A 283,820-nucleotide genomic window follows, 5' to 3' on the forward strand; every position below is an offset into this window, starting at 1 on the left:
TCTTCTCTCCAGAAAAAAAACACACACGCACATACACACACACAAATAAACCATCTTAATGTTGCATACAATTTCAGGAGTCCCCAAATTCAGATAAGGTGCCCCCAATCTGCAACGACTAAGGAATGCTGTTTTTTCTATTGTAACTCTGCAGGTGAGGTTCCCAAGCATTTCCGGACTCTATTGGAAATTTGTCTCACCATGTTAATGCTGGTTTGTTTGCATATGCATTCCCAAGCAAATGGTATTTTCGTGTATTATGTTTGAGTTCTGTAAGCATATTCAAGGAGCCACTCAAAGGACTTTACAGTTTCATAAAGTTAGAGTCTTCCCAACAGATAAGGAACACTCAGGCCAGTATTTGCAGAGCGACAACGATGTGCCAAATAATGCCAAATGTCCATTTCTTTGGAACATTCAAGTTGCTGTGAGGCTGGAGTATATTCCAGCAACGGCCGTGATTAGAGACACCGCTTCTCCTGTTGCTTTCCCACCGCGAATTCTTCAGTAGACGGAAGAGCACTCCCGGGTAGCTGGGCTGGCACAGCGACAGCCTCTCCTTGCTGACGTTCTTATGCAGTGGGTTCTCAGAGTCATCCGTAAGCAAAGAGATGATTTTTGTACTCATGGTCTTAAGGAGTGTTCAGACTTTGAAGAAAGAGCAACGCATGAGAAGCAGAGAAAACAGCTTGCACCCGTATCGTGTTGGTCCCTCACGGGGAAAGCAGCTATTCCAAGTACAACCCATGAAATCATCTGTTTTATTTTTAAAACCATCCTCTCCAGACGGCAGGTGGGGCCCCAGCACGAGGGTCTCAGAACAAGGCACTGTCTTGGACTGACTTGGCTGGAAGGAGACTTTCTGAAATAGCACCACCCTGAGAGAAGTGCCTGGGAGGGTGGGGGGAGGACCAGAGGTCTCTGCCCATCCCGTCCCTGCCCTGGGCCCTGTCACCAGGCAAGGCAGCGGCTTCTGGCAGGGGACAGTCTTCTGAACAAATTGCTCTCTCTTGTCTTCATCTTTCTCAGACTTTCTTGCCGTTCTCAGCAAAGAAAATTCTTGCCACATAGGTTGGAAGGCCAGCAAATGGCGTCAGAAAGGAGGAATTGTTTGGATTTGTCCACACGATCCCGGGAAAAGGAAGCAGAATGCGAAAGGGAAGAGCTGCACACCTGCACACTTGCGGGACTGACTCCGTAATGACACCGTGTGCCCAAGGCCAACCTCACAGCTCAGCGCGCCCTTCCTTGGGAAGATCTCCATTCACGTTCTCCCTGGCTTCCAGCCTCTCTGGTCTCCAGCACTGGCCTCTTGGGAGGCCTCCTACAACGAGCAGCCAGCCCCACCTCATGGACGGCCGTGCCTCTCCAAGGACACAGGTGCCTCCACTCTACCTGCTTCCCACCCCCTTCCACTGCCCTCTTTGACCTCCCAAGTAGGTTCCAGTCCCATGCCGTACGCCGTCCTCACTGTCTAACTTCAGGAATACAGATAACCCTACAACAACACAGTGAGCTGCTGTTTGACTGGTTGAAAGAAACTAACCCTTTGGCCGCTACATTCAGTTCTCACCTAGGCAAACGTGTCTGTGCCCAACAAGCAGTTACGGCTTTCCACGAAGGAACTCAAACCACAGGGGACTCCTTTGGTCTTCAGCATGCCTCACCTATGTGGGTAGGCAGAGGTGTTTTTTCTGTACAACAGATCGCAGAGCATAGCTGAGGGGGTTGCCCCAGGCCAGCCCACAGCTGCCCACAGTTCCTGGCTGCAGAGCTGGAACCCGGAGCGTGCTGCCAGATCCACGTGACTGCCTGTCGTGGCCTCCCCCTTCCTTGCCAGGAAAGAACAAAGAATCCAGGTGGTGGAGTGGGTCATCGTGCAATTAAATGGTGAAATTAGACACCAGGTCCCCAAGCGCCCAACAAGGTAAAATAAATCTTCCCTTCTCTCCCTCTCCCCTTCTTTTTGTAAGACTGGCTACTTGAATTGAATGTGGAGTGTTTAAGCTATTACCTAGTGTGCGCCTAGAATGGAGACGTTTCGAAATTATTCCAGGGACCGCATGGACTGGTGTCCGTGTGCTAACCAAGAGCGCCAGGGGAATGCAAAGTTTGCAACTCGTCCGTGCCTTCAGAAGGATCTGTGGAAAGCACAGGTTATGTTGCTGTCCTGTCCTTCCTGCGAATGGGACAGAAACAGATCGCGGACCTTTAACAGAAAATCAGGTTCCCCCCCGCAACTGTTAATCACACAATAAATTCTTTACATGTATAATGTTAGGTCATTTTAAAAACACCTTTATCATACATCTGTATATCTCTAGTGTTTCAGGGAACTATCAGAGGGAAAGAAAAATATAACTCAGCTGTTTAACTTGACGTATCATGGACTGTAATTGCAATTTCCTCCAATTTGGGGCTCCTGGGTAAAAAGTAGACTTTGTTGGCTATTCACAAAGGACTGAGGAAGCCAGTAGTTTAATTTTTAGTGGCAAGTCTTATGTGCTGGGTTGGTGGAACTTTTCTTTGGTAATTTTGGTTTGCCAGAATGTTACCTCTTCCTCCTCAAGAGAAGGCTTCTGAGGCATCACAGATATGTTTGGAATGTTCATTTAACACAGAAGAATATGGCTGATTATTGCCCCAATCTCTTATTTCTATTATTAATTGCATGTTGTGTTGCACTTTCTTAAAAATTTCAGTCAAGGACTTCTGTAGACTTCTAAAGCACTTTAATCTACCATGATAACTGGAGAGCATTTGGATTTGTTTGTTTGTTTTTAATATTGAAAAATGTAATTTACATGAACTTCCAAGAAATTAGTTCAATTTAAACCTAACAAGATAAGATAAAACTGTGGGGGGGGGGTGGAGATTTGAAGCAGTCATCCAGATAATTTAAGATAAAATCATCCTTATCCCTAAAATATTTCTAATGAGACAAAGTAAATTGATTGCACCAATCACATCATGATCCAAATTCTTACATTCACATTTCTTGCGCAGCCAAAACAAGGGGTCACCTCAAGGCTTTCAGTATCTCCTCTCCAAACTTCCTCATCTCCTTCTTCAGCTGCCCGTTTTGTTGGCAGAATGACAGGAGGCACAGATCTGTGTGCTGTGAGAGCAAACCTAACGTGTTCTAGTGAACCCACTATCTGATCGTTACTCGAATTCCCAAAGAGTCTGCGTTCCCAACCGGTGGCTCCTGCCACCGCCTCCCTCTGTCATCAGTGCCTCTGTCATCAGTGTCCACAGCAGCAGCCCCTTCGATGTCTTCTAGCAGGAGCACAGCCAGGCCAGCGTGAACATCTCGTGTGCCCTCAGACAATTGGGCAGTGAGGAACAGAATGGCCACCCTTCCCCTAGTTCCTCTGCCATGCAAGAAGACAATCTCCAAGCACCTACACTGCACCAAGCCTCCTGCTGCCTCCTTGTCTTCTTGGTGAACTCTGGCGTCCTTCATGTCGTGCTTGTCACACTCCGCCCCGCCCCATCGGTACCTCACACACTGGCCCACCTTCCAATGCTCCAAGCCCCTCGCATAAACTGTCACAAGGTCCTGGGCGAAGCCTGTGGCACCCACCACCCTTCAGGAAATAATCTGCAAGACCTTTCTGGTTTTAGCTCCAAGAAGCTGCCAGAGCAGCGAGCCGGGGATTGTGAGCCTAAACTGAGCTCACAAGGTGGATATTCCAGGGCCATCCTGGGCAGCAGCGAGCCTGACTCTCAGAGACCCCCAACAAACCCCAGTACCCCGGGATCCCCAGAGCTGTCCTTGGACTTGGGGGAGGTCAGTGCAGAACAGAGGACCATCCGGGGATGCCCGGAGAAACGGATGTCAACAAAGAGCAGTTCACCAGCGTCCGTGACCCGGTGCAGCAGGTCTTGGATCCCACACAGCCCTTTGCCACCTCTTCGACCCTCAAGTGCCACAGCTGCAGGTGTGCCATAAGCCATCAGGGTGCGCCAGGCAGGGCGTCCGGGTGCACCCTCTTCACGCTACAGCATCCAACAAAGCACCAGTCACAACACAAGGATGAGCATCCAGTGAAAAACCCAAAGCCTTAACATCCTCTTGGAAATCCTGTGTCAATTTCACGACCTGTAATGGACAGCATTTTAGGATGAGCCGTCCCTGAGATGATCCAGTTACTAAAATCAGCTTCCAACCGTCTCAATCCATGCAGTGATCCTTACACCAAAACCAGTTCTGTGAGGCACGCAGGTCCTAATGGAACCCCATGCACCAACATCGCCCCTTCCAGCTTTGTCCTGCCGGGTTCCCCAGGTATAAGCTCCCCGTTCATGGTGGTGAGTCACTGTGGAGGGGCGACAGGGGTTTGTTCAAGCAGCCTTTTGACCTGTGGGTGGTCACACGTTCACCCAAAACCCGGCCTTCTCCCACACGTGCTGACGGAGAGCCTCATACGCATGGGCTTTGCTTCTTGCTTGTCATGAAATGCAGAAAGAAATCCCAGATTCTAATAATCTTTCCGTTCCAAAAGCATGGATAGCTTTCTTTTTAATCCAATTTTCTAGAAACTACTTGTGGCTCTTTCTTTGGTCCCCTCTGAACACATCCTCTCCCTTCTACTCTCTTCTGACAGACAAAAGCACTGATGAGAGGGGAACTCGAAGACTGTTTTCAGTTAAAGGGAAGGAGCCTAACTGTAAATAATAACTAGATACCTAAGAAACTGCTTATGCTTTGTCAACCACCAAAACCAGGAAGAATTGTATCTGTGAGATATCAAGCTATATCTGTATATATATAGAAGCACATTATCTTTAATTCATTCCTACAGACCTTGTAATCTGTTGTATACTCAACTGTTGTCCTGTATTAGAGAAAACTTCACACTAGACATGGAGAAGGCTGGGGAAATAATTCAAAATACAGTATAATTAACTCTGTTTTGTTGTTTGTTTATTCCGGGCTTGGCACAATTTCAAACAGAAAACGTGCTTCATAGAAATTATCAATCAGAAAGTGAACTTATCTGCAGGAATCCCGAAACTTCTCTTTAACACAACACTGACTCGCAGAGCTTACCCGCGTGTGTGCACGCACCACGCAGTCCGAGGGGTGGGAGGGGGGAGAAGGTGCCGTAGGCCCCCTTCCAGCCGGCGTGCAGGAGCGGGGCTGCCGTCAGTGCTCCCTAGCTGAGTCCCTGTGTCGGGAACACACAGTGTGGCTGCAAGTTCCCAGGGCCTCCAATGCCAGTGTCGGGATTAGCGCCTCTCTTCGGGCAGGAATGTGTGCAGACAGGCACGTAGAGAAAGAGAGCGATGAAGTGTGCCCTCCCCGGGAGTTTCTCTCCTCACTCCAAGGGGAAGGTGACGCCCCTCTGAATCACAGATAGGACACACCACGGCATGTCTGGTGCGAGCTTTCTCCGCGACTTCTCCGGAGTTTGTTCGACACCGAGCTGAGCTCATAGTCAGGAGTGAACCAAAACTTGTTTTCTTTGGACTGCTTTGAGCAAAAATGGAAGAAAAGGGCTCATTTTTTCCAGTGATTTTTTTTTTAAAAATCAATAGTACAGATCCAAAGTAAGCATTTATTCACTGGCCCAGTTTCCCAATCTTTTCACTTGGAAGTGTGACTGCCAATTCCCTGGGTTGTAAGAATAGGCTGGAAACAAGCCGACGAGCTGAGGCGCCCGGAATCATAGAAAGCTCTTTTCCAAGTGTGGTTGGGTCAGCTTCCCTGTGCAGACTGTTAGGTGTGTACTTCTCAGCTCTGAGTCTGACTGTTTTTAGCTGGTGTTGGGTAAACAGGTGTGTGAAGCCGGCTGGTGAACAGGTGTGTGATGCTGGTTAGCAAACACGATACCAAGAGTAGCTATGCTCCCTCCGGGAGGAGACTGGGCTTATTTTCATTTTTGTTTTAAAATTCAGCCCAACTAGCTGGAAAGAGAATAGGCTTGCTCTCCTCGCCACTTAGGGATATGCAAGGGAGGTAAGGAGATGTCTTCCGATGTGCTTTTTAACAAAAGCCCTGTGGCAACTTTTTTGTTTTTTCTGTCCATGAAGGAAACATTGTTCACTTTTTTTCCAGTTGTGAGTTTGTGGGAAAATAAGAAAGCATTTCTTTAAATAGAATCATACCCAGGAAGGGACCCCTTTCCAGCCCACTGGCTCTCCTGAGATCGATATGGTCATCCAAGTTGGCCCCTAAGACCTTCCCCTTGATGTTGGAGTCCATGGTTCCCCACCCATTTGCGCCTGAGAGACCACTGGATGCAGCCCACACACCAAGCCTGTAACATTTGCAAGGAGCTCCTGGGTGGCTCAGTGGGTTAAGCCTCTGCCTTCCGCTCAGGTCATGATCCCAGCGTCCTGGGATCGAGCCCTGCATTAGGCTCTTTGCTCAGAGGGGAGCCCGCTTTTCTCTCCCTCCCTCTCCCTGCCGCTCTGCCTGCTTTGTTCTCTCTCTGTCAAATAAATGAATAAAATCTTAAAAAAGAGAGGAAGAAAACAAGAAAGGACCTTGTCTAACAAATTCTTACGGCCAAAGGGATCTGGGAGTAAATGCTAAAACTTGGGGATAACATCTTCCATTTTTAAGCAGTATTAGTTTTAACGTATCCGTTTTTCTGGAAGCATTTGGTTTTGTTTTTCAATTAAATTAGTCACTCTGGTATGTCGTGAGGTAGTCATTTTAATTTCAAGGTTTTCATAAGTTTATAGGAACATAAAAATGTGATGCCAATGTAGAGTCCTCTGTTATCTCGTGGTTCGAGTGCCCACCGGTCTCGCACGTGTTTCCAGCGGTGGCTGCCATCGGTCCTCGTCTTATACGGGTCATACGTCTCCTTCCTCTGCTCACAGGGAAGCGTGACTGCCTGGAGACCGGAGAGCGGCTGGTAAAATGAGGCCGGCTCTGACTTGGACTCACAACCCCACGGAGGAGAGTGCGCCCGAAAAGCACGCATACACTGCCGGGCTCTCGAGAACTAGACTTCGAAGCCGACCTTCCAGCTCAGCAAATGTCATTCCGTTTCAGTCTCCTCACCCTTCCATTTGCAATAACCTGACAAAATCTGCCAGAATGAAAACAGGAATGTTCGTCTGTGAAGGAGACGTTGGCAGGCAGCCACAGGCTCAGAGGGCGAAAACTAATTCTGCTTTGTTTTTCCGTCAGTAGCTCCTGGGCTCCCCCCGCCAACCCCTACTCTGCGCAGGCAGGGCCCGAGGGCGGATTCTCACAGGTCGGAGGCGTGCAGACCGCGGACAGCCCTCGGCGGAGAAGCTGACTGGTAGAGGCCTGGGGAAATAAATCCCTCTGCTCCTGAGCGGACCGCTTGCCCCCTTGTCCCACCTCTCCACCCCCGGGCTGTCAGCTTCCTCAGCCCGTCTGCCGCACAGGGAACGTGGGCCTCAGGCCTTACGCCAACCCAGGGGAGTCCGTGAAGTCTGGCCCACCCAGCCTTCCTCCTCAAGGCGAAAGGCTCCTCCACGGCACAGAGGGAGGAAGGAGAGAGAGAATAAAGGAAAGAGAGGAGAGGGAAGGAAAAAGAGGAGGCAGGCAAACGTCTTTACTACCTTTAAAATGCATTTGGATTTTCAAATGCATTTCTAGATCACATCTCCCGTGTGGTTAAGTGTCCTGCGCCCTCCTGGTAAGGCCGAAGGGGGGGGGGGGCTCCCCTGTGGAGTTGTTTTGGGTTTTTTTTGTTTGAGATTTTATCTACTTATTTGAGAGAGAGAGGAAGGAGAGAGCACAAAGTGGCGGGGAGCAGCAAAGGGAGAAGGAGAAGCAGACTCCCTTCGGAGCAGGGAGCCTGACACTCCCGAAGGAGGACCCTGGGATCCTGACCTGAGCCAAGGCAGAAGCTTAACTGACTGAGCCCCCCCAGGCATCCCTCCCCTGTGGAGTTTTAAGCTGAACAATGGAAAGCACAGGGGTTCGATTCCTTTCGTTTCCTCCACTGCTGTGGCCAGGTGGGCAGCCAACCATCCTTCTGATTTGGTGAGGGGGGGGGGCGGGGAGCATCCTAATTTTCCAAAATGAGGAACAAGATTAACCTGGGGCCAAACAGGGCTTGGAGAGAAGATTCAAGGCTCCTGAAGCACGCTGCCCATTCGGCCCCACCAGAAGAAGGGGTGGGGAGAAGAAGTGAGAGTTCAGCCCCCTTCCAAGCTGTCCTGGAGGAGGTTGGGCTCAGAACTGGGAACCTCGACAGGACAGGGCAGGCAGATAAGGAATCGGCGCTGCAGGAGAGACCCCTCGCCATAGCAACATGTAGCCTAGCAGTGGGTCCTGGAATGTTCCAGAAACCTTAAAGCCTGGGGTGGGTGGGGAGAGAGGGCTCAGGGGCAGGTCCATGGCAGGAGAAAGGAGCCGTTGCATGAGGCCCTTTTCATGCAGAGTCCCAAGGCTATAAATAGCTGGGCAGATGTCCAACAGCTGGTGCAGAGAATGGTCTAGCCAGGGATGGCGTTGGGAAGGGTGCAGTAAGACAGTGTCCTGCCCTGGGGCAACTTTGGGCACCGGAGGAATCCTAGAGGCCGCCTCCGCTGTTAGGCAACCGTTCTTCACACCTGCAACGCACAGCGGGTTCAAGACGGGACAAAAGAGACGCAGGGTCTGCTGTGTGACTCTTCGTGGCTAAGGAGATTGCCTGCTGCCATGTCCATGTGGTTAGCCCAGCAGGGCTGGCTTTTTTTTTTTTTAAAACCTTCTTACTTTTTATTGAGATATAACTTACGTCAGTGAAACACCTGCATCCCAATGAGTTTTTATGTATTATACACCTACGTCACAATCACGCAGCTCCAAGTATAGGACCCTCTGAGCGCCTGGAGAGACTCTCCTGTGACATTGTGGTCGGGGCCCCACCATCCAAGGCTAACCGCTACATGGACCTCTGTCATTGTAGATGGCTTCTTCTTCCACTCCGCGACTGAGCCACCTCCCAGGAGTCCTACAGTAAGTACTGTTTTGTGTCTGGCTTCTTTCACTCCTTGACACTCCCGTGAGATTTCTCCACATTGCAGGTAGCAGAACTTCGTCCTTTTTCATTTGTCCTGTAGGGTTCTGTGGTATGGCGAGAACATACCGTGTCTCTCCACTCTCGTGTGGTGGGGCATTGGGTGGTTTCCAGTTTGGAGTTATTACGAATAACGCTGGAATGAGCATTCTCATCAGTGTTGGCATATGTCAGAGTGGGTTTGGAAAAAAAGAAATCCTAGAGGGATCTAAGTGGATGTGCCCTCCACGGAAGGCAGTTTGGCAACAGCTGTCAAAATGAGAAAAGCACACACCCTTCTGGGAATTGATTCTATAGATGCGTTCAAACGTGCAAAGTATCTTCTCTACAAGGTTCTTCCGTACAGCATTGATTTGTAAAATCTAGAGTTTTATCTTTTCATTGTTAAGTTGTAAGCGTTCTTTATATAAGCAGGATACTAGACCTTTATCAGATCCATAATTTGCAACTATCTTCTACTCTCTACGTTGTCTTCACTTTCTTGATGTTCCTCGATACACAGAAATTTCTCGTTTTGATGAGGCCCAATTTATCTATTTGTTTTTTTGTTGCTGGTGTCTTTAGTGTTATATCTAAGATTCCATTGCCAAAACCAAGGTCTCAAAGATTTACCCCTACATTTCTTCTAAGAGGTGTCAGAGTATAATATAGTCACATAATCCCTACCATGGGACAAAAGCTATGATGTGGGTAGCACATCGTGACTTCTCTCCAAAGAGCACAGTATGGGAATGGGAAAGGAAAGGATAACCTTACAGTGGAGAAACCCAGCAAACACACCTCAGCCTGGTGACTGAGGTCAACGACCACAGTGATAAGTCACGTGAATAGTACAGACCCTGGGTAGGATGAGAATGACACTCTTAGGGCCTGGACTGTGTCCCCCACCCCCAACCCCCAAGTTTATATGTTGAAGTCCTAACTCCCAGCACCTCAGAATGTGACTGTATTTGGAGATAGGATCTTTAAAGAGGTCGTTAATAATGTTACCTGAGATCATGGGGGCGGGCCCTAATCCTTCTTAGGAGGCCCTAGTCCTCCTAAGAAGAGGAGGTTAGGACGTGGAGTAAGAACCATGTGAGGACACAGGGAAAAGAGGGTCGTCTGTAAGCCAAGGGGAGAGAGAGGCCTTAGGGGAAACCAGCCCTGCCAGCACCTTGACGTTGGACTCCCAGCCTCCACAACTGGGAGAGAATAAATTTCTGTTGGTGACACTGCCTGGTCTGTGGTATTCGTAGGGTGACCCAAGCCAACCCAGTGCAGGCCTTTACCTCTGAAGCCTTCCTCGCAAAAACCTGTAACTCCATTTTAATCATGAGAAGAACCAGCAACAAATCCTGATTAAGGGACATTCTACAAAACACCTGATCAGTCTCCCTCAAAACTACTAAGGTTATCAAAGGTCAAGGTAAAAACAACAACAACAACAAAGAAAAGTCTGGGAAACTGTCACAGTCAGGGCGAGCCCAAGGTGACACGACTACATGTTACGGGCTGTCCTGGATGGGACCCTGGCACAGAAAAGGGGCATTAGGTAAAAACTCAAGAAAGGAAATCTGAAGAAAGTGTGGACTTTGGGGAATTGTGACAAATGTCCACAACTCGTGTCAGTTGGTAACAGCAGGAGAAACTGGGTGTGAGGGATGCAAAGGGTCTGTACTCTTCTCCCAGTTCTTCTGCAAATCTGTAACAAAGTAAAAAGTTTATTTTAAAAATTGGACAACAGGTTTGATGGACATTTCCACAAAGACGTACCAATGGCCAATAAGCACACAAAAAGATGTTCCATGTTATCATTCATTAGGAACGTGTAAGTTAAAACCACAACTAGAGGCCCCTCGACACCCACCAGAATGGCTCAAATCAAAAGAAATGACAAGTGTTGGCAAGGATGCTGAGACACCGGAATCCTTATATGTCACTGATGGGAATTTAAAGTGGTTTGTCGGAGAAACAAAACTTTGGCACAAGAACCTTAAAATGTTACATTTACCATAACATCCAGTATTTCCAGTCTTAGATCCTTACCAAAGACATGGGCAAACAAACGTCCAAACAATGACTCGAATGTGGATGTCCAGTGTGTTAGTCATAACAGTCAAAAAGTGGAAATAACCCCAATGTGCCAGCAACTAATAATGGATAAATACTTATGTGGCCTAAATAATGAACACGTGGTCTCTTCATACAATGGAACATCATTCCATAGTAAAAAGGAACGAAGCTCTGATCCACATCACGACACGGATAAACCTTGAAAACATGATACTCAGAGAAAGCAGCCAGAAGCAAAAGACCACATATTCTGTATTTCTACTATCTGCAATGTCCAGAAATGGCAAATCAACAGAGATAGAGAGATTGATGGTTGCCTAAGTCTAGAGAGGAGAGCAGGAACAGGTGGCAAAGAGTCACCATAAAAATTTTGGAGATAGTAGAAATATTCTAACATTGCATGGGGTTGATGGTTGCACAAGTGTGTATATATATTTACTAAAAATCCTTCAGTTGTACATTTGGAGTGAGTGCAGTTTTATGGTTGGTGAGGCAAAGGTGAGGCAAAGATGAGGCATAAATGGCAATTTTGTAAGTCAGGTGGCAGGTAGACAGCATTCACTTTACTCTTACTTTTGTTTCTATTTGTAATTTTTTTTTTGCAATACAAAGTTTAAAAAGTACTGAGTCGCTCCTTTATGGGTCCCCTAAACATGTTTCCATAAAATCCCAAGCTCACCTTTTGGGCATTATTCCCATACCTCCCTCTCTCCCTGTTAGATGGGGCGGTTCCTAGGAGTATGGATGGTTTTCTATTATTTATTGGAGGTCTTAGGTGGGGGATGGGGTGGGGTGCTGGAACATTTTTACCCAGAGATTGGCAAATAACTGTTAGTTGAAGAAACTGTTTCAAATAAAATGGGGAGGAGAGAGGGGACTAGTAATACAGGAAACACCATTTTGCAAAGGTTAACTCAAGCCTCGCAAAAGGGAGGATGTTAAGTGGTCAGACTTGCAAGATGACACCTTCCTTCAAAATGCTTGTTGCCTGTTGGGTTTTCCGTGACATTCTGCATCAGGGAAGGCTACCAATCCTAGTCCACCTCAGTGATGGGTCTCTGCTTCAAAACGGTTACGAAATATTTAAAGCACTATACGTGAAAATAACACGGAAGAAAATGGAATCCTTTCAGACTGGGGACTGTGGAGAGTCTCAGGGTCCTCACTGTGACTCTCATTTCCCATCACATAAGTGTAGAGAAAATGCGTTCTTGGACTATTCTGATAAATTCCCTGTTAAACAAACAAACAAACAAACACGTGATTTTCTTGCCAATGGACAGTTCTCTACGACCTGCTTTGAGCTGGTAACCGGCGAAGAGCCTTCCAGATGTGCTACCAGCGAGGAGCGACCCACCTGCGCACACAGGCCCGCCTACCGTGAGAGAAGGCCCGGCGGGGAGGGGAACAGGGACCACATCCTCTCCAGGGTCCAGGCAAGGGCTAGGTTATTGCACGTAATCCGCCCAACAGTCCTGCGAAAGAGGCGAGGAAACAGGGCCACGCGAGCGGCCAGGCTCTGCTGCGCAGCCTCGGGCCTGGGAACCCCAGGGCCACCGCCCCCCCCCCCCGCAGCCCCCGCCGCGCCCCCCAGTCTCCCGGGAGCAGGGACTGTCTGGCGACTGTCTGGCGCCACCTAGCGTTGGCCGCGCGCAGATCCGGCCCTCCGTCCTCAAACACCACCTGAGCCAGGGGTCCCTGGACAAAGCAAAGCAGGAGGGACCTCTGGTTTGGGAGCCAGACCTGGCCCGCCTGCCCCGGGCCGCGCGGCATCCTGCAAGGGGATGAGGCGAGCTCCCTTCAGGTCTTCTAGTGCCGCGGTGCCTGGGAACGGGCAGGGCGCTGTACTGGGAGCAGGGACAGGGCCCTGTCCTGTCTCCATTGTCCCGGCATTCGTTCCTTCCTGTGTAGCAGTAGGCAGGAGTGGCCCTGAGCACAACCAGGGACGATTCCAGCTCTGGAAGTCCAGTCCAAGAGCCCCTAATCCCCGAAGCCCCTGATCCATCCGTGGAAACGGTCGTGTACACTGGCTGGTTTGGTGGGTCCCGGGAATCACAGCAGACCTACTTGAAGGACAAGTATATGGGCCCCACCCCAGACCAGTTAAACTGGGCAAGGAAAACTGTGTTTTCCACTTTTGCTAGATGATTCTAATACAAGACTAGGAGTTGAGAGCACAACTTCACACCCGTAGTGAGCGCACTTGCACCCCTGCCTCCCCCTCCTCTACTTCTTGAGCCCACCCTCGTTTACTGCCTTTGTCCGTACTATCGCCTCTTTGAGTTCACCCGCCCTGGAGAGCGAAGGCTTGCGTGCAGCCCTGCTGGCATCCCATCCCGGGCTCTCCTGTCACACTGGACGCTGTGGGGCAGGAGTCGGGCAGAGAAGCACTAACCTGCCTTTGTGCAGAGAGAACCAGCGGCGGAATCAGGGCTAGAGGGTGAAGAGCAGACAAGGCAGGGGTCACCAGGCAGGAGCAGAGCAGGGCAGCCCAGATGAGCTGGGGACACCAGGGCAGCAGAGAACCCATCCCAGGGAGGCAAAGAGCTGGTGGGAGGTGAGGCCTGAGACGCCAACGTCCACGGAAGACTGCTACCACCTGCAAAACAAGCGCTCAGAGATCAAACTCTCGGGAATTTCAAGCTGTCAACAACAGAGCTTTGAACCAAGTACAGGCCCTCATGAGCATAAAGCCGTGTCCCTGCACAGACCAGGAGTGCCCGAAGCCGGTCCTGCCGGGGGCCCTGGCTAACTGTGGATTCCGGGGCCCTGCGGCAGACCCCAGCCTCAGAAACTCCAGCAAACACGTTCGGGAATCTCTGTATCTAAAAAGTTCCCCCAGGGCAGTATTTTATCACGGAGTTGGGCTGGGTTTCGGAATCAGGCTGATAACGAGATTTGGGAGCCTCTCCCCTACAGACTCACACTGAAAATTCTTAAGTTCTCTTCTTCTCCTGTGTCCCCTCACCTCCTGGAACCCCGCTGGGTCTTCGGAAGCCCACTCCATTTGGGTTCAGATGGTGCATCCCCCACCCGCTGGCTGTGTGACCAGGAGCAAACCTACGTCACGCCGAGTGGCTGTGCCGCTTCAATCAGTTCGTGGGGCACAAAGGGCCCAGAAGAGCATCTGCTGCAGGATAAGGACGAAATAATAACTCTTGCTATTACCAGCGGCCCTCAGCCCCCAGCTGCTCTGGGCTGCATGTGAGGAAAAACCTTTGTCTGCATTTAGCTTATTTGTTTGTAAATACCCACGCGTGGGTCTCAATCCAGAGCCATCCTGTGAGGATCCACAGTGACTGTGGTGCAGGGGACTTGAGGCCCGCCAGCTCCGCACTGGGATTTGCTTGGGCCTTTCGGCTATAGGTCGTGGAGCTGCTTCTTCACATCCAGATCTATGCAGATATCTGCAGGTCTTCTCCGTCATTTTTTTTTTAAACTTTCTATTTTAAGATAACTACCCTATCATTTTAACAGCTGTGTGTTGGTCCGTGGCCCAGACATGGCCTGATCTGGTTCGTCCCATGTTAATGGTGTCAGTCCATGCTGCTCCCACCAGCCCTGTAAAATAAGACTGTCTCCCCTTTGAGGTGTGGGGGGGAGTGCTGCCAAATTCAGAGACTTTCAAGTGCATCATCCAAGGTCAAGAAGCTGGAAAACGGCAAAATAGCTAAGTGATCTTTCTGTGGATTGTTCTGAGCTGCCTCTCAATGAGTCAAGCATAAAGCCCTATTCTCGGACATTCTTGTCCAAGAGGGGTCAAATCTGGATTTGTTCCCTGTTCTGGGCTGAATTGTGTCTCCCCATCACCACCGCTTCCCAACGGCCCCCCCATTCATATGTTAAAGCCCTGACCCTCAGAACCTCAGAATGTGGTGGCATTTGGAGTAAGGGTCTTAGACGATAATTCATGTTTGCCTAGTTGGCACAGTTGTAGAGCATACGACTCTTGATCTTGGAGTCACGAGTTCAAGCCCCATGTTGTGCATGGAGCCTCCTTAAAAAAAAAAAAAAAGAAAAGAAAAGAAAAAAGAAGAATAAGAGGGACGTTAATTCTATGTGAGGCTGTTAGGTGGGTCCTAATCCAATCTGACTGACTTGCTTACAAGATAAGAAAAGCCAGAGACCCAGGGATGTAGAAGCATGGAGGATACAGGATGTGAAGGGACAGGGAGAAGGTTCCTCTGGGAGAAATCAGATCTACCAGCACCGCCATCTTGGACTTCCAGCTTGCAGAGCTGTGAGAAGTAAATTTCTGTCGTATAAGGAACCCGATCTGTGGTAATTTGTTATGGCAGCCCTGGCCAACTAATACCTCCCCCACTCACTCCCCAGCACCAGAGTTCAAGGGTGACAAGGTGCCAGGAGCCAGGAGCCTGGCGCACACATTTCTTCCCATCCAGCCTGCTTCCCTTCTGTGCAGACTGCTCAGCATAGTGCCTGGCACAGAGCTGTTCTTTTTTTTTTCTCTTTTTTTTTGACAAAGAGTGAGATCACAAGCAGGCAGAGCAGCAGGCGGAGAGAGAGGGGGAAGCAGGCTCCCCGCTGAGCAGAGAGCCCCATGTGGGGCTCGATCCCAGGACCCTGAGATCATGACCTGAGCCAAAGGCAGAGGCTCAACCCACTGAGCCCCCAGGCGCCCCCAGAGCCGTTCTTAATATGTACATGACACTGGACACAACCAGGAATATTCCCCCTCCTGTGTCTGAGTGGAATCCTCATTTTCCAGATGAGGAAACTTAAGTGTTAGAAAGGATATGTAACTTTTCTGTGGTCACATAGCTTTTAAACTGGGGAACCAGGATGAAACAGTCAAACCCAGGTAGTCTGATTCCAGATCTCATGGTTTTTTTTTCCCCATGCTCTTTTTTTTATTTAGTCAAGTTTACTGAGGTGTAAATTTTATATATATATATATATATATATGTATCTGTATACATATATAATATTATATAATTATAATTATATATATAATAATTGAAATGCATAGGTTTTTAAGTCTACAGTCTGATGAATTTTGACAGATGTAGACATACACATAACCACTCTCACAATCAAAATATGGAACATTTTCATCCTTCCAGAAAGTTCCCTTATTCTCCTTTATAGTCAGCTCCCCAACCGCAACCACAATGCTCCCGGCAACTACTGACCTGATTTCTGTTGCTTGTTCCAGAACTTTATATAATCACCACCATGCCACGGGTACTGTTTGCTTTTCATCGGTACAGGGTCTCGGAGACCCAACCACGGTTCTTGTCCATCAGCTCTTCTCTCCTTGTCATTGTGGCGTTGAATTTGGTTGAGCCAGTATATATCACAGCACGTGTATCCATTCCCCCACAGATGGACATTTGGGCTGCTTCTACTTTTTAGCTATTATGAATAATGCTGCTGTGAACACGTGTGTAGGAAGCCTTCTTTGGACTGTATCACTTTTGTTTCACTTTCTGTATCACTTTTGTATCACTTCTGTAAATACCTAGCAGTGGAAATCACAGACAGGCAAATGTTTCATATTATAAGAAAACGGTCAGACTGTTTCCAAATCTGTTGTAGCATTTTACACTCCTACTGGCAGTGTTGGAGGGCTCTGGGAATTCCACAACTTCCTCAACCCTTGGTACTGGCCTTTATTATTATTATTTTTGAAGATTTTATTTATCTGACAGAGAGAGAGTGCGAGCACAAGCAGGGGGAGCAGCAGAGGGAGAGGCACCAGGGAGCCTGATGCGAGGCTGGATCCCAGGATCCTGGAATCATGACCTGGGCCGAAGGCAGACACTTAACTGACTGAGCCCCCTAGAAGCCCCCAGGTACTGGACTTTAAAAAACCATTCGAGTCATTCCAGTGGGTGAGGCCAGGTACGCGTTGCGGTTCTAATTGGCATGTCGCTATCACTGATGATTAGTGCTCTAAAGGGTCTTATAAAAAGATGAAATATAACTTGTGTATTATCTACTCACATATCTTCTTTTCTAAGGGGTCTATTCAAGTTTTTTGTCCATTTTGAAAGCATTTTTTAAAAGTTGAGATATACGTCACATTACAAAATTTACCATCTTCAAGTGTGCCTTTCACTGTCTTTCTGTGTATTCACTACATTGTGGGAGCATCACCACTAATTTCAAAGCATTTCCAATACTCTGAAAACAGCCCGGGACCTGGTCAGGTTTGCTCAGTTTCTAAACGGATGGTTTTTCTTCTATTATTGGGAAAGCCTAGAGGTTTGGGTTTTTTTGTTTGTTTGTTTCTAAGTAGGCTCCATGACCAGCCCACACAGGGCTTGAACTCACAACCCTGAGATCCTGACCTGAGCTGAGATCAAGAGTCGGACGCTCGACTGACTGAGCCACCAAGGCGCCCCAGGAAAGTAAAGATGTTTTTAAGTGTTCTGGACGCTATTCCTCTTCCAGATATGAGTACTGGGAATATGTTCTCCCAATTTATGGCTGGCCTGTTCATTTGTATTTTCTTTTTTCCTTTTTTTTTCCCAGCTTTACTGGAGAATGACAGACATATAAAATTTTAAGGCAAAGTGTACGTCATGGTGTTCTGATATACATTGTGAAAGGGTTCCCTGCATTTAGTTACTCAACCATTTTCATTTTCTTGGTGGTATCTTTGAAGTGCAGAAGATGAAATTTTTAAATAAGCCCATTTTACCTGTTTCTTTCTTTCTTTTTTTTTTCTTTTGCTGTGAGTCCTAAGAAATCTGTATGTCCTAAGGAATTTTTGTTAACCCCAAGATTTTCTCCTGGCAGTTTTAAATTTAGGTTTTATGTTTGGATCTATGACCCATGTTGAATTAATTTTTGTTTAAAATTCCTTCTTTCTATACTGATATCCACTCGTTCCGTTGAAAAGACTCTTTCCTGAGGCACCTGGGTGGCTCAGTCGGTTGAGTGCCGGACTCGAACTTGGCTCAAGTCAAGATTTTGTGGTCATGAGATGGAGTCCCGTTTGGGCTCCATCCGGGGTATGGAGTCTGCTTAAGATTCTCCCTCCCACTCTAGAAAGAAAGTAAGGAGGAAGGAAGGAAGAGAGGGAGGGAGAGGAAAGAGGAGGGAAGGAAGGAAGGAAGAAAGAAGGAAGGAAGGGGAAGCTTTCCCCATTGAATTGCCTTAGCACACTCTTGTCAAAAAAAATCAGTTTACTGACATTTCACCTACGCCAGTCTCCTGATTTTGACGTTTTGTCAGATCTCGCCATTTGTGGAAACTGGGTAAAGGGCAGAGCGGATGTCTCTGTTATTAGTTTTGTGATTGTCCTTCTTTCCAGTCTGAAATCATTCTATCTCTTTTTCATGCCTTATGGTGGTGGCTAGGACCGTAAGTACAACGATGACTAGTGTAGTGAAAGTCAACGTCCTTGTCTTGCTTCCAATTTTAGGAGGAAAGAATTCAGTGTTTCGCCACTAAGTGTGATGTCCATTGTAGGTTTTTATAGATTCCTTTTATCGTTTCGAGGGAGTTCTATTCTATTCTTCATTTGCAGAGAATATTTCTCACGAATGGATGATGAATTTTGTCAAGGGCTTTCCTAGGCATTTATTGAGATGAATTTGTCTCATTTATTCTATAGTGGGGCATTGCATTGGTTGATTTTCAAAATGTTGAACTAACCTTATATTCTTGGAATAAACCCCACAGGGTCATAAGCTTTTAAATATATTACTAGATTTTATTTCCTATCATTCTGTTGAGGACTTTTGTGCCTTTGTTCATGAGGTCTATTGGTCTGTAGGTTTTATGTATTACATATAAATATACATTTATATACATACATATGTACATAATGTCATTATTACAGAGCCCTACTTCCTCCTTAAATACAATGTGAGGGCTGGGGAGGTGCCCCCATAGAGATTATTTCCAAGCCTGAGATTCTCCCCAGGTGGGGCCCTGTTCCCAGGTGGGCCCTGAGTAATAACCCGCCAGTGTTGATGAGATGAGATAAGATAAGCAGGCTAAGAGTTCCACCTGGGTCCCTCAGCATGCACGTTTGATGGAAAAGCTAGGACCAAGGTCTGAGCTTCTACTATCCAGGTCCAAGAAGTCAATTTTATCAGATGACCCAAGGGTGACAATTTCCTAGGGAATTGTGTCTTACTGTAGGTACCCACAGAGGTGAAACAATTAGACCAGAATGCCGGGTTTTTTTTAAATTTATAATTGAAGTAGACCTGTCCTCAAATCTGAAAATTCATACCTTTTCTTCAAGGAATGCTCTCCCTGTCTTGATGTCTGTCTTAGTCTCTAATCAAGAAACCAAATTAACCACGTGGAGGCTTCTCAGCACGCCCAGAGGCCGAGCACAGGGGCTGGGTAATGCTGTTTGCTCTGTCCAGGCTGAGGTGGGAATCCTGTCCCTGGCCAGGGATCTGAGCCAGTCAGTGGTCCCTCTCCCATTGCTCATATTACAGAAAACAGCAGCTAATGCTTACCCTTGGGGGACAGTCTTTTTTCCCAGCCTCAGCCCCAGCCTCTACCTTCTCTTACGGACTTGGTCATGTTATGATCACGTCATTGGACAGTTGCTGGATTTACAGGTTCTTTCATTTTGCCTCCCTGATGGAGACTTAAGGCGCCCTGATTCAGAAACGTGGGAAACAAATACTCTGTGGCTTTCCAGCGTCGTTGTGAAATGGGACACCCATACGGGAAAGTGCACAAAACGGTCATAATGGTTAATCATAAAGCAAATTCTTGTACAAACACTACCCAGGTCCAAAAACAGAACCCTGCCAGCAACTCAGAACCCACTGTACGCCCCTTCCTGTGGCGCATCTCCTCCATTCCCGGTCTAATTCTTATTTAATCACTTCCTGGTCCTTAGCCATCATTTCCCACCTGAACGTGGCATTCCTAAATCCTAGGGCTGCATGCGTGTGTGTGTGCGCGCGCACGCGTGCACGGGTCTGGCTTCTCAACAGTCACTCATGTCATTACACATTATTAATTCATTGTCATTCCATCCCCCGGATATTCCGTGTGTTATTTACCTCTTCTGCTGTTGGTGGACTGCAGAATCAGTTTGACAAGTTCTATTTTAATTTAATTTAATTTATTTATTTGACAGAGAAAGACACAGAGAGAGAGAGAACACAAGCAGGGGGAGTGGGAGAGGGAGAAGTAGGCTTCCCACGGAGGGGGAGCCCGATGCGGGGCTCGATCCCAAGACTCTGAGATCATGACCTGAGCCAAAGGCAGAGGCTTAACAACTGAGCCACCCAGGTGCCCCCCATCAAGTTCTATTTTTTAAAAACCTTTGAGATTTGGAGTAGGATTGCTTTGGATCTACAGATCAGTTTGAGAAGTGACGTACTTACATTTTTGGATCTTCTCGTCCATGAATGTATCATGTCTCCACTTACTGAGGTCTTTTCAAATTTCTTGCCATAACTTTTGGGGGTTTATAGTAGTTTTTCATGTGGAGCTCTTTGCCTATCTTTCTCTAGTTTTTTTTTTTTTTCTTTAGGCATTGGTTGTTTGTTCTTTTAAGGCATGGTGGCTAGTATCTTTTAAATTTATTTTTCTGCTTACTACTGGAACACTCTTGATTTTTTCCATATTGAGTCTGCATCTAGTAACTGTGCTAAAATTCTTTATTATTTCTAATATTTATCAGTAGGGTCTTTTGGCTTCGCTTGATATACTATCCTTATCAGAGGATAATGGCTATCTTAGGGTTGTTTTTTTTTCCCCCTTCCCAGCCCTTATACCTGTTCTATCTTTTCTTGCTTACTGCACTGGCTATAGCCTCCAGTACAGTGCAGAATAGAAATGACAGTAGCAAGCTTTCTTATGTCAAGCAGAAAGCAGTCAACTTTTTACCAAGCATGATGCTTGCAGTGGGCTTTTTATTCATGTCCTTTACTGGATTCAGAAAGTTTCACTCTTTCCTATGAGTTTTTATTGTATTGAGACACCAAGTTTTAGCAAACACTCCTCCTACAAGACTTGAGGTGATCAAGAAAGAATGATCATGAACATTCTTTCTTAATCTATTAATGTGGTAAATTCCATTAATTGACTTCCTAGTGCTAAATTGATGAGCATTCCTAGGGTAAGTCCAATTTGATCATGATAGACTTTTTAAAAATATATTTATTTATTTGAGAGAGAGAGAGAGAGAGAGAGAGAGCGCATGGGGGAAGGGCAGAGGGAGAGCAAGAGAGAATCTCAAGCAGACTCTGCACAGAGTGGATCCTGAAGGGGGCTTGGTGTCACCACCCTGAGATCACGACCTGGTCGGAAACCAGGAGTCGACCACTCAATCGAGTCTACCACCCAGGCACCCCGTGATGCATTATTCTTTTATATAACCCCTGATTCAGCTGGTTTCTTTTCATTAAGGATTTTTGCATCTATATTCATGAATGAAATTCATTTGTGCCTTTTTTCTAGTGCTATTCTTGTTGAGTGTTAGTAGAAAGTTACCCTAACCTTCCAAAATTAGTTGGTGAACTTTTTTCTACTTTCTGCAGAGGCAGATAATTAAGAATTTTTTCTTTCTTCGGTGTTTGGTAGGATTCCCCCATGAAGCCATCTGGGTCTTGAATTTTCATCATCAGATGCTGGTCAATTACAGATTTAATTTACTTAATAGTTATAGGATTAAGATTTTTGATGTTTCTTTGTATCAGATATATCACATTTGTCTGTGAATCTGTCCATCTCACCTAAATTTTCTAGTTTATTGGCATAAAGTTGTTCCTAATATCCTCTTACTTGTATGATGAGTCTCTTCTTCATTTCTTATACTTGCTGTTATGACTTCTCTTTTCTGATTGATAATTCTCATTGTAGGTTTATCAATTTTGTTAGTTCTTTCAATTTGGACTTTGCTCATTCTCTCTGTTGTATGTTTCCTTTAAATTATTCCCCTTCACCTACTTTTGTGGGGTTTATTTTCTGTTCCTTTCCTAACCTCTTGAAACGAATGCTCAGCTCCTATCTCAGCTTTTTTTCTTCTCTAAAATATGCAATCCAGGCTATAATTTTCCCTCCAAGTACTGCTTTAGCTTTATTCCACAAATTTTATTGTGTCATTTTCCTGTATTATATGTAATTTAGTTCAAACAATTTCTAATTTCCATTTTTATTTCTTCTAGGACCATGTATTATTTAGAATGGTATTTTGGAACATATTATTCAAAAGTATAGTTTGCAAAGATACAGGGATTTTTCCAATATTTTGTTATTGATTCTTAACCTATTTACAATGTAGTTATAAAACTTTATTTATTTTGTGTCTGTTCTTTGAAATTAATTAGAACATGATTTTGGGGGTGCCTGGGTGGCTCAGTGGGTTAAGCCTCTGCCTTCAGCTCAGGTCATGATCCCGGGGTCCTGGGATTGAGCCCCGCATCGGGCTCTCTGCTTAGTAGGGAGCCTGCTTCCCCCTCTCTCTCTGCTTGCCTCTCTGCCTACTTGTGATCTCTCTCTTCTGTCAAATAAATAAATAAAATCTTTAAAAAAAAAAAAAAGAACATGCATTTTGGTCCAGCATGGAGCCAAATTTTTTTTCCCCCACAGAACTTTTTTTTTTTTTTTAATTTGTTTGTATTTGTTACAACCTTTTAAAGTAGACTGTGACTTGAGCACTACATTTCCACTCACGGAACTTGTGGAGTTGCTTCTCCAACAGCTTTACAACACGCCTAAGTAGGCTGAGAATGTCGCTACTCTAAACAACAGTGGAGCCAAAATTTTTAATGGATTATAGCTTCTTGAAAATAATGTGTTCTGTGATTGTTGGGTACACTGTTCTATATACGTCTATAAAGCCAAGTCCACTTATCACATTGTTTCAAATCTTCTACAGAATTATTTCTCTTCTGCTTAGGGACTAGACTATCTTTCATATAATTCTGTGTGCATTTGCTCTATATTATTAAGTTCATCCAAATTTAGAATAATCTTTTATTATTATAGAGTGACTCTTAATTCCAAATATGCTTTTTACCTTAAAGTATGTTTGTTTGATATTAAAATTGCTACACCAGCTGCCCTACTAGTATATTTTTTTAAAGATTTTATTTATTTATTTGATAGAGATTACAAGTAGGCAGAGAGGCAGGCAGAGAGAGAGGAGGAAACAGGCTCTCCACAGAGCAGAAAGCCCGATGCGGGGCTCGATCCCAGGACCCTGGGATCATGACCTGAGCTGAAGGCAGAGGCTTTAACCCACTGAGCCACCCAGGCGCCCCTGCCCTACTAGTATATCAATGGTATGTAACTTTTCATTAATTTTCTTTCAAGTTTCCTTTATCCTGATGTTTTAGATGAGTCTCTTGTACTAAGCATGTATTGAATTTTGTTTCTATCATCTGTAATAATCCTCGATCTGGAGCGGTTGACTCTCTTATCATTAATGTAATTATGGACCCATCATCATTTTACTATGGATGTACCTTCTGCTCATTTTGCCTCTTCTTTGTTCCTTTTTCTTGGTTTCATTTGGTTGAGTTTTTTATATCTCCCTTTGTTCCTCTGTTAGCCTATGGTGATTCAGAATTTTACCATTATTTTTAGTGATATTCTAGAAATTATGATGTCCAACCTTGACTTATCACCATCAAATAGGAATCATTACCTTTACTCCTCTCCTAGAGAAATCAAGGAATTTAGAAATTGACATTTCTCTCATAGTAGATGCTTTCATTGTTTTGAACTTTCTCTCTTTCTAGATCATATGAACTTTCTTTCTTTCTAGATCGTAAGCCCAATAAGACATTCTTTTATAAAGTCAAGATTCAATTGGATTTTACCTTCACATTTGACATTTTTTTTCTACTTCTATCCCCAACCTCCCTTCAGGGACAATTTTTTTTCCTGTTTGAAGTACAGACGAGAATTCCCTTTGGTGAAGTTGGGTTTTTTAAAACCAGGTAGAAGTCTAGGTTAGCAAGTCTGCTATTTTTGTTTTGTTTCGTTTTCTTTCCATCATATTGGAGATAAAATTCTGCTACTTCTGAGTTTTAGTTTTGCTGCTGAAAAGTCAGCAAAACTTGCATATTTGAAAGTCATCTTGTTTTTCTTTGGCTACTTTTAAAATTCTTTGTTTTGGAGTTATTGTACCAGGTATGGATTTCTCTTTTTTTTTTTTTAAGATTTTATTTATTTATTTGACAGACAGATCACAAGTAGGCAGAGAGGCAGGCAGAGAGAGAGAGAGAGAGAGGGAAGCAGGCTCCCTGCTGAGCAGAGAACCCAATGCGGGGCTCGATCCCGGGACCCTGGGATCATGACCTGAGCCGAAGGCAGAGGCTTAACCCACTGAGCCACCCAGGCGCCCCAAGGATTTCTCTTTTTTTATCCTGTTTGTGATTTATTTGGCTCCTTGAATTTGTAGATTGCTGTTTTTCATCAGTTTCAGAAAATCCTCAGTTTATTCATTCAAACGTTGCTTCTGCCTCACTCTTACTCTCCTTCCTTCCTAAAACTCCAATTAAACATGTTAGATATTCCTTCCATATAATTTATATTTTAGTTTACTATATTTTCTATTCTTTTGTCTCTTCATACTTCACTCTAGATTGTTTTCTTCTGGGTATTAACTCAAAGTCAGCCATAAAAACATAAATTCAGTGTGTATTGAGAGAAGTTACTGATCACAGACACACAATTCACACACACACACAGACACACACACACACACACACACCCCTCTTCACCCAAGCAGGGAGCAAGTCAGTGGGAGGGAGGCATGGTAACAGGCAGGCACACACGACCCTACCAGCATTGTTCAGTCTTCTCCTTCACCCACTGCTGACGCTCAACTGGCAAATCCGTGACCTCTTCTAACAAGACTTCCCTCCTCAAACCATGAGTTGGAGTGTCCTCATGGTCTGTGTTTTATGACCTGCAAAACACCCAGTTCAGAGTTCTCTGGAAAGATGCAGGGAGATTGTTGCTGAGTGCCCACTGGCATTAGAGTGGGCCACTGTTTTATGCTAAAATTTCTACTAGGAGGTTAGAGATTATATTAACCAGGAGTATTAGCAAAAAAAAAATTTTTTTGCCTCCTTAGGCTTTCTTTGAAATGTAAACCACTTTTTCACATTAATTTTTCTTCATGTATAAACATATTTTCCTTTGTTAAAAAGTTTTCTTGGGATCCCTGGGTGGCTGAGTTGGTAGCATCTGACTCTTGACCTCAGCTCAGTTCTTGATCTCAGGGATCTGAGTTCAAACCCTGCATTGGGCTCCACACTATGCTTGGAGCCTACTTCAAAAAAAAAAAAAAGTTTTCTTAAGAGCACCATGTTCAGAACAAGTTTCACCTGAACATATGACATTTTTTTTAAAAGATTTTATTTATTTATTTGACAGACAGAGATCACAAGTATGCAGAGAGACAGGCAGAGAGGGAGGGGGAAGCAGGCTCCCTGCCAAGCAGAGAGCCCAATGCGGGGCTTGATCCCAGGACCCTGGGATCATGATCTGAGCCAAAGGCAGAGGTTTAACCCACTGAGCCACCCAGGCACCCCACATATGACATTTTTTAAAGAACAGAGTGCTTACAGTATAACAAAGTGAGATGAAAGCACTGTCAAAGAATTTCACTTTGACAGGAAAATGAAAAATCCTTCACAAATTCTTATACTGATCACACACAGCACTTAGAACTTTCATTTTACTAAATCTCTCTTTAGCTGTGTCTAATTTTCTGATAGACCCATTGAGTTTTTAATTCTGATCATGCTATCTTATTTTAGCTCTAAAATTCCTATTGGATTCTTTTTCAAAACTTTTCACAGCTTTGCAAAATATAATTTCTACTTCCCTGCCAAATTTTTCAAGCTTGGTTTTTATCTCCTTGAATATGGCAAGCAGAATTATTTTTATAGTCTGTGTTTGATGCTAATGTCTGGGAGCCTCATGGAGCTATTTCTGGGATTCCTGTTATTTATGATCAAGCTGCCTCATGAGCCTGATTATCTCAGTGCTGGATTTTTTATTTGAATAATTATTTGTAGGGTAATCTGTGGTCTGGGATAATGGTATCTTATTCCAGAAAGGATTTTTTTTTTTCTTTTGTCAGGTTCTTGAAGACATTAGCAATGTGAGACCTCCTGAGTCCTATGTCAAGGCTGGGTATAGTCTGGGACACCTGGGGATGTGCAGCTGGGCTATGATCATGCAGCAGCTGCATTACTTTGGGTCACACTTCCTCCTAATGTGCTGCTCTTTGAAATCAGAGCTCAAACCAAGGGGTGGTTTCCCGGAGCCTTCTCCAGTGGTAGGCCCTGGATCCTGGCTTTCCCCCCAGATCCCCACAAAGTTGGAACATGTGCAGCTCAGCTCCTTAGCTGTCCCTTCAGATCAGCAAATAGCCCCTGGATGAGAGCAACAATGACACCAGAGTCATTTCTTGGGATCTCTGCCCCACCTGAATATTGGCCTAGTGATTCTTACGATTGTGCTCACTCTTCACTGTCTTCTATGTTTTTTCCAGTATTTTTAGTTGTTGCCATTGGGCAGGTTGGCACCAGTTACCTAGACCACCATTATTGGAAATAGAAGTACACCCCCATACTTTTTTTTTAAAAAGCAAATATTGATTGTGTGTCTACTGTCTAAGTTACTGTTTTAGAGATACCAAGTATTCAAAGATAAATAAACGAGAGATTTCTGTCCTAAAGGAGCTTAGAACCTCCTAGGGAAGGCACCTTGTGTTCAGTTTATCCACAAGCCAGAGACCAGGACGTGCAGTGACACTGCGATGAGCCCTCAGGGAACACAGGAGTGTAGAGGGCTCCTGGAGCACGCAGCCCACCTGGGTTCACAGAGCCTGCAGAGCCTTGTGAAACAGGCCCGTGCCCTCTCATGTGGGTGAAGCTCACTGCTGTTCTGTGCTGGTTCTTGTTGGTTCTGAATCTGCAGGGCGCCCTCTTCTTTTCTGATCCTCATGTTCTGTGGGTGCCTCAGGGTAGAATCTGTACCCCTTCTCTTATGCACTTAATAATTAAGAACGTTCTTCATTGCCGGCCCTTTCTGACTCCGGTCAGTCATTCCACAGACCCAGTGGTGGCTTGCGGGATTATGGGGGATGCCCCTGACTGGCTGAGAAGAGACTCCTTGCCCCTTCAGGATCCTTTTCCTTTAAGTGGCTTTATTGAGATATCATTCACACCAGACGGTTCATTCCCGTTTATGGTGTGCAGTTCAGTGGCTTATAATGCATTCACAGAGTTGTGATCATCGCCACTAGCCATGTTAGGACATTTTCTGTCACCCTAAAAGGAGATCCCACACCCCTTAATCATCACTTCCCTAACCTTCCCGTTCCCCGCCCCCAGCCCCCAGCAACCGCTCATCTGCTTTCCGTCTTCATGGCTTTGCCCGTTCTGAACATTTCATCGAGATGGAATCACACCATATGTGGTCCTGTGTGTCTGGCTCCCTGCGCTGAGCATGATGTTTCAAAGGGTCATGCGCCCTGTAACAGACGTCAGTGCTTCGCTCTTGTTTTATGGCTGAATAATGTTCTTTTATGGAGGGACCACATCGTGGTTATCCGTGCGGCCGTCTATGGACCCTTCGGTTCTTTCCACTTTGGACTGTTATGAATAGTGTGTCCATGAACATTTGTGTACAAGATTTTGTGTGCATGCCAAATTTTCATTTCTCTTGGATAGATACCTCGGAGTAGAACTGCTGGGTCATTTGGTGGCTCTGGGTTTAACCTTTTGAGGAACAGCCGGGCTGTCTTCCGAAGTGGCTGCTCCGTTGGGCGTGTCCACCGGCAGCGAGTGAGGACTCCCACACCTCCACAGCCATGTCAACGGTTACTATTCCTGGTGTTTTTGACTATGGCCAACCCAGTGGGTGTGAAGTGGTCTCTCTTGCGGCTTTGACTGGCGCGTTCCTGATGATGAGTGATGCCATCAGTTTTGACCTGCCCGGAACAGCGCCATTCTCTCTGGTTTTACTTCTGTTTCTACTTTGAGCTTCCCTGCATCTCCCTCACCCACCAAGATAGAGGTGAACCCACTGAGCTTGCTCTGCAGAAGAAAGACGTCCCTAAACCTTTGTTAGCAAGACCGGCAAATGCCTCATTCCATCTTTGTTGGAATTTTCCCTCCCTGGCAGGTTTCTCAGGTTGTCCTGTAATGCTGAGAGTCTCTCATCTCGTCTCTTTCCCCCCTCTCCCCATGAAACATTGTATCTTACCCAATTTACGTGCAGCTTAAAAAAAATCTTCCTGCCAGAGAGATAGGGGACCATTCAAGATTAGCAGAGGCAATGAAGTCCTCCAGAGACAGATGTTTCCCTGTCTCCCCACTCACCTGTGAGCCGGGGTTCCTGCAGCACAGTCTCCCCCAAACCAGAACAGGTTTTTCCAGTTCTGGGGCGCTTCCTTCCTGCTCTTTCCCAGTCCCCTGAATGAATGCAGGGGGTCTCACCAGCGAGCACACTTCCCAGGAGCGGACTGGCAGCAGGTGGACTTGGCAGCTCTGCCCAGGGCCGTGCCTGGCAGCCCCCCCCCCATCACTGGCAGGTGGGGATCCCTCTACTGCTGTCCGTTCAGGGGAGGGAACGAGAGCATGGGTGTGTTCCTCCCGGAACAGAATTGCATTCAGCTCCCTGCAGGATCCATCCCAGGAAACATTTGGCTGAAACCTTCCCCATTTAGGCCACTGAAAGACAGAAGACCCGTCATTTCTTGCTCACCCTTAGTGCATTACCCTTAGTACGGAAAGCATGGAATATCACAGCTTTTTGATGTAACCCATGTCCTTTAATTAAGTCCCCCTTTTCACCACTTTTTGTTTGCGTTACCACCTTTCCAGCCAGTGTAGAAAGATTACATATTTCTAGGGGTAGGGAAAAAACACAAAATCCTGGCAGAATAGTCAAACAGAATGGAGAGAGAAATCAAATAGCGTGGTGTTTGGTTCATGGCAATCTCAACAATGTTTCTTACCTAAGTGTTTGAGATAGGTGCTCAAAGGTGAGGCAAGGGAGGAGATGTCTGTGCTAAAAAGCTCCCATCAGCACAGCAGTGTGCATCCTGGGCAACCTTCCACTGCACTCAGTTCAAACTTCAAAGGTCTGGCCCTTGGGGGTTGCTACTTTGCTCTCACATTCTCTGGCGGGATCTAGCTTCCCTTGCGGCCCCCCATCTGGGCTCTCTTGGCTACAGTGGTCCCAACATCCTTTCAGATGCCACATTTTCCTGACCGTGAGTGGTACCACCTACCTGAAGACATAGACACAGAGGGGGTGATGGCCCACACAGACAGTGGTCAATCTTAATCTACTTGTTCATTTGTTCATGCATTAAGCAAATATTTAATGAGAATTTGATAGACATCTGTTGTAGTTCTGAGCCTCTGGGCTGAGTTTAGTGGGAAACTGTCATCCCTTTGGAATTACAAACTGAAACATGCACTAGCAGTCAGGGCCTGGGGAGGATGAGTGTTTGGTGGGGGGCGGGAGTGGGGAGACCATGGGACCTAGACCAGCCTTGGGGGAAGGAAAACCTCCATGAGGATGGGACAACTGAGCTGAACTTGGAAAGGTGTGGAGGGGTTTTATTTGTTTGTTTGTTGTTGTTTTTTATTTTTTTATTTTTTTAAGGTTTTATTTATTTATTTGACAGATCACAAATTTTGACAGATTTATTTATTTGACAGATCACAAATAGGCAGAGAGGGAGAGGGAGAGGAGGAAGCAGGCTCCCTGCTAAGCAGAGAGCCTGATGCAGGGCTCGATCCCAGGACCCTGGGATCATGACCTGAGCCGAAGGCAGAGGCTTTAAACCACTGAGCCACCCAGGCACCCCTGTTGTTGTTTTTTAAAGTCTGTATTCTCTTTATTCTTTAAAATTTTTTAAAAAATTTTAATTTAAATTCAATTTAGTTAACATATACTGTATTATTATATTAGTTTCAGGGGTAGAATTTAGTGATTCACGGATGCAGATAACACCCAGAACTCATCACATCAATTGCCCCCCTTAATGCCCATCACCCAGTTACCCCTTCCCACCCCCACACCTTGAGGAGGTGTTTTGGGGAGAGCAAAGACTGGACACTAAGGCCCCAGGGAGCACAGGGTGTTCTGGGGACCGCTGGAAGTCTTGGTGGCTCGACTAGGAGAAGGTGTGTGGCCAGTCGGGAGGCAAGGCCAGACCTGCTGAGACTGACTTCATCTGGCTTATACTGGAAAAGCGGCTCCAGGCATTAAGATCTCAATACTTCTCCCTGCCACCCAATTCCCCTGCTCCAGGGACCCCTGGACCTCCCTGAATGCAGCAAGTGAAGGAGTATGTCTGGCCCAGGGCAGCCTCTGGGAGCAGCAGGGTCCCTTCTGGCTGGTCCTGCCCACAAACCACCTGCTCCGGTCCCTCCTGCTCCCCGAGGTACAAGTGTAGCTGAACCCAAGTGTCCTGTGCTCGCCGGATTGGCCCCAAATCTCCTTGGCAGCGGCAGTGACCCCGTGCCTATTAGCTGAAGCTGTTGCTCTCCCCCAAGCTCCTCACCCAGAAGAAGGACACACAGGATGCTCTGTCCCCAGCTGCATGAAGTGCACCAGAGGGCCACAAGTCCACTCGGCTTCACTTGGCCACCTGTCCTGGGCACCTGTAAGGTCACGGCACTTTCTCGTGACACCTTCAGCCTCTCCTCTGCTTCTCCTGGGCTAAGGTCTGCTTCCTGGACACTGTGTTGTGGACATCCCCAGCTCTCCCATCCCTTTCTGCCAGCCAGAAGGACACGCCAGACACAGCCTCCCCACTGGCATCTCTGCACACATCTGCCCGCCAGGAGACACAGCCAGGGTGTACCTGAATCGTCATCCCACTCTCCAGACCTGACCGCCATTTTCATTGCATTTCCAGTCATGCCTCCTTGACTGTAGAGCTTCCTAGTCTTTCACTCAGTAGGTATGTTCTTAATGTCTGCCGAGTACCAGGAAATCCCCAGGCTGTGCTCTCTGGGTGCAGTGGTGAGGAGGTCAGGCAAGTCCCTGCTGTCAGGGGACTGTGGCATCGAGGGAAACGGGCAATAACCGAGCACGCTCCCCAGAGCTGAAAGCCTGGCAGTGCTGTGCCCCCACAGGATAGCAAAGGGGGTGGGACGGGACTGGCCAGGAGGGCCTGGATGTTCTCCTTCAGGAGGCGGCATGGTGGAACGGTCCTGCAGCTCAGGGAACAGAGGAGGCCAAAGCTGGGAACACAGTGAGTGTGGTGAACAGCGATTTTGGAAGAGGTGAGCAGACAGCTCGGCGTGGAAATTCGGTGTGAAGTTGAGTCTGTGTTGACAACGGGGGAGTATCTCAAGCTGAGGACTGAGGTCATCTTACTGGTCGGAGATGACTCCGTTTGGTGTTCAGGTGCCAAGAGAAGCAGGGAGGCTGGTTAGTGTTGAGGTTCTCCATGAGCCTGTGCAGCTCCCCAGGTCCTGGAAGCAGGAACAAGCAAAGCAGAGCCTTGTGTGGTTGGCATTGGAAGCCACGGCCACCTCCCCCACTGGCCCAGGGCGCTGGACATCGGCCCAGTAGTTGTTCCTTCTGGCCGAGCCCCCATCCCACTCAGGCCCCTGCTGCGTCCCACTTCCTCCTTTCTCTCTTCCCTCTCCCGACCTCCAGGGCTTCAGAACATTCTGGCTTCTTCATGTTCCCCTTGCTCATTCCAGCCCTCCTGGTGGGTGGGGAAGAGGTTTACATCACAGGGCCACGTGGTCCACAGACCCCTGCTCTCCGCAGAGAGACAGCTGCCTGGGTAGACCCCAGGATTTGTCTCCCCTAGGAACACCAGTGTTTCTTTCAAAATCCCTAACAAGACCCTGGATTTAAATGATCATGATGCAGGTAAAACTCACTGTTAGAAAGCCTGAAGGTAATTCATTTCCTTTATGAAGTGATTCTCCAGCATGTTCTCCATGAAGAAAGCTGCCTCTAAAGCTTTCAGAAGGAACTTTGATGGATGTTCAGAAAGCCACTCAGCCCGCAAATGTGAGTGCCAGGTCCCATTCTAGCCCCTGGAGTCCAGAGGTGCCCTTGCCAGAGTGAGCTTCAGGTGAATAACAAGCCAATGGGTCATTTTAGCTGGTGATAAAAGGTTAAACTAAGGCAATGTGGGGGCGAGGAGCTGGAGTGGGTCTGGGGCCCCCAGGAAGTGACATGGACAGGGAGGAGGCAGACTCGGAAAGGTCTGGGGACAGAATGCTCTCCATGGGAGAGGCACAGTGCACACACTTGGCATGGTTGAGGGTCAAAAGGAAGAAGGAGCTTGGAGCATAATGAACGGCATACAGCAGGGGTGGGGTGCATCGCAAGTCTTGTGGCCACAGTATGAGTTGGGATTTTTGCTGAGGGCAAAGGGAAGCCACTGAAGGGTTTTTTAATTTAAATTTAATTTAATGTAATGTAATTTAATTTAATTTATTTGTTTGACACAGAGAGAGAGATCACAAGTAGGCAGAGAGGCAGGCAGAGAGAGAGAGAGAGGAGGAAGCAGGCTCCCTGCTGAGCAGAGGGCTTGATGTGGGGCTCGATCCCAGGACCCTGAGATCATGACTTGAGCTGAAGGCAGCGGCTTAACCCACTGAGCCACCCAGGTGCCCCACTGGAGGGTTTTTAAGCAAGAGGTGGTATGAACTGATTTACAGTTTGAACATCCCCATTGTGCTGTGTAGAAGGTGATCCTGGGAAGAGAGCCTGTGGTGTTGCTACAGGATTTGAATTAGGCTGGTTGCCAATTAATTTCTTTGATCCTTTGTATAAAATAGAGAGTGGGCCTCCCCCTGTGTGTTGATGTCCCTGGGCAAGGCCAGGAGCCACACTGGGGAAATGGGAAGGAAGCCAGGAACCTGGCTGGAGGGCTGGCCCCTGAGAGGGCAGAACCCACAGCCCAAGCTTTCACCCCTGGGAGGGGAGCACTGAAACCCCAGAGAGGGAAGGAGCTATCAGACGGACTGTGCCGGGGGCCTCTGGCCCTTTGTGTATGTTATCTCAGCAAATCCTGAAAAGTACCTCGAGATGAGGGGCATGTATCTGTCATCTGTTGCCACATAACAAATGATCCCCCAAATTTACTGGCTTAAAACAGCAAACATTCCTCATCTCACAGTTTCCATGGGTCAGGAATTCAGGAGCTGCGTAACCAGGAGTTTCCCCTTCAAGGTTTCCCATGAGGCTGGGGTTGTGTGGGGCTGGAGGATCCATTCCGAGATGGCGCCCTTACACGGCTGTTGGCTGGAAGCCTCAGCTCTTCACAGGCAGGCCTCTCTTCATGATGTGGCTGCTGGCTTCTCCAGAGCGAGTGGTCCAAGGGCCAGAGAAGGGACAGGCGGGAAGCCACAGTGCCCTTTGTGACCAGGTCTCTGAGGCTGCACGCTGTCACTTCTGTTTTATTCTGTTAGTAACAAGCAAGTCACTGAGTCTGGCCCACACTTGAGGGGAAGGGAACTGGGCTCCACCTCTGGAAGGGAAGAATGTCAGGGGATCTGTTAACATATTTTGAAATCACCCAGCCCAGGCTGAGAGTTGTTAATCTCCCCCAGGCACGCTACAAGGACGTGGCAGGAGTAGGACTCGAACCCGGGTCTCCAGAGCCTGCATCCTTCCTCCAGGGCCAGACTGCTGAGGAGGTGCTCATGGCCCAACTAGCAGCCACACTCATGGAGTCCACGGGCCTCGCCGCAGCCCCTGAGGAGACGAGTGTGTCAGTGAGGACGCTCAGACAGATTGGCCATGGCGCCTTCTCCAGACCTCATCTGCTCTCCCCGGGCATGGCGGCTGCTCTAACTGCCAGGGCATGTCCCTGTCCTGTTTTATAGGGTCGACCCACTGCGTTTGTCTGTATCTACAAGCTCATGTCCCTCCCTCTCCCCCAGCTCTCTGCTACTGCGCAGGATGCTCCCAGCTTCCAGGCTGTGGGCACGGCTGCCCGTCACGGGGTCAGACTGCTGGGCCTGGCTCCCCACTTCCTCAGGTGAGTTATTATCTGCAAGGGCCTTGGCCTCCGTAGCCAGCTTCTGAGGGGCCTAGACCCCTCCGCTCAAACTCATGTTTCCAGAAAGGTGTGAGTCTAGCCGTGGGCCCAGCCTGTGCCCGAATCTAGGGTTTCCCTGTGGGGGGATGGAGACCATAGAGCAGGGGCCTAGTGTGTGTCCAGGGCAGCCGCTGGGCTCCAGACCATAGGGCAGGGCGCCGCTGATCAGGGCTGGGGCAGAGCCTGGAGGCACCCACCCACTGGCTGGATCTCAGGGCGCTCAGCAGAGTGGGGCTGGAAAGGGAGGCACCTCCTGGCTTTGCCTCTCTTCCTCTCCCTGCCCTCGGCCCATCACCGGAGGTGTTTATGGAGTCTTCTAAGAGCCGGTGGGGACTGCGGTGATGGTATGTGATAGAACTTGTTTGACTCCTCCCAGCCATGCAATTAAGGGCAGACTCACGCTCTGTCCACAGCAAGGGACGAACGCTCTGACTTCCCGGTCAGCCGGGCCATCTTTGAATACGTTTCTGAGCTCTGGGCCATCCGTGTGTAAAACGGAGGCGATAGGAGCACTGACGTCCCACAACTGTGGAGAGGATTAAACATCATGTGTGGCACGGGCCTGCCTCATGGTAAGCACTTGGCATGTAGTAAATGCCCCGTGGGCACCATTCAGGGGGCAGCCCCATTTCCTACACTTGGTGCCCGGGTGCCCGCTGTCTGTGCTGTAGCCGGTCGAGGGATGCCGTGACCTCATCACTGCTTACTCTGTCCTTCCCACTGGCCTCCAGTCTGCACGCTGCACGTCAGACTCCTGAGCGGGTCTAGACAGGGGGCAGGAGGCTTGCTGGGGACAGGGCAAGAGCTTCCATGGCTCAGGAAGGGGGGGTCCACCTGTGCTCAGAGAGAGCAGACGGGCCATATGGGTTTGCCCTGGAGGGGTGTGTCCCTGCCAAGGACCGTCGCACTGTCTGAGCAGGGAAGTCTACTGTTCCCTGTGGACGACTGTGTGTGTCATGGTTTATGCGTGGGCTAGTGAGAGGGTTAAGAGAGGTAGGGGAGGGACAAAGTCACCCCAAGTTTGTGGCCACACATGTGGGGCATAGAGAGAAGTGGCATGAGGACCAGGAGGACGTAAGGGGGAGAAGAGGCCACCAGGTAGCAGGAGAGGGTGTCCAGAGGCACAGAAGTCCTGGGTCCTTGTCTAGGCCCCAAGTCTGACAGGGAGGTCAAGCCCCCAGAGCACCCAACTCCCCAGGCAGAAAGGAGCCATGCAGTTCCGCTCTCTGATCCCCGCAGCAAGCCGGCAGCATGTCCGCCTGCTTCTCAGAGATGGGCCTGCCAGGCGGGCCACACATCCGTACATGGATGTGTGAACACTCAAAACCACGTCGTGGCGTGCGTGTCACAAGTCACCAAGCATGACTGCCTTCCTTATTTAGAACCCCATGGTAGGTGGGTCTCGGCGACCTGAGCCGGGGGCAGCCTTGGGCAAGTCGTTACACTTCCGTGTGCCTCAAGTGGAGGAAAACCGTGAACACACAGTGAGGTGACGATCAGGGCATCCCTCACGGGTCCCTGGCCCGACCTGGGCACCTGGCAGCCACCCTCAGGGCGCCCATCCCAGGACGCCCATCCCAGGACGCAAAGACTCCCATGGAGTCCTCCTGTGCGACAGAGGGGAAGGAATTCGTGAGTGGAGCCCTCCCCGAGGGCCTGGCAGTGAGCTCCCTGCTCCCACGGCCACCATTCAGGGTGCACCTGTGATGCTCCCCATATTCCAGCGATAGAAACAGGGCTCTAGGCATCCAATGTGCCCAAAGTCACCGTCCTGGTGGGTGGGAAAGCCTCAGGAGGAGCCGCCCAGCCCTGCCAGTGTCCGACGCTGAACATCTGTGCCCAGCCCCGGCCCTGCCACCTTATCCGGGGCCCGTGACAACCTGGGGAGGGCTGGTAAGCGTGGCTTCATCCGACAGGCCAGGGGCTGCAAGTCCCAGGCTGAAGTCACACTCAACCCACAGTTCCTCCAGGCCCCTGACACCCACCGTGTCACGGGGAGCACCTCACATCCTCACACCTCCAGAGATGAGGGTGAGCGGAACCCCCACCCCACATGCCAGCTCACACGTCACCCCCAATGACCGTCCTGCATTCTCTCTGAAGGTGTTCGTCCCCCTCGGGTGCTGCCCCTTGAGAACCCAGCATTTCCCCTCCCATCTCAGCTCCATGGTTCCCTTTGAGCGTCTCAGGCTCCCTGGACCAGAGCAGAAGGGCCAGAATCCAAATAGGGACTCGCCCAAATGAGGCCCCAGTCTAGGAAATCAAAGCGCAGACTGACCGGAAACCATCACAGGGACGGGGCTAACAATTTCCTTAAGGAGCACGTTCTGCATGAAAAGTGGTTGGATTTCCCAGTGGAACCTGGTGTCCCTCAGCTGGAGATCTCAGGGCCACATTAGCAGGGAGGGTCCCTGAGACTGGCTTGGACCCCGCCAAAGCCTTTTGAGCCTTCGTCCTGACAGCTCCCCCCCCACAATGGTTATTCTTCTCTTCTTCCCAAGGGGACATTTCAAAAGATGTCCAAACTATTGCCTTTGCTCCCTCTCCTCTGAGCCCTGGGGACGTCTCAGGGCCCACCTGTGCTGGACGGCTATGACAGGCGGGAAATTCTTTCCCACTGGCTGCAGCTTTGTGGGTGCTGGCATGGGGGATAGGCTGTGCCTTCCCCACACTCTGTGTTGCTCTCAGCACCCCCTTTGCGGGGCGGTGGCCAATCCTGTGTTCGTGCTGTCCCCCCTCCCGAGGGGCCCCTGGAGGCCAAAACAGGTGCAGCAGAAATCCCTGCCCTCTTGGGAGCTCACAGTTTGCTCTCCCTGTTACCATGGAAATGGAAGCCGTCCAGATGCAGTGGGTTCAATCATGGCCCCCAAATATTCGGCCACTTGGAATCTAGGAATGTGACTGGATTTGGAGTGAGGTTCTCTGCAGACATCATTAAAACAAGGGTCTCAAGGTGAGGTCCTCTTGGGTTCTCCAGGTTGGCCCTAAATGCAAGGGCAAGGGTCTTTGTAAGAGAGGGGGGAGTGGAGACACACGGGGGGGCCACGTGAAGATGTGAGGACTGACGCTGGGATCGACCAGCCACAGGCCAAGGGATGACCCGGCCACAGGCCAAGGGATGCCGGGAGCCACCGGGAGCTGGAGGAGGCAAGGAAGGACCCTCCCTGGAGCCTCTGGAGCGAGCAGGGCCCTGCAGTTCCTGTATCAGGCTTCTGGCCTCCAGACCATGACAAAGACCCAGTTTCCCTCATTTTAAGCTGCCTGGTTTGCGGTCATTTGCTGGGGCAGCTGCGGGTAACTCAGCCTAGTGCTGTTGTTGCGTCTGCGGGGCAGCAGCCTCCGTGATGGAGGTGAGCGTCTGGGAGGCTGGAGTGCTCTCGTGTGGGCTGAGAGGGGCCGGCCCGGGAGGAACCTGGCTGCCACATCAGGGTGGCACCTCGGAGTGGGGCTGGGCGCACGACTGACCTTCTCCCCCAAAAGCCACTATCTTGGAGGCAGGCGATCCCCGGTGCATTCCCCGTGGCTGAGGAACCAGGTCCTTTGCTCTGGAAGGGGATGGGGAGGGGGAGACTCATGCAAATGTCCCTGGAGCCCTGGTCACTTCTAGGCCAAAAGTGGGTAGGGGGCGCCCCCACTGCAGGGGACGAGGGGTGCCTTGCCCTGATCCAAGAGTGACCCAGATCTCAGCATCCCTCTTGAGCCTCTCTCAGCCATGGGGACAGAGCTGTCAGCATGAGGCTCGGGGGTCCCCTGCATGGGGAGGGAAGGCCGAGGCTTGAGTCTCACTGACTTACAGTCACAGGGACTTAAGAGGGATCTCCTCACCAGTTCCAGGTCTCTAACCCTCTCCCTCCCCACAGTTGGTTCCATCGGGAGAATCCTGCCTCGAGTGTGTCTGCCCGCAGCTCCGCGCCCCCACACGCTCAGCCTCCACCTCGAGGTAAGGTCATCTGCTCTCAGCCTCGGGTGAGAAGAAGCAGTGTCCCCTGGGCTTCTGCCGATGGTTCCCCGGGCCCTGCTGGAGTCCCGGCGGGGGCGGAACAGAGCTCAGCCCCACTCTGGCGTCTTCAGTCAACCCACTGCGGGCCTCGGGCCCCTGGAGCTGTCAGCAGGCGTCCGACACCGCCTTCGGCCCCTCCTTATGCGGACGGTGTTCTCCAGGATGTCCTGATCACTGACTGACAGACGGTTTCTCCCATCATTGAGCTTTTCTCGTGATTTCTAAAACACTTCATTTTCTAAAATTATGCCGGTGATACATGAAAGTGTTTGTCGCTCGTCTTTCTCCGCGCTCAATTTTCTGACCCAGGCCCAGGGGTTTAGGTGACTCGAGCTCCTCAGTTCGCGTGGCATCGGTCTGGGCAAGGCCCCTCTTCAGCGGCAGAGAGACGTACCTGGCGGGCGGCCTGTGGGCGGAGGATGGTGCTGTCCACCTTGGAAGCTACGGTTTCCACTCTCTCCATGGCAGAAACCCACATGCGGGCGGCGGCCAGCTTGGTGACACTGGCCCAGCAGAGAGCATGATGCCGAGGTCCTGGGGCCGGGGCCAAAGCCGGAGGCCTGGTGCTGGAAGCAGACATTCCCAGGCCACTTGTCCCATCCAGAGACTGTCCTGACCGGGTCTCTGGCTGCAGTTGCTCTAGCCGATGGAAGTGGCAGGAAGTCAGTAGACAGAATCCTGAGCCTGACCTGGGTCTCTGTCGCCAGGAAACAACCAGATCTGGCAAATGAAATGAAAAAGAAAATGAAACTACTTCCATCATATGCCGTCTCTCATGCCGATAAGAAGTGGGTTTCAAAGACACGCAGACTCCGGAAGGGATAGTTCCCCCCAATACCTAACTTGGTGTTTCCACGATGGGCCGCACAACCAGGGTCTGAGAGAGCAAAGGCTGCGCTCGATCCTTGCACAGAGCGGAATGGGGCCGGGGGCCTGATCTCTGGCCCCGGGCAAGGGCTTTTGGCTATTCTGGATGTCAGAGTGTATGTGCCCTGGACTGGGGACCACCCTTTCCCAATGCCCCTCTCCACGTGAGAGTTGTTTGGGGTGTCTTGCTAGAAAACCCCATTCCTTCGTGTGCCCGATGAGCTGGTCAAGGTCTTCACTCCGCCGTAGGTGGCCAGACCATGAGGACCCACATCAGACCTAACGGGAAGGTCAGCGCGTCTCCCAGAGATTACAATCTTAGAGAGGGATACTGTGACCGGGTAAAATTTGAGTTGTCTCCCCAGGGGGAGAGAGTAAACACATTTTAAGTATATAGACAAGTGCTTCTTTGTAGGGAAGAGGGAGAGTAAGGAGGGGGGTGTGTGGCTGTCAGGCATCCAGGAAGGGAAGCAAGGGCTGTGATAGCAACTTAAACCTTCTGGCTCCTCTGGTGGCTGTTGCCTGATTTCCAGTCCCTGCTCTCAGCGCAGGTGAGGCTGAGTAAATGAATCAGGATGAACCCCACCTGGGCATCTCATCTCCCAGCAGGAGTGGTGGGTTCATGGAGGGCACGAAGCCTGTTAGACTCAAGGAAGCTTTTGCTGGGGCTTCTGGGGCCAGGCTGAGGGGCAGAGAGAAGCCAAGTTGGTTTTTTTTTTTTAAGATTTTATTTATTTATTTGACAGGCAGAGATCACAAGTAGGCAGAGAGGCAGGCAGAGAGAGGAGGAAGCAGGCTTCCCGCTGAGCAGAGAGCCCAATGCGGAGCTCAATCCCGGGACCCTGGGATCATGACCTGAGCCGAAGGCAGAGGCTTTAACCCACTGAGCCACCCAGGTGCCCCGAGAAGCCAAGTTTTGATCATATGATTTGAAATCTTGAAGCCTGGGGTGTCTGAAGCCAGATCTCCTCAGGGACTCAGACTTGGCTGGATCACCTGTGGGGCCCCTCGTTCCAAATGCGGAGTAAAGTGCTATGAAAGGTACTAAAATAGAAAGGTTTCTTTCCTTTCTTCCGTGGCCTCTGTGGACTTCACGTGGCATTTTAAAATTCGCTCTTTACTGTCATTCTGAGTCAAGAGAAATTAAATTGTAAATTATTAGTTTGAATGTTGCTGTCCACCTTTACAGGTGCAATGACATTTTTAAATTGAAATAACGAGAGCATTTAACTTGTACATGGAATGACCGAGTTACACAGTTTGTGTTGCGTAGCATGGCACACACACGTACATCTCATCCTTACCAGAACAGCAGAAATGTGCACAAAGTTCACTTCGTCGTCCCTGTTTTACTTCTCGATAGGAGTGCGTTCTACCGACTCTGCACCCGCTGCTCACTGCTGTGTGAGGAAGGGCTGGCAGCGAGAGGACCACGCTGGCTGTCTGTTTCCCATGACATCCGCATCTTTGGTGCCATTGGCTGGTGGAGGCAACAATGTCACCCTCAGGTCACACAGGTAGGATAGCGTTCCTTGGTCGTTCTATTTCTTAAAGCACCACTGGGTTCTTCTGCATTGGAAACAAGTTCTGGTTCTCTTGGTGGTGTCAGAGCCCCCCAGTTACTCCGTCACAGACGTAAAATGCTGACTTTTGAGTCTTGCTGAACTCCTGGCCATTGTGGGTCCCCAGAATTCTGTGCTCATGGGGCATCTCCACTCGAGGAGAATGAGCATCATGCCTCCTCTACCTACATGCGTGCCCTGTGGCCTCACCAGACTTCACTTACAAAACCCAAGTTCAAAGGCATTCCTAAGAACTGCGAGACAGTGACGGCAGACCATTACCCCAAGCCTGGGGCCTTTCTGAGTGCAGGTCGCTGGCCGCTGAAGCCAGCCCTGCCTAGATTTTTCAGGGTACCCGAGCCCACAGCTTCCCTTTGGTTAAGACAGCTTCCGTGAACGTTCTGTCCCTTGCAACTAAAAGAATCCTAGTGGAAAAGGGTTTCCCAGATGCAATATCTCCTTATTCATTTTTCCAGCAAGGATTTTCTTCCAGGCGTTACACGGAGGCATTTCCTCTGATTCTGAGTCAGGAGAGCCGTGAGTGAGGTGGGCCATGGCTGCCCGGCTCTCCCTGTGGGGTTTGCGCCACAGGGTTGTGGACGCCTCCTTAAACCTTCAGAAAGATCAAGAGTTTGTTGCACACGTGGGAAGGGGAGAGGGCATTGCAGCAGATGAAACTGGAAAGAGGAATGCGCAGTTTCGGGGTGACGGTGGCTGGGGGGTGGTGGGCAGTTGGGTCAGGAGTGACGCAGAGCTTACGCACTGGGGACGAAGGTTGAGGGTGTCAAGAGACAGGTGGATGGGCCTGGTGTTCGGTACTTAAGATCTTAGATCTTATCCTGAAGGCAACAAGAAGAGCCAGGAGGACTTTCAAACCCCAGTTTCCATTTATTTATTTTTCATTTGAAGGATCTTTCTGGAAGTGGTGTATGGGATGAGCTGGAGAGAATCATCTGAGGCCGAAGACAGCCGCAAGGACTCCTCTTGGGGTGCAGATCAGAGCTGAGCGCTCCCGCGGGCCCACAGGGCTGCAGGTGGCACCGCTTCTGTGCGGGGTAAAGGGGAGGGAGAGACTTGTAAGACTCGTGGAAGGAAGGAAGGAAGAAAGAAAGAAGGAAGGGAGGCAGGAGGAGGGAGGGACGGGGAGGGAGGAGTAGGGAGGGATGAGGAGGGAGGGAAGACGGGAGAAAGAAAGAGAGAAGAGAGAGAAAGGAAAGAGGAAAGGCATTCTCTGCCCAAACACCTCCCTTTTAACTGTTTTAGCTGATTTCCCCCCTTATTTCCCACTCTGTCTGTAAACAACAGGCTCCTGTTCCTCATTCTTCGCTTTAAGAGACGGTTTATATGGAGGGAGACAAGTGTCCCCCACTCCCTGCACCACACTTCCTCTGTCCTTATCCTCCAGAGGTAACTGGGTTCCCCCTAGATCGATGCTCAGGTTTCAAGGTGTTACGACCGTCGCACTATCCCGACCTCTGAGCCACGTGGATGCCATGGTTCCCTTTCCTTTCCTGAGCAGCATTTTGTTTTCTGGGAAGATGTTCACTGTGCAGTGTTCTGTTTTGTATTTGGCTCAACTGTCTTTGATGTCGTCTGTAACAGCACGCAAGCTCTCTCGGGGAAGGACAAATGTCTCTCAATATGTTCCAACACGTTTTTGAAGTCCATTTCACCTTGAAGTGGTCTCCCCGCTCCCTGTGGGCTCCAGCGGCCAGGCTGCACCCCCCTCGGGTGTCCTTCCGCTCTCCCTCTGGCAGCAGGATTCTGAGTGACCGCGGAGAGCCTGTCCCTTGTATGACGCTGTCCCTCAAGGGCGGGCAGAACCCGTAGTGTTGATGAGATGTCACTTCTGTGACTGGTAGGTTATACATCCTAGGGCCGTTGGCAGACGCAAACAAGACTTCCCATCACGGGCCCTTAAAACGGAGATTTTCCGGGTGGGCCTAATCTAATCGCACACGCTCTGTCCGAGCAGAGGGTTTTTCTCTGTCGGTGGCAGAAGAGGAACTCAGACGATTCTGAGCAAGACAGGCCTCAGTGTGCGGGACTGTGAGACTGAGATGTATTTGGTCTTCCTGCCCAGGTCCTGGCGCAGAGCTCCTAAAACCCTTATAATTTCCTGGGTGACAGGTGACAGGGACATCTGTGGTTACTCATCACAAGGCCCTTTCGACCACAGCTGAGTCTGTGCTCACGCGCTGACTCTAGGCGGCCCCCGAGATGGTTTCAGGATGGGGTTGGTCTGGTATCCGGAGGACTCAGCCGTGTCTGCCCCCTGCCCCCTGCCCTCCGGGGAGAGGGTGGTGCTCAGGACTGCGGATGGACTTAACCCCCCACGGCATCCAAAAAATACCTAAACAGCGGGATTCTGAGAGCTTCCAGGCTGGTGAATGCACCCATGATCTGAGAGGGTGGTGCACCCCAGTCTCTCCACGGGAGGAGCTCCTGTGCTCAGGGCCCTTCCAGACTCACTCTGTGTCCCTCTGCATTTGGCTGTCCCTTTATATCCTTTATAGCAAACTAGTAACAGTAAGCAGTGTCTCCCTGAGTTCAGTGAGCCATCCTGGAAAATGATCTAAACCAAGGAGGGGGTTGTGGGCTACACCTCTCTCTATAGCCACGTTAAACAGAAATGTGCATAACCCGGGGAACCCATACCTGCGATTGGCATCGGAAGTGGGAGCAACCCAGTGGGTAGGGTCAGAGCTGAGTTAAATTGGTGGATACCCAGTCGGTGTCCACATAGAATCGAAGAATTGCTTGGTGTGGCAAACGTACACATTTGGTATCAGAAGTACTGCGAGTAGAGAGTCTCCCTTTAGGGATGTTATCCTTGCTGAGGTGGACGGGGTCATAGGACAAAGACCTAAGAGCAATCCGCAGTTGCTGACGACAGCCAGCAAGACAGTGGGGTCTTCAGTCCTACAACCACAAAGAGCCAGATTCTTTTGTTTGTTTGTTTGTTTATTTATTTGACAGAGAGAGAGAGATCACAAGTAGAGAGGCAGACAGAGAGAGAGGGGGAAGCAGGCTCCCCGCTGAGCAGAGAGCCCGATGTGGGACTCGATCCCAGGACCCTGAGATCATGACCTGAGCTGAAAGCAGAGGCTCAACCCACTGAGCCACCCAGGCACCCCAAAGAGCCAGATTCTGCTGATAACCTGGGTGACCTTGGAAGTAGATCCTTCTCCAGACCCTTCAGGTGAGACTGTATCTCAGTGAACACCTTGGTTTTAGCCTTGAAACAACCCAGGCAGAGAACCCAGAGCCCAGTCAAGCTCCCCGCTGACTTCTGACCTGTGGCGATGGAGGGTCAGTGGGCACACCTGTTACGTGGCAACAGAGAATGCGGACACCCTGGGAGGTCTTCGCTTCTCTCTGCAGTGGGCCTCTTGTTTTACTGGACCCTCCTGGTTTATTCTCTGGTTTCAGTGTGGCACGTGCACCAGTACCTTCCAACGAGAGATACATGAGGAGTAAGTTTGCATGCCTGAAACTGCCTTTATTCAATGTTCACACCTAATTGAAAGCTTGGCTGGCTATAGACTTCTAGGTGAGAAGCCACTTCTCCCAGAATTTTGAAAATATCACTTCTTGTCTTCTAGTTTCTAGTATTACTATTGAGAAGTCTGTTATCATTCAGATAATCATAGCTGTTTGTGTGAAACCTATTCCCCCTCTCTCTACAAGTTTTAGAATCTTCTCTTTCTCCCAGTGTTCTGAAATTTCACGGTGATGTGCCTTGGTGTGGGTGTCTTTCCACCTATCAGGCTACTAAGTACCCATGCCCTGGCAATGACATTCCTGGAATTCCTTGCCCAGATAGCCTAAAGCCCACTTCTAGGACCCACGCAGGCAATTTTCCTACACCTGTCCTGAGGACAGACCACACCACTATGGTTTGCAGCCCTAGTCTTTGGAGTAGCCAAGCAACAGCTCTTTGTGGGAAATAAGGGTGGAGCTCGGCATGTCCACGTGCGTGCACGCGAGGCTCTTCATGGTGTGGGACAGATCCAGGAGTTAGATGGGAAAGGGAGTGGGCAGAGGATGTCAGCAGGGACCAGCTCTCCCCATGCTTCCACCTTCTGGAGCAGAACTCCAAAGACCCTGAGTATTCTGTATCAGAACCTGGACTCCTGGGTAGTTCTGCAGGTATGTTTGTCAAGGTAGGAGGAAAGAACATATTTGACTTACTGGTTTGTTAGCTTCGTTTATAACTTTAAAAAAATTTAGACATATGGGGCGCCTGGGTGGTTCAGTGGGTTAAGCCTCTGCCTTCGGCTCAGGTCATGATCTAGGGGTCCTGGGATCAAGCCCCACATCGGTCTCTCTGCTCAGCAGGGGAGCCTGCTTCCCCTCCTCTCTCTTCATGCCTCTCTGCTTACTTGTGATCTCTCTGTCAAATAAATAAATAAAATCTTTTAAAAAATAAAAATTAAAAAAATAGGGGCGCCTGGGTGGCTCAGTGGGTTAAAGCTTCTGCCTTCGGCTTGGGTCATGATCCCAGGGTCCTGGGATCGAGCCCCGCATCAGGCTCTCTGCTCAGCGGGGAGCCTGCTTCCTCCTCCCTCTCTCTCTTCCTGCCTCTCTGCCTACTTGTGATCTCTGTCTGTCAAATAAATAAATAAAATCTTTAAAAAAATTAAAAAAATAAAAATTTATTAGACATATGGCATACTGGCCTCCACTTATACTCCTAACCCAGACCCTATAAGTGTTAGGAGTGGGCTTGGCACTCAGTAGTGGTGTGTGTCCTCCTGTCTGGTGATTCATGTCCATCCATTCTGGGAAATTTTCTTGAGTTATTTCTTGGATGATTTTCTCTCTGCCACTTTCTGTGTTCTTTCCTTCTGGAGCTCTGATTAGTTGTGTGTTGGACCTCCTCTGGAAGTTCTCTAATTTCCTTAGATTTTTCTCTCTTCTTTTTCTTTCCTTTCCTTTTCCTTCCTTGCTTCCTTCCTTCCTTCCTTCTTTCCTTCTTTCTTCTGTTTTTTCCTCCTCCAACCTTTCCATTTAAAATTGTTCATTTGTGTTCTTTGAATATTCCTTTAAAAAATGCAATCTCCTCTTTTTATTTTTTTTTAAGATTTTCATTTATTTATTTGACAGAGAGATAGATCACAAATAGGCATAGTAGCAGACAGAGAGAAGGAGAAGCAGGCTCCTTACTGAGCAGAGAGCCCGATGCGGGGCTCGATCCCAGAACCCTGGGACCATGACCTGAGCTGAAGGCAGAGGCTTAACCCTCTGAGCCACCCAGGCGCCCCGCAATCTCCTCTTTTTAGTGAGCATGTAGTTTTTCCTTCTCTCTGCGTGGTCTGTATTCTCTCCAAGTTATCCTCTTTGTTTGTGTGCTTTGCTAATGAGGGTGGTGCATTATAAGATGATTTTCTCAAACGTCTGATGATCCTTGATCACCCACCGTTATTTGGCAGTGAGATGCTAAAAGGCAGACTGGAAGCTCTGTGCATGTGGGAGAGCAAAATCACATTTGCTATTATTGAACTGGCTGGAAATATTGCAAGCAGAACCCAGCTGTGAACATTTTTAGGTCTGTTATCTTGGGCTGTCAGTTTCCCCAGAGAATATCTTTCCATCTACTGCTTGGGGGGTCTAAACCCAATTGCTACCATAATGGGATTTGAGTGGGTGTAGAAGGCTGGGTATCTCTTCATTAGTTTGTAACCTTTCGATTAGTCCCTCTGTTTTCAATATCAGAGCTTTGCTTTTCCTGTGTTTCCTGTTCTCTAGCCCAAAGACCGTCTTTTGGGCCCTAACCAGCCCCTGGCTTCTCTAACTTATGATGATATTTTTGAATTCCGTTCATGTTATATAGCATGTATCGATAGTTCATTCTTTTTTATTGCCAAATAGTATTCTATTGTATGGATATGCCCCATTTTGTCCAGCTGATAAACCTTTAAGTAGTTTCCAATTGGGGACTATTATGAATAATGTTGCTAAGTATTTGTGTGCAAGTCTGTGTGCAGATACATGTTTTATTTCACTACTATTCATTTCCAGAACTTTTTCATCACCCCAAACTGAAACTCTGTACCCATTAAACAATAATTGCCATTCAGGTTACAGCCTGGTAACCACTATTCTACTTTCTGGCCCTATGCACTTGATGTTCTAGGTACATCACGTAAGTGGAATATCATATCTGTACCACTGTGTCTGGCTTATGGCACTGAGCATAATGTCTTCAAGGACCACACGTGTCGTAGCATGGGTCAGAATTTATTTCCTTTTTAACACTTAATAATATCCCATTGTATGTATATGCCACATTTAATTTATCCATTCATCTGTCGAAGGACCCTTCTGTTGCTTCCACATTTTAGGTAGTGCAAATAATGCTTCTATGAACATGGGTATACAAATGTCTATTCGAGTCTCTGCTGTGGCTTCTTTCGTGTATATACACAGAAGTGGAATGCTGGGTCATATGGTAGTTCTATGTTGAATTTTTAAAACAAACGCTATACTGTTTTCCACAGTGGCTGTGCCATTTTACATTCTTACCAGCGATATTGAACAAAATTTCCAATTTTTCCGCATCCTCACCAACACTTGTCATTCTGTGTGTGTGTGTGTGTGTACGCGCGTGCACACACGTGTGTGTGCACGCGCACCATCCTTGGGGTGTGAAATGGAATCTCATTGTGGTTTTGATTTGCATTTGCCCATTCCTAGTGGTATCAAGTATGTTTTCATGTGTTCATTGTCTTTTTTATGTAGCTTCTTTGGAGAAATGTCTATTCTAGTCCTTTGCCCATTTCTTGACTGGCTTGTTTGTTTTCTTATTGTTGAGTTTCAGAATTTCTTTGTATATTTGGATATTAACCACTTATTAGATAAATGATTTGCAAATATTTTCTCCCATCCTGTAGGTTACCTTTCACTCTGTTGATAATGTTCTTTATGCATAAATGTTTTCAGTGTTGGTAAAGTACAATTTATTGATTTTTTCCACTTTTACAAATGGCCAAACTGTTTTTCCAACAGTTGTATATTCCCACCACCAATGCCTGTGTCCTACTTCTCTACATTCTTGCCAACACTTGTTATTATCTGGTTTTTGTTGTTGTTGTTCCTTATTTTTTACTGTAGCCATTCCAGCATATATGAATTATTATCTTTGTGTGGTTTTAATTTGCATTTCCATAATGATTAATGATTTTGAGTATCTTTTCATGGATGCATTTGTTATTTGTGTATTATCTTTAGTGAAATGCCTAATCAAAACTTTTTCTCCATTTTTAAAATTAGATTGTTTCTCTTCCTATTCTGTTGTAAGAATTCTTTGCATATTCTGGATACAAGCCCTTTAACAGGTACATGCTTTAGAAGTGTTTTCTCCCAGTATTGTCTTGCCTTTCCATTTTCTGAAAATGGTATCTTCTAAAGAACAAAAGATTTTTTTTTGAAGTAGGCCCCAGGCCCAATGTGGGATTTGAACTAACCACCCTGAGGTTAAGAATTGCATTCTCGGGGTGCCTGGGTGGCTCAGTTGTTAAGCATCTGCCTTCGGCTCTGGTCATGATTCCAGGGTCCTGGGATCAAGCCCTGCATTGGACTCCCTCCTCAGTGGGGAGCCTGCTTCTCCCTCTCTCACTTCCCCTGCTTGTGTTCCCTCCCTCGCTGTGTCTCTCTCTGTCAAATAAATAAATAAAATCTTAATAAAATATAGAGTTGTATTCTCTACCAACTGAGACACCCAGGTGCCCCCAAAAGATTTTTATTCTGATGAGGTCCAATTGGTCAATGTTTTCATTTATGTCTTGTGCTTTTGTTATCAAATAGAAGAACTTTTTGGCTAACCCGAGGTCACAAATACTTTCTCCCATTTTTTTTCTATAAGTTTTATGTGTTTTTTTATGTGTGTTTTTTTCCTATAAGTTTTATGTGAGAGAAGTTTTTTTTTTTAAAGATTTTATTTATTTATTTGACAGACAGAGATCACAAGCAGGCAGAGAGGCAGGCAGAGAGAAAGAGGGAAGCAGGCTCCCCACTGAGCAGAGAGCCCGATGTGGGGCTCGATCCCAGGACCCTGGGATCATGACCTGAGCCAAAGGCAGACGCTTAACCCACTGAGCCACCCAGGTGCCCCTTTATGTGTCTTTTTAATTTTTTTAAGTTCTTTCACTGAGGGAAATGTCACCACTTAAAATTTTGAAAAACTCAATTTATTTTAAGATACACCAGGTACAAGAAAAAAGAGAAACAAATATAACATGATGTAAATAAGTGTCAAATCTAGGTGATGGGTGAGTGGGACTTTATTAGACTTTTTGTGGGTTTGAAATTTTTTATAAGCAGTATATGCTTATAAAATGATGTTTTTAATATCATTTTAGTAGGGTGTTTTGAGGGAGTAGAGTTAAATGCATATGTTTGGTTTGCCATCTTCAAATGGAAATCTTAAATGAACATACACATTTTTTTTATTATTATGTCTTTCTGATGAGTTGACCCTTTAATCATTATGAAATGTCCCTCCTTTTTTTTCTGGTAATCATTTGTGACTTGAAATTAATTTTATCTGCTATTAATATAACCACTGCAGCCTTATGTCTACTGCTTGTATGAAACATCTTTTCATCTACTCTCAACAATGTCATTGGGTTTTGCTTTAAAAAGAAAAATCCATGTTGGGGTGCCCGGGTGGCTCAGTCGTTTAAGCATCTGACTCTTGACCTCAGCTCAGGTCTTGATTTCAGGGTCATGAGTTCAAGCCCCACATTGGGCTCCACACTGGGCCTGGAAACTACTTAAAAAATAAAATAAATTTAAAAATAAAAAAATTGCGCTGACCATTTTACCTTTTAATTGGAGTGTTTAGTTCATTAAGATAACTGTAATTATTTCCATGGTTGGAATTAAGTTTACAATTTTTGATTTGTCTACTCTGCTTTTATTCCAGTGTTTCCCCTTTCCTGCCTCCTTGTACACTAATTGAATATTTTTAGCAACATCTCTGTGCAACATTTCTTTAGTAATTGTTCTAAAGATAGCAATATACAACCTTAATTTCTTCTAAGTCTACTTAGAGATAATGTCACACTACTGTGCTCGAAATGTAAAAGCTCATGGAAGTCCATTTACTCCCTCCCCCCATCCTTTATGCTAATATTGTATCTACATCCATCATAATCCTTACCATCCAATCCTTTGACTTTTGCTTTAAACATGTTTTTCAACAAAATTAACACAGGAGAAAAATGTTCTTTTATATTTTCCCACATATTTACCATTTTCAGTATTGTTCATTTCTTCTTGAAAATTCAGTTTTCCAAGTGGTGTAATTTCTCTTCCGTCTACAAGGGCTTCATTTATCATATCTATAGTAAAGGTTTACTGGCAATAGGTTCTCTTATTTGTATCTGAAAATGTCTACTTCACCTTCAGTATTAAAGGCTATTTTCACTGGATACAGAATTTGAGGTTGGCAGGGTTTTTTTTCCCCTCTCAGAGTTTTGGAAATGTTGCTCTACTCTTCTCTGGTCTTCATTGTCTCTGATAATGAAGTCACTGTCATCTAGGTTCTTGTTGTCTGTATCTATCATGTCACTTTTCTTTGCTTTCAAGATTATCTCTTTATCTTTGGTTTTGTAGCAATTTGACTACGAAGTGCCTGGTTTTCTTTGTGTTTATCCAGGTTGGGGTTTTCTGAGTTTCTTGAGTCTATAAGTGTATGTCTCCAAATACGGAGAAATCCTATCCATTATTTATTCAAAATTTTTTTCTGTTCGTTCTCTTTCTTCTCTCATTCTAGGACTCTAATTCCACTTAATACTGTTGCACCAGTCATTGAGGGAAAACCTAGAAAGAATAGAAACAGAGGCAGAGTGCTCCAGGTTCTGTGTATAAACTCCCCAAATCTCGGCTGACTTATGAACAGTGTATGCATATGAAGCCAAGCCAAGGCTAAAGAATTGACCTGAGGTTTCAGCTGCTGCCCACTATGGGGAAGACAGAGCTTGGAAGACAGTTCAGCCAAGTTGAATGCTTGCTTTAAAACAAAACAAAACAAAACAAAACAAAAAAACAAAACCAATACTCTTTGGAGGAAGATAACCGAATTCAGAGTGTCTGCATAATATCATTCACCACTCAATGTTACTAGACATACAAGGACACAGGAAATGTGACCTACTCTCAAATGTAAAGACAACCAGTGGACACTGACCTCAAGATAAACATGCCATTGGAATGAGCAGACAGGGATGTTACAGCAATGATTATAGCTTGTATTTGTCTTCTAGGGCAACCTAGACTGGATGGCTTAAACCACAGAAACCTTCTCACAGTTCTGGAGAGTAGAAGTCCAAGATCAAGGTGACAGCAGGGTTGGGTTCTCCGAAGGTCTCTCTTTGACTTGCAGATGGTCACCTTCTTACTGTGTCCTCAAATGGCCTTTCCTCTGTGCATGCACCTCCCTGGTGTTTCTTTCTCTTCTTGTAAAGATGCTGGTCATATGGGATTAAAACCCTAGGCTTATGACCTCACCTGACCTTAATTACCTCTTTAAAATCTCATCTCTAAGCATAGTCACATGGGAGTTAGGGCTTTAACAAATGAATAGGGTGCACAATTGAGTCCATAACATTTTTTTCCTCAAGGACACTACATACATAAGATAGATATAGATATAGATATAGATATAGATATAGATATAGATATAGATATAGATATAGATATATAAACAGAGATAGATAGAGATAGAGAGATCTATGACCTTCTGGCATTTCTAGGTCCCTTACTTTTCATATACTTTCTTCAGGCAGCTTGTGTGTTTCTTTTAAAAAGTCCTGCTGGGATTTTGATTGGGGTGGCATTAAATCTGTAAGTTAATTTGGGGAAAATGGGCATGCTAGCAATATTGAGTCTTCTAGTTCAACATGTTATCTGCCTTTGTCCATCAGGGTTGGTCTCACAAAGTACCACAGACTGGGTGGCTTGAAAGCATCGGAAATTTATTTCCCACAGCTCTGGAGGCTGGAAGGCTGAGATCAGGGTACCACAGAGACATCCAGTCATAGACTTCTCATTGTGTCCTTAGACAAAGAAGGGGCTAAGGAGCTTTCTGGGGTCTCTTTTATAAGGGCACTAATCTCACTTATGAGGGTTGACCTAATCACCTCCTAGAGGCTCCACCTCCTAATACCATCAGCTTTCAACATATGAATTTTGGGAGAACACATTCAGACCATAGCAGCATCTCTCCTCATTTACTTATTTGGATCTTTATTTTTTCAGAAATGTTTTACTGTTTAGAGGGTATGTGTCTTGCACATCTGTTGCTAAATTTACTCCTTAACGTTTCACGTTTTTATGCTATTTTAAATGTTATTGTTAATTAGCATCAATTTCCAATTTTTTGTTACTAGAAATGCTACTATGGTTATAGAAATGCCTCTGGCTTTTATTTATTGACCTTATATCCTATAACCTTGATAAATTCACACATCATATCTACTACTTTTTTCTGGATTCCTTAGGATTTTATACCGAGGCAATTATGTCATCTGGAATAAGGAGTTTTACTTTTTCCTTTGCTATTTCTATATGTATTTTATTTGCTGTCTCTGCTCTGCTGAATTGGATAGGACAACCTTTACGAAGTTAAGTAAGATGATTAGAGTGGGGTGCCCCAATGGCTCAGTTGGCTAAGCCTCTAACTCTTGAATTTGGCTCAGGTTGTGATCTCAGGTTTGTGAGATCAAGCCCTGTGTGGGGTTCCATGCTGGGCATGGAGTCTGCTTAGGATTCTCTCTCTTCCTCTCCCTCTGCACCCCCTGCCCCCTGCTCCCTGTGTGGGGAAAAGAAAAGACGGATGAGAATGGATGGCATTGCCTTGCTTCTCATCTCGGGGGAAATAGTTCAATCTTTTACCACTAAATGGGATGTTAGTTGTAGGTTTTCTGTATATACCTCTTACCCGGGTGAATCACTTCCTTCTACTTCTGTTCTAGTTTTCTGAGAGTTCTTCTTTTTCTTTTGTTCCCCAGTTTTTAAAAGGAAATTTATTTAACAAGCTTCACTTGGTACCATACATCTGATGGAAATCACCATACAAGGAAAGATTTAAATCAAACCTGCAGTATCTCATGCAAACATGACCAAACCCTTAAAGAACTAGTATTACATATCGAAATCGTCCCAGATCTTTAAAAGAGAAAAGTCGAAGTGTGCACTCATGTGCATTACAGGATATTAAAGCAAACAGCTAGAATTTAAAAACATGCCACATGTTTTTGCTCTGAATCGTAGACACAGCTCCTATATTTGAGTCTTACAGAAAAGCATGCTTCTCAGCACACATCCAAAGTTTTCAAAGAATTGTGGTATAAGAGCAACATTTAACAATAAGGGCAACTGCCTTAACCTACACATGCTTGCTGCTGAGGTACACTCCTGCAACATAACTAACTTGATGAAAGCCAAAAATTGTTTTAACGGTGACGGTCCATATTGAACATCGCTGTTACATCGTGGATGAATGTTTCAGTGTTCAACATTACTGAGCTTGAAGTTCGAAAACAACCTTGACCCTCCCCTTGACAATAAGCATGAATCACAAGCCTATAATGCAAAACTGTTAAGCCTAATCTATTTTCTCTAAACAAAGACAGAAGAAAGAAAAGAAAGAGGAAGCTGATCAAGAGTGATCAGAATCAGTATTTCCCATTTACCAATCATATTCGGTATTCTAGACATCCCTCCTATTCTGTAACTCTCATAAAGGAACAGCTTTTATTTCTGTAAAGGCTGTTTTGTCTTCCTTCTTTACCTAAATGAGGTTTGACTAATAGTCACTGCAGTTTTCCTGCAGTACTTGGTTATATCTTGTTTTCTTTTTTCCTTTTTAAGATTATTTATTTATTTATTTGACAGAGAGAGACATCACAAGTAGGCAGAGAGGCAGGCAGAGAGAGTGGGGGAGGAAGCAAGCTTCCTGCTGAGCAGCGAGCCCAATGCAGGGCTTGATTCCAGGACCCTGAGATAATGACCTGAGCCAAAGGCAGAGGCTTAACCCACTGAACCACCGAGGCGCCCCTCTTTCATTTTTTTTCTAAATCATGAATTTTTATTGACTTTTGTCGGTTGTTTTTTTTTTAAATGAAAAGAGATGATCATAAAATTTTTCTTTTCTAAGCAGCACATTAGGTTTCCTAAGGCTGCTGTAACAAATGACCACACACTTCATGGTTTCAAACAACAGAATTTAACCTCTTTCCATTCTTGAGTCCAGTGTCAGAAATCAAGGTGTAGGCAGGTCTACCCTCCCTCTAAAGGCTCCAGGTCAGGGGGGATCCATCCATTCCTTGCTTCTTCCAGCTCCTGATGGTCCCAGATGTTCCTTGGCTTGTAGTTGCATCAATCAAATCTATGCCTTGGTTCTTCACATCTCCTTCCCTTGTGTCTGTGTCTCAAATATCCCTCTGCCTTTCTCTTAGAAGAACACTTGTCATTGAATGTGGGGCCCATCTGGGGAACCCAGGATCATCTCCTCACCTCAATTTCTTTCATATAATCACATCTTCAAAAACACTTTTTCCAAATCAGATCATCTTTACAGGTCCCGGGGATTTGACATAGATATCCTTTTAGGCTTATGGCACTCAGCTAATATGGTTCATTGCGATCATTGATTTTCTAATATTAAACAAATCTGACATTCCTGGAATAAACCCCACTTGGTCGTGATATATTAAATTTGCTTTCTGTGTTCATCTTCACTAGGAATATTCGTCTGCAGGGTGTTTTGGCAATCTTTGTCTGCTGTTGGTGGAGAGGAATACAGACTTCATGAAATGAAATAAGTGACCCCTCCTCTTCTTTTTCTAGAAAACCTTGTGTGGTTTTGTTTTTCCCTTAAATCCTTGGTCAAATTCGTGAGTAAGTCACCTGAGTGTGGAGTATTCTTTGTAGGAAAGTTAACAACAAATATAATGTCTTCAAGAGACATAGACATTAAATCTATTTCCTCTTGAGTGAACTTTGGTAGACTGTGTCAAGGAACTTGTCCATTTCATCTAAGTTTTTGAATTTGTCTGCACAAAGTTGTTCTTTGGATTCTTTTATTATCACTCCCACCAGGATATGTATAGTTTCTCCTCTCTAATTCCTAATACTGGAAAATTTTTGTCTTTTCTTCTAGAAGTTTATCAATTTTATTGATATTTTCAAAGAAGCAAGCAGCTCTTGGTGTCATTAATTTTCTACATTGTCTTTCTGTTTTCTTTCATTGATTTCCCCTCTTTATCTGCTTCTTTTTTATTTTGGTATTCATTTGCTCTTTGGTTTCTAGTTTCTAAGCATGTAAACTTACATCATTGACTTGAGACCTTTTTTCTTTTCTTTTTTAAAAAATATAAGCCCTTCATGCTAAAAATTTCCTTTTAAGCCATGCTGTTTGTACATCACACACATTTCAATATGTTGTAGTTTTATTTTCACCCACTGCAAGATATTTTACTACATCTCTGTTGTTTCTTCTTTGAAATAAAATGTTTTTTAGAATAGGGGCACCTGGGTGGCTCAGTCTGTTAAAACTCTGACTCTTGGTTTTGGCTCAGATCCTGGTATCAGGGTCTTGAGGTCTAGCTCTTGTGATCAAGCCCAGTGTCAGGCTCCCTGCTCAGCAGAGAGTCTGCTTCCCCTCTCTCTCCCCCTCTTTCTGCCCCTCCCCCAGCTCACATGACCTCTCTTTAAAATAAATAAATAAATCTCTGGGCACCTGGGTGGCTCAGTGGGTTAGGCCTCTGCCCTCAGCTCAGGTCATGATCTCAGGGTCCTGGGATCAAGCCCCACATCGGGCTCTCTGCTTGGTGGGGAGCCTGCTTCCCCCTCTCTCTCTGCCTGTCTCTGCCTACTTGTGATCTCCCTCTCTCTCTGTCAAATAAATAAATAAAATCTTTTTAAGAATTTAAAATTTTAAAAAATTAAATAAATTAATTAATCTCTTATAAGGGATTTTTAGAATTGTGTTATTTAATCTCCAAATATTTGGTTCTTGTCCAGCTATCTTTCTGTTATTTATTTCTAGCTGCTGTTGTGGTCAGGAAACATACATTTTGATTTAAATCCTCTTATATTTATTCAAACTTGTCTTATGACCCAGAATATGGGTGTTTTAAAATAATGCATATTCTACAGTTGTTAGGTGCTGTGTTCTAGAAATGTTAATTCAGCCAAACTGGCTGACGGTGTTATTCAAGGTCTATGTCCGTGTTGTGACTCTGAATACTTGCTCTAGCAATTACATTACTGATAAAGGAATGTGGAAATCACCAAGTCCAGCCGTGGATTTTCTATGTATTCAACTCTACTAGTTTTTGCTTTATAGGTTTTGAATCAGGTGCATATATTTTAGTTTTATTACATACTTTTAATTATTTGATGTCTTTATCAGTATAAAATGTTCCTCTTTATCCCCAATAATAATCCTGCTGCTGAAACCTACCTTGTCTGAAAGGAATACAACCACTCTAGCCTATTTTCAATTTATGTTTGCATTCTCTTCCCCCACCTTTTTATTTTTTTATTATTATTTTTTTGAGAAAGAAGTTTGTTTTGTTTTTTTTTAAGATTTTATTTATTTAGGGGCGCCTGGGTGGCTCAGTGGTTTAAGCCTCTGCCTTCGGCTCAGGTCATGATCTCAGGGTCCTGGGATCGAGCCCCACATCGGGCTTTCTGCTCAGCAGGAGCCTGCTTCCCCCTCTCTCTGTCTGCCTCTCTGCCTAGCTCTGATTTCTCTCTGTCAAATAAATTTAAAAAAAAAAAAGATTTTATTTATTTATTTGACAGACAGAGATCACAAGTAGGCAGAGAGGCAGGCAGAGAGAGAGGAGGAAGCAGGCTCCCTGCTGAGCAGAGAGCCCGATGTGGGCCTCGATCCCAGGACCCTGGGATCATGACCTGAGCCGAAGGCAGAGGCTTTAACCCGCTGACCCACCCAGGCGCCCCTTCCCCCACCCTTTTATTTTTAACTATCTTTGTCTTTAAAACTCAAGTGCAATGAGAAATTAGAAAGAAATTTAAAGTTTCTTTTACATAGCGTAAAATCATATTTTGCTTTTTTTACCCAGTTTGACAATTTTTCCTTTTAATCGCGGTGTTCAGGCCACTGACATTGACATTAATATGCAGCAGGGATTAGTGAAAGAGAAAACAACCAATAAAGTGGATCGAGAAAAACAAACTTGGTTTTATAAAAAGAAAAATAAAATAGACTAAACTCTAGTGAGATGGATGGACACACACACACAAATAGAGAAATGCAAGTAAACAGCATCACTCCAGCGGTAGCAAACTCTTCAAAAAAAATCAGAGTTTTGTGGACTTCTTACCCAGACTATTAAAAACAGATAAAATAGGCAATTTTGGAAAAAATGGCTTAATACATGCATTAACTTACAACCATAAAAACTCTTGAGTCAGTCATCATATTCATAAGAGAAACACAAAAATACAACAAACACAAATACAAACTTTGTCTTACAGGTGAGTTCTACTAACCATTCACAGAATGATTATATTGTATCTCATACAAATTGTTCCAGAATAGAAAAAAGAAAAGAAAAAAGAGGGAAAGCAACTCACCTAATTCTGTAAAACAATTTAAATAGAGAAAATTAGAAGCCAATCTGATTTATAAAACTTGATGCAAAAATCCTAAATAAATGCTAACAAACAAAGTCCAGCAATGTATTTAAAAAGGTAACAATCGGGAAAACAAATAAATTCAATTGTATTGTGATCCTGTAAAGTTTGTCTCTATTGGAGAATGAAGGTTTAACCTGAGAAAATCGACTAGCGTATTTCACAGTATTAACAGATTAAAGGACAAAATATATTGGTTCATTTCAAATTCATAAAAACTGATGGAATTCAACACTCTTTTTTGATAACTCTCAGTACACAAAGGGGACAAGGGTGACCTCCTTTACTTGAAAAAGTATATCTACCAGAGCCTAGTTTGGTCTGTTGAGATCTGACTCCCAACACTCTCACCCCAAAATAGTTGGCCTCCAGCCCCCTCCCGCTTAGTCAAGGGCAACCTCAGCGGTCAGATGCTCAGACTAAAGCTTGGTGTCATGCTTGACTCTTTTCCCCTCGCCCCTCTCCACTTTGTGGGGAAATCTGGTTGGTCCTCCGTTCAAAATACACCTAGGATCCAACCACTTTTCACCATCTCCACTGCGCTAGTCCAGGCTTCCCCTGCCTGCCGCAAGGTGTTAGGCTCCTTCCTGGAACTGTGGTTTCCAACACTGCCCCTTAGCCCGTATCTGTTCTCAATGCATCAAATACATCTTTTTTATTTTTGTATTACATTTTTAATTTTAATTCCAGTCTAGTTAATATACAGTGTTATGTTCCTTCCAGGTGTGCAATATAGTGATTCAACAATTCTATACATTGCTCAGTGCTCATCATGATAAGTATACTCTTTTTCTTTTTTAAGACTTCTGGTTTTGTTTTGTTTTTTAAGATTTTATTTATTTGAGAGAGAGACAGAGAGAGCATGCTCAGGAGAAGGGGCAGAGGGAGAGGGATAAGCAGACTCCCTGCTAAGTGGGAAACCCAACGTGGGCCTCGATTCCCAGGACTCTGAGATCGTGACCTGAGCTGAAGTCAGATGCTTCACCAGCTGAGTCACCCACGTGCCCCAGGATTTTTGTTTTTTAAGTAATCTCTGCATGCAACATAGGGATCGAACTCAGAACCCCAAGATCAAGACTCACATGCTCTACCGACTGAGACAGCGGGGTGCCCCATGAAGAGCATACTCTTAATCCCATCACCTGTCTCACCCATCCCTTCTCTCACCTCTCCTCTGGTAACCATCAGTTTCAGAACCATCATAGTTCAGAGTCTGTTTCTTGGTTTGTCTCTCTCTTCCCCCACCCCTTTGTTCATTTGCTTTGTCAAAGACATCCTCTATTAGAAAACAGCTTTGTTGAGATATAATTCACTTATACTACAATTCACCCATTTAAAGGATACAATTCGGCGGCCTCTAGGGGATTCACGGTATTGTGCATCTATTACCACAATCAATTTCAAAACATTTTAATTACTCAAAAAGAAATCTGCGCCCCTAAGCACAATAACCACCAATTCCCCCATCCCCCACAACCCTAGGTAACTAATCCTCTTTCTGTCTCTATAGATTTTCCTGAACATTTTATATAAATAGAATCATATACTATGTGGTCCCGTGTGACTGGCTCCTTTCACTTAGCATGTTGTTTTCAAGACTGATCCGTGCCGTAGCCTGTATCAGTGATTCATGCCTTTTATTACTGAATCATACGACCTGGTATGAATATACCACGTTTTGTTTATCCATTCATCAGTTGGCAGACATTTGGGCTGTTTCCTCTTTTTGGCTATTATGAATCATGCTGCGGGGAACATTCCTGTGCGTTTGTATAGACATACGTTTTCATTTCTCCTGGGAACATACCTAGGAGTGAAATTGGCGGGTTGAATGGTGACTCTGTGTTTAGCATTTTGACAAGCTGATGGACTGCTCCGAGGTGGTTGCCTGACTTTACAGCTCCACCGGCAAAGTCTGAGCGCTCACATTTCTCCACATCCTTCCCAGCACTTTGTTTGTCCCGTCTTCTTGATTATAGCTCTGCTAGTGGGTATGGAGGGGTTTCTCATTGTGGTACCATGTGTATTTCCCTGCCCTACCAGTTGCTTATCTGATACGTGATTTGCAACTAAAGGGACCCTTTTAAATCAATTCAAATCACCTCATTCCTCTGCTTTGGGATCTTTCAGTGGTTGCCATCTCATTCAGACTAAAAGCCAAAGTCCTTATAATAAATACCCTGCATGGCCTTGCCAGGTCCACCATTATGTCTCCTACCTCCTCCTCTACCCCTCCGTCACTCCTCACCAGACCACCGTGTCCTTACTCTTCCTAGAGCACGTCTTGCCTGCCGCTGCCTTTGACCTTGGTTCTGTGTATTCCCACCATCTGGGGGCCACTCCTCCAGGAGGCCTCCCAGCGGACCTCCTCCTAGTCTCTGCTCAAATGTCCCTTTCTCAATCAGGTCTACCTTGACAATCTGATTTAAAATTTAGCTCGCTCGGGACATCTGGGTAATGTCTGCCTTTGGCTCAGGTCATGATCTGGGCGTCCTGGGATCGGGTCCCTCTGCCTCTGCTACTCCCCCTGCTTGTATCCTCTCTCTCTGTGTGTCAAATAAATAAATAAATAAAATCTTTAAAAATAAATAAATGAAATTTAGCTGGCTAGCTCAGTTGGTGGAGCATGAGACTCTAAATCTCAGGGTTGTGAGTTCAAACCCCACACTGGGCCTAGAACCTACTTATAAATAAATGTATAAGTTAATAAATATTTTTAAAAATTTTACCCTGACCTCCACTTCGCAATCTCATTTGACTCTGCACTATCAATTTTCCTCAGTGGTGACTTATCCTCTTTTAATACACTGTAGAATTTATTTGTTATGTTCTTTATTTATTAGCATCTCCCAATGTTAGACTCTCTCCCTGTAAGGGTAGAGACTTTCTACTGATTTGTTCACTGATGTATTATAAGTTCCAAGAACAGTACGCAGCCCATAGGAACCTCACAATAAATATTTTTTAAATAAATGAATGAATGATTGACAAGTGGGAGGGCCATGGATGGTTTTGAGCAGAGGAGGGTCCTGGTTTGACTCAGACTTTCAAAAAATCATTGTGAATATTGAGTTGCTTGTAGTCCTGTAGTGGTGTGAGATAGAAACAAGAGACCAGTTAGGAGAGTATTATAATAATCTAGGCAAGAGATGGCAGTGACCTGAACCAGGGAGGTAGCAGTGAAGTGATGAAGAGGGGTTGTTGGATTTTGGATATATTTCTGAGGTGGGGCCTAGAGGATTTTTTTAAATAAATATTTTATTTTATTTGAGAGAGAGAGAAAAAACACAAGACGGGAGGAATTGGGGGTGGGGAGAAACAGACTCCCCACTGAATGAGGAGCCCAACATGGGGCTCGATCCCAGGACCCCAAGATCATGACCTGAGCTGAAGGCAGATGTTTAACTGACTGAGCCACCCTGGTGTCCCTACAGGATTTTTTTTCTAATGAGTTGGATATAGGGCAAAGGAGTTAGAAGTATCCAGAACGATTCCAGGTTTTTGATGTAACTGGAAAAACTGAGTTGTGGTCAATCAGAAGACACTGGGTAGGACAGGTATTGTGGAGGGAATATCAGGAGGTCAGTTTTGGAATACGTGAGTTTTGAGACACGTGTTGCACCCGTATCTGGAGTTCAGGAGAGGGGTCTGGGACAGAGGGGTCGGTTGGGAAGTCATGGGCCATTAGGTGGTACTTAAGGCCATGAGACCAGACAAAACCACCAACAGGATGAGTGAAGACAGAGAAGACAAAGGAGAAGGACAGAGCCCTGCAGAACCTTGATGATTCCAGCATCAAGAACTCGAAACAGGAGGAATCATACAGGGAGAGCGAGGACAAACTAGTCAAGCTAGGAAGAGAACTGGGCAATGAGATGTCCTGGAGGCTAAGAAAAGAAAGTGGATCGAGAACGAGGGAGTCATGGGCGCCTGGGTGGCTCAGTCGGTTAAGTGTCTGCCTCTGGCTCAGATCATGATCCCAGGGTCCTGGGATCGAGTCCCACATTGGGGAGCCTGCTTCTCCCTCTGCCCCTCTCATTCTCTCTCTTGTTCTCACTCAAATAAATAAATAAATAAATAAGATCTTTAAAAAAAGGAAGGGAGGAAGGAACAAAGGAAGGAAGGAAGGAAGGAAGGAAGAGGGAAGAGTCCTTAGCTGTATGTGATGTTGACAGGTCAGGAAAGGTGAGAACAGTTGCATTCAGCCACTTTGAGGTCACTGATGTCCTGGACAATTGCTATTTCCAGTGGAAAGGTGGGGGTGAAAGCCCACCTGGATTGGGTTTAAGAACAAATGGAGAACTTCCCATTCCTGCTTACTTACTGGACTAGCCCTGCAAACATAACTGACATTAAAACCAGAGGAATCCATGAAGAGCTATTTTCAGGCATTGGGCATCAGGTGCAGCAAGACTGTGGGGTCCCAGACAAGGGACATCCGTAACTGAGCCCCACCGCTGCTCAGCACTCTGTCTCAGGACTGTGTCTCAAGCCAGCCAGTCCAAGAGCTGGACTCTGAAAGGTCATAGTGGCCACAGGAAGACAAGGAGGCAGAAATTAGGGTTTAGCAAACATAAAGTAGCAGGAATTCCTGGGGTGAGGCATCGGAAAGGAGGTAGCTCTGAATTGAGGGACCCTACAAGTCTTTGGGGGAGTCCCTCATGAGTCACGACTGAGGCCGGGCTGTTCTTGTGCAGGGTGACCCTGCCCCAGGCTTGCCAGAGGGCGACTGGTACAAGAGGATCCAACAGAGTGGGAGGAAGAGGAGTGCTGGGGGCACTGGGGTTCTGGTCCTTCTCTGGTATAGCGACCTCACGAATATCTCATCAGGACTTTCCGGGGGCCAGCTGAGAGCTGGGGCTTAGGAGTCAGGACCAGCCCTGGAGCAGGGGCCAGCAAAAGTTTCCTGAAAAGGATCAGTCCTATATTACAGATTTGGGGCTCTGTGGTCTCTCTGATCTCTGCAGCAACGCTTCAGCTTCGCTGTTATAACATGAAAGCAGCTGCAGACATGCATGACAACTGGATACGGTCGTGTTCTAACAAAGCAGAAAACAGGTGACAGGAAGGTCTGGCCCAGGCGTCGGAGTATTCCCAACCCTGCTCTAGAGTCAGGTGCAGTCTAGACTCCGTCTAACAAAGTCTAACACCAAACAATGGAAAGATCCATAGCAGAAGCAGAATTTGAAGGTTGAGTCCTGCCAAGTCAGAGGGGCTGATAAAACCCCTAGTTTCTACAGATCTATAGGAACAAGTGTGAAAACAAGCCTATCGTTCAAGGGCATCAGCCAGGGGTGGGACCGTTTGCTAGAATAAAAATCAATACTTTTCAGAGGAAGATAACAGAATCCATCGTCTCCACAATGTGGAGATCACAATATCTGTTATTCTATCAAAAATCACTAAATGTACAAATAAACAGGAAACCATAATCCAAAAGTCAAAAAAAGAAAAAAAGAAAGAAAAGAAAAGAAAGAAACAGTCAATGACAACAACAAAAGATGGCCCAGATGTTGGGCTTAGCAGATAAATATTTTTCAGTGGCTATTACAAATATATTTTAAAGGGAAATATGTTCAGTGAATTAAAAGAATTCTGTACTTTTCATTATCGATCTCCCCCTGGATGGCCTTAACAACGAGTTGGAGATGGTACGAGAGTCAGTAAATGTGAAGACACGTCAATAGAAATTATTCTCTCTGAAGAAGAAAGAAAAACGAGCAAAGCTTCCAGGACAATATCAAGCAATTTGACATCCACATAATTGGAATCCCAGAGAGAGAAGAGGGTGATTTTGAGGCAGAAAAAAATTTAAGAAAATTATGGCTGAAAATTTCCCAGGTTTGATGAAAAAAATCAGTTTACAGGGATAAATTTGGAAACAGCACTCTGAGTGTGTGCTGAATGGTTTATTAGCAATAATGGGGGCCAGTGTCCTAGGCCAGACTGTGCAAAGGCATCTTCTAGGTGTGGAAAGAAAAAAAAAACTCATCAGCCCCAATTTCATATCCATAAAAATATCCTTCATATGAGGGTGAAATACATTGATTTTCAGACAAACAAAAGCTGGGAGAATTTGTTGCCAGAGGTCCTGCAATGCTAAGAGATGCTAAAGAAATCCTTTGGGCTGGAGGAAAATGGTCCTTAACGGGAACTCATATCTACCGGAAGAAATAAAGAGCACAGAAAACAGTAAATAAAATGTTTTCTTGTTATAACTTAAACACAACTGACTATTTAAAGTAATAATAACAATGTTAGATGAGGTCAATTAATGCATGTTGAAGTCAAAGTTATGACAGTTATAGGAAGGGGGATGGGTAAATGGAACTTTTTTTTTTTTTAATTGAAGGAAGAAATAGGAGACCACACATAGGGACAACTCTTAAAAGGTGTTTTGCGGCAAAATGGAGCTGGGATGTGACTAGGTGACTGGCAGGGGATGGGATCAAGAGAAGCCTGTTTTGTTGGTTGGTTTGTTTCTCTTTTTGAGAATGGGAGAAGTAAGAGCACATTTATGTGCTGAAGGGAATGATTCAGCAGAGAGGGGGAAGTTGATGGCCTGGAGAGAGTTCTGGGAGGTGAGTGCTTGGCAGGTAGAAGGAGGGACGGTCTGCAGGCGAGGTGGAGGGGCTGCTCTGGCTGAAAGCAGGTCAGTGCACATTCAGGGGAGGACATGCTTCCGGGAATGCCGGGAGGTTCTCATGCAGTGGGTTCCATCACTCAGCAGAGCCGGATGATTCCTCCAGCTAGGAGCGAGGGTGGGGACGGGGGCAGGCATCCTGGGGTCTTGGGGACGTGCCAGGAAGCCACTGTGGAACTGCATGATTGCCCAGTGGCAGTCAGCACCCATTCGGGGTCTGTTGTCACTAAGGGGATATCAGTCTGTGTGTCACATGCTTTTTTCTCAGCCTCGTGCAACTGATCGGGCAGGAGTTGGGTGAACCGACCCAGCGGTGGCTTCCTCCAGCAAGGGCAACAACAGTGCACAAGGAAAAGGGAGACTACGTGCAGCCTGGTGTCCGGGACAGTCAACCAAGTACTTTAAGGTGGGTAAGAGGGGGAAAGAGAAGCCTAAAGGGGTGAAGCGCAACGAGAAGGGATAGTACCCCCCCTTTTTTAAGAGATAGAGGGAGAGAGAATCTCAAACAGACTTGCTGTTCAGCACGGATCTCAAGATCCTGAGATCATGACCCGAGCCAAAACCAAGAGTCCAGATGCCCAACACACTGAGCCACCCAGATGCCCCCAGAAGGGATAGTATTCTTGACTGAAGGTCTCTAGAGGGTCTAAGTATTATCGAAGTCAGGATGCTACGTTTGGAGAAGGAGCTTAAACAAAAAGAAAAAGGAAGACACCCAAGAATGCGGTCAGCACCTCTATGGTGGGCTCCCACTAGTCCATTCCTCCGTGAGCTCACTTCCTTCCTCCTCAGCCTGCCCCAGCCCTGACAGCTTCTTGGGGCCTTCTCGTCTGCAAACAGCCCAGGGCATCCCTGCTGCGGGGCTGCAAGCTGACTGTGTCGTGTCCCGGACACTCACACACCCACTTCTTTCCTCCTCCAGGTCTCTGTTCTAATATAATTTTCTCCACAAGGCCCAACTCCATCACCTTATTTAAAATTGCACCTGTGGGACACCTGGGTGGCTCAGTGGGTTAAGCCTCTGACTTGGCTCAGGAGATGGTCTCAGGGTCCTGGGACTGAGGCCAGCATGGGGCTCTCTGCTTGGCAGGGAGCCTGCTTCCCCCCCCCCCCTCTGCCTGCCTCTTTGCCTACTTGTGATCTCTCTCTCTCTCTCTCTGTCAAGTAAAAAAATAAATCTTTTTTTAAAAGATTTTTAAATTTATTTATGTGACAGACAAAGATCACAAGTAGGCAGAGAGGCAGGCAGAGAGAGAGGAAGAAGCATGTTCCCTGCTGAGCAGAGAGCCCGATGCGGGGCTCGATCCCAGGACCCTGGGATCATGACCTGAGCCGAAGGCAGCGGCTTTAACCCACTGAACCACCAAGGCGTCCCCAAAAATAAAATCTTTAAAAAAAAATAAAATTGCACCTGCTGTTCCTGCCCTGTCCCATCATTGAACTCTGGATCCTCCTTAACCAAATCCATTCCTCTTCTGCATAGTACGTGTCACTTTCTCATACTTACTGTAGAATTTACTCATTAATAATGTTCCTCGGGGAGCACCTGGGCAGCTCAGTTGGTTAAGCCTCTGCCTTCAGCTCAGGTCATGATCCAAGGGTCCTGGGATTGAGCCCTGCATCGGGCTCCCTGCTCGATGGGCAGCCTGCCTCTCATCCTCCACCACTTTGCTCTCTCTCTCTCAAGTAAATAAATAAAATCTTAAACAACAGCAACAACAAAAAACCAACAAACCAACATTAATCTCCTCTTTTTGCCTACTGGAATGTGAGGTCTGTGAGGACGGGGACCTCTGATTTGTTTGCTGTGGTGGCCCACATACCTGGTACAGTGCCTGGCACATTGTAGGTGTTCACCGAATATTTGTGGAAAGGATGAATCTACGGAAAACACCATCTTACTCAAGTTGGTAACAAGACTTAGAGGCCTCTAAGTCTTGAATTCGGTATGATCCCAGATCCTAAGAATGAATTTGGTATAATCCCAGAGCCTCTAGCCAGCAGTGTATATAACAAGACAAAGAAATGGAAGTTATGAGTACTGGCCAAAAGAAACAAAATTCCATTGTTTTCTTTTCTTGTTTTACATGAGATCCAATGGCTTACACAGAAAATCCAAGAGATTCTAGACAAAAACTATCGGTGCTTTCAGAATCAATAATTGGGTTTGACAGATTTGTTGAATCAGCCAAAGATGTGCAACACCTTATAGAAAAAAGTACAAAACTCTATTGAAAGAAGAAGAAAATTTAAACAAATGAATGGCTGTATCATGTTTGTAGATGGAAAGAGCCGATATTTTAATATTTTAGAAATTTTTTAGTATGAAAATTTCAAGATACACAAAAAGACACAGAATCATACAATGAAACTTTGTCCATCAGTGAGCATCTGTAACTATCAATTACTGGGCAGACTTGTTTAATCTGTTTTCCATCTACCCCTCCCAGCTAATATATTCTCCCATCTACAAACATTTCAGCCTATACATCTAAAATATAAGGACTGTTTTAAAGATATATAATTACAATATCATTATCACACATAAAACTTAATATTAATTTCTTTTTAAAATTTATTTATTTGTAAGTAAGTCATCTCTACACCCAACATGGGACTCAGACTCACAACCCTGAGCTCAAGAGTTGCATGCTTCTCTGACTGAGCCACCCAGGAGCCCCAACACCAGTTTCTTTTTTTCTTTTTTTAAGACTTTATGTATTTATTTGATGGACAGAGATCAAAAGCAGGCAGAGCAGCAGGCGGAGAGAGAGGGGGAAGCAGGCTCCCCGCCAAGCAGAGAGCCCGATGCTGGGCTCGATCCCAGGACCCTGAGATCATGACCCGAGCCAAAGGCAGAGGCTTAACCCACTGAGCCACCCAGGCACCCCCGGACACTATAATTCCATACCAGTCAGTAGTTCAATTTCCAGTTGTCTCATCATTTTGATTTGCTGGAATCAGGGTCCGTATAACATCCTCACGTGACTGCTTGTTATAAATATGTATGAATTTACTTTGAAATTTATTTGTTAAGGGAAACCAAGTTGTGTTTCCTACAGATCTTCCCAGATTTGGGGTTTTGCAGGTCACATCCCACAGGGTTGTGTGACGGGTTCCTCCGTCCTCCATCTTGCTTGCTAATTGATAGGAAGACTTGTTACTACTAAAACGGCAATTCTAGGGGCACATGGGTGGCTCAGTTGATTAAGGGTCTGACTTTGGTTTTGGCTCAGGCCGTAATCTTGAGGTTGGGGGATTGAGCCCCATGTCAGTCTCTGTGTCCAGCAGGGAGTCTGCTTCAGATTCTTTCTCTCTTCCTCTCTCTCAGATAAATAAATAAAATCTTTAAAAACAGGTAAGTAAAATGTCCGCTCTACTCAAATTAATCTACAGATTTCATAGAATTCCAATAAAAATTCCAGTTTCTTTTTTTTTTTTTTTATGGTTCCTGGAAAAAACTAGCCCCTTAAGATTTACATAGAAGAGTAAAGGGTCAGGAAAAATCAAGACAACTTTGGAGAGGATGGAGGGGTGGGGGACACTCTCCTTACCACATAGCAGGAGTTACTCTAAATTTGAAACATTTGAAACATTGTAATAATAGTGTGGCAGAGTCCAAACAGACTAATTGAATAGAATTGAATAGAGGAGGTAGAATTAAGAAAGCAGTTGACATTACAGATCAAAGAGGAAAGGATGAAGCTCTCAATAAACAAAATTATCTATCTGCCAGGAAAAATAAGTTGGTTCCTACCTCAAACCACATATAAACCTACAGGTGAAAAAGCAAAACTATACATTTTTTTTAGGAGAAAAACATAGAAGAATGTTTTTCTGACATCGGGATATGGAAAGAAATCTTAAGCCACAAGTACACACCATGGAGGGCAAGAGTCATAAATTTGGAGAAATTAAAATGTAAAAATTTCCATATGATGAAAGACGCTAACCATGTGAGGATAAGCCACAGACAGGAGAAACTATCTTCAATGTACTTTATTATTTGGAGGATTTGCATCAAAATTTTGAAAGAAACTCGTGTGAATGAATGAGAGAAAGACGAAGGACCACATAGTAAACAAGCAAAGGCTACATCAGGCAATTCATTGCATATAAAACTCCAAACAACTAATAAGTATATAAAAATGCTCAGCTTCATCAGTAATTAGGCAACTGCATATTAAAATTATAATAAGATGGCATTTCATCCCTAAGGACTGAGGGAAAGATTATTAAGTCTGGTAAGCAGCCAATATTGACAAAGATGTGTGGGTATGGATCACAATATCATGCTGGTGGACATGTAAATTCCTTCTAAAGTTGAAGACAAGTATACGCTACGCGCCATACATCGTCATATACGTCCCCCTCCACTCAACCTTCTCTTCCCAGCCCCATGCCTCAGGAGGCTGAGCTCGGCAGGCTGCCATGCCCTCGGGCTTGGGTTCTCAGGGGGCAGCCGGGCAGGAGACCAGAGTGGTCAGGGACACTTGCAGCCAGCTGAATCCTCGGGGATGGCCATCTCCACACAATTCCTTTCTTTCCTGATTTCAGCAAGCATTCCTTTCCACGTTCCTTGGACCTCATGGCAGTAACGGCTCAGCTGTCTCTAGCCCCTGACTAGCTACCTTGTCCCTTATGGTTTCTGTGCAACCTGTCCTGACTTTGTAAGTAGCCCTTTTATGAATCTTTCCACGAGTTTGTCTCTTCTGCAGATGCTATCTCTCTCTACCAGAAATCTGCCTAAAATGCCATTGAACCTAGGAAATCTGCTTCTCAGTGTTCTCCCTGGAGAGACTCTCTTAGGTACAGTTTCAGTATGGGAAGATGTATAAGAATAGTCATTGCAGCCCTGTTTGTCATAGGAAAAGTAGGAACAGTCTAACTGTCCCTTAGGAGGAGAATAGCTAGGTGTCATGTGGTTTGTTCCTGGGACAGAACGCAATATAGAAGTTAAAAGGAATGAACCAGAAGATACCACCTCACATCCACTAGGATGGCTACTATCAAACAAAACAAAACAAAAATAAAAACAAACAGAAAATGATGAGTGTTGATAAGAATGCAGAAAAACTGGAACCTTTGTGCACTGTTGCTGGGAATGTAAAATGGTGCAGCTACCATGATCTTTAAAAAATTAAGAATAGGATTATCATATGACCCGGCAATTCCAAATCTAGGTATATACCCAAAAGAACTGAAAAGCAGAGTCTGAAAGAGATATTTGTACCCATTGCTACAGACTGAATGTTTGTGGCCCTCAAAATTCGTATGTTGAAACCTGATTGCTGGTGTGATGGTATTAAGAAGTGGGGTCTTTGGGCGCCCGGGTGGCTCAGTGGGTTAAAGCCTCTGCTTTCAGCTCAGGTCATGATCCCAGGGTCCTGGGATCGAGCCCCGCATCGGGCTTTCTGCTCAGCAGGGAGCCTGCTTCCCCCTCTCTCTCTGCCTGCCCCTGTGCCTACTTGTGATCTCTGTCTGTCAAATAAATAAATAAAATCTTTAAAAAAAAAAAAAAGAAAAAGAAGTGGGGCCTTTAAGAAGTGATTCGGTCATGAGGGTGGAGCCCCCATGAGTGGGATTAGTGCCCACATAAAAGATCCACAGAGCTCCCTGACTCCTTCCACCATGTACACAGTGAGAAGACACCATCTATGAACCAAGAAGGAGGTCCTCGCCAGACATGAAATTTGCAGGCACCTCGATCTTGGACTTCAGCCTCCAGAGCTGTGTGGAAATAAATTTCTGTTGTTCATAAATCACCCAGCATATGGTATTTTTTATAGCAGCCTGAACGGACTGAGATAGCGCTGGGCCTCTAAGAGATAGTCATACACCCACGCTCGCAGCAGCCTTGTTCCCAACAGCCGAAAGGCGAAGCAACCTAAGTGTCCATCTGATGACAAGCAAAATGTGGTATATACGAGCAATGGAGTAGTATTCAGCCTTTGAAAGGATGGAAATTCTGAACGCTACAACACAGCTGACTCTTAGAGTCAAATGGTGATTGTCCGGGGCTGGGGGGAGTAGTGAATGGAGAGTGATTGTTGAATGGGTGCACTTGCAGTGTGGGAGGATGAGAAAGTTCCTGTGCTGGATGATGGTGGTGGTTGTGCTTGTGAATGTACCTGGTGCCATAGAACTGTATACTGAAAAACAGTTAAAATGGGCAAAATACTATGTTATACATAGTATTATATACATATATCTTACCTCGGTTATTTAAAAAAACTAAATGTTGCATGCAAAGAAGAGATTTCCAAGGGGAAGCATATAATATGCCATTTATGTAAAAATGTCTTGATATTCAAAACAAATACTAATTTTTTAATGATATTATTTATTTATTTGAGAGAGAGAGCGGGGGTAGGGAGGAGCAGAGGGAGAGAGACAAGCGGACTCTGCACTGAGTGTGGGGTTCCATCTCACGCCCCTGAGATCATGACCTGAGCTGAAACCAAGAGTCAGACGCTTAACCAACTGAGCCACCCAGGCGTCCCAAAGCAAATATCATTAACGGTTGGGCGCATATGTCATCTTAGATGAACCATAGAAATTGGCCATAGGAGGGGGGAAATGGTCAAGTATGGCAATTTCATGTACTTCGACCTAAGGAAAATATACATCTTGCAGGTAACTCCAGATGAATGGTGACTTTGGGGGAGGGACGCAGGGAAGGGTGGCTTTAGTTCTATCTCTGACATGTTAGTTCTTAAATAAATAAACAAAACAAAGATCTGAAGCCAGTGTGGCAAGGTGTTAGCATTGCCGACCTCGATCATGTAGACCTAAGTGTCTATTTATTATTTTCTATAACTCGTTTGAAATGTTTTATGAGTAAAAATAAAAGCAGTGAATGGGAGAAGAGGAAGCGGGTCGGGTCAGTGCAGACAACGGGGTCAAGCAGCTTGGGTAGGAATGGGAGAGTTGGGGCAGCATCCGGTTAACCATGGAGACTGTGTGTTTATTGAGGAGTCATCCCTGGGGGGCAAGGGGCCGAGATGAAAGGTTCAGCACAGAGGAGGTGGAAAGCTATGCCAAATCCCACCGAAAACAGGCAGGGCGGTTCCTGGGATGGGGAGAGTGAGAGGAGGAGCTGGTGTGGGGAGAAGGTTGTGGCCTCTGTTTGGGGCCCACTGAGTGTGAGGTGTCCAGTGGGGGCTGAGGCCGGAGGCCGCTGGAGCCAGCGGGGAGGACTGTCTCTCCTCAGTTGCCTCTTGGCTGTTCCATCTGTGATCTTGGTCCCTGTTTTCTGCCTGCTGGTTCATCCCTCCACCCCCAGTTAGGAAATGCCAGTTACATTGACTCCAACCCCATCCTTGACCCTTCCTCTTGGCACCACAAAAGAAACCCCTTTGTGCTTTTCCAACTGGACCCCCTGACTTGTTTCCTCTGCTGGGAAGGCCTACCTCCCTCCGTCATTCCTGATTTGTCTTCCCTCCTTCCAAATCGGCATGTTAAAAGCCAGCTTTACTGATGTACAACCCACAGACCGTACAATTCACCCCTTGTGTAGATTTTCATGGTGCTTACTATGTTCCGTGTTGTGCAATCATCATCACCATCAATTTTAAGGCACTTTCATCACACCAAACAGAAACCCCATAACCTTTGGCTGCATTCACCATCTCCTCCCTCTGTCCAGCAACCACTGATGTGCTTTCCGACTCTGGATTTGCCTTGCTCTGGACACTTGATACAAATGGAAACAGACAATATATGGTCTTCGGTGACTGCCTTCTTTCTCTGAGCGTCCCATCTTCAAGGTGCATCCGTGCCATAGTGTGTATCTGTACTGCATCCTCTCGTGTGGCCGAATGATATGCCTTTGTGTGGCCTAACATCTGTTGATCCATTCATCAGTTGATGGATTCAGATGGACTTTTCTCAGGAAATCTTTCCTTTGCGCCTGTTCTGGCCCCTCCCCACCTTGTCCCTCTAGCCCTCACTCATTCTGTAAACAGGGATCCCTTGGTCATATGGCCTATGAAACTGGGAAGGGTGAGGTTTGTGGAACCCACTGGAGCCCCTGTGTGGCTGGGAAACTCGCCCTCCTCTGGGCCTTATTTCCTTGCCTCTAACATGAGGACAAGTGCTGACCCAAGGGCAGTGTGGGGTAGAGTGGCCTGGGGCATACAGAGGGCACTTAACAGTGTTGTTTCGTCTGCGTTGACCTTGATCCCAGCTAAGCGTGTGCCGGCAGGAACCATACTTCCTTCCTTGCTATACCCCATCAAATGTCTACGCACAGTGTTCTTTGACAAGAGTCAGACCAGGCGGAGAAGACATAGAAAGGAAAGAAAAAGCAGGTATCAGGAAATACCAGAGGAACTGATCGAAATGATTCAAATGAGAGAGAAAAGGTAGGTTTCAGGGTTGAGCGGGCTGAGGCAGGAAGAGCATGGGGCACGCAGTTTGAAGACTTCTGTTTCAGGCCTGGCCCTGACATGTCCAGAGCATTTACCTCTGGGTCATCTGGACTAGATCCCCTCAATTTTCCTCTCTATAAAGTAAGGCATGACCCATGCCATCGCTGCCCACCAGTGGGGGGATGGTGGCAGCTCATGTGCCCACTACCATGTAAACCATGTACTGAGGGACCCAGAGCGCTGGGTGGTGTCCCTACTGACCTAAGGCAGGCACTGGCTGAGGCCTCATGGGGACCTAACGTACTGTGCCCTCTGTGGAGGAGTGGCCTGGACTGTTTCAGGTTGAGCCCATTCTTTTCAGTGTCCTGGAGATCTGTGGGACTCGGGAGGAAACTGACAGCATTCTTTCATTCTTCTGTTCACTCATTCATTCATTCAGTTTTACAAACCTACTTCTTGCTGGGCACTGTGCTATGACTAAGACATACCCTGGCCCCTGGAGGGCCCACAGACTCGTGCTAATAGGGACACCCGTGGCACACTCCCATACAGATGCTGCCGGCCCTGTGTCACCCTATGACTTGATACACTTCGTGCCTAACTATGCAAACGGACTTCTTCAATACCTGTTTGTGATTTCCAGGGCCTGCTATTTGACCTTCTTGAATATATAAGAACTTCTTTATTCTTTGCCCAAGAGATTAGCACAATGCCAATGCCCTCAGGAGATTTGCAAGGGATGTCGGATGGAAATAAAAACATGAATGGATTAAAAAAAAAAAAAAAGGTTAGTGTGCCTGGAAGTGCTGTGGGAGCTCTCAAGTGGGCTAGGAGGGCTTCCTAGGGGAGGTGACATTTGAAGAGGGTCTTGGAGAATCTCAGCATGGCGAACAGCATTTGCCAAAGTATAAAAAGGCCTGAATGATGAGAACTTCCTCGTGGCCGGGTGGGTATGAGGGAGTGATGGTGCAGAGAGAGATGAGAAGTTAAGAGACAGATAGGGAGGCAGCTCAAGGTCTCAAACAACACGAACAGGAAAAAGTAGAGAGATCCCTCGGTCTTGACACTGGAGGAGGATGGTTTTTCTGGTACCTACACTACACATTCTTTACTTTAAACAGCCCTGCACGCTTTCTTCTGTTTTACAGACTACATAGGTACAGCCCTTTCCCCCCTCCTCTGTGCAGGAGCTCTTTGTTTTAACGAGAGTTCGTGCTCTCTTTTGTCAGGAACTTAACGCGGGTGCTGCGTGGGTGGAAATGCGGAGCGCAAGGGACACAGGGGGAAGCTGCCCCCGGAGCCACCCGGGCGATGCAGGACGACTCTGGGGCAGTGGGACGGGGAGGAACAGGTGAAGGACGCGGGGAGGGCTGCGTGGAGCGGGAGGGCGGAGTCTGCGCGGACTCCCAGGGTTCTGGCGAGGAAACCGGGCCGCCGGTGATACCTTGCAGATGAGCACCTCGGGACGAAGCGCCGGCAAGTTTTGAGGAGCAGATGAGGCCCTGAGACGTGAACACCGTAGCGTTCTGCCGGACTGTCCCGCAGGGAGTGGCCACCCCCTCCCCCGGGCCGGTCTCCCCCGGGCCGCACACCTGCCTGGAGCCCCCGCGGGGTGCCAGGTGGACTTCAGGGCGGGGGCGCTCCCGAGACGTCCAGGCCCGAAGCCCTGATGTAAGGGGACCCCAGCCCGGAGGCCGCGCCCGCCACCTCCCGCGCAGCTGAGGGTGTCGCACCGGGCAGCCCGGTCGCGTCGCGCTGGGGAACAGCGGCCCAGGGGTCTTGCGACCCCCTCACTTCACTTGGGGGTGGGGGGGCGAGTCCCCACCTCTGCCACTTCCTGCCTCAGTTTCCCCCTCTGCACACACTCGCGGGCGGTCTGTAACCTGCAGGAGACCCGACGCGTCGCTGGCATCCGGCGAGGGGAGGCGGCCAGGCCCGATCACGGGGGGAGAGTCGCGGACGGACGGGGCCGTGAGGAGCCGGGACCCGGCAGAGTCGCCCAGCGGGACTGGCGGGCCCAGCCGGCGCCGACTCCACGCCTGGGGGCCCGGCTCGCCGCCAGGCCGCAACCCCGGCCCTCGCCGCCCAGCCGCAAGCAGAACAAAAGTGGCGGCCGCGCCGGGCGCGGGGCGTCCCACAGGCGCGGCAGCTCCGCCGCCGGGGCAGCCCCGCCGCCCCACGCACGCTGGCCGCGCCTTCGGCCCCTTCCGCCCGAGCGCGCTCGGCTCTTTCCGCCGCGGACGGCGCAGGTGGAGGGGGCGGGGCGGGGGCCGTGCGTGGTGACGCCGCGGGGGGGTGACGCACCGGCGTGCCCCGCCCCCTCCCCCTCCCCGTTCAGGCTCTGGAAAGAGAAGAAAAAAAACTTTCTTTTTTTTTTAATTGAGGAATCAACAGCCGCCATCTTGTCGCGGACCCGACCGGGGCTTCGAGCGCGATCTACTCGGCCCCGCCGGTCCCGGGCCCCACAACCGCCCGCGCACCCCGCTCCGCCCGGCCGGCCCGCTCCGCCCGGCCCTCGGCGCCCGCTCCGGCGGCCCCGCTCGCCTCTCGGCTCGGCCTCCCGGAGCCGCGGCGGCGGCGGCGGCGGCGGCGGCGGCGGCAGCGGCGGCGGCGGCGGCGGAACGGGGGGTGGGGGGGCGGCGGCGGCGGCGGCGGCCCCGCTTCGCGCATTGTTTTTCCTCACGGCGGCGGCGGCGGCGGCGGGCCGCGGGCGGGGAGCGGAGCCCGGAGCCCCCCGGTCGTCGGGCCGCGAGCGAATTAATTAAGTGGGGCGCGGGGGGGGAGCGAGGCGGCGGCGCGGCGGCAGCGGCGGCACCATGTTCCCGGGGACTGCCTGAGCCGCCCGGCCGGGCGCCGTCGCTGCCAGCCGGGCCCGGGGGGGCGGCCGGGCCGCCGGGGCGCCCCCGCCGCGGAGTGTCGCGCTCGGGAGGCGGGCAGGGGATGAGGGGGCCGCGGCCGGCGGCGGCGGCGGCGGCGGCGGCGGCCGGGGGCGGGCGGTGAGCGCTGCGGGGCGCTGTTGCTGTGGCTGAGATTTGGCCGCCGCCTCCCCCACCCGGCCTGCGCCCTCCCTCTCCCTCGGCGCTCGCTCGCGACTCGCGGCTCGCGCTCGCTCCTCTCCCCTCGCAGCCGGCCGGGGCCGGCGCCGACCCCCGCCCCGGAGCCCTTGCCGGCCCGGCCGCCCGCGCTCGGGGCTGTTTCCGCGAGCAGGTGAAAATGGCCGAGAACTTGCTGGACGGACCGCCCAACCCCAAACGAGCCAAACTCAGCTCGCCCGGCTTCTCGGCGAATGACAGCACAGGTGAGGGGGGGCCTGGCGGGGGGCGGGGGCCCCACCCGCAGGTGAGCGCCGGGGAGACCCTCTCCGAGGCGCAGGCCCGCGCGGCCGCTTCCCGGGACCCCGCCGGGCCGGCCGAGGGGAAGTTTGTGGCCACAGTGCGCCGGGGCCCCGAGCGGGGGCCGGCCCTGCCCGGGCGCTCGCGGCCGGCCCCGGAGTTGGGGAGTCCTCCGCGAGCCGAAAGCGAGCGGTACTTGCGGGAAGGAAAAGTAAAGTGGAGCGCGCTCGACTTCGTGGGGATTCCACGCGCCTCCCTGTGCCGCCGTGCGTCGGCACGCGCGGGGCTGCCCGGAGGGATGACAGCACAGGGTAGGTTTCCTGGTCCGGGAAGGGGAAAGTGCCGCGCAGGGGGGACCCAAAGTGTTTTCTGAACTAGTAGCACAGTTCGCAGCGCTGCGACCAGAAGACACTCATAGCAGCAGCCAGCCTGGAAGTTAAGACTTGGAAGTTTCTTGGAACGTGCTCCTTGGGAAAATGTTGAGCAGTTATCCTGAAAACTCTCGTTGTTTGGTCACTTACGTCTCCAGCCCAGACTTCGTTAGCAACATGTCATCAAAGTTGCTCTGGTGTGTTTAATTTCAGAGGCATAACCTTAAAAGAAAGTTAGGTAGCAGATCCTTTTGGGCTACAATGTCCACTTGAGCTGGTGCGGTTTTTACAGTGTAGATGTATAAAACAAATACGTTAAGGAATGTGGGAATTGCAGTTTTGCCCTCCCCCCCCCCCTTTTTTTAAGCAGGGTGTTAAATAAAACGTCCTTTGAAACAGCATCTCTGAAAACTTTCTGAGATAATCCCATCAGTTGCTTAAGAAGTATTTTAGTTTCTATTCATTTAATAACTCTGGGCTCTTGTGGGCTGGTCCACGGTACCATTATGATGGAGCTGTATTTCCTCTTTCAGAGCTCTCCTTTGCAGTAAAAACTTGTGCGCTGCTGGGAACAATTCTGTCTCCAGCGCAGCCTGCGTTTCTCCAGTACAGTCTTGCAGTAGCAGCATCTGAAAATCAGTTTATAGTGAATGGGTCCAAATTGAATTATATTGCTGCAGCAATGCCTTCAGATTTGCAGTAGACACAGCTGTTCAGCTTGTGCAAATATTTCTGTGGCCACTGGCATATTTTTACTAATGGTCTAAAAAACGTATTTCTCCTGTTGAAACAAAACTACTTCAGTTCTGTGGCTTCAGTTTTAACACAATTCCTAGAATATTAAGGTAGGCATGAGAGAAACGATTTTTTAAAAATTCGCCCTAAGGAGATTCTTGTCTAGTTTTAATACAGTTGTGGAATGGTGAGCGGGGGTAGTAAATAAGTCTCACGGGACATAAAAGTCACTAATACTATGATTTTTATTTTTTATTAATTTTTTTAAAAGATTTTATTTATTTATTTGATAGAGATCACAAGTAGGCAGAGGGGCAGGCAGAAAGAGAGGAGGAAGCAGGCTCTCCGCGGAGCAGAGAGCCCGATGCGGGGCTCGATCCCAGGACTCTGGGATCATGACCTGAGCCAAAGGCAGAGGCTTTAACCCACTGAGCCACCCAGGCGCCCCCCCCCCTTTTTTTTAAATTGATAAAGAATTGAATGTGGTGTTTATTTTGTCAAGTCAACTTGTTTGAAGTAGGAAGTGTGGAAACAGCCATGATTTAAATGCCCTTTTACTGCAAAACAGATCTCCTTTGCTTCATTAATCTTGCTATGTTTGAGTGAAAAGTCTTTAATCATATGAAACGAAGATCATACCAGGCAAGTTCAGCTTAGAAGCTTGTCTTCCGAAACTGGTAACTTTTTGAATGGCTTTGCAGCTTTGCTGTTGTTGAAGGAGTTTATTACAGATTGTGTTTTCTATAGAGGGATAAATTACTAACACAAGACTTAACAGAAAGGCTTGTCCAACTATATACGTTCCGTTCTTTCCAAGATGGAGCCGAGAGAATGGCCTTTTTGGGTAGTTCTGTTATTGGATGGTCACATATTTACTTGATGCACTGCTAAATCACAACAAAGTTTATCTGAAAGGATTTTTCCCTCTTGGCCACCTTCTCCCCTGCCTTTCTAACCTCGATCCTCCCAAGGCAGGAGCTCGCTCTTTTCCAAATGTGGAACCAAAAAAAAGTTTTTAATAGCTCCAGTTTAAATCATTTAAAGAATAAAATTCATGCTCATACTTGTGTTGAGTTCCTTGGTTACACATTCATCACGTCATGTTATTGGGCAAGAGTCTGTTAGCGTGGGGCCGAGGGAAGGACCATCACCAGGCACATGAAACGAGGTACAGCCTTGTCTCCCGTAACTGCTAGTCTGAGACAGAGATCTTAAGGATATGTATTAAGCAAATAAAGGACGAAAGGAATTGCATTGCATACACTCAGAGGAGTGAGGGCATTGGGTTAGATGGGAAAGTAGGGAGACTCAACCGTATTTATGAGGGGGTGTATTTTTGAGGCTCCCAGGAGAAAGTTGTGCGAGGTGGAGCAAGGTGTGTTTCTTTCTGTGATAAAATTTGAGTGATGGGAGCTCTGTGCATGGGAGGAGCTGAGGGGTTAGGAGGAGGAGGCCTGGTGGTGTGAGAAACGAGTGATTCGGAGTGCCACCACGCAGCAGATGTCTGTGGGACTGGCCTTGGGAGCCATTGGTGTCCGTTGTGTGAATCTGGAGCGCTGACGTTGGGTGGAGAGGACGGTACTCCTGACATTGGGGAGCTTAATAGCCAGGGTGCTCCCTACAGGGCACTTGCAATCTAGCAGGGGGAATGTGGATGTGCCTAAAGTATGCCAGTGAGGTAAGGTGGCATCTCTGAGTGATAAATGACAAACAGGAGAGGCTGGGAGTGCTTCTGAGGAGAGTGTGGAGAGGGGATGCAGAACTAGAGAATGTGCCCCAAAGGAAGGTAGCAAGAGGAAGAAGGAAAAAATAGTACTTCTGACCTCACCCAGACCTCAGCTCTGGAGTGGCCCTGGATTTAATGCCACGAGATGTTGTGGAAGTAGCGTTTTCTTGATCCACATCGAAGGCGTGAATGGTTTCTTGCAAGCGCAGTCTTCCTTCACTCGGCACCCATTGGAAGAGGTACGACTGTGTGTTTCCAGTATGTAGTTAATCGTGTGTTTTGGAAACGTCTTTATTTAATATGTCCAGATTAAAACAGCATATTAGTGTTTTTCAACAGCAGGGATTCATGATTTAATAGTGAAGGAGAAGTAAGATACCCATGCAAGCAATAAACTTTTTTTGTTCAGTCAGCTTCATTGAAGCCAGATTTACATACAACAAAAACTTGTTTAGTTCAAGTTTTTTAAGGCTGTCTTCTGAAAACTGCACACAGATCTGTTTCTTTCTATCCTGTATAAGTGTCCCTAAGCAGTTGTGATTACACTTTATAACGTGAATCTCTTTAAATGCCATAGGAAACCATATTTAAAGAAAGCCTGGAGTGAATACAGTTACCAACCATAACACCTTTCACAAGAAAACGGTGAACTGTTCTGTATGTGTTTTGTGTTACTTACCTGAGCGCTTTGCTCCTGTCCCCTCAGCTCAGGCCTCACAGTGTCCTATGAGGCAGGATGGGAAGACACTCTTCCTGCCGATTCTCCGTAAGGAGCCAGACTCGAGAGAGGTGATCTGCCCAAAAGTAGAACCAAACCTAGATGATGAGAGTAAATAACTGTGTATATTCATTCTACAACTCCACGGCCATAAATGTGAAATTTGCTTGAATCGTGGGTTTACGAGCTTGCAGTACTTGGCAGGTTTCAGTAGCGTGACTCCAGCAGGTGGAGTACATCTGGGGGGGGGGGTGGTGTCTGCCACCAGCTCTGGGGGAGCGGGATGTGCTCTTCCTACTGGGGGTGCAGGGCAAGGGCTGCCCCTTCCCTCTGGTTCTGGTGCAGCATTTTGGTCCCCCCTTCCTGCGGTGACAGTGGAAAATTGAGGACCAGTCACGTTTTTTTCATCTCTTCATTGAGTTCTGGCTAAATAGGAAACATAAACTTGTATAGAGACTTCTAGGGCCAGGGCTTTTCACGACTTTGCTTTACTTTTACACATGTTGGAAGAGTAGGGACTTTTGGATAACCTAGGGCTCTGTCGAAGTTGCTTGGGGGTGATGATGGGTAAGTACGAACCCCACAAGGGGTGCCTCGCAGCGCAGCAGACCGCCAAGCGTCACTCCTGTTTGACATGCGAGTGTGATACCCTGATTCTAAAACGGTGTGGAAACAGCTTGGAAAGGGATGAAGGAGCTTGTGCTTCGACCGGTAGGTGTGTTTGTACAACTTCTCCCTCCTGCCTCTGCGGCTCTGTGACAGAGTATGGGATTACTTGGGGCCACGTAAGTGCTGACTTCGTGTTCTACTTAGTGTGTTTGAAAACAGAAGAGTTAAAATGACTCTACCAAAATGTGCCTTCCCTGGTTAGGATGAAACGTACCTTGTTGTGACCTCTGGAAGATGAGCAAAGCTTGGGTTAAGCCAGTTTAGTTCTTGGGTGCCATTAGTCGGGACACCGCCTCTGCCATCTTAATTCAAGCCAGCATTCCAAGTATATGCCAAGGAAACTAGAAGGCATGCGGAGAAGCGTTTCTCAGAAAAGGTGTTGTGCTCACACGAGGCTGGGAGCAGCGGAGCAGCTTTACCGTAAGGCCTTCCCAGAGCCCTCACATGCTGCGGGGCTCTGAGCCTCGGGGTGCGGGGCTCTGGTTTGCACATTCATTCCCACACCCTTTTTATGTAATGCAAGGGTCCTCGGACTTTCCGTAAAGGGCCAGAGGTCATATTTTTGGCTCTGCAGGCCACATGGTCGCTAATAGCTACTGAACACTGCCATTTCCGTACCACCTGTACGAACACCAGCGGGCGCCACTGTGTGCCAGTGAACTAGTAACTTCTGTCGGAGCCAGGAGCTGGCCCTCGCGCCACAGTGTGCGACCCTGATGTAGTGTGGGATTTGTGCTCTGAGGATCCTCGGTTTTCTCCTGAAAAGTGAATGTGCCCCGTAGTCCCAGTCCCTTGGACAGGAGACCGGTTGGTGGGTGATCTGTCAGAGACGGTAGCCATGCACGTGCGTCCAATGTGTGTGGTGTAACACAGTCAGGATGTAGCCAAGAATTCTGTAGTCCAGACTATTGATCTTGTCTCCATTTCCAATTATATGTTTTTGTAATAGGAACGGGAGGACCATGAAAATTTAAAATTGCAAAAACTTAGGAGGTGCGGTGTGTTCTGAAGATTCTTAACTAACTTGAAGCAGTTTTCATGGGGTTGTTTAAGCAGCAAATGGCTAGGTGATTCTGGTTCTTTACTATTGATACAACAGTTCAGTCCGAGGTACTGTTAGGTTGTAAGCAGCAGCATACAGAGGATTCTTATCGATGGCTCTGAGTAGCCTAGAACTGTGTTGACAGAAAAAACTTGGAGGCAGAACTCAAGAATACAAAAGGCTATTAAGTGCCAGAATGCTCGAGTCAGAAAGGGTCGTCCAAGAGGGCTTCATTTATCACGTTCTGGTCCCTGAACGTCCCTGTATGGAGAAGCCCAGAGCTGGATGTCCAGGTAGGGGTAGCACCTCAGAGATCCCCTGATCAGCCGAGGGGACCTTGACAGAGCAAGGCGCCAGGCAGCCGGGGAGGCGCGCGGGGGTCTGTGCCTTCTGTAATGTTGAGAAAAGCTCCCTGTGCGCTCACAGCAGTTTCGTCTCCGTGAGTGTCACGGCGCACGGCCTGTGGATGTGATCTGTGGCCCCTTGCTCTCATCGAAGTCCTCTGGTTGTCCCAGACAGTCTCTCCTAAGCTCTCAAACTCCGGGCCATCCGTTCTGGTTTTCGGCACACGTGCCTGCTGTCCCCTGGCCCGCTCTGAGGCCTCTGCCTAGTGGTGCATCCGTCCTTAGAAACGCCGTCCTAGGGACGCCTGGGTGGCTCAGTTGGTTAAGCAGCTGCCTTCGGCTCAGGTCATGATCCCAGGGTCCTGGGATCGAGTCCCACATCGGGCTCCTTGCTTGGCGGGGAGCCTGCGAGCCTGCTTCTCCCTCTGCCTCTGCCTGTGCTCGCTCGCTCTCTCTCCCTCTCTCTCTCTCTCTCTCTCTGACAAATAAATAAATAAATAAATCTTAAAAAAAAAAAAAAAAAGGAAGAGAAACGCCGTCCTACGGTTGATGGGCTCCTCGGGGCTGGCGTGGTCGTGCACGGCTCCGGCGTTTATTGGGGGAGGGTTGCCACACTTGTCCAGCCCAGTCTTAAACTCTGCTTTCAGGAAAATTCTTACATTGCAGCACATCCCTGACGAAGAAATCTAAGTCCTTGGGGCAGTGCCTACTGGGGACCTCTCGTACCTTGGACTTTCTGTGGGGCTGTGCTCCTCTGTCCGGAGCGCCGAGATGGAGCCACACGTGGGGTCCCGTGGGAGCCGGGCGGAGGATGCCCAGCTCCAGCCTGGACTGGACGGGCCATGAATCACTCAGATTTACAGGAGAGCACTTTAGACACAGGGAATGGGTGCGGGAAAGGCACGCAAGTAAGCAAAAGTGATTCCTTTTCCCCCCAGGATTTTAGAGGATATAGGGAATGACTTGCTCACATTGAAAAACTGCCTTCGGGGTGTTTCTGGTTCTAAATTTGGGAAGCAAGGCTGTCTCTGAGCTCTGTGTCTTAGAGTTGGATTCCTTTCTTTTTAAACCTTCCCCGTAGAAAGACATCATCCCATGTGACAATTCCCCCCATGTTTCATTTCCATTAATCAAAGGGATGTTTAGTGGAACCATCACTAAGAATAGTGAAATCCAATGGTGAAAAAAATTTCACCTGATTATATCTGACTTTCCTGTGTCTCGGTGTCCCCTCTACTACTGTTTGAAAATCTATTAATTTGCACGTCTTTCTGGTCCACCCGTGCCACCATGCAGACGGGAGGTGGTTCTTAACGGTGGTAAGCTGTTTCATGGGGTTGTACAGTTCTGTTGTGAAGCAGAGTCTTTATTATTTCAAAAGCGTCCCTTTGCACTACCACCCAAATATTTTGGATTTCTTTTTTTTACCAGAACTGTACCATTTATACCTGTTTTAACTTTGTAGTTAGAATAACCAATGAAAGGGCAAAAAACCCAAACAAAACAAAACAGAAAAACCTCTTTGTTATGAGAGGCTTGTGTGATATTTAAATAAAGGAGATTTTGGTATTTGATTATAAACCAAATGATGACACTCGGAACTGTAGAAATCTATCAGATAATTAGGGTTTGCTTTGACAATTACGGGCTATAAAAGCTTGACCCAGTTCCTTTGGATTAAAATATTTTGAGTATTTGTCACCTGATTAAAAGTAGAACCTTCTACCCATGACTCAGAGTTGAAGGAAATGTCAGAGCTCTTTATATGGGAGGCGGCTGGTGCGGTATTAAGGAAGGAGGCCTGGCCTCTGCTTGGAGTGGACGCTGCATCTCAGCTCGTCATTTCTGAGACTTGGGCCAGTGACTTTACATTTGAGCTTGGGTAGGTGAGGTAGTGATCTTTTTCTCCAGGGGGAAAAAAGGCCCTCGTACTGGGCTGCTGTGGCTCCTGGTGTAGAACAGGCTGCGGGGCTGCAGCAGCCGTTGCTGGTCTTCAGTCGTGTGGAGGACCTTAGTCGTGCCCTTCCTCGTGGGCTGGTGGGGGTTGGGACGACGGAGGTGAGGAGTCGGGCCCGAACCAGGTCCACGGGAGTGTCTCACTGAATAAATGGGAAGGTGCCACCCCTGCCTGGTTCTCTTCCTGCGCCAGCGCTAGTGTGAGTGTCGTCTCCGCCAGCTTGCAGGAGAAGGAATTGGAAGCCGAGATGCAGGAATCCTACAGACCGGACTTCACCCAGTCTGTGTTGGAAGTTAAAACGCTTCTCTAGGGGCGCCTGGGTGGCTCAGTGGGTTAAAGCCTCTGCCTTCGGCTCAGGTCATATTCCCAGGGTCCTGGGATCGAGCCCCGCATTGGGCTCTCTGCTTGGCGGGGAGCCTGCTTCCTCCCTCCTCTCTCTGCCTGCCTCTCTGTCTACTTGTGATCTGTCAGTCAAATAAATAAAATCTTAAAAAAAAAAAAAAATTCTCTCCCGCTCTTCCTCTCCCAACTCCACTCCAAAAAAGAAAAAAACAAAAACAAAAAAAACCCGCTTCTCTATTGGAAAATTGAAGTCTAAATGGAATTGTTTTTCTTTTCTTTTCTTTTAAAAAAAAATTTTTTTTAAGATTTTATTTATTTGCCAGAGAGAGAGAGAGAGTAACACAAGCAGGCAGAGAGGCAGGCAGAGGCAGCGAGAGAAGCAGGCTCCCTGCCGAGCAAGGAACCCGATGTGGGACTCGATCCCAGGACCCTGGGATCATGACCTGAGCCGAAGGCAGCCACCCAGGCGTCCCTGGAATTGTTTTTCGACAAGGAGTTGATTTAGGTTAGGACTTCGTGAAAAAGGAAAAACAAGTATGGAGAAATCATAAAAACAGTCTTTTTCTAAAACCAGCGTTAGGGGAGAAACGGCCTCGGGGTCACGGTGCAGTTGAGTCAGGTCGATGGGATGAAAGAAGTGTCGGTGGGTTCACTTCAGAGCGAGGTTTCCACCGTGTCGTGGGGGATTTTCTCTCCTGCAGCTTCTGTCCTGGAAACTGTTGCAATGGGGTTTACTCCTTTCCATTCTCCTAGGTAGTTCGGGTGGGGTGATTTGTGGGTTTTGCTGGCAGAAACTGTCCCATAGTGGACAAAGAGCCTTTCCGCCTAATTTGTGGGTGTCTTTACATTAAATCTTATATTTTTAGTAAACAACTTTCACTGACTATGACAAAAAAGCATGAAGTTCTGATCGACTTTCTGTGCTGTTTTGGTTGTGCCTCTAGTAATGCTGGGTTGGGTTCTGTTTGCAGAAGAGCACTGTCAGCCCAGGGTTGAACTTCTCTTTAGAAATCTGTAAGAGAATCATTTGAATTATTGGGAGATAATTGGCTGTTTTAGCGTGCTCTGGTGACTTTCTCAGACTTCGAAAGTGTCAGGAAAAACTGATTTCTTCTCCACAGTAAGAGGGCCGATTGGGACATCTGAAATGCCCGTGTTCTTGTGGTATTCAAGCGAGCAGTGTCCAGTGTCCCAGAACTTTAGGCGATGGTGCCGTGTTCTGATCTGCACTGCTCAGCACTGGAATCACCAGTTACTAATGTGATTCAGAAACTAAATTTCAAATTTTATTTAATTTATTTAATTTTAATTAATGTGCATGTCAACAGCGGCACGTGGCTAGTGGCTCTTGTGTTGTATACAGCACCCCCCTCTGTGCATTTATTTATGTCATTCGTTCATAGTTGAAGATATTTATGATGAAGTTTCTTCCAAGGGACCATCTTCTAAAGACACTTTCAAAAATATTTGTTACTTTAGATGTAGGACTTTCCATTTAGAAAATATTTATTACACTGTGGTGTCAGCCCTGGAGATACAGTGTCTGCCTTCGTGGGGGGCCAGCTGTAGTTCGTTGTGACCTCGGACCTCAGAGGGGAGGTCTCTAGGCATGATGTGACTATGCATGGTGGGGGCAGAGGACAGAGTCTGCTCTGAAAGGTCTTGGAAGGCCTTCTGGGCGAGGTGTCACTTGCATGGAGACCTGCTGATGGACACCAGATGGGGGTGGAGAGTACTGTACGGTTCCAGGTGTAGGGAACAGCATAAATAGCCCTTGTGAAGGTCTGGAATAGAGAGTCCTGAGCAGGTAACAGTTTTTGCAGAAATCAGTTCTATTGTTGGTTTATACTCCCTGGGCTACCATTTAGAGGCCACGTGGTCTTCTGAGAGGCAGAGACTGCCAGGGTGGTCCTGCTCTGGGTGTGGTGGTGGGGAGCTGGGCCAGTCTCCGCTGTACTGCTTCATTCTTGGAGTCAACAAAGATTTAAATGCTTACGTCACTCGAATCGGCGATAAGTTCTTACTCTGTGTGGGATACTGCTAGGCTGTGGTGACCCCAGTGCTCGTTCTGTCCTCTCGGCCGGAGCTGTGGTGGTGTGGGCAGGCAGGGCAGCATACTGAGACCAGCACTGTGACGGGAGGCTTCCGGGCCCGAGGTCAGGGAACCTTCATAGAGGAAGGACTGTTGTGGGAGTCAGTCTGGGCACCTGAAGGCAAGGTAAGGTTGTGGAGAGCCTCCGGTGTCAGACCAGGGAGTCCAGATCACCTCTTTAGGGTTTGAAAAACAATACAAAATTTGAGAGACCCATTGCGTCCAGGGTATTTGGAGGAAGCAACCGTGATTTGTTCTCCAGAAATCTAAATCAGCTTTTCCCAGGGTGTATTTTTCCATCCGTGTTCCTGTCTGCTGGGAGAGTTGACACCTGCCTTCTCTTACCCCCAAGTCCTGTTTGTGGAGGAAAAGCCCCATGAATCAGAATTACTGTACTTATTTAAGATGTTAGGAATTTTTTGTACAAACATAATTTTCTTTCAAAAGCTTTTTTAAAAATCGTTTTCAGTGTGGGTAACTTATTCATAGGGCTCAGACTTGTAAACAGCACGAAAGGAGTAGTTTAGGAGAGGGCCTCCCTCTCCTGCCTCCCGGGTCCCCAGGCCTCCTCCCCGGAGGCAGCCCGCGCTGGCCACTTGTGCGCGTTTCTAGAACTCGCTGTGCGGGTGGCAGCAGGTGGTCTCGTGCTCGTCCTGCCAGCGTGGCATAGCTGGCATAGTACATGTCCGTGTACTCCTCGTGGAGAAGTACCTCGGAGCTGGTGCACATACTCAGGTTTGAAAAGTAGGCTTCATTCTAAAAATCTTTTTTTTTCTTAAGGTAAAATATCTTGGTGCTGTACTAAACACAAAATGGTTTTAATGTTTTCACTGTACTATAAATAGGAAGAATTGAAGTTTGTCAAAAACGTTAATTTGGTGTCACCCTGAAGACTGTCGGAGGTTTTGTTACTGTCATTATGTTACACGTCATGCAACCAGTTCGCACCAAAGCGCTGTTTATAGTTTCCCAGTTTCTGGAAGAGATTCTTAAAACCAGAGGTTTTTATTAGTCACCTTATTAATTAATGATATACACATATCTCTGGCGTAACAACCTACTTGTACACCAAGCAGATAAAGTAAAAATCAGTCTCTTGTTTGGTAGGACTTCTAAGAATGTTCACGTTAACTCCAGACCTTTCATTAATTTAGTTAATTGAGCTAGAGTTGGCGGAACATGAGGGTGACGGAAGGGTCCTTCAGGAGGGGAGTGGCTGACTCCCCGCGGTAGCAGTTTGGGGAGGGGGAAGCAGTCTTCCCTTCCAAAGGAAGAGAAGTCTGAGGGTTACTAAATTTAAAAAGGAGGGAAAACATACATGATAATTAGGTCCTTATTAGGAGTAAAAAGTGGGTGTACATAGATTTCCAGAAGGTAATCTCTAGAAATTGTTTTTCTCGGTGGCGGGGGACTGAGATGTTTGGGAGGCTCTCCACTTTGCACTTTACAGTCTTCTGAATGCTTAATAAAGGGTCCATAAGCATCGTAATTTCATCACAAAACTAGTGAAAGAGTAAATCAAATCCAAAGCAAAACATCTTAGTCTTTGTGGTTAGGAGAATCTGTTAAATGGTGACAGGTGCAGTTTTGGTTAGTTCTGTTGCAAAACCCTCGGACCTCTAGCAAGAAGGATTTGAACACGTGTAAATTAACTTGGAGGCATCATCCAAAGATAGGAAAATGTGATCGTGTTTTAGTGGGATGTCCAGTTACCACTTCCTTTGTTACAATTCCAGTTCTAACAGAACCCTTTCAATGAGAGGTTTCTCCATTGATGTGCTGGAAGCCGTGGGACCAGACAGCCACCTAATGTTTGAGTATTTCGAGCTGATGCCAGCTTTCCCAATGTGGGCAACATCATCTCATTATTACATTGGGTGCAAAATGTCCTATGTAGATTGTAACTTTCCTTTAGAAAAAAAAAAAAAAAAAAAACAACAGTAGTTTTTGAAAAATCCTTCTTTAAAGTACTTTTTCTTTTCCTGCCTTTTAAGCTCATGTGGACACTAAAACTATTTTAAACTAATACTGAGCCCGTTTCAGATTTCCTCTTCAAACTGCAAACACTCCCAACTGGAAGTGTTCCGGGTGTCGTCATCTGGGCTGAATGAAACTCATCACCTGGGCCTGGACACCCCAGGGGCTGCCGTAAAAAAATCAATTTCCTTAATTACTTAAATGATTCGTTCATTCACAGGGTTCAAAAATCAGAGGACACAAAGCTGTAGAGTGAAAGCCTCCTTCCCTCCCTCCGTCGAGTGCCCCTGGGTAACCACTGTGCGTAGCTTGTGCACCCCTCCAGGGTTTATCTCGTGGAGCAGACGCGGTCTCTTTTAGGCTCCCGTGCCTGCTCCTACCCTCTCCTCTGCTGGAGGTGGCATGCTGCACACATTGCTGCACCCCTGTGCGTGGCGGCACGCGGAGGGCGGCGTCGGCTCTTTCCACGGTCGCTGGTGTCCATTATGAGAGCCGTGCCGTAATGGCTTTAATCTGCTCCCCGCTGATGGACATTGAGGTTACATCCAATCCTGTTCTTGCACAAACAGGGCTGTAATGAATAGTCCTGCACGGTTGTGTGTGTCTCTGTAGACAGATTCCTAAACAGGGAAGTGATGGTTAAAAGGAATATGCGCTGGTAATTGTGATCCTATCATCACATTGTCCTCCCCAGTGCGCGCATGTTGGTGGATTCTTGAAGCTTGAGAAGCAGCACACTCGCGTCCAGCATCGCCCTCCCTGCATGTTTGGGATGTACTAGTTACTAACGTAGTCTCGTTGACGGACCCTTGAGCTACTCTTCAGCTTGTGATTCTCCATCATTTTGTACCTCTCAGTCACTTACAGTTTGTCTATAATTCTGTGGTGCTTTTTCCCATGAAGACCTTTTTTAGAGCAGCTTCAGGTTCATGGTAAAATTGAGGGGGGCGCGCAGAGATTTCTCACACCCCCCCAGCCCCCTCGTGCACAGCCTTCCCCATTACGGGCCCTCCCACTTGCACGTGTTTGTTACAGTTGAGGAAGCTACACGGACACTCGGACACTCGGCATCACTTTACCTTAGGGTTTGCTCTTGGTGTTGCACATTCTGTTCGGACAAATGTATCATGACGTGTATCCATCATTGTATTATACAGAGTATGTTCCCGGTTTTGTCTTAAAAACCGCCCGGGCTCCCACCTGTCCAAACCCCCCCCACCCCCACCCCCACCAAGCTGCTGACCTTTCTACTGTCTCCATAGTTTTGCCTTCTCCAGCTCTCCAGAGTGTCAGGTAGATGGAACCACACAGTCTGTAAGCTTTTCAGATTGGCGTCTCCCACGTAGTAATATGCACTTAAGGTGCTTCCGTGTCCTTTTGTGGCCTGGTGGCTCATTTCTTTCGAGTGCTGAATTATACTCCATTGTCTGGGTGTTGGTGTACTTTTTGGACTTAATACATTCACTTCCCGCCAGGGGCGCTCCTGTAGGCCACACGCAGGCCCACTTTTATATGCTGTGCCCTGACACCGCGAGTCCAGACAGGGGCCTTCCCCCTTTCTCCTGACTCGGTGTTTCTGCCTGCCGGCCACAGCTCCCAGCATTTGGGCCAGAGGACGGGTCTCTGGGTGCCCCTGGCTCGTTCCTTGCGCGGTAGCCAAATAGTCTGAAGGGGCCTGGGTGGTTTCTGCAGAGGCCGGGTCCCAGCTCGGCCGCCAGCCCTGCTCATCCTCCGGGACTCCGGAGATGCAGAGTGGGTCGGCAGCTGATGACGGCCCCTCGCCTGGGTCTCGGTGCCCCCTTGGCCGCGGTGGCGGAGAGCAGCGCACCCCTTTCTGCTCCCTCTGCTCCAGACCCTCTGCTTACCGTTTGGGGGCCGCGGGGTGAACGGTGGCTGGTTTTGCGGTGGCTTGCTGCTGTGACGGCGTCTTCTTTCCCACCTTTGTCTTAAAAAAGCTTCAAAATCTCCGTCCACGAGGCTGAGGGAGACGGCACACAAACCACACGTAGTCCTAGCTCGCGGAAGTGGCACCTTCTGGAGCCTGTAAGTGTGTGGAGTGAGGGTAGGAGGCTGGCGGTGATTCCAGCACTCCGGTGGCTCAGCTCTAGGGTGACAGGCCTCGCAGTCGGGACAGTCTTGGGTTTCTTAAGGGAAAGGTGAATAACAAACATTCAGGGAAGCAAGATTTCTTGGTCTCTGAAGAGAGTAACCATGAAATGCATTCGTGAATAAGGAAAGAAAATGCTCAAATTTGAATAGTAAATGATGATACAAAGTAGACTCTATCCTTCTTGGGCAGACTGTTTCTTGAAAAATTATATAGAGGGCATTTTTATAAACCAGGTTTTTCCCTTGTGACTTACATCACAGTTTCTGAGGTACTGTAGTTCCGTTCCAGTGAGGGTCGTCTACTGCACCCGCGTGCTGTCCTCCCCTCGCCTCAGACAGTGTAGTTCGTGGTGTCTAAATATTCACAGGTAGGTACTTACCGAGCGGGTTTCTGTCTAAAAGAGTCCACCAGGATGGATTCTTTGGTAATAGGAATATTTGTCCCATAAATTAGCTATATATATATATATAAAATGAATTAAATGAATTGCCTTATAACTTGCAACCCATCGCTTACATTAGCGAGTAGACTTTGGGCATTTATTTATTTATTTATTTTCATACGCTCTTCTCTGAATGATGAGTGACATTGACAGTGGATCTTCCCCCGAGAAGGCCTTTCTTCGTGTGAAGTGCTCTGGTGGGGTCCCTCCCTCCGAGCCACATCCGCACACCCGCAGAGGGAAGCGAGCCGTGCTGGAGCTGAAACCCAGCAGAGGCGCCGCGGCCGGCGTGTTCTGTCTGCTCGGCTCCCGTCTCCGCCCTGTCCACGTGCAGCGTTTCTCAGCGTCTTTCCTTCTCAAGATCTGCTCAGAGTTGGTCTCTCACCTGAAGCCTTTCTTGCCTCTCTTCGCTCCCTTATTCTGCTTGCTTGTAAAATCTGGTTTCCGTTCGTGACTTGGTGTCCGTGGCCTCTCTTCCTCAGTTAGATTATAATCCTCTGAGGGGCAGACTTTTGTTCGAGTCTCAGATAAGCCCCTTTAGCCCCGCCGGGAGCCGAGTCCCAGGAGCCAGGACGTGTGCCCACGGCAGAAAGGCCCCGGGGAGGCAGATCGCTCAGCCAAGTCCGCTCCGGCTCCCGAGCAGATAGCAGTGGTGAGGAGAGGCGGGACTTTGCGTTCAATAGAAGATCACTGTTCCGAATGAAGTAAAATCTCATTATTCTGTACTAATTAGGGGGTAGTGTATCTGCATAAAAAGCTTGAATCACAGAAGATTTAAGAGGGAATTTACTTTAATTATTTCCTAATAGTCATTGTTAAGAAAAAAAAAAAGTTAGATGTCTTTTGGGAACTAGTTTAAATGCCTACATAGAAATTATTAGTGGGGCGCCTGGGTGGCGCAGTCCGTTGAGAGTCTAATTCTTGATTTTGGCTCAGGTCATGTTCTCAGAGTCGTGAGATTGAGCCCCACATTGGGCTCCTCTCTCTCCCTCCCCCTCTGCTCTGCCCCTCCCAAAACTATTAGTAATGGCCTAAATGCTAAGAAAACTGTTATTTTCTTTTCCTTTTTTTTTTTTTTTTAAGATTGTTACTTATTTGAGAGACAGCAAGCAAGAGAGTACAAGCAGGGGGAGGGGCAGAGGCAGAGGGCAAGCAGACTCCCCACTGAGCAGGGAGCCCAGTGTGGGGCTTGATCCCAGGACCCTGGGATCGTGACCTGAGCCAAATGCAGACCTCCAACTGACGAAGCCACCCAGGTGCCCCTCTTTTCCTTTTAAAAATGTTAATTCTGCGTTGCTGAGGAGTTGCCCCGTTATTTATTTGTACAGCCCCACCATTTTTTAAAGCAGAGTAAGCTTTACTTGCACTAGCATCGTCCCAGATTATCAGGACTTTACCTTAGAGAAGTGACGGTCACTGAGCACGAACCCTGTACCAGCCCTATGTCATAGCAGCCTCGGAAGATGGTGCTGCGGCAGATGGTGACTGATACGTGTCGAGTCCTTACTGCATGCCAGCCTAAGTACTGTGTACACATGGTACGATTTCATTCCTGCGTCAGGAGGTGTAGACAGAGTAAGTGACAGAGGGGGGCCTGAGTCAGGACCAGGCTGTGGTTCCTGTGTTGGGAGTGTCTCACTGGTAGTGTATTGATAAATACACCATGGAGGTCTCGAATGGTCTCCAGATCATCTAAGAATTAGAATCCAATGAAAGTGTTTTCCGTTCTGTGGATTCTGATTCTTCAGATGTGAGGTTTTTCAGAATGCATTACCCTTTTTGGATTAATTTTTGTATCCAGTTTTTATTTAGGAATTAAAATTCTTTTTGTAAAAATTTCCAGGTTTGATGAATAAAAGTGCTTAGCCTCTCTGGGGTTTAAGAGAAGGATTTGAATAGTCAGAGTTATAGTACAAGTGATGCTAAAGAACATGTAAAAAGATGATGGAAGGAAAAACAAAAACTTTTTCACAGAGAATGAGGGCTGCCCTGAGAAATGGGCGTGGGTGGGGGAGAGGAGACGTCTGGAGGGGGGATTCTCATGCTCGAGAGTAGAGAAACATGAACACGAACCAGCACCTAAACTCTTACTCTCAGGTGTGATTTTCAGGCAGTATCTCTTACTCCGTGTTAGGCCATTTAGTCTTCACATGGGCCAAGGATGGAGAGGCCTGGATGCCGAGGTGTATCCAGAGGGAGAAGTAACCTGACTGGCCCCTGCAGGAAGGAGGGGGGAGGTTAAGAGAAGGATGAGTGGAACAGGGAAGCATTTTAAGAGAATTCATTACTGAATTTTGTTCTCTTTGTTTCTTTTTTACTGAACCAGTAATAAATGTTTGGATTACTGCTTTATATCTTCTAAACGAGTGAAGTGTTTAAAGTGTTATTTTGTATCCTGCCACTTTGGCACTCTTTGGAGTTCGTTGCTTATTCAGGGTAGAGCTGTTTGTGGGGGGCCTGATCCCTCTTTCATGGTCCTTAACAGCCTTGTGAGTTATAACCGAGAGTTGATCGTATGATTTTAAGACTCGTTATGTCTGCAAAGTCTAGAAGAGTTCCTACTTCTGGCCAGTACGAGATTTGATAAACTAGTTTATATATACATTGCGACAGAAAAATCAGTTCTGCCAGTCAGAGAATCTGGGGCCCCAGTTGCCGTTCAAAGGAAAAAAAGTATCACAAAAGAAAGCGGAGATGTTAGAAAAACCTAAGGAAGGAGGCGTTTTGTGGATGATTTATTTGCTTAGCTGCATTTGAACAGGCTCTTCAAACAAAACCGCTTTCACATGGTACAGGCTGGGCAGGTGCATTCAGCCACTGACTGGTGTTGGATCTGTAAGGTGGAGAGCTTTTTTCAGAGTGCCTGATCGTAGTTCATCTCTTGTTTAAGGTGAAATACGGACTTCTGGTAATGATGGCTAAGAATGGATCTTAGTATGTGTTTAGGTTGCCTTGTCTTTCCGTGTTGAGCGGGGATTGTTTCCCGGAGTGAGGTTTCTCTGAGCGGTCCAGAAGTGATCCCTTGTGATCGTGCTTGACGAGACCTTCTGTGCGGTGGGTGCCGCAGCCTTGTACGAGTGCGACAGAGATTGGGAAACCGGTAGCTCCTTTTCTCCCAACTCAGCTTAATGAAAGGGACGGAGTCTGGGTTGGCAGCCAAAGAGCCCCAGAAGAGAGAGAATTCCACGTGACAGGCTGTGTTTGCTGTGTGAGGGGGATGTCTCCTGCCAGGGCTGAGCCCCTAGAAAGCAGGGTCCCATGAATCTCGTTCAGCCTCAGCTCTACTCCCTCCTGGGGCCACTGGTGACTTGGTGGAGGAAAGGGAAGCTACCTGGGATGGGGAGTGGCGATGCTCAATCTTGAACCTTCGGAACTTCCGGTGATTCAGATTGGTGTTGCGCAACCTGTGTGTTGGGACACTTTGGTGTGTAGAAAGCATCACTGATGTTGCAATATCCTGGCTTTCCTCCTTCACTCTTCCTTTGTCCGTTTTGTGAGCTGGAGAGTGTGTATGTGGAGACAGTCACAGGGAGAAGGGGGGTGGCGCTCTGAGTGGGGGTGGCCCTCCGCACAGCCTGCACAGCCCATCTTGTCTTCTTACAAAGATGCCCTCCATGTGCGTTTGCTCGTGGATGCGCGCACACGCCGTTGGACCGGGGGGCGAGGACATAAGCAGAGTTAGTTCATTCTTTCCATAGCCAAACAGCTGTGAGATGTGTTTGGACTGAAACAGGGTGAGAAAAGTGGTCGAGGTGCACAAAGTGTGGCAGAGCAACACAAACCAAAACTGAGCCCAAGACATACCGCCTGTGACAACTGTCAGAGTCACACGTGCGTGTAGAGTGCAGCTACAGTAAACCATTAAGAAAGACCAAATGGGTAAATTCGAGAGTGGCAGGATGGTGGGTGAATTATGAAAGGTAGGAAATTTTGAAGTTTGTGGGCAAGAATAGAGTAAGATGACCTGTTCCAGCTCTTACCGTGTAACTGTGGGAAGTCGTCCCTGCTGCGCAGTTGGGGAAAGTGCGACCAGAGGTTGGGCAGTTTGCTCAAGGACGCGGGCTGGCTGATGGAGCCCGGATTTGAATGCGCGGGTCCCGCCTCCAGGTGCGCCTTTTCCTTCCTCAGTTCAGTTCCCACCCTGGAGCTGGGGACGCGGACTCCGGCACTGTTCATTTGGGGTCACCTGCTCTGGTCCTGGCCCAGCCCCCCTCTGTGGGCGAGTGCTTCGAGACGCGGGGAGGAGCCACTCGGGGAGCTTTGGGAGGTCGATCCCTACAGAAAATATTTGCGGTTCATTTCCTTCGAAGATGTACAAAAAAAGCCACCGGCTTTTCACCCCTCCCTGGCAAATGGAAGGGAACTTGGTCTCTGTCGTAATGGCTCCCGTTGCTGGTTTAGATGAAGTTTCGTTTTCATGCTCCCAGATTGAGGAGCATTGCATTAAAATCACACACACGCTGTTTGGTTTTGTTTTACGAATACACAGTAGGGATGCCTGGTTGGCTTAGCTGACAGAGCGTGTGACTCCTGTTCTTGGGGTCATGAGTTCGAGCCCCATGTTGGGTGTAGACATTGCTTAAAATCTTCTAAAGAAGAAAGAAAGGGGGCGCCTGGGTGGCTCAGTGGGTTAAAGCCTCTGCCTTCAGCTCAGGTCATGATCTCAGGGTCCTGGGATCGAGCCCCACATCAGGCTCTCTGCTTAGCGGGGGGCCTGCTTCCTCCTCTCTGCCTGCCTCTCTGCCTACTTGTGATCTCTGTCTGTCAAATAAATAAAATCTTTTTAAAAAATGAAGAAAGAAAGGGTACAGAGTAAAAATGTGCACGCGTGTGGACAAAGTCTGGAAGGCCACAGAAACATCAGTTACGTTGGAGAGTTGTTTGTTTTCTTTTTACTTTATTTCGTGTGTTCTCCATCCCCGCCCCCAATGTGTTCTTTTTATCTGGAGACCTTAGTGGAATTATCCAGATTCAGGACAGCAACATGCCATAAAAACTATGGAATGGAACCCACAAAACCACGTAGAGATGCAGAAGCTGGGCCGTCGGCAGGACAAAGCCCTGATCCGTGGCAGTGTCCCAGCCGCCTGCCGACTCCAGGAGTCGACTCCTGTGTCTTTTCATAATCACGTGTCCTGTAATCAGGAGGAAGCAACCCCAAATTGAAAGCAGGGTCCCATGAATCTCGTCTTCTTCAAAAATGTCAAGAGTTAGGAAAGAACAAGTTGGAGGAAACTTTCTAGACAAAGGGGGAGGACCAAGACAAGCAGCTGGGTGCACTGGGGTCCTGAATTGGATTTTAGACCAGGAAGGTAAATGTAATAAAGGGCATTATTGGGGCACCTGGGTGGCTCGGTGAGTTAAGCCTCTGCCTTCAGCTCAGGTTGTGATCTTGGGGTCCTGGGATCGAGCCCCGCATCGGGCTCTCTGCTCAGCAGGGAACTTGCTTCCCCCTCTCTCTCTGCTGCCTCTCTGCCTACTTGTGATCTCTCTCTTCTGTCAAGTGAATAAATAAAATCTTTAAAAAAAAAACAAGGGCATTATTGAGATAGCTGGCTAAATTTGAGTAAAGGTGATCAGTATATTAAGTATTATATCAGTGTTAAATTTACGAAGTTTGATAAACGTCCTGTGTTTTTGTACAAGGATGTTCTTCGGAGATGCATGATCAGGAGTGCCTGGGTGGCTCAGTGGGTTGAGCCTCTGCCTTCGGCTCAGGTCATGAGATCGAGCCCCACATCAGGCTCTCTGCTTAGCGGGGGGCCTGCTTCCCCTTCTCTCTCTACCTGCCTCTCTGCCTACTTGTGATCTCTCTGTCAAATAAATTAAAAAAAAAAAAGAATTAAAAAAAAGATGCATGGTCAAATACTTGGGAGGAAAGGCTCATGTGTCTGCAACTTAATCTCACAGGTTCTACGTGTGTGTGTGTGTGTGTGTGTGTGTGTGTGTGTACACAGTTGCAAGTAATCCCTCATTCTTTATAGTCGGGTAGGATGAAATGGGTATATGCTAGTTAGAGGTGGTTTGCTGGACACGTGTGTATGGAGAGTTTTGGAGGCTGACAGGAGGGACTGGTCTGTTCTACAGGGACGGCCGGAAGAAAGTCTTAGTAGTCACTGCGCTTAATCTGAGTGAGAGATAGGGGTGTGGCTTTGTAGACGAGACAGAACGTCCAGAGGAAGGATTTCTGTTGCATGTGACAGCTCCCTGTTGTGGCCGGAGGGTTGGGTGCCTCAGAAGGTGCCAGGGGAAAGGAGGGCTGAGAAGGGGTCAGGAGCCACATCCTCACGGCCTCATATGCCTTATGGAGGAATTGGAACTTCTTTGGGTGACGTAAAACTTCGGCTAGAGTGGGTTAAATGACAGGAAATGGATTTTCTCCTCTAGGGAGAAATCTGAAGATGGGGCGCTCGGGCGTTGGACTTCGCGCGCAGTCACCGCGGTGTGTGCGGGACGCCTCCTCTCCTGTCTGCGGGCGGCTGCCCCGGGTCCCCCATAAAGTGTGCTGAAGGGAAGGGAGACTTGTTCCCCAGCATCCCTCACCAGTAGAAGGAAGACCTTCTCCACATGTCGTGGCCAACTTGCCGTGGACTCCCTTAGCTGGGCTTGTGTCGCCCGCAAGGAGAAGCTGCTTACAGGGGGGTTGGGAAGGTGTGGCTGTTCCTTAGAGGAACCCCAGAGCAGCTGCCCGAGTAGGTTGTGGGGGAGGCGATCTTAGGATCTGACCCCGCGGAGAAGACATTTGTTTTCTCAAAGGGAGGGGGGGCGGAGACTGTGTTTGAAACAACAGCAAAAAGCCTCCTGCACTCATCACCCCCCACTTCTGCCAGTGCAACTCTTTATTTTTGGGGTGTTCCTTACCAGCCACTGCCCACGTGCACACACTGCAGTTCTGATCTTACTTGACGTGCCATTTGCATGTTTTTACATCACATACACATTTTCCTACATTTTTACAGTCTTCATAATTTAGTAGGGGTATAATTTTTTTAAGGTTTTATTTATTTATTTTAAATATAGTGAGTGGGGGCAGGGGCAGAGGGAGAGGGGTAGAGTGTCAAGCAGACGCCGTGCTGAGCGTGGGGCTCAATTTCACGACCCTGAGCCAAAGTCCAGAGTTGAGTGCCCGACTGACTGAGCCACCCAGGCACCCCAGATGTGTAGTGTTTTCTAGTAATATATGGTAATTTATTAACCCTTCTGTTACTGGACGACAGCTGATACTGGCGGTACACTTAACCACCCACAGGCACTCTTGGCTGAAGTGCTCTACATTTATTCATTCATTCGGTCCCCATGAAACCCTGTGAGGTGTGGTGGCCATTGTCACCGCCCAGTTTCCAGTTGGAAGACCCCGAGGCACAGAAGGTCTAGGTGACTTAGAGCTAAGAAGTAGGGAGCCCGGAGGCAGGGCTGCGGTTCTGAGGCCGACCTGCCTTCGTGTATCCTTCGCCCGTGTTCTGATGTTACCCGTAGTGCTGCTCTGGTGGTGTTCTGCACATCTCGTCCTTCGTGCACACGTGTGTGGCCAGGGTGTTGTGGTTTGAAGAAAGTGTGGTCACTGAGGGACTAGAGATGACACATAGGCCACATGTTAGAGAAGTGGCACTTTGAGAGGGACCCGGAGGAAGAAGTTGCTGTACTTGCCTTTGATTACCAGGAAGGATGATCTCTTCCCTTGACTGTTCTGTCTTCTTTTTGATCCTTACCTTTCTGTCTTTATACTTGGGAGTCCGTGCGCTGCCCGTCCTTCTGCATGGCTGATGTTAGCCGCTTTCATGTGAGACAAGTAGTTGTTGAACTATTTTCTTTTAACTATTTTTAGTTTCTTTATACATCTTTATGTTCTGCAGCTTCAACATTTGGAGAACTCTCATTTTCTCTTTAGGCTCGGGTGGGGTCTTTTAAATAAGTTACCTTTTAAATATGTAATCACTTAAAGTTAGGCTTTACTTAATTCTCCCAAATTGCTGTTCGTTTAACCTGATACCCAGTTACTTTTTTGCACACATATATTCTTTAAAAACATTTTAACAAATTCAGTGAAGGTTTAACTCCCCATTGATTTCCTTTAGTTTATATATGTACAGTTCTCCTCAAGCCACACGATTTAATTACCGTTTTAGAATGTGTGGTGGCACCTGGTGGGGCTGACCCTCCTCTCATCTCTGCTTAACTTTTCCTTCTTCGGAATTTGAAAAATATTCTTCCTTTTTTTATTTTCCCAAATGAAGTTTCAAGTCCTTTTGACATTACTCTTAAGACATGCTAGCGTTCTGGGGCTCCTGGGTGGCTCAGGGGGTTAAGCGGCTGCCTTCCGCTCGGGTCATGATCTCAGGGTCCTGGGATCGAGCCCCACCTGGGACTCCCTGCCCAGTGGAGTCCCCTCTCCCTCTCCCTCTGCGGTTCCACCTGCTTGTTCTGTCTCTCACACATTGTCCCTCTCTCTCAGATATCTTTTAAAAAAAATAACGTCTTTTAAAAAAAATAAAAAATAAAAACAGTGGAAAAAAAGACACGCTAGTGTTCTGTGTGAAGTGCTCCTTTAGGTTGAGATCATAGTAACGTGACAGTTGGAAAGCTGTTATGGTTGCTTCGTGTCTCATTTCCATTTCTGTTTAATTTCTAGATTTTGGATCATTGTTTGACTTGGAAAATGATCTTCCTGATGAGCTGATCCCCAATGGAGGAGAATTAAGCCTTTTAAACAGTGGGAACCTTGTTCCAGATGCTGCTTCCAAACATAAACAACTGTCGGAGCTTCTGCGCGGAGGCGGCGGCTCTAGTATGAACCCAGGAATAGGAAATGTCAGCGCCAGCAGCCCCGCGCAGCAAGGCCTGGGCGGCCAGGCCCAAGGGCAGCCGAACAGTGCGAACATGGCCAGCTTGGGTGCCATGGGCAAGAGCCCTCTGAACCAGGGAGATTCTGCAGCCCCCAGCCTGCCCAAGCAGGCAGCCAGCACCTCTGGGCCCACTCCCCCTGCTTCCCAAGCGCTGAATCCGCAAGCACAAAAGCAAGTGGGGCTGGTGACCAGCAGCCCTGCCACGTCGCAGACGGGACCCGGGATCTGCATGAACGCTAACTTCAACCAGACCCACCCAGGCCTCCTCAATAGCAACTCTGGCCACAGTTTAATGAACCAGGCCCAGCAAGGACAGGCGCAAGTCATGAATGGATCTCTTGGGGCCGCAGGCAGAGGAAGGGGAGCTGGGATGCCGTACCCTGCTCCAGCCATGCAGGGGGCCACGAGCAGCGTGCTGGCCGAGACGTTAACCCAGGTTTCACCGCAAATGGCCAGTCACGCCGGACTGAACACGGCGCAGGCAGGAGGCATGACCAAGGTAAGTGAGCTTAAGTGCTTTGAATACTTGCTGCTAGCGGGGCGGGGAGGTGCGGTGAGGTGGGACGGGGCGGCCCGTTCCTGTCCTCCTCCAGTCTTCCTTCCTGCCCCTCAGATTGGGAAGAGGGAGGTTCGGTATCTGGAACCCAGAGAGAAAGATCCCTGCCCCTGTCTTTAAAGTGGGAGCTCCTCAAGAAGCCCGCAGTACAGCAGTCTGCACGGGAGCAGTTGCAGACACAGGGGATGTGTTAGGGCCGATGGCCGGTTCGCAGCCTCCGAGCCCGATGGCGGAGGTCGGAGCACGTGGTTGAGAGAGGCGGCTTGGGCCGGGAATCGCTTTCTGTCGCGTGCGGAGTCTGGTGACGGCTGCTGTCCCTCTCCTTCCCCAGCTGGCGGAGTTCTTACTCGCTGTTTCTTTTCTCTTCGCGTGTTCACCTGGTGAAGTGTCTTTTGCCACAGTCTCCGTCTTACCGGCCAAGAAGCTGTGTTCCCAGCTTGTCCCCAAGCTGCCGGGGTTCACAGCGAGGGAGGCGGCAGAGCCAGGGGCAGAGTGGGCCGGCGGGTCACAGAAGGAGCTCCGCGGCCGTGGTCCCCAGAGCGAGGTCCGTGGCCGGCTGCGGCCGGGACTGGTTAGAAGCCCCGGGGCTCCTGCACTCAGACCGGGCGGGGCCGGCTCCCTGCCTTCTCGGGAGCCTCCAGGTGGCGGCGAGGCCCGTGCAGCGTGAGAGCCCTGCTCTGGGTTTCAGCCGCCACCCCTGCGGCCGGCGTGCAGAGCCGGGGCTGAACCTGGAGGACAGGGAGGGCAGATGCCAGGGTAGATGGGGGACAGCTGGGATGCCGGAAGCTGGCAAGGAGGCGGGGTGCAGGCGGGTTCCCCGTGAGGGAGCAGATGCCACGGCGGCTCCGAGACGGTGGTGGGGGGGGTGTCCTCAGTGGCAGCCACGTGTGGCAGGCAGTATTTGCAACAGCAAATTCTAGAACAGTAGAACAGTTTGGGCTGTTTCTTGGATTTGATTATTCCATATGAAGGAGAAGGGCAGGAAAGGGTAGCACAGTTTCCCCACAAGGCTGTCTCGGGTGTGAGGAGACGCAGATGAAGCCCTGGGACTGTCTTCGGTAAGGAGACAATTTCTTTTTTAACTGAAGAAATAAAAATGAAGTACAGTTGACCCTTGGACAACACAGGCTTGAACTATGTGAGTCTACTTCTACGTGGGCGGTGGTGGTTTTGTTTTTTGCCCTTTTTTGTGGGGGGGCGGTAAGTACAGTACTGTAAATGTGTTCTCCTTTTGATTTGATTAATGTTTTCTCTATTTTTATTGTAGGAAAACCGTATATAGTGCATATACAAAACGTGCTGATTGACTGTTTATGTTATTGGCCAGGCTTCTGGGCAGTAGTAGGCTATTAGTTATTAAGTTTTAGGAAGTCATAATCTTTATGCCATTTTCCCACTGGGCAGGGGTCAAGGCTTCAGACTCCTACATTGTTCAACAGTCATTTGTTGTTAAAGGGGAAGGAATGTGAACTTCAGCTTCAGTTGTCCCTGGTGTTTGCAGAGGGGTCTGTGTATGCACTTGCCTTCCAGAGGTAGGTTGAGAAGACATTGCTGTGGGTTTAGGGCTCTGGTCAGCCTGATGTTTGCTCTTTCCCAGCTGACTCATCAATCCATGCCACCCCCTTACAAAAAAATGTTTTATTTTGGAGAATTGAAATTCTCTGTGAAAGTAGACATAGTAGTTTAATGCAAGTGTTCTCAAACTTTTTGGTCTTTGGATTCCTGAGTAATCTGTTGAGGCCCCAAGGAGATTTCTTTGAAATACGGGTTAGAGCTATCAGTATTTGCCATATTAAATACTGAAACAGAATTTCGAAAACCAAGCACACATTCCATTAGCTATTAAGCACGGTGATACCACTGGTCACAGAGCTTCTGGAAAGTGGCTCTATGTTTCTGTGAGAGAATGAGAGTAAAAAAGGCAATAATGTCTTAGTATTTTATGAAAATAGTTTTGGCATCATGACCCTGTCCTCTCTCAAAGGTATCTGGGCTCCTTGACCATACTTGGTGAGCCACTGGTAATGTATATTCCTAAAAGTTAGACAGGGTAGACCTAAACCTAGCACCATTCTCGTATGCAAATAAATGAATGATTTCTTCATGTCCTCGAGGTCTGCTAGATAAGTCAGATTTCCAGCGGTCTCTTGTGTCCTAATTTGTTTTTATAGCGTTCCCCCTCCCCCCCCACAATTGGAATAGCTAGTGGATATGACTTAAGAATCTGTTAGTTTCTAGGATCCTTATAATGCATTTGTTGAAGAATCTGGTTGTTTTGTTTATTGGTTCTGGCAGATTCCCTGCAGTCTGGGCTTGTCGGTGTGCCTCTGCCACTGCGTGCTCCTCTGGGCGCCCAGGGCTCTCATTCCTTTGTACAGAGTGATCTCTCTTTCAGACAACACTTTGTGAGTGTTCACTGTTTGGAATGGAAGCCACGTTAGTGTTTTGGGGACAGTCATCTCTGTTCCCTGTAGGTATCCCAGAGAGGCTGGTGGCAAAGGAAGCACAGGGACTGGTGTTTTTTGGAAGGGTTGTTATGGCTTTTCAGGGGGACAAAAGACCTAATAGTGATGGGGAAATGGTTAAGAGCGAGAGACAAGCTCGTTGTAAGTCGACGATTTTAAAATGCACAGGGGGAAGAAGAAACTTTTTAAAGGATAATTTTGTTTAAAAAATTATCATCATAGGGCATCTGGGTGGCTTAGTTGTTGAACGTCTTCCTTTGGCTTGGGTCATATTCCGGGGTCCTAGAACCGAGTCCTACATCTGGCTCCCTGCTCAGTGGGGAGTCTGGTTCTCCTCCTCTTTCTCTCTGTCAAATAAATAAAATAAAATCTTTTAAAAAAATTATCACAAATGAAATGCAGATTTCCTATAAAATAATTCAAACAATAGAAAAGAGTCACCTCATTCTTTACAGATGACCACTTTTCTTTTCTTGTTTGTTTTTTGTTTTTGTTTTGTTTTGTTTTATTAAGTAGCCTCCTTGCCCAATATGGAGGCCACTGCAGGCTTGAACTCAGGACTCTGAGATCAAGACCTGACTGACCAAGAGTCAGCTGCTTAACTGACTGAGCTGCCCAGGCGCCCCCAGGTACATGTGAATAAGAAATGGAACCAAGCTACATAAGCACCTGGTTATTTTATGTAATAGTACATACCCTACTTGCCTTTCCTTGTCAGCGCACATAGGTTTCCCTTGTTTTCCTACTGATAGCAAAGTATTTCATTATAGGATGTACCATAATTTATTGCTCTACTTCTCTGATGATGAACATTGGGATTGTTTTTGATTTTTCATTAGTACAGCTGCAATAAATGTATTTTTTGTGGGGGCATCCTAGGATAGATTCTAAAAAGTGAGGTTATTGGGTCAAAGGCTTTGTTAAAAGTTTTGTTTCTAGAAAGTAATCCTGTGCATGGTTTAACAACCACACACATACACAAAAAAAGAAAGAAAAGAAAAAGGCACTAAGAGAGCTGAAAAGTTCATCTCCCTTCACTCTTGACCTTTGGCTCTCCCAAATTATCTCACCAAAGGCAACTATTTCTTATCTATCCTGTAGGGGATGATCTGTGCATATAGAGGCCTAGAGAGGTGGGTGTGTATGTGTATCTCCCCTAAACATAAAGAGTAGTATAGTATAATCTCTCTCTCTGTGGCCCCCCGTTACGTATGTATGTACACACACAGGCCTCCTTCCTGCCACTTTAATGTAAGCGAGAAGTTCTGTGTTAGATTGAGCTGAGTCCTTCTTACTGGGTATGGTATGGTAGTGGTCCCTGATTTGGGTATATCTTAATTTATATGACTAGTGCCCTGATGGCTGTACATTTAGGTTGTTTCCAATGTTTTGCTGATATAACAGTTTTGATAATACATCTTTGTACAGCTCAGTGTCACTAGATAAATTCTTGGTAGTGGGGCAGCCCTCTTGGGACCCCTCTGACTCTGGAGGGCTTTCTACATGCCCCTGCTTAATAAAACTCTATCACTTAACCAAAAAAGAAAAAAAAAATCTTGGTAGTGAGACTTCTGGATTAAAGGATATTGACATTTTATTTATTTTTTTTTAAAGATTTTATTTATTTATTTGACAGAGATCACAAACAGGCAGAGAGGCAGGCAGAGAGAGAGAGGAGGAAGCAGGCTCCCTGCTGAGCAGAGAGCCCGATGCGGGGCTCGATCCCAGGACCCTGAGATCATGGCCTGAACCGAAGGCAGAGGCTTAACCCACTGAGCCACCCAGGCGCCCCAAGGATATTGACATTTAAAAAAAAAATAAAAAAATAAAGATATTGACATTTTTGGTAAGCATAGCAGTTGTCAAATATTCCATAAACATTGTGCAGATTAGACTCTTACCAAAAGCCAGTGAGTCCCTGTCCCACCCCCCCCCTTTAACTCCCATCCCCCGATTCTTACCAACACTGATAGCATCCTTTTGCTGATTGGCCATTCTCTTAGGCAAAAATGTCTCTTCATGAATTCACGGGCATTTATATTGTACTATTCATGTCCTCTTTGTTGCGTTTCCTTTTTTTCTTGTTGGCTTGAATTCTTAATATTTGTGTATTCAAAGTTAAGACCTTTTAATAAATGTAAGCTTTTCCCCCTCTTTTGTATTTGCTGAAGTCTGGTTTACCAGACGTATTATAGCTACTTGGGTTTACAAATTTGATAGTTCTGTGTTTTTACCAAATGGAAGTTTTCAGTTTTTAATAGAAACAGATTTATCCATTTTATCTTATACGGCTTTTGGGTTTTACGTTATGTTTAGGAATCCTTTCTCTATTCCAGAATTATGAAATATTCTGTATTTTTTCTTGGGTATTTAGCTCAGAATTGATTTTGGCCCGAGCAAGATAGAGATCTAGCTGTTTATTTTTTTCCAAATTGTAGTCGTCATCCCAGTGCCATTTATTTAGATAGTGCTGATCCAGCCTTTTTCCCCACTAATGTGATGTACCATTTCTGTTATGTTTTACTCCGTTTTCAAATATACATGGTTTAGGTCTCATTCTGGACTACTCATTGGTTGGTTTGTTTCATGGATCCTTGCGCATCCTGTGCCAGAAACGTGATGAGCTTCAGCACGTGAGGGAGGTCGTTGCTCTTCATGGCCCTAAAACATCCAGGGCTTTCATGGCCACCGTCACAAGACACTCTTCGAGGTGTGTCATTCTCAACCCTGTCTGCACATCGAAGTTACCTGGGGAGATTTTTTAGAAATACGATGCCGGAACCCCTCTGCACACCAGTGACGTTGGATTCTTCGGGATGTGGCGTGAGCGTTGGTGCGGTTCATAGTTCCCTTTCCATGGCGGCCGGGGCGAGAACTGTTGTTTCAGATAAGCTTTAGAACTGTCTTTCAAATTCTTAAAAAAGAAACAAAATCTCAGAATTTGATTGGGATTGTATTGAACTTTATAAATCATTTAAGAAGGAATTTGGTGTTGTAATAGTTTTGTGGCTTCATGAGTCATCTTACCCTAAACATACAAGTTAGGTCTTTTCATGGAACCTTAATGTTGCTCAGATGCATAGTACAGTTTTCTTTATGTAGGTGATACACCTTTCTTACTAAGTTTATTTCCGCACATATCAATGGATTTATTGTTGCTTTGGATGAGTTACTCTCTTAATGTGATCACTGTTTTAGTAGAGGAAAGATGGTAACACATATGTGTGTGTTACTTTGGTGATCTTGGCCACTTTGTGGAATTCTTTTATTTATTCTAATACTTTTCCAGGCGATTCTCTTGCGTTTTCCTAGTAGACAGTCATCTTTGCGTTTCTGATACTTTCCTCTTCTTGCCAGTATTTCTACCAGTATTTATGTTCTTGGACTTCCCTGTCTTGTATCTGACTTAAATAGAGTTTTATCTAGTATTTTATTACTAAGTATGATGTGAGCTTTGGTTTGCAGCCATTTTAAATTGGAACATAATCTAATCCGTGTTTGTTAGTTGCTGATTTTATGAAATTCCTTTTTAATGTCTGTGATGTGATTATGCTGTGATTTTTCTCTTCTGTCTTATTTATGTGACAAATTACCTCAGTAGGTTTCCTAATATCAAATTGAACCATCTCTGTAATTGTGAAGTTGAAAGCTAATGTATTGCTGAATTTTATTTGCTAGTGTTTAGAAAAATTTAGAATTTTTGCTTCTCACTAATCAGTAGTGAGATTGATCCATAGTTCTGTTTTGTGTTTTGTCAGGTTTTGATATCAGTGTTCCATAACTTGGTCAAAATGAGTTTGGAAACCTTTCACATCTCTTCTCTGGAATGGTTTAACATGTGATCTGTTTCTTGAAGAATTGAGAGAGATCACTGTTTAACTCTATGGGCCTGAAGTTTTTTTTCTCTGGGGGGTGACTGAAGATCTTCGATAGCACTCTTGATATTTTCTATAGATCCTGGACCTTTTAGACAACTGATGTCTTCGATCAATGTATTTTTCTTTAAGAAAAGTCTAAATTTGGGACTCCTGGGTGGTCGAGTCTGTTAAGTGTCTGCCCTTGGCTCAGGTCATGATCTCAGGGTCCTTGGATCGAGTCCCGCATCGGGCTCTCTCTGCTTTGCACGGAGCCTGCTTCCTCCTCTCTCTCTCTCTCTCTCTCTCTCTCTCTCTCTGCCTGCCCCTCTGCCTACTTCTGATCTCTCTCTGTCAAGTAAATAAATTAATTTAAAAAAATACATAAGCTATTTCAACAACATAGCACTAATGTTAACAAGGCATGATAGGACTTAAAAAGGAAACCGTCTCAACTTCAACAGTGGCAGAACCTGATATGTTATCTCTTTGGTAGCATGTTCTAGTTTTCCACTGAAAATAACCCAAATGCTTGTCTTTTAGAAGGAAAGCAGAAAAGATAAATTCAGGTGGAAATTGGAAGCTGTACACTTAAGTTAGTCTCCTGGGTACAGGTGTTGAGTTGTTGCTCTGTATAGAGAAGGTAGCAGAGGAAAGTCAGCGGCTGATAGAAGGGACGGGTGTTGTGATGTGTGTTGCCCGGGGTCCTGAGTCTCTCTAATTCTAAGGTTGATAAAAAGTGTGCTTTTGCAACCCTAGAAATCCTGTTAGTCCTTTCTTAGAAGTAACAAATCTAAAAGGGACCAAAGTAGTTCGCATAGTAAGCTGTCTTAACGAGGGGTGAGATGAGGGCTTATTATTATTTTTTTTTTTAAACTTTTTTGGAAAGTGGTCAGAAAACACAGAGCTTCTTTTGCCTGGAGCCCTCCCTGAGGGGTAAAGGCTTTGATTTAGATGAAGACCCCTTGGGCCCAGTCAACCAGAATCCGCTGCAGGCTTGTTAACCCCGAATCCTGGACCCTCCCCAGAGTTCCTGATTCAGTGGGTGTGGGGTGGGACCCAAGAATTTGCTTTTTTTAAATTTTATTTTATTTCATTTTGCCAACTCCCATGTGACCCTGGTTTTGCTGGTCTGTGACCACCCTCTGAGAACCTGTGTGCTAAAGGAGAGAATTAGCAGAATGTAGTGTGTAAAGAATTAGTAGACCCAAGTTGGATCTTGAAGGAATGAATGACTCATCCACCTTCTCTATTTTTGAACGATAATAGGAAATCTCTAATACTTAATAGCAAGAGAAATAATACTGTACATTTGTCTGATACTTTTCCTTGTTTTCATGTAATCTAATCCTTTCATCTGATCCTTGAACTAATACAAAGAAGATAAGGGAATTTTAAGTAAATCCTAATTTGACCTTTTCTTAAAGTCACAGTGAAAATCAGTGGTCAGTTCATAGACTGAGAAGACAGAGCTTTGAATGCAGCGCGCCATGAGTTGCATGTAGCTCCAGTAGGCACCAGTTTTGGGGGAAAACGTTAAGCCAGCTCGGTAATCATATTCATGATCATAATGGAAGGTGCTCACAGCTGTGCCTAACTTCCCATGATAATTATCCATGAATTTGGGGTACTTGGGTGGCTCAGTCCGTTAAGCATCTGCCTTCGGCTCAGGTCATGAGCCTGGGGTCCCAGGATTAAGCCCCCCATCAGGCTCCCTGCTCGCTGGGGAGTCTGCTTCCCCCTCCCGTGCATGCTTGGACTCATGCATGCTTGCCTGACCTACTCATGCGTGCTTGCTCTCGCGCTCTCTCTCAAATAAATAAAATCTTCTGGAAAATTATTCATGAATTTATTTCTTTTTCAGACCTTTCAGTTAAATGAGACTGTGTATGTATATTAAATTTAATGGCTTGGCTACAGGTGGTACTTGATCCTCTTGCTCCCCGTCTTTTCTTCCTCTTCATGGTAGTAGTAGCAGCCGCCGCCGCCGCCGCGTTCCCCAGACCGAGTACAGGTCTGTGCTTAAGAGCAGAGCCAGAGCTCTGGAGGACGCTGCCTCCGTTCATACCCAGGCTCCGCTAATTATCAGCTGTGTGAAAATTTATGTAATCATTCTGGGTCTTAGTTTTTTGTCTTTTAAATGAGGATAATAATAGTACCTGCCTTTGAGAATTGTGTAGATTAAAGGGGAGTGATCATAATAATATCTGTCCGGGAGAGTTGTGCTGATTGAAGGAGGTGGTGTGCCCCTACTTCTTAGTGCTGTGCCTGGGGTTACTGAAAAACTTTCAGGGAAGATGGGTTAGGTGGCTGGTGCTTTCTTGCAGAAAGGATTTGAGATAACCACAGAACATTTGAAGTGATAATGAGACGACTTTTCTAATGTTTTCAGAGAATATTTTCTAATAATGGAAATAGTTCTATATTGTATAAAATATTGAAAGTCTAGAGAAGAAAACATTGTTCGTGAGGATACTATCACCTAGTTCAAAATTAGTGTTACCTTTTTGATGCCTTCCTTACCAGATTTTTATCTATAATTATGGATCTCTTTTTAAAGTCAAAGTGGGAGTCATGTTTCTTTTTTACGGTTAACTTTGTAACAGATTATGTTCTGTAAGACAAACTGAATGAATGTTTTGCATGAAAGCAACAAGGAATACCTTGATTAGTAACTCTCCCAGGTGCCTGTTTTGAAGAGTAACACTTGTAAGGAGACCTACTCAGTCTTATTACTTTACAGCTAAAGGTCAACTGTTAGGATCTGGAGTTAAAGACCTACGAAAGACCTGTTAATTTTTAAATGTTTTATTGTTTTATTATTTTTGGAAATGTAATGTATATACGGTGAAATGCACAGGTCTTAAGTGTTAATTAAGGGATTTGTCAGAACTCATGCGGGTGTAGCTCACACCCCTGTCAGGATCCAGGGTGTTTCCATTGTCCCAGAAAGTACCCTTGCGTTTCTCCCTCTCCTGTCCTTCCACCCCGCTCCTAGGACTGATTTCTTTCACTTTGTACCTGTTCTCAGACTCTGTGTAAATGGAATCCTGTGGCGTGGACTTCAGTTGCAAGGCTTCTTTTGCTTACAGCGTGTTCTTAGATTCATCCATGTAATTCCCAAGTTCAGTTCTTTTTACTGCCAAATAGTATTCTATTGTGGGAGTGCACCGCGATTTACTTATCCAGTCTCCTATTTGTGGATGTTGTGGTGGTTTTCAGTTTGGAGCCATCAAGAGTAAAGCTCCGGTGAACATTTTGTAAGTCTTTGTGTGGATGTAAATTTTCATTTCTCTTGGATGAATAACTAGGAATGGAATTGACTGGATCAGGAGGGTTCTGTTTCTAGACTCTCTAGTCCAGGAGTTAGCAAGCTACAACCCAGGGGCCAGATCTCTGTGGACAGTTTTTATATGGCCCACAACATAAGAATGGCTTTTATATTTTAGAAGGGTTGGTTAAAAAATAAGCTGAAAAACAAATAAATGAAAGAATGAGGGATGGAAACCATAGCTGAGTACCATAGCTAAGACTGTCTGTAGCTAAGACTAAAAGCTTTAGTAACTGTTCCTCTGCAGAAGAAGTCTGACACCCCTGTTCTGGTCTATTCCATTGATCTGTCTGTCCATTTCTTTAGGTTTGGTAAGTATTCACATCAGGTTGCTTGGTCCCTCTTTTTCATTCCATTTAATTTCTAAGTTTTATATCATTGGTTGAATTGTTTTTTGCTAATACAGAGAAATATAACTTTCATGTATTAACATTATGTCCTGTAACCTTGCTAAACTCTGTTATTGGTTCTGTTATTTATTTGGTAAATGCCTTAAAATTTTCTAAGTCATGTTGTCTTTGAATAGAGAGTTTACTTCTTCTGCACTTATTTTTCAGGCTTTATTGCTCTGCCTGGGATCTTTATTTAGTACAGTGTTGAATGAAAGTTGTATAAGCACACACCCCCTGTGGTGTTCTTGACGTGTGGAGGAAAGCGTCTTGTCGCTGTTTCTAAGTGTGGTGTTAGTTGTAGCCTTTTTAGAATCTTCTTGACTAAGAACGGCCCCTGCTCTTCTGACTTTGCTGAGTCTGTTGGCCATAAACCGTTGCTGAACGTCATCAGATACTTCTCTGTCTGTTGAGATGATCATAGAAATTTTCTTTATTTTATTAATGTGGTGAAGAACATCTTTCTGAATGTTGAACCAGCCTTACATTCCTGGGGTAGCTTCCCTTGCTCATGGTGCATGGTCTTCTCTATGTATTATTGGATCCGATGTATGAAAATACCATCCGGGGCGCCTGGGTGGCTCAGTGGGTTAAAGCCTCTGCCTTCAGCTCGTGTCATGATCCCAGGGTCCTGGGATTGAGCCCCACATTGGGCTCTCTGCTCAGCAGGGAGCCGGTTTCCTCCTCTCCCTCTGTCTCTGCCTGCTTCTCTGCCTACTTGTGATCTCTGTCTGTCAAATAAATAAAATCTTGAAATAAAATCTTTAATAAAATCTGTAATAAAATCTTTAAAAAATAAAATACCATCCAGGATGTATACATCTGTGTTCATGAGGGATACAGGTGTGTGCTTCTCTTGCCATGTCCTTACTTTGAGATTGAGACCCTGCCGGCTTCACAGAATTACTTTGCAACAGTTACCTGTCCCTTCTTTCCTGAAAGAGTTTGTCTAAGATTAGTATTGTTTAGTCCTTGAGTGTTTCATAAAATACACCAGTGAAGCCATCTGGAGTGTTTCTGATGGGAAGATTTTTTTTTTTTTTTTAAAGATTTTATTTATTTGGGGCGCCTGGGTGGCTCAGTGGGTTAAAGCCGCTGCCTTCGGCTCAGGTCATGATCAAGCCCCGCATCGGGCTCTCTGCTCAGCAGGGACCCTGCTTCCTCCCTTCTCTCTCTGCCTGCCTCTCTGCCTCCTTGTGATCTGTCTGTCAAATAAATAAATAAAATCTTAAAAAAAAAAAAAAAGATTTTATTTATTTATTTGACAGAGATCACAAGGAGGCAGAGAGGCAGGCAGTGGTGAGGGGCGGGGGGGGGGGAGCAGGCTCCCCGCTGAGCAGAGAGCCTGATGCGGGGCTCCCTGAGCCAGAGGCAGAGGCTTTAACACACTGAGCTACCCAGGCACCCCTGATGGGAAGATTTTTAATTATTATTTAGTTCATTTCGTGGGTACAAGCTCTTCAAAATTTTCACTTCTTTGTGCTCCTTTTGTACTGGGAGTTTATTTTTCAAGGGGGTTATCCATTTAATCTAAGTTCATTTGCCATAAATGTGCTCATAATATTACCCTAATTTCCTTCTAATATCTGTAGAATCTGTAATTAATGGTCAGTAGCCCCCCCCCCTTCAATCATGTATTTATAGTTTCTGCTTCTCTCTTGTTTCTCCCTGATCACACTGGGTAGGGGTTTGTGAGCTTTAGTTTTTCAAACAATCAATTTTTGATTTATCACCTTTCTTATTTTTTATATCATTAATGACATTTTTGTTAATTTCTTTCCAATTAATTTGGGTTTATTTTGCTCTTGTTAGCTTCTTGGGGTAGGTGCTTAGGTCACTGATTTTAAATTTTAACAATAATTAACATTCAAGCAGTAAATTTCATCCAAATGATTTCTCCATACTGCATCCCATAAATTGTGATGTTTTGTTTTCATTGCCATTTAGTTCATAGTATTTCTGTATTTTACTTGTGATTTCTTTTTTGATTCGTGTTTTTATGTGGAAGAATGTTGCTTAATTTTCAAGTATTTGGGAATTTTGCAGATATTATTTTGTTGCTTATTTCTCATTCATTTAATGGTCAGAAAACATACTCGTTATGATTTTTGTCCTCTTGACGTTTGCCGAGACCTGTTTTATGGTCCAGTATATAGTGTGTCTTGTGAATGTTCTGCATGTGGTCTGGGAGAACGTGCATCCCGCAGCTGTGGGGTAAGGTGTTCTGTAACAGCAGAGCTGGATTGTGCTCACATCAGCTGGATTCACGGACTTTTTTTGGTTTTGTAAGTTACTGAGAGACTATTAAAATATCCAGTTGTTATTAAAGATTTGTCTATTTTTCCTTCAGTCAGAATGAAATCTGACTGCTTATTTCGTGTGTTTTGAAGCCTTTTTATTAGATGAATATACATTTTGGATTATTCTGTCTAGCTGATGAATTGAGCCTTTTATCATTCTAAATGTCCCTCTTTATTTCTGTTAATATCCTTTGTCTTGAAATCTACTTGTCTCATTAACATAGCCACTCCTTTTTTATGATTAATATTTGCAAGGCATATTTTTTTTGCCTTCTTGTGTCTTATAAAGTCTGTGGTTTGGCTGGCTGGCCTGGTGGTGGAGCATGTGACTCTTGATCTTGGGATTGAGTTTGAGCTCCACGTTGGGTATAGAGATTACTTAAAAATAAAATCTTTAAAATAAAAAAAATAGGGGCGCCTGGGTGGCTCAGTGGGTTAAAGCCTCTGCATTCTGCTCGGGTCATGATCCCAGGGTCCTGGGATCTAGCCCTACATTGGGCTCTCTGCTCAGCAGGGAGCCTGCTTCCTCCTCTCTCTCTCTGCCTGCCTCTCTGCCTACTTGTGATCTCTGTCAAATAAATAAATAAAATATTTTAAAAATAAAATAAGGGGTGCCTCAGTGGCTTAGTGGGTTGAGTGTCTGACTCTTGATTTTGGTTCAGATAATTATCTCAGGGTCTTGGGGTGGAGCTCTGTATCAGGCTCTGCCTTGGTCATGGAGCCTGCTTGATAGTCTCTCTCTAAACAAAATAAATAAGTAAAAATAAATAAATAAATAAATAAAATAATAAAGTTCATCTCTTGTAAAGAGCATATGGTTGGAACCTATTTTTAATTTATTCTGACTATCTTAGTCTTGGAGTGTTTAGTTTATTTACAGTGAATGTTGATAGAGTTGGATTTAGGTCCCCATCTTGCTATCTCTTTACTCTTTGTAAGGGATACTATTTGTCCTTTCTGTATTTTGTTCCTTTTTTCTCTTTCTTCCTTTCTTGTCCTTCTTTTGAAGGCTGATTTTTCATTTGTGGTATTTTGTTTGTGTGTGTGTGTGTGTGTGTATAATTTCTGATTGTGGGTTACATTTTCCTACCTCTTTATATATGTTCAGTAATTTTTGACTGTGTAGCAGACATTGTGAATATGTTGTTGGAGATAAGTTTTCTTGTCTTCCTGTAGAGAATATTGGGTTTGTTCTAGAAGATGTTGGAGTCACAGACCAGTATGATCCTTTAAAGACTTGTTTTTAAACTTTCTTAAGGCAGGTCTTGAGGAGCCCTGCATGGTCTTTTGTGGGGTGTTTTAACTCAATATCTGGGACGTTGAGCAAAGTCGTGAGCTTCTGGCCAGTAAGAATGTCCCTGTCTCCAGCACTGTGCTGCCTTTGGTATCTGTTCAATGCATGGTTCCCTGGTAGTCGTGCAGACCGAAGCATTCGCGTTCAGAACCCACATTCACCCACTAAGGTGTCCAGGGCCCTTGCACTGCCTTCAGCTTCAGCCCTGCCGCACTCCTGTACCGGCTGCAGGTTCTCTCAGGCCTCTGCTCAGACATTTCCCTGGGCCTACTCTCCGTTGCCTGTGGAGCTCTGCATTTAATTATTTGCTGCCTGTGGTTTCTTGATTGGGAACTTGCCTGACTTGAATGAACAAATGAAATTTCTGGGGTTGGGGGGCTCTGAAGCTGTGAGGCTGACCCTCAGGCCAGCCTCTCCTATAGCAGGCGTGCAGCCTCAGAGGTGGGCTGAAGGGACAGGCTTACCCTGGTATGGCAAGAGACAGCTGCAGATTACCAGAAAGTTTGAAAACATGATTGTGCCTAAGCTTTAATGTTCCCTGTAACTACTCAGTAGGTGAAAACTTTGGAGCTCAAAATCAGATGTTTTACTTAGAGTCCCAGTTGGAAGATGGTGGCTCAGTATTCAAACTCGGGATCTTTGTGAAGCCTCTGTTCTTATATTCCTCTCTGGTGCATTTCCATCAGTACAAACATTTTAGGAACCATTCTCAAATCTGGCCAGGCACTGATCCGTCAGACTTCAGCATAGGTTTGGGCAGTGCTTCCTAAACTTTGAGGACTTCAGGATCATCATGGGATCTTGTTAAGATGCAGATTCTAATTTGGAGGTCTTGGGTATGGGGCACTATGAGTCTGCTTCTGTTACCAGCTCTACAAGGGGCTGTGGTACTGGGAGACCTCTTCAACTTGATGTGAGCATACATTAGATGTAGAATGGGGGCTTCTGATTGGCTCAGTAGGTTATGCATCTGACTCTTGATCTCAGCTCAGGTCTTGATCTCAGGGTTGTGAGTTCAAGCCCGGCGTGGGACTCCATGCTGGGTGCAGAGCCTACTTCAAAAGAAACAAATAAACAAACATGAGAATATGGAATGGTTGCCCACTGGTGACTAGACACATCATACTTCAGAAGGTATCTGTTATTTCCTTCCTTGTTCAGTGTGGAAAGTTTGGATGTGTTAAACCTAACATTCCTTCTGTAAGTGGGTCCAAAGCATGACTTCAAGGATCCACTTCTCCAAAATGTTTCTGCAATATTTTGGAAAGAGTCACATTTACTGTAGACAGTCATTTGCTGTCCATCTGTCACCAAGTTAAAACATTTAGGGTTTTTATGTTGATTACTGTGTAATACTTCTGGCATTTTTCAGAATCATATAATGCCTATAACATAACATTTCAGTATGGTAAGGTAACAGTTACTGTGTTTACTCTTCCTGAGTTATGGTATGAGAGGAACAGGTGAGGAGTGACCGTTCTTGTGTGCCCATTGTACCGGGCACTGTGCTGGGGAGTTTGCGGCATGATCTCACTTCATCCTGTGCTTGATAGCCCGGTGAGGTGGGTGCCTTATCTGTTGGACACATGGAATAAAATATTCTGAGCCACTATCTTGCCTCCCAGGACATTATTCCAGATGACATGTGCTAGAAAGTAGCAGATACTAATGTACAACCTGTCCGTGTCTGATGCCGAAGTCTGTAGTTACTCTGCTACACCATTTTGTCTGTAAGATGGCAAGATTCAGAATTGGTGGGAAAGTGCACAGTATCCCGTTTTCTGTGTGTGTGGCAGGTTTCCCTGTCTGTAAAATGTATAGAACAAATAACTTGGAGAAAAAGTCTTAGCTTACCAGGAGCATTTTTCATCCTGAAAGGCTTTTCTGCTTATACTTTTCTAGAAACACACCCACACATACTGTGAGCCTTGTCTGTGTTCTGATTGGGCTGTGGCTCTCAGTCTGAAATTACCAACTCAGCCAAGCAGGTTTTGCAAGACCCGTGAAGAAGTCACCTTCTCTGGCTGGGAGCATGTTTGTTTACCTCATGTGCAGGAGGCCAGCACAGTTGTAATTTCTTTACACATGATTTTTAAAAGCGATCTTGCCTCTTAATTATTTTTTAAACAGTATTACTGTAGCAAAGGGAGGTATGAATTGTGACTTTCAGGGCTTTTTTAATTTTCAAAACACAAAAGAAAACAGAATAAGGTCAGCAATACCTGTGTTCCCATTAGAATTAATACAGTTGGTATTTGTCAGATTATTTTCATGTTTGTTTTTAAAGATTTTATTTATTTATTTGACAGAGAGAGATCACAAGTAGGCAGAGAGGCAGGCAGAGAAAAAGGGGGAAGCAGGCTCCCCACGGAGCAGAGAGCCTGATGTGGGGCCTGATCCCAGGACCCTGAGATCATGACCTGAGCTGAAGGCAGAGGCTTAACCCACTGAGCCACCCAGGTGCTCCTTTCCCCCTGTTTTTAAAAGTACGCTTCTGGGGCATTTAGGTGGCTTAGATAGTTAAGCATTTGCCTTCAGCTCAGGTCACGATCCTCAGGGTCTTGGGATCGAGCCTGGCATCAGGCTCCCTGCTTAGTGGGGAGTCTGCTTCTCTCTCTTTCTGTCTCTCAAATGAGTGTCTTAAAAAATAAAGTACGCTTTTGTTTTTTAAGAACAGTTTTAGATTTATACAAAAATTAGCATCACAGAAGATCCTCATATCTTCTCCCCCTGCTTACCAATTACACAGTTTCCACATTATTAAAATCTTGGATGAATATGGTATATTTGTCACAATTAGTGAGCCAGTATTGATATATTACTATTATTAACTGAAATCTATATAGATTTCCTTAATTATCCACTAATGTCCTCTTCTTGTTTCCGTTAGGATCCCATCCAGAATACCACATTATGTCTTCTTAGGCTCACTGCTCTTGGCTGTGACAGTTTTTCAGACTTTTCTTGTTTTTAATGACCTTGACAGTTTTGAAGAGGACTGGTCAGGTATACTTAGAGTGCTCCTGTACTGGGGTTTTTCTGATGTTTTCCCATGATAAGACTGAGGTTATGGACTTCGGGGCTACTGAAGGAAGACGGTAGAGACAAAGTGCCATTTTTATCACATCAAGTGCACATACTGTCAGCATGGCTCATCGTAATGGCCGGCGTTGCCCTTGATCACCTGGCTGAGGTCATGTCCACCAAGTGTCTCTCTGTAGCCTTCTTCCTTCTTCCCCCTTCCTTCCTGCCCTCTTTTGAAGGAAGTCACTGGGCATGGTCCACACTAAAGGGTTGGGGGGTGTGCCTACCTCCCTTATGCTGGAGTGTCTGTATAATTTATTTGGAATGCTTCTGCATGGGAGATTTGTCTCTTCTTCATAGTATGTTAAAATAAATGAAATGAAATTTAACAGTTTAAAAATCTAAATGTCTTGGGGCATCTGGCGGGCTCAGTGGGTGGAATGTGTGACTCTTGATCTCAGGCTTTTGAGTTCAAGCTCCATGTTGGTTGTAGAGATTACTTAAAAATAAAAAATTTTTTTTAAGTTTTTATTTATTTATTTGACAGATAGAGATCACAAGTAGGCAGAGAGGCAGGCAGAGACAGAGGGGGAAACAGGCTCCCCGCTGAGCAGAGAGCCCGATGCGGGGCTCGATCCCAGGACCCTGGGATCATGACCTGAGCCGTAGGCAGAGGCTTAACCTACTGAGCCGCCCAGGTGCCCCTAAAAATAAAATCTTAAAAAATATTAAAAATGAATACATAAAGATTTGATTCATTTATTATTAACTTCTATTCATTTTAAATTCTACCTTGTATTTTTTCTACTACAATTTTTCTGTATTGTTTATGCAAACCTTTGAAGGGCCATATAACCAGAAAACTGCCTTCTACCAGGGGTTCAGATAGTGGGTGTGGCTGGACCTCAAATCAGAGGTTTTGTCTTAGTGATTTTTAAATAAAGGTGTATTCACTCAGACGCAACCCAAGTATTCATCAGTAGATGAATGGGTTAAAAAAAAATACGGTGGTTGTGTGTGTATGTATGTGTGTGTACGTTTCAAGTGGAATATCACTCCTCCATAAAAAAAAAGGAGATCTTGCCATTTAGAACAACATGGATGGACCTAGAGGGTATTATGCTAAGAGAAGAAAGTCAGAGTAAGACAAATACCATATGATTTCATTTATATGTGGAATACAAAAAAAAACAACAACGAACAAACAAAAAATAGACTCTTAAATACAGAGAATAAACTGCTGATTGCCAGAGGAGAAGTTAGTAGATGGGCCGGGTGATGTAGATGAAGGGGATTAAGCGTACAAGCATCCAGTTATGAAATAAATAAGTCACGGAGATGAGAAGCGCAGCGTAGGGAGCACAGACAGCAATACCGTGAAGATGTCGTGTAGTCGCAGGTAGTGACCACAGTTCCCGCGTTGGGCATAGAGAAACGTATAGAATCGTTGAATCAATATGTTGTACACCTGAAACACACTGTAACATTGTATGTTAATTTTACTTCCAATAAAAAGTAATCAAAGGCAGATTACAAAATAGGCAGGCAGGGGAGGGAAAGAATGGATTCAATTACAAATGGAGTTTCCCCCCATGCATCTGTGATCATCTTTGATTTGTTTGATAAAATGCGTTCTGTGTAGGCAGAGATTCCCTTTTGTGGGGGCAGGTGTCTGTTGAGGAATACGCACCTTTCCTGAATGTTCTAATGAGGCGAGTGTGCATAGTGCTCGAAGCAGCACCTCATCAGAGCTCTAAATTGAATGTTGATGACATCATCTATTCAGAAGATGTAAATAATTATCAGTGGATTGTAATTCCAGGCCATAGTTCTATATATGTACACCTGTGCATATTATTACATATTTGAGGATGGGAATGTGGCGCTGTGGTTTGTGGCTTTTGAAAATGGCGCGTAATCTGAGGTAGCCTTGTTGCAGTGGTTGCTCTGTTATCTACTAAGTGGAAACTTGATGCCCTCAGTAACGAGCCGTGTTACTCAGTTCGTGTTTTTCTGCCAAGTGTATGAAGAATGAACTGGAAAACCAGCCATCTTAAATCCTAGAACAGGACAATAGATAGATAATACTAGGAAATGCCAATTTCAAACACAGTCTTGGAATTACTGACTTTGTGAATTGGTACATTAGGGAACATGCCTGTTTTTCAGTATTACAGAAAATGTATTCACTGTAAAGAATCCTGTCTGATGTTCGAGATTTTCTGTGCTCTAGTTCTGGAAAGAGATCTTAAAGCCACCTCCAGATTGCACAGTGCTCTGCGGTTTCCAGATCAGCTTCCTGTGTGCTGTCCCGTGTAAGTCAGAGACAGGAAGTCCGAGCAGCCCTGTGCACTCGGCTTGCGAGACTGTGTGGTCTCAGCAGGGAGCGGCCGGGCTGACGGGCCACAGAGATAAGGGACAGACCAAGGGAGGTTACAGGGCATCCTTTCTCCCCTCATAACATGGCACATTATGTCTGGAGATTTACTGTGGAATGCGAAGCGCTGGCCTGCGTGACATTTGTGCTGGAAGGTGGCAGGGTGTGGCTGTGCCGAGGTGTGCTTTTGCTGCGTGTGGGTTCGTTGAAGGAAAGGTGTGTGGAGGTGGGAGCGTCGTGGAGATGCCGGGCTGTCGCTCTGGGATCGAGCCTGTGAGGGTCTGATGGGAGAGATGGCGGCCGCGCCCCTCCCTGGCTCTTCGGGTGGGGGGTGCTGCTCCGGGACTGTGCTGCCTCTGCCGAGTGGCGCTCGGCGTTCATACCCAGCTTACCCTGCTCCTTGCAGTCTTTATTCTAGTGAATACCTGAGACCTCTTGGTTAACTCCTGGCCAGATGGCTGCTCGTCTCGTCCTGTTGTGGATTTGTGAGTAGAGGTAGACTTGGAAACTGCAGGAACGAGAACTTCTCTAGGCCTAGTGTGTACGCAGATACCGTCTATCCCCTTCCTGGTGGGTCTTCTGTGTTCCGGGGTCGGTGAGGACGCAGAAGTAGTTCCCGCCGTTGGAGGTCACTGTTACCGGTCAGCGCCACTCAGGTGTGACCTCTTGAGCCGTTTGTCTCCCGGGCCAGGACCCCTTTGCGCACTTCAGACTGCACTTGGCCCTCCGTGTCCGTGCCAGCCGCTTATCCCGCATGTCTGATTCCCTTGTAGCTTGTGTCTCTCCTTGGGCTCAGGAGAGCACGGTGGTGCATGCTGGGCACCTCCCCCGCCCCAGAGTGTTTCCCTCCTGGAAGATGCTTACGGAGCATCACTCCACGGTCAGTAAGCATGCATATTGCCGCAGCCTTTCAGACACCACTGTCCCAAAGATCGGAGCATCGCTGCCCAGAGCTGAGGTAGGAGGCAGGTGGGCTTTAGGGAGAGGTGGGCGGACAGGATAGCTGCTGGATCACCTCCTCCTCAAATAAGTACTTTCTACTTACAAACGCATCTTGCTGTCCGAACCTGGGAGCCAAAGACATTCTGGTCAGTCCCTTGTGATCCGGTCTCCTGCCTGTTGCTCTCCAGAGCTCAGGTTCCACATGGGTTCGAATGGAACGGTAGCCCTGATGGCCCGAGTTACCAACCGAAGTACAGATTACAGAGTGATTGTGCCTTTGTTGTACCAGGAACCCACTATGCAGTTTCCAGGTGTGAACATAACCAGTAGAGCGGGTGTGCAGCTTTTTATATCCCAATTGGCTGTTGACTGTATTTCCTGTCTTCAGTCTTCTTTGCAGAGAGTGGTAGGACATGACTGAGTGGCTAAGCGTTGTTCAGGCTTTTTCTGGCCACATCTAGAATCCATTGGAGTAGAGTGTGACAACGTAGCCATGTTACAACCAGGGTGAATTTGATTAAATTACCATCCAAGAGTGATCTCTGGCAGTCATAATCAGTTTGATCTACCTAGTTTATCAGTGTCTGATGACAGCTTAAATTAATATTTCAAATACAGATGGGCAGCCAAACAGTGGGTCATGTGATCACTGTGGGCAGTCAGAATATTTGAGTAGAGGATGGCTTTTTTTTTTTTTTTAAGATTTTGTTTATTTATTTATTTGTGTGTGTGAGAGAGAGAGCCCCCGAGCAGAAGCAGGAGGAGGGGCAGAGGCAGAGGGACAAGCAGGCTCCCTGCTGAGCAGGGAGCCCCACGTGGGACTTGATCCTGGGACCCTGGGATCATGACCTGAGCCGAAGGCAGATGCTTAACCGACTGATCTATCCAGGCATTCTGAGTAGAGGATAGCTTTAAAAAACAATTTTACTCCTTATGATGAAATAATGCCTTGTGTAGAGAATTTGAATAATATAGAAAATATTTAAGAGAAAACTTTTAAAAATTGCCTGTAAACTCTGTAGAGTTACTACTATTAAATATGTTGGTATTCGGGACACCTGGCTGGCTCAGTTGGTAGTGTCTGTGACGCCTGATCCTCAGGGTCGTAAGTTCGAGCCCCATGTTGGACTTAGAGCTCCCTGAGAAGAAAAGAAAGGAAATGTGGTGTTCTCGCTGCGTGTGTGCACGCACATCTGATTGTAGGGGTTATGTGTTTTGTATCCTTTCATTAACAATGCTCAAGGGACATTTTCCCTTCGTCAGTAATGAGTTTTTATGGTAAAAGGAGAGTTCTGCCTGTGCCGCGACTGCCTTCCGTCGCCTTCACACTCTTCCACGTGCCATCCAGTACCTCATTTGTGACCGCGGGCGCAGAGTGTGGCGCGTGAAGGTGCCTCTGGGCGTCCTCCGAGGCCCTGCTCCCCTCCTCACCGGAATCCCCAGTGGGCGTGATGGAGACGCGGGGCTGCGCCGAGCAGACTTCGTTAGCATTCCCGCGGCTCAGCGTTTGGTTGGAAGTGGAGTCACGTGTGTGAAACAGTGCTTTGTCTTTGAGTGTGTTTCGTGGTTGGAGAGTTATGGCGTTGCCTGAGCTGGGCAGCACCTTACTTTATCCCCTCCTGTCGTCTCGCCGCCGACGCCCGAGAGGCTGGGAGGGAGGCCCCTGGAGGCCCCAGGCGTGGGTCGCTGTGCCTGCCGCCTGGGCCTCGTCTTCCACCCTGGCTGTTTGAAGCGCTTCATCTGTTTTCCCGCCCCAAGGTAGAAGAAGAACATGACGTTCTGAATTTTCCTTAGCTTTCTTTCTCTGTTAATATGGTCATCGCGGGCTCACTTCCCCAACGCCTTCTCTGTGTGTTCAGTCCCACCTTCCCCTGCCCTTCCCCGGGTGGACATTGCCTCCTTCCTTGTTCCTCTGCGCTCCCTCGGGGCCGCTGCCTCCCTTTTTGCGGGACCGGAAATGCCTGCGCTGCCCGCAGAGGGCTTGGGCTAGCGGCTCGGGTCCCTGAGAGCCGGGGTCTCTCCCGTCGCGCCGCAGCGGAGCTGCAGTGTAAACTCATCTTCATCAGGATTCGCTCTTCATAAAATAAAATGCTTTTCTTTTTTCCCCTTTTCCCTCTCACTCTTTTATCGTCTCCTCCTCCTCTCTCCTCTCTCTCCATGGCTGCTGTGGGCTTTAATTTGCTTTCAGGGAGTGCTCGATCCTAAAGAGGCTGCTTCTCTACCTAAGAAGATATTTGGACTTGGGAGCACTGGGGGAAGGAATTGATGGCAGTTTCACTGTCCCCACCTGGGATCGTTGTGCCTGTGACCTACTGTGGGATGGTGAGCTACTGAGGGTGCAGAGCTGTGGAAGGCCTGGGCCCTGTGCAGTGTGGGTGGCAGGGACGTCCTCAGTGTTCTGGATCCCCACAGGTCCTGGCACTTGGCTCAGCTCCGAGTCTCCCGTTGTCACCCACTGTGAGCAGCCGGGCTTTCCGGGAGTGTGGCCCTCATAGCGATTCAAGTACTGATTGTTTAAAACCCAAAAAAGTCATCAGATTTAGGCTCAGAAGGAACTTTCAAGATCACCTAGTGGTCATGTGAATGCTCCATGTTGTACCTCCAAGGAGAACTAAGACTTAGAGGGGGCAAGAGGTTTGTCACACGGCGGATGAGTGCAGAACCACGATTGCAGACCATGTCCCACTGACCTTGGCCTGGTGCTTTTGCCAGTGAGCTGTCAGGGCCCACACCCTGAAGAGCTGGGGTATCTTAACTGCTGTGATATGCCGAAGTAGCCCCAACTCTGTTAAGGTACTAGTTTTGTTGCTAGAAGCTTCTAGAGTGAATTCTGGATGAATACAGATGAGGCCTCAGGCCACAAAAGCCTTGGCAGTGATTTGCTGTCCCATCACCTTCCTTTTAGCAGTTTCCATTGTTGTTTCTAAGTCACATTCTGGTCATGTATCATCCAAGTGAAATACCATGAGCGTCACTAAATACTCTTACCGATCTTCCAGTTGTGATTTATTGGTCTAAGGGAAGTGTCCAGAGTTGAGGGCTATAGATTTCCGAGAAAAATTTCCAGGTTGGCAGCGTTGCGTTGTAAGAGTCGAGTGCAGGAGGTGGGTCGGGCCGCTCCTGTGCCCAGTTCTCTTGCTCCAGGTAACTCTGCACGGGCCAGGCGATGTCTTGGGCGTTGCGATGTGTTGCATATTTCTGCTTACTCTTTATTTGCCAAGTTGAGGTACTGGAAGGATTCCAAGAGCAAGCGGGTGATAGCAGACAACTGCATGCAGCCATGTCTTTCCATGAAAACTGCTTTTCTTGGCTTTCTCCCAACCACGGTAGATTGCCAAGAGAAAATGCTTTGGGCTTTACAAATGATATGGCCATACTCTGGGTTAGTTCTGGTTCTTTATATCATTGAAAAGAACGAATTCTTCTGGCTTTTAAATTATTTGGCAAATTTTTGTTGTATGAAATTGCATTGTCTTTCCACGCCCTCTGTTGTGAGTCTGTGGCTCCCTGTGTTTGCCAGCGTGTGAAGGAACAGGCTGGACCCTTCGGGCCAGTGAACATGTCGGGCTGGGTTGAAGCCACGTCAGGATGGAACGCTTGGTGCTGTGTCACGGCCAGCTTACAGGCGGGAGTCCCCTGAGTTTCTTTTCTTTGTGGGCATATTCTTCCGTGTTTTGGTTTAAATTCCACCCTAGGAAGTTTAGGCCTGGGGTGTGCTGGTGTTACATCGTTATTGCTTATGATATATATTAAGATTGAAATGAACATTCTGAGTATTGTTTTTAAGGCTAGAAAACAACCCGAAGCAAGAACTGGAAATGTGTGTTGTTTACTAGGACAGCTTGAAGACAGTGGCCCGTTACAAGTACTGCTACAACTGATAAATGCGTGCGATGGGGTTTGTCACAAGTTTATTATGTTTCTCTGAAAATGTCTCATAATCCAGTGCCATTGTCTCCAGCTGGCCCCTCTCTCTGATCCTAAACTGAGTCACTCCCCACCATCACACACTCTCTGAAAAACATTCATTTATTTTGTTATTACCCTAAGCAACTTCTGAAAGAAATCCCATCTAACGTGAAACCGTTCCTCCCCAAACCAAGCGATAACAACATCCTAGCCAGCCCCGAGAGTAGGACATCCTCATGGTTTACGTTGTGGGTTTGTTTAATCTTCTCTCAACTCTACGAGGAGGTGCTGTTATGTCTGCATCAGAGGCAGTACAGCCAAGGCACAGAGAGGTGTAATTAAATCGCCCGAGATCACAGACCTCACCCTTAGCAGAGAGCTCCCCTCAAACCAGGTAAATATCCTGAGTCCATACACCTAACTATAGCCTGCTGCTTGTCTGAGTGAAATCCTGTTTGTGTCTGTGTTCCAATAAAACTTTAGTTTGTTTTGTTTTTTCAAAAACAGGCGTGGGGTTGGCTTTTTGGCCCATGCCGGCTGGTCTTTGCGGACTGAGCCTTCTTGTCCAACAGTATCACGTGCCATGCATTTGCGGGGCCAAGTGTAGCTGGGGGACACGCAGTTCTGCCTAAGCACCCAGGTGGTGGAGAGCGCCAGGGTCAGTTCTCCAGCTGATTTGCTGTATTTCTCAGCTTTGGCCCCCTGCCCCGCCGGTCCTCATCCACAAAGGGTAAGTTTTAACCAGATACTCTTTGAAGCCCTCGCAGTTGAAAATTGTAACCTGGGACGCCTGGGTGGCTCAGTTGGTTGAGCGATTGCCTTTGGCTCAGATCATGATCCTGGAGGCCTGGGATCGAGCCCTGAGTTGAGTCGGGCTCCCTGCTCAGCGGGGAGTCTGCTTCTCCCTCTCTGCCTTACCCCACTGCTGTTCTCTCTCTCCCTCTCCCTGTCTCAAATAAATAAATAAAATCTGAGAAAAGAAAAGAAAATTCTGACCCATCCCTTTGTCCCTGGTAGGGTCGTACTCTGCTCCCTTTCCGTGGCTTTCCTGAGCACCGTGAGTAACGCCCCCAGAGCAGTACTGCCTCTGATGGCTGCGCTGCGTGGTGTGGTTTTAAGCGTATGTCAGGGTGCGAGGAAAACTGCCGAAGAATTCAGCTTTAGAAAAAGAAGGTGTTTAGTGGTCTCGGCGAAACCACATCAAACTCCGCGTTTGTTGCCACTTAAAACCTTTCTGAAGGCCTGGCTGGCTCCGAGCGAGATCATGCAGTGGAAGCGTCTTTCCTCCGCGCCCGTCCCGCGCCGCCGCCTCTCCCGTCCCAGGTATTCTTAGCTGGTCACACCGCATCGTCCCATCAGGCTTTTAGCTCATAAATGGTTATGAGCTGATCCTTCCTGAGACTGTATGTTGAAAAGAGGATGTTTGGAGATGAAAACCGGGGAGAGTTCATTGGCGAGGGTGGTGGTTTCCATGAGCGGTTGACGTCTTTGGCCTGGAGACTGTCTGCGGGCAAAGGCCCGTGTGTGGCAGGGGGTTGTGAGGCGTGAGGAGAGCGTGCCCGTCCCTGAGAATGGAGAGGGCCGGGCAGTGAGGAGATTCCTCCCCCGAGGGCAGGCGTCCTTAACCTTCAGGGGATGTCAGGGAGCAAGAACACGGACCCCGGCTTGCCGTTGTTGCGGAAACCTACTTTGGGAGGAAGTGTCTACTGTCAGTGTTATTGATCTTTAACCCCCCCTAGTTGGCACTTTGATTTTTAGTTTAGTACCTCGTTTGATTAGGTGAACATAAAGATGTTCTTAGGGTTAGTGTGTAGTGGAGAGAACCGTGCTGTTTTGAGGGGAGACCAGAGCTTGTTTTTTTAGTGCTGTGTGTTGATGGTTGTCATATCATGACACAAATAGAAAATGAAAATATTTGTCCCACATGCCGAGGTCAGCAGAGCGGTTGTTTGCCGCCACTGGCGACCCCCGAGGCAGATAGAGCAGTGTTTCCTTGCACCAGTGGGAAGCCCTGGGCCGGGCGGGGGGTGGTGGGGGGTGGACGGTGGGCATGGCCTGGAGCCTTGCCCCGAAGCCCGGGCTTTGCTGGCCCAGTAGGCGTAGCACAGAGGCTCTGCTTTCCAGCCAGGCGTGGCTCCTGTGTGTGATGCCGGTGTCACACGGAGCTCAGATGCTCCTGTGAGACCCGCTCCGAGGGCGTGCTCTCGTGCTGGAATTCAGCATGGCCCGCCGGCTGCCTGTCTGCTCTGTCCTCCTGTCTACCGTGATGGATATTTAGAAGGTAGAAGGGACACTGTCCCTGCTGCCTTTCCCAGTGCCCCTCCAGCCAGCGGGGACTGGCCCCCAGTCCTTTAGTTGCATCTGCCTTCAGGGCTGACACTGGGGTCTCTGCTGCTCTGAACAGCTGTCTCTTAGGGGGTTCATTTATTTGGTTCCTTCCCCAGATACTAAGTGAGCACCTACTACACGCCTGGGCCCAAGAACACAGTAATTATTGTTATGACGAAAAATGCTATAGACTCATACAGTGTCTTGTACTTCCCGCAGTTTGCCTGTAGTGCGTGTCTTCCCTGTCCTTCTGTAGACGGCTGTCGCTCACCTGCTTGCCGGACAGCTCAGGACCATAGCAGGTTTTGACTGGCGGGCCAGGCACTGTTAACCACAATTTGTTTCACACCCTGTTTCAGTGATAAAGGCTAGTATAGATATTGTTCACTTTTCTCCTTCTCTTTTTTTTCTGAATGGGGGTGGGGATGGGGTGGGGGCTGTGGAGGCAGAGGAAGAAGCAGACCCCTTGCTGAGCAGAGAGCGCGGCACGGGGCTCGATCCCAGGACCCTGGGATCGCGACCTGAGCCAAATGCAGAGGCTTTAACCCACTGAGCCACCCAGGCCCGCATTGTTCAGGTTTCTTGAACTAAACTCTAAAGAGAGATTTTCTTTTCGGATCTCGCGCTTTAGAGCCCTGCTTTGGCTAATAAATAATCCACATCCCTGTGGAGTGGGAGGTGGGTAGGCCTCTGGGTCTGGCACTAGCAATTTTCTCTCCTTCTTATCTAGTTTGTGCGTTCCTGTGCCCAGGGACTGCCATTTCCACGTCTTACTCTCTCGTTGAAGTGAGAGTCACAGACAGAATGAGTAGGTTTTCCAAAGAGTGATCCACCTGGCTACAGAAATGTTTTTTCATGAGAAATGTAGTAGACCTATAAGGCATTATTTAATTTAGATTTCATTATAGGAGAGCTTGCCTTTCTTAAGGTACTTATTAACTTGTTCACTTTTCCCATTTCTTGAGATTGAACTTGAATTCAGTCCTTAAAGGAGCTCCAAAAGAATAGAGTTAACAGGTGTGGGCTGTTGCTGAATGAGGCAGGATATAGATATTAATTCCATAGGCTTTAATTTATTCATACATTAATAAATTTCACCATCAGTTGAATGGTTGCGTATTTCTGCTGTTCTGCCTTTTGAATTTTATGGTAATTATCTAGCAGCCTTAACCCGGATCCTGGTAAACTTCAGTTGCAAATAAAGCCGAGTTTACAAAATTGTTAACTGTTGGGAAGTATGTAGATGTTTATTGGAATTAGACATTTTGATTTGACAACTTCATTGTGAGCCTTGGTGCTAAAAATGTGTGTTAGCCTAGACTTGGGACCACATGTATTCAGTCTGATCAGAGGAGAATATATATAGAACAGGAATTCAGAAATCTACAAATCTCTAGAAGCAAATAGCTTTTACCCCAAACTGTGGGCTAGGACTGGAGAGTAGCCTTCAGTTTTGCCAGGTTCTGTCAAGATGGGGTAGGTGGGTGGCGGCTACCCTTTGCAGGACTGTCCACTGGTTTTCCTGTTTGCTTTGACTGGTTAGGGTTACCCTGGGGGTGGCTGTGGACTGAGGGAGCAGAGCCTGACTTCACGCAGGCAGCCTGGACTGTGCTCCACCTTTGTTGTCAGAGACGGAGGAATGGCATTTCCTCCCTGTTTTTTAAATGTATGGTCCTCCCTGAGCTGAACATTGCTTACTTGCCATCTGTGATCTTTGACTTTGCCTTGGTTCTTGCCCTGTGAGGATCAGAGCCATGTTGAGATGGTTTCCTTCACTGTTGATTGGATGGTCAAGAAGAAAAAGTGACAAGAAATCTGTCACAGTGGGACACCTGGAGTGGCTTACTCAAGCAAGCATCTGCCTTCAGCTTGGGTCATGATCCCAGGATCCTGGGATCGAGTCCCATATGGGATCCTTGCTCAGGAGGGAGCCTGCTTCTCCCTCTGCCTGCTGCTCCCCCTGCTTGTGCTCTCTCTCCTTTCTCTCTCTCTCTGACAAATAAATAGTAAATAATCTTTAAAGGAAAGAGAGAGAGCTCTGTCAGAGTACATCAAACACTCTGAAACACTTGGGTCAGCCAGTTAGGAAGTGCTTTGCCCAGAGGCTCACCGGGCAAGTAGTAACACAGCTGACCGGACCACCTACCCACCTCATCTTCACCCTGGCAAGACAGTTCTAGAAATGGGTTTTTCAGAACAAGTTGAGTGAACTTTGAGACTCACAGAAGTCCTTTGGGAGCTCATTGGCCTCTTGGTGTTTTCTTCCCTCTGCACCAAAGGCGTGACAACCTTAGACGGTTGGTGTGAGTAGGAGGACAGTTACTTCTCTTTCCCACCCTCTAGCTGTTGCCCACTTCGATTTGTTGATGCTGGAAACTTCCACGACAACGTTGATTTTCTTGTTTGTCAAATTGGTGGCTCTGAAGGGTGCACTGCATGACGCTGGGGAAGTTGCATCTACACGTGCTCAAACCCAGGCATGGCTCGTGCGGGCGCTCAGGAAGTCCAGGCCAACCATGAGGACAGGTCCGGTTCATGAGACGTGAATGGTACACACGCTTCTAGCACACGTGGTTCTAAGGAGAGAAATTTTAGATGAAATCCAGGAAGTAGAAATCCTAACTATATTTTTTTCTGCAAATTTTTGGGTCACTAAGAACAGGGTTTGATTTTATCCAATAAAACATAAATTCTGAGAGAAATAATTACTACATGGAGTTAAGTTGGGGTAATGCTTTTTGAAAATAAAAGTTCTTGCTTCATTTCTTCAGAGTTTCAGATAACAACTGAAGGAACCTAGTCAAGAATCAGAAATGCCCATTAAGTTTCCTGAGCTACCGTGTTGCTTTGGTTAAATCATCTGAACTGAAAAGTTGAGCCTGATTACTGGGCTTTGAGAAAAATTTGTGTTTGTTTCAGTTACTCAGGTTGAATTTGAAGTTCAGTGACATTTAAATTTGTTTCCATTTACTCAAGGAGATCAAGTAGGGCAAAAGTGGCAACTGGAATGTGTTCCATTTCAAAACGGTGGAAATGTCAGTGGTGAGGGCCAGGCCTGGAAGCCACCTGCCCACACGGACGTGCTCAGAGCAAGATCTTCTTGGTTATGCTAGTTTGTCTTTATTTGTGTTTTTACGTGGACGTTTCAGCTGAAAGAGGCCAGCTGGGGTGAGCATTGGTTTGTTTACAACCTAAAATCTTAGAGCTTAAGGAAATAATGTGATTCTTCTTGTTCAAGACAGTCGTCTTACAGGCGAGATCCGGGTGCACAGGAGGAGGGAATGGAAGTTGCCCCGCATCAGTGGTCCCCGTGCAGGGTCGGCCGGGAGAGCCGAGCCATGGTTTCTTGATGTGGGGAGCCCTCTTCCCTAGGACGCGCTCCCTCAGAGGAACCCCTTCCTCCCCGTTTCCAAACATCTCACCAAGACACCCGAAAAGTAGAGTGAGCACTAGGCATCGGGTAGGATATTAGAACTTGCAGGAAAAGCCTGGGCAGGCGACCAGAGAAGCCGGTCCCTCCAAAGTGGCGGGTGGGACGGGGTGTTGCCACAGGGATCCAGCCAGGGGCAGGAGATGAGGGAGGCATAGAGAGGGGCTCCTCCTGCCTACTCTTGCTTTTAGCTACTGTAGGTTTTATTTCACTAATTAAAAAAAAAAAACAAACTTCTTTATGGAGCCCTGAGACTTGTCAAACAGAGAAAGTAGTATAACAGCCCCCCCCCCACACACCTGTCACCTGTTAGGAGTTAGCAACATACGGCCAGTTGCGCCAGTCGCTTTTTTTCTAGGCCCTTCTCTTGTCACTACCTCCTTGCCTCCTGGGATGATTTTAAAGTGAATCCCAGAGGTTATAGCATTCCTTTGTCAACATGCCTACTGCAAATTTTGAACTAATGGAAACAAAGTTTCAGTCTGATGACGAACTTGACAGAAAGTAGTTACTCGGAGTGGTTCAGGATTAAACTCCAGGAAGTCCCCTTTGTCAGTGATTCTGGAAGCTCTTGTTTTCCAGGTGATTTTCTTAACGTGTTGCTGCCACTGTCGGGGCGCGGGGGTGTGAGGGTGAGGAGTCCGGCTGCGGTGAGGGTGGAGAGGCAGCTGGCTCTTGGGACGATGTTTCAGGAGGGGCAGGCGGAGCTCTCGGTAGCGGCTTCTGGGTCTTCTGCCCTTGGTGTGCAGCTCCTGGAGCAAGTTGCTCTGTTCAAAATCCAAGCGGAACCTGGAGAACGAGCCTTCGATTTAGAATGAAAATGAGGGTTTCACAAGAAGTAATGATTTTTGCTTCAGCGGGTCAGAGTGAGCATTTCGGAGGCCCTTCCTTTTGTACGTGACGGTGTCATGACCGCTCGTGTTGCCTTTCTCTGTTTCAGATGGGAATGACTGGTAACACAAGTCCCTTCGGACAGCCCTTCAGTCAGACTGGAGGGCAGCAGATGGGAGCCCCTGGAGTGAACCCCCAGTTGTCCAGCAAACAGAGCATGGTCAACAGTTTGCCTCCCTTCCCTACGGACATCAAGAATGCTTCAGTCACCAACGTGCCAAACATGGTAGGTTGCCCTCGGCCCTCAGCCTGTGGTCCCCGGTGGGTGCGCTGGCGCGTGGAGTGTGCCACGCTCACTGTGAAGATCTGCCGCCGGACGTGTGTCGTGGGTGAGGGGAAGAGAGACACTGCCGGGGAGCACTCTGTCGCTGAGCCGGCAGTCGTGGCTCAGCCGGTCCTTGCGGCTCCCTCTGCGCGGGGGCGTTCACGGAGCCGCACGGCTGCAGACGGCTGGGCCCTTCGCGCTCTTCCTGTTCGCGCTGACGCTGTCCGGAGAACCCGAATCGGTGTCGTACGCCTGGGAGATGAGGGGGTCGTGTCCGTCCGTCCTTTTTTTTTTTTTTTTAAGAATTTATTTACTTATTTGTTCGAGCTGAGAGGGAGCAGCAGGCAGAGGGAGAAGCAGGCTCCCCACCGAGCAGGGAGCCCGATGCGGGGCTCGATCCCAGAACCCTGGGATCATGACCTGAGCAGAAGGTGGCACTTGACTGACTGAGCCACCCCAGGCGCCCCAGATCTGTCCTGATAGAGAGTTTCATGTATGTTTCTTCTTCTGAGATTTCCCACCTGTAAGAGAGGAACTAGTCTTGGAGCCTCCCAGTCTAACGAACCAAGAAAGTAATGGGAAAATAGCTCCTTTTGCCCTGCAAAATGGAATCTTCTAAAATTGTAAACCCTGAGGGGCAAGTGTATTCTTTTGTCAGACTCCCTGTGCACACTTAGGGACTGAATATCTGATGTGCCTTTGGTGGTCAGTCAAGGCCAGCTGTCTCCTTACCTGGGCTTGCTGGGGGGACCTGCCCGCCCAAGCTTGCCATCCACTTGGCTGTGCAGTGGCAGCTTCGAAAGGTCCGGAAGAAAGCCAGGGATTATGTTCAGAAAAGCATCATCTTTGGTTTGTCTTTTGATTTTTAAAAACTTTTCTTTGTCTGTAAAGATACACAGAGAATTCCTATGTGTCTGTCACTTGGCTTCTCCTGAGGTTAGCATCTTATGTGACCCTGGTACGTTGTCACAACTAAGAGATTGACATTGCTTACAGTGCTTACAGTTGTGAGGCTGTTGGAAGTGGGTTGAGGGGGTGGGGGTGGATTACTCTTAGTTTTTGGTAAAATCAGAAAATGGGGTAAGAGCAGGGTGTCCTGATCGGGCGTCGTCTCCGTAGCATCCTTCCTTCTTTTAAAAAGGGACGGGGGGTTCAGGTAGTAAAGTGTGTTCTCAAGCTGTTTAAGGTTTTTACTACTTTATTTCTTCTGATCGTTTCCCCATAACCTGCCTGGATTTGCTGCTGTCCTTGCTGTAACATTCTGTTGGGGTCAGAACCTGAATCAAGGCCTCTGCTCCCCAGGGCAGCAGGCCGGGAGCCGGCACCCACACTCTTCTGCCCTTCCTTCCCCAGGCTCCTCGGGTGGACTGGAGGGCGGGTGATCGTCCCCGCAGCTCGGCCAGATGAGAGCGGGTGCTTCTGTACAAACAGTCTGTGTTTCGGAGCATGGGAAACCCCGCCTTATGTTTTCCTCCCTCCTCTCTTTTCAGATCTTCCCCAGCCCATTTCCACCCCCTCTCTCCTTGACCTGCAGCTTGCGGGCAGAGTCCCTTTGCCTTCAGTCCCCCTGCCTGCCTCTGCTCCTGGGACCGAATGCCTGGCAGCACCGTGCATGTCAGGGGCAGGTTCATTCTGGACTGGGGAGAGGCTTCCGTTTCCCTTCACCTGTGCCAGGGCTGGTGGGGACAGTGGGGACAGCCCTTTGGTCTGGGTCAGGGCTTCTTTCTCCCTCGGCACTGTTGACATTTGGGGCTGGATCTTTGTCTGTCGTGAGGGCCATTCCTGTGTATTGTGCCCCTCACCCACCAGGTGCTCACAGCCCTTCCTCTCCCCCCACAATCGCCCCAGGTGAGGGAACACCTGCTCTGGGAAGGCAGTAGCACTAGCACTCCGTCCTCCGTATTTGTGACTTCGAGCTCCCTGCATCCCTAAGTTTTTCTTTTCCTCGCCCTTCCAGCTATGCTCTTTCTTACTCCATTCCTCCCCCCACAGCCTCATCGGATCATCAGGGTAAACTGAGGAAGTGTTTTTGGTCTGTAGAGCTGCACTGTTTGCCTAGGTACCACTGCCCCACAGGGGTATGCATAGACTTTGACAGAGATCCCCAGAACGTACCTTTGGAGGGCAGGCATTGAATGCAGTCCTTAGACATTGACCTGGAGCGCACGGGGCTGACTTTGCCAGCATGTGTGTCTATGAGGGAGCGTGGCCCAGTCAGCAGCCTTGTTGCTATTGGGATGGGAACCAGAGGGGACTGGCAGAGACATGGGACAGCCGGTGCACGGTTTATGCCTGAGTTTTCATGCCCTCAGTTTACCTTATTTTTATAACAGCCTCTTAAAAGACATTGCTATATGTCCCATTTTACAGATGAGGAAGTTGAGGGTTTGAGAGGTTTTCATTTGTTCAAGGCTATGTAGCTCCTGTCTGCAAAGTCTAAAACTCTTTTTAAAAATACCTGGTATTGGGGCACCCGGGTGGCTTAGTGGGTTAAAGCCTCTGCCTTCGGCTCAGGTCATGATCTCAGGGTCCTGGGATCGAGTCCCACGTTGGGCTCTCTGCTCAGCGGGGAGCCTGCTTCCTCCTCTCTCTGCCTGTCAAATAAATAAATAAAATCTTCAAAAAAAATAAATAATAATGCCTGGTATCATGTTTTAGCAACCCTGAGCCCACTGGGGATGCTAGCCTGTGTTTCCAGCACTTCCTTGAGCACGTGTTGTAGGTCTTCCTTAAATTTTCTAACTTATTAAAAAAAATTTTTTTTCTAAATTATATCTGACCCCTTGGAATCTGTGGATTTTGGTTTTTTCCCCAGAGTGAGGGAGAGAAGATAGCAAAAGCTGGATGTTTTTAATGGGCGCGGGGCAGGGGGGAAATATGAAGCCTTGATCTCACTTGTGTTTTGTTTTGTTTTTGGTCATCCTTTGGGGAATAATCTTTTAAAACCCAGCTCGAGCTGGGGTACCACACAGTTCAGGTTGGGGCTCTGGTGCCGCATTACCTGATGCCCTGGTCGAGCTCTTCATGGAATGATTTAAGCTACTCAGTCATTGATCACGGGGCGCTTACTTTTCTCCTCTCCTAGATTCTGGAGGATTCCAGCATCCCCAGGTAGGTTGATAAAGGAAGGGGATGTGGCCATCCCTTTAATCTACCCCATTTGGTGAACACTGTCTCCTGGCCCACGTGCCCCAGGATACGGGTTTTTCATGAAATTTGGTTGGTGGTGATGGAAAACAAATACTCATAAAATACAAACTGCCCTAGCAGGTCTGAGGAGCAGGCAGTGGCTGAGGTTGACACAGGGACCTCCCTGGGCCAAACCAAGGAAAGACATTTCAGGGCAGGGTCAAAAGATGAGCAGAAGCCACAGAGACCAGGGGGCACTGGGAGAGCATTGGCTTGGATAGGAACCAGCAGGCAGCCAGCGGGAAAGGAGACTCTCAAGGTGGAGGGGAGAGCTGTGTACTGGAGTGTGGGAGCCGAGCAGGAGCCAGCTCCGGGAGGGCTTTGGGTGGCAGGGGTCACTGCGGTGGTCTTGACTAGAGGATGCACTTGATCACAGAGAGAGGGGGCAGGAGGCCAGACAAGATTGGCCACTGGAACAGAAGTGTGGGGCCACCACATAAGGCGACTTGGTGCTTGGGGGAACCATGTACAGAGCTGGGGGAGGGACGGGCCGGAGAGGAGGGAGAACAAGGTGGGCGGGGGGCGGGGGGCATTTGTAATTGCACTTCACATGTGTTCCTTTTGAGATGCTTGTGAGGTGTCCGTGTGGGGGGCATCAGGCGAACAGGTGGGCATACAGCAGGGCATCCGCCGTCCCAGTCCACAGGGAATGAGAGCGCCGTAGGGGAGACAGGTGGAGGAGGATCCGGGTAATGGGAACGGGACGGGGAACATGAACAGGAGGAGACGGCGAGTCAGGCGTCAGGGCAGAAGAGTGTCCCCAGAACATGCGGGTTGGTCTGCGGGATGCAGAGACCTGTGCATATGCTCTGTTGTCCCCCACAGGGTTCCCCACTGTCATTATCCTCTGGGATGTGCTGGGGGTCTCGGGGGGGGGGGGCTCCAGGTCCCTGGTGCAGGTGGGGTCGTTTTTGACGGCTTATAGATTCTCAGGATAATATTTCAAAGCAAACTGGCACATTTCCCCAAATTTTCAAATGTATGTCATCACAGTTCTATGTTTGGCCATCTTGTCTATAATTTCTTAACTTACTACAGATTATTTAAGTTTGTTAGAAATTTCACCATGTTATTAGGGTGTTTCATGATTCTGAGATGCACTCTTTTTTTCAGATTTGTAGTATCTCTGAAATCAGGTTGTGTTTTAGAAATAGTCAAGATTGATTTAGATCTAATAAAATACAGTGTGTATGCCATTTTACTTGTTTGTAATTTGAATTAATAGGAGTGACATAACAGTTACACATATATATGCACTGTGTAGTTTTCCAGAACAGCTTTCATGGGTAGAAGGGTTTTTTTTGGTTTTTTTTTTTTGTTTTGGTTTTTTTAAATTATTTAAATTTTACTGACAAAAGAACAGGTGCAGATTTGAGTTGGGGTAGAGGTCAGGTCATCTTTCTGTGGGCTGGGATGGGGGTCCCTGTAGACCATGTGGAAGGAGGGCTGTGCACAAGGATGCGTGAGGAGGCAGAGGTGGGGACGTAGTTCCTGGGCGATGCCCTGAAGAGGAGGCCCCGTCACTCCTGGTGGTACTCTCTAGCTGTCATTTTCATCTGAACAAGTCCTAGCATGCAAAGTTGGGGAGGAGGGGGGACATCAGACATCATTTGGGACTGGAGTTGTCAGTCAGGTCATTGCCGACCTTCACAGTAGGTTCCAGAGTGTTTTTAAAGGGGCGTTGTTAAGATGTGGGACAAGTCTTGTGTATCTAGTCTGAGAAAGTTCGGTGACCAAAGGGGCTCCCTCCTCTGGTTCCCCGTGGACTGTCCTGTGGGGCTCCCAGATGTAGTCTGCTGTGGGGTTCTTTCTTACAGGAAGCTCTTGGGAGGGAGGAGGTGGTGGTTCTTCTTGTTTGGTTTGGGGCTTTTGTTTTTTTGAGAAAAACTAAGAACTGTGTTACGGAGATAGCCCATTCTTAAAGTTGTGACACGGGAAGTCAGGGTGCTGCTTATTTAAAGTCGCTCACGAGAGTGTGTTAGGGTTCATATTGGTCCCCATGTCACAGTCTGAAGTGCAGGCTTCAGGCGAGGCCCCCAGATGGCGGCTGATCCAGGTCTGTCCCGGGAGGAGACCGCGGCGGGCGGAGGCCTGTGCGCGCAGGGGAGGGCCTCGGGCTTCCGCTCCCTGCCCGCGCGCTGGCCGCACGGGGCTGGTGAGCCGGCAGCCGCCCTTGCGGGGCCCTCTCTGCGTCTTCAGGTTTCTCTGTGTCTCAGGGTGTGCCGCGGACCCCCGCGTCGGCGACCGGCTCCTGGTCCCATCCAGTCTTCCTGGGCGGAGTCCCTTCGAGGAGGCGGGAGTCTCTGCGTCCGAGGTCACTCTTCTGTCCTTCCTCGCACAGCCGCTCCGCTCCTTCGAGGGCCGTGCAGGAGGATCCCCCCACGGCCGGCTTTCTCTCTCTCTCAGCCACACTCTGCAGTTTTAAACAAGCCGCTCCGGCGACGCGGACGTGGAATAACGTTGTCAGGCGCCTCTGACTGCTGCGGTGCTGGCCGCCCGCCGTCCCGCTGTCCGCTCCGAAGTCTTCCCGCAACCCTTGTTTGCCTTGTTCTCCTGATTCTCCCTCTTCTGTATCCGGTGTCTGATCCCTGAGGGGTCAGGACTTGAAACGACCGAGCAGGGTGAAGCCTCGTGAATCCAGGGCTTTTCTGCAGAGACGCTCCCCTTCCCACGGCCCCGTGCACTGGCTCCTGGCGCTCCACGGCGGGAGCTCACCGGCTCTGACCGGCGGGTGGGTCCCTCCGCCCCAGCACTCAGGACGGCCTCCTGTCCTCGTGGGAAAGCGAATGGCAAGGGACGGGTCACTCCGGCTCCGAACCATCCACAGGCGGGAATGGGGCCTCGGTATGTGAACTGGGAAGCCGGGGCGAACGCTAGGAAGTGAGTGTTGTCATTAGTAGTGACCGCAGTGTTTGTGTATTTTCAAGAGCTTGCGTCTGCTTCTTTCATCTATTCCTACACCTGTGTCTTGAAGATCCCCCAGAGTGCGGGTGCTGGGGCCTTTGAAGAGTGACTTCGTCTAGAATTCCTTTCAGTAGCCGTGTAAATCCCTGCTCCTGCTTAAACTTTTGTTTTGGCAATAAATATCAGCCGAGAGATAGCCTAAGCCCAAAGTAGGATACTTTGCAAATACCGGGAAACTATAAGTTGAGAAAAATGAACAACGTCCCTTGATGTCAGGCATAAGCTCAGGCATCGCAGGTGCTCAGTCAGGGTCATCTGACTTTCTGTCCAGGGTCTGATTAGTACAGCCCTTTCTTCAGCCCCCGCCCCCCGCCCCAGGGAGCAGCTCACGTGACCCCCAGAGTCACTCTGCTCTCGTGCTTCCTGCCAAGTGGAGAGCCCACAGGAAGGTCGAAGGCTGGCCCGCATCCCCACTGACTGTTGGTGTCGCGACTGGCACCTGCCTGTCAGCCGCAAGTGCGACCGAAGTTGACCAGGCATTTCTGAGGAGTGAGATGACCCTTGGAAGAACTCTGCAGAGAGCGCGCTCAGTCTGGATGGGGATGGTCCTAGCTCGCACAGGGGTCAGCACCGTCCATCACTGCATCTCAAGTATCACAGGCCGTGTCCCCTTCCCTTTCATGGCCACCTGCATCAGCCCTGAGGCTCACGTCACCAGACACTAGCTTGTCACATGAGGAACGTGCGCAGTTACCAAATACTTACTGTGATGAGTATTCCTGAAGAATGTGGTCACGTGTTTGATAGAGTCAAGAAGGATATCTTGTAAACTCGTTGGTAGGTTGGTGATTCTCTTGGTCTGGTCATTTGGTGAAGGGCCTGGCGTTGACACCCTTGGTCTGGCTGGCGCGTCATCTTGGCCATAGGGGTAGATCCAGCATGTCCTACCTCTTAGGGTTTATTGGCGCAGAATCAGGTACCACTCGCCCCTCCTTGGCAGACTGACTCCAGTTGGGAAGGAATGGACTTGAGGCCCGAGGCTGCGGAGAGAACGGGGTGAGTGTCCAGTTGTTAGTCCCACACCTTTGCTGCCGCCCCCTCCCCCCATCTATCATGTTTTCTTCCTTGGTGTAACCATTTGTTTTCTGTTCTAAAATCACTTCTTATTTGGAAGATTATTTAAGAATCATTCTTGTCCAGCTTGCTCATTTTAAGTTATTGTCTTAGGGGATTTAAATATTAAGTTGTAAGGTAATCTTATTTCTTAAAACCAATAAGCACCAAGCAAAAAAGGAGAGAACACAAGAAACATTATTCGGTCTATCTAAATAGCTGTGTTCTTTTCCTTACCAGTTGATCTTTATCATCTCAAAGGTAATTATTGCCTCTTCCTAGTTTGATAGCTGTGTGCACTTAATGAGCATTTTCTGTTATTTTATGACACCAAAGCTTTGCGTACCCAGCTGTTCTAGGGTCCTTCTGGGGGAATCAGAACAAGCACATATTGCAGAGCAATTCTGTGTCCCACCTGGTGTTTGCTTTGGTGTCATTTCTGAGTTTAATTGGAGATTGGGGAGAAGTCAGGTTTCCAGGTGGGCCATGGGAAGGATGCTAGAGGAGCATGGGGCTGAACCCCATTGGAGATGTGGAAGGTTTGGCCAGGTTAATCTGAAGTGCTGTCTCCAGGAGTCCCAGCCTCGAGTAGACTTAAGGTGGTAGTTGCATAGAGAGAGGAAGCACGTCCACCTCCTCACCCCCTGCCTCCAGCCACCCCTCCCCCGGCCTGTCCCTGTTCTACCCTAATAGGTACTGTTTGCACTAGTCTTTACAGACATAGCCTTTTCTTGGATGCTTAATGTAAAACGACTTTTTTCTAGGAAGAATGCCAGGATAGATTTTATTATATGCGCTCTTTATGCACATCTGTGATTATATCCTCAGGATAGAATACAGGGCATACACAGAGATGGGTTTGGTGCTGCTTACTCAGACCTGTGTGACAATAACAATTCTAAGAAAAGTACATCTTAGATTCCTTTAAATATTAAGGAATATCAGAATATTAAAAGTTTGCTTTTCAGGGTTGTTTGATGGGTGGGGTCTGAACAATGATTAAGTTATGGTGACAAGTGGTACATGAAAGAGCATGTGGCCAAATCCAGCAAAGACTGGAGAGGGGCAGGCAGGCTGTGACCCTGCAGCTGCTAGCCCGGTGAGCTCTGTGTCCCCTGCTGGCCCTCATGTCTCTGAGTGCTCACACGCGGGGCAGACTCATGACTGAGCCGTCGCGACTCCTGCAGCACGCTGACCCCTCCTTCCGTGATTAGGAATTGCATGTGAGCTCTTTGGAGTTCCCGAAATGGATGTTACATATATTTTAAGGCTTTTTTTTTTTTTTAAGATTCCATTTATTTATTTGACAGAGAGATCACAAGTAGGCAGAAAGAGAGGGGGAAGCAGGCCCCCTGCCGATCAGAGAGCCCGTTGTGGGGCTCCATCCCAGGACCCTGCGATCATGACCTGAGCCAAAGGCAGATGCTTAACACACTGAGCCACCCAGGCGCCCCAATTTTAAAACTTTTGGTGGATACCATGATACTGCCTTCGACAGAAAGCTGTGTACCTTGTCTCCAGTATTACACAGTGCTTCTGTGGCTGGCGTGATCACTCTGTCCTTTGATAGGAGATTCATTATGTTTCATTGTGCTAATTTGCATTTCTTTCTTTATTGATAAGAATTAAAGTACTTAGATTTGGAGATTTTTTTTTTTCTTTTTAAGAATTTATTTTAGAGTGAGCAAGGGCTCAAACAGGGGGAGGGGCAGAGGGGGAGACTCTCCAGCAGACTGCATGTGGTTCCATCCCCGGACCCTGAGATCATGATCAAGAGTTGAACGCTTGGGGTGCCTGGGTGGCTCAGTGGGTTAAGACTCTGCCTTCGGCTCAGGTCATGATCCCAGGGTCCTGGGATCGATCCCCACATCGGGCTCTCTGCTCAGCGGGGAGCCTGCTTCCCCTTCTCTCTCTGCCTGCCTCTCTTCCTACTTGTGATCGCTTTCTGCCAAATAAATAAATAAAATCTTTAAAAAAAAAAAAAAAAGTTGAACGCTTAACCGACAGAGCCACCCAGCCGCCTCTAGAGACATGCGTTTCTTTCCGGAGTGGCTTAGTTCCTGTCTTCTACCAGTTTCTGTTAGACTCTCTTAGAACACCTTCCAAAAGCATTGTGGTTAGCCCTCTGTCAAGGTAGGCCTCAGAGAGCTGAAGGGTGCGGCTTCACTGCGAGGCCACCCTCTGCGCCAGCACCACCAAGCAGGCCTTCTGAGTGTGAAGCATCCTTCTGGGCCCCAGTTACTTCTCATATACCTCGGGATTGGCCCCAGGTGAGTTCCTCCCCTGGTGATGGGGTATTAAATGAGCTGCTGCTTGTTCAACACTGAACACAGCCTGTACGAAGAACTTGAGAAATGCAGACTGGCCGAGAGGGGGAGAAGGGATTACACCTGCATGATTATTTGCTTTGTCTTGTGTGTTTCAAATATCTTTTCCTAGTTTGTTGATGGCCTTTGCATTTGTTCCAGTTATGGTTATGGAGAAAATATAACTGCTTCTGTCCTATGGCCTCTGGCACTTTCCCTTTGTAGACGGGTCTACACTGCATCAGACTCACCTATGTGCCTTTTTTCTTTGCAGTGTTTTGTTTTCTTTTCACTGTGAAAGTACATACATGTTCATTTTGGAAAATCAGGGAAAAAGGTAGAACACTTAAAACAATAAAGCTCCTCCTACAGAATGTTAACAAATAGAAATGCTTCTGGCTCTGCATCAGCTCTGTGAATCCTAGTCTGGGAAGGGGAAATGGGGAGTTGGTTCAGAGGGATTTTACTGGGGATTGGTTAGGAACCACTGCTTGGTGGTTTGGTTTATTTTGGTTTGGTTTGGTTTTTGATGAAGGCCTTTACCACCTTTGCATTACAGAATATGCGTCTTAATTACCTTCTGGGATCTTTACAGTTTTAATTTGCACATTAATTCTTAAGTGTTTTCTCTTGATTCCTCTGGTTTCTTTTTTCTCCAAAGTAGAATGTTTTCTCATTGTAAAAATGGTAGACGCTTATTGTAAAACATTGAAACACTACATGGTTACAAGCAGAATCTCCCCCCTGCCCAGGGAAAGCCACCAGATCATTGTAACAAGGTTGTCTGAAAAACCAGGTTCAGTGTATAAAGTTAATAAGGAAAAACCAAATGATTTCATGGTATTTTTTAACTTCCTTTTTTAGCTTCACTTGTTATATAGACTGCTTTTTGTGAAAGCATAAAGGTCTACATGGTTATTATTGTTACCCTCATGTTACAATCGTTTCATTGTATCTCACAGTTCTGAGGGGGTCAGGGATTTGGGCAGGGCTTGGCTGGGCCATTTTTTTCCACATGGCTTTTTGACTAGGGTCACTTGAGGTCTGCCTTTCTTTTTCATGGTTGCATATTGTTTCACTAGATCTGCAGCCAATAATTAACCCACCTTCTGTAGGATTTAGGGGTGTTCCGGTTTTCAGTAATTTAATCAAGGTGTGTTGTCTGTCTTTGCACAGACGGTTGAGCACGCTAGCCCATTTTCTTAGCTCCCTAATAATAGGTATAAGAAGTGGAACTACTAGATCCAAAAAATGCACGTTTTACTCTGATACATGTTGCTTTCCAGAGGTACACTAAATTGCATTATCACCAAAGCACCTGAGAATTGTCTACACCCTCATCAGTACCAGTTATTGTATTATTTTGGTCAGATTGACAGATGGAAAATGCTTTTTTTTTTTTTTTTAATTTTTTGTGTGTGGTTAGTGAGATAGAGCTTTAAAAAAAATTTTTTTTTACTGAGATACAACTCACACCATACAATTCCCACCTTTAAAGTGCACAATTCAGTGTTCAACCATCACCACTGTCAATTTTAAAGATTTGTTTATTTATTTTAGAGAAAGAGAGTTGAGTGGGAGAGACAGGGGGAGAGAGAATCCTCAAGCTAACTCCCCGCTGAGCGCAGAGCCCGATGAAGGGCTTGATCCCAGGGCCCTGAGATCGTGACCTGAGCAGAAACCAGGAGTCAGTCTCTTAACCAGCTGAGCCACTCAGGCACCCCTCACCACAGTCACTTTTAGAACACTTGTATTACCCTGAAAAGAAACTCCGTACCATTTGCAGTTACTCCCGATTTTCCTTGAACTCCCAGCCAGAAGCAACCACTAATGTATTTTCTACCCCTGTGAAATGACTTATTCTGGACAGTTAGAGAAGTAGAATTATACAGTGTGTGCTCTTTTGTGATACCTGTTTTAACTGAGGGTGATGTTTTCAGAGTTCCTCATGCAGCACGTGTCAGTATTTCCTTTTCGTGCTTGAGTAGTATCCCGTGTGGATAGATCGCGGTCTGTTCTCCATTCCCCCCTCAGTGGGCATCTGAGTTGTTTCCGCTTTTTGGCTCTTATGTTGATGCTGCTGCAGACATTCGAGTGAGCCGTTTTCAGTTCTTTCAAGTAGATACTTAGTGGGGAATTGCTGGGTCTTGTGGTGACTCTAGGTTTAACCTTTGGAGGAGCCGCCAGACTCTTTTCCGAAGCGGCTGCTCCGTTTAACGTTGGCTTCGCGCATGCTTGTCAGCACGTGCTGGGCCCGCGCTGTTCACCGTGGCCGTCCTGGGGGCGTGAAGCAGTGTCTCGTTGTAGTTCTGAGTTGTGTTTTCCTGATGGCTCCTGGGGCTGGGCAGCTTTCTTGTATTTATTGACCGTTTGTGTGTCTTCTTTGGGGAAATACTCAGATAGTTTGCCCATTTTTTAATTAAGTTATTTGTCTTTTTACTGTTGAGTTGTAAGAGTTCTTTCTATGTTTTAGATGCAAGTGCCTGTCACATCTATGATTTGCAAATATATTCCCCATTCTTTAGGTCGTCTCTCTCGTTCTCAGTGGTGTCCTTTGAAGGAAACAGTTTATAATTTTAATGAGGTCCAGCTTCTCTTTGTTGTGGCTGCTGTTGGTGCTTTTGGTGACTTAACGAAGAACTCATGGCTTGGTCCAAGGTCATGCGCATTTACTCCGTGATTTTTCTGAGATCACCACAGTTTCAGTGCCCCCAGTGGGTCCTGGGTTTGTTCTGAGTTACTGTTTGGGTACGGCGTGAGCGAGGGGTCCACGTTCATGCTTCTGAGGGGGAGTGTCCGTTCCTTCCCTCTTCGCCACTGGTGGTCAGGAAGACCCTTCCTCCCTCTCGAGCCGTGGAACGTGTTTGTCATATCCTTGTATTTCTTTTGTTGAGGTGTCTGCACATTCCCCCCACATACGTTGCAGTGGCATAGTGGTGCTTTTTGTTTTCTGTTTTTGTTTTTTTCCTCTTAAGAGCTCTTTATGTGATAATAAATGCCATAGTCTTCCTGGAAAACAGACATTTCAGGAGCTTAAAAAATTGTTCTATCGGGGCATCTGGGTGGCTCAGTTAGTTAAGTGTCTGCCTTCAGCTTAGATCATCGTCTCAGGGTCCTGGGATGGAGCCCTAGCCCAGCAGGGAGCCTGCTTTTCTCTCTGCCCCTCCCCCCACTCATGCTTGCCCTCTCTCACACACATGTGCTCTCTCTCTCTCTCTCTGGAATAAATAAAATCCTTTTTAAAAATGGTGCTGTCAGGGCGCCCAGGTGGCTCCGTCGTTAAGTGTCTGCCTTCGGCTCAGGTCATGATCCCCAGGGGTCCTGGGATGGAGCCCCGCATCAGGCCACCTGCTCAGAGGGGAGGCAGCTTCTCCCTCTTCCACTCCCTCTGCTTGTCTTCTCTCCCTTGCTGTCTGTCTGTCTGTCTCTCTGTCAAATAAATAAATCTAAAAAAAAATTTTTTTGGCCCTGTCGTTTGACAATTTTACTTCTCAAAAACAACCATTTTTTCTTCGGGTTTTTTGCTTTTTAAATTTTAGTCGTTATGTTAGGTTTTCTTACCTTCATTCTAAAAATAGTTTTTATGTTTTTTAGTACTTTAATCAACTTTAATCTATGTTTCTTCACTTTAATTCATCTGGAATTTATATCTAAGGTGACATAGGAGTCACATATTGCTGCTACCACCACCCTCCAATTTGAGATACCACCTTATGATACACTAATTTCATATTCACATGGGTCTTTCTCCAGACTTACAAATAAAGAAATCTATAGCTTTATAGTTTTGGTATCTGACAAAATAGGTTCCCCCATTATTTTTACTGTTTTTTGGGATTTTCTTGGCTGTTGAATAAAATGTATACATTTCTTCTGGGCAGATTTAAAACAGGGCAGGGATCATTTTGTTTAAAGGAAGGTTCTTGTCTGAGTGTTTTCCCCCCATTCTCAGCCCACCTGGGCAGCGAGCATGAGCAGGGACGTTGGTGGCATCTGAGGGCTGTTTCTGGTGGCATTCAGGACGCTCGCGGCCCTTGCAGCTCTCCCGTCTCCTCAGAGAATCAGTCTGAGAGTGGAGGCACTTGACTCTGCCTCGTATTTGTCAGCACCTTGCTAAGTGGACTGGCCCCGTACAAGTCTCCAGAGTCATTGGGAGGGCCAGACACAGGTACCTGAGGTGTGTCTTCTGTTCCGTTTTGCCTGAGACACGTCTACGATGTGTAGAGCTCATTGAGCATCCACTGATGAACGTGTGCCTTAGACTCCCGGGCTGTGCTCTTTTGACATGTTGAGCTTTCAAAATACGGTAAGTGTAGCTGAAAAAACGCTATTAAGAACATCCCAAATGAGAATCAGTGTGTTAATTTTTAGTAACCTAAAGGCAGTCTATTTATAATTCAATTGTAAGTTTAGGCGTTTCACCCGACTTTAATACGATTTATATTTTTGTATGTAGCATTTCTGTATTTTAGGAACTAGGACAACTGGCCTGGTCTCTTCAACAAGTCAGCGTCATGAGAAAATGAAGGGGGTGGGAAGGAATAGATGAGCCTTAAAAACAACCATCAGATGTGGGGTGTGGGCCTTAATTGGGTCCTGTTTCTGCAAACCAACTCTAAAAGACACTTTTTGGACAACTAGAGAAGTTGCATATGGACTAAGTATTAATGAATATTAAGAAATTGTTGGTCACTTTGTTAGGTGTGATAACGGTCAGCTTTCTTATCTGCTTTTCTGTATATTTGATATTTTTTGCAAATGCAACAGAGAGAAGCCTAAGCAAGGGTCCTCCTCCATTTCTCCATTCCTGTTGGTTTCTGATTGGACTTTCTATCTGTGGGAATTGCCCGATTGAGAAGGACACTTTGAATGTCGGGGTGAATGGTGCTGGAGGCGTCGTCAGAGGCTGCTTGTGAAAGCTGTGTTTTAAGTTGCAAGGAAAGGGGGCAGGGAGTAGAGGTCCGTGTTCAGCAGTGGGAGATTGGGTAAATGAATGAATAGCCATATGCTCATTACAGATCCCGCTGTCATATTGTATGAAACAACTTAATGATACGGGACAGAGCCTGGAGTAAATACCAAGTCGTGTGTGTCTGTGAGTGAGTGAGAGAGAGAAGACTGTTGGTTGTGGTTCGTACCTAGGCGTGGACGCAGAAGACAAGACTGCCAGGAGAAACACCCGCCCGCACTTCCAGAGTGGACTTCCGGGTGTTGGCATTTCAAGTGTTAATCATTTCCTTCATAGTTCTGTTGCTTCTCAGATTTTCTGCAGTGTGCATATGGTGTTTTTACACTGGGGAAAAATTAGCGCGAGGAAGGAGAGCTCTCTCACGCGAGGATTCGGTGCTTGTCTGGCCGGCGCGCTCTGCCTCGCAGCGAGGACTTCGCTTGTGCGCCCGACCCCAGTCAGGCTGCCAGGAGCTGTGGTCCGTGCGGCTTTTCTACGGACTTACTTTCTGAGTTCTCATGAAGAAAAAACCAAACCAAAACAAAACTCTTTAACATTTTAAAAATGAGTTTGCGTTCATTCAGAAATGTTTGTGTGGTTTTTCCCTCCTAATAGCGGGGAGGTGGCTTGGCGGCTTCACGTGCAAAGTCCGAGAGGTGACGGACTCCGGGGCAGGCAGGGGTGCCGGGAGCCGGGAGCCGGGGGGTCGGGGCGGAGAGGAGGTTAGAAAGCCCGGCGCCGGGGACTGTCTTGTTGCCCATTAGCAACGGCGCGGTCCCCTCACTCCGAGTTTCTTCGGTGAGTTTTCTGAAGGATGTCGGCCGCCCGTCCAGAGGAAGGCGGCTCCACAGGTCGCTTGCCTGTTCTCTGCAGTCGGGAGGTGTCGTCGGCCTTGCTTGTTAGTTTAAAAGGATGAAAGCAATTAAACACTTTTTCTGAACCTTAGCAGATCGTCAAGTACTTTTTTGAAAAACTCGTCAGATATCCGAGTTGAAATTTTAATAGAAAGTAAAGCATTTCCTGAGCGTGAGCAGCTGTGCAGAAGGGTCTTTAAGGCTGTGTGTCCCGTTATCCTCTGAGGAGAGGTCAGGAGCGAGGCAAGCAGTGTCCTGGCCACAAGGTAGTGAGACCCGCTCTGTGCGGGGCTGCGGTTCTTCCGATGTGCTGGGGGTTTGCAGTGGCTTGTGACCGGCCAGGCCTCCACAATCTCTCTCATCAGGTTGAACCGTAGGAAATTGCCAGTGTGTGGCCGTGTGTGCCTCACGGAAACAGGAGTTCTGTTTGGTTCAAGCTCAGACAGCCCACAGCCCCTCCTGCACTTGTGTAGATCATAGAAGAAGCTGGGTTTGGTTTTGATAGTTCAAGAATAAGCGTCATTTTCTTGCGCTGAGATCCTCACACACAAGTGAATTTTAATCAGCTTTCTGAGTTGGTTTATTCTGGATCTTCCTTAAAATTGCTGGTGAATTAAAGAGAACCACACCAGCTGCCTTCTCTCTGTGGCCAGTATTACCCATCAGCTCTAACGTTAGCTTGAGAAATAATGAATGTGCATTAGACCTTTGAAAGCTTATTAAAATGTTTTAATTTGTTTTATTTTAGTCTCAGATGCAGACTTCGGTGGGAATTGTCCCCACACAGGCGATTGCGGCGGGCCCCACCGCGGACCCTGAGAAGCGCAAGCTCATACAGCAGCAGCTGGTTCTCCTGCTTCACGCCCACAAGTGTCAGAGACGAGAGCAAGCGAATGGAGAGGTCCGGGCCTGCTCTCTCCCACACTGTCGAACCATGAAAAATGTTTTGAATCACATGACACATTGTCAGGCTGGGAAAGCCTGTCAAGGTAAGTGCCGTTTTCTGAAATCCTGGTGGCGTAGCTTAGGATGGAATGTGTCTTCAGTATTCTTCGGGCGCCCTCCCGTTAGGAAGGTTCCTGCAGCCTCCGTCCATGCGCGCCAGCCAGGCACAGGCCACTGGCTTGCTCGCCTGCTCAGGAAAACGGTGGTTTGGTTTCCTAGTATTCTGTGAGCTTCTGCTGGACGAGGCCGGGCCCTGCCTTTGTTCTCTTCCTCCTTCCTCTGTCACAGAAGACATTTGTCACTTGTTGAGCACTGTCTTATCATCAATGTCTAGAGCCTGGTTTTCTTTCGGGGGGGATGGCCCAGGCGCGTGCGCGCGCCCCGCCCCGACCCTAGAGCATCCGTCTTGCAGCTGTTTCCCGTGTTCCGGCTGCCGGGCCCCTGCCTTGCTCCTCTGCCCTTTCCTCTTGAGGCTGATCAGGATACCAGCGACGTTGTCCTAGGCCACGATCCGTGGCACGGGGAGCCGTGTTCACCGTATCATCCCTGCCACCTCCTTCCTTCTCCTTGAGAAGGGGGTGAATCCGGCGCGTCTTGTGCTCCCTTTCTCCCGTCTTCTCTCGCGGACACCTCAAGTCTCCCGAAGAGAGCGTTGCTTACTAACAGCTGTACTTCCTTTCATCTTCGTCCTCCTCCTCTCTCTTCTTACTTGTGCTCCTGGACCTTCGGGAGACTCTCTCCCTGACCTCCCTCTCTCTCTCCTTTTGTGACCTTTGTGAGTCCCCAGCCTAACCGTGATCCTGATGGAAAAGCGGAAGAGGGTCATGCTAGACCTTTAGAGAGGAATCACAGCGCCTCGGTGCGGAGTGAAAATGAAGACTCAGAGTAACTGCTAGGCTCAGTCACCCTCTCACGTACTTAAGAAAAGTGCCCGGCGTCCCCTTTAGAATCTCCCCAGACTTCTCATTTGCTTCTCTGTATGTATTTCTTGAACTTTAGTGTTGAGCTGGTTTCATCCTTGAACATAATGTAGAATTTTTATTTTCCGTAGTGACATGACGTAATTTGTCCTAACTCTCATTCCAATTGTCCAGTATTTCCGGTCAGATAGTTTTTGTTCTGTTTTGTTTTTGTTTTGTGGGCCGAACCTTAATCACCATCATCCATGACATTGCCTCTGTGGGAAATTTGTGTTTAGAATTCTCACCAGTCGACTTACAAACGTTTTGGAAAATACCCTGTTTGTAAGTTGAGGACTGCCTGTACTGTGTTATGGTTACACGTGTTACCATTTTCTTATGGAATCTGGCATTATAATTTAGGTGTAATTGAAAGTGTGACGATCTGGATAGAAAAATAACATCTCGTTGTTTTTCTGGTCATAGTTGCCCATTGTGCATCTTCACGACAAATCATCTCTCATTGGAAGAACTGCACACGACATGACTGTCCTGTTTGCCTCCCTTTGAAAAATGCCAGTGACAAGCGAAACCAACAAAGTAAGTGAGCATTGGGGGTAGAGAAGCTCGGAGGTGAGAACAGCTGCTTGGAAAGAGAGTGCGGGAGAGGAGGTAGGAAGCAGGGCAGAAGTGACGAGCACAAAGTCTAGCGGCGAGCGGACGCACGGAGGTGGAGCTGCCCCGCGACGCTGGGGGAAGCGGAGCTTAGCAAGGGACGGATTCTCAGTGCGCACAGGGCCACTTGGGGATCTCGTCCCCACCCCCTGCGCACACACACACCACAGTTGGCGGCAGTGGAGCAGAACGAAGGAGGAGGGTCGCTGTGACCGCAGAGCGGACGTGACGAGGCTTCCTATGTCTGGACAGACGCTCAGTATCTGAGGGTTTGAATGTCACGTCACTATAATGGCAGTGACTTCTGAGGGGAGGGGGAAAGAGAGGGGACACTTACTTTGCAATTGAAACGCCTCATCCTGAAGTGAGTTCGGAGAGGGCTGTGCAGTGGAGGAGTCAGGCAGGCAGGGTCAGCGCGAAATGCCACACGTAGACCTTGGGAGGTTTGCCCTCCATGCAGAGGCAGTTCCCAGACCTGCTTTTTGTGACTAACAGTTTATTCGGCACAGATTGAGTCTCTGCCCCAGGACTGGCCGCATCCTGACCATTCCCATCGTTCCGTTGTCTTTCGAGCCATCGTGTAGCCCTTAGCTGGTCGGCGGAGCTGAGGCCCCTGCGCGGGAGGCCTGATCGTGGCTCCCCCGGGGGGTCCCTGCCCTCTGTGGGCATCACAGCAGTGAAGTCATGAGCATCTCTTCCAGTTTTCGGTCCTCTCCTGTCACTTCAGAGGTTAAACTGTGGTCTTTGGGTGTGTCCCTCAGTTTGGACAGCTAGGACAATGCCCTCCGGTGTCCTGTCGCCCCTCGGGCTGGAGCCGCTCCCCGCGGCCTCCAGCCCCACGCAGTCTTGCTCATCTTCCTCCATCTCGTCTGTTCCATCTTGTTTGTGGTTGCGTGTTCATCGCTCTCATCCTTCTTGACCATCCGCCTCAAGACCCCGCAGCTGCCTGGAGAGCCTGTGCGGCTGGCTCTCTGGTTGTTTCCTTGGGGCCCAGGACGCAGTGGGAAGCACGCTGTTCCTCGGGGTGCCGGGGGTGCTGCGCCAGTGACGCCGGGGCATCCCTCCTGAGTGGGTGGCTGCTTGTGGGCCCGTCGTCTTCCCTCCCTGCGGAAGGACTCACACTAAGTCTCCTTTAAAAAGGCACTTCCTAGATCGGTTAAATGTTTCTTGAACCACAATTGGAATTAATACTCAGTTTTCTAGGCCCTCTCTTACATGAAGTGAAGCTCTAGGAATGTAGGTCTCTCAGAACCGTGTATTTGGGATAGTAGTTCTGTTGATAAAGCCTGTTTTTCTTCACAGTGTAAAACTGTTTTTTTAAACTAGTATATTGTGGTGGTTACATTTTCTTGTGTTTTCGGACACGTTTCGGTAACAGGCTTTTCAAGTGCCAAAATATTCATTCCATGAATAATACGTTAGGATTTCATTCTGAACCTCTCGTTTGGGGGTGTGGCTTTTCTGGGACCTTTTGTTTTTAAGTGTTGCCATGACAATGTTAAACTTTTGTGATTTCTCTTTTTAAGAAACAGTTATGTGGTTTTTGTTTTAAAAAAGAGAAGAAATACATGTGGGTTTGTTTTGTGTGTGTGTGCGTATGTGTGTGTGTTTTCAGCATCCTTGTAACTGCTGCGTGTTGTGACAGTTGAGCCGGTGTGTGCTCTGAAGTGGTAAGCCACAGTGTTTCCACCAGTCATAATGTAAGGTGTCACCGGACTGATTTTATAATGTGCTCACCGGGAATACTTCGATTAACTTTATACTGGTAACTTTTTTGTAAAAGAAATGAAAGCGCTTACGTAAGTAATGGTTAAATGCCCCTCAAACGGGGTTTTGGGCCTGAGTGTACTCTTCTGGCTCTCTCCAGCACTGTGGTTTTGGGAGGGCAGAGGTTGATGTGGTGAGTGAGAAAGTTCTAGCAGCATGCTTCCTCCTCACCTGAAGCCGACTGTGCTGGTGGTGTGCGCGCACTGGGAGGTTAGGCAGCAGGAAGGAAGTGTGGGTCCAGCCCTCCCGACAGCTTCAAGTCAAGGGCCAGAGTCAGAATACATACAGTGCGGTGCTGTGACAGTCGTGCCGCAAGAAGGAGGGGAGGACCTGCGTTCCCTGGAGGCGGGCTCGATGGAGCCCACTTCCAATACGGTCACGATGGAAGGACACTCCAGACAGCGCAGACAGTGTGCACACAACCAGCACGGACTCAGAGGTTCCTGTGCAGGAAAGGGGATCCGAGGAGAAAGGGAGTGTTTGTGGCCGGAGGTTGGGGCCCCTGGAGGCCTCCGGGAGACTCACCATGCCTGCCAAGGCTCTACTTTCCCGGCAGGCTCCCTGCAGATGCTCTCCCACTGCACTGCCTCGCTCGCTCCGTGGTTGTCTCTGCTGACAGGACCTGCCTGCATCATCTAATCCCCACTATTGGTTACCTTCCTGGCCTATGTTGAGATTTTGTTTGATTTTTCTTTGAGTTGTTTTCTTGAGATTGGGTTGTCACTGATCCTGAGCTATCCCTCCCTTATAGAGATAATTGGATTTTATTGAATAGTTAGGAGTTTTCAAGATATACACCTAATGTCAGTTCTGGCATTTGACTTCCAGTAAATTCCAGTGCACAGGGCTGTGTGGACACAAGACCGAATTCCCTGTGTAAATTCCTGTTGCCTCATCAGTGGGGTTCTTGCTCCTCAAAGTATGGCCCTCAGACCCGGCTACACAGGCAAAAATGGAGAAACCTCAGCCCCATCTCAGACCTCCTCTATCAGAATCTGCATTTTAACAAGGTCCTAGGTGGTCGGTATGCACAGGAAGAGCTGAGATGCGCGGCCCTGGATGCCTTGAGGGGCTGGGTGTCTGTCCCAAAGCTCTTGAGACGTTTCGAGTCACTCTGGGGAAATCACAGGTTTCCCAGCTCAGAATCCCATAAGGATCGTCAAAATTGGTGCTGCAGGACCAGCCTCTTCCCAGACCAAACCCAGTCACTGCCCAAGGCCGCCTTAGATGCGTGCTGAGCCCCGGCGCGTCTTGACGGTGAGGAGTGTCTGAATCAGCAGTCCTCTGGTACGGCGCTTGAATACCTCCAGGGGCTTGGCCCTCACTACCTGGTCTGGCTCTTTGTTCCAGTTTTAAGCCCCTGTGATTGTGAAGTGCCTTCCTTCATGACGTGAGTCCAGATCTGCCTCCTAAAGCTTCTGCTCATACAGCAGCCTGCTCCGGGGCGCAGTAAGTGGTGTTGAACAGGCCCTTGTTCCACCCGAGAGCCCTTCAGAGACTCTCAGATGCCTCTTTGACGGCCTGTGCCTGGGGTGGGGAGCAGAGGTTGCAGGGGAACTTGAATGGCTGTAGGGTTAGAGCTGTAGGCTTGTCTGCCCCTAACTTAAGTACCCAGCAGTCCGTGGCAATGTATTTCATCAAAGTAGCTTTTGCCTGGCTCTTTTGGGTCCCACAGTGTTCCTCCTCCTGAGCCGTTTGGCTTCTGCAGAAGACACTGTTGCACGCCTATGTGTTCTTGCTCGGTGGCAGCTGTGCTAAAGGTCCGGCCCCGGGGCTTAGGTGTTCTCCTTTCTTGTCCTGCCCTGTGCCACGCACAGGAAGATGCTGGAGGGTCACCAGGCCGGCTCTGTCAGTAGAACATGTGACTCTTAAAACCGGGTTTGTGAGTTCGAGCCCCACACTGGGTGTAGAGATTGCTTGTTAAAAAAAAAAGGGAGGGAAGATGCTGGAAGGAAGGCGTGCGGCACGTGGGGTCCTCTCTGCAGAGACGTCTGCGGGTCTGAGTTGCAGCAGGGCTTTTTCAGTAGAATCTGAGCGGTTCCTGGTTAGTGGCTGCTCTGCCCGCTTCTTGGTAAGTCTCTGACCGTGCTGACAGAGCTTTGAGATTTAGTTTGTCCATTTTCATTGGATTTTCACATGGAGTCCAGTTTTACTGCGGACGACTGGGGACTTGAATGTTCGCAGTGTGACTGGATGTGGGACCTGTTCGTGCAGCGGTCTCCATTCTCTCGGACAAAGGGCATGGAAAGTGGCACTAGAAGACTTGGCCTTCCCATTCCCGGCTCCCGGTTCAGCTGCAGCGGGCGGGTGGTGAGGCAGCGGAGATGCGGAGGGCGTCCTGCAGAGGTGCCGCGGGCGGGGATGCCGCCGACACGGGGAGGAGAGCCACGCTGACGGATTGAGGCACTGTGATGGGCCGGAGACTGTGTACGAAACACACCATTAGGCCCCAAGAAAGGAAAGGAGATGTGAAAATGGGAGAAAGAACAAGAGGTTTTTGACATTCGAGGAGGTAAATGTCAATACTGTGTAAAAGGGATGAATGCAGAAGGCCTCGTTCTCAGCGACGCCAGATAAATGAGCGTTGCTGCCTTTAGCACTCTTTGATTTTGTTCAGCCCCAAGACCTGTGGTGCTGCGTGAGGGAGGACCCTGGGAAAGCCGGTCGCTCTGCCACCTGCCACAGCTCCCTGCACTTGGCAGGGGCTTTCCAGGGCTGTGTGCTCGGCCCCTCGCGCGGCCTACGGACCAGAGCCTCGACTGGTCCTGCCTTCAGGGTGTGTACATGGATAAGCTTGGTTTTCTCCCTCAAGGGTCTGGAGTCCCTGTGACTTAGGGGATTCTTAGGTTAATGTGTCTTCTCTCCCAGCCACCCCTGTGCTCCCTGAGTGCAGACTTTGTGCTCGTGTCCCGAAGCCTCACAGAGTGCCCCCATGCAGTCCGCACGCACTCCCCCTGTGGACTCGGCGAGTGAGTGTGTGGCGTGGACAAAGGCCCAGAGAGAAGCAGAGGCCCGGGAGGCATTGTGGGAATTACAGGAAGCAGTTGGGGGCATTTTGATGGGAAGGATGGCATTTGGGGCTGGGTGGATAAAAAATGGAATATAGTAGGAAAAGTTATCTCTTCACCCTGAGATGGCCACCGAGATACCTTCTTTCTTTAAATTCCTCTCCACAGTTCATGACCGTGTGTCGCAAATACCCTCTGGGTTTGTTATTTCTTACACCAGTAGGTGATAGAAAAATAAGCCATCCTACCATTATTACTTTCTTTTTAACATCAGAATGTTGTGTTTTGTTTTGTTTTTAAGTATGTTCCGTGTCCAGTGTGGAGCCCAGCTCAAGGGTTGAACTCACAACCCTGAGATCAAGACCTGAGCTGAGATCAGGAATCTGATGCTCAAACAACTGAGCCACCCAGGCGCCCCTAACATCAGAGTTCTTTTAGAAAATCTGGCCTGGGGTGCCTGGGTGGCTCAGATGGTTCTGAGTCTGCCTTTGGCTGGGGTCCTGATCCCGGCCGGGGTCCTGGGATCGAGCTGCTCAGCAGGGAGCCCACTTCTCCCTCTCCCTCTATTGCTCCCCCTGCTGTGCTCTCCCTCTCCCTCCCCTTTGTCAAATAAATAAATAAATAAATAAATAAATAATTTTTTTTTTTTTTTTTTTTTTTTTTTTTAAAGAAATCCTGGCCTGTCAGTTTTAGGAATACAGTGGGCACATGTTGCAAGTTTGGGGTGGGGAGGGAGTATTAACTATTAGAGAAAATACTTCTAAAGAAATCATACGTGATTTGAGCTACACACTTGTCATAAAGTGTACTTTGGGAATTGCTTTTCATTTACAATAATGAGGTGCTTGGTGTGTGTAATTGTGTCTAATGAACGTTAATGAGTTTGAGATCTGAATATCCTTATTAGAAAAGTTAATAGTATGGAATGTGTAATTACCAAGATTTTTTTTTACACATTTAGCTTTAATTAAAATACTCTGATAAGCACGTGAGTTGTTTATGTTATAGTTGCATGGATGAATGTGAGAATATTACCGTTACATGTAATTGTCAGAATATGAAAAGAAAGCTTTGTGATAGTGCTTAATGTATCAAAGATCATGTGTTACAGTATCAGTTTTATAAGCCACTGTTTATAACAGGGGTCTATGGTTTGGGGAAGTCGGAAAGAAGGGAAATAATAAGAATAAATAATAGGACATAAAACTTCTACCTTATGTAAGTGCTCACCAAATGAGGACGTTTGGGTGGTTGGACAGAGGGATGCATTGAAGTTGAAGTGACCAAGGAGATGCAAATTCGGGGTCATCTCTGTTAACTTTGAAGTCCTTGGGAATCTTTATGTTGCTACAGATTTTTCTTTGGTCTTTGGGATTGGCCTCGGCAGGTGGTGGAGGCAGGTGGTGGAGTACCGGCAGGGAGTGCCCTGTGCCGTGCCATCGGCAGGCCGGGTAGTGGAGGCTGAGGATGGCTGCGCGAGGCAGTACCAGTGCCTGAACCTCAGTGGTACTGAGGTGACGCCTGGATAAATGGAAATCCACGCAGAATCGCCAGACCTCCTTCCATCCATTAATTTTAGCTAGATCAGTCCATCAAGTACAGTATTTCTTGAGCAGCTTTCAGTAGCCAGACGGCTTAGCATGGGGCTTTCCTGCGGAGAAAACCATAGGAAAGAAAGGTTTGGTGTTAATGCCATTGTACATAGAAGTTTCAAGGAATTGGAATTTTGTCGTTAAAAAGATCATGTCCTCGATTTATAAACAAGTAACAAAACTGACCACCTGGGTGTCACTGCTGCCCCTTCTTTAATCCTCTGTCCCCGTGCGGGTGAGCAGTGAAGGACCTCAGGGAAAGTGGCAGCCAAAGGGGGCCCCCTTAGTTCATGTCAGTGATGGCAAATGACCCCACGCAAAATACAGAACACTTCCTGTTGTCACGTGTCGGCCCCTTCCCTGAAACAGACTTCTGAGTCTCTAGATCTCATACATAATTTTCGTTAATGATCTCTGATTTTGTGATGTGTTGCTTTGGAAGATCAAAGCTTGAATTTCCTTCAGGTTTTTGCTCCTCAGGCGCTGCTGTGCAGAACAGGCCGCTAGCCCAGGTCCCCTTTGCCTGCGTAGTCCATTCTCAGTAGCCTTGTTCGGTGGCCTCATGACATACATAGATAGTCTGTGGATGAAATTGTACTTGCTTCTCAGTAGCTTGTCAGTCGTTCATGGGCTTCTTCCTTTTACTTACCTTTTTCGTTTGTCTGTTTGTTGTTATAGCCATCCTGGGGTCTCCAGCTAGTGGGATTCAGAACACAATTGGTTCTGTTGGCACAGGCCAGCAGAATGCCGCGTCTTTAAGTAACCCAAATCCCATAGACCCCAGCTCCATGCAGCGCGCGTACGCTGCTCTCGGACTCCCCTACCTGAACCAGCCCCAGACGCAGCTGCAGCCTCAGGTTCCCGGCCAGCAACCAGCACAGCCTCAAAGTCACCAGCAGATGAGGACTCTCAACCCCCTGGGTAGGTGGAGGAGCGCCTGGGAACTTGTCTGTCCAGTGCAGCATTGGGGATGACATGCCCTTCTGGAACCCAAGGCTGTTTACTGTTACTGTTGTTACTTTAAATTCAAATTAACAGACGTATAAATTATGATGATGGTATCTTTTTTAAGCGCTTGAAATAAAGAACTTTCAGGAAAAGGCTACAGTGCCCGTGCAAGGGAGATGTTACGGGTTTGAGAAAAAAGGAACCAACATGATACCACTCTGCCGCTGCTGTCTGCACCGGGTTCATACGGGGCATTTCACGTGGCTCAGAACGCAGAATGTCCCAAGTTAGAATTACGACTGTCCCACTTAGAAACCACTGATCTGGTGGAGAACTCGTAGGTGGCCCGCCAGGTCCTGGCGGGTCTTGGTCACAGGCCAGCCCACAGCTGGAGGTGAGCAGCCCAGACAGGAGTCTCAGCCGATGTCTCCTGCCTCGGCCTCGTCCCTGCTATCACCGCAGCTCGTCAATAGCCAGGGTTGGTTCATTCGCTCACGCATCTCCACTGTTTCTGCCATCTCTGCATATTGTGTTTTTACCAGTTTGCTTTAAGTTGACACAGTGCTCTTAAAGTGAGCCTAGCAGTTACATCAGTCCAGTGAAGTCAAGATTGTTGTCCTAGTTCGGTTGTTTTCCTGATAAAGTACATATTTTAACCTTAAAAATGACTCTTAAGATTGACCAGTTAAAAACATCTCATTTATTGCTTTTTGGACAAAACTGCCCTCATGTATATCTAACTTCTACTGGCCTTGTGACTGGGTCAGAGCCCTCAGACCTGGGTTGTAAGCTGACTCTTATTCCTGTTTGAGGGTATAAATTGGGACGAGACTGTTAACCTCTATTAGTCTCAGCTTTTTCTTACTTTAAAATGAGTACTCTACCCCTGAAACAAAGAACACATTGTATGTTAATCTAAAAATTTTTTTTAATTTAAAAAATTAAAAATTAAAAAGTGAATACTCTGCACAGATGTTTTCACTTGCCTATGATTTCTGTGATCTTATTTTCTGAGATGAAAAGGAAAGTTGACTCAAATCTGCATGACACGTCAGTTTAGTTGTGGAGGGCACCGTATTAATGAAACCGGAACAAGAGTGTGAAGCTTGCCCGTGGATCATTCTGTCAGTTTTTGCACAGCCACAGAGTCCATTTACGATACCAGCGGCCTCCACAGAAATGCCTGTGGTTGTGGTTACAGAGCGCAGTGAGGAGTCTGCCGCTTAGTTGTACACGTTGGTGACCTTCAGAAGAGGACCGCCTCATAGGGTCCTGCCACAGCGGCTGTTAGTGACACTCATAAGAATCACTTACTTATGTGCTGACTTGTTTATGTTACCAGAACTCTGAAGTCTATGTTGTAATTTAGGAGTTGGTCGATTTCTTTCTGTCTTTAAAGGAAATAACCCAATGAACATTCCAGCAGGAGGAATAACAACGGATCAGCAGCCACCAAACTTGATTTCAGAATCAGCTCTTCCAACTTCCCTCGGGGCCACAAAGTAAGACCCGTGTTTCAGTCGGCTCCCGTCTGAGTGACGGCGCACGTGAAAGTGGGCTGGGTATCACGGGACTATGATAGTTTCTTAAATGTGTGACCGCGAAGGTAATATTGGGGGTGCTTTGTATTGTTGTTGTTGTTGTTATTACAATTATTATAACAACTGTAGAGCAGATAATAAATTAAACACGGCTTCGGTTTTGTTGTACACCCATCACTGGGCTGTCCTCAGTTTTTAGAAGCCCAGTGTGGTTGAAAAACCTCATCTAAACGAAGCTCATCTGCGTCGCTTCAGTCGGTGGAATGAGTGTTCTTGTTCTTCCCCCAGCCCCCTGATGAACGATGGCTCGAGCCCTGCAAACATCGGGACCCTCAGCACTATACCTGCAGCGGCCCCTCCTTCCAGCACCGGCGTTCGGAAAGGCTGGCACGAACATGTCACTCAGGACCTGCGGAGCCATTTAGTGCATAAACTGTACGTGCCCACCTCACCTTTATTCACATACGATGAATTCAGTGGCTGACAGCAGTATGACAGCTTTGTGGTGTCACTGTTGTCTGCCCAGATTCCTAAGTTGTCCCTGGGTCTCAGCTGACAGTGCCCTAGCAGCTGAAGAGGGTCGCATGCTTGTTCAGGGGGCCACAGCCACTGCTGGCAGGCCTGAGAATCCCAGTTGGCGGGTGTCAGAGCGTCCGTGGCCCTGCCCTGCAGGGGGACATGAATTGTTGCCCACGTCACAGAGGTCAAGGCTCCTAGTGTGGCCAGAACTTCTGTCCTCTGACCTTTGACATGCGACAGGGAGTTGGGGTTAGCTCAGAAGCTTTCCCTCGTTTTGTAACTCAAGATTATAATTGTGGAGGCCCCTGAGAACTGGGGGAATTGGGCCTGGTGAATACAGAGGGCACGGTCGTGCTACATACAGTATGTTCCCCGACAGGAACTCAGCAGTTACCTTTCTTGAGCTACTTAAGTTAAATTGAAGGGGAAATTAGATCAGCTTAATTCCCTTAGAGTGGGTTTTTTCCCTTCATCTTTTTAGTGAAAACTATTTATGATAAATAGTTTAAAAATTAGGAGTTCAAGGGGTACCTGGGTAGCTCAGTCAGTTACGCGTCCATCTCTTGATTTCGGTTCAGGTAATGATCTGAGGGTTGAGGGATCGAGCCCCACACCGGGCTCCATGCTCAGTGGGGAGTCTGCTTGAGGTTCCCTCCCTCTGTTCTTCCCCCTGCTCGCGCGCGCGTGCTCACGCGCTTTCTCAAATAAACAAGTCTTTAAAAATGAGGAGTTTGAAATCATACTATCCTTTTAAAGATTTTATTTATTTATTTGACACAGAGAGAGAGATCACAAGTAGGCAGAGAGGCAGGCAGAGAGAGGGGGAAGCAGGCTCCCCACTGAGCAGAGAGCCCGATGCGAGGCTCGATCCCAGGACCCTGGGATCATGACCTGAGCTGAAGGCAGAGGCTTTAACCCACTGAGCCACCCAGGCGCCCCTCATACTATTCTTGAGATGACCTAACAGTTACTGTAAATAGCAAAATATTGGTATGTTTGACATACAGATAAATTGACAGGTGAGTGTTGTCTCCAGAAAGTGACATTCGCATACTGGGCAAGAGAGATCGGGCATTTCTCTCAGCAGTATGTTGCCCCCCCCATAAGTACATGGTTTCGTTTCTCTCTCTCCATGTCGTCCTGTATAAATTAGCAAGATACTGATGGTGTCTTGACAGTCTGTTGACGGGGTATGTTGTCCTTGCAGCGTCCAAGCCATCTTCCCAACCCCTGACCCGGCAGCCCTGAAGGATCGCCGCATGGAGAACCTGGTGGCCTACGCTAAGAAGGTGGAGGGGGACATGTATGAGTCTGCCAACAGCAGGGTAGGTTGCCGTCCGTGTTCCAGCAGCATGACGCCCACAGTCGAAAGAACGGCATCTGTCTGGGAACGGGGAAATCCGTTAGTCAGGGAGACTCATCACCTCGAGGACACTGACCAGAGAGACGTCCCAGATAAGACAGCAGATCCCCGCACAACCCTCTTGGTTGACTACAGACGTCCACTACAGTGGTGAATGAGGCTTGTAAAATTGTGTTTTATCCATGGATGGACTTTCCAGTGGGCGCTGTTTCTCATGCTGGTACTGCATTACGGGCAGTGTCAACCATCCAGGAAGTGATTCGACTGCGGAATGAAGTGTTATGTGCATTGAGCGCCCCTTGTCTGATAAGTCCTGTAATGTTACTAGGCATTCAACAAGTTGGGTTTTAGGTTTATTGGTTAGAAGCGCTGCTGGATACTGGGACGCCGGGCTGGTTCAGTTAGTAGAGCATGGGACTCTTGATCTCCGCATCATGAGTTCAAGCCCCCTGTTGGGCCAAGAGTGAAACAAAAAATAACAGAACAGAAGTGCTGAATACTGACCTTTGCCAACGTACTTATTGTCAAAGCTCGTTAGTTTGTTAAAATATATAAAACAGATTGGGGCTTTTTTTTTATTTTTACAGCTTTGGCTGCTTAATGTTGAATGTTATTGCTCTTTAGGATGAATACTATCACTTACTGGCGGAAAAAATCTACAAGATACAAAAAGAACTAGAAGAAAAACGGAGGTCACGTTTGCACAAACAAGGCATCTTGGGTAACCAGCCCGCCCTGCCGGCTCCCGGGGCGCAGCCCCCAGGGATTCCGCAGGCACAGCCTGTGAGGCCTCCAAGTAAGGACTTCACTTCCTTCTGCCAGCCCTCAGTCTGTTGGCTTGTGTTCCCTCCCGGGTTTGGGGTGTGTTTCTAGCCTAGAGAACTGTGCTCTCGGGGCGTGTGCACTTTGGAAGCTGTGTGATAGTGGCCATGGCCTTCCGCATCGGCCTGTGTGTGGAGAGGCCTTGGGAGGGTGCGCAGGCATCAGAATGCATGGTGCCTTCGCACCCACTCACTGGTGTAGTTTGACTTTCTGAAGGTAAAATTCCTTGTTTCCCGCATGAAGGATTATTTTAAATAAGCAGGTTTTTTCTGCCATTGCAGACGGACCCATGCCCCTGCCAGTGAACCGCGTGCAGGTGTCCCAAGGTATTGAACTGTTGTTGTGAATCATGTTTCGATTTACCATTGAACAGCCACAAAGATGATTCGTTGTTCCTCTTCCCTCTGCATTTCTCTGTAGCTCCTTGTTAGCCCCCCGTGCCTTCTGCTGCTGATCGGAATTCAGTTCCACAGGCAGTGTGACACTCGGTGGTGTTTGGAGGTTAGAAGACCATAGGCAAGCTCCCCCGGGAGATGAGAAGTAGGGTCTAGCCTTTTCTTCCCTGATGGACAGAAGGGCACATTACTCTTAGGAACAGTCTCCTTGAAAAGCCTCGTTGGTGGGGGAAGGAAGCCTGTCCAAAGGCCGCCGAGGGGAGCACTGAGCAGGACTGAACAGGGTTTGTGCTCCTCCTCAGGCTGGGGTGTGCTGGCAGCTGGCCTGAGCCACTTTTAAAGGTTCTTTCTCAGGTTGAGATTCTAGGGTGTCTGGCTGGAACAGTCGTCGGAGTCGGAGAGGTTGGGGGAGGGGCATTTGAAGGCTTTTACAGCTCTTGTCTCATGAGACTTGCGCGGCAGGACCTGTTCACAGGTCGTGAAATGAGGGGCGACATTATCCAGGAGATTCCAAAGCACGGCCTTGCTGCTGTGTGCAGAGCGGTCCGAGAGGGGAAAAGAGGTCATTTTAAAGGTTGCGGTATCTTGGGGTCTTGAGTTTGAGCCCCCATTGGGTGTAGAGATTACTTTCAAAAGGTAAATAAAAAAAACTTTTAAAAAGCTGTGGTAATCTTATATTGCGTACTAAAGAGACATGATAGGTAAACTGGCGTTGGGGAGAAACTTCAGGGATGTGTTTTGGTGGACAGACTAGGTAGGAGAGTGAAGGGAACCCAGGAAGTCGGGGAAATGGAGCCTTGAGAACGTAGCTGCGGGCTGCGTGGGGGACGGCGTGGGAGATGGGGCTGATCTGGGCTCCGAGGCGGCCTGTTGAGCAGCAGGGTAGTGAAGGAGGTTCATAGCAGAGCGCTCCTGCCGTGCTTCGCAGCACATCTCCGGCTGCGTGAGAGGGCTCTTGGCGGTGCTGTGCCTCAGCGCTGCCTTTTTCTCGTACATTAAAATCCTCGAGGAGAGGAGGAAGCTTACAGCCTTCCTAGAAAGTCCTCCTGGGCCTGTGCAGGCACTGGTTTTTTTAGGGTGACATTTCTGGGTATCCGTGAAGATAATGCTGAGGGAGATGCATGTTCTCTGAGACCTTTTCACGTCTGTGCCAGTGGTAAGGTGGCACCTGGAGGATCCTGTTAGATTCCCACTGTCAGTTCTAAGACGCTTGAACCAGCATTGATGTAGAGCTTTACGTGTAGGTGTGGAGTTCACAGAACATGGTGGGAAGTGAGGAAGAATGAGAGCCCATGGTCCGGAGACATGTAGCAGCCAGTGAGGTGTCTTTCACGGTGTGACATTCCTGTGGGCTGTGGACACCCCTGGGAGGGGGAAGTGGCCACGAAAGGGAGACCTTGCTGGTCTGGAGAGGAGGTGGGATTGGGAATTGCTGACCCTTGGGCACTTTCTATGCTTGCAAAATTAAAACCGTATTTTGAGTGTTACCCCAGTTTCTAACAATAAATTTAAACCCAGCTGAAGAGCCAGGAGGCCTGGGATGATGGGGCAGGCCTTCCGGCAGGAGAGAAGGGAGCCATGTGTTCAGGCAGGTGTTGGGAGGTTGGCTTAGATGGGTGCCCTGGCCTTAGCCAGCACCTCCTCTGTGGAGGGTAGGAGCGCCTTCGTGGTGCTACCGCGTTCGTTGGTGGTTGACCTGACTTTCTCCCTTCTCTCCTCCTGCTGCCCTGCCCGCACCCACCAAACCACTCTCACCACCGCCACGTCGGTGCCGTTTTTCTGTATTTGATAAGTGTTACATCACCATCTTTTCTGATTTCTTGGGGTGATTTCTGTTGTGTGTCTTATGTATGTGTTCCAACTTATTTTGCTTAGAGTTTGGAGAGCTGTAGCTCTGTTTTCCTGTGGGTGCTTTTTCTAATGAACCATTGTGGGTGCATTTACAGGGATGAATTCATTTACCCCAATGTCCTTGGGGAATGTACAGTTGCCACAAGCTCCCATGGGACCACGTGCAGCGTCCCCCATGAACCACTCTGTCCCGATGAACAGCATGGGCTCCGTTCCAGGGGTAAGCGCTTCTGTTTGCCTCAGCTGTGCTGAGAAGGCCTTGCTCGAATAAGGAAAACTCTCTACGCAGTGAAATTGTGGATCAAGAATCCTATGGTGGTGGTTTCTCTGGATTTGGTTATGCTTTATTTATCTCATATCTCTCTTCCCTTTTTTTTTTTCTTTTTTTTTTTAGTCTTCATGACTACAAATGAAAATTACGTGACCATTGTTTATATTTATTGGGATGATAAATTCATAGGGACTTGTGACTTCGTGAGAAGACACAAGTCCCGGGGCGCCCTGGTGGCTCAGTCGTCAAACGTCTGCCTTCGGCTCTGGTCATGATCCCAGGGTCCTGGGGTCGAGCCCCGTGTCGGGCTCCCTGCTCAGCAGGAAGCCTGCACCTCCCTCTCCCGCTTTCCCTGCTTGTGTTCCTTCTCTCCCTATCTCTCTCTGTCGAATAAATAAATAAAGTCTTTGAAAACAAAACAAGACACAAGTTCTGAGGTTGGAGTGCGCTATCTCAAATCCGTCGCTGAGAGATGCTTGACAGCAGCTCTCGGCTCCTGGCGCTTACTCTCCTAAGGCTGCTTTCTTAACACGTCAGAGAAGTGTAAAAGGTGTATTTTGAACTTTAAAGTATAGCATGCTATTGATTTCTATTCAGAGATGAATTTGAAATGGGTTTCTTGGAGAAGTTGCACGAGAAAGCACGCAAAATGCCTGCGGGCCAGAAGGGCTTAGTGAGAGGCTTTCTCCCCACGGGGAAGGGAGGATTCGGAGTTTCTCTCCCCTAGTTTATCTTGAAGACTCTGGCCCTCCCCTCTGACCTCGGGATGCTGCTTGTGTTGTAGATGGCCATCTCTCCTTCCCGGATGCCGCAGCCTCCAAACATGATGGGCGCTCACGCCAACAACATTATGGCCCAGGCGCCTGCGCAGAACCAGTTCCTGCCACAGAACCAGTTCCAGTCCTCCAGTGGGGCGATGAGTGTGAATAGTGTGGGCATGGGGCAGCCGGCAGCCCAGACAGGCGTGCCACAGGTACCGTGCACCCGGGACAGGGCCCAGCTTCCTCCTGACTCAAGCGTGTCTCGTTTCATGGAGATGAGAATTCCAGAATACACATTTCATTATTATGTACGAGCATCTCTTGACTTTTTACCCCCATTTTGTTGTGTTATTTTTATCTTCTTTAGAATTACTTTTATCATGTCTGGGTGGACTTCAAATTGGAATGGAGTGTGGTTTTTTGGTTCATGGGCTTTGTGTTTTGGGGTTTTTAGTGGTCATCTTCTTGGGTTTTAGTTGTTTTAAATTCACATGTGATCCTGAGAGACCTTGAGTATTAGAGTGAGGACAGGCCCCACACACTCGGCCGGCACCTTGGTTGGTGTGTCCTGTTGCCTCTCTCTCTGGGCGTCCTGGGTGAGGTCCGCTGACTGGCTCAGTTGAGGGGTTCTCTTCTTGTCGGGTGTCTTTTTAACTATTCTGTTTAAAGCTGAAGAGAACCGTCTTCCATTCATTTTAGTGCCTTTTTCACCCTTTGGAGAATTGTTCATTGTCGTGCACGGAACTGCTGCCATGTATCCACGTGCTTGTGTTTGGAACAGGCCAGGTCTTAACCCTGGAAGACAGTACTCCTGTTTTCAGTTTTTACATGCAGTAATGTTGAAAAAAGGTCATTGACTACACCAGATTTACTCACTAAGTATTTATTAATTCTTCATTTCTGTAACATCCCATTGTTCTGGAACAGCAGACTTGTTCCTGTAAATATTTTCGGCTCTGGGGGCCGCGGTCTTGAACCACTCCTTGTTTGGAGCTGCTGAGGGAGGACCGTTCGCACGTCGGCGAGTGGGCGCGGCTGTGCTCCCACAACACTTCCTCCCAGGAGCAGGCAGCTCGCTGGAGTGGGCTGTGGGCGTTAGTTCGCAGACCCCTGCTCCGGAGCAGTGACTTGGAATCACTTTTTTAAAAAGTCAACATAAAATTGCAAAGCGTGTCCCCGTTTGGGAATCGCTTTGCTGAAACATTTCAGTGTTTTTGTAACTCATTTCTTGAAAAGAAAAAAAAAAGAGAAATACCTTTTTCAGTGTTCTAAGCTGTTTTGGATCATGAAGCTCGTAGGCTGAGTGGGTCTATGTTAGTTTAAGCCAGAGGTTTCAACAGTTCTGCAAATCACAGGATGAGAAACACTCCGTAGCAATAACTTTACTGGAAGACGCATGTTATTATGTGTACAGCAGGGTGAATTTTTACAAATGGTACATTGCCTTGAAACCAGCAGACCTCACCAAGAAACCATGATTAGATATTCATGCGTTTAATTCTTCAGGTCTGTTGCCATGTTTTCACATGGGGGGAATAATTCTAACCTCCTCTGCTCCCTCTGCTAGGGACAGGTGCCTGGTGCTGCTCTTCCTAACCCTCTGAACATGCTTGGGCCCCAAGCCAGCCAGCTGCCCTGCCCACCAGTGACACAGTCACCGTTGCACCAGACACCACCTCCTGCTTCCACGGCCGCTGGCATGCCATCTCTCCAGCACCCGACGGCGCCTGGGATGACTCCTCCCCAGCCGGCAGCTCCCACCCAGCCATCGACTCCCGTGTCGTCTTCCGGGCAGACTCCCACCCCGACTCCCGGCTCAGTGCCCAGTGCTAGCCAAACCCAGAGCACCCCTACGGTCCAGGCAGCAGCCCAGGCCCAGGTGACCCCACAGCCTCAGACCCCAGTCCAGCCCCCGTCTGTGGCCACCCCTCAGTCATCACAGCAGCAGCCAACACCTGTGCACGCCCAGCCTCCTGGCACGCCGGTGAGCCCCACAGTCTGTCTTTGGGCTGAGACTCCTAATCGAAAACTTCTCCTTAAAAAAATCCTGCCACAGGGTTGCTTTAGTGTCTTGTGCAGTCCCAGAGAGTATCTGTCCCCTGGTCAAACTGGATGAGCTGTGTTTTGTTTCCGACATGGCCTCCACAGGCCATGTTTGTGTTTGGCAGGATGTGACTTAAAGATTAGCTTCTCTAATTAAACGGATTTTCAGAAATCAGTTATAAAGAAATCATACATGGGTCCCCTGTACATAGGAGCCATGTGTTCCCCATTATCTATCCTAAGTGGGTGTCTTCTGAGTCCTAGTAGTTTTTCCTCTTAACATCCTGAGGATATGGCAAACCAAGTCGCGTTCCTAACTGTATGTGCTTTGACTTTGCCTGTCAGCCTTGTTTTCAGACCTGGAGCCTGTTCTTCTCAGGACAGAATGGCAGACCCAGGTTAGCGCTTTCTGTGGCTCATGTCTGCCCAGTCCACCGTGGACCTGCTTGCTGGCAGTGCCCAGCTGTAGGCTGCCCACTCGCCACCCTGCACACCCCTGCCCCAGTTACCACTGAAATCTTCACATCTGTTTTCATAACAGTCTGACTTAGAAACCACCCTTCCCCCTGAAATACGTTAGCTTTATTCTTAGGGATTGAGGATATTTATTTATAAAATACCAAAATAGATCCTAACAGTACCCCCAAGATAACATTACTCTATGTATTTCTTCACAGGGAGTGTGGTTATTATTTAATCCTTATTTTGTATTTCTTATTTTTAAATAAGTTTCCTTTGTAATTTTATATTCCGTTTGTTTACCTAAATTAGAACTCTATGAGGCAGGGGTGCCTGGGTGGCTCAGTCTGTTGAGCATCCAACTTTTGGTTTCAGCTTGAGTCATGACCTCGGGGTTGTGGGATCGACCCCCGTGTCTGGCTCTGAACTTGGGACAGAGTGTGCTTATCCTTTTCCTCCCCCTTTTGCCCCCCACCCCCCCGACTCAACAAATCCACTGGGTACTCTGTCTCTCTCTAAAATGGATAAATAAAATCTTTAAAACACACACACACACACACACAAAACCCAGTAGTGAGTAAGACTTTGAAAATTGAGAATTCTTATGGTGGTTCTCTACTTTGATGTTTGCCTACTCCTCCTCCACCACCACCAGCACCGGCCCTGCGGTTGGAGCGGGCTGAACACACATTCTCAGTCCCTGTAGGCACTACATCCCCCTTCCTACATGTGCACTTCAGGATCTGCAGTTTAGTCTTTTACGATAAACTTTAATGGCCTTATTAGAAGGAATTAATTTTAAAATGGGTTCTGTGACTTAGGTAGAAACTTCCAGAAAATAATCTTATATCAAAAAATGGAAAGCCCGGCTCTTCCCCCTCTGCATTCTTGGTCGGCGGGTCTTTGTGTTTCTCCACGATGTTGACCTCCTCTGGGACCCTGTTTGAAATCCTGTTCTTAGCTACCTCAGAGAGGGGTGTCTGTTAGGGTAGTGTTGAGCAGTGTCACCCTGAAACTGTGTGCTGGGTGCCTTGTGGAGTTCGGCAGCATTTCTGTCGTCTTGTTAACGGAGGTAAATAATTCTGCTTTCTCCACAGCTTTCCCAGGCCGCAGCCAGCATCGATAACAGGGTCCCCACTCCTTCCTCGGTGGCCAGCGCGGAAACCAGCTCCCAGCAGCCAGGACCCGATGTACCAATGCTGGAAGTGAAGGCAGAGGTCAAGACCGAGGACACTGAGCCTGACGCCAGTGAATCCAAGGGGGAGCCGGGCTCTGCGGTAGGTGCCGTCCCAGGGCATGAGCAGATGCGCAGCCCGCGCAGGGGTCACCTAAAGTGTCTTAAGGGGAGACAGCACAGCTTCTCCGTGGGTGACGCTGCTTTGTGCTTTAATACCGTTTGATGATGGGTTCAGGGAGGATATAGGGTGAAAACAGAGTGGTTATTTTTAGGTATTAGGTATGGGTTTTCCTTTATTTTGCCAGAAATAAGAGTACTTGTTTATATTTTAAATGAATCATCCAGTAACTTTTCACTGCCGTTCTTCGTTCCTAAGTCGTTGTGCAGTTAGACCGCACAACCGCACAAGGGTGTGCTCGTTCACTGATGAACTTGTGGCAAGAGTTGAAACCTGGATGCAGCCCCACAGACATGTGGAATTTGGCCCACACAATATTTCTGAAAACAAGGAATTACAAATGAAACTCTGAATTTCTGGCTTTTCTTTGAAAATGAGAAGCTCCGTAAGGGCCCCGCTTGCATTCCTGTGGCAGCAGTCTGGGTGGGAGCTTCGGCTGGGGCTGGGGCTCTCCAGTTTGCCCGAGTCCCCACTCCTCCTTACTGCCTCACACACCTCCTTTACCTTGTTTACTTCAGCTGCCTGTCCCTCTGAGCAATTCGGCTTTTCCCTAATTTTCAGGGAGGTTCTTGTTTGAAACTTTGCATAGCTGTATGTGAAACTACTGAGCAGGCGGTGAGGGGTACGTATGCAGGGTCTTCAGGCACTGTAGCAGGTGCGATCTGTAGACCAGGACTCTGACTGCAGTGGCGCTGTGTTCAGGCAAGTCAGCCGGCCCCAGATGCCTCGTTCCTCCCTGGGGGAGAGGAAGGGGTGAACGGTGTGACGAGCCCAACAGGTGGTACGGAGACCTCCAGCGAGGCTGAGTTAGAGTAGAGATCTTTGATAGTCATGTATCATTGTCTGTAATTCTGTTTCTCTCAAGATGATGGAGGAGGATCTACAAGGATCTTCTCAAGTTAAAGAAGAAACAGACACAACGGAACAGAAATCCGAACCCATGGACGTGGACGAGAAGAAACCGGAAGTCAAAGTAGAAGCTAAAGAGGAAGAAGAGAACAACGCTAACGGGGCCGCCGCTCAGTCAACGTCTCCTTCACAGCCACGCAAAAAAAGTAGGTCGTCTTTCCTTGAACTTCGCAGCTGTGCTGCTTTTCCATCGTGTTGTGATTGCACACTGCGGGCTAAAAGCTAACGCTTTTCTCTTTCCCGCCTGCCATTCCCCAAGTTTTTCCTCTTCAGAAATGACGGCAGCGAGCTAGACTGCGGCCCAAGGGCCCGCGGGGTTGATGGCAGGAATGAGAAATGAGCCACGGCTCTGAGGGGCGGCCCAGGAGCACGTCTCTCCTCTGAGCTGTCGTTAGCTGTGGGGCCAGAGTAGAGGTTGCCTCTGAGTCCTGGTGCCGCTGAGGAGCTTGGGCTTTCTGTGTGTGCCACGCCGTGGGCACACACTGACAGATTTGAGCAAGAGATGGGCCAGAAGCCACGCGAGGGAAGTTGGCACCGTGGCAGCACGCGCGCGCACTCTTAGAGATGGGAGCCTGTGTGCCCGCGGGGAGTGGCCTCGTGCGGGGGGAGGGCCACAGGTACGTGAAGGGGCTCCCTTGCAGGGGGGGTTGGAGGGGAACCCATTAGAGGTCCAACGTAAGGAAGTCGGCCGGGTGTCAGAACATCGTTAGGTGACCCTTGCAAATCGGGGATGTGGCTCAGGAAGTTAAGGGCTGCTTGTGGCACATTTGGGAAAGCCAGTAGAGAACTGTGAGTGGCTGACACTGTATAGTTTTGCCACTGGGAGGGAAAACCTACAAAAGCTTTCAAGTTTTTGGTCTCAGACCTGTTTATGCTCCTAAAAATTGAGGACCACAGAGTTTTTGTATGTATGGACTATCTGTCGCTATTGACTGTAGTAGAAATTTTTAGGACAGTCATTTAATCGTTACATGGCATCCACAAACCACACATTTTTATGAAAAGTTCCCCACAACAAGCATACTTAGAGTAGTGACGGGTTTTTGCTTTTGTTTTTACAATTTTACATCTTGGAGATGACGGCAAATGTGGCTGAATTCCCCTGCTGCCCCTGCTGTCTCTCTGGTGCCCCGTTGTTTGGTTCATGTCCCTGAAGACAGCCCTGCCCAGCAGCTAGGTGGCTGATAAAAGAAAGAGTAAGAGCCTTTTCAGGTAATTGTAGGTGTTCCTTTTTAATACTACACCAAAACTCAACAAGTGCAAGCTTCCTGAAGGTTAGTTTCAGTGTGAAGTCTGGGTGTGTAGCTCTGAGATTTTCATGCCCGGTGACATGAGAGCCCATTTGTCTCTGTTTTGTGCTGTGAATGAGTCTTTTGCCCTTGGATGATTTTTTTTTTTTTTTTTAATAACATATACCTTCGGTCCTCTTGGAATTTGGCTCATGAGTTACACAGATTTTCCAGATGTCACCACACTTCACTGTACAATATTTTTAAAAACCACACTGATTAATATCACTGTGAATCTCCTCAAGAAAGTCTTGGAAATTTGGGGAAGCGGTCAAACTCATGTAACAGATACAAGTTCTCCAAATTCAAATTTTAATATAAGCCCAAACTTTATCACTGGCAACAAATACTGTCACTTGTCCTTGGTGTAACTGGCCCACCGAGTTCCTCCTTGGGGAAATGTCTGCCATGTGCCCGGATCTGAAGAACCATAGCTGGTCTGACCGTCCTCCCCAGTCTCGCGTGCTCCGTGCAGGAAGGCAGCCGTGTCCGCTCACTGTGCACGCTCGAGCGCTTCCTCGTAGGACCGCCAGTGCGCACAGCAGGCCTGCCCGGTGCCAGCTTCCCGTGTGATCGTGCGATATCCGGACACATAGCCAGGGTTTGAGAGCAGCACGGTGACAGCTAACGCGACCTTGGTGCTGCTGCCTATGTTGTGCTGCGGCGCGAGTGACTTTCTTCGTGGTTCCTTTGGCCCATCGGTGCCAACGTCATCACCGTGCACCAGGCGAATGATGGCCTAGTGTTATCATGAAAGTCGTTTTATGTTATGGAAGTAAACTTGATTGATGGCACAGACCCAAGAAAGGGCCTGGAGCAGTGCTAGGACTTGGTGTGAGGACAGAAATGTCACGTGTCTGTGTTCTCTGTGGTTGTCCCCAGCTGCGTGTAGCTCCTGAACCCTTGAAATAGGGTGAGGGTGAGTGTGACTGAGGTTGTGATTTTACATCAGGCCGGTGCCTAAAGACGGGTTAGGAGCTGCTTTTTCCTCGGCATAGGTGTTTTCAGCAAACGTGTAGTGCGTAACGAGAGACTGACCACAGTGAGCTGCGTGGGAGATCGCCGCTGGGAGAAAATGGGCCTGCAGCAGGCTCGGCTCGCGCTCCGGGAGGAGCCGGCTCGCTCCCCTCGGGCCCCGTGCGCCAGGAGGCCTTGGGGGCAGCTCCTCTGTTCGGTGGTGTGAAAGCAGACAGTATGTGAGCAAAGGCGCATAACTGCCTCCTGACAAACCTTGATTTTTGGAGACTAACATGTGATTTCACGTGTCATGAAATATTCTTTTTTCCCAACCGTGAAGCACCACAGAAACCAGTCTTAGCTTACAAGCTGTGCAGAGGCAGGTGGCTGGCCGGATTGGGCCAGTGGGCCCAAGTTTGCTGACTCTGATCGAAGAAGAAAGAAAAAGCTATTGATTAAAGAGTTATTTTCTCAGAGTTATTCAAAGAAAATGCTACTCCATTGCTGTAGAAACAGAGTAGAAGAAAAGTCGCTCGCTGAAGGCAGGATGCGTATGTGTTCCGCGAGGCTCCTGTGGGGCCATCTGCTCACCGGCCGGCCCCTAGCGGCCCCAGCTCCAAAGTGGGATGCAGGGAACACAGGGGCCACGTGCTGACCTGCCTCTCGCCTTCAGAGGTTCCACATGTTTCCCCCGGCCAGTAAAGCTGCTTGGGTTTTGTATGAATGTGTCGTCTCGAATGTATTTGGCTGGCAGCCTGTGTTTATCCTTGCACTGGGGACAAAAAAGTGTAGTAGGAAATGGAGTGGCTACAGGGTGGAGGGAGTGGGCGTTGGTAAGTGGAGGGAACGATTCAGAAGTTTTGGGGGAAATACTTGGTTTTGTTTCTCTGTTACTATGTCCATTTATGAGGTTGTAATACAAAACCATTTGTCCCAGTTGTCTGAGTTTACTTCATCCAGGGATAGACAGAGTTCACCAGAGGGAGAAAGGCCCCCTTCCAGTGAAATGGCTTTATTACCACCCGTTGGATCAAGGAAGCAGATTTGGGAGTTAGCTTCGTTTTCTGTTCCAACGCGGTTGTAATGTCGGAAACCCGTTACTGGAGAAGCAGACCTGTCGGTGCGGCACGCAGCCTGCTGACGTAGAAGCAGTTTCCCAGCCGTACTGTTCCGGTGCTGTCAGAGGCCCTGGGTCGCAGCTTGAGGACGCCCAGGGCCTCTGCGGTGAATGAGGACCTTGGGAGCTGCACGGCCAGGGGAGCAGTGGGGTGGAGGTGATTGGGGCCTTCCGGAGGCTGCCCAGGCTTCCATCCGAAATGTGGTGGTCGAGGGGTCCGAGTGTCTCGTAAGCAGCGTCATTTCCTGCTGTTTTCTGACCGTAGTCTTCAAGCCAGAGGAGTTACGCCAGGCTCTCATGCCAACGCTCGAAGCGCTGTATCGACAGGACCCAGAGTCCCTACCTTTCCGGCAGCCTGTAGACCCCCAGCTCCTAGGAATTCCGGTAAGTTAATGCAGTGAAAAGAAAGCCTTACCAGCGATCTTGAGAATATCCATGTTTTATCTCTGAAAATTGGGTTTTGAAGATTTTTCTCCTAGAAAAAAAAAACTTCTCTGTCAAAGCAGTAATACACCTTCGTCTCATTGGTTGGAACGTGTGTTTCCCCACCTTTTTGTCAGCCCTGGGGGTCCGTGGCTGGGGTGGCTGCCCGCTTGCCTTAGCACTTGGCCTCCATAGCCCCGCCGTCTATCTGAGGCTTTGTGTGAGCCTTTGTCTGAAAGGGGGGTTTGAAGAACCAGCAGACACCAGTTAGAAAGTACGTGGGCCTCGTTCTGGGATCTCTGGGGTGTCTGTTAAGGGCCATGGCGACCCCCCAGGTTTCTCTTGAGCAGTGTCACTATTTTTGTTTCTGTTCTTGTGTTTGTCTTGGCATTTCTTCTTGTTTGCCAGGACCAAGAGTAAATCTCTAGAAAAATATGTCTGATAAATGTGCTTACCATTTTAATTCAGTGGATTAAAATGCCCATTTTTAAAATTGTATTTTAAAAAACATCTTTTTAACTCATTCTTTTATTAAATAATATATTGATGCTATTTTGCCCTTAACGTTGCCTTTGCAATCATTTGGTCACACTTGACGACACTAATTACAACTTTAGGTGATAACAGCAGAGGAGGGTCAGAAGCTCTTTTCTCTTCCGTCCCCATTTATTACTGTTAAAAACGGAAGTTGTTCTGGGGCCGATTATTTCTGGTTTGTTTTTAAGGTAAAGCTGCTCCATAAGGCTGGCTTTTGGTATTTAGGGCATCCCCTAGACTGAGACTGTTTTGTCTTTAAGGATTATTTTGACATCGTGAAGAATCCCATGGACCTTTCCACCATCAAGCGGAAGCTGGATACAGGGCAGTACCAAGAGCCCTGGCAGTACGTGGACGATGTCTGGCTTATGTTCAACAACGCCTGGCTCTATAATCGTAAGACGTCCCGGGTCTATAAGTTCTGCAGTAAACTTGCAGAGGTCTTCGAGCAAGAGATTGACCCCGTCATGCAGTCCCTTGGATATTGCTGTGGACGCAAGGTACAGTTTAAAACTTTTTCTGGAAAGTGAACTTTCCTGGTTAATCCAGCCAGAGAGGGTATTATGGTGACATGATAGACTCAACATTTTAGCCACACCTGTGTGCTGGGAAGGACCCAGATGGGGTCCAGGCTTTTGGAAAGACAATTGAGTGCCTAAGGCCGTGTAACGGATGATCAAAGCTAGAGGTGCTTACTGGGGAAGACCTTGGGTTATGCCTTTGGCTGCCCCTGCGTCCATTCATCCACCTGTAGTAAGTGTCCCTTGGCAACTGATTCTGTCACATCGAATCCAGAAATGTCTCTGAATAGCTGTGAAGATTGTTAGAAAACTATACCATGTACTAACAGATATTTTACTAGCTGAATCTGACTTCTCTGTAGTGAACTAGACCATGATGTGACAGTAACTGGGATATATTCTTAGTATTTTCTCCTTTGTTTTTGCAGTATGAGTTTTCCCCACAGACTTTGTGCTGCTACGGGAAGCAGCTGTGCACAATTCCTCGTGACGCTGCCTACTACAGCTATCAGAATAGGTAAGCACCGAGCCCGTGTCCCGAGTTACAGGACACAGGGAACGTCCTAGGGCAAGGTGTGTTCATCTGATTGTAGCCTGGGTACATTATTTCTTTTCTGAAGTTCTAATGAAATGGACCACAGTTTCAGGGCAGCTTAGTCACTCGGATAGGCCCACTGCCTCTTAACTTTAAAGTATGCTTTTACAGTATAAAAATTTAAGCCTGAAACTGCTCACTGTACCACTTGAATCAGGAGCATTCATTCTTCAGCTGTGGTTCTTCCAAAAACGTAACCACATAAGAGTCTGGAGATCAGTCTAGTCAAGGTTGATTAACTTTTTGAAGATCTTAGTAAAGTGGATACATTGTATTTACTACTTTACATGTAAGTATTTACCCAGATAACTTGGCCTGGACAGTCTGATGGAAGGCTTTGAATTAGTGGTAATTACTTAAGCTTTAGACTTAGAGAATTTTTTTTAATTAATAGCACAACACAGCATGAGTGTTCTTGTTGAGTTCCACATGAACTCCCCTGTCACAGGATGGCCGTCTCAGGGTTTTATGAGTGGGAGGTGTCCTCGAGAAATCTTTGCCATTTTCTTGAAATGTAGAGACGGCTGAATCTCCTGACTTAAGCAGAAGAGCATGAAAGTAATATTTTCTGTTGCTCATTTGCCATACAGAAACGGCTCCCACAGTTTGAGGGTAGGGTGGGGTGGGGTGGGGGTTGAAAATCAAGTTTAGTTGTATCTGTTGCTCCAAGTGGCTCCACGTTGCCAGAGCGTGAGGGCGTCTTGGCTGGAGGCACAAGTGGTCAGTCTGGGCACATTCAGACACTTTGCCTCCATGTTAGGAGCAGGCAGTGAAATGTGTGTGACCAAGGTGCCGCTTTGTGCCTCTACTTCCTCTTTAGGTTCAATTATTAAATGTCAGCATTAGGGTTTGATGTTTTTATAACTTGATCTTGTATGCTTATAGTGATTACAAGCATATGTCCTCATTTCGAGGAAGTTAAGTAAAGGGCCTTTTTTTTGTCCATAGGTACATTCACAGGCCTAAATAATTTGGAGTTTTGAAATATTTGTCTTCTAATTACACTTTTAAAGTACTCGCATTTTTTTAAAAATATCTAATCATATTTATGACAGTTAGTAACTCCCACCAAAATCCTACTTAAAAAACCAGAGAGAGGGAAAGAACCATTGACCGAAAAATGTCTCAAGGAAAGATTTCCAAGCCCTGCCCAGCCCACACGTCCTGGCCCTGTGGCAGCGTGAGATGCCGGTGCTACTTCTCGGGTACGGGAATGTGGTCTGTGCCCCTGTGCCTGAAACTTAGTTTCTATCTTAGCGTCCCTTCTGTTGATAGGAGCATTTAAAATAATCCCACAGTCCTTCGTGATTGAGTCGCTCCTGTAGTGACACGTACTGTTCTGGGGGTTCTGGCCCCACCAGTGAGTTTTAGCCCTGTGTCGTCGAGCACATCCCGTAACGCATCAAGTGTGACACCTTCCTTGACAACCTTAGTTGTCAGTTTCCATGAAATAATGAACAGGAATTCACTTTGGGAACTTTTATGGGCCAAGTAAAATAAAGTTCAGAAACTTGAAGAGAACAGATTTTAATTCCTGTCTTTCAGGAATGCTCCTGGATGCCCAGCGTGGTTTGGGTCTAGAGGGAAGAACAGACAGCAGGTTGTTTGCTGCCATTTCTTAAGTTTTGAGGCCTTTTCACCGTCCCCAGGTCTGTTGAGACCCTGGCTTTGCTGATTGGCACAGATTTTGGCCATTTTTAAGTGGAGAGCAGTTAATTTAAATAGAGCCGATAGGGTCAGGCCACATGGCTACTCTGACGGAGGGTTATGTGTGGAGTGCAAACACAGGGTTTTGAAAGTTCTGAAATGTCCAGTTTTAGTTTTGTGTAGAATTTTATCTTTTTTTTTAAGATTTTATTTATTTATTTGACAGACAGAGATCACAAGTAGGCAGAGAGGCAGGCAGAGAGAGAGAGAGAGAGAGAGACGAGGAAGCAGGTTCCCCGCTGAGCGGAGAGTCCAATGCGGGGCTCGATCCCAGGACCCTGGGATCATGACCCGAGCTGAAGGCAGAGGCCTTAACCCACTGAGCCACCCAGGTGCCCCTAGAATTTTATCTTTATTCAACAAAAGTAATATATTTTTCTTACAAGTAGAGACATAAATAAAGGAGTTCTTTTCTATTAGCGACACGTTTTTAAAGTGGAGGGATACTGCTCCTTAGCTGAATCTTACAAGGCACGCTTCCCATAACACCGTACTTGGCGAGATGAACAGGTTGTAATGCTAAGAAAGCAGTGCCTCACTACGAGGATCATCCTAACGGCTTACACTTCTGTTCGCATCTGTGACTGCTTGGGAACCGCCGGTGTTCTCAGGAGTACCTGTTTCAGCACTTACAGTCCTAAACTGTCTGGGCATTTCGAACAAGAGAAAGTCCTACAGACCATTTGAACAAGTGAAACTTAATTCATAAACTAGCACATGAGCACATTTTCACTTGTTTCCATGCTTCGAAAATTTGGAAGTAACTCACGTTGGGAAAACTGCTTTGTAGATTTTCCAGATGCGATCTTTAGCTATCCCACTTATTTGTATATAGTGATACGGTACTTAAAACAATCTGCATTTGAAAATTTACTCCATACATGAAGTTACCCTTAGAGACCAGCTGTGCAGTTACACTGTGTTAACGTCAGGCACCGGGCGCACGTCATCACCATCGGATTATGTGAAGTGTTTCTCCTTTGCAAGTCCGTATTCATCAGGTTGCTTCCTCCACACAAGGCTGATGTCAGCAAGGCTCTTAAGATTGGAAAGTGACTTTCTGAACCATTCTGTGTCTTTATGGTGAATTAAGTTTGGACTAGTAATCATGTGGGGGCAGTCTGGCATTCCTGTCTGTCCCCACACTGATTGCCAAGGCGGTTTCAGCAGACTGGACCAGGGGGTGGCTGTGCCCCTTCTCCAGACCGTCGCCGCCTCTCAGGAGGGCGCTGCGGGGAGGCCTGGGCCTTCCCCACCCCCTCTCAAACCCCAGCAGTTTGGATTCTCCCATGTCTCTGCTTGCTGTGGGACAAGCACTAGAGCGGCTTAATTCTCTCCGGGCCGCCCACTTTCTGACCCTGGGGTTCTCTGCAGAAGAGAGCTAGTTACACCCGGAGAACGTGGCCTTCCACCGCTGCGGGGCCTGCCCTCGAGCCATCGGTGTTTCCTTCTGGGTCGGTTTCCGCCACTAGAAAATGGTGGGCTTATGATTCTTGTTTCCTGGATGTTCCTGGGCTTGATGTCCTACTTGAATAAAAGCGGAGTTTGTCCAGGATTTTAAAGCCTTTTTGCCTCCCATGTAATCATCATAGTGATTTCGTTTCCAGATGAGTTCACCTTTTCGCTCACCTGCAGTGGCTATACGTTTGGTCATAAAATGAATTGGAACATTCACGTCCAAGTTTTATTTTCAAAAGGGAGACACTCGGTGTTGAGGGGGATGTCTCTTGTGCGTATTGCCATGGTCACCCCTGATTTGGTTTATGGTTTCTGTATTTTCAGTTCTTTCGTGCCAGTGATGGTCATGCCCTCCTGCACCTGGAAGTTCTTTTTACCACATAATTTCAAGGCTACACATGAATATTTACAAAACAGCAAATAGCCCGTTGATTCAGGAGAAGAACGTCTAGATACAGATACTTTTAAATAGCAGGATTTATCTGTTCCTGGTCAGAGTTTTTAATCTTGGCAGAATTCATTGATTGAATCATCCTCAATAGCCTGGTCCCAGAAGAAACTTTCATTAACCCAGTTGCTACCCACAGTGAATCTGTTGTGTTCCTCCTCCACGAGCTGAAAGATTGGATCATTTTGAGATGGGTGCATGCTCTAAACTTTTGTGCTTTTAACGGACTCTGTGTGTTTAGTCAGAGAAGTACAGCAGACAGATGCTCAGTGTGTTTAACTCAGACTAGAATTAGAACTTGAGGGGGACTGACCTGAGCAGTAATGGAGACAGACGGCCGGGCAGGGGCCTGAGCCTCCGTCCTTTGCAGCCGTGTGTGCGAGTGCATGAGTGAGCCTGCGAGCTGCCGCGTGCCCTGCGGGTGTCCGTGAGGCATGGCGCTCCGAGTCTCGTCCCAGTGTCTTTAACACTAATCCTCGTGGCATCTTGTAGACTTAGTTTTGAGCACTAAAACCGCATTTGATTGTGCTGCTGCCACTACCTTACACTCCTCTCCGCTCGTATAATTCACCTCCATTCGGCTTGTTTTTGCAGCATTCCTGTGTGCCCGTCTTGTTTTATGCGGCATCAGCCTGCATTTTTGTTGATTTCTCATGCGTGTCCTTTCCAAACATTTAATAGTTTTTAATTGTTCGTATTTGACACTTTGAGCCCAGGCTCCATGTTATCTTTCCAGAAATTGGGGTGATGGATAATTTCTCAAATGCAGATTGTGCTTTAAAGATCAACTCTCTAAATTTGCTTAACTTGGATTGTCACCAAGTCAGAGCAGTTAATCACTAAGGATCTCAGATTGGTGAACGATTGGTCCCATTACCAAAAAGTTTAAACCAAAGCTTAGAATTGAATTTTAAAAGTCTTTAAGATTGTTCGTGGATTTACATATATTGTATTATTCATACAATATATCTCAGCTTTTTTTCCTGTACATTCATACTGATAAATGGCTGGAAAGTCTTTGACCCCGACTGCATTTCTGTTAAATGTTTGTCTAGAATATGGATTTGGTTTCATTTGTATTATAACCCAATTAACTAAGTGATTAACATGAAAAAATAACAGGAAAAAATTAAAACCCGTTCTGTGTGCTCAACATTTTTAGTACCTTAAAGATCTGGCTGACTACCGCAAATAAAATCTGTGAATTGCTGTCAAGCATAAATTTGCCGTTTTGAAAAATAATTGCTTTTTTAAGGCCTTTGTCAGACTATTTTGTTCAAAAGTGAATTTTTTTCCATCGCAAACCCTGGAGTTACCTTTGATTTTCTCTAAGTAATAACAAAAGTCAAACTCCCAAATTGAGGCTCCTTGCAATTCTAGTATTAACAACTCCTTGAAAACGTTTGCATCTCGGAGCTGGCCCGAGCCCAGCCGTTGTTAGCGATGATGGCCTGTGATGTGTGCAGTGAGACCGAATGCTAATCAAGCTTTGCCTTGGCTTTCTGCTCTGTGTTGTCTCGGTGTTTGCGTCTTACCTTTATGTCTGTGCTATCTGTTCCCTTCCCTGTTCTCTAATCCTGCCCTTCCCCACCTGCCCCTGTTCCTTCCATTGTCCTCACTGACCCATCAATCAACCAACAACGCCCCCCCTTCGTCGTGGTGATCTGCCCTGCTCTGATTGGTGGCTTCGTTGCTTGGGTGGCTGTGTGTTATGATGGACCAGTTCACCCAAGTATGGCCTTCTTGCTGACAGGTATCATTTCTGTGAGAAGTGTTTCACAGAGATCCAGGGGGAGAATGTTACCCTGGGTGACGACCCTTCACAGCCCCAGACGTAAGTACCTTCCTGTCATTTTTCTCGGGGTTGACTCGTAATTGTTTTTTCCCTCCTGCCCATGATTAAAAGGGAAGCACCTCCGCTCTTCTGACTTGTGTGTGGCGCATTTTCTCGAACTCGCTACGCCCACATGCACACGTCGGAAGGTAGCTGTTTAGCTCAACACCAGGGCCACCTCCACACTCTCCCTCCTCCCGAGACCACGATGCTGGAGCCCCCGCCGTGGTTCTCTGGTCGCTCTCAACCTTGCTCCATGTTTCCTGTGAAACACTTGCCTTTTCCTAGTGCTGGTCCTCCTCCGTTGGGGGAAATCACGAATTTTCAGTTACACCTCATAAAGCAGTTCTCCCTTTTGACGGAACTGGCAAGAGCGAGAAGTGAATCTTGTGTGCATACCCCATCTTCAGCCTTCATTCCGTCTTCCACTGAAACCTCTGTCCCGTCCGCCGCAGAGCCTGTCCTAGAACACAGACAGCGAGGCCCCCGAGTGGAAACGTGGCTCCTCCCTTGCTGGAGGGTGGCTCTTGCGCGCTGGCTCCGGCCTGCACAGGCTTGAGTTGGTTCGTTCATTCCTTCACTGAGTTCACCTTTGAGTGGGCACATGGTCAGACTGTGGCCAGAAAGAGCACGTCCACCGGTTGAACGGTCAAGTCCTTTATTTGCTTGAGACACCAAAGACCTGCCAGCCACTGTGTCTGCCCAGGACTGCCGGCGTTCTGTGGTTGTCTCTTTCCTCCTGGCTCTGCCGTGATCCCTGGCCTGCTGGGAAGTCTGCTAGTGGGCCTGTCCCCACAGGCAGGAGGGCCCTCCCACCGGAGCAGCTTCCGGCAGTCTCGGACGTGGTCTCTGGCCTTCACGTTTACTTCCCCCCAAGCAGAACGAACCGTAGCCACCCAGGAGGCACATAACACTGAAATGCCTGAAATTCTACGTACTTAATTTATTTTTATATCCCTTATAATCTTAGTTATTTGGTCCAATTATGTGATCGATAATTGGATTATACAGTTCTGTGAATCAGAAATAATTTCTGTATACACTGATCATTACAAGAGGACAGTTTAGAAAGCAGGCCCTTGGTCCTCTAAGAATAAATAAAATACTCCCTAGTAGATGCTGATCTTGTGTCATCTGATTCGTTTCAATTAGAAGAATTGATGACACCAATTGTCCATCAGGTCCAGGAACCATTCACCATACAGATTTGATTGAAAATGTATTGGTTTGGATCTCAGAATACGTGCTGGTGGTAGTTGGAAGGAAATATCCCAAGGCAGATAGAGAAAAACAGATGGTGGTGGCTTTCTGCGGAGAGAGATTGTGTGCGTTCATGCTGTCATTATTCTACTTGAGATTTCAGCTGACCATTATTTACTTTTTATTTGAAAAAACTGGTTACAGAATAATACCCCACAGACCATGTATTTTAGACTCAACAGATAAATTTTAGTTAATTCACATTTCTCTTTTTCCTTTTCTTCTAAACAAGGACAATTTCAAAGGATCAGTTTGAAAAGAAGAAAAATGATACCTTAGATCCTGAACCGTGAGTAGACCATGATTTCTTTCTGACTTTGGGATTTTAATTTCTGGTCAGGAAACTCCCTTCTTGTGACTGGGCTGCAGGAGAAGGCGCTGTTGGAACACTGGAAATATGTTGCCCTGGGTGGGGTATTTTTATGACGTTACTTCCGATACAGATTCTTTTTTGACTCAAACCAAACACGTATGTCCCTGTAGTGTGTTCTCCAGTTACTGAATTTTAACCTTGGTAAGACGAGGTGGAGGTTCTGGTTGTGTCAGAACCTCTCTGGGAAGCTGGTCACCATTGTTACTGAAGCAGCTTAGTGTTCGGTGTGACTCTTCAGAGACTAAAGGTAGGACGGTTAGGCGGAGTAGCTCATCTCACTTAAAGGGAAATTTCAGAAAGAAAACCTCTTAGGAGCGACTCTCGAAATTAGGAACGGGCATCAGTGAGGGCGCCTCATTTGCCAGATTTACTTTGCGATCGTCCCTAACGAGGCCACAGAGCTATCTCCATACGGCGGTCCGTCCAGGTCCCCGAAGCCAAACCCTGAGAGCACCCAGTGTGCATCAGCGCCCATCTGTGTCCTGGGCGGGGGGGGAGCACAGGCTCCAGCACCACTGGAAGTGTGAGTGCCGAGAAGCAGGTTGTCCTTCCCTCTGTCCCCGACGCCCAGCTCTGGGAAGACAAGCTGCGGCAGTGGAGGACGAGGGCCTCATTTTGAAACTGAGCTTTCCTCCTGGGAGCTCACTTAGGGTGTCCCAGCAGCAGTGCCCCGTGGTAGGGAGGGCACACTCCCTGCGGGGGCTCCAAGCTACACCCTTATCGTTCATGACCCGTGGACGGTCTCTCCTCGCTGTCGCGTGTCCCAGTTCATGTAATGTCCCCCTGCGTGGCTTTGCATTTTGACTTGAGTTTCAGAATCAGTACCTTAAAATACTAGGTGCCGACAGTAGGAAGTACCCAAATGAACGAGGGGGCTCTGTCCTCCTGCTGTTTGTCCTCTGGGGGAAGAGGTAGATGGATCATAGCACACACAGGTGCTCCAGAGACGGAGGGCCCTGGCCTGTGCTGAGTGGCATCCTGTGGAAGGGGACACTCGTCTGGCAGCAGGTTGGGGAGGGGAGGGCAGAGCATTCTCAGCACAAAAAAGTGAACGAACACAGGATGTTCGGTGACACTGTAGGTCAGCTCGAGGGCTTGGCGGGTCGGGAGCATGGGTGGAGCCCCAAGGGGTGAGCAAGCAGGGGCCCTGGGTGAAGGGCCACTTACGGTGTTCGTCGACCTGTAGATTTCTTCCTGAGTGTGTTGGGGAGGCTTTGAGGGACTTTGTTGGTTTCTCTTAGGTAAAGATCATCCTGGATCTATGAGGTGGATTTACCAGGCGAGGAAATGACTTTGATTTCTAGTTGGGAAAGTAGTTAGGAGACTCAGAGCAACAACTCGGACAGGAAGTAGGAAGTGGAAGCTTGACCTAAATAGAGAAGGGCCTCCTGCTACGAGAAGCTGCACCATGGGATGAGGAAAGGGCCAGTCTAGGTGGCCTGCTGAGATGCTGCTCCTGGAACAGGAAACGCAGGCGTGGCAGCCAGCCACTTGGTTAGTATTAGTCAGGGGCGTTGAAATTCAAAATTGATAGTGTTGGGTCTAGAACTTTTTTTTTTTATAGTTGTTCTCCCTGGCAGAGGAGGAAAGAGTTGAGAGTCCCATGTTCTTGGAAGGGGAGGGGGCACAGAAACAGAGGGAGGTATTGCCTGCTGACCCTTTGAGTTCTTAACATGGAGCATGAGCTCCACTGCTGAACTTTCCGAGAAGCAGCCGGTTAGGGGTGGGGCAGCGGTAGAGGAAGGAGCACGGTGTGGAGCGGAGCGGCCCCCATATGGGGCGGGGATGGGAAGGTGGCAACGACACGGGATTGCTAGACCGAGCTAGCAGGATGGTGAATTTGGCAGTGGTGCTGCTGGTGTGCACTGTTTGCACATACATGTCCTTTCTCTCTCCGGACCAAACAGGAACAGAAGCTGCTGGGGGGCCGGGGTGGGGTACCGTGGTTAGGCTGGTTCTGTGGTTGAAGGCTTGCTCAATAGCAACAGTGGAAAGGTGGGGGCCCAGAACTCAGGGCAGTGCTGAGAGTCTGATAGGAGCCAGAACCCAGCAGAGTTGCGGGAAGTGTGGTACTTTCTAGTCCCTAAAGCCTTGCTCGAGGCATAAGTTGTGGTGGTGGTTAAGAGAGTGGCAGAAAAAATAGGTTTTGACATCCACACATGTTGGCAACTAAGATTCCCAGATGAGGTGACAAGGGCAGGTGAGGCGGGGTGGGAGCTGTGACAGAGCGTGAGCGGCATGGGGGGCCCCGCTCTCCGGGGCTTAGGTGAGTAAAGGCCAGCATTGACCAGTCAGCTTGGCGCTTCCCACCTTCCTAGCTGACTCCGAGCAGATGCGTCCTGCACCTCGGCTAAGAGCTGGTGTTTGTGACACCGAAGTGTTGTTCTGTTTCTTGAGGCAGTTTGGGCGTGCGTGGTCACCTAGAGCAAGCCTTGGTCTTGAAAAGGTGTCTCACGTCAGAAATACTGGCCTGTGAAATACGCCTCTGTCACACTAGTTTTTGAAAGTAAAGTTTCTTTTCTGGCTTCAGGGAGATGGGGAGAAGCGAGGGACAGGCGTTTGCGCAGAGAAATGGAGCAAGTCCACTTCTCATAGAAAGTACCGCACCGGTGCGACTTGCTCTCGGATTTGCGAGTTCGAGCCCCACGTTGGGTGTATAGCTGACTCTAGAAGAAAAAATAAAGTAAAATGTGGCTGAATCAGGCTGCAGCAGCATTAAAGCCACAGATGACAGAGAGTCATCCGGAGGGCGACCTGCGGCCGCGGCGCAGACCGCCCCCTCGCGTGCTCCGCTGTGTGCTAGAGCGCACTCTCTTTGCCTTCCAGCTTTGTCGATTGCAAGGAGTGTGGCCGCAAGATGCACCAGATCTGTGTTCTGCACTATGACATCATTTGGCCTTCAGGGTGAGTCATTCCCTGGTGATTCCCTGCGATCCTGGGGAAGGGAGAGCCTCCCTGCCCAGCCTGGGGGCCGGGGGGTCCTGCCGGGTCTCGACCAGCAAGGGCTCCGGGCAGAAGCCAGAAGCCGGGTGGCAGCCGGTTCTCAGTTTATTTACATCACAAGTATCTGCCTGCTTTGGGGACTTCAGGCTCAAAACAGGCTGCCTCTTCACTTGTAAATAATGACGCCAGCAAAGCACTTTGAGCTGCCTGTCGCTGGTTCGGAAGCGTGGACTGTGTTACACTCTGATCACACCCGTTCTTTTTTTGCAGCTTTGTGTGTGACAACTGTTTGAAGAAAACTGGCAGAACTCGGAAAGAAAACAAGTTCAGTGCTAAGAGTAAGTTGCGGGAGGGCTTCTGTCTCCATGTCTGCCTGTGAGGGCCTTGTCCCCCTTCCCCGTCTTTCTGCGGCTCCTCTCCGTGGGCGGCTGTCGGGCTCCCTTGTCCGAGGCTCTGTACTGGAGTTCGTTTTCCACACTTCGAACTTGTCTGCTCTTACCCTCCATGGAGTCCATGGGCGTGATCTTTACATGAAAACTAGCTTTGTGGTCAGTTCATGTTTTAAATGAAAGTTCAGAAAGCTCAGATAAAACGTTAAACTTTAAATGCCAAGAGAGAAAATTTGTCAGCAGGTCCTTTTCAAGTAGCTCAGAAAAAAGACCCCTCCCCCAGCACACACACACGCACGTGCGTCCTGTGGTGACCAGCATGCTCAGCCTGGTGTGCACGAGGACTTGCGTGCGTGGCTGCCAGTGTCCCCGCACAGCAGAGAGCAGCCTCGTGCTACTCCGGGTCACTCTTCCAGGGTAGTCTTGATGCTTTCAGAGATAGCATTCTTTTCAGAAGTGTACAATATGAGATCGTCGTCGACTGGTTCTGGGGGGCTACGGGCCACCTTCCACAGTGTGACGTCCCTGAGCTGTCCTCCGCTAAGCTCGCAGTGACCCCGAGTAAGATCGCCGCCTGCGGTGGAGCCTTTACAGCTCGCTTGCCCGGCGCTCCCTGCAGCTGTCGCCCTCCCCAGCAAGGAGTCGGGCGAGATGGGCTGGAGAGAGATCCCACACCAGGGGGAGGAGAAGAGAGGGAGCAAGCAAGGAGGAAGCCACTCTCTGGGCTTCCAAGTCGTTGCTAATTTAGGGACAGACTGTCGTTACCAAAATCCACAGTTAATCCTATAACCTAATCGCACTCTTGTAAAATCTTTTGAAATACCGATGAACTCACAGACCATTACAGTATTTCTCTTCAGATCAGGGTTTCTCAGCTGAGCCACCGTTGACATTCAGGGGCAGATAATTCTTTGTTTGGGGTCTGTCCTACACTTTGTAGGATATTAAGAGCATCTCTGGCTGCTACCCACTAAATGCCAGTGACACGACCCCTACTCCCATGAGTGGTGACCTTCAAAATGTCACACAATGGGGCTCCTGGGTGGCTCAGTGGGTTAAGGCCTCTGCCTTCGGCTCAGGTCATGGTCTCAGGGTCCTGGGATCGAGCCCCGCATCGGGCTCTCTGCTCCGCGGGGAGCCTGCTTTCCCCACCCCCCTCTCTGCCTGCCTCTCTGCCTGCTTATGATCTCTGTCTGTCAAATAAATAAATAAAATCTTAAAAAGAAAAAGTCACACAATGTCTCCAGACATTGCCAGATGTCCCCTGGGGGGCGGAGTTGCTCCCACTGAGAGCCCCTGCTTTAGAGAGTCCATTCGGAGTGAGATCACTAAAGCAGTCAGCATGCTAGAAACACTTTTCTGGGCCAGAGCCTCGTGCCTAGAACACAATAGCCAGGAGAGGCAGGCCTGGGTCGGACAGCAGTTGTCAGCTTGTAGCGGATGGGGGCAGAAGAACCCAAGAGCAGGTCTGCGACGTGAGCCCTGGGGTTGAAGATGTACGGCACTCGTGGGCAGAAGAGAACCTTGGACGTCCGGCCACCCGGCGTCGTTCGTTTTGGATGTGTGGCCACAGCCTTTGCGAGAGTCCGTAGGCCACAGAGGACGGGCTGCCTCGTTCACATCTTCACCAGCGCGGTGCTGCTGGCCAGTGGGTGAAGGACGGTCGACAGCTGACCATCTCCCCTCCCAGCCTCCACCCTTCTCTACCTGACACCCTGCGCCCTGCGCAGCCCAGCCGGGTGGAGGGAGAAGGGGAAGCACTAGTGATGCTTCTGCATCCGAGTCCCTGTGTCGCGTTGTGAGAAGCCTCCCTAGAGATGGGGCAGCCCCGGTGTTGGCAAGCAGAAGGCCGAAGGATTTGATTACGTAAAGGAACAGAAAAGGCCCTGTCACATGCTGTGGGTGAAAGCGCACGAGGAAAACCTGGGGAGGAAGGAGGACTGAGATCCAGTGTTCGCTGTCCGACTCTATGATTGCACTTGCACGCGCGTGTCCCACAAAGCTGTTTGTGCACGTGAGGCACGTGTGAGGACAGCCCTCGCAGTGTGAGGAGCAGCCCTGGACGGGAGAGCGAGCGGCTGGCACTCGGGAAAACTGAAAAGCGTGGCAGAACGAGGCAGAGCTGTTTGTGTCACATACCAGGGGCGCGATGCCCCCTGAAATCGTTGTGCGAGGACGCCTCTGCACGGGCATCTCCTCTGCCACAGGAGCCACCGCACCCCTTCCGTTCGCACCTCTGAGCAGCTGCGCTTCTCAGGGCCCCAGAGGGCACCTCTCCAGCCCTCAGCACCGTCACAGCACTCGGTTTGGTGCTTATAAGAAGATTGTCATACGTGGTCTCATTTACAGCTGCCCTTTTTTTTTTTTTTAAAGTGCAGGTAATTCAAGTTACTTGAAGAAAAAAGTAAAGACCTAATTCGAAAGGTTTATTCTTCCATTTGCTACTTGGAAATCACTGTGTATAGGGTTCTGTGTTGACGTGGGAAGGAGAGTTCCTGGACCACGGCAGGGTGGCCCTTCTTAGCTGGGTCCTGCCTTTCTGGATCAGAAACCACGTCATGAGGGGAGTCAGACTCGCTCAGCAGTGGCATGAGAGGGGCCCTTGGGGTTGAGCACGTGGGGGTCTCCTCCATGGGCTGCTGCTTGGGTAGATGGGACGGCCCATGGGGCCCCCCGCACCTGACTGTTTCTCGGGGCAGCCGTCGTAGCCACAGCGCTCAGCGTAGCTTACATGGCTGCGTGGAGGGTGTGCCTTCACCCAGGTGTGAAATCCATCACAAATCCACTTCCCCCTCCGTTTTACAGCTTTTCAAGTTTTTATTTTCCTGTGGGGTTTTTATTTTATCTTTGTGTAGTGTTTTCTTTTTAAAATCACTTGTGTGCAGCTACAACTTAATTCCTAAAGGAACTCCACTATTGATAGGTTAATTACAGAAAAGTAGAATTTAGAAAGTCTAAATTTTCCAGGTAGTTCCTGGCCTCATTAAGGAATCTTAGGAAATCCCAAATAGCTTTTTAAAAATACTTCTTATCCATGTAGTAAATATTTAAAAGTCAATAAATATAAAGAAGAAAATGTCTTTGAAATCCCGTATCTGTAAATAATCACAGTTAACCTTCTGTGGCTTTTCCTTCTGGCCTTTTTCCCTTTGTGCAAAGAGTTTTTTGCTGTGACCAGTGTTTTATCTGGGGATGGCTTGCTGGAAAAGTCCTGTCATGGTGGCCACACCTGGCACATCCCCAGGAGAGGGAGGGTGTGGAGGGAGTTCAGGGCTGAACTGGGTTCTGATGCGGTGTGCGCTGCTGCCTGGGAGGGGCTCACAACGCTAGGGGCGGGGGCGGGTGGGGTTGGGGGGGATCCTGTGAGCTGGATGGGAGGGCTAGAGCAGCCCTGCCCTCCAAGGAAAGCAGAGTTTCTCCAGGGTGGATTCTGGCTGCGGGCACAGCTGTGACACCGAGCAGCCACGTGGGGGCGCCCGGGCTAGATGAAGGCCTCTTCAGGGCCAAGGCATGGGAGGCAGGAGGTGGGCTCAGTGAGGCCCCTGTGTCTGCTCCTTCCAATTTACCCCATAGCCCTTTGTCTGCCTTCATGGCTTTTCTGCTCTTGAAGCTAAAAAAAAGGTGGAAATATGTAGGCATTTAAATGACCGCAGTCGTCACTGTGTGGAGTACCTGAGATGGCAGAGTTCACCTTTCCTTACATGCTTACCTTGTAGGACAAGCTAGGTCCCTTCTAGATTTGGAAAACACTAATCCTTAAAACGTCAGACTACACTAGAGGCGCCTGGGTGGCTCAGTTAGTGAAGCGGCTGCCTGCAGCTCAGGTCATGATCCCAGGGTTCTGGGATTGAGCCCCGCATCGGGCTTCCTGCTCGGCGGGAAGTCGTCTTCTCCCTCTTCTCCCGCTGTGTGTGCTTGCTCGCTCTCTCCCTCCCTCTCTCTCCCTCCCTCCCTCCCTGTCTCAAAAAGAATAAAATCTTTAAAAAGAAAGGAAAAGAAAACTGCCCTATAGGAAGGGGAGGTCCTGTGACCTTAGCCACCTTTTTCATAGTCCATCCGAAGCCCCCTCACCTGCGTGTTCTGGACTTTCCAGGACTACAGACCACACGATTGGGCAACCACCTTGAAGACCGAGTCAACAAGTTTTTGCGGCGACAGAATCATCCTGAAGCCGGGGAGGTCTTTGTCCGTGTGGTAGCCAGCTCAGACAAGACTGTGGAGGTCAAGCCCGGGATGAAGTCACGGTTTGTGTGCACATGTTGTGCTGTTTTGTAACACACAGTTTGAGGGGTCCCGTCCCTGGTTAGCCAAAGCCCCACTTTCTGGCAAGACTTTAGAGTTTTTGTAATTCAGGGTACCTGAAAAGTAGCACATGTGACTCTTGATCTTGGGATTGTGAGTTCGAGCCCTGCATTGGGTATAGAGAGTACAAAAAAAATAAGCTTAGAGTTTGTATAATTTAAAGGTCTTTCAGTGGGTATGGTCTAGTCAGCTCTTCTCTCAGTATTCCACATTCATAAGGGGAGGTAAAATTCCTGGCTGAGTGAGATCGTGTCACGAAGAACAGGGTCACGGCCCCGAGCTGCCCAAGGCCAGGCTGGCGGGCAGAGCTCTGGGCAGCAGTCAGCAGAGGTGAGCAGGCCTTCAGCTCCTCTGCACTGCGTGGGTTTAGAGCAGCAGGTCTTGTTTAAAAAGCACCTGGTAAAATAATGATGTGTGCAGACCTCAGGCTCTGACTTTTATTTCAGGTTTGTGGATTCTGGGGAAATGTCTGAATCTTTCCCCTATCGAACCAAAGCACTCTTTGCTTTTGAGGAAATTGACGGAGTGGACGTGTGCTTCTTTGGGATGCACGTGCAGGAGTACGGCTCTGATTGCCCCCCTCCAAACACAAGGTAGTCTTCTCCTCTTCTCGGGTACAGGTCAGTGGGCCCGCGGTGTCACAGTGGACCGAGACCCTAAGTGTCTTGGAGAACCTGTGTGCTCCAGTCATTGGTTTAAATCAAATAAGCCACGCCTAACAAACCAAACTAGTTAGTTGAGTTTTCCACTGAGCCAGTGAGAAATGAAGGGTTTTGGTGATCGTTTAAACCATGTATTGTATAGTGAGTGCTCGTGGGTTCTAGTCCTGGTCTTCCTGTTGTCCCTGTCTTACCTGGGCCAGGTAAACCTACAGAGAGGGGGGTGGGGGTCACTCCAGGGTCCCACGTGTTGTCAGAGCAAAGGACCTCTGCTGAGAGTTATTTCACGTTCAGTCAAGAATCCAGGGGAGAGGGAGTTGGAAGAGGCTTTTGTTAGTTTGCCCTGGTCTTTCCATGGCTCTCCATGGTGGGCGAGCCACTGCTTTTGGTCTGGGGATGGGATCGTTTATTCACAGGCAGTGGCAGTTGGTGATGGGAGTTTTCTTATGTCTTGTCTGTGTGGCCAGTATAAATGCTACGAAAACAGAATTTATTTCTGGAACTTTTTTTAGATGTTGGTGTTTGGTTTGAAATTTGGAGGATACCAATTACTTTCTCCCCCCCCCTCCCCCCAGGCGTGTGTACATATCTTATCTGGACAGTATTCATTTCTTCCGGCCCCGATGCCTCCGGACAGCTGTTTACCATGAGATCCTTATTGGATATTTAGAATATGTGAAGAAACTGGGGTGAGTTTAATTCAGATTATTTAGAACTAATAAAAATACAATTTTTACTTTTCACTGTGTGTTTTGTGAAAGAACCAGAGTATTTTTTAAAGTCGTATGTGTTTTTATTTTAACGTCCTCGGATTGATTATGAGTTCTCCCGAGCTCCCCCCAGACGCCCCCCTGGGCCCCGCAGGTCTGGGCTCCCCAGCTCAGCGCACATGCTTGCCTGCCCTCTGTTGTTCTTCTCACTCTTTCCTATTCTAGTCTCTCTTTTTTTTCTTTTTTAACTTTATTGAGAAATACTTTACATATCATAAAACCTGCCTGTGTCAAGTGTACACTTAAGTAATTTTTAGTAACTTCGCTGAGCAGCATGGCCGTGGCTATCAGTCCTTTTCCAAGCATTGTCCTCCCCTTACTAGTGGGGCCCCCAACACCCCTTTGTTGTTAATCCCTGTTCCACCCCACCCCAGCGACCTTGGTCTACTTTCTTTTTACATAAATTTGCCTTTTCTGGACGTTTCATATGAATGGGATCCTACAGGATACTGGTCTTTTGCATCTGATTTTTTCTCTGTTTCGGCATTCCAGATCTGTCACATCCCTTCCCAAATTTGAAAAAGTTAGAGGTATTTGACTGACATGTCTCTAACAGAGTAACAGATTTATTTTGACTTTGACCGCTTAGAAATGTCCAGCTGCCCCTTCATTGCACAGGAAGTAGTAGAAGGAAGTGCGGCACATCCCTGGGCATAAGCCTTTCCACGTGCCTGAGAGTCACATCTCCCAGGCTGTGTCCTATGCTGACAGGAGTCCTTGGAGCCTTGACCCCTGCCCACCATGCACCCCATGAGAGGGAGCATCTGAGGCTGGTTTCCAGGGGTGCTCTTGCTCGAAGAGATGGCAGCCTCCCACGCCCACACGCCCCTCCCCCACACGCTGGTTTGGAACTTCCCTGAACCTGTTATATTTCCTTGTAAGCATCGTGGTAGTTTCTTTGTTTTCTTCTAGTTATTTCTGTCCTTGCTGTGGTGCCTCCTCCTCGGCTCTTAGTGTCCTTGGAGGGCAGGGAGGCTTTCACTCAGCTCTGTGGTCTGAATTGTGGCTGTGTGTCCTGCAGGTATGTAACAGGACACATCTGGGCCTGCCCCCCAAGTGAAGGAGACGACTATATCTTCCATTGCCACCCCCCTGACCAGAAAATCCCCAAACCAAAGCGCCTCCAGGAGTGGTACAAGAAGATGCTGGACAAGGCATTTGCGGAGCGGATCATTCACGACTACAAGGTACCTGGCGGCTCGTGCGAGTGCGAGCTCTAGTCCCCTCTGAGGAGTAGAGCGCGGGGAAAAGCCGGAGAAGCGCCTTCCGTGTGGCCGGCGGAGATTCGTAGCGGGTGTCCGTAGAGCAGCCGCAGCGCCCGTGCCCCCCCCCCGCCCCGCCCCCGAGCGCCACTCAAGTCCCTCTCCTCTGTGCTTCCTTCGCTTTCCAGGATATCTTCAAACAAGCAACTGAAGACAGGCTCACCAGTGCCAAGGAGCTGCCCTATTTTGAGGGGGACTTCTGGCCTAACGTGCTGGAGGAGAGCATTAAGGAGCTGGAGCAGGAGGAAGAGGAGAGGAAGAAGGAGGAGAGCACGGCGGCCAGCGAGACCACAGAGGTGAGCAGCCGCCGCCGCTGTCGGTGGAGCGGTTTTCGCACGTGCCCTCCCCGTCACCAGCCACCGCAGGTCAGGGCTGGAGCGCGCGGAGATGCGGGTGCCGGAGACGCGTCACGCGGGAGCAGGCGGGGGGTGCTGGCCCTGGCGTCTCTGAGCTGGGCGGGCAGGCTGGAGGCGCAGAAAGACGAGGGGGGAGGACGTCCAGCCGGGCGGCCGAGCGCACGGACAGCCCCGTGCTCGCGGTCAGCAGCCTGGCCACGCAGGACAGACCTTCCCTGGGAAGGGGACAGGCCTCTTTCTCCCGCTTTGTCACAGGCCAGCCCGCCGCACCAGACGGCCCTCCGTCTGCTGTCGCGCTCGGGCCTGCTTACCGGGTGCCGCCTCGCCGGGCTCCGCGCTCCGCCGTGCGGCGGTGAGCCGGAGGAGGCTCTGTCCCTCCCTCCCAGGGCGTGGGTTCTAGTAGGGAAAAGAGCACGTAGGAGCTTAAGGAAGCAGAGCACCGAGATCGGCCAGGCGCGGGGGCTGCCGGCGGCGGGGCCTGTCTGGGGAGGCGGCGGAGGCTGACCTGCTGAGAAGGAACCACGCTGCCCGGGGAGGGGGCGCTGCCGGCGGGAGGAGGAGATGAGTGACGGCTCGTGCTGGGAGCAAGTGCGCGTGTGCGTCGGGTTTGTCTGCGGAGGAGAAGATGGGGTTTCCGTTCGGTTCTTAGCTGTAGAAGCAGCGGGGGGTGTACGAGGTGCTTTGAGAGTCGCAGCCCTAGGACTTGAGGCGGATCGTTGTGGTGTGTGAGGGAGATCCTGGATCGGGGCTGCCCTCAGCGACTGAGTCCGAGCTGCCGCCTCCACCCAGAGGAGGAGGCTGGGAAGTATGTTGGGGAAAGAGGCCCCGCAGGAGCCGGCGCAGAGATGCCTGGTGACACCCAAGAGGGGCTGCGCAGGATGGGCCCTCCGCTCTGGGGTCTGCCGAGGGAGTCCTTCTGCCGGGGCGTCCCTGGAGGCGGGATCTGTCATCTGACCACCGGTAGCCGTACTTCTGATCGTCGGGAATGGGGCTTGAGAAACTGCTCCACCGGGGTCTTTGGGAGGCAGCCGGAGATCCTGTTTGGGTGGAGACCAGGGAGTTCCGGCAGGGGAGTGCGCAGAGCTGAGCTGTGAGCCCAGGTCCCTCCTCTCCGGTCCGGCCACTGCCTGCACCTCAGATGGGTGGTGGCTTAAGTCAGAACATGGATCTGGGCTCTGGGGCCGGGAGAAGAGGGTCTGGAGCCAGACGGTGGAGCCGCCGCACTCTGCCAGCCTTGGCGGTGTCGGGGAATTGCCCGTGGTGGAGAGAGACAGTGGTCTTCTGTGCCCAGTCCACAGAGGCAGCAGGCAGGTCCCACCCCGCAGACACCCCAGGACCGCATGGCAGGCAGTGGCTTCCGTTGTGGACGGCACTTGGGCGGGCTGCTGCTTTGCTGTTGGCACTGTCCTTCCTGGGGGAGCCACCTGTAGGTGCAGCTCCAGGAGGAAAAACCAGAATGCTGTTGCTCTGGGTGGCCAAAAAAGCATTTTTTTTATTACTACACTATATTTTCTCAACTTTGTGCAGTGTATCTATTTCTTTCATAATTTTTTAAAAGCTTAGTCTTTAGAATGGTTTCAGGGCTCCCTGAGAACTGGAGCGGCTGTGCAGCCTGCCCGCTGCCGTCCTGCCCTTCCCCAGAGCCCTCTACTGCTCTGGGCCCCAGACAGGTGCTACTAGCGCCCCTCGGCCCCGAGAGCGTCTGTCTTGCTCTCTCTATGCTCTTGTTGGGAAGAAGGTTCTTCGGACCTTACCTGGGGCCTGACCAACGAAGGGGAGTGCTTTCCGGAGCAGAAGCGCCTTAACTGCGGGGCAGGACCCCTCACACTCAGCCCCTGGAGCGCTCATGATGGGGGTTTCAGGCCTGCGTGAGCCTGGGGCTGGGAGCAGGGTCATTGAGACGTCCCCCCTTGAGGCAGCCTTGCCTGGGACGTGGATGGGCCATGCTGGAGCCCCCGCTCCCGCCCACGCAACGGCTTCCCATGGCGCCTTCCCCTGCCTCATACGCAGCGGACTTTGGAAACCGTGTGAGACTGAGCACGCGGCACGTGGCATGCAGCAGTCGGGCTCCGGGGCAACGGGGCCTCCCTCCGTGGTTGGAGTCCCACCTGGGTGTATTCTTCCCAAGAGATGACCTGCTGTGTGGCCGCCGTGGCCTCTGTGTCACCACCGCAGCCCTGGCCAGACTCCCGTCCTCCTCGCCCCTGCCTCCGTGACGCCCTCTGCAGGCAGCTGTGTGTTTGCAGGCGAGGCGTGCTGGAGCGCCCTCGGGAGGGGGGGCTGGGCTCCTGCGACAGCTCCGCGTATCTTTTCAGGGCAGCCAGGGCGACAGCAAGAATGCCAAGAAGAAGAACAACAAGAAAACCAACAAGAATAAAAGCAGCATCAGTCGAGCCAACAAGAAGAAACCCAGCATGCCCAACGTGTCCAACGACTTGTCCCAGAAGCTCTACGCCACGATGGAGAAGCACAAAGAGGTAGAGATGCTCTAGGGGGGCAGGGGGGCTCTCAGGGCCACAGGCCGGGGCCCCTCCTGGTCTGTGGGATAAGGGAGAAGGGGTTGCTGAGAATCCACAACCCCGGCCCCCATCCAGAGGAGGGGAAGTGCTGCTGGCGCTCCATCCTGGGCCTTGTGGAGAGGGCTGGCCCCGGGAGGCAGCGCGGCCGCGGCTCTCCGTGGGCTAACGCCGTCCTCCCCTGCAGGTCTTCTTTGTGATCCACCTGCATGCTGGGCCCGTCATCAACACACTGCCCCCCATCGTGGACCCCGACCCCCTGCTCAGCTGTGACCTCATGGACGGGCGTGACGCCTTCCTCACCCTCGCCAGAGACAAGCACTGGGAGTTCTCCTCCCTGCGCCGGTCCAAGTGGTCCACACTGTGCATGCTGGTGGAGCTGCACACCCAGGGCCAGGACCGCTTCGTCTACACCTGCAACGAGTGCAAGCACCACGTGGAGACGCGCTGGCACTGCACCGTCTGTGAGGTAGGCCGGCGGGCGGTGTCTGCGCCGCGAGTCGGGCCCCCGGTCGGTCCTCGGTTCTCTGCGCCATTGGTGCGCTAGCGTTCCAGCTCGGACCCTGAAGCGGTCGGCATCTTCCGGGGGACCAGATGAGCAGATGAAAAAGGCGCATCTGTCTCCTGGTCCTCTCTGGGAGTTGTTGGTCATGAGGTCGGGTTTCCGAGGTCACGAAGAAGAAAGTCCGTGCTCTGTGCTCACTCCAGGCTCAACAGCATACGTTGAGGGAAGGAAGGAGTCTTTCTCCCTTCAGGGGGCATGTGTGCTAAGCATAACAAAGGGCCCTCCATGTGTGTCTGGGCTACACCTGGCCCCTGGCAGGAGGGGCTGGTCTCCCAGGGAGGTAGAGTGGGCAGGCCTCCTTGGGGGGGGGGCAGTGTTTGTGCTGACTTTTTCAGGAAGAATTGATCACAGAGCACTTTGATTTGATCCCTTGTTATTTGCTAACACCCCCCCCCCCCGTGTGTCACCAGCATCCATGGGCCTTCTGGTGCAGGGCAGGAGCAGGAAACAGGCTGTGCTTCAGCCCCACCAGGATTCTGAGTGGTTTCCCCTGTTCATGCCTCCAGTTGTGACCTAGCCGAGCAGCTGAGAAGGCCCTGTCCCGGTGGACCCCGTGGTTGCACGTGCTGGCTCCCTGTGTGGAGGTCTTAGTCCCTGTGTGAAGGGGTGTGGGCCATCCCTTGCCCAGATGGGTCCCTCACAGGGCATGAAGCAGGCTGTCGTGGAGCCCCCATCCCCCACCCTGTCCTCACCTTGCCAGTGTGAGCTTCCCAAACGGTTCCCAGAGCTGCATGCCCGTAGGAGTTCTGTGATCTTGGGTAGAGGGGGCAGGTGGAGCCTCTGTAATGCCGTTGTCTTCATTTCCCCCTTTTTCCAGCCTTCTTTTGTCCCATATCACTTCCCACTGTTGGAATCTTCATGTCCTTTTTGGAAAAGGGGTGGGTCCCGGTCATAGGGTCTTCTTCTCCAGACCTGGTACCTGGTAGTCTGTATCTGCAGGTACAAGCAACTTTAAAAGAACCCGTAAGCGTGCATTTTGTCACTGGGTTTGAGCCAAAGGCCTGTCTTCTGGGGAAGGTGTCTCTGTCCCCCAGACCCCCTAGGCCACCCAGTAGAGCTCGGGGGACGCACCAGGACCCCTGGCAGCGGCCCCAGGGAGGTGGGTGGCACCTGGGTGAGCTCGGGAGGAACCGTCAGGCTCCCCAGGCCAGGTTCGGGAGCAGAACATGGTAGGTCTGGGTGCCCTTCCCCAGGGGCAGAGGAAGGAAGGAAAGGGGACCAGAGCACTCGAGAGCCTGTGAGAGCACAGGGAGGGGAGGGATAGGGCTGCAGGGGTGGATGCGGTGGCTTCTGTCTGGTCCCACGGCCCCGGGCTGACCATAGCCTGCGCCCTGTGCTTGTCCGCAGGACTACGACCTCTGCATCAACTGCTACAACACCAAGAGCCACGCCCACAAGATGGTGAAGTGGGGGCTGGGCCTGGACGACGAGGGCAGCAGCCAGGGCGAGCCGCAGTCCAAGAGCCCCCAGGAGTCGCGGCGCCTGAGCATCCAGCGCTGCATCCAGTCCCTGGTGCACGCCTGCCAGTGCCGCAACGCCAACTGCTCGCTGCCGTCCTGCCAGAAGATGAAGCGGGTGGTGCAGCACACCAAGGGCTGCAAGCGCAAGACGAACGGGGGCTGCCCGGTGTGCAAGCAGCTCATCGCCCTCTGCTGCTACCACGCCAAGCACTGCCAGGAGAACAAGTGCCCGGTGCCCTTCTGCCTCAACATCAAACACAAGCTCCGGCAGCAGCAGATCCAGCACCGGCTGCAGCAAGCCCAGCTCATGCGCCGGCGGATGGCCACCATGAACACCCGCAATGTGCCTCAGCAGAGTCTGCCTTCCCCTACCTCAGCTCCGCCCGGGACCCCCACGCAGCAGCCCAGCACGCCCCAGACGCCGCAGCCCCCGGCCCAGCCCCAGCCCTCACCCGTGAGCATGTCACCAGCCGGCTTCCCCAGCGTGGCCCGGACTCAGCCCCCCACCACGGTGTCCACCGGGAAGCCCACCAACCAGGTGCCGGCCCCGCCGCCCCCCGCACAGCCCCCACCGGCCGCGGTGGAAGCGGCCCGGCAGATCGAGCGCGAGGCCCAGCAGCAGCAGCACCTGTACCGGGTGAACGTGAACAACGGCCTGCCCCCGGGGCGCGCGGGCATGGTGACCCCGGTGAGCCAGATGGCCCCCGTGGGCCTGAACGTGCCCCGTCCCAGCCAGGTCAGCGGGCCCGTCATGCCCAACCTGCCCCCCGGGCAGTGGCAGCAGGCGCCTCTCCCCCAGCAGCAGCCGATGCCGGGCCTGCCCCGGCCCGTGCTGTCCATGCAGGCCCAGCCGGCCGTGGCCGGGCCGCGGATGTCCGGCGTGCAGCCTCCCCGGAGCATCTCGCCCGGCGCCCTGCAGGACCTGCTGCGGACCCTGAAGTCGCCCAGCTCCCCGCAGCAGCAGCAGCAGGTGCTCAACATCCTCAAGTCCAACCCTCAGCTGATGGCGGCCTTCATCAAGCAGCGCACAGCCAAGTACGTGGCCAGTCAGCCCGGCCTGCAGCCCCAGCCCGGCCTCCAGCCCCAGCCCGGCCTCCAGGCCCAGCCCGGCCTGCACCAGCAGCCCGGCCTGCAGAACCTGAACGCCATGCAAGCCGGCGGGCCCCGGCCCGGCGTGCCTCCGCAGCAACCGGCGATGGGAGGCCTGAACCCCCAGGGCCAGGCCCTGAACATCATGAACCCGGGCCACAACCCCAGCATGGCGAGCATGAACCCGCAGTACCGGGAGATGCTCCGGAGGCAGCTGCTCCAGCAGCAGCAGCAGCAGCAGCAGCAGCAGCAGCAGCAGCAACAGGGCAGCACGGGCGTGGCCGGGGGCGTGGCCGGGGGCATGGCGGGGGGCATGGCCGGGCATGGCCAGTTCCAGCAGCCCCAGGGACCCGGAGGCTACCCCCCGGCCATGCAGCAGCAGCGGATGCAGCAGCACCTCCCCATCCAGGGCAGCTCCATGGGCCAGATGGCGGCTCAGATGGGACAGCTCGGCCAGATAGGGCAGCCGGGGCTGGGCGCAGACAGCACCCCCAACATCCAGCAGGCCCTGCAGCAGCGGATTCTGCAGCAGCAGCAGATGAAGCAGCAGATCGGGTCCCCGGGCCAGCCGAACCCCATGAGCCCCCAGCAGCACATGCTCTCAGGACAGCCGCAGGCCTCGCACCTCCCCGGCCAGCAGATGGCCACGTCCCTCAGTAGCCAGGTGCGGTCTCCGGCCCCTGTCCAGTCTCCGCGGCCCCAGTCCCAGCCTCCACATTCCAGCCCGTCGCCACGGATACAGCCCCAGCCTTCACCACACCACGTCTCGCCCCAGACTGGTTCCCCCCACCCAGGACTCGCAGTCACCATGGCCAGCTCCATAGATCAGGGACACTTGGGGAACCCCGAACAGAGTGCAATGCTCCCACAGCTGAACACCCCCAACAGGAGTGCACTGTCCAGTGAGCTGTCCCTGGTCGGCGACACCACAGGAGACACCCTAGAAAAGTTTGTGGAGGGTTTGTAGCATTGTGAGAGCATCGCTTTTTTCCCCCCTTTCATGTTCTTGGACCTTTTGTACTGAAATCCAGGCGTCTAGGTTCTTTTTATGCCTAGATGGAACCGCTACTTCCAAGCCGTGGAAGGGTAGATTGCTGTTTAAAGAAACAATACAAAGAATATATTTTTTTGTTAAAAACCAGTTGATTTAAATATCTGGTCTCTCTCTCTCTCTCTTTCTCTCTCTCTTTTTGTTTTTGTTTTTTGTTTTTGTTTTTTTTGTTTTGGGGGGAGGGGGGTTTTGTTTGGATTCTTTTTGTCGTCATTTCTGGTGATTCATGCCTTTTTTTAACGGGAAAAACAAGTTCATTATATTCATATTTTTTATTTGTATTTTCAAGACTTTAAACATTTATGTTTAAAAGTGAGAAGAAAAATAATATTCAGAAACTGATTCTTGAAATAATGCAAGCTTATAATGTATCCCGATAACTTTCTGACGTTGCGGGAAGATTTTTTCTATAGTGAACTCTGTGGGCGTTCTCCAAGTATTACCCCTGGACGATAGGAATTGGCTCCTGCGTGCACACACGTACACACCCACACACACATCTATCTATACATACTGGCCTAAGCCAAACTCTTGTCTTGCAGATGTAGAAATTGTTGCTTTGTTTCTCTGATAAAACTGGTTTTAGACAAAAAATAGGGATGATCACTCTCTTAGACCATGCTAATGTTAATAGAGAAGAAGCATTCTTTTCTTTCTTCTATGTGAAACTTGAAATGAGGAAAAGCAATTCTAGTGTAAATCATGCAAGCGCTATAATTACTATAAATAAGAAAATTCAAGAAGATTCAATCACTGTATAGAATGGTAAAGTACCAACTCATTTCTTATATCATATTGTTAAATAAACTGTGTGCAACAGACAAAAAGGGTGGTCCTTCTTGAATTCATGTACATGGTATTAACACTTAGTGTTCGGGGTTTTTTTGTTATGAAAATGCTGTTTTCAACATTGTATTTGGACTATGCATGTGTTTTTCCCCCATTGTATATAAAGTACCGCTTAAAATTGATATAAATTACTGAAGTTTTTAACATGTATTCTGTTCTTTAAGATCCCTGTAAGAATGTTTAAGGTTTTTATTTATTTATATATATTTTTGGAGTCTGTTCTTTGTAAGACATGATTCTGATGGATTGCTCACAGGGGAGAGGCAGGGACCATGGTCCTGGTGGCCATGTGGGTGGCAGCCAGGCCCAGCGAAGGCCTGGGTGGTTCTCTTTCCAGGAACCGAGGTGTCCAGCTCAGTGGGGGCCTCATATACCCACTGCTCCGCGGGGAGCTTGACCCACAGAGGTCGGGCCGCAGATGAGTCCGAAGCAGCACTTTGCCTCCTGTCCTCCTCCCCTAAGCCTGAAGATGCCAGAGTAGGGATGGTTCCTGCAGCTGTTTGCAGTGGTACCTCCCCTCCCCTTTCCCTGATGCAAATCCCAGAATTGGTGCAGAATTGGCTCCAGGGACCAGAGGTGGTTCCTGCTTCCCCACGTCCTGTGCTCCGTAGGGGTGGATGCTGTGTGCAGCGTGTCCTGCTGTGGCCTCCGATGCTGGGCTGGGCAGGACAGCAAAGAGCTCTGGCCTTTGCTCTCTACCCTCTAGAAACAGGGCCTGTGAGTGCAGCGCTTTGGTGAAAGAGCCCCCCCGGCTTCAAGGGATGGGCGCTTGGCCACATGGTCCCACACGTCACCCCCACCCCCTTGCTTCCCCCCGCTCCCGGGTCCAGTTCAGGTGCCCTTACCAAGAGGGTGACACTTGAGTCCCTGGGTGCTGGAAACGTCAGGTCTGAGCAGAGGAGCACCTCCGGGGAGCGTGGAAATCTGCCCTCTAGACTGCAGCATCCCTCCCCGACCAAGCACGAGGGACTCGAGTCCTGCCTCTTGTGTCCCTGGTCCCCCAACCTGGGTGGGGAGGCGGCGGGGGAGGTGGCAAATTTAGAATTCACGGCCCAGATAGCTTCCCCTTTGGCCATGTATTCACAGAGATCACTTCAAAATACTGATTTGGGAATCTAAACTTGAGGAAGCTTTGCAAAAAATTATTTTTTGCACAGAGCTTCAAATCTTGAGTTCGAACTAGATGAAGCCAGATAATTAGACCGTCCTCTAGCACTGCCAGCCACCTGCCACGCCCACCACAGCCCCAGAAGGGAAAGCAGGGCCACGGCCCTCCAGTGGCCATCTGGCCATCCTTGCTTGCTTACTTGCTTCTTGAGGCTGGGACCCTCTGCCGACTCACGCTCTCCACTGATGGGAAAACCCTGAGCAGACGGAAGGAGTGAGCCGTCTGGGGCCCTGGAGGAGCAGCTCCAGGGCCACGCACGCGTAGTGCAGGGCCGCACTTAATGGGGCCGGGGGGGGGGGCATCTTTTTCAGGTCGTCCTGGGATCCAAAACTCTGTGTACAGGTCTCATCTTTTTGGAGTCCATGTCCTGTGTAATCCGCCAAGGGCTGCGGCCGAGGGTGTGGTCTGTGGATGCTAACCCCGCACTCGGCGTAAGGAGATTTCTGTAAGACAGCGGGAAAGGCCTGGCGCCGTGTCTCATGCTGTATACTTAAGAGGAGAAGAAAAAAGTCCTATATTTGTGATCAAAAAGAGGAAACTTGAAATGTGCTGGTGTTTATAATAAAAGCTGGTAAAACTGCTTGGATTCAAAGATGGTCCCAGTTGGCTAACGACCCTTGGAATGAGCTTATTAGCAGCTAGCCCTCGTTAGACCGGAGGGTCTCGGTTGAGTGTGCCTAGTACGTGTGTTTGATGATGCTTCTGAGAACGTAGCATGTTAACAGGAGTAGGAGACAATCTCTGGAAAACGAGGTGAAGTCTCTTCGGCTTGTATAATCTCAGGCTGAAGACCTAACTTTCTCTCTCTCTCTCTCTCTCTTTTTTTTTTTTTTTTTTTGCTACAAAATGGAACCAAAGATTCCGCTTAAGCCAAAACGTGCTTCTAGCACTGCACAGACCAGTGAGCTGCTCTGAAAAAGGAAAGTCCCTTCTTGAAGGAGCTGAGTGCGGGTTGGTTGCCAACAGACCTTCGGGAGGCACGTCACCCAAGGACCCTTGCCGGGAGGTCAGCGCTCCGGCCGGGCCACCTTAGCAAGTAGGAGCACGGGAGTGCATAGGAATGGGGGCTGGAAAAACCAGATTGCACCTTCCTGGGATGTCTTGTGTTCCTGCCGCTGCAGCACTCGGGTGTGATTTCATTGTGCAAAGTCAAGAGTAGGGAGATGGGTCAGTTCTGAAACGAAACCGAGTGTCACCCCCAGGCTGAAGGACAGACGGGAACTGTGGATGAACAGGCGGGCGGTGCCTTCGGTGCAAGCACACCCTCCTCCAGACACTTGCCAGGCTGTGTGGCCGGAGGCCCCAGAGGCAGATAATGGTACCCAGCAGAGAATCTGCAGGTGCTGATGGAAAACCTTGGGCTGATCTGACACATTCTGGGGTTGAGAGACGAGCAGGAGGCCAGCGCACAGGAAGTGGGGGCCTGCGATGTCCCCATGGAGGGATGGCCAGTGGGTCCATCAGGGTGGCGGCCACCAGGAGCCAGGGCCTTGGTGGAGTATGAGGCCTCTCAACTCCGCCTGCCTTCCTTGGTGATGCTTGGTAACAAGTGCCGTTGGAAGGCATCACTAGCTCCCCTGTCCTGGCCGTGAGGTAGGACTGTGTGGGGACCTGTCCGAGTTCATGGGTGGCGTGGGCCGCTCAGCCAGAGCCACGTGCTTCACCGCTGTCCCAAAAGGAGCTTTCCTCCCCTACTAGCTCCACAGGCTCGCCTTGAACTCACTTTGGGGTTACCTTGAGGAAAGGGGAGTGTATTATAATTCTTCTAACTCCTCCAACGTCACAGACAGTCGTTAAGTAGTAAGTGTTAGGCCCGAGTTTTCGCGTCCTAGAGACCACCAAGGAGCCAAGCACCGATGCAATCACACGAGAGTTTATTTGACAAGCTTAAGCTTGGGCCCAAGTATACCCGACACAGCGGAGCAGGGACTTGGACCCCGAACCAGATTACAGTCAGAGTTTTTAAAGGCAGAGTAGGGGTGGACTCGTCGGTGGGTGAGGACAAAGGGGATGATGTAAGTCTCTAAGAAATTTTGGAAGCAAGGTCTCCAGGACCTTGAGGGGCTAGCTATTGTTGGGAGAAAAGTTATTTATTACTAGTAATAAAAAATCTTCTCGTGAGACCCTTTAGATGTATATCAGTGGGTCATATGCTTGGGAATGATTGCTGACACCATCTTGGAGGTTTGGAGATGAAGTTTCACACTTCTCCTATCAAGTGTCCTTGTTAGTGAGATTTAGGTTTAGAAAAAATTTAACTTATTTTCATTTCACTCAGCCTCCTTTAGTTTTACGGTGGGGAGGGCGACATTAGGGCTTGGGGAAGGAACTGAGTTACTTGAAAATCTCTAGGTCATTTGTAAACGAAGGGAGACTCCTGTCTTACGGATTGTGATCTCTGCCAGTTAACTATTTGTTTTTCTTTTAGGGCAGCCAGGGTGGCTGAGGAATGTCATACTATGGAGGGGAGGGGAGCAGGTGGAGAAGGGGTGCAAGGTGTCAGCTTTTGCTTTGTCAAGATGGCTGTACTTACGTCAGGGCTAGACTCGAGGTGGGTACAGCCTTGTTTTTCTTGGCCTCCACATTAACCAGGATCTTACACAAGACTAAGTGGGACTTTTGGCCGGCCTGAGTGTGATGCCTGGTGCCCGGTCCAGCGCTTGTAGAGGGCTGCTACTGAAATGGGCTTTATGCTCTTGTGCTGGGACCCCAGGGCTCTGGGCCAACACCAAGGAAGCCTCTTGGAAATGGATGTTTATTGAGTAGTCCTATATAGGCATATCAGCAAAGTTCAGACTTGAAGATCCTCAAGGCCAGTAGTGATGTTTAGAGAATGTTCCAGGTGAGGGTGGTCCTTCAGGAAAATGCCCAGAGAGGACACCCTTGGGAGGATGGGGAAGGGTGTGTCGGGGCTCCCTGCACCAGGACCTCTCCTGTGTCTCTGACCCCACCCAGGACCCCTCACATCTGGGACAGGTTTTGGGGGGTCTCAGAAGAGGGAGGGTTGTTTGACGTGCTGCCACAAGTGAGTTGAGCATCTGGAGGCTGGGGAGTCGTGGAGGGAGAGTGGTGGGGACCAGACCAATGTCTGCAGGTGCAGAGAAAGAGGAAACAGACTTCGGGGGGGTGCAGGGTTCTGTGCAGGAGGCAACCAGAATTGCCCGGTGTTCAGCGGCCAGAACGGGTATCCCCTGTGGGAGCTGGACCTCTGCAGCCAGAAGCTCAGGGGACCCTCTGAGCTTCCGGGGAAGCCGGTTCTCACTGTTCCCAAGCCTCTAGACACTGGCGTTCTGGTCTCTGGTTTCCTGGGTAAGGAAAAGGGGTTCTATTGTGGGGAGAGGTCCACCAGTGTGAGAAAGGGCAGGAAGGACATAAGTGGACCCCGAGCCGCGGCCCCCTTCCCTCCAGAACAGGTGTACGCCTGCTGCTTCCTGCTGACAGGGAAACATGCAGGTCTTGTCCAAGCACCGGACTGGCTCACTCAGCAAAGCATTTACCGAACGGATCCTAGGCACCGACCCCAGCCCTTGGAGAACTCCCCGCAGAGATACCATCAGCCGCTGGAGGAAGGTGCAAGGTGGCACCAGGGCTTGAAGCTGGACCACTGACCCGGCTTTCTGCTGGGAACGAGGAGATGTCTCTTTGTCAGGGCCCGGGATAGCACAGCCCTCGGGAGCACACATCCTCGCTGCTGCTGGGCTGTGCTCAGGATGGCACTTCCCCAGCTCTGACCTGCAGACGGCTTACCTGGCTTCTTGCTGACACCCCGATTTAGTAGGTCTGGGCCCCGGGGGGGGGGGTGTGGCAGACTAAGCTTCTGGGTTTTGAAGGAGCTCCGGGGTGAGGCCTGGGCCCACTTGGAGTAGCAAGGCTGTAGGGGACCAAGGACCACACCTTGACTTTGAAATTGCCTTAGGCTTTTTGTTTGCCTTAAAGATTTTTTTTAAAAGTAATTTCAACACCCAAAGTGGGGCTCAAACCCACAACCCCAAGAAGCACACCTTCCACCAACAGAGCCACCCAGGGGGCTCAAGATGTCCCCATCCTTAAGTGAAGTGTAGGTTTCCCTCTTCGCTTTGCCAAATACCACTTCTTCCTGAAATAAAGGACTCCCCAGCCTAGATCTATCGCCTCATAGATCACTGTGTTGGCTCTTATAATAGAGGACTTCCTGGGTGAATAACAAACGCAAGGTGAGGCTGAGACCCCTCGGTCCCCCTCACCCCCAGCCCAGCAGCTGCAGGGACACACTGGACTGGCTTGGCCTGGTACAGGCTCCCTGTGTCTGGAGCATGGTGGGGGAAGGAGAGAGGCAGGTGTGAGGTTGTGCAGGGCCTGGAGGCCCAGGGGTTTGGAACTGATTTTGTGTGCAGGGGAGGCACGAGAGGACGGTGACTGCAGAGTGTGTGATCCAGCTGTCTTGGGGGCCAGGGAGGAGGCTTCTGGAGTCTTCCTCCAACGTCAGAGAACTGCTCTTCTAGCTGAGTCCACCCACCTGACATTACAAGCCTGGCAGGTGGGGCTCATCCTTCACACCTTCCACCTGGAAGAGTCCCAGAAGGGCCCCTTCCAACCCCCCGGCTGTGTCCCTGCTCCAGAGGGACCCTCCCCCTGACTCTTGGACTTCGCAGCTCCGGTCAAATCCAAAGCACCTCCGTTTCTGCGGCGTTTTTCCCTCTGGTAGCTAGTCTCCAGCGAGCCTCAGAATCATTTTGGGGTGGAGGACGGGGCGCCGGGGCCTCGCTTCAGGCGGCGTCAGAGAACCTGCAAGTTGCGTGGTGCAGCACTGGGCGACAAAGGGCGTCGACGGGGGCAGGAGCAGCATCGCACAGCGACTGCAGTCACGGGGTGGGTACGGGTGTCGCGTGGTGACCCACAGCAGCTACACTCAGGGTGGTGAGAGCAGCACAAGCTGCAGCGCTGCTGAATCACTACGTTCTACACTGGAACTAATCTTAGTGTGTCAACCATACTTCAATTAAAAACATTTTCTTCTTCTTAATTAAAAGGAGTGGTGGGTCTCGGCCTCAGCCCCGCCTCCAGCAGGACGCGAGACAAGGAAGGAATAAGCCCGGCTGTGCTGGTGGGGGCGGCTCCTGCGTTCGCGCTAGGGAGTGGACACGGCCAGCCTGAGGTCCGTCCCTTCCCCTTCCGCGCCCGCCTCGGTCGGGCCAGTGGCCGGCGGGGGGGGGCGGGGAACGACCACAGCCTCAGTCCGCGCGCCGCCTTTTCACAGCCTCCCGGGCCTGCGAACGTCAGCCCCGTTTTAGGGATGCACGAAGTGAGGCCCTGTTGGCGGGCGAGTGCCCGGCGGCCCCTCCCGTCGCCCTTGACAACGCGACACAAGGTCACGGGGGGCCCGCCCCCAGGCCCGACTGTCCCCGCGCGAGCCGACGGCGAGCGATGCGCAGGCCCCCGCCCACTCCGGCTCAGGCAGCGGGCTGGGCAGCCCTGCGCTCACCGTGACGTCACCGCGCCGCGCCCGAGGAAGGCCCCGCCCCGCCCCGCCCCGCCCCCGCCGCGCGTGCTGCACGGGTGCCGGGGAGGACGGCCATGGCGCGCGAGCTGCGAATGTTGCTGCTGTGGGGACGCAGCCTGCGGGCGCCGGCGCTGGCAGCCGCCCCGAGAGGTAAGGGTCGACGAGTGGGCGGGCGGGCTTCTCCTCCCCAGGTCCTGGGCGCGCTTCCTCCTCCGTGGGAGGCACGGAGGTTCTGTGAGATTTATGCGCCACCCGCGCGGCGAGCGTGGAGCGTCGTGGTGTCGCCGGACTGCCCGGGTTTCCTCCTCCACCCGCCCTCAGGTAGCGAGGTGGAGCCCCGGCCCGCGGGACTCCTGCAGGGGCTTCTCTCCGTCGAGCGCTCCGGCTCGTTTTGAGGCGGAGAGGTCGAGGGCTCTTCGCTCCTGCAGCCGAGCGCAGTTTCGGGGAGTGGGAACGAACTTCACCTGGGCGACCATGTAAGCCCCTTCGTGGCGATGCTATTGCTCCGCGCCCCCAAGCTGTGTTCTATCGGGGCGATGCAGAAGCCACTTGGTCTCCACCGTGGTGTGCATGTGGCAACAACACTGAGTGCCCACTCTGCCCGGGACGCGGCCGCGAACCGGGCAGAACCGCTTCTACCCTGGACTCTGGGTTCTTGACCCTCGTATTCCCAGGTCTGAAATTGGTAGGTGCTCAAGTAAATGGCCAAAAAAGAAAAAGAATAACCATAACTGCTTTCTTACTCTCCTCTCGGAAGAAGCCGTGAGCGAACGTTACAGCGTTCTTTTGAGGCTCTGCACACACTCGCACACGTGGACAGGTGTCTGTTTTTATGTGAAAAGGCGTAACCCATATACGTAGCTTGCTCCTGAACCGTTTTTAACGTTCTCTGCAAAGCTTACACATTTTGTGTCCGTAACCCCCGTCCGTGGCTTTCCACTGGCTACATAGTGTCCTGTGTTGTGGAAGTATGGCCGTTTATTTAGCCGTCCCGTTAATGGACGTAATAAAGTTGATGTCCATGGTTTTTTGTTTTCGTCATTACATTTTTATGTAGAATGGGCGAGTATTTAAATCTTCGGCGCACGTGTATGGCATTTCTTTAGAATTTCGGAATCTGAGTTTTAGAATCGATGGTTCGGAGTCTGTGCATATTTGAAATGTTAGCTGACATTGCCAAATTGCTGTCGAGAAAGGCTTTATCAGTTTACATTCCCATTAGCAGGGAATGGGACTGCCTGTATCAAGGCATGTCCTCCATGGATAGTAGTGAGAATGTTTTCATTTGCTTAATGGGCGTTCGTATATCTTCTGTGAATTTCTTTTTCACGTCTCCTACATTTTTTCTTTTACCTGAGTTTTAAATTTTGGTGCAGTATTACCTTTTTTAAAGATTTATTTATTTATTTATTTGTCAGAGAGAGAGAGAGAGGAGCGAGAGTGAGCACAAGCAGACAGAGTGGCAGGCAGAGGGAGAAGCAGGCTCCCCGCCGAGCAAGGAGCCCGACGTGGGACTCGATCCCAGGACGCTGGGATCATGACCCGAGCCGAAGGCAGCTGCCCAACCAACTGAGCCACCCAGGCGTCCCAGTATTACTTTTTTTAAAACAGTTTTTAAAAATGAATTGGTTAATGCATGTTGACTGTAAATTTTATACTTTTGCTTGTACCCACCATCATCTTTCTTTCTTGGATTTATTTCCTGTCATACGAGAGTATACCCTTGTGTTAATTTTGCAGAAGTCTTTGGGTTGTAAATTCTCTTTTTCTTTTTTTTTTTTTTAAGATTTTTCTCTCTTTATTCGACAGACAGAGATCACAAGTAGGCAGAGAGTCAGACAGAGAGAGAGAGGGAAGCAGGCTCCCCGCTATGCAGAGAGCCCGATGCGGGACTCGACCCCAGGACCCTGAGATCATGACCTGAGCCGAAGGCAGAGGCTTAACCCACTGAGCCACTCAGGCGCCCGGGTTGTAAATTTTCTAAGCCCCACCATGTCTAAAAGATTTTACCGACCATATCTTAAAGATTTTATTTTGCCCCATTCCTGTATAGTAGATTTCCTGGGTACTGTATTCCAGGTCAAAATAATTTTCCTTCAAAGAGTGAGAGTATTGATCTGCTGTTCTCCAGCATCTGTGTTACAGACGAGCAGTTTTAACAATTTCATTGTTTCTTTTGTAGCTTACTTAGTTTTGTTTTTTTCTTTTTACCTTTCTCTTGAGGTTAAGAGTTTTTTTCTTCTTTTTTGTTCATGTTCTAAGATGTTCCAACCGTGTGTGTTGTAAATCATTCTTTGTACCACGTAGTGTCTCTTCTGCTGGGAAGACGTGCCAGTTTTCAGCCCAGCAAGTTTTTGTTCTCTGATTTTTTAACTCTTTCCCATAATAATCTGCGTTCCTCTTCTTCTGAACTTCTGTCACAGTCTTTTCTTTGAATCTAAGATCGAGAAGCTTTTGGAAGCATGGCGTATTGCAGATGCCCCTGATACCCACCCGTGTGGGCAGTCATGAAGGTACAGTTGTTTAGAGGGACTGAGGGATGGATGAGTTTAGCCTAGAAAATATGTATCTTATACAGTGGGGGGAAGAGAATAAGAGAAGTCACCTCTACAGAAAATTCAGAATTCACCTGTATTTTTTTTCCGATGTTGGTGGGAGAGTGTTGCCAAGTGTTAGCATGTGCTCAGCTTCGCATCCGAGAGTCTGCCTTTGTCACCCTCCCAGTCCTTCCCCCCTGCTCTGTGAGGTGTGGAACAGTCTCAGCTTGTGGACTTTTTATTTTTCATTTTATTTTTGCTCATTAGTTAGTTTATTCAACAGATACATTTTGAAGGGCATCTGGCTGGCTCACTCAGGGCATGCAACTCTTGACCTCCGGGTTATGAGTATGAGCCCCACGTTGGGTGTGGAGATTGCTTAAAAAAAAATAAAAAAAATACATATTTTGAATGCTCTCTGGGACTTCAGAGATGATGTGACCCTGTTGTGGGGGTCATAGGTTAAGTGGGAGCATGTGTTTTCCAGGCAGCGTACTGGGCCATATTGCCATATCGGAGGCCTGTTTGGCCAGTCAGGGAGGGCAGAAACGTGTGGATGATTGCTCAAGTGGATCTCACAGGAGAGGGTTATGAGCCTGGTCTTGCACCAGGTGCAGGGTATGGGGGTGCTACTGAACGACTGGGTTTGACGAGAAATGGGACTATATGGGAGTGAGGGTGAAGGAGGCTGAAAATTATGTCCTTTCTCTTCTGTTGCATGTAAACTTGTAGGCCATTTTCTGTAACTGTCAGGATAGTCACAGTGCCAGACATGGGCCAGTATTTGGGGGAACCCAGCTGCAGGCACCGTGAGGGCCACACACGTGATTTTCTGCACGCGCTCAGGACCAGGTGGGTCACTGATTCCAGCGTTGTCCCCGGTGAATCAAGTTGACTGGTGGTAGAGAACTAATGAGTAATTCCTTCCACTGGTAGAAGATAGTTATTGTAAAGAGTAGAGCTGTCAGAGCCTGGGTGATCTGGCGTGATCTGTAACGTTCCTAGTAAAAAAATGTAAACTGCCGTCAACTGTTTGCACCAGTTCTGATGAGGAACAGAAGGAATGGATCTGCCGGTAGACAGACAAGGACGCCTCCCGACGAGGAGCCGTTGGGCCTGAAAGGTCCGCAACAGGCCTGGTCTCCGAAAGCAGGTGATCGTGTTGTGAGGTGGAGAGGGTGGTGGGTTGGTCTCTTCACGCGGCCGTGGACCTGCCGTGGACCACAGCCCCTGTGCCCTGGTCCTGCTCTCGAGGTCGCCGTTCTCGCTGTTGGCCTCGCCAGGACCCCATCACGAGGCAGCCACTGTAGGACTGCTTGGGTCTCGGGTTAGTGTTTTCTGCCTTTTCCAGTCACTGTAAGCCGGAAACTGTGCTGGAGTTTTCTGACTTAGAAGTGAGACTTTTCGAAGGGGTGAGGAGGCGGCCCCAAGCACCAGAAGAGTCCGAAGAGCGGGGTTGCCCCCTTTGGTGTAGGGCTCCAGCCCGGCAGGTTTATTTCCCCAAACGAGCCCGCCTGGACCTTGTGCAGCCCCCGTCTTACATTTACTGCTTTTATCCTCCTGTCGATTTCTTTTGCTTCCTCCGTCTGCTCTCACTTTGGGGGCCCATGCCGTGTAATTCGTGCCCTCACACCTCTCGGTTGCAGCCGTCATGAGACCTGAGGCACATGCTGGCGTTCCCAGGCTCTCTGCAGGATGCGTGGAGCAGCCCTGCGGGCAGATCTCACTCCGAGAAACAGCTCTCCCTGTTGCTGACAGAACGTAACGGTAATAGGCTTGATCCATAACTGCTCAGACCCCGAATGGCTTTGCCTCCTCTATAAACCGCGGTGCAGGGGCCTCGGTCAGCACCGGTGAGGCACCAGGCCCAGGGTGTGGGGTTTGTGGCCGGCTCCCCAGGGGCCACCAGGTGGGCCGTGGGCTTGAGGTGCTTTGGCAGGACCAGAGGGCCGAGTTACCTGCAGAAGATAAGACTAACCCAAGTGTAATGGGTTAGCAAAGTCTTTACTAGTTACTAGCTGAATAGTTGGCCAAAATTAAGCCCCCTCCCCCCAAAAAAATCTCCTAAGTGTTTGCTGCCCTTGTGCGTTGAGACCATTGCTGCTTGTAGGGGTGGGGGGGGGCATGGGGTTGGGGGGGCCGGAGTTGGATTGAGGGGAAACAAACATTTCTCAGCTCTGCCCCCAAAATCCAATCCCAGGTAATAAAGGTGATCTCTGTAGGGAGGCTGCTGAAGCGTTGGTGGTCCGTGTGTCAAACCAAAATACTGTCTTGGCATCAGCCAAGTATATCCGGTTCACACTCCGGTGAAATGTTTTCGTTCAAAGCCAGAGGCTGTTCTTGAATTGCATTTTCGGTGCCTTCAGTGTAGCCAGCTAGAATTTTTCTTTTCTTTTCTTTTTTTAAGATTTTATTTGTTTATTTGATAGAACAAGCAGGGGAGCAGCAGTCAGAGGGAGAGGGAGAGGCAGGCTCCTGCTGAGCAAGGAGCCCAGTGGGGTTTGATCCCAGGACCCTGGGATCTTGACCTGGGTCTGGATACGGAAGACTCGACTTTTACTAGGAAGCTGCTGTTTGCTTACTCTACAAGGAAATTCTCTAGCATTTGGTAAAGATTAACTTTGGGGTTTTCATTTCTGATACGGCTCCTAAAGCCACTGGGAATGACAGACCATGAAAGTGGTAGCTTAGAGACCCGCTGTCTACTTGGGCATCATCCCTGCCTGTTTTTCCCCTGGATGACTCCCCACAGATTAGGTAAATGGAATTCAGGTGTTCCCGAGGCATGGGCTTAACTAATTTGAAGAGCGGTTCCATTATTTAGGAGCCATATAATCAAGATATGTGATTAGAACATTAAAAAAAAAACACATTCTTAATTCTGAGATAGCCAAAACGAATACAGTATTAAAAAAGCTCAGGGTTCCTGGGTGGCTCAGTGGGTTAAGCCTCTGCCTTCAGCTCAGGTCATGATCTCAGGGTCCTGGGATCGAGTCCCGCATCGGGCTCGCTGCTCAGCTGGGAGCCTCCTTCCCCCTCTGTCTCTGCCTGCCTCTCTGCCTACTGTGATCTCTGTCAAATAAATAAATAAAAATCTTTTAAAAAATTAAATAAGAATTAAAAAACCCAGATTATATGGCAGCACTATTAACAAATAGGTCTCCATCCTTCTGGTGGAACTGGATGTGTCAGCTAGCCAGCGTGGCTCAGTGCCACTGTGTTCACACACACTGACATTCTCGAGCTTATGGAGAGCGCGCGCCAGAGGGGACCTTCCATGAAGCTTACTTTTAGAGAAGCGAAACACTTCATTTTAGCCATTATGATTGGAAGTCTTTCTGAAACAGGTACATCAGATAGAATGTAACTGAACCTTCCTTGGATCTTTTCAGGGTCATTGTGTTAGTCTGTGGTTTTCTCTGGTAACACACAGGCCCTTGAGGGCCATGGGGTAGGACGACTCCCATGTATGATGTGTCCCCACAGGGAAACTGCTATTTGAGTGTTGCTGTGTTTTTAGCCTTCTTTCCTCTTATTTAGCTAATCAGGCCTTCCTGGGGCCATGTTCCCTCCTCTGCCAATTTCCAGATGTGGGCTTGGAAACTAGATTACAAAACTTGTTAGTTGCAGATTTTTAATTTTTTTAAAAATTTGTTATTTATTTATTTAAAGATTTTATTTATTTATTTGACAGAGATCACAAATAGGCAGAGAGGCACACAGAGAGAGAGGAGGAAGCAGGCTCCCCACAGAGCAGAGAGCCCGATGCGGGGCTCGATCCCAGGACCCTGGGATCATGATCTGAGCCGAAGGCAGAGGCTTTAACCCACTGAGCCACCCAGGTGCCCTAAAATTTTTTATTTTTTAAAGGATTTTATTTATTTACTTGACAGAGACACAGCGAGAGAGAGCACAAGCAGGAGGAGTGGGAGAGGGAGAAGCAGGCTTCCTGCCAAGCAGGGAGCCCGATGCAGGGCTCAATCCCAGGACCCTGGGATCATGACCTGAGTCGAAGGCAGATGCTCAACGACTGAGCCACTCAGGCGCCCCATCTGCAGATTTTTTTTTAAAAGAGAAAGATGGGTGGCGGGGGAGGCACGCGGGTGGCTTAGTCGGTTGGGTATCTGCCTTCAGCTCAGGTCATGATCGAGCCCCATGTCCAGCTCCTTGCTCAGCTCCTTGCTCAGTGGGAGGCTGCTTTCGCTCTGCCTACATGTGCGCACGTGCGCGGTTGCTCTCTCTCTCTCTGTCAAATAAAATCTTTAAAAAATTAATAGAGAAAGAGGAGTTGTTAGTGAGGGCAAGAATAGTCTTGGTGACTAAAGCCTTTTTTTTGTTTGTTTCTTTGTATTTAGAGAGTTGATGTTTCTCTCTCTCTCTCTCTCTTTTTTTTTTAAGATTTTATTGATTTATTTGACAGGGAGCACAAGTAGGCAGAGTGGCAGGGGGAGAGGGGGAAGCAGACTCGCCACTGAGTGGGGAGCCCAGTGCGGGGCTCGATCCCAGGACCCTGAGATCATGACCTGAGCTGAAGGCAGCTGCTTCACGGACTGAGTCACCCAGGCGCCCCTCCATTTCTTTTTTTTCTTTTTTTAATTTGGTTTAACCCACATTCAGTGATTTCGAAACCAGCCACCAAGATTGGTGGGTCACCAGTCTAGACCTGTAGTCTGCGAAGCTGTCTGAGTTCAGTGTCTGTGTCTTCTGAGAAGAGAACCACGTGTTCTCTTTGGGGGCCTGCTCTGACTCCAGCGTCGTGTGGGAAAGACAGACGGGAGACGGTCCAGGTGAGCCGCAGAACGTCTCCCCCGTGGGGTAGTGCTAGCAGTTCAGGAACCGTCCCGCTGCCTCCCGTGCGCCCGGTCCTGCTCGGGTGCTGGGTGCTGCCCCGGGGACCAGGCCGCCACGAATCCTGGCGTGCGTGGTGCTGGGGTGGAGACGAGTGGCGGCGGCGTGAGCGTCGGGTGCGGAGCCCGGCGAGGACAGCAGAGCAGAAGGGCTCCTGCTAGAGAGGGGGCAGGGAGGCCGCCCGCGGGGAAGGGGGAGAGCGCTGCGGAAGGGCGGCTCGGGTCGAGGCAGCAGCCGGTGCCAGGGTCCTGAGGCGGCCGCGGGCTGGCGTGCTGCGGGGGCCGCCGGGAGCCGGGTCGGAGGTGTGCGAGTCTCAGACGGCGACGTGGCGGATGGGTGCCACGCCGCGCGGAGTTCAGCGGCCGGCCGAGGTTATGGGAGTTTTCTGAGAAAAATCCTTCCAAGTTTTTGTTTCTGAGAAAGTAGGGCTGTTTTCCAGAAGCGGTTGGTACAGTGAGAAAAATCTCCTTCCTCCCTTAGTGCGCAGCGGTGCGCAAAAGCGCCTGCGGCAACGGGGGGGGGTGCCCCCCGGGTGGGCCCTCGGGCCTCCCCGCCCCTTCCTGCGGGGCGTCTGGGGTCCCTGTCCGCCGCTGCCGGCTGTGCCGTCGCCTGTGTGGGCGCGCTCGGCCCCTCCCCGAGGGACGTTCAGGCTGTTCCCGGGTTTGCCCGCATCACAGGCCACGCCGCCTGCCGCTGCTCACACCCTCGCCGGCGCGCGTCTCACGTTAGTTTAAAATCTCTGCTACTCCGGCAGCGAACCTGCTGTCCTGTTTCCACACGCCTTTCTTTAGTCCTGCGTGTGTCAAGCGTCTCCTGATGCAGAGCCACTGGTGTTTCTCTTTTGGGGAATTGCCCTTGTTCTGTTAAGCTCCTGGCATTTTTGTTTCGGACTGTAAGTGACCTTCCGCGTGCAAGCTGGCCCTCTGCCGACTGCCGACTTCAGTTGGTTTTTTGGTAGCGTGGTTGTTCTTAGTTGTCCATGTATATGGGATCAAGGGTTGTACACTCTACCGACTGCACCAGCCAGGCGCCCCCCGTGTATGTATTTTTAAAATTAAATTGTATTTATTTTTATTTATTTATTTTTAAAGATTTTATTTATTTATTTGAGAGAGAGAATGAGAGGGGAGGGGGTCAGAGGGGGAAGCAGACTCCCCAGTGAGCAGGGAGCCCGATTCGGGACTTGATTCTGGGACTCCAGGATCATGACCTGAGCTGAAAGCAGCCGCCCAACCAACAGAGCCAGCCAGGCACCGTATTTATTTTTATTTTAAAAACGTTCTTGTATTTTTAAGTAATCTCTACACTCAGTGTGGGGCTCAAACTCACAGCCTGAAATCAAGAGTTGCGTGCTCTGTCCACGGGGCCAGCAAGTGATGAGAACTTTTATGATTGATTCTGTTTATTTTAATTTTTGTGTGCTCCATAAATTTATGGTTCTTGGGTTATGTATTTTGTTTAGAAATCATTTCCCCTTAAGTCATTAGAGAAAAAGATGTCAGAATGATCATTATTGGTAGGAAAGGCAAATCTTGAGGGGTGGCCTCGTACCCCCTCCAGAGGCTGGAATGAAAACCACAGGTGATCATGATGTACTTTGGAGTGTTGAGGTCCGGAGCCAATGGCCAAGGAAGGATTCTTGAGATGTCTTTGTTGCAAAGTGGTGGTTTTATTAAAGCAAGGGGACAGGACCCGTGGGCAGAAGGAGCTGCACTGTGGGGTGAGGAGTGACTGATTATGTAAGAGTTTATATCCTAGTAAGGAGAGGGTGATGTTAGGGCTCTGGGAAATTGAGTCTGTAGGTTTCTGGAGATGGCTTTTTTCCTTCTCCCCACCCCCACGATTGTATTTATTTATGTGACAGAGAAAGGGGGAGAGAGAGAGAGCACAAGTAGGGGGGTGGCTGAGGGAGGTGGAGAAGCAGACCCCCCACTGAGCAGGGACCCTGATGTGGAGCTCGATCCCAGGACCCTGAGATCATGACCTGAGCCGAAGGCAGAGACTTCACCAACTGAGCCACCTAGCCCGCCCCCCTCCAAAAGCGCTTCTTAAAATACCTCTTATAGGGGTGCCTGGGTGGCTCAGTCGGTGAAGCACCTGCCTTTGGCTTGGTCATGATCCCGGGGTCCTGGGATCGAGTCCCGCATCGGACCCCTTGCTCAGAGAGGCAGCCTGCTTTTCCCTCTCCCTCTGCCTGCTGTCCCACCTGCTTGTGCTCAGTCTCTCTGTATCAAATAAATAAAGAAAATATTTTTTAAAAATAGCTCTTATGTTGTCTTCCAGTATTTTTAGCTTTTATTTTCACTTTTATAGCCCATCTGCAATTTTTTATATAATAATTAAGAGAGGAAATTAATTTTAATATGGTAACTTTAAGTTAATGTGCTTAACACAGTTAATAGTCTTTCTCATTGTTTTAAAAAATCTTGGCTATTCATGAAAAAGTTTAGTTTTCTATATGAATTTTAGAATTAGGTTGAATAGTTTAAAATTGAGTTTTCATTGGGCTCATGTTAAAAATACAGGTTTATTTGGGACACCCGGGTGGCTCAGTGTGTTAAGCCTCTGCCTTCGGCTCCGGTCATGATCTCGGGGTCCTGGGATCGAGTCACATCACACTGGGCTCTCTGCCTACTTGTGATCTCTCTCTCTCTCTCTGTCAGATAAATAAACAAAATCTTAAAAAAAAAAAACAGGTTTATTTTAAGAACCGATTTTTGTCTTTATTTGTTTGTTTGTTTATTTTAAATAACTACTATGTCCAGTATGAGACTCAAGCTCATAACCCGGAGATCACGAGTCATATGCTTCACCCCCTGAGCCAGCCATCTGGCCAGGGAATTGATGTTTTTAAATATTTACTCTTCTATCCAGGGACATTTCGCTGAGCTTTTCTCTTTTTTTTAAAATTTATTTTATTTATTTTTATTAACATTTAATGTATTATATGCTCCAGGGTTACAGGTCTGTGAATAATCAGTCTTACACAATTCACAGCACTTACCATAACCCATACTCTCCACAATGTCTATAACCCAGCCATCCTATCCCCCACCCCCACCCCAGCAGCCCTCAGTTTGTTTCCTGAGATTAAGAGTCTCTTATGGTTTGTCTCCCTCCCTGGTCCCATCTTTTTTTTTTTTTTTTAAAGATTTTATTTATTTATTTGACAGACAGAGATCACAAGTAGGCAAAGAGGCAGGCAGAGAGAGGGGGGGAAGCAGGCTCCCTGCTGAGCAGAGAGCCCGATGTGGGGCTTGATCCCAGGACCCTGGAATCATGACCTGAGCTGAAGGCAGAGGCTTTAACCCACTGAGCCACCCAGGCGCCCCATCCCTGGTCCCATCTTGTTTCACTTTTTCCCTTCGTGCCCCACACGCCCCCCCCCCGCCTCTCAAATTCCTCATATCAGAGAGATCATACGATAATTGTCTTTCTCTGATTGACTTATTTCATTTAGCATAATACTCTCTAGTTCCATCCTCTTCGTTGCAGGTGGCAAGATTTGGGGTTTTTTGATGGCTGCATAGTATTCCATTGTGTATATATACACCACATCTTCTTTATCCATTCATCTGTTGATGGACATCTAGGTACTTTCCATAGTTTGGCTATTGTGGACATTGCTGCTATAAACATTTGGGTGCATGTGCCCCTTCGGATCACTACATTTGTATCTTTAGGGTAAACACCCAGTAGTGTGATTGCTGGGTCATAGGGTAGCTCTATTTTCAACTTTTTGAGGAACCTCCACACTGTTTTCCAGAGTGGCTGCACCAGCTTACATTCCCACCAACAGTGTAGGAGGGTTCCCCTTTCTCTGCATCCTTGGCAACACCTGTCATTTCCTGACTGGTTAATTTTAGCCATTCTGACTGGTGTGAGGTGGCATCTCACTGTGGTTTTGATTTGTATTTCCCTGATGCCAAATGACATTGAGCACTTTTCACATGTCTGTTGGCCATCTGGATGTCTTCTTTGCAGATATGTCTGTTCATGTTCTCTGCCCATTTCTTGATTGGATTATTTGTTCTTTGGTGTTGAGTTTGATAAGTTCTTTATAGATTTTGGATGCTAGTCCTTTCTGTGATATGTCATTTGCAGATATCTTCTCCCATTCTGTCGGTTGTCTTTTGTTTTTGTTGACTGTCTCCTTTGCTGTGCAAAAGCTTTTGATCTTGATGAAGTCCCAGTAGTTCATTTTGGCCCTTGCTTCCCTTGCCTTTGGCGATGTTTCTGGGAAGAAGTTGCTGCGGCTGGGGTGGAAGAGGTTGCTGCCTGTGTTCTCCTCAAGGATTTGGATGGATTCCTTTCTCACATTGAGGTCTTTCATCCATTTTTAGTCTATTTTCGTGTGTGGTGTAAGGAAATGGTCCAGCTTCATTCTTCTGCACGTGGCTGTCCAATTTTCCCAACACCATTTGCTGAAGGGACTGTCTTTTTTCCATTGGACATTCTTTCCTGCTTTGTGGAAGATCAGTTGACCATGGAGTTGAGGGTCCATTTCTGGGCTCTCCATTGTGTTCCATGAATCTGTGTGTCTGTTTTTGCACCTGTACCATACTGTCTTGATGATTACAGCTTTGTAATAGAGCTTAAACTCTGGAATTGTGATGCCACCAACTTTGGTCTTCTTTTTCAACATTTCCCTGGCTATTCGGGGGTCTTTTCTGGTTCCATATAAATTTTAGGATTATTTGTTCCATTTCTTTGAAAAAAATTGATGGTGTTTTGATAGGGATGCGTTAATGGCTGAGCTTTTTTCATCCCTTTGTAAATGTGTTTTATGTGCCTAGTAAATTTTTTTAGTGTGTTTTTATTATTATTATTTTTTTTTTTTTTTTTTTTTTTTTTTTAAGATTTTATTTATTTGTCAGAGAGAGAGAGAGAGAGAGAGGAGCACAGGCAGACAGAGAGGCAGGCAGAGGCTGAGGGAGAAGCAGGCTCCCCGCTGAGCAGGGAGCCCGATGTGGGACTCGATCCCAGGACGCTGGGATCATGACCTGAGCCGAAGGCAGCTGTTTAACCAACTGAGCCACCCAGGCGTCCCGTGTTTTTATTATTTTTATAGATAGGCTATTTTGTGAATAGGTCATAGATAAACACAGCAAGGAACTCAAACGGCACACAGGTGTGTGCACCGAAAAGCACCTTTTTGTCACTGCCACCCTCAGACACCAGTTACCCTCCTGGTGGCAGCCCCCTTACCAGGTTCTTCGTGGCCTTGCAGAGATACACTTGGTGTGTGAGAATAATGTCCATGTACGTGTACATGTACATACGTATTTAAACATCATGAGAGCATCTGCAGACCACTGTCCTGGGCCAGGTTTATTTCTTAATGTATCTCAGAGATAATGTGGCATTGGGACACTTGGCACACAGATTTCCTCATTTTTCTGTGTCACAGTGTTCTTTTTTTTTAATATATATATATATGTATTCTGCTACAGCCGACCATCAACCTGGTCATTGTCCCCTGGCCCTTCTGGGGGCTTCTACTCTGGATCCTCATCTGGTGTGTCTGTACAGGCCTGAGTGTGACCCCAGCATTGACAGTTGTTGGGAAGTTGCTGGTCTTTTGTGACAGCCACTTTAAGAGTTTTAGTGTTAATTATAGGGCGCCTGGGTGGCTCAGCTGGTTAAGCGTCTGCCTTCGGCTCGGGTCATGAGCCCGGGGTCCTGGGATTGAGCCCCATGTTGGGCTCCCTGCTCAGTGGTGCGGGGGGGGGTCTGTTCCCTCTGCCCCTCCCCCTGCTTATGCTGTCTCTCCTGCTCTCTCTCAAATTAATTTTTTAAAAAAGAGTTATTGTTAATTTTAAGTGATTAAACATTTGACTGAAAAGGTGTGCACTGAGAAGTCTGGCTCTCAGCTTGGTCCCCTTCTCCACGCCCTGGCCCTCGCCCTCCTAGGGTGTCTGGGTTAGGAGTCGCTCGTACATCTGCCTGTGTTCATGTGAACGCAGTAAGTACAGGTGAGCCCCTGTCGCTGTGTTTTAGTCACTGAGCAGACCCTGCAGGGTGTGCTGTAACAGCATCACAGTTTCCCGCCTTCCTTTTTTTCTTTTTTTTTTCCCTGACAGCCACATGGTAGTGTTAGGAGTCTAGGAGTGGCTCCACGTTGGGAGGCTCCGTGGTGCTGTCCTGTCCTCCCCGTGGGACATGTAAGGGGTTTCCAGGCTGTTCTGTACCGTGTTCCAGTGCGTGGGATATATCCAGGGAGCAAAGTCCCCACGCGGAATTGCCAGACAAGAGAGGGTGTGTGCATTTGTCGTCTTGACCAGTGTGGCCAGATCCCCTCCGCAGCGTCAGGCCAGTCCCTGCTGCCGTGTGCGGCTCACCCACAGGCGACCGGAAGTACTGTCTGGAAGTTGCCCCTGAAGTATCACGGGTGTGTGGGCGTCTGCCCCTCCGTCGGAGCTGGCAAAGGTTAACCGGGGTGGGAGCTGGGGCACGGTGCCCACGTCGGGGCCTCGATCGGGGAGTGTTGAGTCACGGAACCTGCCGGGCCCGGCCTGATTCCCTTCTTTCCTGCGGTTACCTGCCATCCGCCCCGCAGGCTGGCCTCCGGCTTGGGCTTCAGGAAGAGCCAGCCCTGGCCACGTTCGGTCCCGGGGGGCGCTGCGGGAAGCTCGTGCTTAGGTCAGGCGGGCTTCCAGGAGGCTGTGAGGGCCTCTCTGTGGGCAGGTTCAGTGACCCAGAGAGCTGGGGGCTTGCTTTCCTTTCATCCCCTCCCCTTCCCCCGTAGACGTTTCGCCTGCAAAGAAACGCATAGAGTGGTATGTGCGCTTCAGAGGAAGCATCCGGTGAGTGTGGAATAGCCCGTGTAAGGAGTGGAACTCGCCCGTGCCCTGAAGGCCTGTGTGCTCCTCCCCGATGCGCGCCTGTTTCTCTCTCCTAGAGGTAACTGCTGACCTGAAGTTTTGGGTTTTTATTCCTTTGCTTTTCTTTATACTTCTGGGTGAGTGGATATGTGTGTGCCCAGTTTTGTAGATACACGCACACAGCGTGTTAAAATCACACCGTGTGTGTTCTGCTGGGCCTTTGTCGGGTCGACATTCTGTTTGCTTAGCGTCAGCCGTGCTGACCGTGTAGCTCAGTGGTTCTTAATGTTCTTTCCACTGTGCTCGTCCCTTCGCTGCTTCACGGCGACCTGCTGTCGGGCCCTTCCACGGAGTTGCTGGATCCTTTGGTGTGGTCCTGCTTGTAAGCAACACGCAGTTACTTCCCAGAAAGAGTCGTGTCGCTGTTGACCCACGTCAGGGGTGTATGAGCCCCCTTCGCCCCACAGTCCCCTCCAGTCCTTGGTATCTTCAGACCGACTGACAGTCTTTGCCGGTCTGGAGAGTGCTGAATGCTGTCTTGGGACCGTGCGTGTTTGGTTACAAGATGCACATCAGGAAGTTCATGGACTGACCGTCCCGCTCAGCGGTGCGGGATTGTCCGTGAGATGCATCCGTGTCATTGTCCCGTAACCCTCATGGTGGGAAGATGCCACCGCTCTTAGTCCCCCTGGGTGCAGACGTGTGACTTACGTGTGGTGACCGCAGGCATCCTGCCTCGCGGACACGCGTGGTTCTCTGGGCTGTGACCTCAGTGAGGTTGCTGGGTTGTTACCGAGCAGTTGTGACGGTTTTCCTGTGTGGGTCCTGAGGTGCGTTTCTCCAGCTCTGCGAGAGGGAGTTGCTGCTGTGCTGGGTCCTCACCGACACTCAGGGTTTTCAGACATTTTATGTTTTTGGTTTTTTTTTTTTTTTTTTAAGATTTTATTTATTTATTTAACAGAGATCACAAGTAGGCAGAGAGGTAGGCAGAGAGAGAGGGGGAAGCAGGCTCCCAGCGGAGCAGAGAGCCCGATGTGGGGCTCAATCCCAGGACCCTGGGATCATGATCCGAGCTGAAGGCAGAGGCTTTAACCTACTGAGCCACCCAGGCCCCCTGTTTTCAGACATTTTAAATGTTTGTGAATTTGATGGTTACAAAGTGATGTTTCAGTTGTGGTTTTAATTGCATTTTGATGAATTGGTCATGAAATTGAGCATCTTCTTTCCATGGTTTCTTGGCCATTTATTTCCATTTCTGTGAAATGCTATTCATGTCTTTTGCCCCAGTATTTTCTTCTGGATTGGTTGACTTTTCTTATTATGTATTTTTGTATGTATTCTTTATGGGCGCTAATCTTCTATCACTTTATCCTTTGTCATTCAGTAACGATTGGCTGGAAATGTGTTCCCCTCACCACACCAGGGAGGTGCGGCTCACTGCTCCACGTTCATCCTGGCGTCTGTTTTTGGTTTTAGATTATTTGAGAAGGAGAGGGAAGGAGAGGGAGAACACGCACTGGAGCTCGAGGGGTAAAGTGTGGGAGAGGCAGAGGCAGAAGGAGAAGCAGACTCTCCGCTGAGCAGGGAGCCCAACATGGGGCTCACTCCCAGGACCCTGGGATAGTGACTTGAGCTGAAAGCAGATGCCTAACTGACTGAGCCACCCAGGTGCCTCCCCCTTTTTAAAAAGTTTTTATTTATTTATTTGGTGGAGAGAGACACAGCAAGAGAGGGAACACAAGCAGGGGGAGTGGGAGAGGGAGAAGCAGGCCTCCCACGAGCAGGGAGTCTGATGGGGGGCTGGATCCCAGGACCCTGGGATCATGACCTGAGCTGAAGGCAGACGCTTAATGACTGAGCCACCCAGGCGCCCCATGTTTTGTTTTTTTGATGAACGGAAGTTCTTAATCTTAATTTTGTCAGCTATACCAGTCTTTTCCTTTGTAGTTCACCCAAGGTTCTGTAAGCTAAGGCCTGTGGGTTGGGTTAGGCCCACCGCCAGTTTTTGTAAATAAAGTTTTATTGGGGCCCAGGCATGCTTATACTTTCACATGTTTGTGGCCACTTTCTGCTGTAATGGCAGAGTTGAGCAAGAGAGACCACAGGACCCAGAAGGCTTAAAATATTTACTGTCTGCCCTTTCCAGGAAATGTTTGCCAACCTCTGTTTACCCCAAGGTCATAAAGATCATCTAGTTCCATAAAAGCTGTTTCCTGATGCATTTCTACCAAACAGGAGTAGGAGCCTTTATTTGAAGCTTTACTCATTCTCTCTTTGCTGGTAAACTTTCTCATGGGCTTCATTTTCAAGATAGAAGATTAGAGAAGACTTGCAGACTAGCAATCACAGGCTAATTCTGGCTATAAGCAAATTGTGTTTGGTTTGGCCCAAATATTAAAAAAAAACAGTAGTTGCAAATATTTGAGGTCAGATTTCACATAAATATTTGAATTCCTTATTAATTTTGAAAACCAAAAAGTTCTGGGGGTTTTGGCTTGCATTCCGCAGTGGCAGCAGTCCTGGGGACATAGTGAGGGCTGCTGCCTCCTGCAGGTGTGCCTGCCCGCTGCCGTCGGCCACAGCGCCGCTCTCCATTGCTCTTCATCCGGAGCCTGTTGGTGCCATTTCTTCTGCTGTTGCTTGTTCGTATAGCAAATTACTTCATTGATGGCTAGTGCTAAATGGCTTGCATCCCTGGGATAAACCTGCTTGGTCATGATGTAGTACCATTTTTACGTTTTGCTTGATTGGCTAATTTTTTTTTGAAGATTTTATTTATTTATTTGACAGAGAGAGAGAGATCACAAGTAGAGAGAGAGGGGGAAGCAGGCTCCCTGCTGAGCAGAGACCCCAATGTGTGGGGCTCGATCCCAGGACCCTGAGATCATGACCTGAGCCGAAGGCAGAGGCTTAACCCACTGAGCCACCCAGGCGCCCCTGATTGGCTAATTTTTTTTAAAGATTTTATTTATTTATTTGACACAGAGAGAGATAGTGAGAGAGGGAACACAAGCAGGGGGAGTGGGCTTCCCACGGAGCAGGGAGCCTGATGCGGGGCTTGATCTCAGAACCCTGTGATCACCACCTGAGCCACCCAGGCACCCCTTGATTGGCTAATTTTTTATTAAGGATCTCCATGTCTATGTTCATAAGGGATATTGATCGCTTATTCTTTATTGTGCATGTGTAATCAAAGTCTCTGGCAGACTTTGATAATTAGGGTTATGCTGTTATCATAAAACTTGTCAGGAAATATTTGCTCTTTTTCTGTTCTGAAATAGTTTGCAAAGAATGATGTTATTGCCTCTTCCATATGTTTGATATATTTCACCAATAAAAATTTTGGGCCTGCACTTTCATTTGTAGAAATATTTTTGAAAACAAATTCAGTTTCTTTATTAGATATAAAGCAATTTAAAATTCCTGTTTCATCTTCTGTCACCCTGGATAAATTAAATTTTTTTCAAGGAATTTACCATTTTACCTAAGTTGTTAAATTTTTTGCCATGAATTTGTTCAGAATGTTTCCTTACTATCCTTTTAATGTCTGTAGAATTTGTAATGATAACCCTGCCTTCGTTCCTGATGTTAAGGGTAGGTGTTCTCTCTTTTCTTGATCCGTTTGGGGGTTTACCCATCACTCCTGTTGATCTTTCTCAAGAATCAGCTGTGGCTTTATTAATTTTCCTCAGTGTTCATTTTCTGCTTCATTGATTTGTGGTGTTTGTTATTTCCTCCCTTATATTTTATTTGCATTGACTTTGTACTTTTTCTAAGACGAAACCTTAGGTCGTCGATTTTTAGGATTGTCTTCTGTCCCGAGTATTTGAAGCGGTAAGTTTCCCACTGCGTGCTTCTGCGGGTGACCCCACAGCTTTTAACATACTGTGTTTTCATTATTGCTCAGTATCTCCTTTTGATTTCTTCTTTGACCTATAGATCATTTAGTTGTTTAATTCCCAGATACTTGTGATATTTTCCTGGATACTTTGTTTTTACTGATTCTTATTTAGTTCTGTAGTGTTCAGAGAATTTACTTAGTATGATTTGAGCCCTTCTTTTTTTTTTTTTTTTTTTAAGATTTTATTCATTTATTTATTTGACAGACAGAAATCACAAGTAGGCAGAGAGGAAGGCACAGAGAGAGAGGAGGAAGCAGGCCCCCTGCTGAGCAGAGAGCCCGATGTGGGGCTCGATCCCGGGACCCTGGGATCATGACCTGAACCGAAGGCAGAGGCTTTAACCCACTGAGCCATTCAGGCGCCCTGATTTGAGCCCTTCTAAATTTATTACGATTTGCTGCCCACTTTATGGTCTTTCCTAGTGAATACACCATGTGCATTTGAAAAAAACATATGCTTTCAAAAAGAACTATATATTTCACTTGGGTATAGTATTCTATGAGTATCCTTATTTTTTCTCTTTAAAGAGTTTATTTATTTGACAGAGAGCAAGAGAGGGAAGGGAACACAGGCAGTGAGACTGGGAGAGGGAGAAATAGGCCCGGCGGAGCAGGGAGCCCATTGCGGGGCTCCATCCCAGGACCCCAGGTTCATGACCTGAGCCCAAGGCAGACGCTTAATGACTGAGCCTCCCAGGTGCCCCTCCATAAGTATCCATTAAGTCAAAGTATTTCATACTGTATTTCAGACAATCTGACTCTTGATTTATTTTTTCTTTTGGTCTCCTATCATTCGGGGAGAGAGGGATATTAAATCTCGAGCTCTGAGTGTATTTCTTGTAATTCTTTTTTTTTTTTTTATAAGATTTTATTTATTTATTTGACAGAGGGAGAGAGAACACAAGTAGGCAGAGAGGCAGGCGGGGGGGGGGTGAAGGGGGCTCCCTGCTGAGCAGAGAGTTTGACGCGGGTCTCGATCCCAGGACCGTGAGTTTGTGACCTGGGCCGAAGGCAGAGGCTTAAGCCACTGAGCCACCCAGGCACCCCTCGTTGTTTTGTTTGTTTGTTTTGTTTTTTTAAGATCTTTATATTTATTTTAGAGAGCAAGAGAAAGAGAAGAGCCAAGAATTGGGGGAGGGGCAAAGGGGGGAGAATCTTAGGATGACCTCGCGCTCAGCACAAGTGGGGGGAGCTGGACACAAGCGGTCCCATGACCTGGAGAGATGACCTGAGCGGAAATCAAGAGTCCGTCACCCAACCAGCTGAGCCACCCAGGCACTTCTAGTTCTTTTAGTTTTAATGTCATATTTTCAAGCTCTGTTATTAGACACATATTTGTGATTAAGCTTTCCTGATGAATTGTATCTTTTATTTTGAAATATCCCTCTTTTTCTCAGGTAATACTTATTTTGAAGCCTCTTTTGTCTGATATTCATATGGCCCCTCCACCGTTGATGGGCTTACTTTGTGCATGGTGTCTCATGTTCTGTCCATTCCTTTTCAGTGTATCTATGTTTTTATATATATATTTTTTATTTAAGATTTTATTTATTTGAGAAAGTGTATGCAGGAGGGCTGAGGAGGGAGGGAGAGAAGCAGAGGAAAGGGAAGAGAGAATAGCCCAAGCAGGTTCTGTGCTGAGCACAAGCCTGGTGCAGGGCTTGATCCCATGACCCTGAGACCATGACCTGAGCCAGTATCAAGAGTCGGATGGATCTTACCTGACTGAGCCACCCAGGCACCCCGGTGTTTTTGTTTTTATATTTAAAGTGATTGTTCTGTACACAGCATGTCATTAGGTCTTGCTTCATCAATTCTGACGATCTTTGCCTAATAATTGGAACATTTAGTCCATTAATATAAAATGCATTTTTTGGTATAGTTGGATTTATCTCTATTGTTTTATTGTCTCCTCTCATTTTTTCTCCTTCCTTTTCTTCCCTTCAGTAAATATTTTTTAGAATTCCATTTTAATTCATCTAATGCTTTTTTAGCTATGCCACCTTGTGTCATTCTTTTAGTGGTTTGTCTGGTGAATGCAGTGTTCATCCTTTCCATAGTTTGTTTAGAATTAGTATTGTGGTATTTTGTAGAAAATGTAAAAACCTTGCAGCTGTATTAGACTGCTTTTCCTCTCTCTACTCCGTTCTTTATGTGACAGTTGTGTTATGTGTCACCCCATAAGACAATGTTTTAGTTTTACTTAAGTTATTGTGTATATTTTGTTTTATTGGGGCTCCATCCCAGGACACTGAAATCATGATGTGAGCCAAAGGCAGAGGCTTAACCGACTGAGCCACCCAGGTGCTCTGTTGTATATATTTTAAAGAAATTAAGAGAAAAATACTTACATATTTATCTGGGTTGCTGTTTCTGATGCTCTGCCTTCTTTCTTGAAGATCCAGGTTTCCATCTGGTAACATTTCCATTCAGCCTACAGAATTACAGCATTTCTTTTCCTGCTGGTCTGCTGTTTAAAGATGTACCGTTGTCTTCTGGCAAGTTAGCTGTGATTCACATTATTTTTTTTAAGATTTTATTTATTTATTTGACAGACAGAGTTCATAAGTAGGCAGAGGCAGGCAGAGAGAGAGGGGGAAGCAGGCTCCCTGCTGAGCAGAGAGCCAGTTACGGGGCTTGATCCCAGGACCCTGAGATCATGACCTGAGCCGAAGGCAGAGGCTTAACCCACTGAGCCACCTAGACGCCCCTGTCATTCACATTATTATTTTTCCATGTAATGTGTCACTTTTCTCTGGCTGCTTCCAAGATTTTTTTTTTTAATTTTTTAAAAAATTTTAATAGCAATTGGCTATGATGTGCCTGGGTGCTTTTCTTTGAAATTATCCTGCTCGTGGTTTACTGAGCTTTCGCGTCTGTAAATTGATGTCTTTGACAAACTTTGGGGGAAATTTTCAATCATTTCTTCAAGTATTTTTTTTCTGCCCTGTTCTTTCTCCTCTCCTTTTGGAATTCGTTACATGTATATCTTTTTTCTTTTTTTCTGTCTATACCTGAGACCCTGTTCATTTGTTTTTAGTCTTTTTTTCTCTGTTTCACACTGAATAATTCCTGTCAGTCTATTTTCAAGTTCACAGACTTTTCTCTGGTGTCTCCACTTGGTTGTTAAGCCTCCTAATTAATTTTTAAATTTTAGATATTGTATTTTTTATGCCTAGAATTTTCACTTGGTTCTTCTTTTACAGTTTGTCTCTGAAATTCCCCACCTTTAATTTTGAGCATATTTTGCTGTAGGTCATATAGTAGTGTAATGACTGTTCTAAAACCCTCTGATTCCAACATCTGAATCTTCTTGGCACCAGTCGCCATTGATTGACCCTTCTCTTGCGTCGGGGTCATATTTTCCTGCTTCTCTGTGTGTGGAGCAACTTGTTACTGCATCCTGGACATGGTGCACGTTACCTTGTGGAGTCTCTAGATTCTGTTATATTCCTCTGAAGAGTAGTTCTTGTTTTCAGGTGGGTTATTAAACTGGTTGGAGCCCAGCCACAAACAGAACCGTTCGATTCTTTTATCCTTAATGGGCTGTTTGCAGTCTGCCCCACACATGCATGGTTCTGGGGGTCAGCCAGAGACTTAAAAGAGTTTATTCCCCAAACTGGGGGCTCCCTTTCTCTTACTCTCTCCTTTCTGCGCACACACACGCCTTCCACCTTTTATGGTTACCCTACTCTCTCCTCTGGTTCTTCCGGCCAGAAAAAGCATACATTGTGTGTGCGTCAGCCAGCCCCCCTTGGTTGAACCTGTCCCCGTTCTGTGCTCTTCCCTTCTTCCAAGTGTCCGCTCTCATCCAGAACCTGCCTGCTTTTGCTTTCTCCAGAGCCTTTTCAGCAGTCCTTTGTTGTGGTTCCGAAGTCCATGGTTGGGATCCACAGGAGGTTTGGGTGGAGGCTGTAACTCGGCCTGCTGTCCGGGAAGTGGCACTCTACAGTAAATCATTAAATTGTTCTTACCTGTTCCCGCACATAAAAAGGGAGACTGTCCATTGGGATATGTAATTCCAGGAAAACAGTCTACGTGTTTCTCATGGTTTAAAATACTGTGTTTGTATCTAAAGTACTTAAGATGTCATTATAAGGGGCGCCTGGGGGCTCAGTCGGTTAAGCGTCTGCCTTTGGCTCTGGTCATGATCTCAGGGTCCTGGGACTCAGCCCCACATTGGGCTCCCTGCTCAGTGGAAAGCCTGCTTTCCCCTCTCCTTCTGCCCCTCCCAGTTTGTGCACACGTACTCTCTTTCTTTGTCAAATAAATAAATAATCCTTAAAAAAGTAGATGTCGATATATGAAGCAAAACCCTAGTAAGAACGGGTCCTTGGGTGGCACAGTGGGTTAAGTGTCTGCCTTCGGCTCAGATCATGATCCCAGGATCCTGCGATCGAGTTCCACACTGGGCTCCCTGCTCAGTGGGGAGCCTGCTTTGCCTCTGCTTCTCCCTCTGCCTCTCTGTGTGTCTCTCGTGAATAAATAAATACAATCTTTAAAAACAAACAACCAGGGGCGCCTGGGTGGCTCAATGGGTTAAAGCCTCTGCCTTCCGCTCAGGTCATGATCCCGGTGTCCTGGGATCGAGCCCCGCATCTGGCTCTCTGCTCTGCGGGGAGCTTGCTTCCTCCTCTCTCTCTCTGCCTGCCTCTCTGCCTGGTTGTGATTTCTGTCTGTCAAATAAATAAAATATTTAAAAAAACAAACAAACAACCATATTAAGAACAATGGTAGATGTAGAGGGGAAATGAGTGATTAAAACAAAAAAGCCCCCCGCGTGTTTGGAGTTCTTTACCTTCCTTGGCTGCCCCTGTAGGCAGTTACATTTTTTTTTTTTTTTAAAGATTTTTATTTATTTATTTGACAGATAGAGATCACAAGTAGGCAGAGAGAGAGAGAGGAGGAAGCAGGCTCCCCACTGAGCAGAGAGTCCGATGTGGGGCTCGATCCCAGAACTCTGAGATCATGACCCGAGCCGAAGGCAGAGGCTTAACCCACTGAGCCACCCAGGCGCCCCGGCAGTTACATTTTTAATTCTTGCTTCCTCATGAGACATGGCCCTGCAGGACCACTAAACTGACCAAATGTCCTGTGTCTGCGCATGGTGATGTTTGTGGTGATAAAAGTAGCGTGTTTGGAAGGAGAGCTGCTTCTGCACTAGAGGCTGGGGAGTAGGGAGAAGTTTGGGGGCTCTTGACTTCCTTGAGTTTGATTCTAAGAAACAGACTTGTTCCTGCCCTGGGGTGGTGACATGTTCTCTGTGAACAAAGTCAGTAGTAGAGGGGCGGCTGGGGGGCTGAGTTGGTTACGTGTCCGAATGTATGGATCTGAGGGTGGTGAGGTCAAGCCAGGCTCCGCACTTGTGTGGAGCCTACTTTAAAAAAAAAAAAAAAAGAAACGCCACAAGCTGGCTTAGAGCGAGTGGCGAGTGGCATGGGAAGTAAGTGCTGTGAATTCATGGTCGGGGGGGGGGCTTACGGGGTGTGGGGATGGGAGCACCTCACACTGGACCCTGAAACAGTTGGGGCGGAGAGAGGGACGTGCTTGCAGCCGGAGGAGACAATGTGAGCGCTGGCAGGGGTGTGTGCGGTGTCAGATTCAAACTATCGTTCCCACTTCGTGTGACCCCAAAGCACCGCACAGATGAACACGCAGTCCTTGCCGCCCGGCACTGAGGCTTGTGGTGTTTCCTTCAGGGTGTAGAGCAGCGTGAAGACAGCTGCGTGTAGGTAGTGTTCGTATCTGCCTTGGGCGGAGTCCCCTGTTGGTTTACTTGTCCAGGCTGCGCGGAAAGTTGCCCTCAGCAGTGCTGTTGATGCCTCTAGTCTTGGAATTATAATGGGAAGTCTGAAAGCCCTGGTTGGAAATACAGATTGGTTGGTTGTTCTTTTTTCCTAATGAGGAGGACTTCTGTTTCTCCCATCATGAATAGCAGATCATTCCAAAAAGATCACATTCAGTGGGAAAAAAAACAGGAGTAGGGAAAGCGAGACATAGGAAAACGGTGTTGAATCTTGGCGTGAGGAAGGCCTTTACCAGTAGGACTGATTTTGGAAGGCCGCGCACCTCGCCTAGGACGGCTGCGTCAACGTCACGGAGTCCGCGGCCGCGCTTGGCCTGCTCCCCAGCCGGAGGGTGGGACAGAAGCCGTGCCGGTGCTAGAAGCTCTGCGAGGGACCCCCGATGACTCTGCCACAACCCACCGTCATCCACGCCCAGCATCCGGGCCATTAACCCGTGTAGCGACTCGACTGTGAGTGCGGAGGCGTCACCGACGCGCTGTTCTCCGACTGATGTCGGGGCGATGAGGGGCCTCCCGGGAGGAGCACACGGGGGGGCATCTGGAGGACCCAGCTGCCCCGGACATGCTGACGTGGAGCCTGGATCTTGCCCATGTCATCTCCAGATGCCAGAATGGCGAGCAGGACGAGGATGCGGGGAGGGGGCTGGTGGCAGGGAGACTGAGGCAGCCCCTGGGCCCACGGCCAGGCTGCTGTTCTGTATGGGGGACAGGGTGTGTGCTGGTGCCTGCGGTCGTCATCACTGTCATACTAGGTACCGCTTAACTGGAAAACCACAACGAAGACTGACTACATGAAACTATGAAGTGCTCTTACAAGTCAGTCAGAAAAATATTATAGTAGAAAAATGGTCATAGAATATCAACAGTTCATCATGAAAAAAAGAAATAAAAATGTTTAAAAATATGAATAGGTGCTCAGTCTTGTTCGTAGCAAGAGAAACGCAGGGGCGCCTGGGTGGCTCAGTGGGTTAAGCCTCTGCCTTTGGCTCAGGTCGTGATCTCAGGGTCCTGGGATCGAGCCCCGCATCGGGCTCTCTGCTCGGCAGGGAGCCTGTTTCCCCCTCTCTCTCTCTGCCTGCCTCTCCGCCTACTTGTGACCTCTCTCTGCCAAATAAATAAAATCCTTTAAAAAAAAAAAAAAGAGAAACGTAAATGAAAACTACAGTAAAAAGGTGGGCAGAGGTCCAGAGCTTCCCGCGTGCCGTCTTGGCAGGTGTGTGAGGTGACCCCCGCCCGTGCTGCTGCCGGGATGTGAGCCAGCAGTCCCTGGAGGGTGACTTGGCAGCATCAGCCACAGTGTAAACTGGACATAACCTGGGACCCGGTGACCCCACTTGTAGATCTGTACCCTGACGTATGTCCGTGCAGGAATGAGATGACACCTGGGACCGGTGACCCCACTTCTAGATCTGTACCCTAATGTGTGTCCGTGCAGGAATGAGACGACACACGTACAAGAACGTTCCTTAGAGTGCTGTTTTCTGCTTTGAAACTTTTTGTTCTGGAGTATTTTGTACCTTAACCGAGCTGCTCCAGCGGGAGTACACAGGGTCCTCTTCCCTTAGTTTCTCCCGATGTTAGTTAGCATCTTATGTCACCATGGTACGAGGATTAGAAACTGCAGTAGCCGTGGTGCTCGCTCGCGGGCCCGTCTTACGCACATTGAGCCCGGTTCCCCACCGACAACCTTCTCTGTCCAGGACCTGCGCTGCAGGGCCTTTCCGGCTGTGATAGTTCCTCAGTCTGGGGGTGTCCTTCAGGACTGTGACAGCCGGGAAGAGTACTGCCTGTGATTTCATAGGATAGCCCTAGAACGGGGTTTGTTTGGTGGTGGTTTGATGATTAGATCGAGAGGCATTTTTGGCAGGAAGACCGGGGGAGGGAGGCCCTGCCCTCCCACGCTACCACGATTGCAGGGCATTGACCCGTCTTCCTGGTGACGGTGACTGTGGTCACTTGGTCAGGAGGTATCAGCTACTTCATAGCAAACGACTGGTTTTCTCTTTGAAATCGATGGGCGTCTTGTGGGGGATCCTATGAGACTGTGCAAATGTTCTCGTGGACTTCTAAACCATCAGCTGTTTGTACCCGTCACAGCTGCTACTGTGCTTGCCCTGTGGTGACAGTGTCCTCCATTCCTTAGACACTAGTTAATTCTGCCGTGAGGAAGAGGTCTTTTCTCCCCCGTTGATTTACAAGTCAGTTAAGCACGGACTAACAGATAATTAGTTTATTCGCTGGCTGAAAGCTTACTGCACGGACCATTACCCTCTTGTTGCCCAGACGGTCCTAGATTTTTCCTTCGGGGTTGCCTTCCCGTTGGGAGTCTGTGCACTCTTGAAGCACCCTATCCTTGGGTCCGTTCCTCCCTTTCTGGCACCATCTTTGTGTTCGCTGGCAGCCCCGGAGAACGGCATTTACACACCAGGGTCTGGGTGCCGGGAAGGGTGACCGTCCAGCACAGCTCACCCAGGACTGAGGTGTTTCTGGAGACGGGGACTTGGGAGTGGCCCGTTCTGGGACAGTTGTCCTCCCTGTGCAGGCGTGCTCGTTGCTGCTGCTGTTTCCCGGCCTCCGGGCCAGACACGTGCACACACACACACACACACCCCCACGTTTGAGAATCTCGCATCCATTTCCAGTGCGGTGCCGCCAGGCCTCCCCCTCCTCCTTCGGCGACTGTTTCCTCCTGACTCGGGACCCACAGGGTACTTACTTGCCTGAGCTGAGTAGCTGCCGAAGACGGTTTTAGAAGGGGTGACGATGCTGCTGCAGCGACTGTGCATGGTGCTCTCGGAGGCTCACTGGACAGCCACAGCACCGTTTTTTTGGGGGGGGGGGATTGGTTTTTTTTTTTTAGCTTTTATTTATTCCCGAGAGACAGAGGCGGAGGGAGAAGCAAACTCCCCAAGGAGCAGGGAGCCTGATGTGGGACTCGATCCAGGACCCTGGGATCATGACCCCAGCTGAAGGCAGATGCTTAACCAACTGAACACCCAGGCACCCCCCCCCCCCAGCACCATTTTCTGAACCACTTAGGTTAGTTCTTGTCCTTTAGGTGCTTATGTTCATAAAACGGCTCTGGGCGTCTGTTGCGGTTTCTGTCTCACTGCGTCCCCGCACCCCACAGGTGCTTCTGGTTACTCCTCGGTCGTGCGAGAACCGTGGTTCTGAGAGTTGGATACACAAAAGGGCGTACTCAGAAAGGTCACATTCCCCTCGGCTCTGCTCTCTTGTCCCCACCCCCTCACTCTTTCTTTTTCGTTCCCATATACCTGTTATGGGTTGAGTTGCTGCCTCCCAAAAAGACGCTGAAATCCTGACCTCCATGACCTGTCCGTGTGAGCTTATTTGGAAATAGGGTCTTTGCCGCTGACCAAGTTAAGATGAGGCCGTGAGGGCTGGCCCTGGTCCAGCGTGACCGTGTCTTTATGAAACGGTGGGATTTGGACACAGAGTGACATGCGAGAGGGACGACACCATGTCCAAGCCGGGGGACACCGGAGGCTACGGAACCGAGGAGAGGGGCCACGGCAGGTTCTTCTCACAGTCTCAGAAGGAGCCAGCCCCGCCGACACTCTGATTTCAGACTTCTGGCCTCCAGAACTTGAGATGGACGGTTGCTGTGGTTTCAGCTGCACCATCCGCGGTGCGTGGCCACAGCAAGCCCGGGAAACGGCACACGCTTCTTCTAGGTGATCCGTTTCTTACGGTTTGAATTGTGTGCCCCCAAAAGATAGGTCAGGGTGCTACCGCTGGATACTGTGGAAGTGACCTTGGCACAGCGAGCCGGCAGAGGTGTAGACCGACCTCTCAGAGCCTCTGGGAGGAACCTACCCTGCTGATACCTTGGTCGTGGACTTCTGGCCCCCAGAACCACGAGGGGCTGTTTGGGCTGTTGTTAGCTGCCTGGCGGGGGTGCTTCGTTCCAGCAGCCCTATGAAACGATCTCAGGTTTCTCATTCCTCCTGCCTGTGTCTCTTGCGCACGGGGGCGTGAAACATGCGCATCTTTCGCACGGCTCCCACCGTCCATAAAGCAGGGTGATGTGCTGTAGGTGACTCTCTGGCGCTACAGGGCATTATTTCTAACAGCACAAGACTGGAAGCAGTTAAACCTCCAGCAGCTGGGTGCTAAACACGGAGCCACTGCCGCGGGATGTCACTTGTTCGTTAAAAAGAATAAGGAGCTCTGTGTGCTAAAATGGAATAATCTGTGGGATGTGTTCTTTGTTTTTATTTAAAAAATTTTAAAGATTTTTAAAATTTATTTGAGAAAGAGAAAGCATGAGAGAGGGGAAGGTCAGCGGGAGAAGCAGGCTGCCTGCTGAGCGGGAAGCCCGGTGCAGGACTCGATCTGGGGCCGCAGGATCATGACCTGAGCCGAAGGCAGAGGCTTAACCCACTGAGCCACCCACGTGCCCTTATTTAAGTTGTTGTTTTAATTTTTAAGCTGTGTAGATAAAGTGAACAATGCAGGTGAGCCCAGATAATTAAATATTTGACTGTTTGGAAATTGAATATTTGGACTTCTTTTTTTTTTTTTTCACAGATTTTCACTTGTTTGAGAGAGAGCTTGCATGAGCAGGGTGAGGGGCAGAGGGAGAAGCAGACTCTGTGCTCTGTGTGGAGCCCAATGTGGGACTCGATCCCAGGACCCCAGCATCATGACCTAAGCTGGAGGCAGAGGCTTAACTGCCTGAGCCATCCTGGTGCCCTCATTTAGATATTTTTAAGGTGTAGTGCATAGAGGTAAAGGCAAAGGTCATGTTATTTGTAAATCCAGGAATAAGCTTAAAGGAAAGGCCAGTCTTTATACCTTGTAGGAACGTACAAGTCAATATGTTGTTTTGAAACCTCCAGGTCCTTCCTGGACGTTGTGAATCATTCCTTTCTGATTGGACGTGTGTTGTACGCAGCAGGCGGGGCAGCTCCCGCGGGTCCAGACTTTCATACGGAGTGTCCTGCAGTGTCTGACCTGTCTCCTGGAAAGCCTTGGGCATTAAGCACCGACTAAACCAAGCCTGCTTTGGCTTGATGGTCCTGGAGTCCGTGAGCGATGCTGTCCTGAAGGGCTGCTGCTGGGGCGGGCTCCGTCCTGCCGGGTGGGCTGGAGGGGTCCGCAGAAGGTGGCTGTCCTGCACACCAGGCTGCAGACAGCTGGGACGGGGGCTTTGCCTTCCTCCCTCGCTGTTGTTCCTCAGTCCACTTGCTGGGCAAGAAGTCAGAAAACTTATGTGAGATAGTGTGAGCCCCCTTCCTGAGTACGAGGTAGGGGAGATCATTTGCTGGTTTTTAGCTTTTAAATACACTAATTTTTAAAAAAAAAATGACAGTTGTGGGGGCAGCTGGGTGGCTCAGTCATCAGCCTCCAGCTAAGGTCGTGATCCCGGGGTCCTGGGATCGAGCCCTGCATCGGACTCCCTACTCAGCACAGAGACTGCTTCTCCCTCTCCCTCTGCTTCTCCCTCACCTCATGCCCTCTCTCGCTCTCTCTCAAAAAAATAAAATCTGGGGCGCCTGGGTGGCTCAGTGGGTTAAGTCTCTGGGATCAAGCCCCGCATCGGACTCTCTGCTCAGCAAGGAGCCTGCTTCCCCTCCTTCTCTCTCTGCCTGCCTCTCTGCCTACTTGTGATCTCTGTCTGCCAAATAAATAAATAAAAATATTTAAAAAAATAAAATAAAATCTGTAAAAAAGAAAAAAATTAATAAAATGCTTTTTTTTTTAAAAAACCTGACAGTTTTGGACAAAAAGGAAAACTGTCACTGAGGTCTCTTTAGAACATGGTGAGGACTGTTCGGAACATTAACATAAAAATTTGGATCCCTCTTAGGGCTGTATTTTTTTCCTCCTCTTTTTCATGATTGTCACATAGTAAGGAAGGCTGCTGTGTGTGACTTGGGCTCTGGGACACTGTGAGCGCCGAGGCAAACTTGGTGGGTTTGTGCAGGATCTCTCTGGGGCCCCCGTGGGCAGTGGGGACGAAGGCTTCTGCCCACATCCTGCAGCTCTGCCTGAGTTGGGATTTCTTCTTGGAATTTGATATGTGTGAGGATATGTCGCCAAAGTGTACGCTGACATGCCCACCGCGTGTCCAGCCCTGCCACTCCGAGTGCACCCAGTCCCGTCAGAGATACCCACTGCTGCTCAGCGTCCGGTCACTTCGATTTCCCCCGGGGGACAGTGGGCCTTTTGAGCACCGGCCTGCCTTAGAGATCCCCACGGGAGCGGGTTTTGCAGGACCCGGCAGACGTGTTTCTGATGTCTTACTCAGTGTTCTTCCTGCATGTTTGTCTTTCCAGGAAAACCCTTTCTGTGTCCTCGGCGGACCCCGGCCCTGTCCAGGAGCCCCAGGCAAAGCCTGGCGTCGAGCTTCCAGGCTGGGCGGTTCTTCAGCTCGCAGGCGGCGGAGGGCCAGACGGAGGAGCCCCTGCACTCCATCATCAGCAGCACGGAAACCGTGCAGGGTACTGTGAGACCGGGCAGGGGAAGCTCTTGAGGCAGAGGCAGTGGTGGATAGAGCCACGCACTTGCTTCAGACTAAAGGTCTTAGTCGGAGGGAGGGTTCCCCCAAACAAAGCATCCTCCGTTTCCGGCTTGGCCAGGAGCGGCCCGCTGCCGTCCTGGTGTGTCTTGCCCCCTCTGGTGGTCACCCGTGAGCTTGCGGCCGGCCCCCTTCTCGAGTGGTGATTCATGGCACATCTGCTAGTGATCATGGAAGCAGGGTGTAAACCCGGCATTGGCCGTGCGACGCAGGCCTGCCCTCTCGAGCTGGCCTGTCAGCTCAGGAGTCTAGAAAAGCAGGCTCCGGGGCCAGTCGTGAGCCAGTCCCCACGTGTGTCCATTTCTGACTTTCACATGAGAGGACAACACAGTCTTTGATGTTTGGGTTAAGAAGTGAGATCTTGTTTGCTTTCTGAATAATTAATTTGGAAACAACTTTTTTTTTCCCTAAGATTTTATTTATTTATTTGACAGAGTGAGAGAGCACAACCAGGCAAAGCAGCAGTGGGAGAGGGAGAAGCGCAATCCCCACTGAGCAGGGAGCCTGATGTGGGGCCCAGTCCCAGGATCCTGGAATCATGACCTGAGCCAAAGGGAGTCGCCTAACCAGCTGAGCTAGCCAGGCGCCCAGAAACCACGGTTTTGAAGAATAGAATCTAGGGTCTGATTGTTAGAGCCAGTCTGATTCTCATGTCCTTGGGAAGTGCCGCCCTCAACAGGCCCTTGAGCTGTCCTAAAGCGACAGGTCTCAGCGGTGGGAAGTGGGGGAGGCTCCCTTTGCCCCTTCTGTGGCGAGAGGGGGGCCACTGGCTTGTCCTCTCTGACGCCTCCTGCTTGAGAGCCCCAGTGACTTCATTTTTCACTTTTTTTTTTTTAAAAGATTTTATTTTTAAGTAATCTCTACACCTAAGGTGGGGTTGAACTCACAACCCCCAAGGTCAGGAGTCGCACGCTGCACTGACTCAGCCAGCTGGGGACCCCTTTTGTTCAGTCTTTTGAAGAATGTTAAAATCGTTACCTGAAACATTCTTCTGAATGTTATATCATATATTCTTCCATGAAAATAGAAACTGAATTTTACTGCGTCTGTCTGTGATTCATTACCAGGTTCCGTTTCCAAACACGAGTTCCAGGCTGAGACAAAGAAGCTTCTGGACATTGTTGCCCGTTCCTTGTACTCAGAGAAAGAGGTGCGGTGTCCGTTCCGCAGTCCCGCTGCTAGTGGCGTTTCCTTTTGGAAAAAAAAAAAAATTATGCTGCTCTAGAAACATGCCAGGTAGTATAACAGCTGTAAGAACGCGTCAGATTTGGACAGACCTGGATCTTAGCTACGAACACAAGTGTTTTTATTAAATCTATTTGGGTTTCATGGATGGAGAGGCCCCGAAGATTGTGCTAGATTGACTCCAGGAGGTATTTTTTGCTGATGGTTTAGAATCCCTCCTCTCCCGCCCCCACCCCTCGATACTGGCGTGGGGGCCCTGAGGTTCACTTCTGTGGGGGTGGCGGTATGCTCGGTGGCCCTGTGTTACCGTGTCACCTGGTGGGTGGCCACCAGATGGACAGTGGGGCTGTGGGAGCAAAGCCCCCCGGCCCCATGCGGAGAGAGCGGGGGCTGGGAGGCAGCGAGAGGCGTGGGAGAAGCGAGAACAAATGGTCCGTCGTGTCCGTGCTCGTACTGCTGGAGTGCAGAGGGGAATTTTGAGGACGGGTAAAGCACAAAACTCCGAAGTTAAGAGAGACTTTCTAGGAAGTACTTTCCGGTCTTGTGCTGCTGCATGGCATGTTCAGGCATCCCCGTGAGCTCCAGCTTCTGTGCTCTTGGGTCCCGTCACCCGCTTCCTCCCGCTCCTGCAGGAGGAAGGTCTGTTTGAGGGAAAGGTGCTTCTCAGACACAGACGGGTGGTTGCGCCATGTGGCCCTTTCCTCCCCGAACGCGGTGGGCCTTTGTTAAAGGAAGCCAGAGAGTTCTTTTCAAGGAGTAGAAGAAACAGGTGTTGGGGGATAGTTTGGCTCCCGGTCCAGAGCCGGGCAACAAGTGGGGGCACGGGGCTCTTCGGGGTGCAGCTGCCGTCCCAGGTTGGCACCTGCTTGATTTTCAGGTTAATTTTTATGGTTAAAACACGGAATATTCTTCGGCATTTCTCCCCCGACTTGGAACACACACTGCGGCTGCTGACCAGGACGGCCCGCGGCGCTAGCACCTTCTTTCCGCTCCCGCAGGTGTTCATACGCGAGCTGGTCTCCAACGCCAGTGACGCCTTGGAGAAGCTGCGCCACAAGCTGCTGTCGGAAGGCCAGACGCTGCCGGAGATGGAGATCCACCTGCAGACGGACGCCGAGAAAGGCACCATCACCATCCAGGTGGGCCTCTGGGTGTCCTGCTGCGGGCACCGGCCCTCTGCGCTCCTGGGCCAGGGGAGCCGGACGGGCTTTTTCGTTCCTTCTCCAGGCTCCAAGTGACGCGCCATCTGCCTTCGTTGTCGACTCTTGTTTTAGTTTGCTGTAAAAATAATGCTTGTTCAACATAGAAAATTTGGAAAACACAGACACAAAGAAAAGCGGGTTTAGAATTGCCCTGTCATTTGAGGCTGACAACTTTTAGCATGGGTTTTTGATGTCTGTGTTTATTTACACAGCTAAACGTTGTTAAGTTACGTGTTATTTTTAGTGTTCCCTTTTTACATTTTTTTGTTTTTAAAGATTCTGTTTATTTATTTGAGAGAGAGAGAGCATGAGAGAGGGGAGAAGGTCAGAGGGAGAAGCAGACTCCCCGTGTAGCTAGGAGCCTGATGTGCGACTCAATCCCAGGACTCCAGGATCATGACCTGAGCCAAAGGCAGTGGCTTAACCAACTGAGCCCCCTTTTTACATTTTTTTTTCCTTTTTACATTTTTAACTGTAGTTTTCCTCCTGTAATGCACGTTTCCCCGCGTCATTGAATATCCTCCTGTGCTGTCTCGTCACAGCGCGCCGTTCGGGTCGGGTCTTGCTTTAGATGAAGCAGTGCATGGGGCTTCCAGAGCCTCTGGAATGTAGCAAGGTCAGAAAGAAAACAGAAGCGGGGGACCCCTCAAGCCGTGGTTGAGGGACCCCGTGTTGCTGAGACAGCTTCTTCAGGGTCTGGGGTGATGGCTGAACTGGGGGGACGCCTGCAAGGCAGAAGGATGAGCGTCGGGGGCTCTGAGCGGACGCTTCTGACCTGGGCTTCCCGCCGCCTCCGAGGGAGCTGGGTTTGGCTGCTTAGGGCGGTGCTGGTGGGGGTCTCTCGAGCCGTCTTGAGGCTCGTTCCGTCTGGGCTGCCTGTGGGTGCTGTTTTTGCTGCTGTCGTAGGAAGCTTTACTGACGTACGATTTATACACAGTAAAAATCAGCAGATTCAAGTGCACACATTGCTAAGTGCGCTGCCATCCTGATTCCTCCCCCCAGACCTCCACTCCCTTCCTAGCCCCTGTCAACCACTCATGTGCTCTCTGCCCCTTCAGGTTTGTATATTCTAGAATTCCATAGAAACAGTTTGGTCTGACTTGCCCTCTGCAGAATGCTGTGAGCTTCACCCCGGTGCAGTGCGTGTCCCGTTTTCTCCCAGAGAAGTATTGTGCCGCACGTGTGCCACGCGCTCGGGGTCCGCTCGCCATGACACATCTTTGGCTTGTTTCCAGTTTGGGGTGTTAGGAGTAAAGCTGCTCTGGACAGGTGTTTTCATTTCTCTCAGGTGCATGCCCTGGAGTGGGGATGCTGGCTCCAGGAGAGTGTGTGTAACTGTGGGAGCTGCCAGCTACCCGCAGCGGGTGTCCCCACGTGCTTGCCTGGCAGTGGTGGCTGGAGGCCACTGCTGCGGTCCTTGCCAGTGCCGGCTACTGTCGGCCGCAGAGATTGGGGTCATTCCAGCGGCTGGGTGTGGTTTTTTTGTGTTTTTTTTTTTTATTATTTTTTTTAATAGCACTAGAGAGGGAGAGCGAGCAAGCATGACTGGGGGGCAGAGGGAGAAGGAGAAGCAGGGAGCCCAAGGTGCGGCTTAATACCGGAACCCAGAGCTCATGATCCAAGCCTGAGGCAGACCCGTAACCGACTGAGCCGCCTGGGCGCCCACGGTGGGGTTGTTGTTGTTGTTTTTAAGATCTTTTTAATTTATTCAACAGAGAGAGGGAGAGAAATCACAAGTAGGCAGAGAGTGGGGGAAGCAGGCTCCCTGCTGAGCAGAGAACCCGACGTGGGGCTCGATCCCAGGACCCTGAGATCATGACCTGAGCCGAAGGCAGGGGCCTTAACCCACTGAGCCACCCAGGTGCCCACCCAGTGGGCTTTTAATGTATGTTTCCCTCATGATTAATGGTCAGTCGTGAGCATCTTGTCAGGTGTTTGCCATTTCTGTATCTATTTTGTGAAATGTCCAGATTTCTGATTCTTTTTTTTTTTTTTAGAGAATTTTTTTTTTTAATTTATTTATTTGACAGAGATCACAAGTAGGCAGAGAGGCAGGCAGAGAGAGAGGAGGAAGCAGGCTCCCCGCTGAGCAGAGAGCTCGATGCGGGGCTCTATCCCAGAACCCTGGGATCATGACCTGAGCTGAAGGCAGAGGCCTTAACCCACTGAGCCACCCAGGCACCCCATGATTCATCTTTTTTAAAGACTGTATTTATTTAGAGAGAGAGAGAGAGCATGAGAGGGGAGAGGGTAAGAGGGAGAAGCAGACTCCCTGCTGAGCAGTGCGCCTGATGCAGACTCGATTCGGGGACTCCAGGATCATGATCTGAGCCGGAGGCAGTCGCTTAACCAGCTGAGCCACCCAGGCGCCTTTCTGATTCATTTTTTTTTTTTTTAAGATTTTATTCATTTATTTGACCGACAGAGATCACAAGTAGGCAGAGAGGCAGGCAGAGAGAGAGGAAGGGAAGCAGGCTCCCCGCTGAGCAGAGAGCCCGACGCGGGGCTCGATCCCTGGACCCTGGGATCATGACCCGAGCCGAAGGCAGAGGCTTTAACCCACTGAGCCACCCAGGCGCCCCTTTCTGATTCATTTTTAATCAAGTTTTTTTAATTGAGTTACAAGACTTCGTTATACATTCTGGATATAAGATCCGTATCAGATACATACTTTGCAAGTATTTTTTTCCCAGTCTGTGGTTTGCTTTTTAATTTTCATGGTGGTTTTTGAAAAGCAAAAGATTTTCATTGTTGTGAAGTCTGGTTGATCACTTTTCCCTTCTGTCGCATGCTTTTAGGAACGTAAGAGATCTCTGCCTCTTCCACGGTCCGATTTCCCCATGTGTTCGTGTAGAAGCCATAGTCTTTGCCCGTCCTCTGCGCGTCTGAGCTGCCGGGGGCCTGGTGTGAGGGGGGCCGAGGGTGGGTGTGGTTCCAGCGCCATCTGCCTTCCTTTCCCGTCGAGTTCTCTCGGAACCTTTGTCGCAAATCAAGGGACACAATCTTCGCAGCTGTTTCTGGACTCTGTCTCTTGGCTCTCTGGGTCTCTCTGCTTGCAGGGTTCGTTCTGGTGTGGCCCGGCCCCCGAGACTGGTCCCCGTGATGGCGTGTGCTGTGACTTCCCCGAGTCCTGCCTGGCACGTGTAACTGATGCCACTTGCCCCCTGGGGCTGTCCGCCCACGTCCGTCCGAGCTCCCAGGTGCTGGCCTTGGAGCTTAGCGTGCTTCTCTCCTCAGGACACTGGCATCGGGATGACACAGGAAGAGCTGGTAGCCAACCTGGGAACGATCGCCAGGTCAGGATCAAAGGTAAACCTCATCCCCCCTTGCCCCACGGTCCCCTCCTCGGGTGCTGCATTTTCTGCCCCCTCAGGGCTCAGGGCTCTGTCCCCGAGGCTGCCCTGACCAGAGAGGGCAGGACCCAGCAGGCTTTGGGTGCCAGCTCCGTGTTGGCGCTGGGGGGGGCGCTTTACCCCTCACAGGGACCCCTGAGGTGGTTTCTTTTCCTTGTAGATGAAGAGGTAGAATTCAGTACCTTTTCTGTAGCTAGAAATTGGCCGACCTCGGGCTCCGAACCTGTCCATCAGTCTGGAATGCACCCCTCTGGCTCTGTGTTTCTCCATCACTCAGGACTTGCTTGAGGCAGAGGGGCCCCGCAGAGGTGGTCGTCCTTCCTCTCCGTCCTCAGCCCCGTTCACGAGAATAGGCCACGTCCGTGGGTGGTCAGCTCTGTGGGGAGGACGCGCCCTGGGGGTTTGAGGGGCTGGTGGTCACAGGACCTCTGCCAGCAGCAAGTTGGAGGCTCGAGGCCCTGGGCTGCCTGTATGTCTCTCCTTGGTTTTGTGGGCCTGTGTGGTGCCTAAAACGGTACCATGAAATGACAGAAGCACTTGAAATGGTCTAATCCTGGGTCCGAAGTGACTTGCAGAAATTCTGCTTTTAAGAAAGTACGTTGCCATGACTGTTCTTCCCCGCCGTTGTTTTGATTCTGTTTCTGTCAAGGAAAGTCTGTGCTGTCGCATGCAGTAGCCACCAGCTACACCTGCCCGCTTGAATTTACGTTAAATGTAATTTAAAGTTTGGTTCCTCGGGCACACCAGCCCCAGTGTGAGTGCTCGGTAGCCAGATGTGGTCCGCAGCCACCCTTTTGGGCCACATAGAACACTTTCGTCATTGTAGATGGCGTCGTAGCAACAAGTGTGTGTGTTTTACTGCATTTTTAATCTTAGAAACTTTGATAAGTATGAGTCACAAAAATTAAGCACCTTCTGATACCATATCAAACGTGAATGTGGTATATACCATTTCTCCTTGAAGCTTGGAATCCGGGAGACCCCAGAAGACACATTCAGGAGAACTGTGGGGGTCCCTCTTTCCATGCCCTGCCTGCTCAGACTGCCACCCCAATGACCGGGGAGTGTGGCCTGCAGGCCTGCTGCCAACAGGCAGGCTTACGGGCTCTGAATCAGATACAGACCTAGTCCCCCTGCTGCCCAGCTGGGGCTCTCTGGGCCGGTCACCTCGCCACCTGCCTTAGTTCCTGGGCTAGACCATGCGGTAAAAAACCAGTCAGTGTGATTGTCTTGAGGATGAAGGGTGGTCCCCACCAGCACTAGGGGGACGGACACAGAGTCACAGACATCTCTTCTGCCGGGGGGAGGGGCTGCCCTCCGTCTGACCAGCATTCGCCGCCACAGGCCTTTCTGGACGCGCTGCAGAGCCAGGTGGAGGCCAGCAGCAAGATCATCGGCCAGTTCGGAGTGGGTTTCTACTCTGCTTTCATGGTGGCGGACAGAGTGGAGGTCTACTCCCGCTCAGTGGACCCGGGCAGCCCTGGTTACCAGTGGCTCTCAGATGGGTGAGTAAATGAGAGCAGGCCTCACTTCACACACAGGGAGCTCCCTGGGGCTGCCATGGCCAGGCGCACCTGATGTGCACTGCACGAGTCAGCTGGGGTATCAGCACTTCACTTGGAAAGTGAGAGTCTCCTGATGGCGTGCCAGTGTGCCTCTGGGCTTCCTGTGTGAAGCCTGAACCACACTCTTTGGGGAGCCGGTTACTCTTCCCCCTGCAGATGGCCGGTGCCGTCTGTCCCTCGTGTTTGTGCTCTGGAGTGTGGCCTGTGCCAGGCGGGGCTCCTTTGAGAGTCGCTGGCCTTAGGACCGGGTGGGCACCAGGCATCCTCTGCTCCAGGGCGGCCTCGCTGGACTCTGTTCTGTGGGAGTTCCTGGGTTTGGCTTGGGGGCCGTGGCTCTCAGGGTTGCTGGGTGGATGTTCTGGAAGAATCTTGAAACTCTGTTTGAGGAGAATTGGACCTTGGCCAAATTGAGGTGTGCACCTCAATAGGCTCAAACCTTCATTCCGAGTTCTTTCCTGGTGGAGTCTCCTGTCTGCCGTGGGGCTCCGGTGGTGCACGCAAGAGGGGCTCTTTCGGACCCAGCCCGTCTCCCTCAGGCAGAACTGTGATTTCTGTTTAATTCTGAGAAGGTGGCGCCCAGAGGAAATGGGCCAGGGTTTGACAAGGCACTTCTGGGGGTGCGTCCCCTCTCTTCTCCTCTGAAAACTGTTTCTCTGCCTGAGGTTCAGAAACACGGGGTTGAGGGGGCTTAGCTCGAGTTAGGGGCGGTCCCTGGGCATCTGCTCGCTCTTTTCGGCATTGGGACCGCTTTGGGTGACCCTAGAGCCCGCGAGGTGACACGTGATGGGGGAGCCACACCCTGCGGCCACGCTCCCTGGTGGAGACAGCAGCAGCCGTGGGCTCAGTTGGGCTCAGAAATGGTGGTGCTCAGGCTTGTCTCTGCGGGTGGGCTTGGGCCCTGCTTGCGACAGTCCCAGGAAGAGTGACTGGATGTGCCGTGGAGGCCCCGTCAGCCTCACTGTGCACAGCTGGCTTTCTCTTTCCCACATCTTAGGTCTGGGGTGTTTGAAATCGCTGAAGCCTCGGGCGTGAGAACCGGGACCAAGATCATCCTGCACCTCAAGCCGGACAGCAGGGAGTTCGCCAGCGAGGCCCGCGTCCGAGGCGAGCGGGAGCCTGGGCGGCGGGGGTGCGCGGTGGTTAGCGCGGTGGCTAGCGCGCCGCTCGGGCTGGTCGCCGGGGCCTGCTGGCTCCGTGCGGCCGTGGGAGGCCGGGCCTGCTGGCGCTGTCGGGTGCGCTTCTTGTCTTCCGCTCTCGGTGGTTGCACGCGGTGCTTTCCCCGTCAAGCCCCGCCCCAGGCCCTGAGTTGTGAGATGCTTCCCGGGGCCTGGCCTGTGCCCGCTTCACAGAGAACAAGAGCGGGGCTTCCTCGCGGGGGGCTTCTCCGGGTCTGACCGGCTGCTTATCCAAGGTGCCGAGGGTTTCCAGGATTCACCATTAATCCCCTATATGTCAGCCACCAAGAAGGTGTGGTGACTGGGGCCTTAGATCCCTGGTTCTCGTAAGAGTTCTGGTCACCCTACCGTGCTCTGGCTTCGCACCCGTGAAACCACGGGCCCGGAGCCGTCCGGTGTGCTGTGTCGCTTCCAGAGCTATTGTGTATCCAGAAGCTTCCTGTATTCATTGTTGGCGTGTGCTTTTTGTCTTTTCAAGATGTGGTGACAAAGTACAGTAACTTCGTCAGCTTCCCCTTGTACCTCAACGGCAGGCGCATGAACACCCTGCAGGTGAGACCCTCGGCTGCCTGGCGGGCTCAGGTGGCTGTGGGGAGTGGTGGGCACATTCCAGGGTCAGGGCTGAGGGGCGCTGTCTTGAGGCCCAGCACGGGGGTCCCTCGTGGAAGGCCGGGTCCCGACCCTTCTGTGTCCTGCCCATGTGCACCACGTGCAGTTTGGCCGTCCTTCGTGTGTTCACAGAGCCATAGTTTGTTCTAGAATGTTCTCACCCCAAAAAGGAACCTGCCTGCATTAGTAGTCGCTCCCCATCTCTCCTCCCCTTGCCCCCGACATGTCACATCAGTGGAATCAGACACCGAGACCTTTGTGTCTGGCTTCTCACCGTAACAGTTCTGGGGTTCATCCACACTGGAGCCCATGTCAGTCCTCCGCTCCTTTTACGGCGGAGTCGCAGTCCGCGGCTAGACCGTGTTTCTTTGTCTGTTCAGTTGTTGTATTTGTGATGTACCCTAGGCACGTGGGCACCGCTGGGCTGGCCTTTCCTGACCCCCTGTCCTGGGAGGGGCCCTTGTTCTCGAGCCTCTTGTGTGTCTTTGTGGGACACCCCTTCCTCCCCATGCCGGAGTCGGGGGCAGGGGCTTGGCCCCAAGCCCGCCGTCCTGCTCTGTCCCCCGGGCTGGGCCTTGCATCATCTGCGGGGTGCACTTGCCAGCACCTGGGGCCACGGGCTTCCGCAGCCCAGCTCTGTGGGGAGGGCACCGCTGAGCCTCTGCATCCTCCTGTGTCCCCGTTTCCAGGCCGTCTGGATGATGGACCCCAAGGACGTGGGCGAGTGGCAGCACGAGGAGTTCTACCGCTACGTGGCTCAGGCCCACGACAAGCCCCGCTACACGCTGCACTACAGGACGGACGCGCCTCTCAACATCCGGAGTGTCTTCTACGTGCCCGACACGGTGAGGCCTGGCGGCGGGGGCAAGGCTGCCAGTCCCGGGCTGCTGCTCCGTGGGGTGCGGGCGGGCGTCCCCCGTGGCGCCGGGAGCCCTGCCCTGAGTGGGGACAGAGCAGTATGGACATCCCAGGAATTAACTTGGTAGCATCCGAATAAAAGCAGAATTCATGTCTCCAGTTAGGGGAGCAGGGTTTTTGGGGGGGGGTCCCACGTGCCGTCTTGGGGTAGGACAGAGATGTTCGGGCGCGCAGGCCTGGCCGTTGGAGAGCTGTGGGAAGTCCCTCAGGGCAGCATGCGGGTGCGTCCCCGAGCCGCGCGGCCGCGTGGGGCTCCGTGCTTGTGCCTGGCCCCTGAGACCCCCAGCTCAGCTGCATGGCGGAGGTTCTGATGAATCCTGCAACAGGGAAGCCTGCTCGGGGACTGAAGAGGTTCCTGGCCTTTTCTGATTGCCGCCCTCGTAACGCCCCGTGGCTCCGCCTTTTGGAAAGTGAGACCCTCACTGCTGAGTTCCGCACGCCGGTGCCCGCGTGCCCGGGGGCTCGTTAGGACTGCAGAACCTCAGTGCCCCCAGGACCTCCTGAGTCAGAGTTTGCGTTCCAGCGGGTCCCAGTGTGGTGTGCGTGGAGGCCGCGGGGTGATTGTGACTAGTTCAGGCTTCACAGGCCACACAAGTCCTGGAGCCCGTCCGCCGGAGCAGGGGCGCCCAGAGGCTGCAGAGGAGCCCAGCTGCGTTCTAGGGAACTTCAGACTCAGCGATTTGGATTTCACATTTTTTTTCCCAAAGATTTTATTTACCTATTTGACAGACAGAGATCACAAGTAGGCAGAGAGGCAGGCAGAGAGAGGGGGAAGCAGGCTCTCCACGGAGCAGAGAGCCCGATGTGGAGCTCGACCCCAGGACGCTGGGATCATGACCTGAGCTGAAAGCAGAGGCTTAACCCACTGAGCCACCCAGGCACCCCATGGATTTCACGTATTTTTGACATAAAAAACTTCTGCCTGCTTTCACAGCCGTTTAAAAGTGTACAAGTTAAAAAATAGAAGCGTACAAGATGGGTGCCCGGTGGGTCAGTGAAGCATCTGACTCTTGGTTTTGGCTCAGGTTGGGATCTCGTGGGTCATGGGATTCTGTTTCCCTCTCCCTTTGCCCCTCTCTCCTCAAATAAATAAATAAATAACATTTGAAAAATAAATGACTGAAAACGGAAGTGGACAGTCCATTCTGGGGCTACGCCAGCCCAGTGAGGAGCTGGACTTTCCCGTGGGCTGTGTCTGATCTCCGGCCGCAGTGGGTTTGGCTCTGCTCACGGAGACGTGCAGTTTGCCGTTGGCGTCCTCCAGGGGGAACGGGATGGGGGCCGCAGCTGCCTGGAAGCCCCACTCCCTGCTCCCCCTGCCGAGAGCGTGTAGGGCTCCTCCCTGGGCTTCGGGCTTCTGACCTCTCTCTTCCTTCTGGGTCCCCGCACACCCCCCACAGCTCCCCGGCGCAGACCTCCGTAGGAAGGGGTGGTCCTCAGCGTCGTCCCCAGAGCTCCCCAACACTGCTCTCTCCTCGCCCCCAGAAACCATCCATGTTTGACGTGAGCCGGGAGTTGGGCTCCAGCATCGCGCTGTACAGCCGCAAGGTCCTCATCCAGACCAAGGCCACCGACATCCTGCCCAAGTGGCTGCGCTTCGTTCGAGGTACGGGGCTCCGTGGCCGAGCTCCACCGAGTGGGCCGCCGCGCTGCAGGCCGGGGACCGCGCGGCTCCCGGTGAGGGTGGGGGGCGCTCGTCTGCCGTGGGTGCGGGGTCCGGCTGAGCGGCCACGGGAGGCTGCTCAGCGCCCCCCTGGGAGCTTCCCGCCGGCTGCTCTGGGCACGTTGCTGTGACCGGGCTGTGTGCGTCCGCTCTCAGACATCAGCAGGATTTTGGGGCCAGAAGGTGTTGCCCCACTGATCCTCTCCTCCGTGTCCTTTGGCAGTTTGCTGTCACCCACGTGTGATCTCGGTGACAGGTGGGGAGGCGGAGGGGTGTGCGGTGAGGGCCGGGCAGAGCCGCGGGCCTGCGAGCGTCCTGACGGCCCGTGTCTCGCACAGGCGTGGTGGACAGTGAGGACATCCCCCTGAACCTCAGTCGGGAGCTCCTGCAGGAGAGCGCGCTCATCAGGTGAGCCGCCGGGGAGGGGCCGGGGCGGCGCCCGCGCGAGATGGGGCGCCCACCTTTGCCACCAAGGGTCCCGGCAGGGTGTGGTGCTGCGGCGGGCCCGGGCCTGGGGGGCTGTGTGTGGGGAGACACGCCCCCACTTGGACACGCTGGGGAGACGCCAGGCACGCTTGCCTGTGAGGGAGGGGAGGCAGAGGACGACGGTCAGGAAGGATCTGATCTTGGTCCAGGAAGGTCACGGACAGCGTGAGGGCGCTCCTCTCTCGGAGACGTGCCTCTGGAATCCCTGTGGGCGGAGGTGGCTGCGTTTCTCAGGTCCCCACCCGGACTGTAGCAATAGCTCCTGTCTCCTGAGTGCTGGCGCTCACCCGGACTGACTGTGACCTTTCCCCGGCAGCCTCTTGTCTTTTGAGGTGGCGCCACCGGGTCACGGTTGCGGGACCAGTCCCAGACCAGTGAGGCCGGTCAGTGGTGTACCTGGACTTGAATCCGTGTGTTACTCGGGGCAGGAGCTGCACAGTGACTGCAGCCTGGCACGTGGGGCCTGACTTTGGAGTTGTCGTCCCGTTGCTGGGGATGTTCACGTGGCACGTGACGAAGGGTGTCTGCCAGGTGTCTGTGTCACTTTAGTCCTTTCCCCTTTGGAATTAAGCCGGCATAGGCAGGGCTGGTATTTTGCAGCTGTGTGAACCGCTGGTTGCTTCATCAAACTGTCTTTAAATTTTTATTTTTTTGAGAGCGAGTGAGCACAGGCAGGGGCAGAGGGAAGCAAACTCCCCACCAAGTAGGGAGCTCGACAAGGGGCTCCCAGAACCCTGACATCACAACCGAGCCGAAGGCAGATATCCAACCGGCTGAGCCCCCTAGGCGCCCTGCTTCCTCGGACTTTCCGTGTATATTTATTGTAGTATGTGTTCATTTTTAAATACCTGAAATTTATTTGTAGGAACTGATTACCCGTTTTGTTTTATGGGTTTTGATGTGTTCTTGTCCTCATGTGTCTCGATGCCCCAACTATGGCCAGCAGGAAGGAGCCCGCCCAGACGGGCCCCCTGCCCTTGGACGCGCCCGCGCCCTGCTTTCAGCATCGTTGCTTCTGGCCCAGGACAGTCCAGGCTCTCCTTGTATTTCGCCTCCGTCTTGCTCTGACCCCAGGACCACTGACTCCGTGAAGGTGCCCTGGTTCCTTTGATTGGAGCGTGGTAGCAAGAAGCCAGGATCTGGGCCCTAGGGCTGCCGATGCTGCTGGGGTGTCCTTTCTCCCAGGCCTCTTAGCAGTCAGCAGAGGAATCCAGGAAGTCTGTGTGCGTGTGTGTGCGTCTACACCAGCTCGCCTCTGTGTCTGGCGAGTTCTCCGATGACCTGCAGGCACCACAGGGACATCGGTCTTGACCCTTCCCATGTGTGCTGCTGCCTTTAACCATACGCCATCAGCTTCTTGTCACCCCTAACCTGAAGCGTGGACCAGTTCCCCACCATGCCGTGGCTGCTACCCTCCCCTCGTGCTCGTGCCCACCCCGCACCTGGCGGGCTCTGACCGTCCACACCGGGCTGCATGGGCACCCTCCTGGGGCTCGACGTCCCGTCCTAGCCACTGTGGCTGCCCCACCCTGGGTGCGGGTGCTGTCCTGTTCTGCCCTTGGCCTGAGGGATTGAGAGGACGGGGACAAGAGCAAAGAGGGAGGGCTTCGGGGAACCTGAGACCGTTGGCCCCCGTCCTGCGCTATTATGGAAACACATGGTCATGCTGCTGTTGTGAAAGAAAAGCAAAATATTGGCGAGGAAATGAGAATACCCCCGATTCCACTAATGAAGCTGCTTATAATTTTGCGTCACTCTATAATGCCACAGTAAACACCCCAATCCCCCCAAAGTCTGAGTTTTGTACAGCTGGTTGTGTCGGTAGCATGCGCGTGTCAGCCCCGGCTGCAGTGCCCGGCGTGGGGGGGGCGGGTGTGGATCCCCCCAGAGACGCTGCAGTGCGCAGGAGGTGGTGGGGACAGGCTTGGCGCATGCGCACCCCGCGGTCTATCCGAGTTGGGATTTTTCTGCTCATCTTTCCAGCGTGAGGTACTTTCTCACGTCCTTAAGAACCGTTAGAGGATGTGATGTTTGGCCCGGCAGCTTTTTACATTCCTTTAGCCTGGTCTTCCCCATTGAGCACGGGGGCTGTTCTGTGCGCCCCCGCGGAGAGCTGGTCCGTAGAGCTTGCTGACCTTGGTCTCAGGTGCGATCTGCAGTGGGAACCGAGACCATGGCCCCCACAGGGGGTTGGTTCTCATTCCTGCCTCTTGGGGGCGTGTCTCCCCAACTGGGGTTTGTCAGGGGTCCCCTTTATTTTTGCTTTGTGTTTTTTAGTTTCATCAAAATGGTGTTATTTTCACTGCTGTGATTATTAGTGGGAATAAATGTTTTTCCTGCCATTCTGACCTTTTCTCAGAAGTTGTTTGTGTGGGATAAATGCGTTTCTGTTCTGCAGGAAACTCCGGGACCTTCTACAGCAGAGGCTAATAAAATTCTTCATTGACCAGAGTAAAAAAGATGCCGAAAAATATGCCAAGTTTTTTGAAGATTATGGCTTGTTCATGAGGGAGGGCATCGTGACCACCGCTGAGCAGGAAGTCAAGGTATGATACGGGTTTCTGGGCCTTTCTCCGGGCTGCCATGCTCTGTGGAGGCCCAAAAGCCGAGCCTCCTGGGGCATGAGTATGGCCTAGTGGGGTGCTGCACAAGGGTCGGTAAGGCAGCGTTTGGCCTCCGGGCCTCTGTCACGGGACGCGGCAGGACTGGCACTGCTTCTGAGCGTCCTTTCCGTGTCGTGCAGCCCGAACTCTTCCCGGCCTAATGCTGGAAGGAGGTGGTCATGCATGGTCTCCTCCCACAAGAGTTTGGGGTGCTCTGGAGATCACATAAGGCAGGGGACGGGGCAAGGTGCCTGTTTCTTGTGGTGGGAAGGGCATTCAGGGCATTTTCAGTGTGATTGGTGAAAATCCTTTAATGCAGTGTCCCTGGGGCCAGATTAAAATCCTTTAATCATCCCATAAACATTTTCTGGCCAGTTTTAAATTGTCATGTAATTCATACACCATAAAATTCATCCGTTTATTTATTTATTTTTAAGATTTTATTTATTTGAGAGCACAAGTAGGCAGGGAGGCAGGCAGTGGTGGGGAAGCAGGCTCCCTGCTGAGCAGAGAGCCCAGCGCGGGGCTCGATCCCAGGACCCTGGGATCATGACCTGAGCCGAAGGCAGACGCTTAACCCACTGAGCCACCCAGGCGCTCCAATTTATTCTTTTTTTTTTTTTTTTTTTTTTAAAGATTTTATTTACTTGAGGGAGTAAGTTATGAGTGAGGTAGAGGGAGGAGCAGGCTTCCCACTGAGCAGCCCAACACAGGGCTCCATCCCGGGGCCCTGCAATTGTGACCTGAGCCAAAGGCAGACACTTAACTGACTGAGCCACCCAGCTGCCCCCAAATTCATCAAAAAGTCAACAGTTTTGTGAGCAGTTCACTGGCCATATGTTCGCAAGTGGTGCAACCACGACCATCCAGTTCCAGAACATTCTCATCCTCCCAAAAAGACACCCATTCCCATTAAGCGGGTACTCCCAGGGCCAGGATTTCTTCTGCACCAGAACAGCAGGAGGTGAGGAAGGACACGACCGAATGTCTGGGGTTCCCCAGGGGGTTCTTCAGGCCATGGGGCTTGGGCCTCGAGCCGTCCTTGCTGCTGGCTGGTGGCAGGACCGCCCCCCCCCCCCGCCCTGGCTCCTGGTGCGGGCCTGTCTGAACATGTGTGTGCTGCCAGTGACGTGTCTCTGGCAAACAGCACGTGTGGCTTTTGCATCCCCATCGTGCCATTCCGTCGGACATCGCCTCTGAACAGGCTCCCGTCTTCCTTGTGTCCCCCTCGTGCATGTCTGTGCTAGATAATCGAGAAGTCAGTGGTGTAGACTAGGCAGTTTAGGTCCCAAGTCCCATCTGGGCTGGTGGCCCCTGCTTTTTGTCGCTCCTCAGTCCTTAGCAGGCACCTCCCCCGTCGAGAGGATAGGACACCAGCAGGTCCCTTGACTTCAGCTAACAGGAAGGAGGACGACAGGACCCCCCCTTCAGTACACGCCCACTATCGTCCGTACCCCGCCTTGGGCTAGTCTGTGCTGTGGGGAAGCCTGCGAATGTGGCCTCCACACACGTCCACGTGCCCAAGAGGCAGGGTCAGTGACTAGAATGGAAGATGCTGGTCGGGAAAGTCTCCGCCACGGGCGCGTCTGGTCACTCTTAGAACGAGACTGGAGAACCCCTTCCCCCAGGCCCCTGGACCACCTGGGGTGAAGGTTCTCTCCAGGGTTCCCTAGACTTTCGATGGGGGACCTGACGGATACCACCAGAGTCCCCGCAGCCCCCCAGGGGCTGAGCGCCAGCCCTGGGCCCGGCAGGCGGGGGTGAGGCCGGCCAGAGCCCTTCCTCCCCGTAGCCGCAGGCGGCTGGGAGGCCTTCAGGGCAGGACCTGGAACGAGCGAGCTGGCCTTTGTCCGCAGGAGGAGATCGCGAAGCTGCTGCGGTACGAGTCCTCGGCCTTGCCCGCGGGGCAGCTGACGAGCCTCCCGGACTACGCCAGCCGCATGCAGCCCGGCAGCCGCACCATCTACTACCTGTGCGCCCCCAGCCGGCAGCTGGCCGAGCACTCGCCCTACTACGAAGCCGTGAAGCAGAAAAACACGGAGGTGGGTGTGCCACGGGCCGGGGCTGGAGAACCGGTGTCCGAGCGCCCGAAGGAGGGTTTTCTGCTTGACGGACGGTGGCTGAACGGGCTCCGAATGGGCCCCAGGACACTGGACGACCAGGCAGCGCCAGGTGACGTCCGGGTGCCCGGAGGCCGAGCTGAGCTGCTGTTGGTTTGCGTGTCTCGGGGGGTGACGTGGTTCCTCCGTGGAGTCGCTGTTCCTGCTGCTCTGACGGAGCCCGGGCCCCGCTCGGGGCCGTCTGGTGAACCCCTTCATCCGTGCGGCTCGGGAGGCCCCAGGGTCTCTGGTGTGGCCTTTCCGGCCACGGGACCCCGCCCACACCTCCCGCGCCCCTCTCCCCCGTCCCGGGCAGAGTCCCCAGGCCCGATGCCGCATTCTCCGGCCCTCGCAGGTTCTGTTCTGCTACGAGCAGTTTGATGAGCTGACTCTGCTCCACCTCCGCGAGTTCGACAGGAAGAAGCTGATCTCCGTGGAGACGGACATCGTTGTTGACCACTACAAGGAGGAGAAGTTGGAGGCCGGGACCCCAGGTCGGCTCCCCTTCCGTCTGGGCCCAGGCGCGGGCGGTGGCCGGGCGCACGGGGAGGCAGGCCCAGGGGCTGTGGACGCGGGGTCTTTCTTGCTCCTTTGTGTCCGGGGTCCCCAGCCTGCACAGAAGCAGCTGTTGGGAGCCGCTTCCGTTTAGAGCCCAGGACCTCTCCCGTGCCCCGTCCGGCGCGGCTTCTTGAGAGGATGAGAAATCATCCTTCTAAGAAAACGCCTACAAAATTCCACGAGCCTCAGGCAACCGAAAGTGACCTTTTTTTAAAGTAGGCACCGCACCCACCGTGGGGCTGGGACTTGGGACCCTGAGAGCATGAGTCGCATGCTCTGCCGGCTCAGCCAGCCCCGCGCCCCCGGAAGAGTCCTTCGTGAGGTCGTTCTGGCTGCTTGCCCTTAGGTGAAGAGCTTCTTGGGAAGCTTCTGTCCTTGTGCTGGTGGCCGGCAGGGGCTGGAGGGAGCCTTCCTGCAGCCCGCACCGGGGCAGAAGTGTTTCAGGTCCCGGGACGACCGCAGGGGTGGGGCTGCCCGTAGCAGCTCAGGGCTCCCTCCCTTCTGTTCCCCGTAGCCGGTGACCGCCTGTCGGAGAAGGAGACGGAGGACCTGATGGCTTGGATGAGAAACGCGCTGGGGTCACGTGTCACCAATGTGAAGGTGAGGCCTTCGAGAGACGGGCCACCTCCGTGACCCCACAGCTGCGGGTTGAGCGGCTGGCCTCGTGCGTGTTCTCCCGGTGGCCGGGGACACCGTGGTCTGGGGTGGGGACGGGCATGTCGCTGCTCCTCCCAGGGCGTGTGCATGCGTGGGGGAGGAGGTGTGCCGGAGGGCGCCAAGTCCCCTGGGAGCGTGTTGGGCAGGGCTGGTGAGAGCGTGGTCTGCGGGAAGGGGGCTCAGGCCATCGGCATGGGCGGGCCTGCGGGTTCCCCACAGTCACAGGACGTCAGAGGCCTGTGGGCAACCAGGCGGGATGGCCTTAGGAGAGCCACTGATACATGAGAAACCGGGGGCTGTGAGGGACACGGGAGGAGGGAGTCCCCGTTCAGGATTCTGTCCCGGGAACTTGATGTGATCGCGGTTCCCGCTCCCTTCTCAGTGGTGCGGGGCGGCGGGGAGGGTGTCCCCAGAGCCCTGCATTCTCTGCTGTCACCTGGGGAAGCTTCTGACCTGGTCAAGACCCTGCAACCCCGGGGCCCCCCTACCTCCCGCTGTGCCCTCACCCGGTCCCCGGCCTTGCGTGTAGGTGACTCTGCGACTGGACAGCCACCCCGCCATGATCACCGTGCTGGAGATGGGGGCCGCCCGGCACTTCCTGCGCATGCAGCAGCTGGCCAAGAGCCAGGAGGAGCGCGCTCAGCTGCTGCAGCCCACGCTGGAGATCAACCCCAGGTAGGCTCCCGGCGCCGTGGACCCGGGGCACCCACGACTCGCCCTGCCCGGTGATGTGGTGCAGATGGGGGTGCGGCTCGCGCCTGACACCTAGCAAGGGCAGAAGGCTTACGGGCGTTTGGGAACTAGACACCAGCTGTGCGATCCAACTACATTGAGTGGGAGGTTCTAGAACACCGCAGTGCTGGCGGCTGGATGCCCCCGTGTCCTGCTATCCTGGTGCGGCCCGTCCCTCCTCAGCGGCCCCACAGGCCTCATTGTAGAGACTCAGAGCTCCTCACTGTGTTTTAGGCTGACCGTCATGTGTCCTGGACACAGCTCTGGGTGGCCTGTCAGTGGTGTCCCCAGGCATGTGCTTCTGAGGTTGTGCCTCCTTCGCTTCTCAGCGGAGGGTGGCCGGAGGAGGGGGCGGGCGTTCGTGTCGGGGCGGGCTAACAGGCAGGGCTCTGCCTCAGCGCCATGATTCAGCCTTTCCTGGTGGACTTGGGGGTCGTTCTCATTTGGGGGCTGCTGGGACGGGTTGCTCGGACCACTGTGTCCTGTCTGGCCCCTGCCCGTTTGCCTGAGGCTCACCTGCCCCAGTGGCCTCTGGGGGGTGAGGAGATGCCGCTGCCACGTGCAGCTGGCACGGGAGGCTCCTGGCCCTGCACTCCGTGTCCTTCAGCTTGGCTTTCTGGTGACACGCCCGAGACCGTCCTTTGTCCTGTTCGTCTTGTAGTTTGCGCTTTCTCAGTTGCATCTTCTTCCAGTGTCTTTTCACGTGTCTGAAGATGTGTTCCGAGGAGTTTTTAATTTTAACGGTCATAACTTTTAACAACTCGTTACTTTGAGGTCTGGTTGACATACGGTGTTAGTTTTGGACGCACAACAGCGATCTGACGTTTACGGACACCACCACATGCTCGCCACGACGTCCCTTACCCCGTCACTGTGCGGTCCTGCCCATCCTGTGACTGCGCAGCGGAGTCTGAGCCCCGCGACCCCTTCGCCTGCTGCACGTGCTACAAGTCTGTGTTCGGTGCTTTTCTAGGTCTTATTGAGAAATCTTTCTCGTCAGAGTCTTGAACGTATTCTCCTAACACTTCTGTCTAAAAGCTTTAACATTTTGGCTTTGGGGCTGGTTTTAGTCCATCTCTAATTGGTTTGGGATGTAAGAGTCATCGTACCTCACTCCACATGAACACCCCAGCCGCTCACGCCTGTCCTCTCCCTGCTGACCCGCGTGGACGTCTCTGTCCAGTGGCCGCAGTGCACGGTCTTCCCCGCAGGTCTGCGTTCAGTGACTTTCCCCTTAGTTCCCTTCAAGGGTATCTTCCCTCCTGCCCATCTGCGCTGTACGAGGCGGCCTGACAGGTTACACACGCGCACGGAGTTCGGCTTTTGATTGAGATCCCAAGTCAATTTCGAATGAACTGGCATCTGTATGTCCATTCTCTCATCCATGAACATGCTAGATCTGTTTACTTAGGTCTTTTTTTTTCCTTTTTTGGTATTTGAGAGAGAGGGAACACAAGCAGGGGGAGTGGGAGAGGGAGAAGCCGGCCCCCCACTGAGCAGAGAGCACGATGTGGGGCTCGATCCAGGACCCTGGCATCATGCATGACCTGAGCTGAAGGCAGGTGAGGTTAACAACCAAGTCATCCAGGTGCCCTGAAACTTCATCTTCTAACTTGCAGCTGTATATGAAAACTTTTGGGGGGATTTTGTATACAATGATTTCGTAAGATTTATTTTACAGAGAGGGAGTACATGGTAGGAGGTAAGGGACAGAGGGAGAGGAAATCTCCAGCCGACTCTGTTGAGCACTGGGGCTCAAAACCATGACCGTGAGATTACAACCTGAGCAAAAACCAACAATTTTGGCTGCTTAACTGACTAAGCCACCCAGGTGCCCCTACAGTAGTTGTTTAAAATGAAATTATGCCAAGTTACCAAAAATGTTAGAAAATAGCAAAAAGCAAACCTCTCTAGGCTTGTCTCCTTCCATACTTACCATAACCCATTTGGTGTATTTTTTTCTGGACTCTAGTCTTACGTTGCTGTATATATTTTTTTGTTTTTTAACGGTTTTTTAAGATTCTGAGAGCATGGAAGTGGCAGAGGGGAGGGCGAGGGAAACTCAGGCAGGCTCTGTGGAGCGCGGAGTAAGACACGGGGCTCGATTCCATAACTCTGAGATCATGACCTGAGCAGAAACCAAGAGCTGGACGCTCAACCCACTGAGCCATCCAGGCACCGCTGTGTGCTTTACTATTTTTAATTATCATAAAGTTTTTTTCATGTTGGTTTATAATCATAAATTTTGTTTAGATTGCTGGGGAGAGGAAGGAGGCTCCTTTTCCGCTTCGTGAGCCAGATGACTAGACACGGAGTCAGCGGGTGAGACTGGACGTGGCTTGTGGCTGGTCCCCATGGACCGGCCTTCGTGGCGGCCCGAGAGTGGTGCTGGGAGGTGGCTGTCCCGGGTGCTCGTTTCTGTTGCCAGAGACTACTTTGAAATTTCAGTTGCTTTTAAAACTGGTAACGTGTTCATCTGGTTCAGAAATGGGAAGAACCAAAGGAACTCACAGCCTCCTTTCCCTTGCACCTTTGTCTCCCGCGCGGGCCACAGTAGGGGCGCGTGTTTGCCAGCAGTCTTGGAGCGGTTCTGCCGGACGCAGTGCCCTGAGACAGGCCGCTGCGTCTCAGGGCAGCGTCCACGCCCGTGCTGACGGACTCCCACTGTCCTCTGTGGCAGTTAGACATGCTTCAATTTCTTCAGCGCCTTCAGTTTTACCAAAAACGTCTCAATTTTGATGTAGGTTGCATATGAGTAAGGTCAGACGGGATTTACGGTATTTTCTCCTGCACAGAAATGCTCTCCTCATGCCGTTTCCAGTCTCCCTTTTGACCTCTGTGTGTTTTGTTTCAGCTTCAGCAGTCCTGAAATTGTTTTCTTCTAAATGATTGTATTTCTTTTGATCTATGGAATCTACTAGAAATCCAGTAGTGTTCTGGGTGATCGGCCACTTACCCTCCCTCTTGTACACTTTCCTTTCCAAAGATTTTATTTTGAGCGAGAGAGCGAGCAGGGGGTGGGGCAGAGGGAGAAGCAGGCGCCCTGGTGAGCAGAGCGCGATCCCAGGACCCCAGAGTCAGGACCCGAGCCGAAGGTAGACACTTAACCCAGAGTCCCCCAAGGCACCCCAAAATGCTATTTTGTTTTAGTGCTGTTTATTAATATGTTTATATATTACGCCGGATCAGGAAGGACCCTGCGATCAAGAGGCCTGCACTCCACCAGCCGAGCCAACCGTGCAATCACTGCAGCCTTCAAATACGCTTTAACACTTAGGCCTGGTCTTCCCCGCTTACGGATTTATTTAGTTACCTGAACTAAGGTAATCTGTTAAATGTATGGATTAAGTAGGGTTTCTGACGGCGAATGTCTTGTTCATACATTAACTTCGGTACCTGCTGTATTTGCACATCAAATCTCTGAATTTTCTCGGTGTAGCTTCTGGAATTCACATTATCTGCTTTTTCTTCTCACACAGGACCATCCTGCTACGCTTTTTTGAAGGTTCAGATCACCCCAACCTCAGAAGAGTCCTCACAACACAGAGGCCCTTGTGCTAACTCTGGTGTTTTCTGTGCCGCAGACACGCGCTGATCAAGAAGCTCAGTCAGCTGCGGGACAGTGAGCCGGACCTGGCGCAACTGCTGGTGGATCAGGTGTGTCTCGGGGGGACCGAGAGAACCGTGGCAGCCGCCACCTGTTCTGTGAGCGCGCGTCGCCTGATGAAGTGGGGCACCTGTTGCCTCTAAAACCCTGTTTTGTTTTAAGATTTTATTTATTTATTTGACAGATAGGGATCACAAGTAGGCAGACAGGAGGAAGCAGCCCCCCCCCCCCCCCCCCCCCCCCCCCCCGCTGAGCAGAGAGCCGATGCGGGGCTGGGATCATGACCTGAGCTGAAAGCAGAGGCTTGAACCCACTGAGCCACGCAGGCGCCCCCCTGTTTTATTCTTTTGTGAAGATTTTGAGAGAGCCCGATGTGGGGCTCGAGCCCAGGACCTTGACATCATGAGCTGAGTTGAACGACTGAGCCACCCAGGCGCCCCTACAGCCCCGTCTTGGGAGGAGTAGTGCTCCTCCTCTCTCCCCTTTGCAGGCCCGTGTCCTCCCACTGACGGGCTTCCCCTCCCTCTCAGATCTACGAGAACGCCATGATCGCCGCGGGGCTCGTCGACGACCTCCGCCCCATGGTGGGCCGCCTCAACCACCTGCTCGTCAAGGCCCTGGAGCGACACTGAGGGGCCACCGGCGTGAAGGGCCCCGCCTCCCTGCAGGAACTAGGGCTCCAGCGGAGGTGACGAAGAAAGAGGCGGCCGAGACCAGCCACGGAGAGAGGAGGAGGTGCCACCTGTGACAACACCCCCTGTGAGCTTTATTTACTTAAAAGCATTTTTTACTTAAAAACCTGTGTTAATCTAAGCAGTGAACCTGTGTCGGGACTGCGAAGGTGGTAGGGCGCTGGGTTGCCATGAGCCCCACACTCACCGCGGAGGCAGAGGGAGCAACTGTGCGGGGGAAGTCCTCAGCCCCGACGCGGGAGCACGAGGACAGGCACGCTGCAGCGGGTAGAGGTCGCGGCCCGGGCTCCACTCACGTCAGACCCTCTTCAGCGTCACCTCCACCGGGTAATGGTCGCTGATGGCCTGGGCCTGTGGGGAAACGCACAGTGAGGACGGGGGTGCACGACCCGCTCTGCACCCAGTATTGCCTGCTCGGCCCCCCCACGGCTCTCTCATGACCAGAGACAGCCGCAAGTCCCCGGGGTGCAGGCCGGAGGCCCAGCCCCAGGAGAGCTAAGGGAAGGACACGTACCAGCTGGTTGCTCAGGCCGTAGGCAGCCTGGAAGTCAAAGGGGGCCGCCGAGTCTGGAACGACGGCGTGCTGGAGCACTGTTCCGGCCACCACGATCCTGCCGCACACAAGGTGGTCCCTGTCAGCCCCGGGGCTGGCCACCCGTCCCCCCCATCTCTTAGTCTGGTAAGGGTCACACAGTGGGGCTGTTGGAGTCCATCAGGCCCTTGCTGGGCTGAGGGACTGGGAGCCCCTCCCTTACCCCAGGTGCTAGGGCCCCGGACTGCAGGAGGGTGACTGACCCAGGTTTTGGGAACTTGAACCTCGGAGTCAAGGCTGTTCCTGGAGGAGACCCCGTCCGTCCCTGCCTACCTGTCGTAGGCACAGTGCGTGGCCGTGGACGTGGTGTCCGCAGTGTCAGGAATCAGCCACTGGAAGGCCGGGCTTGTGCGCAGGCGAATGGAGGCCCACTGGGCAGGGACCACGTAGCTGCAGCCAGCGTTGAAGTCGCCCATGAGCATGATGTCCTAGCAGGAGATGGCAGCCACTTGGCCTGGGCACGCGGCATGTACCCCCAGGGCCTGGGGCCGGGGACTCACCTCCAGGTCCCACTTCTGGCGAACATCCAGGTAGACGTCATAGAGCGAGTCCATCTCTGCCACTGCGTCCAGGGGGGCCGCGTGGAGCGGGACAATGGCGAACTCCTGGACCTCTACGGAGATGTCCTGCTCAGCCCTGGCGGGGTTAGGGGGCATGAGCCCATCCCAAGGGGGTGTTTTCCTGAGTGACTTCAACCTCAGACCAGAGCACTAGGGGTGACCAGGGCTTTCCAGGGGTCCCAGGAAGGGGTGCATACTGGTGAGCGGGGAGTGGAACCGGACGATGGCGGGCTCGCGGCTGAAGGTGTCGTTCCCGCAGGGCTCGCAGCCGTCGTCGTACTGGTAGCTGTCCAGCACGGTCACCTGGTCAGGCCTGGGGAGGGCCGGGAGTGAGCCTGTGCCGTGGCCCAAATGGGCAGCACACAGTGGGGCTCAGAGCCCAAGGCCCGCAGTGTATGGCCTCCAGTTCCTCCCCACAGGACACACTGCTGCCCTCGAGCCCCCCCCCCCCCCCCGCCAGCCTTCCGGGAGTGCCCCTGGATGGCCCCCGGCTCTGTGTGCCAGGGCTTTACCTGAACAAGAAGAGGTAGCGTTCCTTGTAGCTGCTGCGGCCCAGCGGCTCACTGACCACGTAATGATAGGTGTCTGGGTCATCCCTGCATCAAGGAAACGAAGTGCCTGTCAGAGGGCCTCCTGCAGGGCTCCTGTCTCCGTCTTGCAGTCGTACCATGCCCTGGGGGGAGGGTCACCGTCCCATGCCTCCCCAGGCCTCCCCCACAACTGCCATCACCCACCGGTTGAGCGCATCCAGCAGCCTCCCCACGGCTGTCAGGTGGCTGTCTCTGACCTCCTGGACGATGGCGATGTCGTAGCGACTCAGGATCTATGGACAGGGCCACGGTGATGCTGAGCGGGGCAGCCTGCGTGGACACCGGGGAGCTGGGCCCAGCTTGCTGCAGGTCCCCACAGGGTTGAGCTGTTCCCTGGGTGCCTTCATGCGGGGTTTGGCCTGGCACTCTGCTGCTGACCGTGGGAGGGCACAGCAGACGGGGCGGGTTCTCTTCACCAGAGGCGCTCCACACCCTGGGCTGTAGGTGCCCTCAGGACGGACTGCTGGCCCAGTGTTCCCAGGACCTGTTAGACATTGTCCCCTCTCCCCGCCCTGGCGTTCCTCGGGGACAGCCCGGCCTGGACTGACCTGCACGATGTAGTGAGAGAGCGTGGCATTGGACATCTTGGTCTCCCCAAAAGTCCGGATGTTGAAGGCTGCTATTTTCAGGGACAGGGCCACCTGCAGCAGGCCGGCCAGGGCGAGCAGTGCCCCCATCAGCCTGGCACCCCTCATCCTGCAGGAGGGGTTTTTATGTGTGAGTCTGCAGTAGGACTGTGCCCTGTCGTCCCCCAGCGTCCGACCAGGAGCGGCTGGTGGAGTCCGAGTCTGAGTAATCCCGTTTCTGTGGGCCGTGCTGAGCAGGCTGGGGTGAGACAACCCTCGTCCCCATGTCCCCATGTCCACGGCGAAGTGAAGGGCCCGCGGTGTTCTCCCTCCTCCACCCGCCGGAAGACAAGCCCCTGTAAGAGTCACCAGCCCGAGGTGGCCCCTGGCCCTCTGTTTCCAGGACACCGGCTCACAACCCTCCCTGTCCCAGGCACCCACCCAGCCAGGACTGGCAAAGGCTCTTCCCAAGTGGCCTCTAGGCCTAGCACCCACTTTCTATGAGCCCTGTGTCACACTGCCGTTGGGGCACCAGACACTCACCTGAAGGTCAACTTCTCCGATGGCAACAGGAATTCTTAGAAGAATCAGGAATCGATACTCTGATTGGTATCAACACTCTCTTCTTGTTGCTTTAAGAAAAAATTTACAAAGGGGAGTGAATTAAAAAATGAGGGTGAGAGACCCATGCAGAGTTGTGGCTGAGTCCCAGCACAGGCAATGTTTGCCTCCCCCTGGGGTTTTAAAGGTTTAGGCAGCCATGACCTTTTCCAGGGCATCACCTGGGGGACAGAGAACAATGGTGCTGCCTGTGTGGCTTTCCCACGTACGTGGAGGGCTGGCGCGCACCTATTTCAACAGGCACAGGCTCCTGCTGCTGTAAACAGAGCACCTGATAATATTTGCACTTGGTTTTAAAAAGTCTAATGAACTGGCCAAGGTGCCCTCGTCCTTCACACATGCTGCTCTCCCAGGGATGGGGAGGGAGCAGGTGTGTGCAAGTGGGCAGGCCTGGCTATGTTCCAGCCTGACCTAGAGCCACGGGTCAAAGCCAGCCATCCCCTGAGGAGCAACCACTGCTTCCAGCAAGGCAGTGGGGAATTTCGGGTGAAGGAGCGCGTGTTCTAGGGGGAGGTAACTCAGGTGACTAAGTCTCAGGGACACTGTCAAGCAGCTGGAGGCTCTGGGCCGGCCCTCCCTTCCAGTCATTTCTGTTTTGGAATCCCTGTCCTGTCTGGATTCATTTCTGTATCTACAGAAAAAAGTCACTAAAAAGCTGGTGGCTTAATTGGCCAGAAATGTATTCTCTAACAGCTATGAAGACCAAAGACCAAAATCCATTTCATGGCACTGACGTCAGCGGGTCGGCGGGGGCTGCATCTCCAGATCCGGGGGGCTCCAGGTCACCCCTCTCTGCCCACGTCAACATGCTGCTCTCTGCAGGTCTCTCAGCCCCTCATACAAGATCCATGGGATGGGACTTAGCCTCCTACCAGACTCTCAGAACCTTCTCCCCATCTCAAGAGTCTCAACTTGAGGGGCGCCTGGGTGGCTCAGTCATTGGGCATCTGCCTTCGGCTTGGGTCATGATCCTAGGGTCCAGGGATCGAGTCCCGCATCGGGTTCCCTGCTCAGGGGGAAGCCTGCTTCTCCCTCTCCCACTCCCCCTGCTTGTGTTCCCTCTCTCACTGTGTCTCTCTCCATCAAATAAATAAATAAAAAAGCTTTTAAAAAAAAGAGTCTCAACTTCATCACAGCAGCTAAGTCTGTGTCCTGCCACCCAAGTAAAATTCATGGGTCCTGGGGATTAGGACAGGGGTCTCTTCTGGGAGCCATTTGACCCCCTGGAAGGGGTTCCACCTATAGAGGAGGGCTGTGGTCTCCAAGGCCAGCTCTGTGAGAGAAGAGTGGGCCGAAAGGGTCTCCCCATGTAAGGATGGGGTGCGGGGCGGCCTTGAGACAACAGGTTAGTGCGGATCCGGCAGGAGCGTCACAGGGCAGGAGACCGCAAAGTAGATAAAAAACTGGCCAGAAGGTAAACCGACAAGACCAGGAGCCCAAGGTAATGAAAACCTGCTGACACACGGCCACAGCTGTCACACTCGTCAGTTCATGTGTCCCTCCTATGCAGTCAGGTGGCCTGGCCCTCAAGCTGCCAGCACCGCCCATCACAGCCTGACAGAGGATGGGCTTGCTGCCTCTCGCGTCTTCAGTCTGAGTTTCTAAGCACAGCAAAATCCAGACCCCGCCCGGCCAGCAAGACTGTTGGTGTGTGCAGCGCGGGGAACGGGAGCCCCTTCTTCCCCGTGCTCATTGCCCAGACATCCCACCCCACCCCCGCCGGGACCTTTCGTGGGAAACCTGGCAGCGAAGCCTGGAAGCAAACCCGGAGGGAGGCCACCAGCCCTGCTTCTGACGGAACATGGGATGTCGCCCACAGGCGGCACAGGTGTCACACGGCAGCTGCCTGGTCCCTCCGGTTCTCAGCACACGCAACACAGGCACCTGGTGGCACGCCCCTCTTGGGGAAAACACTGCCCTTGTGCCCTGCAGAGCCCCCAGGCGAGGTCTGTGCCCTCCGTCCTGGGTCCTGACTGCGGCCCCCCTGGTACCAAGAGCCAAGGCCAGTGCACGGCTCCCCTCCAAGCTGGGCCTCCGGGAGAAGCAACACAGCCCACAGAAGAGCTGTGGCTGGAAGGTGGGGGTCCGGGGCCTGCTCACCAGCTACATCTTCAGCCATTTTTTTGTTTTAAAGATCCATCATTCATTTGAGAGGGCACACACGTGTGCACAAGCAGCAGGGAGGGGACGGGGGGAGGGAGAAGCAGACTCCCCACTAAGCCAAATGCCTGGCTCAATCCCAGGACCCCAGGATTCTGACGAGCCTAAGGCAGACAGGTAACCAACTGAGCCACCCAGATGCCCCACATCTTAACTCATTTTGAGCCTCATTTTCTTCATCTATAAAATGGGAATAAAACTGTCACTGCCCTCCTCTTAGGTTTAAGGATCAAACAACAGCATTCCATGGAACACACATTTCATATCTCCTTAAAAAGTCCTCTTATCCTTAAGAATAGTAATCGCGAATGATCTGTTTCTGTCACTCTTACCGTTTTCTCCATCAGTCAGCTCTTGTTAGGTGACCCACAATCCCAAACTCAGCGGACAGGCACGCTTCTTCCTCATGCTCAGAAGCCCGCAGCTCCCCGAGGCGCACTCCTGTGAACAGGGGAACGTGAACTTGCAGAGGAGCCAGCGCCCGAGGCCTCCAGGGGCCCCGGTTCAGAACGTGGACACAATGGGACCACGTTCTCTTGGCCTCCACGATGGCCAAGCCCAGCAGCAGCAGTGGGGAGTCAGGGGTACACTCCTCCATGCCCAGCCCCATAAGGAGACACAGAGTAGGTGCACGGGAAGGGCAGGAAGCCCCGTGCTTCTGGCGTGTTTCAGTCCTGACAGCGTGGAACTAGCAGCGATAGCAGACGGCCCTCTCTGATCAGCTAGGCTGGCTCACATCGATCCGGACAGACTGACACCCTCTTTGGTTGGACTAAACCTGCTCCAGAGACAGGAAGGGGAACTGCACGTCACAGTGGTTTACTGAAGTCCAAGCTGGGTCTTAGGCCCCGATGTGGCTGAAATCAAAGGCCAAGGAGAAAGTCCTCTAAGCACTAAGGCCGGCAACAGACGGCTGTGTGGCGGGTCACAGGAAATGCCACAAGACCCCCTGCCCCGCTCCTGAACGCTCTGCGGTGGGGGTGACTTCACACCAATATGTCACCCTGCGGCAAGGATGGTCACGGCAATGGGAAGTACCCACCGCTGTGGTTCCCACGTGGCGCACTGAAGCGCATCTGGCCCCACGGACCCTGCAGGGAGCGCTAGGACACTCGCAGCATCTGAGGGGAACAGCTGAACTCAACGTGGGGGCCGCCGTGGGTGCAGAGCCCACGGTTGCAGCGTTTGCTCTTGCTACGTCTGCACGGCTGCGGGTCTCTGTCATCACTGTGAAATCCATGTGCAACGGCTACCAGTGATGGCAGCGTCCACTCTGATTCCAAGATTTTCAAGTGCCCAACAGGCTCACACCTTCCATTCCTAAGTAATTTTAGTGACTTACTGAAAGTGTTTATTCTTCAAATTCGTATGTACAGATCTTCCTCAATTTACCGTAAAGGTTATGTCCTGATAACCGCAGTGACCACACTGAGAACCACAACTTTCCACTGTTAGGTTTAAATATTGTTGAAATCCACTCAATAAGCCTAACCTACCGAGCACCATAGCTTAAGGCTCGCCTCCTGAAACGTGCTCCGAACACGGACATTAGCCTACAGCTGGGTCAAATCCTCCAACGCCAACCCTATTTTATAACAGAGCGTACAGTATCTCGTGTACTCTGCTGACTACTGCGCTGACAGTGAAAAAAAGATAGCTGCCAGGAGTACTATGGACTGTCACCCTCGTGACCATGTGGCCAGCTGGACCCTGGGGCTCCTGCCACTGCCCAGCGTCCCAAGAGAGGATCCTGCCACAGATCCCTGGCCCGACCCACATTCAGAACTTGAGGTATGGGTTCTCATGAATGCATACAGCTTTTGCACATTGTAAAGTCAAAACTCTTAAGATGAACCATGGTAAGGTAGGGACTGTACATTACTTTTCCCAATGTCTCTTAAGTTGCTTGGACATAAATACTTAAGTTGTTCAGACGTACCTATTTAATTAATGGAACTGTTGGGTATTTTTGGCCTGGGCAGTCCCTTAGAATAATTACAGGACCTTACGTAGGGAACTGAGAATGTTTGGGTCTGACACATACATAATGAATATGCCTGAGTTACGCTATCTGTAGTTCCTCTACTGAATATATCTTCTCTTCTGGCCTTCGTCATTTATAACAGACTAAATACCTATCTTCTCACTAATTCTCTAAACTGCTAATGAGAACAATTATAATCTCAACTCTATTCAAATGCACGAGCGCATAGTGGCTTAAAAAATTCATCAGTCTGGGGCAGATGGGTGGCCCAGTGGTTAAGCGTCTGCCTCCGGCTCAGGTCATGACGCCAGGGTCCTGGGATCCAGCCCTGCATCGGGCTCCCTGCTCAGCCAGAAGCTTGCTTCTCCCTCTCCTCTGGCTCGTGTTCCCTTTCTCCCTATGTCAAATAAATAAAATCTTTTTAAAAAACAAAACAAAACAAAAAAAGGGGAAGTCTCCCTGCCTTTCCTATGTAGATGGAAGCACCAAGTCGCCCAGTGGTTAGTGAGGAGCCATTTCTCTGTACAGGAGCCCTCCAGCCAAGCAGTGAGGGGCTGCCAGAACGTGAGCCTCGGCAATTTGGGACCCTACCAGAGGCACTCCTTATCGGTGGTTACTATCTCACAGAAGACAACCAGCTGTCCACACCTCAACACAGGACACAACAGCACTTAGGAAGGAGCTTGCCCAAACCACCGGGGACGTATGCAGCCTCTAGATCTCAGGACCAACTTACAAGGGACAGAGGTGTATCAGTCATCAGCACCATGAGGACACGGCATAATCCAGACTCTAGGAAACTGCAGGACAAAGAATGGTCTCGTCAATAAATTTTTCAAGAGAAGGAACTGACAGATTAAAATATGAGATCTATTACTAATACCACGTGGATCCTTTAAAAACAACGAATCTCATTGTTTACAGGAATACTCCACTGGGTGCCTACCTGGGTGGCTCAGCTGCTTAAGTGTCCGACTCTTGGTATCAGCTCAGGTTTTGATCTGAGGGTTGTGAGATAAGGCCCCACACTGGATTCCATGCTGGGCGTGGAGCCTACTTAAAAAAAGAACTAAATGGAGCGCCTGGGTGGCTCAGGCCATGATCTCAGGGTCTTGCGTCAGGCTCCCCGCTCATCGGGGAGCCTGCTCCCTCTGCCTGCCACCCACCCACCCCCACCCCACTTGTGCTAACAAATAAATAAAATCTTAAAAAAAAAAAAAATCTGTCACCAGTTTCTCCTAGTCCTTGAGATGAAAGCTGAAGCGGTGCTAGCTGCGGGCCTCTGCTCCACCTGCAAAGCTCGGCTGTTCTGTCCCTCTGGTTTCAGCTCAAACAACACCTCTTAAGGGAGGTCGTCCTCTCCCTAACAGCCCTTACCACCACCGTGATCCCAGTATCATCTTTTTTCATGAACTTTAGCACTTGTTTTCTTGGTTCTTTCAAGTGTATGCTCTTACTTGTTTACGGCTGGCCTCTGGACTGGAACACAAACCCCGTAAGAGCAGAGACCTCGTCCAACCACTCCATCAAACTTCCCTGTGCCTAAACCAGTGCCTGGAGCACAGAAGTCCCTCCACTGACTGTAACACAGTGGGGCTATGTGCTCACCTCCTGCCCCCCACCTCCCTCAGCACCCTCCTGGCTGAGTTAAGAGGACATCCGTTCCTCATGGACCCTCCAGAGAACCCAGCATAGCTTCCTGTCTCGAAGCACAGGGTACACTATGGGACTTCCAAGTGACCTCTTGACACTTGGTTTGAGCTGAAGAGAACCTCCCAGGAGCCACAGCATCACGGCCCCGCAGGCCTGCCTCCCCACAGCCTATATAGGACTCAGCCTATATTCCCTCTCTCCCCTTAGGAAGGGCATTCACTGTCCCACAGAGCAGTTTAGAAGACACGGGGCTTCCATCCTTGCCTTCAGATAAAAGGCTGAGGTCTCTGCCATGACATTGCTTTAAGCCATGTCAAGCAACCTGTGTAGGTCAGCATGCGGACCTTGGCCCATGACCCTGCCTTACCTTGACATCCCTCATGAATTTATGTCTGTTCATTATAAAGAAACCACTAGCCCAGGGTGGAAAACTTCTCAGAACAACCCGCATCTAAATTGCTATGATCCAAAATAGCGTCAGTCACCTTCACAGCAGCCCCGGCCCCCATGTCCTCCTGTGCCCGTGCCCATCACATCAGTGGAACAGGTGGCACTCAGGACCCACGATGTGAGGCCTGAGCAGCGGGTGCACACCCCTTGCAAAACAAATGGCCCTCCGCTTCCCCAAGCCCACCAGTCCTCACCTCAATGCTACCTTTCTGCACTCCACATTCAGGGGAGAAGCAAACAAAAAGCTGTAAAAAGGCAGTTTTTAAGGTGTAGAGAGGTTAGCATAAGTTTAGCCCAAGACTATAAATACAAACACGCTCGTGTTTCTGATAATGGATCTGAGGCCCCCAAAGATCTCATCAGCACCACAAAGCTCTAGTGACGGGACCCAACATGCCAGGAGCATTGCCAACAACGTTGCACTGAAACACCTTCTCCAAGTTCTGAACACCCTCCAGTGACTCCAAGCACAAAGAACATTCTTTGGCAGGAACCCCCCCACCCCCAATGCCCTGCTCAAGGTTGGGGAGCTACAGAAGAGACAAGCAGGACCCCGCTCACAGGGCAGTGCGGGCTGGTTGTGGTGGACCTGCAGGGGGAATTTCGACTGATCTTCCAGTTCACTAATCCTCTCTTCAGCTGCCTCTAACCTGTTACGTCTACTTACTAACCTTTAAATCTTGGTCATACTTTCCTGTTTTAGATTTTTCATTAATTTCTTACGAATTGTACGTGGAGCTCCGTAACTTATCTCTTTGCTTTAATATATCAATCAGCTAAAGTCTCTGACAACTCCAAAACCGCAGTCTCTGGTGGGTCTGTCACCCTGCCTGGTCCTGTCTGTCAGGGTACCTGATAAATAGACTCGGCGTCAGGCACGGTGTGTGACAGGATGTGGGTTGGTAACAAAGCAAACTAGTCTGGCTAGCGTAGGCTGCATGGACATCTCTGAGCTGCATGTGGCCTGTGCAGAGGTGCGCAAACCAATGAGCAACAGCCAGAAGGAACAAAGGCCACGTCCCTCTGTCCGACCAGGAGGCTCTGGGGCTGAAAACCTCTGTGTCCTTGTCTGAACCCTCTAGTATATCTCCTTACCAGCCCAGTCCTACAATGAAGATGGCAGCAGGACATAGCAAGTCTACATCCTAGAAGCTCGTTCTGTAGCCTCTCAGAGAACAGGATCGTGTGTCCTCAGCTGAGGTCTACCACCTCACTCTTAGAGGAGGAGCCTTGGGGCTTGCAGACTGCCAGCTCCAGGCCTCCTTCCTCTAGGGGGGACTCCGCCCTCTTGGCCAGATGGGCAGTGCTGGTTTTTTACAAGAAGGGCAAGTCACTGCTGTGCTTCCTGCCTAGGACTGGCCATGGGGCTCAGCTATAAACACCACAGCTTGTTACACGTTGACAGTTTCAACCATGTTCCCCAAATGGACTCCTGGCTCAGGGCCTTTGCACTGTTCCTCTGAGCATTCTGCCTCCAAATGGCCACACAGCTTGCCCCCTCCTTCACTCAAGCCTCTTCCCGGATGTCACCTTCCCATAGCATCCACTGAAATTAGCACATTTTGCCCCTGCATCCTTATTTTTGTCTTACCATTGATCACATCTCACGATGCACACCCTGTCTCACCGGATGCCGTCCAGCGACAGCGAGGGCTTATGTATCAGCACCTAAACAGGCCCTGACCCATAGTGGGTGCTCACCAAGTACTTGCTGAATGGAAGGATGAACATCGGAGGGAGGCCTTCTTGACAGAACAATGGCTGCAGATGCTCTCCACCCTCTCCAGCTGCTCTGGCTGTCCCCATCTAAGTGTGAGCATCTCACACAAAGGGGGCCTGACCCAGTCCTCTCTGAGGAAGAATGAAAGGATAGGCTTCTGCCACCAGGCCAGGCTGCTCAGCCTCCACATCCCAAATCCTTGTGGGATGGAGACATACAACCAAGGGTGACAGGGGCGCACCGAAGTTCCAGCTCTCACTGGGAGGGAAAGGCTCCCGCGGGCTAGGAGCTATCAGAGCAGTACTTGGGTAAAGCACAGCCAGAGAGCAGAGTCAGGAGCAGTTCATCCTGTCATGGAAGTCCCAGGCAGAGGCTGAGGACTGTCAGACAAGAGACCCCAGAGTCCCTGGTGTGGGCCTACCTCTGGAGAGGAAGAGCTGCCCTTATGTGAGCCCAGAAGGACCCTCACAAGAACCAGTGGTCCCAGGAGCCAACACCTTCATGACGGTGCAGCCCCACAACACAGTGGCGACTGAAGCTCTCACTACCGACCCTCATCTTTTCTGACTCTGCCCAATCCTTCCTGGATGGGCCCACTGGGAGGGCTAATCCCATGTCTTCTCTGCCTCCCCAGTCACTGTGTCCACTAGTCCCTAGCCTCTCTTTACCCATTCTCGGAGCAGCTCTGGACCTTAGACTGTTGAACATTAACGTAATGTGGACCTGCTAGTGTGGAGGAGACCACAGTCCCCAAGCTCCCCTTGGTGTTTCTCACCCCCAGGAAGCTTCGGGCTGGAATGTTCCACTAAATGAACTCTTCCCTGGGTGGGTAGGGATGCATGCAGTGACAGCCTATGGGGCTCAGCCACATGAAAAGGCTCCCGATAAACCATCCTCCCTCAGCGCCTCAGCCTTCACCCTTAACTGGCCCCCAGGACAGATGCCTCATCAGGTCTGCCATGAGTGAAGGATGATGCACTTGGCCTCCCCTAAACCCCCACCGAGCCATGGGGCTCCCCAGAGGGCCTGCCTGTCCTGGACTCCTGAATGTGGGCAGACTCAGGGCCCTGCCACCACTCTCCCCTCAGAGGTCTGGGCACCACCCCCAGGGAAGAATCTGAGGCTGGCAGAGTCCTGGCTGTGGGAACGGGAAGGTATTGCTGGGTGGAGAACAGGAAAGGCAGGTGCAGAGACCTCTGCCTGCTCCAGAACTGCAGATCTGGGCTCTGGGGAGCAGTACTGCCTCTCACCCCACTTGTATACCACTTTAGAAAACATGTCCCCTCACCTTGCAAGGCTGGCTTTCCAGGCTCCCTTCTTGCTGCCGGCACGAGAGCTACCAGGGCTCGGTGCCTTTCCCTCAGAGTGGAAGTGTAGCAGGGCAGCACTGGCCACCAGCAGCCATCTCGACCCACCTGTGGCCGTGGACAGGGCCTCAGGCAGAAGCAGAGGGGGCCCTATGAAGCCAGGGAAGGAGTCCAGGCCAAGGCCAGAGTCCCCAGAGGTAGGTGGCCTTGTCAGTCCGGTTCCCCATCGTCGGAAGACTGCCGGAGTCATGGTGGGCCACGGAAACAGGGCAGGGACACCGCCCTTGCAAGTTCTTGGGCGATGAGCTCCTTTCTTCACGGTAGCTCCTGTGAGGAGGTGTTGATCTTCGTAAGCACCCCAGCCCAGCAAGGATACAACCACACAAGATGGTAAAGGTGAGCCTGCTATGGGGCCAACTCCAGGCTGCCACCACGTCACTGTCTTCCAATCTGCACCATCTTCCTGTTCCCATCTGTGCGACTGCTTAATAAAAGAAAAAAAAAAGCATATTAACAGTGTTAGTTGGCTTAGCCAGAGAGCCCCAACTATTCTGAATTTCATTAAGCTCCTGACAGGCCGTTTCATCTGTTTGGCTATGTACGTATTCATTCAAGACAGAGTAACAGGGCCCCCCGAACTCAGGACAACTGGACAAGAGATGATGTGATGCGTCTCCTGTCACCAGATAGCAGCGATCTCAGTGAGAAGGGAAACCCAACAGCCAGAGCCCTGTGACTGCACCTGCCATGGCCAAGGTGGTTCTGGGCTACAGTGCAGCGAGGGGAAACTCAGACCCAGCTGGCCATGTCCCTCATGGAAGGGGGCAGTCAGGAGGGCAAGGAACATGAGGGCAGAGTTCTGGGGAAGAGGGGCTGCACAGTGGGCAGAGCTCCAGGATATGCAGAGGGTCCCCTTGAGGCTTCGGCTGAGGACTCCATACCCGTGTGAAACAAACTATGCAAGGAGCCCAGGGCAGGAATCCCTGGAAAGGAGCAGAGGGGAACGATCCCCAGAGCTCACACAGGGATGGTCCTACTTTGTGTTCCCACAAGCCACCATTGTAAAGCCTCCTAATTCACAGCATATCAGGCAGAATCCTCAGGAGGGCATCGCCCCTAATAATGGGGCCAAATTACCTACAAACCAAAGGCAGCTATGGACCCACCCTAACGCTGCTCAGAAGCAAGCCTCTAAAGGATCAGCTGATGCCAAGGAACTTAACTGTGTGCCAGACCAAGATTAACACTATTTGAAGGAATATAACAAAACCCAGCAACCAACACCTAAACTCACAATGTCCAGGATTCGGTAAGGAAATGCCAGGTCTATCAGAGTCCAGCCAGGAGACAGAAACCACACGGTATTTTAAACAAGGGAAGTTTAGTATGAAGAATTATTAACTATTTAAATGGAGTTAACTGAAAGGAAACAAAAGAAACTCTACAGAATACCTAATGGTGAAGGGGGGCACCCAAGGGAAGGATTCACACCTGGGAGGTGGGTGGTCACAGCCCACAGGATGGTGTAAAGTTCACTGGGATGCCCTAGGCCAAAGCTGGAGATGACCGAAAACCACCCATGTGGGTACCAATAAAATGAGCTGGGAGACTGTGGGCAAAGGTGCTGATGAATTCACCAGAAAGCCACTAGGAGGCCAGACGAGATCCCATGGAACTTGCCTGGCAGTGCCTGCCCCCTTCCAGACATACAGAGAGTAACAGGGCTGGCACCACAGGGGTGCTGCTAAATTTGCAGCCAGGAAACTACCCGAAAAGATGCCAAAGAAACTTACTGGAGTGAGCTCCCATGCGTCCTGTGTGCCAGCCTGTGTCAAGAACAGAAATAAGCAGAACACACAGAACTGGGAAGAGAGGCCCCTTCTCCAGCAACTGCAATGGTGAGTTTAGCATCAGGCTAGCTGGCAAGGGAGAAACGTTCTAGCATCACAAGCAAGCAATGAAGTATGAACTGGTAACTGCTACACCAGGCATGTGAAAGAGAAGGAAACATGACCTATGACCGTAAGAAAGACCAGCCATTAGAAACTGACCTTGCAAAGGCAGACATATGAGAACTAGCACAGAAGAATGATGAATACTGTAAAAATGCTTCATATATTCAAGAAAGTAGAGGGAAACACGTGCATGATGGGGAGGAAAATGGAAGCTATAAAAAGATTCAAATGGGTTTTCTAGAGATGGTAAGAATAGTATCTGAAATGAAAAAACATTAATATGGGATTAACATCAGATCAACACTGTAAAAGAAAAGATCAAAGAATTTAAAGACATAGCAATTGATACGACTCAAAATAAAGTACACACACACACACGCACAAATAAAGCACACAGGTAAACAAGAAACACCAGACACTATCAAGCAGGCCAATGTGAATAAACTGAATCCCAGAAATAGAAAAGCAAAAAGGAGACAAAAACACTATCTGAAGAAATAAAGCAGAATTTCCCAAATGATCACAACTATAAACTTATAGATCCAAGAAGCTCAGTAAAACCCAAGGAGGATAAACCTGAGGAGACTACCAGCAAGGTACATCATAATCAAGTTGTTGAAAACCAGTGTCAAAGAAAAAAATCTTTAAAGAAGCCGGGTTTTATCAGGGAAGTACAAATAAAAACCACAATGAGATACCACCTCACACCAGTCAGAATGGCTAAAATTAACAAGTCAGGAAATGACAGATGCTGGCGAGGATGCAGAGAAAGGGAAACCCTCCTACACTGTTGGTGGGAATGCAAGCTGGTGCAACCAATCTGGAAAACAGCATGGAGGTTCCTCAAAAAGTTGAAAATAGAGCTACCCTGATATCCGGCAATCACACTGCTGGGTATTTACCCTAAAGATACAAACGTAGTGACCCGAAGGGGCACATGCATCTGAATGTTTATAGCAGCAATGTCCACAATAGCCAAGCTATGGAAAGTACCAGATGTCCATCAACAGATGAATAGATAAAGAAGATGTGGTATATATACACAATGGAATACTATGCAGCCATCAAAAGAAATGAAATCTTGCCATTTGCAACGACATAGATGGAACTAGAGGGTATTATGCTTAGCGAAATAAGTTAATCAGAGAAAGACAACTCCCATACAATCTCCCTGATATGAGGAAGTCGGGAAGCAACATAGGGCATTTGGGGGGTAGAAAAAGAATAAATGAAACAAGATGGGATCGGGAGGGAGACAAACCATAAGAGACTCTTAATCTCACAAAACAAACTGAGGGTTGCCGGAGGGAGGGGGGTAGGGAGAGGGTGGTTGGGTTATGGACATTGGGGAGGGTATGTGCTATGGTGAGTGCTGTGAAGTGTGTAAACCTGGTGATTCGCAGACCTGTACCCCTGGGGCTAATATTATATGTTAATTTAAATATATATATATATATATATATATATATATATATATAAAAGGAGTTGGGCTTTGAAAGAGCACATTAGATCCTGCTGTGCAGCTCTGCGACTGCCACTCGCTGCTGCCAAAATGTCACTGGAGCCTTCAGCACACAGGGAATCCAGTAGATGAGGTGGTGGACATCATGAGAGTCAATAGAAGATGTTGGAAAGACATCAGAAGCTCTCCGAGTTAGACAATTGTGCAGGAAGGCTGCAGGCAGGAGCATCCCAATTTGAAACAAGTGCTGTCAAGCTGAACATATTGGTGGAACTGCCAGATGTGGACAACAAGGACTGTCGCTGTGGCAGCCGCCATCTTCATCATCACCATCATCATGTGGAATGCTCCCCCCGAGAAGAACCAGTGAAATTCCAGCCTGCTGTTCAAGAACCCTCTTTAAGATGCTTGACTTAACCTGCTGTATCTTGAGCACGTCACTGTTCTTCCTGAAGTGACTGTTTTCTGTTGGTACTGTAAAGTTTAATTTCTAGGAAGCGTGCCTTTATTTTCATAAGCACTCCAAAGTTGAAGTGCGGCTGCCTGGCCCACACCTGGCCCGGCACCTTCACAGACTGCCAGGCGGCTGATGAAGAGCATCTCTTAAGTTACAGAGTGTCATCACCTAGAAGTAATGTTGTCTGATTCACTGCCATTACTTTCAGTCAATGGAATTTGTTCCAAGTTAGCTATCCCTGTCATACGACATCTTCAGAACCATATTCTAAACCTTCAGGTAAGGGCGCCTGGGTGGCTCAGTGGGTTAAGCCTCTGCCTTCGGCTCGGGTCATGATCTCAGGGTCCTGGGATCAAGCCCCGCATCGGGCTCTCTGCTCAATGGGGAGCCTGCTTCCTCCTCTCTCTCTCTGCCTGACTCTCTGACTACTTGTGATCTCTGCCTGTCAAATAAATAAATAAGTAAAATCTTTAAACCTTCAGGTAATCAGATTTCCAATCTGTGCCTTCCAGAAAGAACACTACTGCCTAATGCAAATCTGTAACAATGACCGGGGGGTGGGAGGGTGGGGGAACCAGGTGGTGGGTATTGGGGAGGGCACAGATTGCATGGAGCACTGGGTGTGGTGAAAAAACAATGAATACTGTTACGCTGAAAATAAATAAAAAATTTAATTTAAAAAAAAATAAATCAGTGACAAATTAAAAAAAAATCTGTAACAATGACAGATTATGCCTTATTTTCCTATTTTTCTGATTCCTTAAGACAACCCTCTACTGTTTATAACCACCACTGAATCTTGAGTTGTATTTACAGTAAGATGCTGTTAAAGAGTTTTTGCTCTCACATTAGATATGAAGATGTTCACTTGTTATTGTTTTGTATCACTTGCTAAAAATATTAATCAGAAATAATAGCCTCTTTAAAACATCTTTATAGAAGTATGGCTGTAACCAAGGTTTCTTTTTTGCCAAAAAGTTAAATGCCAGTACAATGTTGTTAAGTCTGTTCCTGACAGATAAATTTTAAAAAGCAACAAATGGAACTTAAGGTGCACTTTAGAATTAAAATTATATTGTATGTGAACCTACTTTCTAACAGGACTTTTTTGCCTTTGGAATGCTGTAGGTGGTCCAGCTCCCCTTCTGAGTCCGTATTTCTCCCAGGGGTGAGAGAAGGTTTAAGCTAGACTGCGACCATCTCATACGTAGAGACTGAGCTCTACCCAACAGTTTGCAGACTGTTAGCTGTGGACTCCAGTAGGTTTATAATAATTATGTGAACAACAATTTTGTAGCCTTCAAGTAAGACCATCTGTGAACTGGTCATTAATTGGCACAGTCCCCAGAGACAATAGCTTTTTGGAGTTTGTCTCCAATTTTTTTTTCATGCCCTAATTTTATTTACAAATACACTGAGTATACCGAATTCGAGTTTGATCAATTTTTCAAAAAGACTGCACCTCTTAAAATGCTCCTTTTCACATACATTTAATGGATTAATGAAAACACCCTTATTTCTTTCTATTCAAAAAAAAAAAAAAGGGCAGCAGGGACGCCTGGGTGTCTCAGTGGGTTAAGCATCTGCCTTTAGCTGCCTTCAGCTCATGATCCCAGAATCCTGGGACTAAGTCCCACATTGGGCTCCCTGCTCAGTGGGGAGCCTGCTCCGAGAGCCTGGTTCTCCCTCAGCCTGCCACTCCCCTCTTGTGCGCTCTGACAAATAAAAATCTTAAAAAAAAAAAAAAAAAGTGCACCAAATCCAGATCCTAAGTACGAAGTCATCATAATTAGTAACTGCCACTTGTTTTCCACTGAAAATGGCAAGTTCTTCCCAGGTCCTCCTTATAGCGTCTCCCATAAACCACAGAGGTTGTGAACCTCCAAACACTTTGTCCCAACACAGCGCTGTTGGAAGTTCTGTGGTCTCTGAGACAGTAGAAATGTTTGTTTCCTATTTTTATCCATATTCTACTTCCTCAATCTGTCTTCTAAATTGTGCTTTCAATTAGGCATTAGTCAGGGGTAGGTGACTCTTTTCACAGAAGACAGCTAACCAGAGACACTTTCTTCAAGGTCACAGACTATCTGCACAAGATGCTGCTTTGGAAATAACTTTGTCATCTGACAGACTTGTGTGAGACTTTCATCACCAGGGTATGCGGCTTACAGATGGGAATTCGAGTAGGAATGAAAACAGGCAAGGAGGCACTAAGGGAGAAATACAGACATAGCACCCCTCCGGCGCACCGTTACTGGAGGATTCTCATACTCTTGTTCAGATGCTAGCATGTGACTTACAAAGCAACAACAGTTCCGGTGCACCAGGACATGGGGCTCAGTTTAATAACTGTTGCCCCGACATCACTGAAACGATATAATGTTGAAGACATGCCCTGCAGGGTACCCAGCTGTGAGAAGGAAGCAGTGGTCAGTGTCAGGCCATTAGCCCACCCTTGGCTCGGGGGCTCTGAGTGGGGTCTGGCTCTGAAAGCTTGGTGCTCCCTCTTTGGCTGATGCCCAGTTAGTCCCATGTAAGCCGCTGGCTCCTGCAATAACCCAGGGGTACCTCGCTTCCATCTATGCATTCAGCAGGGAACTTGCCCACTGTAATGAACTGAACAAAACGTTTGTAAACATGAAAAAAGCACATTATGCATAGATAAATAAAGGTAAGAACCATAAGTAATTTCTGCTCTAAGCTGGAGGACAATGGAATGACATCTATAAAACACTAAAAGAAAAGGAAGAAAAGGTGTCACCAGGAATTCCTTTAATCTATCAAAAATATCTTTCAAAAATAAAAGCATCAAACTGTCATTTTCCAGTCTGGCAAGTGAGGAATTTGGAAGCAGTCACTACTGTCCTTACAATTATAAGGACCTATTTAGCAAGAGGCTTCCATTAAGGTTAAACAATAACCTTGTTGTTTAACTCTTAAATTGTCCCTGCTCCCCTTCCCCCAGGGGATTCACTTAAAAACAAGTCCCAGAAACCAGCCCCAGGTAACAAAGCTCAAATACAAGGGTGGGTCAGGCCAGGTGGAGACATCTGATCATTGGGGGGATGCAATACTGTCTCCCTAGTTACCAAGGAGTATGGGCCCCGCCCTCTGGGCACCTTTTGGGTGCCAATTCTGACCAACGTGATAGGCTGGTTCAAATGTCTACTAGGGTAAACTGTAATTCAATTGGTCACCTAGCATGACTGTGCAGCTTTCTCTGTGTGCTAGTTTCACTGGCCACCTATGCGTGGCCAGGCCCAACCGCATGGCCTTTGCCCTTAAAAGCTAGTCTGTGAAACAGAGAAAGGTAGCCCTCTCTGCAAGAGGCGCGGCCCTGGCCGGTCAGTCTGATTCTTGATGCCTGGCGCGAAATAAAGCTTTGCTTGACCTTCGCTTTGTATCAGTCTTGCTCCTTTAATCACGGACCCATTATTGGGGGACCTAACAACAATAAAAGAGATAAGCAAATTGAAGAACAACTCGTTTTAGATCCATCAGAGAACTGAAGTAACAGGATAAAATACTACCCAAACAATCAGAGGAACAGGCAAATACAGAAAATTACAACTTACTGGAGCAGATGCCTGGGGCAGAAACAGGGCATTTAAAAGCAAAGTATAACTGATAAATCACTAGAGGTTCAATGTGGACAGGTTCAAATTAATAAACTTAGGGAAGGCCCATTAGGGGGACCCAGGTACTTCTGTGAGTTTTACCTGCCAGGTTATCACAGTGAAGGTCAGAGAACAAAACCCCTCAGGCTTCAGGCAGGGGAAGGAGAAAACAAGCCACTTAGAGATACGTCCAGAACGTTCTGTTCTTTAACAAGGCCTGTCCTCAGGGGAAATTGTTTTACCAGAGCCTAGCTTACTGGGATTTGCCAGAACCTGCCTGACCTATGGGAAGGAAAATATCCTACTCCAGTCCCCTCTGCCTTCCAGTTTCACCTAAGAGAGGGGCAAAACCCCAAACCCAAAGCACTTGTGAAGGTCACAGGTTAGGGGCACAAATTCCCTAAAAGACTGAGACCTAACCACAGAACTAGAGATCACCTTTTTTTTTTTTTTTTAAAGATATTAGTTTTAAGTCACCTCTATACTCAACACAGGGCTTGAACCTATAGCTCTGAGTCTATCAAGAGTCATAGGTTTCACCAACTGAGCCAGCCAAGCCACGCCTACAGATCACTTCTAACATCAAGAGGGCTCCTGTCTAATAACCGGGGCATACAACTACAGAACTGCACTTCTCAGACCTCACGTAAGAAATCTTTAGCGAAACACAAAGACAAAAGAGACAAAAACAAGGACACCAGAGTAAATTTTAGCTCTGACATCTACTGATATAGCAAACAGGAAACACAGCCTAACTCCTAGCTAGGTAAAAATAAAACCTCACACAAGGGCATACACATATCAAGTCCCTTTTACCCAGCACATCACATCTAGCTATCAAAAAATCCCAAAGCGTACTAAAATAACGAAAAGATTTGAAGACACCGAGCAAGCAGAGATCCCCACTCAGATATGGCAGAGATGCTAGAAATTATTTCACGAGGAATTTAAAGCAACTATCACTAATATGCTAGAGCTCTAATGGCGAAAGTGGCCAATATGCAAAGAGAGGTAATGTATGAAGGGCGATGGACATTCCAAGGAAGAATCCAAAGGAAATGCTGGCAACAACAACAAAAAAAACTGTAACAGAAATGAATGCTTCGATGGACTCATCAATACACTAGACACAGCCAAGGAAAGAATCAATGAGCTGGCAGAAATACCAATACAACTTTCAAAACAGAAATGCAAAAAGAAAAAGGATACAAAAGAATATCTAAAAACCATGGGACAATTACACAAACATGTAATCGATCTGCAGTAGAAACAGAAGATGACAAACAGAAAGGAACAGCAGAAACATGTGACCCAACAATGAGACTTTTCCAAAATTAATCATAGAGGGCAAACCACAGAAACTCACAGAATACCAAATATACATAAAAATTATAAATATAAAAAAACTGTACCTAGGTATACCATATTCAAGCTGCAGAAAATCAAAGACAAAAAGAAAATCATAAAAGAATGCAGTGGGGGAGAAGTCTCACCTACAGAGGAGCAAGAATAAGCAGCATACTGGCCTTCTAATCAGAAACCATTCAAGCAAGAGAGTGGATGAAATATTTAAGGTGTTGAAGGAAAAAAATATCTGAAGAGAAATAAAGACTTTAGAAGATGAACAAAAAGGAATTTGTCACAGGGTAGAGGTACCTATCAAGAAATGTTACAAGATTTAAAAAAAAAATTTATATTATAAAAGCCACCCCAACTTCTTAAAGATCTTATTTATTTATTTGAGAAAGACAGAGATATTGACAGAGACAGTGAGAGGACGAGCAGGGAGGAGAGGAAGAAGCAGACTCCCACCACCTACCCCCCCCCCCGCCACCCCCCGACCCGGAGCAGGGAGTCTGACACAGGGCTCAATCCCAGGACCCTGGATCATGATCTGAGCCAAAGGCAGACACCTAACTGAATAAGCCACCCAGGTGCCCCATGTTACAAGATTTCTTGAGAGGGAAACAGACATAAGTTAGAAACAGATCTACATAAAGAAGAGTGGTAGAGAAGGAATAAATGGGGGTTAAATATTTTCTTTAAGATTTCATTTATTTATTTAACACAGAGAGAGAAAGCACACAAGCAGGAGGAGAAGCAAAGGGACAGGCAGAAGCAGGCTCCCCACCAAGCAGAGAGCCCAGCGCAGAACTTGATTCCAGGACCCTGAGATCATGACCTAAGCCAAAGGCAGACACTTGACTGAGCCATCCAGGCATCCCTATTTTTCTTACTCTTAATTGACCAAATTCATAACAGTTCATTCAAAATAATAATTTCAACAATGTATGCAGTAACTGTAGCTTCAATACAAGTGAAGTAAATGATAGTAATGTCATAAGGGCAGGAGGAAGGAATTGGGGATATTCTGTTATCAGGTAACTGCACTACCCTTGAAATGGTATAATATGATTTGAAAGTGGACTTAGAAGTGGACTTGGATTAGCTGTAAACACATACTGTGAATTTAAGAGGAAACACTTAAAAAGAGTTTTTTTTTTCTTTTAAGTACAATTGATAATGCTAAGAGTGGAAAAATATAATCTATACATGTTCAGTTAAAGTCAGAGAAAGCAGAAAGAGTGGAATACAAAATCAAAACCAAATGCAATGGATAAAAAACAGCAACAATTATGGCAGTTATTAATCCAACTGTATTCATAAACACTTTAAATGTCAATGGTCTATATGCATATTTTCAGCCCACAAAACTATGAAAAAATACATGGGGGTTAAAGAACATCCTACTAAAGAATGAATGAGTTAACCAAGAAATTAAAGACTAGGAAATTAAAGAATTTTAAAAATACATGGAAGCAAGTGAAAATGAAAACCTGACAGCCCACAACCTTTGGGATGCAGCAAAGACAGTCCTAAGAGGGAAGCATACTGCAATACAGGCCTACCTCAAGAAGCAAAAAAGTCTCAAATATACAGCCTAACCTTACTAAGGTTATTAAAGGTAAACCTTTGATCCCAGGTTGATACTGAAGGTTTTCTAGCTCCTTCCTAAAGGAGCTAAAAAAAGAACAGCAAATAAAGCCTAAAGCCAGGAAAAGAAGGGAAATAATAAAGATCAGAGCAGAAATAAATGATATAGAAACAAAAAAATCCAGTAGAACAGAACAACAAAACTAAGAGCTGGTTCTGTGAAAGAATTAATAAAACTGATAACTCCCTAGCTAGACTTATCAAAAAGAAAAAAGACCCAAATAGATAAAATCATTAACAAAAGAGAGATCATGACCAATACTACAGAAATACAAGTATAAGAGAATACTACGGGAGTGTCTTGTGGCTGAGTCCGTAAAGCGCCTAATTTGGCTCATATCATGATATTGGGGGTCCTGAGATCAAGCCCCACATCAGACTCCCTGCTCAGTGGGAAGCCTGTTTCTCTCTCTCCCTCTGCACAATCCCCACTTGTGTTCTCTCTCTCTCAAATAAATCAATAGAATCTTTAAAAAAGAAAAAAAAAAGAAGAGAATACTATGAAAAATTATATGCTACCAAACTGGGAAACCTGGAAGACATGGACAGATTCCTAGAAACTTATAAACTACCAAAACTGAAACAGGAATAAATAGAAAATTTGAACACATAACCAGCAAAGAAATTCAATCAGTAATCAAAAATTTCCCAACAAATAAAAGTCCTGGGCCAGATGGCTTTCTGGTGAATCCTACCAGACATTTTTTTTTTTTTAATTTAGACTTACTTAGTTGCTTACTTTACTTATTTATTTGAGAGAAACCGAGAGATCCCAGGACCATGGGACCATCACCCTAGCTGAGGGCAGACAAAATCAACAAAGCCACCCACATGCCCCTCTACTCTACATTTAAAGAAGAGTTAAAACAGTCTTCTCAAACTGTTTCAAAAAATACAAATGGGAAGAAAACTTCCAAACTCATTCTACAAAGCCAGTATTACCTTGATTCCAAAACCAAAAACCCTACTACGGGAATTACAGGCCAATAACCCAGATGGACACAGAAGAAAAAAAATTCAATAAAATACTAGCAATCAACAGTACATTCAAAGAATTATCCAACACAATCCAATGGGACTTATTCCTTGGCTGCAGGGGTGGTTTAATATTCACAAATCAATCAATGTGATATACCATATTAACAAAAGAAAGGATAAGAACAATGTGGTCCTGTCAATTGAGGCATAAAAAGCATCTGACAAAATACAGCATCCTTTTGGGATAAAAACCCTCAACAAAGTAGGGGTAGATGGAACACACCTCAACATTTTAAAGGCCATATACAAAAGACCCACAGATAATATCATCCTCAATGGGGAAAAACTGAGAGCCTTTCCCCTACAGTAAGGAACAAGACAAGGATGTCCACTCTCATCATTAAACATATTACCGGAAGTCTTAGCCTCAGTAATCAGACAACAAAGAAAATAAAAGGCATCCAAATTGGCAAGAAAGAAGTCAAACTTTCACGATTTACAGAGGACATGGTACTCTGTAGAAAATATTAAAGATGCCACCAGAAAATTGCTAGAACTGATATATAAATTCAGCAAAGTCGCAGGATATAAAACCAATGCACATTTCTATACACCAATAACAAAGCAGGAGAAAAAGAAACCAAAGAATCAATCCCATTTGCAATTGCACCAAAAATGAGATATCTAGGAACAAATCTAACTAGCTAAATAAAAGATTTGTACTCAGAAAACTGCAGAACAGTTATGAAAGAAACTGAAGAGGACACAAAGAAATGGAAAAACATTTCATGCTCATGGACTGGAAGAACATTGTTAAAATGTCTCTATTACCCAAAGCAACCTACACATTTAATGCAATCTCCATCAAAATACAACCAGCATATTTCACAGAGCTAGAACAATCCTAAAAATTTATATGGAACCACAAAAGACCCTAAATAGCCAAAACAATTCTGAAAAAGAAAAACAAAACTGGCGGCATCATGATTCTGGATTTCAAGCTATTTTATAAAACTATAGTCATCAAGACAGTATGGTACTGGCAAAAAAACAGACACATAGATCAATGGAACAGAAGACCCAGAAATGGACCCAAAACTATATGGGCAACTAATCTTCAACAAAGTATCAAAGAACAGCCAATGGGAAAAAAGTCTTTTCAACAAATGGTGTTGGCAAAACTGAAGAGCAACATGCAGAAGAATGAAACTGGACCACTTACACCATACATAAAAATAAATTCAAAATGGAGGAAAAACCTTAATTCTGAGACAGGAAACCATCAAAATCCAAGAGGAAAACACAGGCAGAAACTTCTTTAACCTTGGTCATAGCAACTTCTTACTAGACACACCACCACAGGCAAGGGAAAAACAAAAACAAAAAATGAACTATTGGGACTTCATCAAGATAAAAGCTTCTGCACAGCAAGGGAAACAAACAATCAACAAAACTAAAAGGCAGCCTATGGAATGGGAGAAGATACTTGCACATAAAGTATCTGCTAAAGGATTAGTATACAAAAATCTACAAAGAAT

General features: G+C 49.3%; 3 protein-coding genes across 7 annotated transcripts; 2 read left to right on the plus strand and 1 right to left on the minus strand.

Annotated features, from left to right (window-relative positions):
- The first annotated feature begins 75,164 nt into the window (after positions 1 to 75,164).
- On the plus strand, positions 75,165 to 198,625 carry CREBBP (CREB binding lysine acetyltransferase). The gene is made up of 31 exons (XM_080830005.1): positions 75,165 to 75,481; positions 98,670 to 99,382; positions 130,023 to 130,199; positions 146,301 to 146,541; positions 147,883 to 147,996; positions 155,117 to 155,359; positions 156,786 to 156,888; positions 157,216 to 157,362; positions 158,654 to 158,771; positions 159,434 to 159,605; positions 159,913 to 159,957; positions 161,973 to 162,097; positions 162,933 to 163,121; positions 164,477 to 164,893; positions 166,509 to 166,688; positions 167,632 to 167,821; positions 171,304 to 171,422; positions 172,259 to 172,498; positions 172,948 to 173,036; positions 178,481 to 178,561; positions 180,054 to 180,110; positions 183,021 to 183,098; positions 183,408 to 183,475; positions 187,620 to 187,770; positions 188,275 to 188,421; positions 189,063 to 189,176; positions 190,279 to 190,444; positions 190,648 to 190,815; positions 193,191 to 193,352; positions 193,579 to 193,860; positions 195,304 to 198,625. The coding sequence occupies exons 1-31, from the start codon at positions 75,397 to 75,399 to the stop codon at positions 197,470 to 197,472; spliced, it is 7,350 nt and encodes a 2,449-aa protein (XP_080686131.1). The 5' UTR covers positions 75,165 to 75,396; the 3' UTR covers positions 197,473 to 198,625.
- Positions 198,626 to 205,084: 6,459 nt separating this feature from the next.
- On the plus strand, positions 205,085 to 258,737 carry TRAP1 (TNF receptor associated protein 1). The gene is made up of 18 exons (XM_080830954.1): positions 205,085 to 205,202; positions 235,271 to 235,435; positions 236,580 to 236,662; positions 237,696 to 237,836; positions 241,137 to 241,208; positions 242,597 to 242,757; positions 243,812 to 243,921; positions 244,471 to 244,544; positions 245,291 to 245,446; positions 247,005 to 247,125; positions 247,521 to 247,590; positions 250,067 to 250,214; positions 252,128 to 252,313; positions 252,726 to 252,864; positions 253,443 to 253,528; positions 254,115 to 254,260; positions 257,902 to 257,974; positions 258,455 to 258,737. The coding sequence occupies exons 1-18, from the start codon at positions 205,127 to 205,129 to the stop codon at positions 258,554 to 258,556; spliced, it is 2,109 nt and encodes a 702-aa protein (XP_080687080.1). The 5' UTR covers positions 205,085 to 205,126; the 3' UTR covers positions 258,557 to 258,737.
- Positions 258,643 to 271,306, minus strand: DNASE1 (deoxyribonuclease 1). Of its 5 annotated transcripts, XM_080830958.1 has the most exons (13): positions 270,801 to 271,306; positions 266,636 to 266,742; positions 266,426 to 266,489; positions 264,038 to 264,146; positions 261,468 to 261,556; positions 260,907 to 261,054; positions 260,503 to 260,591; positions 260,281 to 260,364; positions 259,966 to 260,081; positions 259,709 to 259,821; positions 259,482 to 259,636; positions 259,131 to 259,227; positions 258,643 to 258,967 (listed from the first exon to the last, which is right to left on the minus strand). In XM_080830958.1, the coding sequence occupies exons 6-13, from the start codon at positions 261,051 to 261,053 to the stop codon at positions 258,914 to 258,916; spliced, it is 855 nt and encodes a 284-aa protein (XP_080687084.1). In that variant the 5' UTR covers position 261,054; positions 261,468 to 261,556; positions 264,038 to 264,146; positions 266,426 to 266,489; positions 266,636 to 266,742; positions 270,801 to 271,306; the 3' UTR covers positions 258,643 to 258,913. The 5 variants fall into 5 exon arrangements, with proteins under 5 accessions (XP_080687084.1, XP_080687083.1, XP_080687082.1 ...); XM_080830957.1 differs by lacking the exons at positions 261,468 to 261,556; positions 264,038 to 264,146; positions 266,426 to 266,489; positions 266,636 to 266,742; positions 270,801 to 271,306 and having other exon boundaries at positions 260,907 to 261,343; XM_080830956.1 differs by lacking the exons at positions 264,038 to 264,146; positions 266,426 to 266,489; positions 266,636 to 266,742; positions 270,801 to 271,306 and having other exon boundaries at positions 258,761 to 259,227; positions 261,468 to 261,495.
- Positions 271,307 to 283,820: the final 12,514 nt, after the last annotated feature.

Source organism: Martes martes, assembly GCF_963455335.1.
Source record: "Martes martes genome assembly, chromosome: 18".
In the NCBI taxonomy this organism is placed as follows: Eukaryota; Metazoa; Chordata; class Mammalia; order Carnivora; family Mustelidae; genus Martes; species Martes martes.

Bases quoted from the DNA above. Each gene is read 5' to 3' on its own strand.
- CREBBP (XM_080830005.1), top strand. From the start codon at position 75,397: ATGGCCGAGAACTTGCTGGACGGACCGCCCAACCCCAAACGAGCCAAA. The intron at 158,772-159,433 runs GTAGGTTGCCGT...ATTGCTCTTTAG, and splicing joins ATGAGTCTGCCAACAGCAGG to GATGAATACTATCACTTACT. The intron at 159,606-159,912 runs GTAAGGACTTCA...CTGCCATTGCAG, and splicing joins ACAGCCTGTGAGGCCTCCAA to ACGGACCCATGCCCCTGCCA.
- TRAP1 (XM_080830954.1), top strand. From the start codon at position 205,127: ATGGCGCGCGAGCTGCGAATGTTGCTGCTGTGGGGACGCAGCCTGCGG. The intron at 205,203-235,270 runs GTAAGGGTCGAC...TTGTCTTTCCAG, and splicing joins GCTGGCAGCCGCCCCGAGAG to GAAAACCCTTTCTGTGTCCT. The intron at 252,314-252,725 runs GTGGGTGTGCCA...CGGCCCTCGCAG, and splicing joins TGAAGCAGAAAAACACGGAG to GTTCTGTTCTGCTACGAGCA.
- DNASE1 (XM_080830955.1), bottom strand. From the start codon at position 261,218: ATGGGGACATGGGGACGAGGGTTGTCTCACCCCAGCCTGCTCAGCACG. The intron at 260,365-260,502 runs GTGGGTGATGGC...TCCTTGATGCAG, and splicing joins CTGCTGGATGCGCTCAACCG to GGATGACCCAGACACCTATC. The intron at 260,082-260,280 runs GTAAAGCCCTGG...GGCCCTCCCCAG, and splicing joins CGCTACCTCTTCTTGTTCAG to GCCTGACCAGGTGACCGTGC.